General features: G+C 44.8%; 8 protein-coding genes, 1 long non-coding RNA gene and 1 other non-coding gene across 16 annotated transcripts in view; 2 read left to right on the forward strand and 8 right to left on the reverse strand.

Moving 5' to 3' along the window:
• LOC116460859 (uncharacterized) overlaps positions 1 to 3695 on the reverse strand; it is a 19705-nt gene extending 16010 nt beyond the window's left edge. Inside the window, exons 1-4 of the long non-coding RNA XR_004245938.1 lie at positions 3646 to 3695; positions 3309 to 3516; positions 2006 to 2168; positions 1224 to 1359 (exon numbers count right to left, since the gene is read on the reverse strand). This is a non-coding gene — a long non-coding RNA (uncharacterized LOC116460859). The remainder of the gene's footprint in view (positions 1 to 1223; positions 1360 to 2005; positions 2169 to 3308; positions 3517 to 3645) is intronic.
• A 43995-nt stretch (positions 3696 to 47690) lies between these two features.
• LOC116461534 (protein FAM209B) lies at positions 47691 to 51181 on the reverse strand. Its single transcript, XM_032143347.2, has 2 exons — positions 50643 to 51181; positions 47691 to 48044 (listed from the first exon to the last, which is right to left on the reverse strand). Exons 1-2 carry the CDS (start codon positions 50889 to 50891, stop codon positions 47778 to 47780), a joined length of 516 nt encoding a protein of 171 aa, XP_031999238.1. The 5' UTR covers positions 50892 to 51181; the 3' UTR covers positions 47691 to 47777.
• A 6849-nt stretch (positions 51182 to 58030) lies between these two features.
• FAM209A (family with sequence similarity 209 member A) lies at positions 58031 to 63565 on the reverse strand. The gene is made up of 2 exons (XM_032143348.2): positions 59119 to 63565; positions 58031 to 58377 (listed from the first exon to the last, which is right to left on the reverse strand). Exons 1-2 carry the CDS (start codon positions 59365 to 59367, stop codon positions 58111 to 58113), a joined length of 516 nt encoding a protein of 171 aa, XP_031999239.1. The 5' UTR covers positions 59368 to 63565; the 3' UTR covers positions 58031 to 58110.
• On the reverse strand, positions 58233 to 117340 carry RTF2 (replication termination factor 2). Its single transcript, XM_032143346.2, has 10 exons — positions 117201 to 117340; positions 112585 to 112679; positions 111214 to 111307; positions 108855 to 108994; positions 101817 to 101895; positions 68420 to 68533; positions 64942 to 64996; positions 64730 to 64825; positions 63616 to 63826; positions 58233 to 58377 (listed from the first exon to the last, which is right to left on the reverse strand). The coding sequence occupies exons 1-9, from the start codon at positions 117267 to 117269 to the stop codon at positions 63648 to 63650; spliced, it is 921 nt and encodes a 306-aa protein (XP_031999237.1). The 5' UTR covers positions 117270 to 117340; the 3' UTR covers positions 58233 to 58377; positions 63616 to 63647.
• Positions 58257 to 90373, forward strand: LOC116461532 (beta-1,3-galactosyl-O-glycosyl-glycoprotein beta-1,6-N-acetylglucosaminyltransferase 7). The gene is made up of 8 exons (XM_032143345.2): positions 58257 to 58398; positions 67558 to 67769; positions 68016 to 68055; positions 70376 to 70377; positions 77475 to 77717; positions 84201 to 85230; positions 86572 to 86667; positions 90082 to 90373. Exons 6-8 carry the CDS (start codon positions 84261 to 84263, stop codon positions 90306 to 90308), a joined length of 1293 nt encoding a protein of 430 aa, XP_031999236.1. The 5' UTR covers positions 58257 to 58398; positions 67558 to 67769; positions 68016 to 68055; positions 70376 to 70377; positions 77475 to 77717; positions 84201 to 84260; the 3' UTR covers positions 90309 to 90373.
• LOC116461572 (small nucleolar RNA U13) lies at positions 110239 to 110342 on the reverse strand. The gene has a single exon (XR_004246108.1). It is a non-coding gene; the product is annotated as a small nucleolar RNA U13 (small nucleolar RNA).
• An 8230-nt stretch (positions 117341 to 125570) lies between the features above and the next one.
• Positions 125571 to 173556, reverse strand: CASS4 (Cas scaffold protein family member 4). 2 transcript variants are annotated; one of them, XM_032143327.1, is made up of 6 exons: positions 173322 to 173556; positions 148178 to 148438; positions 139622 to 139723; positions 134960 to 135040; positions 132515 to 133825; positions 125571 to 127612 (listed from the first exon to the last, which is right to left on the reverse strand). In XM_032143327.1, the coding sequence occupies exons 1-6, from the start codon at positions 173355 to 173357 to the stop codon at positions 127205 to 127207; spliced, it is 2199 nt and encodes a 732-aa protein (XP_031999218.1). In that variant the 5' UTR covers positions 173358 to 173556; the 3' UTR covers positions 125571 to 127204. The 2 variants fall into 2 exon arrangements, with proteins under 2 accessions (XP_031999218.1, XP_031999216.1); XM_032143325.2 differs by having other exon boundaries at positions 148016 to 148438.
• An 8464-nt stretch (positions 173557 to 182020) lies between these two features.
• On the reverse strand, positions 182021 to 193817 carry CSTF1 (cleavage stimulation factor subunit 1). Of its 2 annotated transcripts, none has more exons than XM_032143329.2 (6): positions 193503 to 193817; positions 190429 to 190629; positions 188672 to 188949; positions 188315 to 188512; positions 186797 to 187187; positions 182021 to 182610 (listed from the first exon to the last, which is right to left on the reverse strand). In XM_032143329.2, exons 2-6 carry the CDS (start codon positions 190595 to 190597, stop codon positions 182351 to 182353), a joined length of 1296 nt encoding a protein of 431 aa, XP_031999220.1. In that variant the 5' UTR covers positions 190598 to 190629; positions 193503 to 193817; the 3' UTR covers positions 182021 to 182350. The 2 variants fall into 2 exon arrangements, with proteins under 2 accessions (XP_031999220.1, XP_031999221.1); XM_032143330.2 differs by having other exon boundaries at positions 193678 to 193814.
• A 54-nt stretch (positions 193818 to 193871) lies between these two features.
• On the forward strand, positions 193872 to 217056 carry AURKA (aurora kinase A). 5 transcript variants are annotated; one of them, XM_032143334.2, is made up of 9 exons: positions 193872 to 194017; positions 197983 to 198029; positions 199640 to 199916; positions 202099 to 202153; positions 203252 to 203443; positions 204853 to 204991; positions 212911 to 213059; positions 215787 to 215961; positions 216106 to 217056. In XM_032143334.2, the coding sequence occupies exons 2-9, from the start codon at positions 197988 to 197990 to the stop codon at positions 216286 to 216288; spliced, it is 1212 nt and encodes a 403-aa protein (XP_031999225.1). In that variant the 5' UTR covers positions 193872 to 194017; positions 197983 to 197987; the 3' UTR covers positions 216289 to 217056. The 5 variants fall into 5 exon arrangements, with proteins under 5 accessions (XP_031999225.1, XP_058288965.1, XP_031999224.1 ...); XM_058432982.1 differs by having other exon boundaries at positions 193946 to 194242; XM_032143333.2 differs by having other exon boundaries at positions 193946 to 194031.
• A 713-nt stretch (positions 217057 to 217769) lies between these two features.
• FAM210B (family with sequence similarity 210 member B) lies at positions 217770 to 227584 on the reverse strand. The gene is made up of 3 exons (XM_032143337.2): positions 227320 to 227584; positions 221182 to 221357; positions 217770 to 220369 (listed from the first exon to the last, which is right to left on the reverse strand). Exons 1-3 carry the CDS (start codon positions 227503 to 227505, stop codon positions 220153 to 220155), a joined length of 579 nt encoding a protein of 192 aa, XP_031999228.1. The 5' UTR covers positions 227506 to 227584; the 3' UTR covers positions 217770 to 220152.
• Positions 227585 to 286455: the final 58871 nt, after the last annotated feature.

A 286455-nucleotide genomic window follows, 5' to 3' on the forward strand; every position in this document is an offset into this window, starting at 1 on the left:
TCTTTCATTTTCTTTGGATTTGCTCTGGTGTCCTTTTCTAATTTGTTGCGTTGAACCTTTAACTCATTATTTTTTAGTCTTTCTTCCTGATCATATGTGTGCGTTTATTTAAGGCCACATATTTTCTCTTAGGTACAACCTTACCTGCCTCCCACACATTTAACCAGGTAGGGCTTTCATTGTCCTTCAGTTCTAGGTATTTTCCCATTTACATCATGATTTCCTCTTTGATCGTGACTTATTTAGAGGCTTGTCTTTAAACTTCCAAATGTATAGAATGTTTTTGGATTCTTGATAGAGCTTTACATAAAAACATAATAAAGTTTGAATCACAAGAACAAATTGAACTATATGCAGCTGGCAAAACTCAGTTATACATTTTAAAACATTTTACCGCAAAGAAAATGTTGGCCGGGCGCAGTGCTCACGCTTGTAATCCAAGCACTTTGGGAGGCCGAGGCGGGCGGATCACCTGAAGTCAGGAGTTCGACACCAGCCTGGCCAACATAGTGAAACCCCGTCTCTACTAAAAATACAAAAATTAGCTGGGCATGGTGGTGCACCTGTAATCCTAGCTACTTGGGAGGCTGAGGGGGGAAAATCGCTTGAACCTGGGAGGCACAGGTTGCAGTGAGCTGAGATCACGCCATTGCACTCCAGCCTGGGCAACAGAGCAAGATTCTGTCTCAAACAAAACAAAACCAAAAAAAAGGAAACCTTTCAGATGTGTGCAGAAGGTGCATTTTGTTATGGTTTATAGGTTGTGGGGTGTCAGTAACTAAAGTATGAATGTGTAGATCCTACAAAGATCTTCAACTGGACTTGAGGGATTGGAAATAAGTCTAAGGCAGACATGAGTTACTGTGGGAGATAAAAGATGACCCCTGGTTCCAAAGAACCTAGAGACAACGTGGACTGGAAAGAAAACAGCTACGTTCATCATCCTTTATCCCCTCACTTCTCCATCCATGGAGCACTGCTTTCCCAGGTCCAGCCTGCCTTCTGCGAAAGGATTCCTCTTGTTTCACATGCCCAGGCCTAGTTAGAAATGCTCCCGAGGCAGTGTCCACAGGGGTTGGGGCGCAGGGACTGGATGCCAGGTAGTCCCGCAGTCAGACACTCGGGAGGGCCGGCCGGTGGTCGGAGTGGGTTTGTGGACCTGCATCTGCTGGGGATCCAGGCCTAGGTAGCCTCTCGGCAATGTTTCCCCCCAACCCACCCACCTTGTTCTTTTTGACGCTCTCAGGGGCTCCTGGAGTGGACTTTTTGTTCCGAATTGAATGGTGGGTGTTGCCAGCATCCTTCAGGGCTGGGGTATTTCCAGCAAGGGATGCCCCGACTCCTCTTCCCACGGGTGTACTGTGGATGGAGAAGACACAGTCCAGGAGCAGTCAGGTCTCTTCCCCTCACACTGGAGCCACTGGGCCTTCCCTCCTCCGTTTCTACGGCAGGGAGGGGTGGGAGCAGCTGTGGGATGGGGGTGGCCACACCAAATAACTGTAGTTGTAACAATAATATAAATGAAACAAAATTAGGCAAGGCTGTGTTCAAAGAGAGACGGAAAAGACCTTTATTTGGGCCCTAACCGTGCCAAGGTTCTGAAGCAGGAGCTTCGGCTGCTTGAATAAACCCCGTGGGTGCCCAGTGCCCACTGTCCTGAATCCTTCATTTCCTTTGCCAAAAAGTAATGCATGAGGGTCGTTGGTTCTCTCTAGAACACAGAGAAGTAAACTCTGAAGTCGGCCCTCCTAAAGCTCTGTCCTTTCTCACACCCTTTATTAACCCTCCTGAGAAGCTCAAAGGTTCTCGCAATGCCACATGGGACCAACTGTGAGTGCAGGGTCTGGAGGCCAGTGGAGACAGGGCAAGTCCTCACCCCCCCTCCCAGCCTTGCGCATGTCACATCACCTCCCTGAGCCTCAGAGTCCTCATTTGCAAAATGGAAATAAACCTCCCTGCAAGGCTGCTGGAATGATGAAATGAGGTAAGGTTATAAAATACATACCTCTGTGGTCACCCTATGAAAATGAGCTCTTTAGTCAGAAGAAGCTCTTTGGACAGATGGCCGCGACCTCAGACACACAGTTCTCCAGTAGGGAGCAGCTACTGAAAATTGCTGAGTGACCCCGGGCCGGGCCCCACCTCTTTCAGGATCTCAGCTTCCTCTCCTGTAAAGCAAAAAAGTGTTGGGCAAGATCTTCACTAAATGCCTGAAATTCTGTACACCTGGGACATGGTCTGGAGCACACAGCCCCGCTCACAGGCTCTCTGGATGCCTGTTGATCAGCAGGAAGAAGGAGCTGGGCTTCCAAAGCGCCATGGCTTCTGTCCTCACTGGCCGTTGCTGAATCTCATTCTGGGGTGCCTGCCTGGCACCTCCAGCCCCAACACTGTCCAGCCTTCCGCTGGAGCTAGAGCCTTGGGCTCGCTGCTGACCTGGGGAGTGGAAGTCCTGCATTTTGAACAGAGCCTTGAGAAGTCTTGATTTCTTTCTTCTATTATTATTATTTTTTTGAGACGGGGTTTCGCTCTTGTTGCCCAGGCTGGAGTACAATGGCACACTTTCAGCTCACCACAACCTCCGCCCCCCGGGTTCAAGTGATTCTCCTGCCACAGCCTCCCAAGTAGCTGGGACTACAGGCATGCACCACTATGCCCAGCTAATTTTGTGTTTTTAGTTGACATGGGGCTTCTCCATGTTGGTCAGGCTGGTCTCAAACTCCCGACCGGTGATCTGCCTGCCTTGGCCTCCCAGAGTGCTGGGATTATAGGCGTGAGCCACCGTGCCCGGCCCGAGCAATCTTGCTTTCTACCTTCTTTTCTCTGAGCCTCAGTTTCTTCCTCCCTAAGATAAGGTGGTTAGACATTTACTTATTATAATTTTTTTTTTTTTTAAATAGAGGTGGAGGTCTCACCACGATGCCCAGACTGGTCTCAAACTCCTGGCCTCAAGCAATCCTCTCCCAAAGTGCTGGGATTACAAGTGTGAGCCACTGTACTCAGCCCCTATTTTTGTTTGTTTGTTTGTTTGTTTGAAATGGAGTCTCACTCTGTCGCCAGGCTGGAGTGCAGTGGTGCGATCTCGGCTCACTGCAACCTCCACCCCCTGGGTTCACGCCATTCTCCTGCCTCAGCCTCCCAAGTAGCTGGGATTGCAGGTGCCCGCCACCACACCCGGCTAATTTTTTGTATTTTTAGTAGAGACAGGGTTTCACCGTGTTAGCCAGGATGGTCTTGATCTCCTGACCTTGTGATTCACCCACCTCGGCCTCCCAAAGTGCTGAGATTACAGGCCTGACCCACTGCACCCGGCCTACAGCCGCCATTTCTTACTGGGTCTTCACTGTAGAGATGAGTGTGTTGCTGTCCCCATGAGTTGTACACAGAACCTGAATCCTCTTTGGTCATATGGCTGGGAGTGCAGGAACCGGGACTTGAACTCGGACCTGTAGACCCTGGACTTTGGTGGGAGGAGAGACCTGGGTCCAAATCCTGTCTCCACAAGTACATGGAGCCCTGGGAAAGCAAGATGGGAGATGTGCAGTCCTTAGGTTTGGCCACACGATGGCAAGCTGACCCCAGGCATGTGCTCCTAGGCCTTGCCATTAAAGAGGCACAAATGTGTGTTGACTCCCCAGCCCATACCTTATTTTCTCTCTCCAGTCCTGAATCTGGTTTTGCAGGGATTGCAATGATCTTTAAAAAAACAAAATAAAATAAAATAAGATCAGGGATTATGTTAAAGTCTCCTGGGACTTCTCATCATATTGAGAATAAAATCAACAAGTCCAGGTAAGACCTGGCCCCTGCACACCCTTCCTCCTCCACGTTCTTCCATCCTGCAGGCAGCCTGCCTGCTCTGGGACAACTGTGGGTGAGCAATGGCTCAGCTGGCTCAACTGATAAATTTGGAGGTTGGGCCCTGAGTGGTCCAGGGATTCTCCCATCCTGCCATCCTATAGTTCCACGATTTGGAGACTGAGAGTCTTGTGTATGCTGACAAAATTAACCACTCGAGGCCAATAACATGAAACTCGAAGCTCTGGTTTGAGAGTGATTTCATTCGTTCATTCATTTATTCATCAAAGTCTTTTTTTTTTTTTTTTTTTTTTTGAGACTGAGTTTTGCTCTCATCGCCCAGGCTGGAGTGCAATGGCGCGATCTTGGCTCACTGCAACCACCACCTCCTGGGTTCAAGCAATTCTCCTGTCTCAGCCTCCCAAGTAGCTGGGACTACAGGCATGCCCCACCATGCCCAGCTAATTTTTTTTTTTTTTTGAGACAGAGTTTTGCTCTTGTTGCCCAGGCTGGAGTGCAATGGCGCAATCTCGGCTTACAGCAACCTCCGCCTCCCAGGTTCAAGCGATTCTCCTGCCTCAGCGTCCCAAGTAGCTGGGATTACAGGCGTGTGCCACCACGCCTGGCTAATTTTGTATTTTTAGTGGAGATGGGATTTCTCCATGTTAAGTCAGGCTGGTCTCGAACTCCCGACCTCAGGTGATCTGCCCACCTCAGCCTCCTAAAGTGTTGGGATTACATGTGTGAGCCACCCCGCCTGGCCTAATTTTTGCATTTTTAGTAGAGATGGGGTTTCACTGTGTTGGCCAGGCTGGTCTTGAACTCCTGACCTCAGGTGATTCACCTGCCTCAGCCTCCCAAAGTTCTGGGATTACAGGCGTGAGCCACCACGCCCAGCCATTTATTCATCAAATATTGATCTAGCTCCTCCTCTGTGCCCAGCACTTGGGATATCATTAATAGTGGTGCAGAAAGATGTCAAGAGGAGGTCACAGCCACACTCCAGCTCCAGCCGTGACCTCAGGCCACCCCAAATAACTGTAGTGATAACAATAATATAAATGAAACAAAATTAGGCAAGTCTGTGTTCAAACTTCAGGAGATGGATTATGATTTAATTTGTGAAAGGCAGAAGTCAATTCTGTAATCTATCATTGGAATAACTGACCACTCATAGAAGAAGGAGGAGGAGGAAGAAGGAGTGGTAGCAGTAGGAGGAGGAGGAGGAGGAGGGCAAGGGGAAGGGGAAGGGAGGAGGAGGACGAGGCCAGGTGTGAGCCACCACCCAGCACTTTGAGAGGCTGAGGTGGGCGGATCACTTGAGGTCTGGGGGTGGCACTGGAGGTGGGAGAGGCAGGGAGGGGCTGGCTGGGAAGGGCTGTGTAAACCGAGTTAAGGAGGTTAGCTTCACCTGAAGAGCAATAGGGAGCAAAGGACTGGCTTGATTTGATTTTTATTCTAGAAAGATCTCAATGGCAGCAGCGTGAAAAATGGGGGCTGTCGATCACTTAGGAGGCTGTCACAGTGTCCAGGCAGGAGCTGATGGTGGCCTGGCCTAGGGTGGCAATGTGAGGATGAAAAAAGTGAGGTCTGTGGAGGGGAGGGTTTAGGGAGGAGGAGGAGGGAATCAAGCTTGGCAGCCAGGCACCAGGTGGAAGGGTGGCACCAGTGCCGGCTCCAAGGGAGACTGGGAGCAAACCAGTGTGGAAGGCCCTGGACAGTCTGATTTAGGAAACACTAAGTGTGGAATGCCCAAGAGACAGAACAGGGGTATCCAGCAGGCCACAGACATGTGAGTTGACAGCAAGACCAGAGATGCAATACCGGAGTCTCAGCTTCCAGATTATGTTAAAAACCTTGGCCACAGATGAGATCATCCCATGAGAGTGTAGCTAGAGGGGGACCCAGGGCCGAGCCATGCTGAAAGCCAACATTCAGAGAACAGAAAGAGGAAAAGTCGGAAATGAAGACTGAGAAGAGGTGGCCAGGGAGGAGGTGGCCAGGGAGGAGGAGGGAAAGCCATGAGCGTGTTCCAGGAGAGGAGGGAGGAGGGCGTCCTGGGTCAGAGGAAGGAGGCAGGATGGTCAGAGGGAGGAGGCAGGAGGGTCAGAGGGAGGAGGTGGGAAAGCCATGAGCGTGCCCCAGGAGGGGAGGGAGGGGAGCGCCCTGGGTCAGCTGCGTCAAGTGCAGCTGGGAAGACCCATCCCGCGAGGACATGGAAGTGCCCGTTGTACTGTGCACGGGGTATTCCTGGTGACCTTGACAAGAGTGAATCTGCGCCAGGTGCAGTGGCATACACCTGTAATCCCAGCACTTTGGGAGGCCGAGGCGGGCAGATCACAAGGTCAAGAGATCGAGACCATCCTGGCTAACACAGTGAAACCCCATCTCTACTAAAAATACAAAAAATTAGCCGGGCGAGGTGGCGGGTGCCTGTAGTCCCAGCTACTCGGGAGGCTGAGGCCGGAGAACAGAGTGAACCCAGGGGACGGAGTCTGCAGTGAGCTGAGATCGTGCCATTGCACTCCGGCCTGGGTGACAGAGCAAGACTCCATCTTAACAACAACAACAAGAAAAAGTGAATCTGAGAGGAGAGGAGGGATGGTAGGTGCCAAAGCCAGCTGGAAGTGGGCTGGAGAATGGATGGGAATTGAGGAAAGGAGGCAGGGGTTGCTGAGAAGTTTGTCTCTGAGGAAAAGCAGGAAAAAAGGGTGGAGGGGGTGGTCGGAGGAGTTTCTGTTTTTGTTTTAATCTAGAAGCAGGTCTGTACGCTGCTGAGTCGCAAGGGAGACGGAGAGACGGATGAGTCAGGAGCGGGAGAGGATCATTACAGACTTGAAGTCCTTGAGAAGGTCAAAAGGGGTGGGATGAGGGCGCCCGTGGAGGACTGGCCTTGTGCGAAAGCAGGTGTGCTGTTTCTTCACAAGGGAGGAGAAACCAAGGGGAGAAGAGAACACAAAGGGAAGAGAAGGCTGGGCTGGCTACGTGCCTGCACCCTTGGGCCCTGGAACTGGGGGAAAGCCTCTTGGCATGATGTGGCTTGTCTCTGAAGTCTGAAGCAACTCGCCCAAGAGGTGAGTTGATTTGGCCCAAGAATGGAGACCCAGCCCAATGCAAATGCCATAGTTCACCTGCTCCAATGTTGGCAGCCTTTGGCCCACCTCCCTGAGAAGGCTGCACACAGGGGGTTCCACCCAGCCAGAGGGAGGCCAAACAGGGCCCTGGAGAAAAGGTTGTTACCAAGGGCATTCTTTAGCAATCCTTCAGGTCTTGTCGCTGCAGACAGGAGATGAGAAATTGACAAAGGGCCTTAATCCTCCCTTCATCCTGCCCACTGCCAACCATGAGCAAACTGCCTGTCTTACTTATTGAGTTACTTAAGAAAAGGTGTCAACTGACCTTGGGCATTTAAAGAAGAAAGGGAGGGAGGAATGGGGGCAGGGAGGACAGCAAGAGGAGCAAAGGAAGAAGATTCCTTAATGTCAAGATGTCTTAAGGGGAGAAGCTTCTGGAGTGACTTGTCCCACCCATCCACACACAGCCAAGCTTTGCAGCAGACGGAGGCACTGGCAGCTGCTCCCTGGCATGGGACCACAGGCTTACCTAGGCTCAGCTTGGAGATGCATCAGTAATCAAATCCTGGTGCAGTGCCTGCCTGAGCTCTGCTCTAAGTCGGCAGTAACCATCACACGTTCCCCGTATTGAGCACCAAGAATCAGGTGCTTCAAATGCTCCTCAACAACTTCGCAGTTACCGTCATTCTGCGGCGAGAAAACCAAGGCTCTGAGAAGGCCGGTGCCTAAGCTTGCCCAGCTAGTGAGAGGCAAACCCCGAATCTGAGCCCCTCTGAAGCAGAGGGAGGCAGGTTTGCAGAGTGGTTATGTGACTCTCTGCGACCAGGCTGCCTGGGTTTGAAGCCTTGACACTTGCTGGTGTGTGATATTAGAAAGGCCACTGTGTCCTCACCTGTGAAATGGGGGTGTTAAAAGGACCTGCCCCACGCGGTTGTTAGGAGGTTGAAATGAGTTCATACTAATCAAATTCACAGAAAATATCACAAGTGCTATGTTGCATTTGGCTGTTATTATTGGGAGGGTATTTCTCTACCTCCCAATCTCCATCAGCACCCCCATATCAAGCCACGCCAGATAAGCATAGAATCTAAATAGAAAACGTATGCTTTCTAGTCGGGCGTGGTGGCTCACACCTGTAATCCTAGCACTTTGGGAGGCTGAGGGAGGCGGATTACTTGAGGTCCGGAGTTCACAACCAGCCTGGCCAACGTGGTGAAACCCCATCTCTACTAAAAATACAAAAATTAGCTACACATGGTGGTGGGTGCCTGTAATTCCAGCTACTCAGGAGGCTGAGGCAGGAGAATCGCTTGAACTCAGGAGGCAGAAGTTTCAGTGAGCTGAGATTGCACCGCTGCCCTCCAGTCTGGGTGACAGGGCAAGACTCCATCTCAATAAATAAATACATAAATAAATGTATGCTTTCTAAGAAGACATGGTTTTAAGACAAATTCCCAACAGTACAAGTAGGTTGCCACCCTTAATCCATAGAATTTCTAGAACAGTCTATTTGTATTCTCTTTGCTTTATTGGCTTCCAGCCTTCTATCCAGTCAATACTGCAAGATCCATTGAAATAATTTCTTTTTTTTTTTTTTTTCTGAGACAAGGTCTCGCTCTGTTGCCAGGCTGGAGTGCAGTGGCATGATCATGGCTCACTGCAGCCTCAACCAGGCTCAAGCAATCCTCCTGTCTCAGCCTTCCAAATAGTTGGCACTAAGGCATGCCACTATGCTTGGCTATTTTTTGTATTTTTTGTAGAGATGGTGGGGGGTCTTACTATGGTGCCCAGGCTGGGCATCTTCTGAGCTCAAGATATCTACCTGCCTTGGCCTCCCAAAGTGCTGGGATTATGGGCATGAGCCACTGCGCCTGGCCCAGCTGTTCTTTTAATTGTCTTTTTCTTTTTTTACCCCATAAGTTCTGCCCTCTTTTCTCTCCACTTTTCAAATACATCGTGGAGATCATTTCAGTGCAGAGGCATCAGCCTCGTTCGCTCTTTCTTTCCCTCTTTTTTTTTTTTTTTTGACAGAGTCTCACTGTGTCACCTCAGGCTGGAATGCAATGGTATGATCTCGGCTCACTGCACCCTTTACCTTCCAGGTTTAAGTAATTCTCATGCCTCAGCCTCCCGAGTAGCTGGGATTACAGATATGCATCACAACGTCCGGCTAATTTTTGTATTTTTATTAGAGATGAGGTTTCACCATGTTGGCCCGGCTGATCTGGAACCCCTGAACCTCAGGTGATCTGCCCACCTTGGCCTCCCAGAGTGCTGGGATTACAGGTGTGAGCCACCACGCCCAGCCAGCCTGGTTCTTTCTTAAAGGGGCATCCTATTGCCCCATTGACTGGAGGCTTTGCAGCTTATTGCACAATCTCTAGTTGGTGGAATTTAGGTGGTTTCCCACCTTTTGCTATTACAAATAGCATTGTAATTAATATCCTTCTAAGTAGAGCATCTCAGGCTTTGGGGGAACTGTCTTTAGGACAAATTCCTATCAGTAGAACTGTCTGGCAATGAGTTTTTGTAATGGGAATTTTGCTTTGTATTGTATTTTGCTTTGTAATGGGAATACAGTGGAGGCCAACTTTGAGCACACCCATCTCTGCTAAGTCTCTGGTTTCAGTCACTCAGCAAAACTGCTATTAACAGACGTAAAATAGGCACTTGCCATGTGCAAAGCATGGTCCCAGCCTTCTGGGCAGAATATCAGGACAAATGGAATGAGATATGAATAAGCAATACGGCTCAAGAAAGGTACCAAGCTCACTAATAGCCTCCATTTTATTCATCTAGCAGCCACACACAGGTCACCTTCTTATTCTTAATTTCTCAGCAGCCTTTGAAATTGTGGAGCAGTGCCTCTTTGAAACAATAACGTCACTTGGTTTCTTGGATCTTTCGATTGTTTACCTTTGTTAGTTCTTCATCTGCCCAACTCTCCTAAATATTAGTACTCCTCAAAAGTCCTTTTCACAAAGTTTTTATGAGTATCAGGTGAGATAATGAAAGAAAGTAAGATTCCATATAGGTGTGAGCAAATTTCTAGAAATGTCAGAACATTTTCCTCTTTATCTCATTGCCCACAATTGCATTCTGTTAAATTAAAGTAAATTCAGGCCGGGTGCAGTGGCTGACGCCTGTAATCCCAGCACTTTGGGAGGTTGAGGTCAGGAGTTTGAGACCAGCCTGACCAACATGGTGAAACCCTGTCTCTACTAAAAATACAAAAATTAGCTAGGCGTGGTGGCACACGCCTGTATCCCCGGCTACGTGGGAGGCTGACACAGGAGAATTGCTTGAACCAGGGAGGCGGAGGTTGTGGCGAGCCATGATCGTGCCATTGCACTCCAGCCTGGACAACAAGAGTGAAACTCTGTCTCAAAAAAATAAATAAATAAAAAAGTAAACAAAAGTGTGTGGCGGTTCCCTCTTCACTATCTCTTTCTCCTGCTGCCATTGTGAAGAAGGTGCTTGCTTCCCCTTCACCTTCTGCTGATTGTCAGTTTCCCGAGGCCTCACAGTCATGCTTCCCATTAACTCTGCAGAATTGTGAGTTAGTTAAATTAATTTTCTTCATAAATTACTCAGTCTCAAGTAGTTCTTTATAGCAGTGTGAGAACAAACTAACACAGAAAATTGATACCAGGAGTGGGGTTTTACCATGTTGGTCAGGCTGGTCTCAAACACCTGACCCTCAAGTTATCCACCCATCTTGGCCTCTCAGAGTGCTGGGATTACAGGTGTGAGCCACTGCTCCCGGCCTCCATTAGAGACTTCAATATAAAGTGAGCTGGGGAAAATTTCTCCCTAGAAGCAGATGGTGTTCTAGACCTGGATGGCTTTTCCAAGATCAAAGCTTCTCTGCCATCAGGAAAGCCTTATTCCCTCCCTCCCTCCCTCCTTCCTTCCTTCCTTCCCTCCTTCCTTCCTTCCTTCCCTCCTTCTCTCTCTCTTTCTTTCTTTCTTTCTTTTTTTTTGACAGAGTTTCACTTTTGGTTGCCCACGCTGGAGTGCAATGGTGTGATCTCAGCTCACCGCAACCTCCACCTCCCGGGTTCAAGCAATTCTCCTGCCTCAGCCTCCCAAGTAGCTGGAATTACAGGCATGCACCACCATGCTCAGCTAATTTTTTTAGTAGACAGGGGGTTTCTCCATGTTGGTCAGGCTGGTCTCGAACTCCCCCCGAACTCAGGTGATCCATCCACCTCGGCCTCCCAAGGTGCTGGGATTACAGGCATGAGCCACCACACCCAGCATTCTTTTTCTTTTCTTTCTCATTTTTTGCTGTCTTAATCCTTTCCTTTACTCTCCAGGAAAATCCATGGGACCATAGTTTATGAATGGCCTTAGCTAAGATTTATGCTTTAGCAAAAACCTGAGCAATTATGCGGTTTATGAAGACAAGTTAGTTTCCTCCAGGAAAGATTCCAGTGAGGTTTCTGGAGGCTCACTCTTGGCAGTTGTGGGGCACTAGTAGTATAGAATTTAACACTCATCTGTAAATTGGGGAAACATCTTGGACCTTGCAGTCAGCCAGACCTCCCCGCTGTTCAGAGGGGTAGAAGCCACTTTCTAAAAGGTGGGTGATAATACATGTGTTCAACAAAAACACCTAGCAGAGCATCCTGCTTTAGATCTCCTTCTGTCTCAAGTTGGAGCCTTGTATATGGTTTTTAAGAAAACGGAATGTTGTATCTATTTTTCTTTTGATTTTCCTACTACAGAAAGCTTAATTAAAAAGGTGGCTGAAGGCCGGGCACAGTGGCTTACGCCTGTAATCCCAGCACTTTGGGAGGGTGAGTGGGCGGCTCATGACGTCAGGAGTTCAAGACCAGCCTGACCAACATGGTGAAACCGTCTCTACTAAAAATACAAAAATTATCTGGGCATGGTGGTGTGCACCTGTAATCCCAGCTACTCAAGAGGCTGAGGCAGGATAATTGCTTGAACCCCAGAGGCAGAGGTTGCAGTGAGCTGAGATTGCACATTCCAGCCTGGGTGACAGAGTGAGACTCTGTTCACCGCCCCCCGACTCCAAAAAAAAAAAAAAAGGTGGCTGATACTGTTGTTTCTTTAGATACTGCTACCAAATACACTAAGAAAGTTTCTCAAGACATGGCCGAGTGCAGTGGCTCATGCCTGTAATCCCAGCACCTTGGGAGGCCGAGTTGGGAGGATCACTTAAGACCAGGAGTTCGAGACCAGCCTGGCCAACATGGCAAAAACCTCGTCTCTACTAAAAATACAAAAATTAGCCAGGCATGGTGGTGTGCATCTGTAATCCCAGCTGCTCGGGCAGCTGAGGCACAGGAATCGCTTTAACCCAGAAGGCAGAGCTTGCAGTGAGCCAAGATCGCGTCACTGCACTCCAGCCTGGGTGACAGAGCGAGACTCTATCTAAAAAAAGAAAAAAAAAAAAAAAACAATTGCCAATGTAACAACAACAATAAAAAAGAAAATTTCTCAAGGAAAAGGAACAGATGATGTGTTTATGGGAGCAGCCACCAGTTGGTCTGCAGGCCTCAGCGGTGGATGGTCAGCTTGGCGTTTCCAAGGTTTTCTCATCTTCATGTTCTCTTGGTAAGTCTCTAGATTACTACAGCCTGTATTATCAGGCTAACAACAAAAACAGATACCTCTTTAAATCAGGCCATTTTATACCAAACTATGGTCCTTAATTGCCATCAAATCCAGAATACAGACCATGGCCAGCTGGACTCAAATACTATTGAGCTGTCTACGTTGTCTGAGCTTTGATTTGGAGTGTTCAGTTCCTACAAGCTTTTGTTAAGGAGTATACTTCAGGCTTTTTGGTGTAACCCTCCTGACAGCCATTCTAATAGTCCTCTTGGTGCACCGCATCCTCTCACGTCTTAAATGTTTGTATACAATCAGTCGTCAAATGTTGAACAGTCTCATTTGAACTAGATCTGCAAGAAGATGAAGAATTGTTCGCCGGGCGTGGTGGCTCACGCTTGTAATCCCAGCACTTTGGGAGGCCGAGGTGGGCGGATCACGAGGTCAGGAGATTGAGACCACGGTGAAACTCCGTCTCTACTAAAAATACAAAAAATTAGCCGGGCGTGGTGGCGGGCGCCTGTAGTCCCAGCTACTCGGAGAGGCTGAGGCAGGAGAATGGCGTGAACCTGGGAGGCGGAGCTTGCAGTGAGCCGAGATTGCGCCACTGCACTCCAGCCTGGGTGACAGAGCGAGATTCCGTCTCAAAAAAAAAAAAAAAAAGAATTGTTCAACTGTTGTGACTTGTGACTTGTTTTTTGTTTGTTTGTTTGTTTTGTTTTTTGTTTTTTTTTTTGAGACGGAGTCTTGCTCTGTCGCCCAGGCTGGAGGGCAGTGGCGAAATCTCAGCTCACTGCAAGCTCTGCCTCCCAGGTTCACGCTATTCTCCTACCTCAGCCTCCTGAGTAGCTGGGACTACAGGCGCCTGCCACCACGCCCGGCTAATTTTTTGTATTTTTAGTAGAGACGGGGTTTCACCGTGTTAGCCTGGATGGTCTTGATCTCCTGACCTCGTGATCCGCCCGTCTCGGCCTCCCAAAGTGCTGGGATTACAGGCGTGAGCCACCACACCCGGCCTGTGACTTGTGAATCGTATACAGAGACTAAGTAAGTTCCGTATTTAGTCGGATGATGGTGACAGAGAGTAGTGTCAAGGTTTTGATCAGTCTCTCAAAATTGAGACTGACAAAAGGGAGGAGTTGTTAAATTAAACTAAATTTGGCCTGAGGCTTCCATACTTTGGCCTTTATGTAATGAACTGTAACCTAACTTAATACATAAATTAACTGAGAGGCTAAATTAGGAGTATATTCTTTTAACAAATAGCTAGCTGAGCTTCAGTTAGTTGCAGGCAGCCAAATGTTTAAACTGTTCAAATAAGGCAAATGCTGAGGTGTTTCCAACTGGGCTCTCCTTGTATACAAAAAATTTCCTTTTTCTGTATAATCATTCCTCGGTATCCCTGGCGCAGTGGTTCCAGGATCCACCCGTGGATACAAAAAAAAAATCCTTGGATTTGGCCAGGTGCAGTGGCTCATGCCTGTAATCCCAGCACTTTGGGAGGCCGAGGCAGAAGGATCATCTGAGCCTAGACATTCAATACCAGCCTAGGCAACATGGCAAAATGCTGTCTCTACAAAAAATACAAAAATTAGCTGGGTGAGGGGTTGTGCACTCCTGTAATCCCAGCTACTGGGGAGGCTGAGGTGGGAGGATTGCTTGAGCCCTGGAGGTCGAGGCTGCAGTGAGCCATGATGGAACAATGCACTCCAGCTTGGGCGACAGAACAAGACGCTGTCTCAAAAAAAAAAAAAAAAAAAAAAATGGGGGGCCTGGCACAGTGGCTCATGCCTGTAATCCTAGCACTTTGGAAGGCTGAGGCGGGTTGATTACTTGAGGTCAGGAGTTCAAGGCTAGCCTGGCCAACATAGTGATATCCTGCCTCTACTAAATTACAAAAATTAGCTGGGCCTGTTGCACACCTGTAATCCTAGCTACTGGGAGGCCGAGGCATGAGAACTGCTTGAACCCAGGAGGCAGAGGATGCAGTGAGCCGAGGTGATACCACTGCACTCCAGCCTGGGTGACAGAGCAAGACTCCATCTAAAAAGAAAAAAAAAATGGAAGGGAAAAATGTGTCCTACAGTGTTATTTATTCTCTAATGATCATTTAATAATAAAAAAATTATAGGCCGGGTGCAGTGGCTCACACTTGTAATCCCAACACTTTGGGAGGCCGAGGCGGGTGGATCACCCGAGATCGGGAGTTCGAGACCAGCCTGACCAACATGGAGAAACCCTGTCTCTGCTGAAAATACAAACTTAGCTGGGCGTGGTGCACATGCCTGTAATCCCAGCTACTAGGGAGGCTGAGGCAGGAGAATCACTTGAAACCGGGAGGCAGAGTTTGCGGTGAGCCAAGATCGCGCCATTGCACTCCAGCCTGGGCAACAAGAGCGAAACTCCATCTCAAAAAAAATAAAAATTAAAAATTAAAAATTAAAATTATAATATTATTTTATTTTAAAGGAGTTGTGGCTAAAACTCCAAAATTAAAGATTAAAAAGGGCAGTTCTGTACATTAAAAAAATTAGCATTATGATAATCTTTTATATCTTTCTGGCTTCATCAATGTGTCTAAAAGTTGGTTGGGAGGTGACATCTGCATTTAACATGTCTGAGGCGATAAATGCAGGGGTATAACTAGGTCTGAAACTCCTGAGACTGCTAGGAGAATCACTCTTCTGGGTCAGGAGCAGAAAGGCTCATATTTATCAAGTGAAAATGCCACCAAGAAAACTTGGCAGTAGTCCAAGGGAGCAAAGACAGTAATCCCTCTTTTATAAAAATAGAAAAGCCTAAGAGGCAACACTTTCCAAACAATGACTGACCCAGGAGCCCCAAGGGATCTTGGGTGACAAAGAGCTCCATGTCATTTGCAAATCTAGGTAGGGTTTCCACCTAAGAAAAGTAAACCCAGAGAAGAATCCGGAGAGTGCCTGGGAACTAGAAAAACTGGTTTGGAAATAGCCTCTGTCTTAAACCCTCCTCCCTGGATTCAGCCAGGAGACCCCCTAACCCAGCTTGATCTTTAATGGCCCTGGGCAAGCAATAAATTCTTTGCTTTCAGTAAGACCAGCTGTAAACTATAATTAAAGGGAAAAATAGATTTTAAGGAGCTTTTTGCCAATAGCTGAAAAATAGCTTCATGTGAACGGGACCAGGTTACAGGGAAAAGAAGAGACTGCCCTGAGTCACCTTAGGACAGGGCCTACAGGATTGCTCAGCAGGTGGCCTAATTTACAGGTTTGCAGAGTTTAAAGATCTCGGGTCAGGAGAAATGACTTAGAAAATGCCCATTTTTCAGCCTTTCGGAGCTTAGACACCAGGGCAGGGCTGGTAGAGAAGTCAGGATTTGCAGACATTTTTCCTATTGCTATTCAAAAGGTGTCTTATGTTGGCAAATTCTGTTTTGAATGGCATTACTAAGCAGCTTTGGAAGCACTGGTGGAAGGGAAACAAAATGCATCCATTAGAAATGGTGGTAACAGCCTGGCCAACATGGTGAAACCCCATCTCTACTAAAAATACAAAAATTAGCTGGGCGTGGTGGCGCACCCCTGTAATCCCAGCTACTCAGGAGGCTGAGGCAGGAGAATCACTTCAACCCGGATGGCGGAGGTTGCAGTGAGCTGAGATGGCACCATTGCACTCCAGCCTGGGCAACAGAGTGAGACTCCATCTCAAAAAAAAATGGTGGTAAGCAGCAGGGCTTGGCGATGCGCCTTTAGTCCCAGCTACTTGGGAGGCTGAATGGGGAAGATCTCTTGGTCCCAGGAGTTTGTTTCCAGCCTGGGCAACATAGCAAGACTTCATCTCAAAAAAAGATGGTGGTAAGAAAGATGTTCATACTATACGACAGGGTTGGCAAACTTCTTCTGTAAAGAACCAGATAGCAAATTTTAGGCTTTGTACTCCATATGGTCTCAAAAGCTGCCACAGATAATATGTAAACAGTATGGCTGCTGTCATTACAACAAAGTCTAGCGCTGTGGCAGAGAACAGATGGCCCGCAAAGCCTAAAATATTTACTATTTCTGGCCAATTACAGAAAAAGTGTGGTGAGAAGCTCTCTGAGTACACTGGGTGGATCACAAACCAATGAAGCAGCCACCTTGAAGAAGCCCCACCCTTTCATCATCATCATCAACGTGAGGGAATAAACTCCAGGAAGATGGAAACCGCAGAACGGCGAGCCACCCAGCCTCCACCACCTAGACCAGGCATCCCCGGCAGGTGCCCTTTCTGGGAGAAAAGCCTAGATTTGGATCCAGGAGACCATGGTTCCTGATCCAGTGACTTGCTTTCTCTGGGGCTTAGACCTGAAAGATACCGGAAATGTCCGCCCATTTCCCTCAGTTATGTCTAACTGCAAGCTGGTCTCCCTTAGAGCTGGAGGAGTTGGCTTGCTTTTGTGATCCTCCCAGATCCAGACCCACCCTCCTCCTAAGCCTTAATTCTGCTTGCTCCAGCTTTCACTTTGCATTCTCATAATTAGAGTATTCAGTGTGGTTTGTTTGTTTGTTTGTTTGTTTGAGACGGAGTCTCACTCTGTCACCCAGGCTGGACTGCACTGGTGCAATCTCAGCTCACTGCAACCTCTGCCTCCCGGGTTCAAGTGATTCTTTTGCCTCAGCCTCCCGAGTAGCTGGGATTGTAGGCATGCACCATCACACCTGGCTAACTTTTTGTATTTTTAGTAGAAACAAGGTTTCATCATGTTAGCCAGGCTGGTCTCAAACCCCAGACCTCAGGTGATCCACCTGCCTCAGCTTCCCAAAGTGCTGGGATTACAGGCGTGAGCCACCATGCCCAGCCTCCTGGTTTTAAGGAGCAAGACCAAGAGGGCTTCGTGTTCAGTGCTTGGGCTCAACTGTGTTTGGCCCTTCATTCCTGAGTCACATTTCCAGGGGAGCATCTGGCTGGCTGCCCTGAACACTCAGCCACCTGTGCTGGGGCTGAGCATAGTGTTCTTTTTTTTGAGACAGAGTTTTGCTCTTGTTGCCCAGACTAGAGTGCAATGGTGTGATCTCAGCTCACTGCAACCTCTGCCTCCTGGGTTCAAGCAATTCTCCTGCCTCAGCCTCCCAAGCAGCTGGGATTACAGGTGCCTGCCACCACGCCCGGCTAATTTTTGTATTTTTAGTAGAGACGGCGTTTCACCATGTTGGCCAGGCTGGTCACAAACTCCTGACCTCAAGTGATCTGCCCGCCTCAGCCTCCCAAAGTGCTAGGATTACAGGCGTGAGCCACACCGCACTGGGCCACTGGGCAGTGTCTTGCTTGATGGTCCCACCAAGATGATACACGGTGCAGGTGATAGAGATGGGATGGGGAGATGAGGTGGTTCCCCAAAGGAAAATTGGGCTGCTGTGACAACACAGGGCATGGATGCTGGTGAGTGGGACCCTCCGATGTCATTGCATTCCTCCTGTCACCAGCAGTCAGAGGTTCTCTGTGGGGCATCCTTGAGGGTGCAGGCTTCCTCATCTCGGCTATTCCAGAACCCAGCCAAGGCCTGTCTTCAATAGCCACTTTATCAACATCTTGCTTGTTTGCTTGTTTTTGTGTTCATTTAAAAATTATTTTAGGGCCAGTCACGGTGGCTCACGCCTGTAGTCCCAGCACTTTGGGAGGCTGAGGTGGGCGGATGGCCTGAGCTCAGAAGTTCAAGACCAGCTTAGACAACATGGTGAAACTGTCTCTACCAAAAATACAAAAAATTAGCCACACACAGTGGGGTATGCCTGTGGTCCCAGCTACTCAGGAGGCTGAGGTGGCAGGATCACTTGAGCCTGGGAGGCAGAGTTTGCAGTGAGCTGAAATAGCACCACTGCACTCCAACCTGGGTAACAGCGTAAAACCCCATCTGAAAAAAAAAAAAATGTTTAGGCCAGGTGCAGTGGCTCACTCCTGTAATCCCAGCACTTTGTGAGGCCAAGGTGGGAGCATCGCTTGAGCCCAGGAGTTTGAGACCAGCCTGGGCAACCTAACAAGACCCCATCTCCAAAAGAAAAAATAAAAATAAAAATAAATTATTTTAAATTTCTATGAACGCATATACAAATATATATGTATACACACACATAAATTACATACATGCATAAATGTGACCATGTCATAATGATTTTGGATTTTTTGGCAGGTTGTTTAATTTCACTTTCTGCTTATCTCCTTCTCTTCTCCTTTCTGCCCCCATGTTAGTTCCCCACCTAGACAAAGTGGCTCATGTTAACAACCTAAAATTCTGTATTTTCTCTATGAATATAAAATCATATACAAAACATATATCCTGGCCAGGTGCCGTGGCTCACTCCTGTAATCCCAGCACTTTGGGAGGCCGAGGCGGTCGGATTACCTGAGGTCAGGAGTTCAAGACCAGCCTGACAAACATGGCGAAACCCTGTCTCTACTAAAAATACAAAAAATTAGCTGGGTGTGGTGGCGCACGCCTGTAATCCCAGCTACCTGGGAGGCTGAGGCAGGAGAATCGCTTGAACCTGGGAGCGGGAGGTTGCAGTGATCCAAGATTGCGCATTGCACTCCAGCCTGAGCAACAAGAGTGAAACTCTGTCTCAAAAAACAAAACAAAAACAAAAAACCAAAGAAAAAAACATATGTCCTAATACACACATATTGCCTTTTACTTGTCTTTTTGTTGTTGTTGTTGTTGTTTTGTTGTTGTTTTTTTAAAACAGTGTCTTGCTCTGTCACCCAGGCTGGAGTGCAGTGGTGTGATCTTGGCTCACTGCAACCTCCGCCTGCTGGGTTCAAGTGATTCTCCTGCCTCAGCCTCCCGAGTAGCTGGGACTACAAGCACGTGCCACCACACTGGCTAATTTTTGTATTTTTAGAAGAGACAGGGTTTCACCATGTTGGCCAGGCTGGTCTCAAACCCTTGACCTCGTGATCCGCCCACCTCAGCCTCCCAAAGTGCTGGGATTACAGGTCTGAGCCACTGCACCCAGCCTTTTCTTTGAGTCGGGGCCTGGCTCTATCACCCAGGCTGGAGTGCAATGGTGTGATCTCGATTCACTGCAAACCTCCACCTCCTGTGTTCAAGGAATTCTTCTGCCTCAACCTCCTGAGTAGCTGAGATTACAGGCACCTGCCACCACACACGGCTAGTTTTTGTATTTTTAGTAGAGACAGCATTTCACCACATTGGCCAGGCTGATCCAGAACTCCTGACCTCAAGTGATCCGCCGGCCTCAGCCTCCCAAAGTGCTGGGATTACAGGGGTGAGCCACCGCACCCGGCCTACTCATCGTTTTTCAAAACTGAGATTATATTAAGCATTCTTTCTTACATCTTGCTTTCCTTAGTTAACACTACCTTGTGGAAAGCTGTTACGGCCAGCTGATAGACAGCCCTAGGTTATTTTTCCTATCCTGCAAAATATTCTAAGATGCAACATTCAATAATTTCTCTATTTATAGGATTGTGTGCTTAGAAAACTCAAAACATACTAGTTATTTTTTTAAAACCCTGGAACAAATAAGAAAGTTTGGTTAGGCAGCTAGTCTCAAGATAAATATACATCAAACTAGGCTGGGCGTGGTGGCTCACTTCTGTAATCCCAGCACTCTGGGAGGCGGAGGTGGGTGGATCGCCTGAGGTCAGTAATTCCAGACGAGCCTGGCCAACATGGCAAAACCCCATTTCTACGAAAAATACAAAAATTAGACAGGTGTGGTGGTGGGTACCTGTAATCACAGCTACTAGTGAGGCTGAAGCAGGAGAATCACTTGAACCCAGGAGGCGGAGGTTGCAGTGAGCCCAGAACAAGCCACTACCTTCCAGCCTGGGCGATAGAGTGAGACTCCATCTTAAAAAAAAAAAAAACAACCACACAATAGTTTTCCCACACTGTAGCAATAAACATCTAGAAATTTAAATTAAAAAAATTTTCATTCAGCATGCAGACAGAAACTATGAAACACTTAGAAATAAATTTGGCTGGGCGTGGTGGCTCACACCTGTAATCCTAGCACTTTGGGAGATGGAGTGGGTGAATCACCTAAGGTCAGGAGTTTGAGATCAGCCTGGCCAGCAAGCCAAAACCCCATCTCTGCTAAAAATACAAAAATTAGCCGGGCATGGTGGCGGGCGCCTATAATCCCTGCTACTTGGAGGCTGAGGCAGGAGAATCACTCGAACCCAGGGGGCAGAGGTTGTAGTAAGCTGAGACTGCGCCACTGCGCTCCAGACTGGGCAACAGAGTGAGACTCTGTCTCAAAAACAAAAAAAGTAATAAATTTAAGAGGAAAGTCATGGGCTTTATGAGGAAAATAATAAAATCTTATTGAACGACATGACATAAACTAGAAACAAAAAAAGAGACATAAGAGTTCTCGAGTAAGAAAAAGTCAAAGAGGCCGGGTGCAGTGGCTCATGCCTGGAATCCCAGCACTTTGGGAGGCCGAGGCAGGTGGATCACTTGGGGTCAAGAGTTTGAGACCAGCTTGACCAATCTGGTGAAACCCTGTCTCTACTGAAAATACAAAATTAGTCGGGTGTGGTAGCACATGCCTGTAATCCCAGCTACTTGGGAGGCTGAAGCAGGAGAATCGCTTGAACCCAGGAGGCGGAGGTTGCAGTGCACCGAGATCGTGCCATTGCACTCCAGATTGGGCAACAAGAGTGATACTCCATCCAAAAAAAAAAAAAAGGAAGGAAGGAAAAAGTCAAAATCAGCGTGGACTCAGTGACTCACACCTATAATCTCAGCACTTTGGGAGGCTGACATAGGAGAATCACTTGAGCCTGGGTGTTCCAGACAAGCCTGGGTAACATAGCAAGACCGTGTCTCTATACGTCATTAAAAAATTATCCAGCTGTGGTGGCGCACGCCTGTGGTTCCAGGTTCTAGCTACTTGGGAGGCTGAAGTGGGAGGACAGCTTGAGCCCAGGAGGCAGAGGTTGCAGTGAGCTAAGATGGCGCCACTACCCTCCAGTCTGGGTGACAGAGCAAGACTCCATCTAAAAAAAAAAAAAAAAAGAAAAGAAAAAGTTGCCGGGAGCAGTGGCTCACGCCTGTAATCCCAGCACTTTGGGAGGCTGAGGCAGGAGGATCACCTGAGGTCAGGAGTTCGAGACCAGCCTGACCAACATGGTGAAACCCCATCTCTACCAAAAATACAAAAATTAGCCAGGCACGGTGGCGGGCGCCTGTAGTCCCAGCTACATGGGAGGCTGAGGCAGGAGAATTGCTTGAACGTGGGAGGCGGAGATTGCAGTGAGCTGAGATCATGCCCCTGCACTCCAGCCTGGGCGACAGAGCGAGACTACATCTCAAAAAAAAAAAAAAAAAGTCAAAATCCCCCAATTATGATATAAATGGAATGTAATTCCAATTAAAATTTCAGTAAGATTTTTCTCTTGGCAAAGTTGTGTTAGGCATTGAATATTTTCCCCCCAAAATCTATGTTGAAGTCCTAACCCCAGTACCTAGTACCTGTGAGTGTGACCTTATTTCTTGGAAGATGTAATTAAGATATCGTTTAAGATGAGGTTATACTGGATGAGAGTGGACCCATAATCCAATATGACTGGTATCCTTAGAAGAGAAGGACTGCAGTACTGTTCACAATAGCAAAGACATGGAGTCAACCTCAATGCCCATCAGTGATAGACTGGATAAAGAAAATGTGCTACATATAGACCATGGAATACCATGCAGCCATTAAAAGGAATGACATCATGTCCTTTGCAGGGACATGGATGGAGCTAGAAGTCATTATCTTTAGCAAACTAATGCAGGAACAGAAAACCAAATACTGCATATTCTCACAAATGGGAGCTAAATGATGAGAACTCATGGACACATAGAGGGGAACAACACACACTGGGGTCTGTCAAAGGGTGGAGGGTGGGAGGAAGGAGAGGATCAGAAAAAATAACTAGGCTGGCCATGGTGGCTCACGCCTGTAATCCCAGCACTTTGGGAGGCCGAGGTGGGTGGATCACCTGAGGTCAGGAATTTGAGACCAGCCTGACCAATATGATTAAACCCCATCTCTACTAAAAATACAAATATTAGCCAGGTGTGGTGGCACGCACCTGTAATCCCAGCTACTCGGGAGGCTGAGACAAGAGAATCGCTTGAACCTGGGAGGTGGAGATTGCAGTAATCCGAGATGGCACCATTGCACTCCAGCCTGGGCAACAAGAGTGAAACTCCGTCTCAAAAAAAAAAAAAAAGAAAGAAAAAATAACTAATGGATACTAGCTTAATACCTGGGTGATGAAATAATCTAATAATCTGTAAAACAAACCCCCGTGACACAAGTTTACCTGTATTACAAAGCTGCACATGTACCCCTGAACTTAAAATAAATTTTTTTGTTTTGTTTCGTTTTGTTTTGTTTTAAAAGAAAAAAAAAAGAGACGGAGGGCCTGGCCCAGTGGCTCACACCTGTAATCTCAGCACTGTGGGAGGCTGAGACAAGTGTATTACTTGAGCTCAGGCGTTCGAGACCAGCCTGGGCAACATGGTAAACTGCTCTCTCTACTAAAAATACAAAAAATTAGCGGGGCTTGGTGGCATGAGCCTGAAGTCCCAGCTACTCGGGAGGCTGACGTAAGAGGATCACTTGAGCCTGGGGAGGAGGAGGTTGCAGTGAGCTGAGACTGTGCCACCGCACTCCAGCCTGGGCCACAGAGTGAGATCCTGTCTCAAAAATAAAAAAAAAGAAGAGGCACAGTGAGGAGAGAGCCATGTGACCCCAGGGCAGGTGCTGGAGTGATGAGCCTACACCCAAAAAGTGCCAAGAGCTGCCAACAACACCAGCAGCGAAGGGAAAGGCAGAGAAACATTCTCCCCAAGAGCCTGAGGAGGGAGAATGTGGCCCTGCTGGTCGTTTGATTTCAGACTTCTGGCCTCCAGAACTGTGAGAGGATACATGTCTGTTGTTGCTGGGGTGTTTTGTTTTGTTTTGTTTGGGATCGAGTCTCGCTCTCACTGCAACCTCCGCCTCCCGGGTTCGAGCAGTTCTCCTGCCTCAGCATCCCGAGTAGCTGGAATTGCAGCCATGCGCCACCATCGTGCCTGGCTAATTTTTTTTTTGTATTTTTAGCAGAGATGGGGTTTCACTGTTTTGGCCAGGCTGGTCTTGAACTCCTGACCTCAGGTGATCTGCCCACCTCAGCCTCCCAAAGTGCTGGGATTACAGGCGTGAGCCACTGCGCCTAGCCACGCATTGTTGTTTTAAGCCACCAAGTTTGCGGTACTTTAGGGTTACAGCAGCTGTAGGAATCTAGTAGAGAATAGAATTAAATAACTGTTGAATGAATGAAGTTAAATTCCTGATTTCATTGGGCAGATACAAATTTTCCTTGCCAGAAAAGAGGATACAGTTGGCAAATCTTCCCCAAACCACAAAAAATAAAAATAAAATTTAAAAAACCTGATCAGAGGGGATTATCAGAATTCTGACCCAGGCCTGGAGTGGGATCCTCCTTCTTCCACAGGACAACTGCAAAAACTGCTGCAAGATTTGCGTCTTGGTGGGACCAGCAAGTTTCAGGAATTCATTCCCAGAAACAGTGGCTCCTCCTGCCCCGACTTCCTCAGCCACCCCCAACACACCCATTTCCACCTTGTGTTCCAACGCCTCCCTTTTATGTGAACGATTCAGAGAAAGATAAAGTTGATTATGTGATTCTCAAAGCAGAGGGAGCTGTGGCCAAGAAGAATGCAGTGTCTCACGGCCACACCAAAGGATTTTTCCTACCTGGAAAGTACGAGGTCTTTCTTCTTCCTGAGCTTACCATGCCCTTGTTTCCCAGAGGCCTAAATCAAGGGGGCAGGTGTGTTTCCAATCACTCATTCACCAGCTGTGAGCAGGGCATACAACCAGTGGTAAGTCAGACAAAACTTAGTGCCTGCATGGAGCATCCAGTGCGCAGAAGAGTCCAGTGCGCTGAAGAGGGACACGGATTTTCTGTAAATAAAGAGGATAATATCCTAACGTGATCAATGTGGAGAAAGTCAGGTGGTGTGATTAAGAATGAGTAGGAGCGGCTGGGCGCAGTGGCTCATGCCTGTAATCCCAGCACTTTAGGAGGCCAAGGTGGGTGGATCACCTGAGGTCAGGATTTCGAGACCAGCCTGGCCAACATGGTGAAACGCCATCTCTACTAAAAATACAAAAATTAGCCGGGCGTGGTGGCGGGCGCCTGTAATCCCAGCTACTCGGGAGGCTGAGGCAGGAGAATTGCTTGAACTTGGGAGGTGGAGGTTGCAGTGAGCCAAGGTCGTGCCACTTCACTCCAGCCTGAGAGACACAGCAAGACTCCATCTTAAAAAAAAAAAAAAAAAAGGGATGAGTAGGGGCCAGGCATGGTGGCTCACGCCTATAATCCCAGCATGTTGGGAGGCTAAGGCAGGAGGATCGCTTGAGCCCAGGAGTTTGAGAGCAGCCTGGGCAACATAGTGAGACCTTGCCTCTACAAAAAATAGAAAAAATTAGCTGGGGGTGATGGTTCAGGCCTGTGGTCCAAGCTGCTCGGGAGGCTGAGATGGCAGGAGCACTTTAGCCCAGGAGGTTGAGACTGCAGTGAGCTGTGAGCACACCACTGCACTCCAGCCTGGGAAACTCAACGAGATCCTGTCTCCAAATAAACATGTTCATCACCTTAAAAAGAACCTCAAGGCCATTAGCCCTTCCTCTCCTAAGCTCTTGGCAGTCACCATTCTACTTGCCAGCTCTATGGATTTGCCTCTTCTGGACATTTCACACACATGGAATCATATAATATGTGGCTTTTGTGTCTGTTGCAGGTAACAGTACTTCATTTTTTTTTTTTTTTTTTTTGAGACGGAGTCTCACTGTCGCCCAGGTTGGAGTGCAGTGGCACGATCCCAGCTCACTGCAACCTCTGCCTCCAGGGTTCAAGCGATTCTCCTGCCTCGGCCTCCGGAGTAGCTGGGATTACAGGCGTGCGCCACCACGCCCAGCTAATTTTGTGTATTTAGTAGAGACGGGGTTTCACCATGTTAGCCAGGCTGATCTCGAACTCCCGACCTCAGGTAATCCGCCCACCTCCCACTCCCAAAGTGCTGGGATGTGATCCACCCGCCCTTGGCCTCCCAAAGTGCTGGGATTACAGGCATGAGCCACCGCGCCTGGCCCTCCCACTCATTCTTTTCTTTTTCTTTTTTTTTTTTTTTTAAGACAGGGTCTTGCTCTGTCACCCAGGCTGGAGTGCAGTGGTAGATCACAGCTCACTGCAGCCTCGATCTCCTGGGCTTAAATGATCCTCCCGCCTTAGCCTCCTGAGTAGCTGGGACTCCAAGAGGGCACCATTACACTCGGCTAATTTTTTTTTTTCAATAGATACAGGCTTTCACCATGTTGCCAGGCTGGTCTCGAGCTCCTGAGCTCAAGCAATCCTCTTGCCTTGGCTTCTCCAAGTGCTGGGATTACAGGCGTAAGCCACCACACCTGGCCCACACAGTGCTTGAATAATTATTCTGGCAGTGTCTCACACGTCCCAAGAAATATGGAGTTCTAGGGAAAGTTCACGTTTGGCAAATGAATGACTTTTGTTGCTGAATGAAGACTAATGTTGGATTTCTAAATACTGGCAAGCTTTGCACTCTGAGGGAATTTTTGCCTTTCTTTTTGTGAGATGGAGTCCTGCTCTGTCACCAGGCTGGAGTGCAGAGGCAAAATCTTGGCTCACTGCAACCTCTGCCTCCCAGGCTCAAACCATCTTTCCACGTCAGCCTCTTGAGTAGCTGGGACCACAGGTGCACACCAAAACATCTGGCTAAGTTTTGTATTTTTTGTAGAGACAAGGTCTCACTTATGTTGCCCAGGCTAGTCTCGAACTCCTGGACCGAAGCCATCTACCCGCCTCAGCCTCCCAAAGTGCTGGGATTACAGACATGAGCCACCATGCCTGGCCTGAATTTTTGTCTTGTAAGAGATGATCTTGCACCATCAAAAAAGGTTAAAGGATGTTCAGTCTATTCTGTCAAGAAGGCAGGAGAATACATAGTACGGTTCATAAGACTAAAATTTTAAAATTCTTTATCGAAGGGATTTTGTTTCCTTGGGTGTCCACAGCACCTTTTTTGGTGTGATAATGAAGGATTGTTCCTAAGCACCTGGTACATGCCAGGCTCCATTCTAAGGGTTTCAAGGGTAAATACTTCACTGAATCCTCTCAATGATCCTGCTCCATTCGAACCGTACTTTGCAATGAGATTCAGAGAGGTTAAGGGACCAATTAAGGTAACACAGCTGGTAAGAAGCAGCTCTGGTTTAGGAAGGCAGGACTTCCAGCTTCCAGCTTCTATGCCTTCCCCACTGCCTCACACTGTCACACTCAATGGCTGACTCCTCATCTATGCGTTGACAAAGCCCTGGTGCCCCCAGAAAGCTGGCCTGGAGTGCAGAGTTAAGTGTCTGGGAGCCTTCCCTCCTGAATGCCACATTTCTCTCCACATGGCATGGAGTGGCACCAAAGCTTTTTTTTTCTTTAAGACAGAGTCTACTCTGTCTGACACAGCGGTTCACGCCTGTAATCCCAGCACTTTGGGAGGCCAAGACAGGTGAATCACGTTAGGCCAGGAGTTCAAGACCAGCTTGGCCAACGTGGTGAAACCTCATCTCTACTAAAAATACAAAAATTAGCCAGGCATGGTGGCACATGCCTGTAGTTCCAGCTACTCAGGAGGCTGAGGCAGGAGGATTGCTTGAGCCCAGAAGGTGGAGGTTGTAGTAAGCTGAGATCATGCCACTGCACTCCAGCCTGGGTGACAGAGCAAGACTCAGTCTCACGGCCGGGCGCGGTGGCTCATGCTTGTAATCCCAGCACTTTGGGAGGCCGAGGTGGGTGGATCACGAGGTCAGGAGATCGAGACCACGGTGAAACCCCATCTCTACTAAAAATACAAAAAAAAATTAGCCAGGCGTGGTGGCGGGTGCCTGTAGTCCCAGCTACTCGGGAGGCTGAGGCAGGAATGGCGTGAACCCGGGAGGCGGAGCTTGCAGTGAGCCGAGATTGTGCCACTGCACTCCAGCCTGGGCGACAGAGCAAGACTCTGTCTCAAAAAAAAACAAAAACAAAAACAAAAAACAAAGATGCTCAGTTCCCTGATATAAAATTGTGTAGTATTTGTGCATAACTTACATATATCCTCCTGTGTACTTTAAATGATCTCTAGATTACTTATAAATGTAAATGCTATGTAAGTAATTGTAGTTTAAATAGTTTAAAACAATATGCTACATTGTTTTAAATTTTTTTTTTTTTTTTTTTGAGACAGAGTCTTGCTCTGTCGCCCAGGCTGGAGTGCAGTGGTGTGATCTCGGCTCACTGCAAGCTCTGCCTCCCAGGTTCATGCCATTCTCCTGCCTCAGCCTCCCGAGTAGCTGGGACTACAGGCGCCCGCCACCAGGCCCGGCTAATTTTTTATATTTTTAGTACAGATGGGGTTTCACCATGTTAGCCAGGATGGTCTCGATCTCCTGACCTCCTGATCCGCCTGCCTCAGCCTCCCAAGTAGCTGGAATTACAGGTGCCCCCCACCACACCCAGCTAATTTTTGTATTTTTAGTAGAGACAGGGTTTCACTATGTGTTGGCCAGGCTGGTCTTGAACTCCTGACCTCAAGTGATCCCCCCCGCCTTGGCCTCCCAAAGTGCTATGATTACAGGCATGAGCCACTGCACTCGGCCGTGTTGGCTTTTAAAAATATTTTTTCTTTGAGACTGGTTGAAGTCGAAGGCCTGAAACCCGTGGATATGGAGGGCCAGCTGAGTCTGCTGTTTAAGCCACCTGGTGACCTGAAATGATATTTTGTTACAGCAACCTGAACAGACTAACACAACCTTTGTTAGATGATCATTTGAGAATATTTTCTTCCATTCCCTTAGTTGTTTTTTCACTTACTTTCCATTTCCTTTGAAGCACAAAAGTTTTTCATTCTGATGAAGTCCAATGTATCTATTTTTTCCTTTTCGATTTCTTGTGCTTTTTGTTGCATTGCTTTGTAATAAGAAAAAAAAAAAAAAGGGAACATTTTATGAAAAAAAAACAGGCCCAGACATACTGCAGCCTATTCATGCAGTGCCATTCCTGTCCGCGGGGAGCGAACACTCAGTCAGCATTCCCATGGGGTTGACTCCTCCGTTGTCTTCCTCTCTGGCCTTTTTCCAGGTTGCGGGAGAAGTCTTTCATGTTCTGAGGAGCCAGATGGCACAACAAACAGCTTTGAATTTAAGTGGGGTGAGTCATCACTTAAATGTACTTAGAAATTCTAAAATTAGTCCAGTGTAAGCCATTTCTGCTTTCTGTTTTCAGTTTCTCTGACTGGCTGTGCCAACAGTGTTTGCTGATTGTAGAGTAAACCCCAACACTGGCAGATGGTGGTTGTGCTGCTTGAAGTGGAGATCAGCAAACCCTGCCCAATCTAGAAAAACGTGTACCATATGTGTTCGTAATAACAAAACATCGGGGAAACCTAGACATCCACCAGTAGGGAACTGGTTAAATTATGATACATGTAAACCAGAATAATAGCAGCCAAATATATTGAGGGTAGAGAGTTGAATATGTTAAGCAGGAAAAACTTTTTGTCTATCCTATTTGTTTCAGTACCTGGGATCTGCAAATTAAAGTAACAAAAGACAGATTAGGCCGGGCGCAGTGGCTCACGCCTGTAATCCCAGCACTTTGGGAGGCCGAGGCAGGCGGATCACGAGGTCAGGAGATCGAGACCATCCTGGCTAACACAGTGAAACCCCATCTCTACTAAAAATACAAAAAATTAGCCGGGCGTGGTGGTGGCTGCCTGTAGTCCCAGCTACTCGGGAGGCTGAGGCAGGAGAATGGCTTGAGCCTGGGAGGCAGAGCTTGCAGTGAGCTGAGATTGCGCCACTGCACTCCAGCCGGGGGGAAAGAAAAAAACTCTGTTTTCAAAAAAAAAAAAAAAAAAAAAGAAAGAAAAAGATTAACAGGAGAAAAAGCATATAATTTTTGTTAATATTTACATGCATGAGAATTTATAGAAAAGAAGTAAAACTCAAAGAAATGGTTAGATTCAGGCTTATATAACTTTTTTTTTTTGGACACAGAGTCTTGCTCTGTTGCCCAGGCTACAGTGCAGTGGTGTGATCTCGGCTCACTGCAACCTCTGCCTCCCTGCTCAAGCCATTCTCCTGCCTCAGCCTCCTGAGTAGCTGGGACTACAGGCACCACCAACACGCCCGGCTAATTTTTATATTTCTAGTAGAGACAGGGTTTCGCCATGTTGGCCAGGCTGGTCTCAAACTCCTGACCTCAGATGATCCATCCCCCTTGGGCTCCCAAAGTGCTGGGATTACAGGTGTGAACCACTGCGCCTGACCTTATATAGCATTTTAACAAAGGAAATAAGGTTTGGGTTTCAAGCAATGATAAATTGTAGGAAAGTGACCAGGAAATGGGAGAACTAATGGAAGATAAGGGCTAATATAGTAAGGTTGGCTTATGCAAATTACTATCTTAGTTTATGTATCGAGTGGCCAGGTGCAGTGGCTTATGCCTGTAATCCTAGCAGTTTGGGAGGCCAAGGCAGGAGGATGGCTTGAGTTCAGGAGTTTGAGACCAGCCTATGCAACAAAGTGAGACCCCTGTCTCTACAAAACATTTAAAAATTAGCCAGGCGTGGTGGTGTGCACCTGTAGTCCCAGCTACTCAGGGGGCTGAAGTTGGAGGATCACTTGAGCCCAGGAGATTGAGGCAGCTGTGAGCTGAGACCACATCATTGTACTCCAGCCTGGGTGAGAGATTGAGACCCTGTCTCAAAAAAAAAAAAAAAAAAAATTTGGTTAATGTTTTGAGGTCACATCGCCAAATTATTAGTTATGTTTGTTATATTAACTGTGTAATATATAAAACTAATATATAATATTAGTTATATGATAATTGAGTTATAATAACTCATTTATATTTTTGTATTATTATAATAACTCATTTATTAAGCATTTACTGTGAGCCAGGCATTGCCTAGGCTTGGCAGTGGAGACCCGATGGGATGGTGGTGGGTTCTGCCCTCCCGAAGCATCTCCTTTAATGCTGTGAGTCAGAAACCCAGTTGCAATGGTAATGAATGTGTAATTAAGGGCAGTGTGTATCCTTGGTAGGAAGGAGCGGGGCTCAGGACCTTTGCACTTGCTGTGCATGCCCTGTTCCAAAGTGTCCTCTTAAAGGTCTTCCCTGACCATGAAGCTCAGGAGCCCCTCTTCCTGGTGCATCTTTCTTTCTAGGCTGATCCTCTCCTGACATGCTATTGTATATCCACGTGTCATTGCTGGTGTCTGCTCCCTGTTGTCTAACAGCCTCTAAGAGGCTGACCACTCATAGGATTCTATTACCTCTGCATGCTCAGTGCTGAGAGCCTGCTTGGCTCATGGGAGTCAGTTAATATTTAGAGAATGAATGGATGTCTGGCAAGGTAGGTGGGCTGAGACCAGGCTGGATGGGCAGGGTGGGGAACCCAATGTTGTGCCCACTGTCCAAGTCACACAGTTTCTGTCCCCTTTTTTTCTTTTCTTTCTTTCTTTCTTTTTTTTTTTTTTGAGATAAAGTCTCACTCTGTCGCCCACGCCAGAGGGCGTGATCTAAGCTCACTGCAACCTCCACCTCCCTGACTCAAGTGATTCTCCTGCCTCAGCCTCCTGAGTGGTTAGGATTGCAGGCACCTGCCACCACACCTGGCTAATTTTTGTATTTTTAGTAGAGATGAGGTTTCACCATGTTGGCCAGGCTGGTCTTAAACTTCTGACCTCAGGTTATCTGCCCACCTCCGCCTCCCAAAGTGCTGGGATTACAGACATGAGCCACCGCGCCCAGCCTACAGAACTGTTAAGTAGCTCAAACATGATCAGAGCCTGAGGACCCCCTGAAGGGCACCCTGCACAGGCTAGTTTTCTGCTAATGGCCTCCATAGACCTTCTGGTCCACTTCAGAGTGGTGCACAGCCCTTCCTGACTGCACACGTGCCCTTTCTGGGAAGGAAGGCTTGTTGCCACCACCCCCAGATTGTCAGAGCCCGCTAGGTCCAGAGTCCAAGTGTTACAGGAAAGGGGTCCCGATCCAGACCCCCAGAGAGGGTTCTTGGATCTCGTGCAAGAAAGAATTCAGGGCGAGTCCGTAGAGTAAAGTGAAAGCAAGTTTATTAGGAAAGTGAAGGAATAGAAGAATGGCTACTCCATAGACAGAGCAACCCTGAGGGCTGCTAGTTGTCCATTTTTATGGTTATTTCTTGATGATATGCTAAACAAGGGGTGGGTTATTCATGCCTCCCCCTTTTAGACCATATAGGGGAACTTCCTGATGTTGCCATGGCATTTGTAAACTGTCACGGTGCTGGTGGGAGTGTAGCAGTGCGAATGACCAGAGGTCACTCTTTTTGCTATTTTGGCTTTGGTGGGTTTTGGCTGGCTCCTTTACTGCAACCTGTTTTATCAGCAAGGTCTTTATGACCTGTATTTTGTGCTGACCTCCTATCTCATCCTGTGACTTAGAATCCTGAACCATCTGGGAATGCAGCCCAGTAGGTCTCAGCCTCATTTTACCCAGCTCCTGTTTAAGATGGAGTTGCTCTGGTTCACACACTCTGACACAAGCTCGTCTCATGATCAAATCCTGGGATCACGTCTGGCCCGCGGTAGCCATCAGTAAGTACCTGGCGAATGGGCGATCTGCAGTGAGAGGAGTGAGCTGAGGACAGCCGCCTTCTGGGCTTCTGAGGGATTTGATTTACTCTCCCATGGCTCTCCTTTCTCACAAGGACAAATCCAAAGTCCTTTCAGTAGCCTACAGGGCCTCCATGGTCCACACTCTGCTCCATCGCTGCTCGCGCCTCTCTCCCTGCACTGGCGCCTCCATCATGCCAGGCTGCTCCCGCCGGCTGCAGGCTCTCTGCTGGCCCATTCCTCCTGCTGTACACCCTCCCCTCCCAGTTTGTCCTTACAGCTTCCTCTCTCAGGCAGCTGCTTCTCAGTGAGCCCTTCCCTGATCACATTGTTTAAGGTTGTAAACTAACTGCCCTGCTCACCACATACACACACACACACATGCACACACACATGCACGCATGCACATATATGTGCACACAGGTACGCACACACACCCTATTCCCCTTCTGTGCTTTCTCCATAGCACCTACGCCCCCCAGTAGACTATGTATCTGGCTTTTGTATTTCCTTACTGTCTCTCTCCCCCAGGAGAATGAAAGCTCTATGCAGGCTGATGGTTGTGTGTGTTTGTTTTTAAATCTCTTCATCCCAGTGCCTATAACAGCACATAGAACAAATATACACTTATTGTATGAATGAATAATCAAATGAAAAATGTTACTTGCTAATAAAAATAATGTTACTGTTACTACTAGTATTACAAATGCTAGTTGTGGCCTGAGCAGTGGCTCACGCCTGTAATCCCAGCACTTTGGGAGGCCGAGACAGAAGGATCACTTGAGGCCAGGAGTTTGAGACCAGCCTGGGCAACATAGTGAAACCCTGTATCTACAAAAAATTAATAAAATTAGCTGGGCGTGGTGGTCCAGCTACTCGGGAGGCTGAGGCAGGAGGATCACTTGGACTCGAAGGTTAGGTAGGGGCTGCAGTGAGCCAAGATCACGCTACTGCACTCCAGCCTGCCCAAGAGAGCGAGACTGTCTCAAAAAAACAAAAAGCAACCTACAAAACAGCTAGTTGTTGTGTTATTAGTCATTTAAAAACATTCTATTACTTCAACTTACACAATTGTTATCAAAGGCCCCTGAAGCAAAATCCGGAAAAAGGTGTGCTCACTGTTGTCTGTGATGGGCTGTATCTGCCATCTAGTGGCTCTCTCTAGTAACTGCAAGCCGCATAAGCACCGGTTCTAACATTGATGCTGCGGGGTGAGACGTCAGCCAGCTCTCCAGCCGTCTAGCCACACGTCAGTCTCAACACTTGTACTAGCATCTCTTGTGAGAATGCAAATTGGCACAATCCTTTTAAAGGGAAATTTGGCAATACCTAACAAAACTGCATATGCACTTACCTTTCTAACCGACAATCACTCTTCCAGGTATCTACGCTGAAATTACAGCTTCAGCAATACCAAAATACATAGGCACAAGGTTAGGCAGTGCATCATTGTTTGTAATTTCAAATGTTTGGATGCTCCCTGCGTGTTCATATCTGAGAGCACGGCTGTGTAAACTATGGCACGTTCACACAATGAAGTTCTGTACAACTAGAAAAAAAGAAGAGAAAGACCTCTGTGAGCTGACACGGAGGAACCTGTGGACATACTGCTAAGCGAAAAAGAGCAAAGTCCAAAAGAATATCCATAGTGTCTACTGTTTTTTTTTTTTGAGATGGAGTCTCGCTCTGTTGCCTAGGCTGGAGTGCAGTGGTGAGATCTCGGCTCACTGCAACCTCTGCCTCCCAGGGTCAAGCAATCCTTGTGCCTCAGGATCTTAAGTAGCTGGGATTACAGGCGTGTGCCACCATGCCCAGCAAAATTTTGTATTTTTAGTAGAGACAGAGTTTCACCATGTTGGCCAGTCTGGTCTTGAACTCCTGACCTCAGGTGATCCACCCACCTCGGCCTCCCAAAGTGCTGGGATTACAGGTGTGAGCCACCGTGGCAGGCCCATAGTATCTACTCTTCATGCAAGAAAGAAGGACATAGAAGAAAATACATTTGTATCTGCTTGTTTGCGAAACACAAAAAGTACAGGAGGAATAAAGCAGAAACCAAAGAGACTGGTTACTTCCACTGGCTGTATGGGAGGGAGGTGGGAAGGAGGGAATGGTACAGGGAGCAGGAATGAGGAAAGAGACACTTCTCTGGATGTATCTCTCCCTGACTCTTAGGCTAATCATGATATTTCATATAACTTCACATATCCAAAAGGAACCCAAAATGAAATACAAACACTTACAAATGAACCTAACAAATAACAAATGAAATGAGACCCCATCTCTACAAAAAAATAAAAATAAAATAGCCAGGCATGGTGTTGCACACCTGTAGTTCCAGCTACTCAGGAGGCCGAGGTGACAGGATAGCTTGAGCCCGGGAGGTCAAGGCTGCAGTGAACTATAATCATACCTCTGCACCCCAGCATGGGCAACAGCGCAAGACACTGTCTCTAAAAAACACGCAAAACTACAAATAATAACAAATAAGTAACACAACCACCTGAATGGGCCAGGGAAGGAAAAACTCATTAAGTAACTCTGGTTTTTTTTGGTTTGTTTTTTGTTTTGAAACTGAGTCTCGCTCTGTCACCCAGGCTGGAGTGCAGTGGCATGATCTCGGCTGACTGCAACCTCCACCTTTTGGGTTCAAGTGATTGTCCCATCTCAGCGTCCTGAGTATCTGGGATTACAGGTGCGTGCCACCATGCCTGGCTAATTTTTGTGTTTTTAGTAGAGATGGGGTTTCACCGTGTTGGTCAGGCTGGTCTCGAACTCTGACCTCAAGTGATCCGCCCCCCCTTGGCCTCCCAACGTGCTGGGATTACAGGCGTGAGCCACCATGCCCAGCCACACTAAGTAACTTGGGAAGATAACATCGTGACTGGATACTGTGAGGCTCAAGATGAAATGAGCTGTCCCCAAATGTGCAATCTAGTTAATACATATGTTCTTAATGGGCTATGGGTTTGCAACTCTTTATGTGTGTACTAGACTTGAACACTGTATTAGGATTGCTATAAAGAAATACCTGAGACTGGGTAATTTGTAAAGAAAAGAGGTTTAATTGGCTCACAGTTCTGCAGGCTGTAAAGGAAGCATGGTGCTGGCATCTGCTGGGCTTCTAGGAAGGCCTCAGGAAACTTACAATCATGGTGGAAGGCAAAGAGGGGGTAGCTACATCACATGGCCAGAGGAGGAGCAAGGGGGTGAGGGGAGGTGCCACACGCTTTTAAACAACCAGATCTCACAAGAACTCGCTGTCATGAGAACAGTACCAAGGGGATGGTGCTAAACCATTCATGAGAAGTCCACCCCCATGATCCAATCACCTCTCATCATGCTCTACCTCCAACACGGGGGATTACACTTTGACATGAGATTGCAGCGCAGACATAGATCCAAACTATATCAAACATATAAGTAAATATAGATCATGAAAGCCAGGTTTCCTGCTGTTGGAGAAAGAAGCTGTAAAGAGGGGTAGGAGGATGGCTGGAATGAACCTGAAGTGTCTTCCTAGAATTGGAGAGGTCAGCATAGAATCATGGTATTTCACATTCATACACCCAGACAGACGCAGAACCATAGCTGCGTTTGGGGAGAGGCTTCATACGCCCATTTATATTTCCTACAAGATGGCCTAAGAGCAACAGCAGCCCAACAGCAACAAGCACACCCAGTAACCAGGTCCTGGCTTCTAAACACCACCCTCCAAGAGAAGGAACCTGGCCCCCTGGGGAAGTGGCTGATTCCAGGATGAAGGCAAGCAATGAACCAGATGAGCATGGAGCATCTTGGCTTGCCAGAAAGTAATGAATTGCTCAGAAGAGGAAGGCGCTTGCTCACAGAACACAAGTGCCAACCCGAAGGAGCTCCTAATGCCAAAGGTGGTAAGGTTGAAGCCAGAAAATAACAAAAATATCAGATGTTAATAGAATAAAATAAACACCCATAAGTCCATACTGAAATCCATCCATCAATCAACAGTGAAGGAACAGCTCTTCCTTACAGCAGAATTCCAATCAATAAAAAAATATAGAAGGAGAGGAAAATTGAAATCACCAATAGGCAAGCACCAAACCCTGCGGAAATAATTGTTGCAGCCAAGGCCCACCAATGCATGCTCAGCTTAGTGGGTGGAAGGCTAAGGAGGCAGGATTGGTGCAAATTCAAGGTAGTTCCCCTAATGCATTTATTAACAATAAGGGGGAAAATACCCTTCCAGAGCAGACACCCATCATAGCCCAGTGAACACCAGTGTCGTCCAATGAGCACAGCTAATGTCCACTGTGAGGGGCACAAACACAACAGGAACCCCTGGTCCAAGGCACTGAGAAGGCCACCACAGCGCTTCCCCAGCATCACTGCCACACACGCGCAACTGTGTTCCCATCACGAGAAAACACCCTGCCATTCTACCGAATAGCCGATCGCTGTTCTTCATTGTACAATTGAGTGTTGAACCACAAGTGTTTGAACTGCGGGTCCACCTATGCTCAGATTTTCTTCCTTCTCCACCACACCTGAGACAACAAGACCAACCCCTCCTCTTCCTCTCCCTCCTCAGCCAACTCAATGTGAAGATGATGAGGACAAAGACCTTTATGATGATCCACATCCACTTTGTGAATAGTAAATGTATTTTTTTCTTCTTCGATGAATAATTTTTTTCTCTAGCTTGCTTTATTGTAAGAATACTGTATATGATCCATATAATATACAAAATATGTATTAATCAACTGTTTATGTTATCAGTAAGGCAGTCAGTAGTGGGCTACTAGTAGTTATGTTTTTGGGGAGTCCAATGTTAAACACGGGCCCAGCATAGTGGCTCACGCTTATAACCTCAGCACTTTGGGATGCTGAGGTGGGAGGATCACTTGAACCTAGGCGTTTAAAACTCGCTTGGGCAACATAATGAGACCCTGTTTCTACAAAAAATTTTGAAGAAGTAGCTGGGCATGGTGGTGCATGCCTGTAGTCCCAGCTACTCAGGAAACCGAGGTGGGAGGATCATTTCAGCCCAGTAGGTTGAGGCTGCCATGAGCTGAGATCACACCACAGCATTCCAGCTTGGGTAACAGAGCAAGACCCTGTCTCAGAAACAACAAAAACCAAATGTTAAACATGGTGGCTGGGCGTGGTGGCTCATGCCTGTAATCCTAGCACGTTGGGAAGCCAAGGAGGGTGGATTGCCTGAGCTCAGGAGTTTGAGACCAGCCTGTGCAACACAGTGAAACCCCATCTCTACCAAAAAATACAAAAATTAGCCGGGCGTGGTGGTGCATGCCTGTAATCCCAGCTACTTGGGAGGCTGAGGTAAGAGAATTGCTTGAACCCGGGAGGCAGAGGTTGTAGTAAGATGAGATTGCGCCACTGAACTCTAGCCTGAGTGACAGAGTAATTTACGACTGTTTCCAAAACAAAAACAAAAACAAATGTTAAACATGGGTTTTTGACAGCATGGGGCTAGGGGTACCCTTAACTTCTGTGTTGCTCAAGGGTCCACCGTACCAAACAACTAATCGCTATCAAGGTCATAAAAGACGAGGGAAGACTGAGGACTGTTCCAGGCTGGAGGAGACTGAGGAGGAATAAGTCAATGCATTCTGGGTGCTGGTTCCGGAACAGAAAGAGCACATTCATGGAGTGAATTTTATTCATGAAGGAAATTCAAATAAAATTGTTAACAGTGCTGTACCAATATCACATTTCTTGGTTTTCACGACTGTACTGCAGTTGTGTAGGATGTTAAGTTCAGAGACAGCTGGGTGAGAGGGGCACAGGAACTCTGCACTATTGTAACCTTTCCGTAAGTCTGACAGCTTTTAAAACTCGGCCGGGAGCGGTGGCTCACGCCTGTAATCCTAGCCCTTTGAGAGGCCAAGGCAGGTGGATCGCCTGAGGTCAGGAGTTCGAGACCAGCCTGACCAATATGGTGGAACCCTGTTTCTACTAAAAATACAAAAACTAGCCGGGTGTGATGGCATGTGCCTGTAATCCCAGCTACTTGGGAGGCTGAGACAGGAGAATCCTTGAACCTGGGAGGAGCAGGTTGCAGTGAGCTGAGATTGAGCCACTGCACTCCAGCCTGGGAGACAGAGCCAGACTCTGACTCAAAAGCAAACAAACAAACAAACAAAAAAACAACAAAAATTAAAACTTTATATTGAGTACCTGTTATATGCCAAGCCCTGTCCCAGATGCTGAGAATATGGCAATAAACACAATAGACACCATCCCTGTAAAAGACAAGAGAGGCCGGGTGCGGCGGCTCATGCCTGTAATCCCAGCACTTTAGGAGGCCAAAGTGGGCAGATCACTTGAGGTCAGGGGTTCAAGACCAGCCTGGCCAACATAGCGAAACCTTGTCTCTACTACAAATACAAAAATTAGCCGGGCATGGTGGTGCACACTCGTAATCCCAGCTACTCAGGAGGCTGAGGCAGGAGAATCACTTGAACCCAGGAGGCGGAGATTGCAGTGATCCGAGATGGCGCCACTGCACTCCAGCCTGGGCAACAGAGTGAGACTCTGTCTCAAAAAAAAAAAAAAAAAAAAAAAAAAGAGAAACAAAACCATCGTTCATGCTCTCACACTCACCACATTCTACCTCTGGTTACTATAATGTATATGTGTGTGTCAGTGGGGGTGTTTCCTACACATCAAGCACTTCCCCAGCGGACACCAGCTGGGGGTCCTCCAATTCAATTCTGACACTACCTACCTGGAGATAGCATCAGATCCCACAGGATGAAGACTCAGTCCCCAAGACTGCCTCCCACTTCAGGCAACACCCACAAGTCCCAGGCTGAATCTCTAACCAACCAGGTAGAGATTGAGAGTTTTCATGACCTGTTTCTCTGGCTTGATTCATTTGCTACCGTGGCTCACAGAACTCAGGGAGACACTCGTCATGTTTTTTTGTTTGTTTGTTTGAGATGGAGTCTTGCTCTGTTGCCCAGGCTGGAGTGCAGTGGTGCAATCTCGGCTCACTGCAACCTCTGCCTCTCGGGTTCAAGTGATTCTCCTGCCTCGGCCTCCTGAGTAGCTGGGGCTACAGGCGCCCGCCACCACACCCGGCTAATTTTTTGTATTTTTAGTAGAGACAGGGTTTCACTGTGTTAGCCAGGATGGTCTCGGTCTCCTGACCTCGTGATCCGCCCGCCTTGGCCTCCCAAAGTGCTGGGATTTTTTGTATTTTTAGTAGAGACGGGGTTTCACCATGTTGGCCAGGATGTTCTCAATCTCTTGACCTCGTGATCCGCCCGCCTTGGCCTCCCGAAGTGCTGGGATTACAGGCGTGAGCCACCGTGCCCGGCCGCCATGTTTTTTTATTGTAAAGGATATTGCAAGGGATACAGATGATCAGCCAGCCGGAAGAGGTACACAGGGCATGGCGAGGGGGAAGAGGTGCAGAGCCTCCACGTCCTCCTCAGGAGCGCCACCTTCCAGGAACCTCCAGATGCTCAGCTATCCGGAGGTTCCTCACACTCTGTCCCTTGAGTTTTTATGGAGGCTTTATTACATAGGCATTACTGATTACATCCCTGGTCAATGGTGATCAACTCAACCTTCAGCCCCTCTCTCCTCCCCGGAGGCTGAAGGGTGGGACTGAAAGGTCCAACCCTCCAATTACAGATTTTTTTAACTGTGATTAAAAAATCACAGGTTATTCCATCCTGAGGCTGTCCAAGTGCCCTTAGCCACCAGACGTCACTTTGGAAATTCCAAGGGGTTTAGGAGTTGGATGCCAGGACATGGGGAGGGATGAAAACCAAATATTTATTTCTGATTATGAATTATAATATCACAGTCCCTGTCTATGGGGAGAAGGCAGAAACAAGAAACGGGTTAACAGGAAGCATAATGTCCCATAGCAATAGGTGCTGCAAAAAGAAAAAAAAGAAAAAGAAAAAGAAAAAAAGAAAGTCGGAGGATGTGATAGGAGAGATGGGAGGGGCCCCATTAGCTGGGCGGCCAGGGAGAGCCACCCTGAGGGGTGACCTCTGAGCAAAGACCACAGTCACAAGCCTAGTAGCCAGCAATGTAGTATCTGGAGGAAACACGCCAAGGAAGGAAGCCTGTGCAAAGTCCCGGAGGCAGAAATGAGCTTGGCACATGCAGCTGGGAGGGGACTATTCACAGAGCTAGGAGGGGACCAGGACCTGTGGGCACCTGCAGGCCAGGGGGGTGGGATTAAACAGCACTGTGAGCACAGTGGGAAACTACAAAGGGTTTAAATCCATTGTGCTACATCCCCCATTATAATTATTTGCATATTATGGGTACTTATGGTTTCTATCTCATTAGAATATATTAGAATATAATGTGAAATTTCATTGTAAAATGTTGGCCACTGTAATAGTTCTTTCTCATGCTGCTATAAAGAAGTACCCAAAACTGGGTAATTTATAAAGGAAAGAAGTTTAATTGACTCACAATTCCACAGGGCTGGGGAGGCCTCAGGAAACTTACAATCATGGCAGAAGGGGAAGCAAACACATCCGTCTTCACATGGTGGCAGCAAGGAGGAGCATGGCAGAAATGCAGAGCAAAGGGGAGAAAAGCCCTCACGAAACCATCAGGTCTCATGAGAACGCAGTCAATATCACGAGAACAGCCCTGGGGAAGCACCCCCAGGACTCAGTCACCTCCCACAAGGTCTGTCCCCCAACACGTGGGGATTACAATTTAAGATGAGATTTGGGTGGGGACACAGAGCCAGACTCTATCAGCCTCTAATTCAAACTTTCAAAAAAATTACCGTGGGCTGAAACGCACTTATTCCATGATGCAGAAATCGTACTTCTGGGCATTTATCCCAGAGTCATGAAGCCTCGTGTCCACACGAGAGCCTGTGCGTGATTCTCCATAGCAGCTGTTTATAATACCAAAGCTTTTTGAAACAACCCACATGTCTCTCCATAAGGGGATGGTTTAACAAAGTGGGGCATGTGGTACTCAGTGACAGAAAGGCTTGAACTCACGGTGTGGGTAACAACCAGGATGGACCTCAAGGGAGTTAGGCTAAGTGAAAAGAGCCCCTCTCAAAACATCGCAGACTGTATGATTCCACTTATAGAACACTCTCGAAACAAAATTATAGAGATGGAGATTAGTGGTTCCAGGAGTTAGGGATGGTGGGGGAAGGCAGCTTGGTGCACAGAAATCCCTGTGGTGACAGGACACTTCTGTATCTTTTTTTCCTTCTTTGTTTTTACATAAAGATTGTTTTTAAAAAAATTTTTTTGAGACAGGGTCTCACTCTGTTGCCCAGGCTGGAGTGCAGTGGTGCAATCTCAGCTCACTGCAGCCTCGACCTCCCAGGCTCAAACAATCCTCCTGCACAGCTTCCTGAATAGCTAGGACTACAGGTGCAAGCCATCATGCCCAGATAATTTTTGTGTTTTTTGTAGAGACAGGGTCTCACTAGGTTACCCAGGCTGGTCTCAAACTCCTGGGCTCAAATGATCTTCCCACCTAGGCCTCCCAAAGTGCTGGGAGGTGTGCCCCACCGCGCCCAGCCCTTCTGTATCTTGTTGTTGGTGGTGATTACCCGAATCCATGTGGGGGATAAAACGGCCCAGATCTCTGCAAGCACACGTTGCTCCATGTCAACTCCCTGGTTTTGGGATTGACTTACCTAAGATGCAACCACAGGAGGAAACTGGGTGAAGAGCACACGGGACCTCTCGGTGCCACCTGTGCAACTTCCTGTGAACCTATTATTATTTCAAAAGAAAAAGTTAAGAAAAATTACTGTGGGCCAAACAAACATGGTATGGGCAGGGGAGGTTTAGTGTCTGAGCCAATAGTTCATAGCCTCTGCTTTCAAGGGACTAGGCGTTCTCATTCTTGATCCATGGCTACTGTTTCTTTGGTCTCATTTCCCTGGCTCAGAGACCCAGTGACTAGGTCAAAGGGCAAGGTGGACGTGTCAGCTGTGGTATCAGAAGTGGCAGATGGAAACATTTTGTGTGTTTGTGTGTGTATGCATGATGTATTCATCTTTAATTGCTGTGTAAAAACTTTGCCATAAGTGTAGTGGCTTACAACAACGCCCACTCATCACACATTTTTTGTGGGTCAGAAGTACATGTAAGGCTGGCGGGGTCTCTGCTTAGGGTCCCACCAGGCAGAAATCAGGTATCGGTCATGGCTGCTCTACCATCTGAGCCTCAGGCTCCCTCTTCCAAGCCACTGGTTTTTGGTGGAATTCATTTCTACAGCTGTAGGACTGAAGTCCACGCTTTCTTCCCAGCTGTTGTCTGGGCTCTCTTTCGGGTCCTAGCAGCCACCTTCATGTCCCTGTCCCTACCATGGAACCCCTGTGGTCTCACGATACTGCAGCTTCCATCTTCAGGCCACCAGGGAAGTCTTGTGGCTACTATGGGGTCTTATGTAAGACAATGTCATCGTCTTCACAGCTCCCACCACACTCAAGGGAAAGATTACAAAAGGTGAGTGCCAGCCAGGGGCAGTGGCTCACGCCTGTAATCCCAGCACTTTGGGAGGCCGAGGCGGGTGGATCATCTGAGGTCAGGAGTTTGAGACCAGCCTGACCAACATGGAGAAATCCCGTCTCTACTAAAAATACAAAATTAGCCGGGTGTGGTGGCGCATGCCTGTAATCCCAGCTGTTCCGGGGGCTGAGGCAGACGAATCGCTTGAATCTGGGAGGAGGAAGTTGCGGTGAGCCAAGATTGTGCCATTGCACTCCAGCCTGGGCAACAAGAGCAAAACTCCATCTCAAAAACAAAAACAAACAAAAAACCCCCTAAAAACCAAAAGGTGAGTGCCTCTTGGGACCATCTTAGAATTTAGCCCACCACCTGCATCCAGGTTCATGAACAAGGCCCTGTGCAGTGGCTATGTCCCCTGTCTAATGCTCAATTTTTTGTTAGCACCAGCACGATGCCTCCATCACCTCATGCTGGAGCAGCCTCTTTGCAGCTGGGTCCCATTCCTGGTATTCACACCCGTGAGTGACTTGTTTCCACCCAGTAGAGCGTGGCAGAGCTGATGTCCATGGCTCCCATGATGACGTCACATTGTGAGGCCCCTGTTGTTCTAGTGACTCGCTCTAGAATCTTACTCTCCTTGTTGGCTTTGAAGATGCAAAATGCCATGAGTCCTACAGCTGCAAGGGAATGCATTCTGCAGACAGTCTGAGCTGTCAACCTGCTCTGATAAACACTTTAGGATTTAGGCAACTACAGTGATCAGCAGTTATCATTTATGTATCAACTTCTCTTTCTATTTTTCATTTTCTTTTCTTTTTTTAAATTTTTAAACTTTTATTTTTTTTTGAGATGGAGTCTCACTCTGTTGCTGAGGTTGGAGGACAGTGACATCGTCTCAGCTCACTGCGACCTCCACCTCCCTGGTCAAGCGATTCTCCTGGCTTAGCCTCCCGAGTAGCTGGGACTACAGATGCACACCACCATGCTCAGCTAATTTTTGGATTTTTAGTAGAGACAGGGTTTCATCATGTTGGCCAGGCTGGTCTTGAACTCCTGACCTCAGGTGATCCACCCACCTCCGCTTCCCAAAGTGCTGGGATTACAGGCATGAGCCACAGCACCTGGTCTTATTTTTTTTGAGACAGGGTCTCACTCTGTCACCCAGTCTGGACTGCAGTGGTGGTATCACGGCTCACTGCAGCCTCTACTTCCCAGGCTCGAGTAATCCTCCCACCTCAGCCTCCCTAGTACATGAGACCATAGGCACGCACCCCCATGCTCGACCAGTTTTTTTTTTTGTTTGCTTGTTTTTGTTTTGTTTTTTCTTTTCTTTTTATTTTTTTAAAACTTTTTCTCCCAAGGCTCCATTATCCAGACTATTCTGTATATTTTGTGTAGAGTTAGGGTATCACCATGTTGCCCAGGAGTGTTTTGAACTCCCAGACTCAGGGGATACTCCTGCCTCCGTCTCCCAAAGTGCTGGGATTACAGGCATAAGACACCGCGCCAGGCCTCAATTTCTCTTTTTAAGCCACAGGGTGTGGTAACAGAATTTGAGTTTATGCTGTAACAGCAGAGTTGAGTAACTTTAAGATATGGCTCCAAAAATGACATCTAATGCATTTTAGCATGAAAATATTGCATGAAATTGACTGGATTGAAAAAACACTATTTTCTAGGCAAAACTGTGGTCTGCACAGTGTGTATTAAGCTAGGCCAAAGACATGGAGGATACTATTTTTGAGGAATTGTTAAATCCAAATGTACAGCAGATTTTGTTCTAATTTACATCCTTGGTGCACTTGCTCTAAGGAGTTTTGGCAATTTCCCCTTTCAGAGGATCCCCATCTTTAGTTGCTAGTGCCCTGGATGGAGCTATACACAAAAATACTGTTTATAGGCTGGGTGTGGTAGTTCATACCTGTAATCCCAGCACTTTGGGAGACTGAGCAGGAGGATCACTTGAGCTTGGGAGTTCAAGACCAGCCTGGGCAACAGACTCTACAAAAAAAATCTTAAAAATATTAGCCTGGCATGGTGGTGCATGCCTGTGGTCCCAGCAAGTAGGAAGGCTGAGGTGGGGCCAGGCACGGTGGCTCACGCCTGTAATCCCAGCACTTTAGGAGGCCGAGGCGGGCAGATCACCTGAGGTCAGGAGTTAGAGACCAGGCTGGGCAACATGGCGAAACTCCATCACTACTGAAATTACAAAAATTAGACAGGTGTGGTGGCGGGTGCCTGTAATCCCAGCTACTTAGGAGGCTGAGGCAGGAGAATCGCTGGAATCCAGGAGGCAGAGGTTGCAGTGAGCCAAGATCACACCATTGCACTCCAGCCTGGGCAACAAGAGTGAGACTCTGTCTCAAAAAAAAAAAAAAAAAAGGAAAAGCTGAGGTGGGAGGATTGTTGGAGCCTGGGAGGTCGAGGCTGCAGTGAGCCACTGTCATTCATGCCATTGCACTCCAACCTGGGAGATCCTGTCTCAAAGAATAAAAATAAAAAAATTTGATAAAATTACATTTTTGTCTTCCAGACAAATATGTTTGTGAAGATGAATATATCTACTAATGGATACATTTCCTGGTTTTTGTTTTATTTTGTTTTGAGATGGAGTCTCGCTCTCTTGCCCAGGCTGGAGTGCAATGGTGTGATCTCGGCTCGCTGCAACCTCCACCTCCTGGGTTCAAGCGATTTTCCTGCCTCAGCCTCCCAAGTAACTGGGATTACAGGCATCCACCACCATGCCTAACTAATTGTGTATTTTTAGTAGAGAGACTATATTTAGTTTCCCCATGTTGGCTGGGCTAGTCTTGAACTCCTGACCTCAAGTGATCCACCCACCTCAGCCTACCAAAGTGCTGGGATGTGAGCCACCGCGCCCAGCTTCTGCTTGTTAACATATGAGATTAGCATAAATTAGGGGTTGGCAAACTTGTCCTGTAAAGGGCCAGTTAGTAAATATTTGTGGGCCATATTGGTTTCTGTTGCAATAATTCAAGACTGCCATTGTAAGCACAAAAGCTAGAGCCACAGACAACGTGGAAATTTAGTGGCACAAAAGCAGCCATAGATAATATGTAAATTAATGAGTGTGGCTGTGTTCCAATAAAACTTCATGGGTGCTAAAATTTGGATTTTATGTAATTTTCATGTCATCAAATATATACATATATTTGTCGCTATATATATATATATATAGCACGACAGGGTCTCACTATGTGGCTCAGGCTGAACTCAGACTCCTTGGCTCAAGCAATCCTCCTGCCTCATCCTCCAGAGTAGCTGGTACTACAGGCGCAAACCACCACACCCTGCCTGATATTTTTAACCATGAAAAAATATAAAAATCATTATTAGTTCACAAGGCTGTACAAATATAGGCAGGTGGCCGAATTTGGCCTGTGAGCTGTAGCTTGCTGACCACAGATCTAAGTATCTACTGGTTAAATGAAGACAATCTAAAACCTGCTCCATCTTGAGATTACTGGTTAAAACCAATTCTTTTTCTTACCTGGATTTCTTCAGAGTGGGCTGTGAAAATAACTCACATAATCCGGTTTGCTTGAAAACACTCATAATCTGGAAGGCAAAAGGAGTAATCTTGGCTCCTTCCATTTCCCCCATATTGAAAGCTGACAGTTAAGACAAAAAGCAAAATGTTCAAGGACCTTTTAGAAGAGGTCCACCTCCTACATATGGAGAAAATCACCTGTGCAGGGAGGATCCTGAAAGCCTTGTGCAAATAATGGGAGTGGACAAATAAAGGAAGGTGGCAGAGATTCAAGACTTCTCTGTCAGGCACCAGAAGTTTGGACTGAACTGAAATAAAGGAATTTCCATGGTGTCCCACAGCTAACTGTTCTCTCCAGCCACGCACAGGTGTGTCTATGAAACCATCAGGTTGGCCATTTATTTAATTTATTTATTTATTTTTGAGACAGAGTCTTGCTCTGTCACCAGGCTGGAGTGCAGTGGCACGATATTGGCTTACTGCAACCTCCGCCTCCTGGGTTCAAGCGATTCTCCTGCCTCAGTCTCCCAAACAGCTGAGACTACAGGCGCCCGCCACCATGCCCAGCTAATTTTTGTACTTTTAGTAAAGACGGGGTTTCACCACATTGGCCAGGATGGTCTCGAACTCTTGACCTCGTGATCTGCATGTCTCAGCCTCCCAAAGTGCTGGGATTACAGGCTTGAGCCACCGCGCCCGGCCATAGGTTGGCCTTTTAAATGAGGGAAGATGGGCTCAGGGGTCAGTAGGAGACTTACGGCCCTAAGTATGTGCAGAGTCAGCCACACTAACATGTAAAATATCCAAATTTTAAATAAGTATGATAAAGTACATATCAACTGATTGGGGAGCCCCTGGTTAGCACATCTGTATCCAAAACCCCAATGACATAGAAAGGATGAATTGTTTTTCCCTTTTTTTTCTAATTTAAAAATAATAGAGAAGGAATCTCACTATGTTGCCCAGGGTGGTTTCAAACTCCTGGACTCAAGCAATCCTCCCGCCTTGGCCTCCCAAAGTGCTAAGATTACAGGTGTGAGCCACCATGCCCGGCCTCTCCCTTTTTCTTAATCCAACTATTGACAAATGTAACTGCCAGTTTGGTAGAAGGAAAAGTCAGTACATGGAACCTTTGAAATGGAATGAGTGAAAGGACTCTTGTGGTGAGAGAATCAGATGACCCTAGAATACACCCCTCCTAATTGAATCACTTTACCATTTTAAAACTATCATTAACGCCGTCTTTTGTAATATATCAAAGATAAAAAGCAGTTCTGTGTCTTGCACAAATAGATGCTATAGAGAGCAAGAGTTTGTATGGAAATGACATCAGCATCTTATCCCAGATTTCCCTAACTCCATCGTCCACCCGCAGCCATTGCACGGAAGCACGAGCTCATCACGTACTATTATGTAGCTTTCGGTGCTCTTCTCACCACCCACAGCTCTAGAGGACGTGACAGAGGCAAAAACAAAACCATCACTGCTATGGCTACTGGTCTCACATTCACTTTTTCTTCTAGTGAAAAAAGGAAAAGAAGCAAGATCTCAAACGTGGAAGTTCTTTTCTTCAGAGTAGTTTTATTAGTTTGCATACAGTTTGTCAACACTCAACTTATTTCTCTCCTACTTTGACATACAAATCCATTCAGCTAGAGCTGTCTTCTCCCCGTAAGTCATAGACCGTGACATGGTATGTATCTGCAGGCATCTCTGACCTTCGAAGCTTGAGGTTACTGCCACTGCCTGTTGCCATGGCACCTTTAAGATTCCGCACTTTGGACACAGATTTCACAAGCTCCACCTCAAGTTCGTTTAAGGTATTGAATACACAGTCTTTGTAAAGAGAAGCATTTTGATTTTTCTTTAGTGGAGTGCGAAATGGGAAGCCTCGAAGGCCAGGAGGACTCTGCTCCTGTCGAGAAAGATATTCAAGGTCAATAATATCATGGACTTTGCTGGTTTTGACACAGTTCCAAGAGAGTTGGGCTCATTTAAGAAAAGATGGTTCTAGCATTGCTCCAGTGCAGGCATTGGCAGACTATGGCCAAATTTGGCCCGCCACCTGTTTTTGTAAATAAAGTTTTATTGGCACACGGTCATGCTCACTCATTTCTATATTGTTTAAGGCTGCTTCATGTTACAACAGCAGACTTGAGTAGTTGCAAGGAAGACCATACTGCCCACAAAGCTGTAAATATTCACTCTCTGGCACTTTACAGAAAAAGTTTGCCAGTCCTTCCTGTAATCAGTTTGGGCACAGGATCATGAAATGCTGGGCCTTTCTAGGGGAGAACACGCTTTCTTTCCCTTTCTCCTTCTCCTTGAAAGAATTGTTTATGGTCACTTTGAGGCCCAGCTATTACTACTTTACACTTTCATCTCTTTTTTTTTGTTTGTGTTTTTGAGACACAGTTTCACTCTGTCACCCATGCTGGTGTGATCTTGGCTCACTGCAACCTCCGCTTCCTGGGTTCAAGCAATTCTTTTTTTTTGTGAGACGGAGTCTTGCCCTGTCACTCAGGCTGGAGTGCAGTGGCATGAGCTCGGTTCACTGCAACCTCTGCCTCCCAGGTTCCAGCGATTCTCCTGCCTCAGCCTCCCGAGTAGTTGGGATTACAGGCACCCGCCATCATGCCCAGCTAATTTTTGTATTTTTGTAGAGACAGGGTTTTATCATGCTGGCCAGGCTGGTCTTGAACTCCTGACCTCAGGTGATCCACCCGCCTCAGCCTCCCAAAGTGCTGGGATTACAGGCGTGAGCCACCACCACCCCTGGCTGGGGTTCAGGCAACTCTTATGCCTCAGCCTCCCAAGTAGCTGGGACTACAGGTGCCCACCACCATACCAGCTAATTTTGTTTTGTTTTGTTTTTTGAGACAGAGTCTCATTTTGTTGCCCAGGCTGGAGTGCAGTGGCACGATCTCAGCTCACTGCAACCTCTGCCTCCCAGGTTCAAGTGATTCTCCTGCCTCAGTCTCCCGAGTAGCTGGGATTACAGGTGTGTGCCACCACACCTGGCTAATTTCTGTTTTTTTTTGTTTTTTTTTTTTTTTTGAGACAGAGTTTTGCTCTTGTTGCCCAGGCTGGAGGGCAATGGTGCAATTTCGGCTCACCGCAACCTCCACCTCCCGGGTTCAAGCGATTATCCTGCCTCAGCCTCCCGAGTAGCTGGGATTACAGGCATGCACCACCACACCTGACTAATTTTGTATTTTTAGTAGAGACGGGCTTTCTCCATGTTGGTCAGGCTGGTCTCAACCTCCTGACCTCAGGTGATCCGTCCGCCTCGGCCTCCCAAAGTGCTGGGATTACAGGCATGAGCCACTGCGCCCAGCCTTTTTTTGTTGTTTTTTTGAGACGGAGTCTCACTCTGTCACCTGGGCTGGAGTGCAGTGGCTCCATCTCGGCTCACTGCCACCTCTGCCTCCAGGGTTCAAGTGATCCTCCTGCCTCAGCCTCCCAAGTAGCTAGGATTACAGGCGCCCACCACTACGCCCAGCTAAGTTTTGTATTTTTAGTAGAGACAGGGTTTCACCATGTTGCCCAGCTCGTCTCGAACTCCTGACCTCGTGATTCACCTGCCAAGGCCTCCCAAAGTGCTAGGATTACAGGCATGAGCCACCGCGCCTGGCCTAATTTCTGTATTTTTAGTAAAGATGAGGTTTCACCATGTTGGCCAGGCTGGTCCTGACCTCAAGTGATCCGCCCACCTCGGCCTCCCAAAGTTCTGGGATTACAGGCATGAGCCACTGTGCCTGGCCTACACCTTTATCTCCTTACAGAAGTCTCATATTTTGTTGGGATGATATCATTTCCATTTAGCTCAGGAATTTGCAGTAAGTCAAACACTAAGAAAAATGTAAAAAGCAAGGGGAACAGTGAATTTGGCCCTGTGAATAATTTTGACCTTCTAAAACACATCATAAGTTTTTTGGTTTTTTTTTTTTGAGACAGAGTCTCACTCAGACTCCCAGGCTGGAGTACAGTAGTGTGATCTCAGCTCACTACAACCTCTGCCTCCAGGGTTCAAGCCATTCTCCTGCCTCAGCCTCCCGAGTAGCTGGGATTACAGGCACATGCCGCCACGCCCGGCTAATTTTTGTATTTTTAGTAGAGATGGGGTTTCACCATGTTGGCCAGGCTGGTCTCAAACTCCCAACCTCAGGCAATCCACCTGCCCTCGCCTCCCGAAGTGATGGGATTACAGGCAAGAACCACCACGCCCGGCTGAGTTCTTGAATCTATCCTACATTTGAAAAAATCCATCTAACCAGAAGAACTTTGAGCCAATAAGCTAGAGGTCACCTTCCACTGTTTGTCCCAATATCTGTGGATCTGGGGCCTACTGTCTTCATAAGCATACATCATGAAGTGAACTTACCAACTTTGCCCAGGACCATGAGGTCGGTTCATTATACCCAACGGTGCCACCTAGACTCTCTAGAACATCCGTTTCCCTGAGACTCCTGAGATTGAATCAATATGGTGTAAAAAATGGAGCCATCCTTACCTTATTCTTCTCACTATCTCTTTGATACTTCAGTATCACAAACAGCACAACAACAAACAAAAGCCAGAGCCATTTGCTCCCCAGCCAGCCCTGGGCACACTCTGGTAGATTCTGCCGAATCCGAAAGTGCCCTCCACATGGCACCTTCCCCTGGGGTTCGCTAGTTTTCTCTCTCAGAGAAGAGAACATAGAGGCACAGCTGCAGGTGAGGCACAGAAGCAGGACCAGGGACCATTTCAGCGTCCACATGGTGAGCAGAGGTGGGGAAGGGAGTTCTCATGATGGGTTTGCTTGCCCTCACACCTGGGAGACTGGGCACCTGGTGCCAGGCCCTTGGTGATGTCACAGAGGCCCTGAGCTGAGGCCACCCTGGCCATTGTGATGATTTCAGGACAGAGGTTACAGGTCACAGGGGTCGCCTGGGAGGAGGACTCAAAGGGAGATGGGGGCATTTCCAGCAGGCAGTAAGAGAGAGAGGATGGGCATGACAGGGTGCCAATTCCCTGCCAGGGGACTCTTTCCAACCCTGGAGCTTTGCCAGGAGAGGCCACCATGTTTTTGTTTTTCATTTGTTTGATCCAGACATTGTGACGAGCAGAGGGAGATGCCATGTGCCCCGTGGAGCTGAGTTAAATGGGAGAGAAAGATATTAAACCACAGGCCACCTACAAACTCGGAGCTACCTATGTGTTTTGTTTGGCCTACATTGTTTCTAAAAATTATTTGTCAGTACTTAAATGTTGGGGGGGCGTGGGCATTTCACTTTAAAAGTCCAGGTTTCTGGCTTCCTTTGAAAATATGAGAGTGTGGCCGGGCGCGGTGGCTCACGCCTGTAATCCCAGCACTTTGGGAAGCTGAAGGGGGCAGATTACGAGGTCAAGAGATCGAGACCATCCTGTCCAATGTGGTGAAACCCCGTCTTTACTAAAAATACAAAAATTAGCTGGATGTGGTGGCACACGCCTGTGGTCTCAGCTACTTGGGAGGCTGAGGCAGGAGAATTGCTTGAACCCAGGAGGCAGAGGTTGCAATGAGCTGAGATGGCGCCACTGCACTCCAGCCTGGCAACAGAGCAAGACTCTGTCTCAAAAGAAAAAGAAAAAAAGAAAATATGAGAGTTCTCGAAGCACTGGACCCACACTGCCATAGAACCAGTCTTCTGCTAGAGCCAAGTGAAATCATCCATCCTGTGGCCATATTCCCTCCACAGTCCCCACCACTACCTATTACCTCATACCATCATTGACAGCAGTAGCGTGTGCCTGCCTTGGGTTAAGAGTATACTTTGGAACCGGACCCAGTGGCTCACACTGGTAATCCCAGCACTTTGGGAGGCCAAGGTAGGCGGATCACCCGAGGTCAGAAGTTTGAGACCAGCCTGGCCAACATGGTGAAACCCCATCTCTACTAAAAATACACAAATTAACTGGGCGTGGTGGCATGTGCCTGTAATCCCAGCTACTTGGGAGGCTGAGACAGGAGAATCACTTGAACCTGGGAAGCAGAGGTTATAGTGAGCTTAGATGGCACCACTGCACTCCAGTCTGGGCAACAGAGCAGGGCTCGGTCTCAAAAAAAAAAAAAAGAAAAGAAAAGAAAAAAGAAAAGAAAAGAAAAAAAAAGAGTATACATTGGGCCAGGCACAGTGGCTCACACCTGTAATCCCAGCACTTTGGGAGGCCGGGGTGGGCAGATCACCTGAGGTCAGGAGTTCCAGACCAACCCGGCCAACCCCATCTCTACTAAACCCCATCTCTTTAGTAGAGATGGCGAGACCCCATCTCTACTAAAAATACAAAAATTAGCCAGGTGTGGCAATGCATGCCTGTAATCTCAGCTACTTGCGAGGCTGAGGCAGGAAAATCATTTGAACCTGGGAGGCAGAGGTTGCAGTGAGCTGAGATCGAGACACTACTCCAGCCTTGGTGACAGAGTGAGACTGTGTCTCAGAAAAGAAAAGAGTATAGTTTGATTAAAATTGTGATAAGAGGCCAGGCACGGTGGCTCATGCCTGTAATCCCAGCACTTTGGGAGGCTGAGGCGGGCGGATCACCTAAGGTCAAGAGTTTGAGACCAGCCAAGCCAACATGGAGAAACCCCGTCTCTACTAAAAATACAAAAAAATTAGCTGGGCATGGTGTCACATGCCTGTAATCCCAGCTACTTGGGAGGCTGAGGCAGGAGAATTGCTTGAACCTGGGAGGCAGAGGTTGCAGTGAGCTGAGATCGTGCCATTGCACTCCAGCCTGGGCAACAAGAGCGAAACTCCATCTCAAAAAAAAAAAAAAAAAAGAAAAGAAAAAACGATTGTGATAAGAACAGGAAGCTTTAGAGACTAGCACAAGGGGACTGCTCTAAACTAGGTTATGCAGGAAGAGTTTCCAGAAAAAGATGGTTGAGTAGAGCAGGGGAGATGATTAGGAGGTGGTGGGTAAAATGGGAAGGGGCTGAATCCCCCAAGTGAGAAGGAACAGCTGGCTTGACAACTGAGGCCAAGGCTGGGAATAAACCTAGGACTCCACAGTATACCTGAACCCACGAGTTCTTCAAAATGACATGAAACAAGAAATCCTGGGTGCTGGAACGCACGGCTTGTACTTGTTCCCCTGGGTCATCTGTAGAGCTATCTTCCTGAGGAAGGCTCTGATTCGCAGATTTACTCCCGAGGAGCAGAACTTTATGCTGCATAAGAAACAATCAAGGGTCTGCTGGGCACCTTCGCTGTGCCTTAAATTGTACTGAGCTCTGTGGAGCAACAAAGAAGTTCTACAAGCTATGGCCAGGGGCAGTGGCTCATGCCTGTAATCCCAGCACTTTGGGAGGCCAATGTGGGCAGATCATCTGAGGTTAGGAGTTCGAGACCAGCCTGACCAACATGGTGAAACACTGTCTCTACTAAACATACAAAAAAAAATCAAAAAATTAGCTGAGTGTGGTGGCGCATGCCTGTAATCTTAGCTACTTGGGAGGCTGAGGCAGGAGAATTGCTCGAGCCCAGGAGTTGTGGCTGCAATGAGCTCAGATGATGCCATTGCACTATAACCTGGGCAACAGAGCAAGACTCTGTCTCTAAAAAAAATAAATTCTGCTGAGCAGTCTAGGGGAAAAAGAAAAAAACACATGTGGTATATACCATAGTTGCTCAATGAATCCTTCTGTAAAATGATGTCTGATCTGGCCCTTATCAACCCAGCAAACCCAACTTCCTCCATTCCCACCTGCCCTGCCAGCGTCCTCTCTGCTCCTCCACATGACAAACTTGAGCAAACTCTTCCCTTTGACCTGATGTTTGCCTGGACCACTTTTCCAGAATCCTTTTCCTGTCTACGACTTTGTCCTCCATTCCTGCTTCTTGCCAAAATGGCGTACAGTAGATACTCAGTATGTTGTTGAATGGATGGATGAATGGGTGGGAGGGTGGATGGGTGGGTGGGTGGATGGATGAATGGATGGATGGATGGGTGGATGGTTGGATGGATGGGTGCGTGGGTGGGTGGGTGGTTGAGTGGATTTTTGTTGTTGTTGCTGTTTTAAGACAGAGTCTTGCTGTGTCGCCCAGGCTGGAGTGCAGGGGCACTATGTCAGCTCACTGCAACCTCCGCCTCTCAAGTTCAAGTGATTCTCACTCCTCGGCCTCCTGAGTACCTGGGACTACAGGTGCATGCCATCATGCCTGCCTAGTTTTTGTATTTGTATTTGTTATTTATTTATTTATTCTTTTTTTGAGATGGAGTCTCACTCTGTTGCCCAGGCTGGAGTGCAATGGGGCGATCTTGGCTCACTGCAACTTCCACCTCCTGGGTTCAAGAGATTCTCCTGCCTCAGCCTCCTGAGTAGCTGGGATTATAGGCGCACGTCACCACACCCAACTAATTTTTGTATTTTTAGTAGAGATGAGGTTTCACCATGTTGGCCAGGCTGGTCTCAAACTCCTGACCTTAGGTGATTCGCCTGCCTCGGCCTCCCAAAATGCTGGGATTACAGGAGTGAGCCCCTGTGCCAGGACTGTATTTTTATTTTTAAATTATTATTATTATTTTTGAGATGGAGTCTCACTCTGTCACCCACTGGGGTGCAACGGCGCAATCTCAGCTCACTGCAGCCTCTGCCTCCAGGGTTCAAGCAATTCTCCTGCCTCAGTCTCCCAAGTAGCTGGGATTACAGGCACCCACCACCATGCTTCGCTAATTTTTGTATTTTTAGTAGAGACAGGGTTTCACCTTGTTGGCCAGGGTGGTCTTGAACTCCTGACCTCAGGTGATCCGCCTACCTTGGCCTCCCAAAGTGCTGGGATTACAGGTGTGAGCCACCACATCCAGCCCAAGAATAATTTTTTTCCTTTTTTTTGAAACAGGGTCTCACTCTGTCACTCAGGCTGTAGTGCAGTGGCACAATATCAGCTCACTGCAACCTCCACCTCCTGGGTTCAAGCGATCCTCCTGCCTCAGCCTCCCAAGTAGCTGGGATTGCAAGCGGGCACCACTGCGCCTGGCTAATTTTGTATTTTTAGTAGAGACAGAGTTTCACCTTGTTGGCCAGGTTGGTCTCAAACTCCTGACCTCAAGTGATTCGCCCACCTCGGCCTCCCAAAGTGCTGAGATTACAGGTGTGAGCCACCATGCCGGGCCTTCTTTTAGGTTTTAATGGCAGCTTCATTAAACAGGCATGATGCACAATCATGAAGAAATGTGATTGGGCCAAAAATTGGTAAGATCTCATATTAACAGACTGATTGGGGAACCCATCGGGACCTGTCCAGATTCCTCTTGGTCTCTCTGTGCAGCTTTCCTTCCTCTAGGGTATGCAGCATGATCCTCTCGAATGAGGTCTTTGGGCTCCCAATCAGATTAGAGTCCTACCTTGGGTAGGGAAAGGAGGACAGAAAGTCAGAGAGAGATTCTGTTTCCCTAGGACTACTCCTAAGGACTAAAGCACCCCAACTTTTTTTTTTTGACACAAGGTCTGGCTCTGTCACTCAGGCTGGAATGCAGTGGTGCAATCATAGCTCACTGCAACCTCCACCTCCTGGGCTCAAGGGATTCTCCCACCTCAACCTCCTGAGTAGCTGGGACTACAGGTGCATGCAACCATGCCCAGCTAATTTTTTTTTTTTTTTTTTTTTTGTAGAGAGGGTTTTGCCATGTTTTGCAGAGTGGTCTTGAATCTCTGGGCTCAAGTGATCTGCCTTCCCCAATCTCCCATAGTGCTAAGATTACAAGTGAGAATCACTTTGCCCAGCCCCCAAACATTGTTTTTATTATTTTGAAGACAAGGTCTCACGCCACCACCCAGGCTGTAGTGCCATGGTGCAATCATGGCTCACTGCAGCCTCGACCTCCCAGACCCAAAAGATGCTCCTACCTTAGCCTCCCAAGTAGCTAGGACCACAGGTACACACCACAGCACCTGGGTAACCATTCTTTTTATTTATTTTTTTGAGACAGAGTCTAGCTCTGTTGCCCAGGCTGGAGTGCAGTGGTGTAATCTCAGCTCACTGCCACCTCCACCTCCTGGGTTCAAGTGATTCTCCTGCCTCAGCCTCCTGAGTAGCTGGGATTACAGGTGTCTTCCACCATGCCCAGCTAATTTTTGTATTTTTGATAGAGACGGAGCTTTCACCATGTTGGCCAGGCTGGCCTTGAACTCTTGACCTCAGGTGATCTGTCCACCTTGGCCTCCCAAAGTGCTGGGATTACAGACATGAGCCACCATGCCCAGCCACCACATTCTTCCCGGGAAGATGCTGCCCACCCTTCAGGGCCCGGGGTTGGGACCCTTGAGGGGCGCCTATGCCTTCGAGGCAGGGCCTCCTTCCCCTGAGGCCCCAGGCGTCTGGGCTGCTGTCTGCCCTGCCTCCCTTTCCTGCTGCTGCTGCAGCCGCAGAAGCCATGGCCTCCTGCCTCATGGTCTTGGTCTTCCCTGGGCCCTGGGTGACTTTGATGCTTGTGAGGGTGACAGCACTGGTCAACTGGGTACCGGCCCCAGAGATGCCTATGCACTAATTCCTGGGAGCTGTGGGCCTGCTGTTCATGTGGCAAGAGACATTTTGCAGATGAATTAAATGAAGGATTTTAAGATGAGTCATGATCCTGGCTGCAGGAGGGCGGGTCACCATTCTCCAAGAAAGGGAACCTGACCCCTTGGGGAAGTGGCTGATTCCAGGATGAAGGCAGGCAATGAACCAGATGAGCATGGAGCATCTTGGGTTGCCAGAAAGTAAGGAATTGCTCAAAAGAGGAAGGGGCTTGCTCACAGAACACAAGTGCCAACCCGAAGGGGCTCCTAATGCCAAAGGTGGGAAAGGTGGAGCCAGAAAATAACAACAAAAAAACACCTGTCAGGTAAGTCCATACAGAAATCCACCCATCAATCATCGGCGAAGGAACAGCTCTTCTTACAGCAGAATTCCAATCAATAAAGAATGTAGGACAGAAGAAAACTGAAATCACCATTAGGCAAGCACCTAAGTATGTACAGAGATGCCATCAGCCACAGTAACATGTAAAATACCCACATTTTGAATAAGTAGGATAAAGAACATGTCAACTAATCTGGGAGCCCCTGGTTAGCACATTTGTATCCAAACCTCCAATGGCATAGAATGAATAAATTCTTTCTCCCTTTTCTTTTTTGTTAATTTAAAATAATAGAGATGGGGTCTCACTATGTTGCCCAGGGTGGTTTCAAACTCCTGGGCTCAATCAGTCCTCCTGCCTCGACCTCCCAATGGGCTAAGATTACAGGTGTGAGCCACCGTGCCTGGCCTCTTTTTTTTTTTTTTTCTTTTGAGATGGAGTCTCGCTCTGTCGCCCAGGCTGGAATGCAGTGGTGCGATCTCACTGCAACCTCTGCCTCCTGGGTTCGAGCGATTCTCCTGCCTCATCCCTTTTTTTTTTAATCCAATTATTGACAAATGTAACTGCTAGTGTGGTAGAAGGAAAAGTCAATATATGGAACCTTTGAAATGGAATGAGTGAAAGGACTCTTGTGGTGAGGGAATCAGATAACTCTAGAATACACCCCTCCTAATTGAATCATTTTACCATTTTAGAACTATCATTAACGCCGTCTTTTGTAATATATCAAAGATAAAAAGCAGTTCTGTGTCTTGCACAAATAGATGCTATAGAGAGCGAGAGTTTGTATGGAAATGACGTCAGCATCTTATCCCAGATTTCCCTAACTCCATCGTCCACCCACAGCCGTTGCACGGAAGCACGAGCTCATCACGTACTATTATGTAGCTTTCGGTGCTCTTCTCACCACCCACAGCTCTAGAGGACGTGAGAGAGGCAAAAACAAAACCATCACTGCTATGGCTACTGGTCTCACATTCACTTTTTCTTCTAGTGAAAAAAAGAAAAGAAGCAAGATGTCAAACGTGGAAGTTCTTTTCTTCAGAATAGTTTTATTAGTTTGCATACAGTTTGTCAACACTCAACTTATTTCTCTCCTGACACAAATCCATTCAGCTAGAGCTGTCTTCTCCCCATATGTCACAGATCGTGACATGCCATGGATCTGTAGGCATCTCTGACTTTCGAAGCCTGAGGTTACTGCCACTGCCTGTTGCCATGGCACCTTTAAGATTCCGCACTTTGGACATAAATTTCGTAAGCTCCACCTCGAGTTCGATTAAGGTATTGAATGCACAGTCTGTGTTGGGGGAAGCATTTCTTTTTTTCTTTAATGGAGAGTGAAACTGGCTGCCTCGAAGGCCAGGAGGACTCTGCTCCTGTCAAGAAAGATACTCAAGGTGAGTAATACTGTGAACTTTGCTGGTTTTGACACAGTTCATCTACGACAGCAGACTGGAGTAGTTGCAAGGAAGACCATACTGCCCACAAAGCTGAAACTCTTCACACCCTCCCTGGCCCTCTACAGGAAGGCTTCGCCGATCCCTGCTCTCATCGGTTCGGGCACAGGATTATGAAGTGCTGGGTCTTTCTAGGGGAGGACACACTTTCCCTCCCCTTCCCTTTCTACCTGAAAGAGTTGTCTGTGGTCACTTTGAGGACCGGCCCAAACTACCTTACACCTTTATCTCTTCAGCACAGGTCTCATATTTCGTTGGGATAACGATACCATTTCCATTTAGCTCAGGATTTTGTAGTAAGTCAAACACTAGCAAGAATTTAAAAAGCAGGGGACAGTGAATCTGGCCCTGTGAATAATTTTGACCTTCTGAAACACACCATAAGTTCTTGAATCTTACATTTGAAAAAATCCATCTAAGCAGAAAATCTGTGAGCCAGTAAGCAGAGGTCACCTTCCACTGTTTGTCCCAGTATCTCTGGATCTGGGGACTGTTGTCTTCACTAAGGATACATCATGAAGTGAATTTGCCAGCTTTGCCCAGGACCATGAGGTCGGTTCAGTATACCCAACGGTGCCACCTAGACTCACTAGAACATCCGTTTCCCTGAGACTCCTGAGATTGAATCAATATGGTGTAAAAAAATGGAGCCATCCTTACCTTATTCTTCTCACTATCTCTTTGATACTTCAGTATCACAAACAGCACAACAACAAACAAAAGCCAGAGCCATTTGCTTCCCAGCCAGCCTTGGGTGTGCTCTGGTAGATTCTGCCGAAACCGAAAGTGCTCTCTGTACTGCACCTTCCCCTGGGGTTCGCTAGTTTTCTCTCTCAGAGAAGAGAACATAGAGGCACAGCTGCAGGTGAGGCACAGAAGCAGGACCAGGGACCATTTCAGTGTCCACATGGTGAGCAGAGGTGGGGAAGGGAGTTCTCATGATGGGTTTGCTTGCCCTCGCACCTGGGAGACTGGTGCCAGGCCCTTGGTGATGTCACAGAGGCCCTGAGCTGAGGCCACCCTGGCCATTGTGATGATTTCAGGACAGAGGTTACAGGTCACAGGGGTCGCCTGGGAGGAGGACTCAAAGGGAGATGGGGGCATTTCCAGCAGGCAGTAAGAGAGAGAGGATGGGCATGACGGGGTGCCAATTCCCTGCCAGGGGACTCTTTCCAACCCTGGAGCTTTGCCGAGAGAGGCCATCATGTTTTTGTTTTTCATTTGTTTGATCCAGACATTGTGATGAGCAGAGGGAGATGCCATGTGCCCCGTGGAGCTGAGTTAAATGGGAGAGAAAGATATTAAACCACAGGCCACCTACAAATTTGGAGCCATCTATATGGCTCAAACTAAACAAACAAAAACTTTTTTTGGGGGGGATGGAGTTTTGCTCTTGTTGCCCAGACGGGAATGCAATGGCGTGATTCTCAGCTCACCACAACCTCTGCCTCCCGGGTTCAAGCCATTCTCCTGCCTCAACCTCCCAAGTAGCTGGGATTACAGGCACCCGCCACCACGCTTGGCTAACTTTGTATTTTTAGTAGAGACGGGGTTTCTCCATGTTGGTCAGGCTGGTCTCGAACTTCCGACCTCAGGTGATCCACCTGCCTCGGCCTCCTAAAGTGTTGGGATTACGGGCGTGAGCCACTGGGCCCGGCTCACCTATGTGTTTTGTTTGGCCTATGTTGCTTTTAAAAATTGTCAGTACTTAAATACTGGGGGCATTTCACTTTAAAACTCCACATTCTGGCTTCCTTTGAAAATATGGGAGGTCCAAAAACAATGGGTGCAAACCCTCATAGAACCAGTCTCTCTGCTGCAGCCAAGTGAAACCGTCCTTTAGGTGGCCATATGCCCTCCACAGTCCCCACCACTCAGTATTACCTCACACCATCACTGATTGTAGCAGTGTGTGCCCACCCTGGGTTAAGAGTATACTTTGGGCCGGGTGTGGTGGCTCACACCTGTAATCCCAGCACTTTGGGAGGCCAAGGCAGGTGGGTCACCTGAGGTCAGGAGTTCGAGAATAGCCTGGCCAACATGGTGAAACCCCATGTCTACTAAAAATACAAAAATTAGCCTGGCATGGTGGCGTATGCCTGTAGGCCCAGCTACTTGGGAAGCTGAGGCAGGAGAATTGCTTGAACCTGGGAGGCAGAGGTTGCAGTGAGCTGAGATCACACCACTGCACTCTAGCCCGGGCAACAGAGTGAGACTCCATCTCAGGAAGAAAAAAAAAAAAGAGAGAGAGTATACTTTGATTAAAATGGTGTAAGAACAGGAAGCTTTAGAGACTAGCACAAGGGGACTGCTCTAAACTAGGTTACGCAGGAAGAGTTTCCAGAAAAAGATGGTTGAGTAGAGCAGGGGAGATGATTAGGAGGTGGTGGGTAAAATGGGAAGGGGCTGAATCCCCCAAGTAAGAAGGAACAGCTGGCTTGACAACTGAGGCCAAGGCTGGGAATAAACCTAGGACTCCACGGTATACCTGAACCCATGAGTTCTTTAAAATGACATGAAACAAGAAATCCTGGGTGCTGGAACGCACGGCTTGTACACCGCCTCCTGGATTCAAGCGATTCTCCTGCCTCAGCCTCCCGAGTAGCTGAGATTACAGGTGTGCACCAAAACACCTGGCTGATTTGTTTTTACTTTTAGTGGAGACAGGGTTTCACCATGTTGGTCAGGCTGGCCTCAAACTCTTTGACCTCAGGTGATCTGCATGCCTTGGCCTCCCAAAGTGCTAGGATTACAGGCATGAGCCACTGCCCCTGGCCATAGTCTTGCAGAACTACTTTGTCACTCCACAGAGCCTGCTCCAACTGCCACTGAGTCCTTCATTTGGTAAGGACTGAATGAGGAGAAGGTGCGGTGTGGCCGGGCGGAACTGCCATTCACCTCGCTGCTTTGGGCCTCAGGCACCTCACCTATAAACTGGGGGATGGGCATCTTCCCATCGCACCGGGTGGCTGGGGAGTCGCAGGGGAAGAAGCCTGTCAAGTGCTTGGCTGCTCAGTGAGCCCTAAAAACAATGCGAACGATCAGCCCTCCCCAGCCGCTGCTGTACTGAGGCCTTACGCCCAGCAGGAACACAGATCATGGGTACCTTCTTCCCTCACGCTGGCCAGGAGCCTTCAAGAGTGGTGCCTTAGCAAAATATTAAAGGCTGGCTAGAAATCTCCAAGGAAGCCCTGATCCCTCCTGCGTGGATGGTCCTGAGGGCAGATGGAGGGAGGCCCACAGCCTGTTTATTTCAGAGAGGCCAAAAGAGAGGACTTTGAGATGTTGAAGTTTTTGTGTTGAGGATGCTGTGACTCAGTTACCAAAAAAAATGGACACAGTCATTAAACTCAATGCAAAATAAAACTGATTCAGGCTAACATTAAGAAAACTGAACCTGGCAAAAATAATGGTCATTAAAAGAAAAAAAAAAAGCCTCACAATGGCAGAAGCTATAATTAGTAAAATGTGACTAAAAGGATTGATCAAGTTTTCTCAGTAAAATTAAAATAGGGAAGAAGAGACAGTGATAGAAAACAGTGTTAACCAATTGAAGAATGAACTGATTGTTGTGAAAATAAATTAACAAAATGAAAAGGGGGCCCAGGCGGGGTGGCTCACGCCTGTAATCCCAGCACTTTGGAAGGCCGAGGTGGGAAGACTGCTTGAGTCCAGGAGTTTAAGACCAGCCTGGGCAACATGGCGAAACCTCATCTCTACAAAAAATAGAAAAATTAGCCGGGTGCGGTAGTGCGCATCTATAATCCCAGCTACTCCGGAAGCTGAGGTGGGTGGATCACCTGAGCCCAGGAGGTCGAGGCTATGGTGAGCCATGATCATGCCACTGCACTCCAGCCTGGATGACAGAGTGAGACCCTGTTTCAAAATTTAAAAAAAAAAAAAAAAGAAAAAGGGAAATAAGAATGAGAAAATGGTTGAATTTGGCTGTAAAGAAAATTGTGGAATTTAAATGGCTAGTTCAGGTTTGTTCTGGAAAAGTCCATGACAAAAACTCATCACTTAATTTTTATTAAAATGCTCTATACTCAGAATGTCAAAATATCCTTGGGGCCAAACCTTCCCATCACCGTGAAGCCGGGAACCACACGGGTTTGAGAAAAAGCAGGGCCACACATGGTTCTCCTTTGCTGGCCTCTCCCTGGAGTTCTGCCCACGTGTCTGTGTCCCCCACAGAACCTGCCTGCTCACCTTCCACCATTCACCTCCCACAGCTCCTTCTGCTTCTGAAGGAAACCCAGGGCCCTGGGGTCTGTATAGAGAACCAGTCACTATCTCAGTCACACCACCGTGTGCAGAAAGCCACGCAGAGGCCTGGGGCTCCTGGTTCTTCATTAGGAGTCCCATGAGAAGTTTCACTAACTACTGATGTCAACACACCTTATAGGTAGATAAAATGCACCTCCTTTTGGGTACAACTCTCCCTTTACCATCTGCTGGAGGAGAGAAGGGTGGGTTCCTCTGACTTCATGGAATGACTCCTATAATCACCAATGCAACGGCTGCAATGTTCTTACCCAAGCATGAGCAGAAGGTAGAAAAGATAAAAACGCAGAGGAGAGAAGAGGCAGACCAGCTTTATTTTTGAACCCAATCACTGGGTGCCCAAGTAAGACTCTGCTATCTTCGAAATGATGAGATGGGGCACACTCTCCTAATAGTATTCAGCTAGACCAACAAGGATCCTGGCTCCTCCCAGGGCTGTAGCAGAGGGACGAGGCCCTTCAAACTTCTAGTGGGCACAGTGTATTTGAAATCCATCCTTTCTAAAGCCCAGTTTCACTTGGCCTACTTGATTTACTGCTGGTAGCAAGATCATTAGAATTTTAGTTAATATGCCAACTCTGCACCGGTGAGGACTCCGGAGTCTTTTGTTACTGCAAGCATAAAAAGTGCAGCCCACAGGGCTTCCTGGCCGTGGAAAGGACCAAATGCACCTGAAAGGGGAAGCAAGCATAACCTCGGGCCACTGTGCAGCCCGCCCCATGTCTCCCCTGGAACCCACATGCCTCACAGCAAGAGTGGCCACACCAGCTCGAAGGCTGGCCAGGACAGCTTTATGACACAGAGCTATAGAGAGAACACACAGCAGTGCACTCAGAGGCGCACAGCGACCTGCCTACGTGGAAACTAAACAACCTTCTGGGGCAGGAGCGGTGGCAGTGCGGGCTTCAGAAGCAGTAGGATGTGTGGGTGACCCAGTGGGCAGACTCCTCCTTGGAGCGCTTGGCAGAGCTGTGAGTGGTAAAGAGAGACTTGTAGGCCTCGGATTCTTCACTGTCAGCGATGGACCTCTTTGTGGCTCCACACAGAGGCTTCCCAGCTTTTCCAGAAGAGCTCTCATTTGTTGCTAGAAAAATGAAGAGCCAAAACTGTCAGGGTTGGAATAAAGATGATTCTAAACTTTGCATCGATCAGAAGGGAAGCCCATCAGTCACTCTGTCCCAAGACGTTCTCTTGCTGGCTGTGTGGGTGCTGACGGACATCATCTTAATTGCCAACTCCAGCAAAGCAGACACAGCACAACACATCTATCATTTACTGTCCCACCAACTACCCCTTGCTCTGTCGCAGACACTGGTCCCAGCCCCGTGAATGACTTAGATTGTCCTGATGAGGCAGGGCCTGCGTTCCAGGGGAGAAAACAGACACAGGAACCTCAGTGGCCGTCCCACGTAGAGCCGGGATGGGAGCCTGTCAGCCACCCTGGATGCTACTTAGAGCACAAGATCACACACTCTTAACAATGAATCTGTATTTCCCTTTTTGTGAAATAAATGGTATTTTCTTTGAGTTAAAGAGAGTGAGTTTTAGGAGAAACTTTGATTCTTGGTCAAGAGACAGCAGAGAGGGGACTCTGAGAGCCACATGTGGAGCCCATGAAAGCCCCAAGAGTAAAGAAACTGGGGGCATTCCCCGCAGGCCCTAGGCCACAGCCCAGCTGACAGTCTCTGTGCAACATGAGCCAGTTCTCAGCGCAGCCTCTTTTGCTTGGCACCAAGCGCTTACTCGACAGGAAACTAAACAACTAGCATTTGTGCCCAGACCCCCATCACTCCTGCCAGGGCTCCTGATGAGGGTGTGTTCAATATTTCTTAGTTACCCCCCCCAAAGAGAGTTCAGTGCACTCTCTAGAGACATGACATAGGACAGGCTTGGGCTTCCCATCCACCCACTCCAGTGAAACCTGGACTCGGCCACCTGGGTTTCCAGCCTTCTCAAAACAGCTCCCTGTAGCTACAACAGGACCCACCTGTGCTTTTGGGAGCCAAGTTGTTTCTCTTCTCTCTAGAATCAAGGCTGGCTTCTTCAGGCTTCCCTGTCTTAACTTTTGATGGCCCTGGGGCTTCTGTAAAAGAAACAAAGTAGGCAAAGCAAAAACAATGCAAAACAAAGCACGAACAGATTAGCAGACTGCCCCGGAGTCGTATTTTGCTAAAATAAGGATCTCTTGAAGGATCTTACCTTCACTGACATCTGGTTTTGAAACAGACTCTGCTGCCTTGGGTTTCTTTGTTTTCTATAAAAAGATAGAGAATGTTGGAGGAGGTGCTCAGATTCACTCCACTTCAGCGTCAGTGTGGCTTCCCATTGTCCCGGGGGTCCTGTCATCTGACCGGCTGATGCCAGTCACATGAGACAGACAGTCACTCTGAAGAAGGCTTTTGATGTTCCGTAACTCCTAAGCCTTCATCCTCTGCATGTGACACCAGTCATGCACTTCTGCCTCACACAAAAATGTATCTGCACAGAGCTGCTCACTTTTATATTTACATCTCCCGAATCACATTTGCAAAAATTTTAAACGAGGCCGACAGATTTCAGTAATACGGGCCAATGTTGATGGTGACAATTGTATACAAAAGCGCACTTAAATGAGTAACACAGGTTATGGGTATGTGAAGGATATATACGGGTAGGTGAACTCCAGCCAGCATAAACATGAACTAAATCTTGCACATTCCACTAACTTTTTTTCAAAGTAGTCAAACTGCTTTGGTATTTGTTATTCAAGTGTAAGGCCTTGAAGTTTATTTTAAAGACAGCTGAGCTAATTCTTCTAAACTCAAAACTACTCTTGTTAGATTTCTAGGCACTAGAATTCTGTTACTCATAATAGTTATTTTGATCAGCAATAATAAAATAAACAAACCATTCTACGGTTACACAGCTGTGTTGGAATTGATTTAATCGTAGAAATGACAAGCAGGACTATGTTCATTTAATTTGCTTTAAAATGTCAATTTCCTAAGCATCCAAAAGGTGGCGCTAAAGATATGCAGCCTGATTACTTCAGCCATCTCCCAGCACTGAGCATTAAAGACAGACCTCTTAGGCCTTGAATTTCTAACACGTACAAGCAATGTGATTTATAACAAAACATAAAGACCTTCTGTGCATTTCACACATGCAATGCAAGCATTCACATCTGTGAAAACGGATACTCGGTCCTTCAAACAAATAAAAGACAACTGTTTATTTCTAAGCCCTCCATTCATAGCTGAGGTTATTTGAAAAGCACAGGCAAGAAGGAGTCAGAGAGGAAATGCTGTATCTTGCTTCCAGCTGCAAGTGTATTTGGGAAATATTTTGGTATCCTGGTAGCAGTAGCTATGAGGTATTCCCAGAAGCTCTGGAGAATATTTTGCAGAGAGGGGCATGCTAGTCCCACTGGGCTTTGAATTAACTTGGCAGGAAACCTGTGACAGAGAAAACTCACGAAAGCAAAATGGTCAAAGGGAATATGAACATTTCTAGTAGCTTCCTTTGAAATGCATTTTTTCCGTGTGTGTGTGTGTGTGCGTGTGTTTGAGACAGAATCTCTCTTGCCCAGGCTGGAGTGCAGTGGTATGATCTTGGCTCACTGCAACCTCCGTCTCCCAAGTTCAAGCAATTCTCCCGCCTCAGCCTCTGGAGTAGATGGGATTACTGGCACATGCCACCACATCCAGCTAATTTTTGTATTTTTAGTACAGATGGGGTTTCACCATGTTGGCCAGGCTGGTCTCGAACTCCTGACCTCAAGTGATCTGCTTGCCTCAGCCTCCCAAAGTGCTGGGATGACAGGTGTGAGCCACAGCACCTGGCCGCTCTTTTGTGTTTTTTAAAACTGAGCTTGATCAATGTAGCAATTGAGAACAGGGAGATGGCTTTTGGCAACTGTCCCTAGTTAAAAAGACCTCAAACTTAGTTTCCCTCTTTTTTTTCCTCTCTTACAATAATGAAATCATAGTAATTTAGAAAACCAACTTAGAATTAACACACTTATATAAGATATACATGTATTTACTTTTCAACCTGAACACAGCATTTAAATGGCCAAGGGGCTTTTTTTTTTTTTTTTGAGAGAGAGTCTGTCAGGCTGGAGTGCAGAGGTGCAATCTCGGCTCACTGCAACCTCCGCCTTCTGGGTTCAAGTGATTCCCCTGCCTCAAGTCTCCCCAGTAGCTGGGATTACAGGCACGCGCCACCACACCCGTCTACCAAGTGACTCTTTAAGCAGTTGTTATGAATGTTGTATTAACATCTTACAATACTGCTCCACGGAACGTTTCTACTGGCATCTGAATTCAGAGTTTGGGCACCGTTCCTTGAACTACAGAGCCATTTTCAGATATTATTGTCTACCTAAGTAAAATGATGAAAGGAGAAAATACAAATGCCTCTGGCTCTTTCTGATCATTCTGGATCCATGCATAACGATAATACTGCTACCATGTGCTCAAGCCTCGGCTTTTTTAAGCCTCACAACCATGAATTACACATTATTCCAGGGTGATACGGTCCTGTCTTATCTTCTGTTATGATTTTTTAAAAACCCTAAACCTCCGAAAAATCTTCAGGTACTCCATCACTCTCGCCTCAGACTGGCACTGGTAAAATGCATGCCCATGTGAGGGCAGGCGATTTGTTTCATAATTTTATGTCCTCAGCCTACTGGAGCTAATTTTCTAGTACTTCAAGCATTCTTTTGCCTTAGTTCTGATCACATAAAGTTTTCTCCCTAGCTTATCCTGAACCCAACTTTTTTTTTAAAAAGAATAAGAAATTTGCCACTCACCAAAGGCCTGTATTCCATAGCTATCATCTGTAAACATGAACAACATTTACTGCTGGATAGGGAATCGCCAGCGCACGGAAGAACTCGGCGGATGCATTGTCTGGGGCCTGCTCGCTCCACCACGTTACTCAGCAATGCTTTCCCTGTTTCTGGATGCTAGGCTCCCTTCTGGACGCTGAAGCACCACTTTCCATAAAAGACCCTCCCTCTCCCCGTGGGCAGGCTCAGGAAGGTGAAGAATTTGGCCCCCATTTTTGGGAAGGCTACTCATTAGCTCCTTGCTATTCAAAGTGCGACCCTGAGGAGTCGCATCCACATGCCCTGGGAGTGGGTGAGACGCACAGGCGCCCAGGCCCACCCAGGCCTGCTGGAGCCCAGACTGCCAGGGCACTCCCGAGCACATTCTAATCTGGGCAGCAGGGGAGCCTTACATTTGCTGGGATGATGGTGACTTTTCATTTTTCCTTTGTTTTACAAGCTATGAGACCTGAGTATGTATTGTCTTAAATCAACAGCAAGTGACAGCAGCAGCAATGGTGGTGGCTGCCCTTCCCCAAGAGCTTGCTGAGGCCGTGTCACTGTCAGTGCTTTATGGCCACGGTCTCTGGAGCCTGCTGACAGCTCTGTGCCCTCGCATGCTGTCACTACCCCACTTCACTGATGAGAAAAGCTGGGCGGGGAAGAGCAGAGCCGCTGTGCTCACCACAGCCAGGCAGTGCCTGGGCCTCAGCTGGAATCTGCTTCTACAGTCCAGGCCCTTCTAGGTTATAATGATCGCCTTCATCATGCAAACCCCTAAGTAGCTACCAGCTCAGTTCAGTGGTTTGCAGTCAGCTCTGGAGCAGAGATGGGGGCTGGGCGGAACCTGAAGACTCCCATTACCTTTTCCAGCTTCGCTCTCAGCCTTCTCTCCTCCATCCTTGTCTTCAGCCCATCCACATCCTCCTTGGTGCCATTGAGCACGATGACATCATCCTCCTGGAAGGCAGCCCCACACTGGAGAGGGCAAACAAGAGAGGGCAGATTCCATCACCACTCAATGGGGAGGCCACGCTTCAGTCCCCCACTCTCAGCCCCTAGCCGTGGCCCCCAGGCTCCGAGTAAATTCCTATTACCGGCTTTCTGGTCAAAGCCTTGGTTTGGAAAGTTCCCACACACAGCAAAGTGTCAGCGTAGCAGGTGAAGAATGCTATCACTTGCAAGGCTGGTGCCTGGATGGTGTCTGAGAACTTGGATTTTGGGAGGGTCCCCGCCATTTTTTAACTGACAAGAGTAGCTTGGCTCACCGTGCCCAGATCGTTTTGTATGAACAATGTGGTCTATGCTGACACCTACCTTCCTTATGGGAGTGTAGAATTCTGGAACATGCTAGGCCGAGGGTATAAAGCCAGCCCTCAGCCAAAACTCTGGGTACTGAGTCTCTCATTTGCTTCCCTGGGCAAAAACATCACACGTGTTGCAGTTTCGTTGCCGGGGGAAGTATTCACTTCGTGCAACCCCTTGAGGGAGGGAGTGCGCCTAAGGAAGCCCCACGTGGATTCTTCCAGACTCTGCTACCTGCGCCTTTTCCCTTAACACCCAGCTGTGTATCCATACCACGCTGCTGCAGTGAATGTTAGCTGAATACAACCATATGCGAAGTCTCGAGTCTTTCAGAAAACCCCCAAGCATGACGGCCGCGTTGGGGGCCCCCAACACACCCCGGCAGAACAAGACTGCGAGCAGGGTCTAGACCACCCTGACAGTATCGTGGTGGTAGAAATGCACACGCACACACCAAAGGCATGCCCACACTCACAGAGCTGTCAGTGAGCGAGCCACCTCCGCAGAGGCTCCCTGTGACCATGCTGTCACTGGTGGGATCCCAGCATTCTTTCTGTGTTTGCTCCATGGCACTAATCATGACCTGGAGTCTCATCTTCATTACTTTGTCTACGTTGTCTTCTTCCCTGCTGTGGCCCCAGCAGCTACCCAGTGCCTGGCACAGCAGAGGTACTCACAGCTGGGGACAGGAAAAACAGGGAAAAAACGAGAATCAGGAGTGGAGGTTCCCAGTCCTGCATTTTGAATTGAGATTTCTGCCACCATCTGTCTAGGCCACCTGGCTCAGGCCACACCACTTCCCTGGGCCTCAGTTTCCTCAGCTGCAAAAATGAGGGGTCTAAGGCCGGGTGCGGTGGCTTATGCCTGTAATCCCAGCACTTTGGGAGGCCGAGGTGGGCGGATCATCATTTGAGGTCAGGAGTTTGAGACCAGCCTGACCAATATGGTGAAAACTCTGTCTCTGCTAAAAATACAAAAACTGTGTGTGGTGGTGCTGGGTGTGGTGGTACATGCCTGTAGTCCCAGCTACTCGGGAGGCTGAGGTGAGAGAATCGCTTGAACCCGGGAGGCAGGGGTTATGGTGAGCCGAGATCGTGCCACTGCACTCCAGCCTGGGCGACAGAGTGAGACTCCGTCTCAAAAAAAAAAAAAAAAAAAAAAAAAGAGGCGTCTAACCCAAGTGCAGTGGCTCTCTAACCAGCTGGGGTCTAACCCAAGTGCGTGGTTGATCCTGCTCCCTAGTGGACATTTGGCGATGTCTGGAGACATTTTTAGCTGTCACATCTGGGGTGCAGGTGCTATTGGCATCTTGTGGGTAGAGGCCAGGGATGCAGTAAGCATCATACAGTGCACAGGATGGCCCCGCACAGAGAGTTACCCAGCCAAGATGCCCCTGTGCTGAGGTCGAGAAGCCCTGGACTAGGGTTATAAACACCTAGATGTAAAAAAGGAAAGAAGAAGAATTTATAAGAAAATGTGTTTTATAACTAGGGTAGGAAATGTCATCTAAAACAGCAGTCCCCAACCTTTTTTGCACCAGGGGCCAGTCTCATGGAAGACAATCTTTCCATAGATGGTGCATAGTGGGGGGAAGGTTTTGGGATGAAACTGTTCCACCTCAGATCATCAGGCATTATATTCTCATAAGCAGCACGCAACCTAGATCCCTCACGTGCGCAGTTCACAACAGGGTTTGTGCTCCTATGAGAATCTAATGCCGGTGATGGAGCTCTGGCACTAATGTTCTCTCGCCCGCAGCTCACCTCCTGTTGTGCGGCCTGGTTCCTAAGAGGCCATGGACTGTCACCGGTATGGGGGTTGGGGACCTCTGATCTAAAGCTAGTAAGGTTGATAAGTTTTGCTATGTAAAAATTACAAACTTTTACATGACAATGTCACAATAACAACAAAAACATAAGCCAAAGGCTAAATGAAATATTCATAGCATATATAACATTCAAAGGATTAATTTATGGAACATACTCATCATCATGTCAACTTTTTTTTTGAGGCAGGGTCTCACTCAGTCACCCAGGCTGGAGTGCGGTGGCGCCATCATGGCTCACTGCAGCCTCCATCTCCCGGGCTCAAGCCATCCTCCCACCTCATCCTCCTGAGTAGCTGGGGCTATAGGTGTGTGCCACCATGCCTGGCTAATTTTTGTATTTTTTGTAGAGACAGGGTTTTGCCATGTTGTCCAGGCTGGTCTTGAACTTCGGGGCTCTGGTAATCCACCCACCTCAACCTCCCAAAGTGCTGGGATTACAGGCGTGAGCCACCACACCTAGCCTCAGTTTAAAAATTTCATTGATTTTACCCTGAAGCTGGTAGTCCCTGTGTTACTTAAGACATAGTCTCTGCCATCTATGAGTTGGGTGGCGAGTTTTTAAAAATAAAAAATGGAGGAGCAGTGAGCTTACTATTATCATCTTGTCTATGAAACTTCTGTTCTCCCCTGCCTGAGGAAGTCTCTTCAAACTTTTATTTACTCTGTAGCTAACTCTTAGAAGAGCATTCTGGGTTTCTGTTTTACATCGTCTTATCTCCCAAAACTTTTTTTAGGGGTGGGGGAAGCAGAAATCATGTTCTATCTCTTAGCTCACAGTACAATGCTCAGGGAAGAGCTGGCTCTAAAAGGAACAGCTTCAGTACCACGTGCATTTGCTACCTAACTCGCCTTTTTGAAAAACAGGCTTTCTGAAACCTCATTTACATAACATAATGAAGTGTACAATTCAATGGCTTTTAGTATATTTAGAGTTATGCAACCATCACCATAATCTAATTTTAGAGTATTTTTATCACTTCCAAAAGAAATCCCATACCCACTGGCGCTCACTCCATTCTCCTTTCTGCAGTCTTAGGCAACCACTAATCTACTTTCCATCCTACAAATTTGCCTCTTCTGGACATTTCTATAAATGAAATCATACAATATACGTGTTTTTTTTTTTTTGTGACTGGATTTTAGCATAATGTTTTAAAGATTTATCCATGTTATAGTATGGATCAGAACTACATTTCTTCTTATTGCCAAATAAAGTTTCACCTGCAAATCAGCTGACAGAGTTGTTTCCACTTTCAGACTAAGAAACTCACATAGAAGTCTTTTGTGGACAGTTGTTTTCATTTCTGTTGCGTACATAACTAGGATTGGGATGATTGGCCATAAATTAACTTTATGTTTAACCTTTGGAGGAACTGCCTTTACTCAAATGATGAACTTCCAAAGCGGCTGCACCATTTTACATTACCACCAGCAATGCCTGAGGATTCTCATTTCTCCACAACCTTCCCAACACCTGTCATCGTTTTTCTTTCTTTCTTTTTTTTTTTTTTTTTTTTTTTTTAGATGGAATCTCACTCTGTCGCTAGGCTGGAGTCCAGTGGCATGATCTTGGCTCACTGCAACCTCCGCCTCCTGGGTTCAAGTGATTCTCCTGCTTCAGCCTCCCAGGTAGCTGGGATTACAGGCCCCTGCCATCGCGCCGAGTTAATTTTTGTATTTTTAGTAGAGATGGCATTTCACCATGTTGGCCAGGCTGGTCTTGAACTCCTGACCTCAGGTGATCCACCCGCCTCCCAATGTGCTGGGATTACAGGTGTGAGCCACTGCAACTGGCCGTTTTTCCTTTTAGTTATAACCATCCTAATGGGTGTGAAGTGCTGTCTCATCATGGTTTTAATTTACATTTCCCAAATGACCAGTGATGTTGAGCACCTTTTCACGTGCTAACTGGCCATTTGTATACCCTCTCTGGAGAAATGTCTGCTTAAATCCCTGGTCCATTTCTTAATTGTATTATTTGTCTCTTTGATGTTGCGTTCTAAGAGGTCTTTATACAGCATATTCCGGATATAAGTTCTGTCTTAGTCCAAGACTGTTATAACAAAATATCTTACACTGGATAATTACAAAAGTTTTTTATTTTGATGAAATTGGACTTACCCATTTTCTCTCTTACTGCTACGTTTTTGGTGTCATATTTAATAAGTCATCGTCTAACCCAAGATTGTGATTTACTCCTGTGTTTCTCCTAAGTGGTTTGTAACTAAAACTTACAGATTTAGGTCTGTGATCACTTTGAGTTTATTTTTTACATTCAATGTAAGGTAAGGGTCCAAATTCATTCTTCTGCATGTGGATATCCAGTTACCCCAGCACTACTTGTTGAAAAAACTATTCTTTCCACCATTGAATTGTCTTGGCCCTTTTGTCAAAAATCAATGACCATACATGTGAGGGTTTATTTCCGGACTCCTCATTTTATTCTGTTGATCTATATGCCCGTCCTCATGCCAGCACCACACTATCTTGATTAGTGTAGGTAACATGACTTCAAAGAGTCACGTATTGAACGGATCAACCAAAATTTATCTTTCTAGTATCTATGAAAAACTCTATTAAATGTTGTAGTCATAGATATTTAAAAGTATGCCAGATAACGTCTGTTATTAACTAAAATACTTAGTTACTCCATAAGACACTGCCTTTGAAAAACATAAAGGCAGGCAACCAAATAATAACAAAATTCTTTAAACAACTGGAACAGTAATTTTAACAGACCTATTGTGCCCAGAGCAGTAACAGACATACTATGCCCAGAATCTCTTTTATAGAAAACATTATCAGCACGAGAAAAGCCATCAAAGTACTTTTTTTTTCCTGAAGTTGCCAAAGATTTTCCAGAATCTCCCAAATGCACAGAAGATACCAACAAGCATTTGCTGACCTTCCTCAGCCCCTGCCTTAGGTGGGTTACTTAATGCGGTTCTTGTCTCCAAAAGTCATTTTCAGGTTAAGATCAGCTTTTTTTCCAGGGTGGGTCTGGTAAATTTTCACGACTGAAGATATCTTTTTGACCCACAAATCCCTGAGGGTGGTGCCACAGAGAAGTTATATGAATGACTGAAGCAGGTGCCCAATCTAGCATTTAACTGGTACAACCCTTGAAGAAAAGGAGCTTGTTTTTAGCCATCACTGTAGAGAGCTGGGCCTACAGGAGGAGGGACAGCCTGCTCTGCTAGAGGAGGTTCCCTGGGAAGTCTCACGCTATGGGAGGTCTGAGCAGAGCTTTCCCCTGGCTCTGGAAGATGGTCTCTTCCTTGGAATGAAAAAGAGTCTGCAGGAACAGAACCAGGTGGTAGTTAAGGCCCAGTGGGGCCTGGAGCCGCGGCTATGGCGTAAAGGGCCCAGGGGTGGGGAGGAGCCCAGCATCTGCTCCCTGTGGGTGCTGCCCCCACCTTTCTTTTTCTCTCCTCCCGGGTTCCCGCTGCTGCTTTTTTCTATCACTCCTTGCTGCCCCTCCTTCTGACAGTGTCGGGGTGAGCGGTCTCCTTCCTCTAGATCAGACTGTTCAGAGGCCATGGACCTTATTCTGCATACAGTTGTATTGTGTTGTACCCAGACTTACTGTACTTTTAAAGTTGAGTCAGCCACTGACAATAAGAAGTCAGGAACTCCTCACATTAGAAATTGAGCAATCTTGCTCTTTCTCTCAAAAATTCAAAAGATCCATTAACACCAAACCCACACCCTCAAGGGCCTCAAGGGCTTGGACCTTGGTAGGAATTGCCGCTGAAGACTGGGCAGAGTCCTCCCGACCGCTAGGGGCCCCATCACTCGTTCTGGGTAGGTGCTTGACCCAAGAGACCTGAGTGCAGTGGTTCATCCCTGAAGGATGAGGGAAAACAAGGGTAGGGGGCTACTGCGGAGATGGGGAGTGGGGCTGCTGCAAAGTCATAGCTGGTCCACAGGGACCTGCTCCCCACCTCTTTAGTAAATAACATGTATTATACCAACAGAAAAAACACCCATATCTTCCTGCTGATGCGTTTTTCTTAAGTACTGTTACTGTACAGTAGAAATTATACATCCATTTAAAATTTTATCTTCATTCTTTTTATTGCTTATAACTCAGATGTCCAAAGAATGGGGGAAATGGTTAAAAAAATCAAAATATGGCCGGGCGCAGTGGCTCACGCCTGTAATCCCAGCACTTTGGGAGGCCGAGGCGGGCAGATCACGAGGTCAGGAGATCGAGACCATCCTGGCTAACACGGTGAAACCCCGTCTCTACTAAAAACACAAAAAATTAGCCGGGCGTGGTGGTGGCACCTGTAGTCCCAGCTGATCAGGAGGCTGAGGCAGGAGAATGGTGTGAACCCAGGAGGCGGAGCTTGCAATGAGCTGAGATCGCGCCACTGCACTCTAGCCTGGGAGACAGAGCGAGACTCCGTCTCAAAAAAAAAAAAATCATAATACATTCCCAAAAAGGAAGATTATATGGTTAGAGTTTGGGGCAACGTAGAAAATGCTTACCATAAGTTAAAGGAAAAAGCAAACTAGTAATTGTATATTTATATTCATATGCCCTCTGCTTTTTCAAAGTATTTTTAAAAAGGCCAGTAGGGAAAGTGCCAAGAGGGGAACAGTGGTCAAATGAGGAGCAATATGCTAATGTATCTAGATATTTATATCACTTTAACAAATGGAATAGTGGCTTCCCAATCTTTGTCCTTACCAATAATATTAGCAATGAACAGCTGACTGCATGCATCTCTGACCTAGGAATTCCACTTCCGAGACGTGGTCATTCTCTATCACGGAATCCTGTTTTTGTTTCCTGTGCAGTACCCCATGGCTTAGAGTAAATGAGCGTATGTCTGCATGTTTGTACTGACTTTTAAAACAGTGTGTTTCCTCCACTACACTGCTAGCCCCAAGCAGGAGGCATTTTGTCTTCATGTTCCATGGTGGGAGGAGCCTAGGGTTCTGCCCACAATGGACACAGTGAATAACTGTTGGATGAGTAAGAACAGAGCCTAAGGAAAAATTTCAAAGTAGGATAGAAGGAGATGAGATTTTAAAGCCAAGCAGTTCTCCCAAAAGCTTGCATGAAAATATACATCCCCATACGTGACCGTGGGAGATAGCTCCTTTTTGGCTTGGATTAAAAAACATAAAAAAAACCCCACTGCATTTGCAACACCTGTTTCGTAAATTATACCATATGTCCTTTTATTTATTAGGGATTTCATTTTTTAAATGTTTTACTTTAGTCAATCTGTATAAGAGGTTTATACATAAAGCCGATTTACCCTCTGTCCATTTATTACCAATAGAAATGGGTGGCTCAGCTCGTCTAGTATGTTTGCTTCTTGTGTTGTTATTTCCCGCAGCGATGTGGAAGTGTAACGTTTAATGTGGGCAACACTCCCCAGCATTTCCTCAGTTGCTTTTTCCACTGCTGTTTGGCTTAGAATGGCTTCCTCCTTCCAGATGTAGAATGTGAGACAAGAAGTGAAACCCAGCACCAACCCTTGACCCCCAGGAATGGGCCAGTATGAGCAGATCTGCTGTCTAGTCCAGGTGCACCCACAGGACAAATATTATTATTATTATTATTATTATTATGAGATGGCACCTCACTCTGTTGCCCAGACTGCAGTGCAGCAGTACGATCCTAGCTCACTGTAACCTCAAATTCCTGGACTCAAGCAATCCTCCCACCTTAGCCTCCTAAGTAGCTAGGGCTACAGGTGCACACCACCATATCCAGCTAATTTTTAAGAATTTTTTGTAGAGACGGGGTCTTGCTATGTTTCCAGGCTGGTCTCAAACTCCTGGCCTCAAACAATCTTTCCACCTCGGCCTCTCAAAGTGCTGGGATTATAGATATAAGCCACCACACCCAGCAAGGACATGTTTCAAAACAAGCATTCAAGACGCAGGGGAAGAGAGGCACAGCAAGACCTCACAAGCTGGCAATGTGACTTTTCCACACATAAAAGGACCTGACTTTTTCTGATTCTTGCTAGATAAAATCAGAACGTTAACTCACGAACTCTGAACATCACACAAACAAAATGTATGGGGTCTCCCTACTGGAAGGCCACATGAATGCTGCAACCCCTGAAGATTATGGGGACTACATTCTGTCTGCTCAGTGTTTTTCTAATACTCTGTGCTATGGCAACAGCAACATCTGTTCTGCAAAAAAGCAGCATGTGTCTCAGAGGCACCCCACGAGCAGGTGAAGAGAATCTGTATTCATCTGACCACACATCCCGCTTAGGCGTCAAGGCACATAGAAGATAAGAAATCTCTACGGTGTGTGATCTATGTCTCTTGGTGCCGATATTCTTAACAGAGCTGTCTGTGGCAAGCCTGCAGAGAGTACCAGCAAGCAGAGAACCTTTAAAACCACAAAAGGAAAGGATGTTAAGAAGAAAAGTACCCAGAGGTGGAGAAAGAAGGGAAGAGGAAAGCCTAGCGAAGGGGTGCAGTCAGACCCCACCTTCACCACGTGCTGTGGCGCAGACTCACCCTGGGGGGCGCTACAGAGCATAGACAAGGCTCAGCCCCTGCCTTGTGAAATGTCTGGATTTTTTTGAATGCTATTTATGGAGAAACAGGATTTTTTAAGTGACTTTTATTTATCCCCTTAATGAGAGAGGGTCTGATAACTAAATCACGCCTCTTGTATTTAAAATCATTTCAAGACTCTGACCTATGAATGCCATGATTTCATCCTGCAGTTTTCTCAATGTGAGTGACTGTGCGTCCTTTATCTGGGTCAGAAGTCTTCTGTTGTCTCATTTTGTTTTTCAGGAAGGATCCAGTCCCAAGGAAATACTCAGAGAAGCAAAAGCAGCAACGACTTTTCAATCTGCAGGTCAGAACCAACAGGAATAAAACTCTCCAGGGACAGATGGCAACCAAACCTGCCAAGCAACTCTACTCAAGTGACTGAAGCAGGCGCCACCGCCGGGGAGGAACCGATGGGAGAGAAAGGCCAGGCTGGGCCCTGACACCGCCAGGACTCCCACTCCAGGAACCAGGGGGCTTCTCCTGGTAAGCGTCTCAGTAGCTATGCAGGACCCACCAATGGCAAAGGTTAAGCAGGTATACGTGTGTGTGTGTGTGTGTGTGTGTGTGTGTGTGTGGCGGGGTCTCACTTTGTCACCCAGGTTGGAGTGCGGTAGTGCAATCTCAGCTCACTACAACCTCTGCCTCCTGATTTCAAGTGATTCTCCTGCCTCAGGCTCCAGAGTAGCTGGGATTACAGGCACACGTCACCATGCCCAGCTAATTTTTGTATTTTTGGCAGAGACAGTGTTTCACCATGTTGGATTGGACCAGGCTGGTCTCAAACTACTGACCTCAAGTGATCCACCCACCTCAGCCTCCCGAAGTGCTAGGATTACAGGTGTGAGCCACCACACCTGGCCACAGGTATACTTTTTGAAGTAAATTATGTTTTTCTTTGCTCTGTGGTTTTAAAATATTCGAATATGAGTAATATTTGAAATGTAGGTGTTGCAGGTGTCTTTTTCTCTCAAAAATAGCCCCCACATTTTGTTTAAGCCAAAGAAAATAAAAGTAGAATATTTTCTTAGTATGGCATCAACTAGAGTTTTAAATATAAAATGCCACCATTTGTTAACTCCTCACATGAGAGGCAGATTCAAGGCCATGTCCAAATCCTCAGCTCTCATTTTGTAAACTAAAATGTTTTATTTCTTGTCATTGTTTTGAGTGGATATCCTAAAATACAGTTTTCTTCTTTCCATCAAAATGGCTAAAATAATTTATACATGTTTTAAGAATAAGCATTTTGTGAAAGGCATCCATTTCACTGGACAGTTAGACAGCTTTTGAATTCAAAATTCGTCCAACTCATAATCTCAAATAACTCAAGAAAACATTGTGCTAACATTGAGGCTGCTTTGGACGGCATTCTGAGCTCAGAGAGAAAGAGACACCACATTTTCATTGCATGGCCACAGGGACTTTAGGACAAGTGAAGAGAGCACCTGCAGTTACGGTTTTGGGGCCGCATTACTCCGAGGGTGAGTGCCAGTGAGCACAGGGCACCTCCTAGGGCCAGGCTCAGCGTGAAACTCACATCCTTCACTCCTGCACCTCCTCCCAGTGTACCTGTGAGGCAGACACTACCATACACCACGTCCGCAGTCAAGAAAATGGACACTCAGGGAGCTTCTGTCACTTGCCCAACAGACTCGTAAGTGCTAGGGCTGTGAGCCTAACACTGGGGCCCTGATTCAAAGCCCATTTCCTGAAGCTAAATATGAGGTTCTTAATAAGGTAAATGCAATATTGAGCCTCCCTCAACCCCCACCCTTTTTGAAAAGTAAAGCTCTCAGAAACTTTGGGTGCTAAATCAACTGCTTATGCTGGGTAAATTAATGTTAATGCTTTAAAATGGTAATATTCTAGAATATATGGCTAAATATTTTGAGTTCACCTTTAAAAGTTCCCATCTGTTATCTATTTACTCATAGGAATTTCCTTTAAAATATATACATATAAAAAAATGCAACAAAAGAGTATATATGGAATGCTGCCAACTCACCCTAAAAAGTCTTTACCACAAATGAAATCCCATCCTAACAAATTCTCAAAGACTATATCCTTCAACGAACTGTTCTGGAGGTAATGTGATATCAAACCCATATTGCTGACTTTTGCTACTGGCTGTGAAGGCTTGTTGGGAGTCGGGAGAGGAAGACTGTAGAAGAATTACAAGAAAAAAAGAACACAGGCACTGGCTCTAATTAGAAGAGCAATGTGTTTTGAAACAACTCCCTGGAAGTACTTTAACCTTGGACAAAAAACATAAAATGTAAAATAATTCCACTCTGAGAATTGTAACTGGAAATCATTCCTGTTCTTGTGCAGATTCTGGCACTACGTAAAGGGGAAAAAGTTAACCACCATCCTTGACCATAAGTTTGACAATGATTTGCACTGAAAAATACTCTACTGTATCTCCTGGATGCTAGATGGCTTCAGTCAACTGAATGGTTAACTTTAACATCATTCATGGCTTGGAAGCTGTTTTGTTCCACTGTACACTATATACATATTTAACAATGCTACCTTTCAAAGGCTGCAGATATGGACGGCTAAAAGAGTATTAAAATATACTAGGTCTAGGAAAGACAATTTAAGGAAAGACAGTACACGAAAAAAGCCTTGAGACGCTCTCACACATAAACCCCCAAATTTCTTTTATTTTGGAGACAGGGTCTCACTCTGTTGCCCAGGCTGGAGTGCAGTGGGCATGATCACAGCTCACTTCAGCCTCAACCTCCCTGGCTCAAATGATCTTCCTGCCTCAGCCTCCTGAGACGCTGAGACCACAGGTGTGGCTAATTTTGGGACCCTTAATACTTGGCTAATTTTTAAAAATTTTTTGGTAGAGAAGGGGTCTCACTACATTGCCCAGGCTAACCCCCAAATTTTAGAAACTGTTTGTGATCTAGTAATACACAAGGAAAATAGGACACTGGAATGGTAAAAATAGGTCTGTTTCAGACAAAGAACTTGCATACCTACTCCGTAATACACAGGGTAACAGCCACTCTTTCTACAGCCTTTACAATAAGTATCTTAAACATCTTTCTATGGAGGAAAAAATGGTTCAAAAACTCAGTAAGAACACTTTTTTACGAGAGGCATATTCCCCACACTTAGAAAATAGCACCTACATTTACTGGAAATTAATTTAGTGATAGAAAATCTCATGTTTAGTAACTAAACCTTTATTATTTTTTCATTAAAACAGTTGACTTCACAATATAGAAATAAAACAGCCACAACAAAAACTAAGAATTGCTAGGAAATGTTTGCAAAACTGAAAATAATGTTCACCATTATTTTAAAAGGAAAAAAAAATGTCAGGCCATGAAAAGTTTATTCCTCCAGGAATTTTCATATTACCCACTAGATGTTATGTTCAAGTGACAGCAACAGCAGTGAGATCTCCAAAGGCTACATTTACAATAGAGGGCCTGACTGCCTTAAAAAGCTTGTGCTGATACATTGTGTGTATTGAAACATTACTCTGTGCTCCATAAACATATATAATTATTAGACGTCAATTTTAAAAAGATTTTTTTTTTTTTTTAAAAGCTCATGTGGCAAAACCTTGTCTCTACAAAAAATTAGCCAGATGCCTGTAGTCCCAGCTGCTGGGGAGGCTGAAGTGGGAGGATCACCAAATCCCAGGAGGCTGAGGCAGCGGTGAGCCATGATCACACCACTGCACTCCAGCCTAAGTGATACAGTGAGGCCCTGTCTCAAAAAAAAAGTTTCTGTTGAAACAATGACAAACTAAACTGCTGGGGACCCTGGTTCCCACTCAGCAGGGCAGTCCAGGAGGCATCCATGCTGAAGTTTCACAGTGAACCTGAGCCAGAGGAAGATTTAACTGGGCCATGGTGAAAGCTGGTGCTGATGGAACCAAGGTAGAAGGCCACAGCAGGTTAACACTGAACTGGCCACATCCCTGTCTCTATATAGGGGAGGGACTGTGCTGACGGAAGCGAGGTAGAAGACTGCAGCAGGTTAACACTGAACTGGCCATGTCCCTGTCTCTATATAGGGGAGGGAAAAACACTTAGCCCGGGTATTTTCCCAAAGGACAATGGCTACCCTTGGGGCCTGTCTTCATTTAATTATTGTAAACTACTGAAAATACCCAATCTCCTGGGCTCGGCACACAGCTAAATTTACATGGGGTATCATTTGGCAGTGATGACGGGGTAACTCACTTCTGTGACAGGAGGAACAGAATGCTTTCACAAGTTATCTTAAAAACAACAAGCTAGCTGGGCGAGGTGGCTCACGCCTGTAATCCCAACACTTTGGGAGGCTGAGGCAGGTGGATCACCTGAGGTCAGGAGTTCGAGACCAGGCTGACCAACATGGTGAAACCCCGTCTCTACCAAAAATACAAAATTAGCTGGGTGTGGTGGTGCATGCCTGTAATCCCAGCTACTTGGGAGGCTGAGGCAGGAGAATTGCTTGAACCCAGGAGGTGGAGGTTGCAGTGAGCCAAGATCACGCCATTGCACTCCAGCCTTGGCAACAAGAGCGAAATTCCTCTTAAAAAAAAAAAACAAAAACAAAAAACAGAAAACCAAAAAAACAAAATAGGCCGGGCGCAGTGGTTCACGCCTATAAATTCCCAGCACTTTGGGAGGCCAACGAGGGTGGATCACACGAGGTCAGGAGTTCGAGACCAGCCTGGCCAACATGGTGAAACCCCATCTCTACTAAAAATACAGAAATTAGCTAGCGTGGTGGCACATGCCTGTAATCCCAGCTACTCAGGAGGCTGAGGCAGGAGAATCACTTGAACCGGGGAGACAGAGGTTGCAGTGAGCTGAGACTGAGCCACTTCACTCCAGCCTGGGCGACAGAGTGAGACCCTGTCTCAAAAAACAAATGAAAAACAAAATAAAAGAACAACAGACCAAAAAAAAAAAAAAACCCAAACCCTTCTTCCTATACTAAAGTCATAATACAGGGGAAGATATGACAAACTATGGTACATGATTTATCTTTAATCAAAATTCTTACAGGAGAAGTAGTAAAAAGCTTTACTTTCATTTCAAGAACATTTTTCTTTCCTATTCAATTTCTATGGTCGTTTAATTTAATTTAGAAATCTCATATAAAATGTATAAATTATGATGGTTTCATGTTTATAAACATAAGTATTGCCGGGCGCAGTGGCTCACGCCTGTAATCCCAGCACTTTGGGAGGCCTAGGCGGGTGGATCACGAGGTCAAGAGTTTGAGATCAGCCTGGCCATTATGGTGAAACCCTGTCTCTACTAAAAAAATACAAAAATTAGCCAGGCATGGTGGAATGCACCTGGGAGGCTGAGGCAGGAGAATCGCTTGAACCCGGGAGGCGGAGATTGCAGTGAGCCAAGATCGCACCATTGCACTCCAGCCTGAGTTACATAGCAAGACTCCGTCTCAAAAAAAAAAAAAAAAAGATAAGTATTACATAATTTATAAGAATGTCTTTAAATTAGGCTGTAAGGTTTCATGTCTGGGGCAGAAACCATTTACTGAACCAATGGAACATGCTGCAGCCTGACATACCTCGGCAGTGGCTGCTTTTTATTTTGGAAGCATAATTGGTAGAAATAAACTGTACAATGAAAATAAATACAACATCTTTAAAATCCACAGTCAACGTTAATAGCTTTTGTTGGCTCAGAGTTTAAGAACACAAGGATAACTAAAAATGCTGCCTGGTTGAGGCATTATCCAAACAGCATTTGTAAAAACGATGTGGAAAGGCAAGGGACCAGTGTCCAACCTGAGCTCAAATACCAGTCACACATACATGGTTTTCTGAAAAACAGGAAGTAGGAATAACATGCAACTTTTAATGGAAACCAAGTCAAGATTCATAAACAAGAAAAACACATACTTTCTAACAATATAAAGCTTGACATGTTACCTATCAGTCTTCTTCCCTAAATTTCAGAGAATGATCCTTGCATGTAATAATTAATTAACTGAAACCTTTTGGTCACTTTTTGCTATTGCTACACCTATTCATGTACCTCTGTAGACTCAAGACAAACAACTACATGATTATCAAATAATGTTATTAAATAAAGATACCCTGTTTTTAATCTATGACATCTTTCCTAAAAATAATTCAAACTTTTTTTTTTTTGGGAGACATGGTCTCACTCTGTCACCCAGGCTGGAGTGCAATGGGATAATCAGGGCACCACCACATCTGGCTAATTTTTAAATTTTTTATAGAGATGGGGTCTTACTATGTTGCCCAGGCTAGTCTTGAACTCCTGGGCTCAAGTGATCCTCTGCCTTGGCCTCCCAAAGTGCTCTCAGATCACAGGCATGAGCCACTATGCCTGGCCCAGAAACTCACTTCAAGACGTTTAAGTGTATAATCATAAAATTCCTCTTAATTTGTCACTTCTTCTGTTGGAAAGATTTAGTCTTATATGCAGAATAATGGCATAAAATGAACTTTGAATAAGGCAGAACAGGACAGTGTCTATGTCCAAAGTGAGTATTTGAGATTTTTCATCTCCCTAAATAAGGGCAATAACATGGAAATATGCTCAATATCATTAGTCATTAGGGAAATGCAAAGTAAAACTACAGGGAACTAACATTACACACTCATTAAGGGGTAAAAATTAAAACATTTGACCATAGCAAGTATGCAAGAGGCTATATAATAAATGGCTATCATATACTGCTGCTACAACCACTTTGGAAAACAGTTTGGCAGTTTCTTAAACACACCCTGACAAACTAGAGTGACAGCAGGCATATCGGCAATTGCCAGAGATGTGGATGGACAGAAAGAGGATGAAAAGAAGCATAAGAACACTTTGAGGGGTGAGGGAAATGCTTGTTATCTTGATTGCACTGATGGTTTCATGGGTGTGTATAGGTAGTTTTGTGTATTTCAATAAAGTTGGGGGGGGAGAGTTACAACACCCTAAATTGTATCTGTTGTTCTTTTAGGAAGCTTAAAGGAAAAAATACCCAAATTATGGTAATAAGAATGCACTTGGAGCTCAAGATATGAGCCAGCTTCGAGCCACAAAGTCTGGACTTGTCGTGAGTGCAGTCATTTGCATCTTCATTTTTCTTTACTTAAGGAATCCAACTCCTGTGGAATCAGAGGAAGAACCTGCCCATCCAGAAGTAGTAGAATGTGGCTTTTACCCAGATGGACTGTGTTCCGCTTTATTTGAAGGGAAAGGGGCGGCCCCCCAAATTGCAAAATTTTGCAAAACCCCTCATAAATCTGAAATACATGCTCATTCACACACACCAGGAAACTGCTCTGGGATTTCTCGGGGGCTGCATTTCATAACCAGACCCCTGTCTGCAGAAGAGGGCGATTTCTCTTTGGCATATATTATAACTATTCATAAGGAGCTGGCCATGTTTGTGCAGCTTCTCAGAGCTATTTATGTACCTCAAAATGTTTATTGTATTCATGTTGATGAAAAGGCCCCAAAGAAGTATAAGACTGCTGTGCAAACCTTGGTTAACTGTTTTGAAAACGTTTTTATTTCCTCCAAGAGAGAGAAGGTGGCTTATGCTGGCTTTACAAGACTACAGGCAGATATTAATTGTATGAAAGATCTAGTGCATTCTAAATTTCAATGGAACTATGTCATCAATCTTTGTGGACAGGATTTTCCCATCAAAACCAACAGAGAAATCATACACTACATCAGAAGCAAATGGAGTGATAAAAATATCACTCCTGGAGTAATCCAACTACTGCACATTAAATCCAAGACAAGACAAAGTCATCTCGAATTCGTTCCTAAAGGAAGTATCTATGCACCTCCAAATAACAGATTCAAAGACAAACCACCCCATAACTTAACCATTTATTTTGGAAGTGCTTACTATGTACTTACAAGGAAGTTCGTAGAGTTCATACTGACTGACATCCGTGCAAAAGACATGCTTCAGTGGTCCAAAGACATCCGCAACCCAGAGCAACACTACTGGGTGACCCTGAACCGACTAAAAGGTAAGAAAGACCCACTGACATGGATGCCTGTCAGCAGCAACAGCAGCAACAGCAGCAGATTTATTTATTTATTTATTTATTTATTTATTTATTTTGAGACGGAGTCTCATGCTGTCACCCAGGCTGGAGTGCAGTGGTGCGATCTCGGCTCACTGCAAGCTCCACCTCCCGGGTTCACGCCATTCTGCCTCAGACTCCCAAGTAGCTGGGATTACAGGTGCCCACCACCATGCCCAGCTAATTTTTGTATTTTTAGTAGAGACAGTGTTTCTCTATGTCGGTCAGGCTGGTCTGGAACTCCCAATCTCAGGTGATCCACCTGCCTCGGCCTCCCAAAGTGCTGGGATTACAGGTGTGAGTCACCACGCCTGGCCATAAGATTTACTGAAAAAATTGAATATTTTTTCAATTCAGCTATGTTTCTTTGGCTTTGTAAATGTTCTACATTTTGCAAGACCTTCCACTTAGGGAGACAGGAAGTTCTCTGATTTTAGGGGTCTGAAGTTAGCTGAAAGATGTTCCCAAACCAGTCTGGCTGCTTTTGTTCCCTCTCTAGAAAGAAGTAGTGGCATTTTGCGTTTCCTGAGAGTTTGGAAAATTCTGAGCATAAATCTTTAGGAAGTTCTTCATTTATTTGATAAATAATACTGGATACCTACTGGTGTCAGGCATTGTGCTAAGGGCTCTGTAAGATGGAAAATATTAAAGCTAGTAATGATTTTGTGGCAAATCTGATACTTCAGATGGGTTCTCTGAGAGGTAGAGGGAAATCAGATACCATCCTTAAGTGGACTTCAGTATTTTCTCTTTGTAAAAGGTGGACTGGCTCCTATAGGGAGTGTGGCTTCAAGCCTGAACAACTAAGCTAATCAGCCTAGACAGTGGTGTATGATGAATCCAGTAGACATTGGTTAGGGTTTTTTTTTATATAATCTCATATCTACTGCAAGTTCGATTTTCAAATAATCTCCGAGGGCTGTTACAGAGAAAACAATCCAAAGAACCCCAAGAGAATCACAAAGAGCACTCTGCATACAGCAAGGGAGTAACAAGGGGTGGAGAAAGGGCTGAAAAATGAAACCCAAGTACAAAGATGGGGATCCCCAACCTTGGTCCACCCGGATGCTACTGCCAGCGTAGTACATGCTCCCACCCCCAAAAGCACTAGCCTTTGATCAGATGTCACAAGTGAAACATCTCAAGGAAGGTTGGACTTTCCCCTCTACTTTTCTCATTGACTACCTCATCTAGAGGAAATGGAAATGATAGCACAGAAGAACTTGTACTAAAAGAACTGGGAAGCAGATTCCACACTGTATGCTGCTTTTATTTTCCTCTTAGATGCTCCGGGTGCTACACCAAACGCTGGCTGGGAAGGAAATATTCAAGCCATTAAGTGGAAGAGTGAGGAAGGAAATGTTCATGATGGATGTAAAGGTAAAAAGAAAAACAAAACAAAACAAAAAAGGCTTCAAATTTCACAACAACTATAAAACTGCTGCCTCAATCCTAGTGGGCAAGACCGAGGATCATGTTTAAAGTAATCTGGAATTAGTGATGATCCAATTAGCAGAGGTTGAGTCAATTTTTTAAAAAAACTTTTTATATAAGATTCATACAGAAAAGTACACAAATCACAAAAAATACAGGTTGATAAAATTTCCCTAAGTGAATATACCCTCTGTGGCAACAGCTAGGCCCTGCCATGTGTCTCCATACGGCTTCCTACCCAGCGGCAGGAACTACTACTGCACAGAGATACGATAACTGATTTTAACAGTGATTTTGGGTAGAGACCTTGGGTTTGAATATAGTAGACTAGATATTAAAAATAAACTAGGTTTACCCAGTTTTTCAGCTGTTTAAAAGACTGGCCTAAAATAAACAGATTGGAGACAAAAAATGTAAATCAAATACCAGACAAGTTCAAAGACAAGTAAGTCCTGCTGCCAATGTGCACAGCCACCGTCCTGAAGCAGAGGGATCAAGTTAGAGGGCTGGAACAATTTTCTAGTGAAGGGGTTTTTTCAAAAGTAGATATGATTCAATTAGGGATCCATTCACATGGTAGAAAGGTGACAGGTAAACAACAGGTTAACAAGAGCTCTGCCCTTTCTTTAGAAAGCAGGGGCTCCCTGTCATTATACACTTGGGTTTGTCAGGACTAGTCAGTAAATGCTCAGAAAAAGCAGGGGGCTCGGATTCTTCCTGAAAACAGGAGCCCCTCAGGTGTGCACATGGCGTAAGAAGTTATGAGGGTTGATACTATCAATAATAAAGTAATGATTCAGAATTCTGAATGAAATCAGAATGTTTCAATAATGTTTGAAAAAAACCCTAGTTAGTATAAATCCTAACAAAGTCCTCATTCCCTAAAAGTAAACACTTCAGAAAGTTCTTACCATCACTAGCTTCAGTATAAAACGGTTCTCACAGCCAGGCAGTAGCGTGGCCAGCATTCAGAGTCAGCACCCAAAGTAGGCCAAGCCCTGGTGTGTAGGGAGGCGGTAAATCTTCTGGGTCCCAGCTTTGGGCCTGCACTCAATCCTCACAACAATTCTCAGGTAGAAACTATTATTCACCCTTTACTGACATGGAACCCAAGGCTCAGGTAAGTGAAGTCACTCCCACAGGCACAGGAAGGAAGGGGCAGGGCTGGGGCTCAGACTGGGAGCAACCGCCTGCTGCCACTACAATGGGTGAGCTCCCAGTCCGACTCTGCGTGCAGAAGGACGGCTATCCCATTAGAACCAGCAACAAAGGGGTTATTTTTAATCACCCAAATAGCATTAACACAGCTCTGAAAATGGTCCATTTATTTGTATTCCCTTCTAGTTCAACTTCATCTGTGTCTAAATGGCATAGCTGTATTGTTATAATCAAGGCGTAGCCGAGCTGCTTTTCACTTATGTCCTAAGTTTCTCCCACTGATAGTCTTCATATTTGTAATTTTTTTTTTTTTTTTTTTGAGACAGGGTCTCGCTCTGTCACCCAGGCTGGAGCGCAGGTGGTATGATCACAGCTCACTGCAGCCTCCACTTTCTGGGCTCAAGTGATCTTCCCACTTCAGTCTCCCAAGTAGCTGGGACTACAGGTGCAAGCCACCAAGCCCAGCTAATTTTTTATCTTTGTAGAGATGGGGTCTCACTATGCTGCCCAGGCTGGCCCTGAACTCCTGGGCTCAAGTGATCCTACCGCCTTGGCCTCCCAAAGTGCTGAGATTACAGACATGAACCACTGCATCTGGCCCATATTTATAATATTAAAGTAGTTACATGTAACTCTACTGAGATTCTAGCACATTGTAGCAAATATGTCTATCAGGTAAAATTTGTTAAATCATGGTAACAGCTGCCACTTATACAGTCTTACAAACAACACTGGACATTTTGTGCATACACCCCCTTCCCCTTTTAAAAACAGTATTTCCTTAAGATAGGTTTTTTTTTTTTTTTTTTTTTTTTTTTGGAGGCTTGCTTTGTCACCAGGCTGGAGGGCAGTGGTGCAATCTTGGCTCACTGCAACCTCTGACTCCCTGGTTCAAGTGATTCTCCTGCCGCAGCCTCCTGAGTGGCTGGGATTACAGGCACGTGCTGCCACACCCAGCTAATTTTTGTATTTTTAGTAGAGACGAGGTTTCACCATGTTGGCCAGGATGGTCTTGATCTCCTGCCCTTGTGATCCACCCGCCTCGGCCTCCCAAAGTGCTGGGATTACAGGCAGGAGCCACTGCGCCCAGCCAAGATAGGTTTTTTAAAAGTAGGATTACTGCGCTGGTGTGAGGAAAGAGAGCAGGAAGGAGCTGGGCAGAAAAAGAGCAAGGTTTCTGAAATAAACAGACCTCCTTCCCTCTCACACATACGCCGAGACCTCACTTTGCTAATCTGTTTCCTCACCTGCAAAATGGGAACGATGATGGAATCCACTTCAGAGTGTCACTGTGAGAATTAAAAGCGAGAGCAGAAAGAGCCAGACACGGTTGTCAAAAGCACATAAAAGGTGTCACTGAGTCTCCAAGGAATCCAGTCACCACTGGATTCCAACTCTAATTCCCACTTAAAAAAATTTTTTTTTTTAAATTAGAGATGAGATCTCACTCTATTGCCCAGGCTGGTCTCGGACTTCTGGGCTCAAGTCATTCTCCTGCCTCGGCCCCCCAAAGTGCTGGGATTACAGGTGTGAGCCACCGTGCCTGGCCTGTAATTCCCACTTCAATGTTTGTATCAAATGTTCACTCTGAAAAACAAATAAAAAGCAGTGCCAGGCACAGCGGCTCACACCTGTAATCCCAGCACTTTGGGAGGCCGAGCTGGGCAGATCACTTGAGCCCCGGCGTTTGAGACCAGCCTGACCTACATGGTGAAACCGTTTCTATAAAAAATACAAAAATTAGCTGGGCATGGTGGTGCATGTCTGGGGTCCCCCAAAAATATAGAAGCAATGACTTATTTAAAATCCATACCATTCTTATGAACTACTTACAACCAATGAAAAGACTCACAAGTTCATGGAACCCAGAATCTATCGGAATTGAGATTTTACCAGGCACATGAGTGCTAGCTCATCTCCCATGTGCCCGTGGTGAGCTAAAATTCCATGGTATTCACCTAAAGCAGTAACTAACAAAGATTTTAGAAATCACTAAAAGAATGAAAGCGCCCCTTTCCACCGTAAGTTCAAAAGTCAACATAAAAGCCCCTGTCAAGGCAGTCATGTAAATGCTGTTTGATATGAACTCTGGTGAAGCTGAGGCTCACCAGTGACACTGGACAGAGCATGTGCCACTTTCTGTGTGTGAATAAAATGGGTGAGGAAACAAAGGCAGCTAGGTTTTTGTGTTTCTTTCTGCAGGCCGCTACGTCCAAGACATCTGCGTATACGGACCAGGAGACCTGCTGTGGCTCATTCAGTCGCCTTCTCTGTTTGCCAGCAAATTTGAACACTCGACAGACCCGCTTGTGGTCACCTGCTTAGAGCGGCGGCACAGACTTCGAGTGCTGAGGCAGGCAGAAGTTCCTACAGAGCCACACGGGCATTTGCAAAGGCAGAGTCATTTCAATACGAGACTGAACCGCTAGGGAGTGTCTGCTTTCTTACTGGTATCATTCTGTTTCCTTGACTTGAAACAAGAGAACATTGAACCAAAGTGGGAAGATAATTCCTTGATACAAATTATTCCTAAAATGAATTCAGAAACATGCTATTGACAAGACTTTACTATTGATTACAGGCCACTTTTATAGCTTTGGGAAAGAAATCGCAAGACAAAAAAACTCAGGCTACCACTGGTGACATATAGCAATGCACTTAGAAGGCGAACTGCTTCAGTAAAAAGCTGCTGCAAACTCAAATTCTCCAAACACCTGGATCCAGGCTCAAGCTGGAATCAGAATGACACAGCCTGTTTTGAAGACCCAGATACTACTGTGTATGAGACACTAAGAAAGAACAGACTCCCAGTGAAAATGAAAATATGCTTATCTGAAACAGTCCTCACTGGCTGCAAGCCATGCAACCCTGTTCTGGCGGTCCTAGAAAAATACTGAAGAGTGTATTTCTTTGGGTAAAACGGAACTCATCTGGAGTAGAAAACACACCTTGTTAAAAAGGGTGCCCCAAGTGTCTGTGGTCTTGACATGTCGTCTCCTAGCACCTTGGGTGATGGCGGACATTCTACAGCTGAGCTGTCCAGTGCTCACCACAGCCACAGGGGCTCCTGGGCATTAGAAACGTGGCTAGAGCGACTACAAAAGTGGATCTTTATTTTTATTTAATTTTTAAAAATTAAGTTACCTTTATTTATTTATTTGAGACAGAGTTTCACTCTTGTTGCCCAGGCTGGAGTGCAATGGCACGATCTTGGCTCACCGCAATCTCTGCCTCCCAGGTTCAAGCGATTCTCCTGCCTCAGCCTCCCAAATAGGTGGAATTACAGGCACGCGCCACCACGCCTGGCTAATTTTTTTGTATTTTTAGTAGAGACGCGGTTTCTCCATGTTGGTCAGGCTGATCTCGAACTCCCGACTTCAGGTGATCCGCCTGCCTTGGCCTCCCAAAGTGCTGGGATTACAGGCGTGAGCCACTGCGCCCAGCCTTAAGTTACCTTTAAATAGGCACATGTGGCTAATGGTACCATGCTGAACAGCACAGATCTGAGACATGAATGGCTGTGATTATCTCTATTCACAGATCTGGGTCTCCTCCCTTAGAAGTCCACGACTTTGTTGCTGCCGCTACTGTTGTGGAGAACTTTATATATATCCTCTTTCTCTAAAAGAGTTCATACGGCATCATATGAAACTGAAGTGCGTGACTAATAAACAGCACAACATACAAGAGACTGAAAAAAGGGAACACAGGAACCAGAGGAGAGGAAATTAAAGAAACATAATTCCAACGCAAAGTGTAAGCATCTCAGTAAATGGAAGCTTCCCACGCATAGAAATGAAGTCAAGTCACTGTGTGAAATAGCCCTGGGAAAACATCATAGCTAGACAGAAGGAAAAGGGATTTGGAAGGCAGATCCCAGAAATCAAACATCAAGGAACCACAGAAAAGTAACACCTTTGTTTAAACAAACCTTTCTTCCCCTTGGATATCTGATCCAAGGAAAGCACATATAGAAAATATTGACTTTCAAAAAGAACACAAGAGCCCCATGACAACACTCCACCGCCTTCCTCCACATTTCCACAGCAAACACAGCGCCCCCAAAGGCGACAGCTGGCTACAAGCTGACGGGCTGTTCATTTGGAAAGCTCAGATTAGCCGCGATTATGTCCCCGGTATTTTACAACTCAACAGCAACTGAATGTAAACCCCATTAAAGGAACAATAAAAAAGCTTCCATCTTTCAAGTTACTTAAAACATAAGGCTGCCTTCACTTCATTCCAATGTCAACCGTGGTACACCCAGTCACATACTGTGAAGGGGGCCCTGTAAGAGCATCCGCCCACCAGCACTGTTAGGAGGACATGGGTGCTCCTGGGTGGGGAAGCGCTCAGAGGAATGGCTGACACTTTTAACAGATGAGAAAATCGAGGCACAGGCAGACGATGGGATGTTCCTGGGACCACATAGCTGGGAAAGTGGGGCTGGGATTTGGACGAGGCAGCTACACTCTGCAGTGTGACTGCTGAGTCCCAGGCAGCTACACCACCTTACCTCACACAAAGAAGCACGAATTGAAACAAATACCTGCCCCCAACAGGCTGAATGCTATAGTGAAGACGTGTCCTGAACAAATCATTTCAGTACGGCCGGGCGTGGTGGCTCATGCCTGTAATCCCAGCACTTTGGGAGGCTGAGGCGGACAGATCACGAGGTCAGGAGTTTGAGACCAGCCTGGCCAATATGGTGAAACCCTGTCTCTACTAAAAATGCAAAAAAGAAAAAAAAAATTAACCAGGCATGGTGGTGGGCACCTGTAATCCCAGCTACTCGGGCGGCTGAGGTAGGAGAATCGCTTGAACCCGGGAGGCGGAGGTTACAGTGAGCCGAGATTGCACCACTGCACCTCAGCCTGGGCAACAGAGCAAGACTCCATCTAAAAAAAAAAATCATTTCAGTAACAGCAGGATAAAGCAGAATAATAAAAGTACACTAAATGCATGGTGGAATGCAACAGCCTGAGACTGGGCTTCAGTGGAAAGTGGGGACAGCAATGGAAAACAAGGCCGAGAGGCAGGGAGGCTAAGGGGCAGGGGGGCTGAGAGACAGGGAGCTGCAACAGGCCAGGGAGACTAAGGGAAAGCAGCAGCCTCTGTGAGCATGAGAACAAGAAGCCTAGGCTCACTCTCTCCTGATCAGACCCTCAGTGTGTTCATGGGTAGAGTAAAAGAACAAAATTAACATGTGAAAGTTTAAGGCTGCCTACGCTGTGTCTTATCTGATTACTTGAAGCTAAATATTCACAAAGACTATAAAGATAGCAGAAACCTAAGATAATCTGAAGAAGGCCAAAGCCTGAAAACCAGAATCAGCTGCACTGACCACTTCTGACGACACTCCTTTTCCCTAACTTAACTTTTTCTTTCTGCTCCACCCCCTCCATGAAAAGCAGGTAGATAGTGTGAGTATATTTTTGACTTCTAACTTTAAAACATCCACACACCCCATTCGCCTATCTACAAAGCCTAAATAAATGAAGCCACAGAGGTAGCAAGTCCAATGCTACTGATCACAACTCCAATACTCTACATTGGCACTTTTTTTTTTTTTGAGACGGAGTCTCGCTCTGTCGCCCAGGCTGGAGTGCAGTGGCGCAATCTCGGCTCACTGCAACCTCTGCCTCCCAGGTTCAAGCGATTCTCCTGCCTTAGACTCCCAAGTAGCTGGGACCACAGGCACACACCACCATGCCCAGCTAATTTTTGTATTTTTAGTAGAGACAGGGTTTCACCATGTTGGCCAGGATGGTCTCGATCTCCTGACCTTGTGATCCATCCACCTCAGCCTCCCAAAGTGCTGGGATTACAAGTGTGAGCCACCGCACCCAGCCCTACATCAGCACTTTTCAAATTTTACTGTGCATACAAATCATCTAAGGATCTTGTTAGAATGTAGATTCTATTTCAACTGGTCTGGGGTAGGGCCTGAGAGTCAGTCTTTTTCTCTTTTCTCTCTCTCTCTTTCTAACTTTTTTTTTTATTATTTTGTTTTTTTTTAGACAGAGTCTCACTCTGTGTCACCCAGGTTGGAATGCAGTGGCACCATCACAGCTCACTGTAGCCTTGAACTCCTGGGTTCCAGCCACCCTCCTGTCCTAGCCTCTCAAGGACTACAGGTGTGTGCCACCATGGCTATTTTAAAATTTGTTGTAGAAACAGGGTCTCCTTATGTTGCCCAGGCTGATCTTGAACTCTGGCCTCAAGTTATCCTCCTGTCTCAGCTCCCAAAAAGCTGGGATTACAGGTGTCAGCCACTGTGCCTGGCGTAGAGTGGGCATTTCTTAAAAACAAAAAACAAAAAACCTCTCAGGTGATGACAATATTGCAGGTCTGTGGGTCGTGCTTTGAGTAACAAGCCCATCATTTATTTGGCAGCCTGTAATTACTCCAATGTATTTCTTCTTATTACAAGAAGTGCACAGCACAGTGGGGAATACAATTAATTATTTTGGCTAGCGATCTGTTTATAGTAAACACAAAAACACCTAGCAACAACATCTCTTTGGACCCTGTTTACTGAAATCAATGTGCGTACCATGTTGTTTTAGAACAGAGCACCAAAGCCATTTCCAACCCTCGGGTCTCTTCCCGTGAACTGAAAAGCCAATTGTTGGTGAAACTGCAGACTGAAAAGCGGAGAAAATGTATACCCAAAATACCACTGAGGTTCCTGACGTTCTTACAACACCGGTTTCTCTAAATTTTATACATTACCTAAAAAGTGAAAATATTTGTTTTAGACTTTGACACTGTGGCTTTATCTCCCTTCATTCATGCTTTTGTGATGCACTACAGTTCCTGAAACTGCACCATCACTTTTCTTTTTGGCAGAGTTTGGCAGGAACGGCTAATGTTTGCCTCTTCTTCCTGGGCATCCAGCTAGACTACATTTCCCAAGCTACCTTGCAGGTGTGGCCATGTGACTGAGTTCTGGCCAATATAATGTGAGTAGAATCCAAGCACATCCCTTCCAGGCTTGGTCCGTAACAACCTCCTAAAAGAGATGTTCTCCCCATGACAAGCCCAGGTGTGTGATGTTCCCCTTCCTGTGTCCAAGTGTTCTCATTCTTCAATTCCCACCTATGAGTGAGAACATGTGGTGTTTGGTTTTTTGTCCTTGCGATAGTTTGCTCAGAATGATGGTTTCCATCTTCATCCATGTCCCTACAAAGGACATGAACTCATCCTTTTTTATGGCTGCATAGTATTCCACAGTGTATATGTGCCACATTTTCTTAATCCAGTCTATCATTGATGGACATCTGGGTTGGTTAGAACTTAAAGTATAATAAAAAATAAAATAAAATAAGTGAATAAATACAAAGTAAATCCCCACAAAAAAAGAGATGTTCTCTTCTCCTTCTGGCCAAAACAAGAGGTCAGAGCCTGAATCTTTCCCCTTGGAAGAAAGCTGCCCACTGGATTAGCCTCTGGAACTTTGGGGTTGTTCGTTACAGCAGTTAGCCAACCCTGACCAAAATACAGGTTAAGAATTCCTTATCGGAGAATCCGAAATGCTTCAAAATCTGAAACATTCTGAGTGCTAACTTGGTGTCACAAATGGGAAATTCCACACCTGATCTCATGTGATGGGTCACAGTCAAAACTTTGATTAATGTACAAAATTATTAAATAAATTGTATAAAATTACCTTCTATAAGTCGTATATGAAATTTAAATAAAGTCAGTGTTTAGACTTAGGTCCCATCCCCAAGATATCTCATTATGTTTATATAAATATTCAAAAATCCAACCAAATCTGAAATTCAAAACACTTCTGGTCCCAAGCATTTCAGACAAGGAACATTCAGCCTGTACTTTGTATTATCAAACTCCAGAAACCTGAAATTAGAAATTGGAGTTTGATTCTTGATAAAAGTGTATGAATTCGCCATTTATTTCCTCATTTTATAATGTTATTGTTTAGAATTTTGGATCTAAATAAAAAGCATCTGAAAATTTACTATAATTCCTTCCTTTTACATATTAGAATCTGAGGGTTAAAGAGGTGAAGTGATATTCCCAAAGCCAGAGCTGGTGTGTGAACCCAAACTGTTGTACTGGTTGTGCTATGGTTTGGATGTGCCCCCTAAAGTTCATGTGTTGGAAACCTGATCCCTAATCCATGGTGTTGGGAGGCGAGGCATCATGGGAGGAGTTGGGGTCATGGGGACACTGCCTGCACGAATGGATGGATGTGGGAGTGGGGTCCTTATTAAAGGACAAGGCAGGCTCCCTCTTATTCTCATTCTCTCTCTCCCTCCTTCCCTCCCTCCTTCTCCATGTGATGCATTCATCATGTTACAGCCCAGCAGAAAGGCTCACACCAGACGCTGGTGCCTTGATCTTGAACTTCTCAGGCTTTGGAGCTGTGAGGAAATAAATTTCTGTTCTTTATAAATTACCCAGTCTTGGGTATTCTGTTATAGCAGCACAGACCAGACTAAGGTTGCATGCATAAATGAATGATTCCTACTCTAATGTGCCACTGACTGTCCCATGCTCTATATTTTATTTTATTATTATTTTTTTTTTTTGAGAGAGCCTTGCCATTATCTTGGCTGAAGTGCAGTGGCACGATCTTGGCTCACTGCAACTTCCACCTCCCGGGTTCAAGCGATTCTCCTGCCTCAGTCTCCCAAGTAGCTGGGACTACAGGCGTGCACCACCAAGCCCAGCTAATTTTTTTTTTTTTTTTTGAGACGGAGTCTTGCCTCTGTCCCCCAGGCTGGAGTGCAATGGCGCGATCTCAGCTCACTGCAAGCTCTGCCTCCCGGGTTCACGCCATTCTCCTGCCTCAGCCTCCCGAGTAGCTGGGACTACAGGCGCCCGCCACTGCGCCCGGCTAATTTTTGTATTTTTAGTAGAGACAGGGTTTCACCATGTTGGCCAGGCTGGTCTTGAACTCCTGACCTCAAGTGATCCAACCACCTCAGCCTCCCAAAGTGTTGAGATTACAGGCGTGAGCCACCATGTCTGGCCCCACGCTCTATGATTTTATTTTCTAAATTGTATATTACGGGTTGAATTATGTCCCCCCGCAAAATCCATATGTTGAAATCCAAGCCCTAGTACCTCAAAATGTGACCTTATTGGGAAACACAGTCACTGCAGATGTAATTAGTTAAGATGAGGTCATTAAGTTAGGCCCTAATCCAGTATTGGGACTGGTGTCCTAATAAGGGAAAATTTGGACACAAAGACAGACATGATAGAGGGAAGACGATGTGAACAGGGCAAAGGCCATCTAGAAGCCAACGAGAGGCCTGGACCAGATCCTTCCCTCAGAAGAAACTAACCCTGATGACACCTTGATTTTGGACATTAGTCTCCAGAACTATAAGACAATGACTTTCCGGTAAGTCATCCAGCTTGGGTACTTGATTACAGCAGCCCCAGCAAACTAGCACAGAGTATTCAACACAGCTCTGCAAAGGCAACTCTGATGTACAGTATACAAGTAAAAAGCATTCATTATCTCGTTCATTCTTTGTTGGCAACAGATTTATTTTTCAGACAATTTCCTGAGGTCTTCCTGAATGTCAACCTGTGTCCTGTCATAACTGCAGAAAGTCGCAACAGCCAAGGCGGCCTCCATGAGGAGCCGGGAGGAGCCTACGCTCCCGTTCATCACCTGGTCTCTACTGTCCCTTGTGCAATCCTGACGTGGCTCTGTTCCTCTTTCCTCCTGCTTCCTTCCCTTCCCTTGAAGTGCAAGGTATAGACTGTTGAAAGCTTACTAGCTTTCAGTAAAATTTCCCAAGCATCAACAATATAATGTCAGAGTTCCCTCGCAACACTGTATTTCCATGGAACAGAATCAGCTTCTCTGTGAAGCTCGGCAGACAGTGCGATTTTACTGCGCACGCGTCATCATGGTTATTAGTATGGATGTTTTAGGCCAACCAACACAAAGGACAACTGCGCACCCATCTAAGGATGGCTACTATTACGGGCGTAAGCAAAAAAACTGGACTGCTTCCAATCAGTAGGTCCCCCAAACCTGGTCACCCATTACAACGATTCTGAGAACTCTTAAGAACTAGAACTCCATGGGGCTCCATACCAACCCTGAAGGCTTTTTACTTAGTGGGTCTGAGATGGCAAATGGGAACTGGATAAGCCACTGTGGTGACTCTGAAGAGCAGCCTGGTTTGGGAATGACTGATTTAGATCATTTGACTTCTGTGGTAAATCTCAGCTTCATTTCCTACCTTCTTACATTTATATTCCTTCAAGTAGACTTCTGGGTACACTCGCAGGTGTGTCTAACGCTTACCATCCTGCACTCTATTTGTTAAAGTGTGCACACGTTTGAACACAGGGCATGTGCGAAGCTTCCTTCTTGCTGGAGGAACCCCCAGCAGCTGAGCTCCCCTCCTTCGCGATGCCTCCCACACGGGATCCTGGCTCATTCCTGCTGCCAAACTCTTACTCTTGCTCTTGCTCAGTCTTTTCTCTCTGTCCAACCTGCACAGGTCAACACACTGAGGATCCCAAAGCACTTTCCCACTGGCTCCCGGCTGCATTCCCTCATAATCTCGTTCATTCTCTGTTGGCAACAGATTTATTTTTAAGACAATTTCCTGAGGTATTCCTGAATTTCAACCTGTGTCCTGTCATAACTGCAGAAGGTCGCAACAGCCAAGGTGGCCTCCATGAGGAGCCGGGAGGAGCCTACGCTCCTGTTCATCACCTGGTCTCTACTGTCCCTTGTGCAATCCTGACGTGGCTCTGTTCCTCTTTCCTCTTGCCTCCTTCCGTTCCCTTGAAGTGCAAGGTATAGACTGTTGAAAGCTTATTAGCTTTCAGTAAAATTTCCCAAGCACCAACGATATAATCTCAGAGTTCCCTCGTAACACTGTATTTGCATGGAACAGAATCAGCTTCTCTGTAAAGCTCGGCAGACAGTGAGGTTTTACTGCGTATGTGTCATCATGGTTATTAGTATGGATGTTTTAGGCCAACCAACGCAAAGGACAACTGTGCACCCATCTAAGAGATGGGAACTATTATGGGTGTAAGAAAAAAACTGGATTGCTTTAGATCAGTAGGTCCCCCAAACCTGGTTACCCATTACAATGATTCTGAGAACTCTTAAGAAATAGAACTCCTGCTCCTCCTTCTGGCATTTGAAGGTTTCCCCAATCCAGTCCAACTCACACCTCGGCCTCTCTCCCTGCTCCTGTACCCCACCCCACAGTCCTGACAGGACCAGGCCTCGATCACACCTGCCATTCATCTCAGTATGGCTGCCCGGCTGCTTCCGCCCCATGATCACTGCTGCTTCCCCTCTTCCCCCCACTAACCAATCACAGTACCAGCAGGACTTATAACAGTGTTTTGCAAACTTCAGCCATTCCCCTGCCAACTGTACTGTCAATATCTTAATATTTTTATTTAAATCTACCCATTGTTTCTACTTAATTTTAAGCATTAACTTTATTTATTTATTTATTTATTTATTTTTGAGATGGAGTCTCACTCTGTCACCCAGGCTGGAGTGCAGTGGCACAATCTTGGCTCACTGTATCCTCCAGCTCCCAGGTTCAAGTAATTCTCCTGCCTCAGCCTTCCGGGCAGCCAGGATTACAGGTGCATGCTACCACACCCAGCTAATTTTTGTATTTTTAGGAGAGACAGGGTTTTGCTATGTTGGCCAGGCTGGTCTTGAACTCCTGACCTCAGGTGATCCACCCGCCTCGGCCTCCCAAAGTGCTGGGATTACAGGCATGAGCCACTGTGCCCAACCTAACAGTTAACTTTATATTCCTACAATAAATGTAGAAAAACAGTACTCTTTGCCATAAATATCAAGTTACCATACCAAACAGTTTTGCTAGATCCTGCCTGCCAAAGCTCTGAGCTTAAAGTCTACTTTCTTAGGCAGTTAAGAGAGTGTTACAAACATACGAGGATTAAAGGGAGACTTTCTCCTGAAAGCAAGCAGAAGGTCTGAAGGACAGCAAAATGGGCGTCCCTATCCTGCCAGACAACGCCTTATACAGATACCCAGTGCCTGGCTGTGCGCCTCCCCAGGGCAGCACCGCTACCACCAGCAATCTCTCCATCCCTGGGAGTGCAACCAATAACCGTGCTCTTCCTTTGAGGCCCAGAACAAATGCCCCTCCCTTTATAAAGCCATTTCTTACCAGTAGACAACAGAAAGTTCTCTGGCCCCTTAGTGCCAATATCTTTACCATCTATTTGGTACCTGGCCTCAAAAAGCAAAATAGAGTGTGATGTTTCACATAACTGATGATTCCTGCAGCACTGCACTCTCCTTGAGCGCAGGAACCGTGTCCTCCAAATCTTATTTTCCCTTGGAATCTATGCCATCATCTTAACACGGGAGCCACAATAAATACTTCTGGCTGAATATCAACCAATTCCCAAATGTCTTCTTTGAATTTCTTTTCTTAAAAGAAAGCTTAATAAGACAGACTCCTCATTCTATGAAGGCTTTATTCATAGTCACCCCAAACTGGACATAACTCACTGCCCCCACTGACCTCTTCCCCACTCACCTCTGCCTGCCTCTGGGCCTAGATAACGGGAGCCGCCCAGTGTCCTCCTCCACGTCTAGGATTTTTAGAATAAAATTAATGCACATTCCATCTGGCTTAAAGCTGCCTTCTGGCTTCCTGCTGCTCTTAGAATAAAATCTATAAGCCCCAGTGTGGCCCCCAGGCCTTGCATGAGATGACCCCTGCCTAACTCTTTAATCTCATCTACTCCCCTCACCAGCCCTCCACTCTCACACTTTGTTCACTGGACTCGCAAAGTCCTCTGTCACTTCTGAGCTTTTGCACATGCTGTTCCTGCTGCCTAAGAGGCTGCTACTCAGGCTGTGCACAGCTGGCTCCCTCGTGTCCTTCGGGTCTCAGCTCAAACCTCCAGACATGCCTCTGCTGACCACCACTACGCTAGCCTCTCTCCCTCCATCACATGGCCTCATGTGTTTCCTTCCTAGCATCGGTCACAGTCGATGCTGCCTTGCTCATCTAGCTGAGTGTCTCTCTCTCCAATCAGAATGTGGGATGCAGGAGGGCAAGGGCCTTCATGGATCTTATGCAGCATGCTATCCCACAGATCAGTGGCTAGAAGACGCGATGGCCCCTAACTCATCACTCAGTGAAAGCTGCTGGCTTTCACAACAGGGAGCAACAACACAGTGGGGAGGGGAACGAAATACAAACAGGGTTGATACAGGCAAAATACAGTCAGAAGCTGCTGGCATCCATGACATCAAATGAAGCAGCACGCTTTTGATGGGCCAGAAGTACACCCAAGACACACACACATTCTGGCTTCAGCAGCAGCAGCGCCATTAAAGCAAAGCATCAGTATTTTCTCCACGTGAGCTGAGGCTAGCTCTCATGCCTAGTTACTCGCCACCCATGCGAGCATTTACTGAGGGCATGCTACATGCCCTGGAGAGAATAAGCCCTGCGGATAGAGATGAACATGCCTTGTTTCCTACCCTCAAAAACTAAGTCCGGTGGGGAAACAGACACATACATATGCAATTACTTTACGATGGGAGGAGTGAGATAACAAGGTGCTTGGGGAATGCTGAAGCAGGTTTAGCACCAGGGAGTCACAGAAGAAGTAAGAACTATGGAACGGGGGCTCACGCGGGAGAAGGCCCTCCAGGACAGCAGGTCCGCTAGAGGAAACTGAGGCAGCGGCATGTTCAGGAAACAGCCCTCGTGTGGTCTGACCCGGACTGGCAGGCAGTGGTCAGGTGACAAGAGGCCACTGGAGCCTGTACTTCCAGCAACCAAGAGCCATGGAAGCAGAAAAGCAACTTATGAGAGCTAATTTCAGAAAGAACAAATGGAGGGAAAGGACCCTATACCATCTGATTTCCTCAGCTACGGAGAAGGAACAAATGGTACATGTCAGGAACTCACCGTGTGGCAAACTTCCGCTTTTATCTCTTTCAAGGCTCGCTCAGAAAACACACAGCCACAGCACCGAAGGAAGCAGAACCTGGAGAAATAACCCAGTGGGGGAATGACTGTATTAATCACATGATCAATTCACATTTATTTGGTTGATACAAAGGCCAAGAACCACAAAAATTAAAATAGCTACATTTTACTCCATTAAAAAAATCAGTATGTTCTCACAGAAAAGGGGCAGAAAAAAAGGAAATCAGTTATATCCAAAATAAAAAAAAGATCAAAACCGAAACCACAAACATAAAAAGTCAAAAGAACAGGAACTCGGGGAGGAAATATTTTCAATAAATATAAGATTTAGAGCTTATTTTATGAATATTCAAAAAGGTCTTAGACAGCAACAGTCAACACTATAATAAAAATGGCCAAAGAGAACTAACATGCAGTTCACACAAAAAATATATAAAGACCAAAGGATTCTTAACCTCAAATGTTAAAAGAAATGCCTTTTAAAACCATGACACATCATTTTTTACCTATCAGGCAGTAATTCAAGAGATTGGGGCTGGGCACAGTGGCTCACAGTTGTAAATTCCAGCGCTTTGGGAGGTCAAAGTGGGAGGATCACTTGAGGCCAGGAGTCTGAGATTAGCCTGGGCAATATACTGAGAACCTATCTCTAAAAAAAAATCTTTTTAAAAACTTAGCCAAGTGTGGTGGTGGGTCCCTGCAGTCCCAGCTACTAGGGAGGCTGAGGTGGGAGGATAGCCTGAGCTATGATAGTGCCACTGCACTCCAGCCTAGGTAACAGGGACAGATTCTGTCTCTTTAAAAAAAAAAAAAAAAGAAAAGAAAAAGAAAAGAGATTGAAAGTATCCAGCTGGAAAATGAGGATACAGGCACATTTGTTGTCAGGTGGATACAACACAATACAATACTTTAGGAAGACAATTTGGCAGTATCAAGTAAAGTGTGGAGTTTCTTCTACAGAACCATGCCCACAAGTGTGCAAACGTACAAATGCGTGCTCAGGAAGCTGTGTAGTATAGCAAGGTAAAAAGGAAAGGAAGGAGGCCACCTACATGTTCCTCAGTAGGGAAATGGTCAAATAAATTATAAACACTCCAATGGCTATTAAAAAGAAGGTAAATCTGTATTCAAGGTCATGAAAATATGTCCAAGGTAGACAGAACAGAAGGAAAAAAAGAGGTTATTAAATACATATAATGTGACCCCAAGAGAGTTTGGGAAGAATACATGTTGATTTCTATGTCTATATGCAGAGGCGTGGAGAAGCGTGGTTATGGGTGTGTGGTGTGGGGGAGGGGGCATTAAACATCAAACAACGAATAATGCCACCACCGCGGCTGGACAGCAGCATAAAGCACTTTCATATTTCACTTTAGGCATTCCTTGAAAAATGCCACAGGACAAATTTTCTCTAATTTCCCAGGGATTATAGCAGATGCAGATTGGCCTAACCAAAATCCAGTTCATAACACTGCACTAAATTCACTGAATGTTTAGAATTTTTAAAATCCTATTTTATAGATACTTACAAATTATTAGGAAGCTATTTTTCTTTTTACAAAGGCCCAATGTTTTTGTTATACTAACAGTTTACTTCTATTTTTCTATATGTTTAAGTCTTTATTATACAAACTTTACTAAATACAGCTGGCCCTCTATATCCATGCATTCCGCATCTATCAATTCAATCAACCCAGATCAAAAATATTTGGGAGGAAAAACGAATGCATTTATACTGAACGTGCACAGACTTTTTTCTTGTCATTATTCCTTTATACAGTATAACAACTATTTACACAGCATTTATATTGTATTAGGTATCGTAAGTAATCTCAAGTTGATTTAAAGTATACAGGAGGATGTGTGTAGGTTATATGCAAATACTGTACCATTTTATATCAGAGACCTGAGCATCCATGGATTTTGGTATCCACAGGGGGTCTTGGAACCAATCTCCCACATATATCAAGGGATGACCCTATACGAACTAATCCAATCATCAATTTCAAGTGTGGAGGCTCTTATCAATAACAGACGGACAAAGTCAAAATAAGCAAAGCTCAATTCATTGGGTACGAGAAAAAGGAGAAGAGATTGACCAGCAAACCAAAGGAGAAACAACAGGGGAAGCCACAATCAGAGCAACAGGCTGCAGGGGCCTCCCACCCGAGACCCCATCGTGGAGCTCGTTTCTGCTAAGTTCCTCTTCTGGGGTGAGCTGCGGTTTTCTTAAAGACAAGTGGGGAGCCAAACATGAAAGGTCACATATTGTATGAGTCTATGCATGTGAAACATCCAGAAGAAGTAAATCCATTGAGACCAAACAGACTGGCAATGGGGAGTGCCTACGGAATGGGCAGAGGGTTTTCCTTTTGGGGTGATAAAAATGTTCTGGAACCAGATAGAGGTGGTGACCGTACAACACTGTGAATGTACTAAATGCCACTGAAACATATACTTTAAAATGGCCAATTTTATGTGACTTTCACCTCAAACATATACATATGTGTGTATATGTGTGTGTGTGTGTATGCATATATACACACACACACACACACACACACACACACCTACACAGAAGTGGGACATGGTTAGGTAAATGAGTCTGGTTCCCCAGAATATGTCTTACTTGACTCCAATGGTGGTTTAAAAGAGAGCCCTAAGCGGTTTAAATTCAGATTATTTGAAGAAGAGTGTAATATTTAAAAGCAAAAGCTCCTTGGGCCCTAAACTGCACTTCTCTCCAAATCCATGAAGCCCCTCGTTGTTCCATTTCGGAACAGGACAGTTAGTTTCCCTGGCACAGTCTGCCACATGCAACACTGCCTGGTACACTGAAAGGGTGTCCACGTACACCTGTTAAATAAACAGACACCAATGTGCCAGAATACTCAAGATTAAATACTGCTGTTTAAAGTTCAAATAAAACCATTTTTACTTGCTTGAGATGCTTTGCCCCACCCCTTTCCTGAATGAAAGTAATAAAAAATGCTACCTTTCAATATGTCGTGTGTTTGATAGAAGATTCCAGAGGGCAGTCTGGACTACCAGCTATTAAGGATCCAGGCATACCTTGTTTTATTGCGCTTTGCAGATATTGTGATTATTTTAGACTGAAGGTTCACGGCAATCCTGCATCCGGCAGGTCTTGTCAGCATCTTCCCAGCAGCATGTGCTCACGTCCTGTCTCTGTGTCACATTTTGGTAATTCTTAAATATTTCAAATGTTTTCATGATTACTACATCTGCTATGGTGATCTGTGCTCAGTGACGTTTGATGTTACTTTTGTAATTGTTTTGGGGTGCCAGGAACCACACTCATATAAGATGGCGAACTCAATTAATAAATGTGTGTGTTTTGACTGCTCCATGAACTGGCCATTCCCCCATCTCTCTCCTTCTCAGTTCTCCCTATTCCGTGTGACACAACAATATTGAAATTAGGCCAGCTGAGAATTCTACAATGGCCTTTAAGTGTCCAAGTGAAAGGAAGAGTTGCATGTCTCTCACTCTAAATCAAAAGCTAGAAATGATTAAGCTTAGGGAGGAAGGCAGGTCCAAAGCCAAGACAGGCCAAAATCAAGCCTCTCAAACCAAACACTTAGCCAGGCTATGGATGCAAAGGGAAAGTTCTTGAAGGAAATCAAAAGTGCCACTCTATGAACAGATGAATGCTAAGAAAGTGAAACAACCATATTGCTGATATGAAGACAGTTTTAGTGGCCTGGACAGATCAAACTAGTCACAGTGACATATCCTTAAGCCAAAGCCTAATCCAGAGCAAAGCCCTAATTCTCTTCAATTCTATGAAGGCTGACAGAGGCGAGGAAGCTACAGAGGAAGAGGTGGATACTGGCAAAAGTTGGTTCATGAGGTTTAGGGAAAGAAGGCGTCTCCGTAACATAAAAGTGCAAGGTGAAGCAGCAAGTGCTGATGGAGAAGCTGCAGCAAGTTCTCCAGAAAATCTAGCTAAAATCATTAATAAAGATGGGTACCCTAGACAACAGATTTTCAGTGTTGATAAAATAGCCCTGTATTGAAAGAAGATGCTATCCAGGACTTCTGCTAAAAAGGAGAAGTCAATGCCTGGATTCAAAGCATCAGGACAGGCTGACTCTCACAAAGGTCTAACGTGCCTGGTGACTTTCGGTTGGGCCAATGTTCATTTACCGCTTGAAAACCCTAGGGTTCTTAAGAATGATGCTAAGTCTACTCTGCCTGTGCTCTCAAAACGGAAGAACCAAGCCTGAATGACAGCACATCTGTCTATAACATGGTTTACGGAATATTTTAACCCAATGTTGAGACTTACTGCTCAAAAAAAAAAAAAAAAAAAAGATTCCTTTCAAAATATCACTGCTCATTGATAATGCACCTAAGTCACGCAAGAACTCTGATGGAGATGTACAAGGAGATTAAAGTTGTTTTCATGGCTGCTAACACAACAACCGTTCTGCAGCCCATGGATCAAGGCGGAATTTTGACTTTAAAATCTTATTATTTAAAAATACATTTCATAAGGCCAAGCTGCCATAGCCTTCCTCTGCCATTCCTCTGATGGATCTGGGCAAAGTAAACTGAAAACCTTCTGGAAAGAATTCACCATTCTAGATGTCATTAAGAACATCTGTGATTTGGCCAGATGTGGTAGCTCACACCTGTAATCCCAGCACTTTGGGAGGCTGCAGCATGCGGATCATCTGAGGTCAGGAGTTTGAAACCAGCCTGGCCAACATGGTAAACCCTGTCTCTACTAAAAATATAAACATTAGCTGGGTGCGCTGGCAGGTGCCTGTAATCCCAGCTACTCAGGACACTGAGGCAGGAGAATTACTTGAACCCAGGAGGTGGGGGTTGGAGTGAGCCGAGATTGTGCCACTGCACTCCAGACCTGGCAACAGAGCTGGACTCCATCTCAAAAAAAAAAAAATCTGTGATTCACGAGAGGAGGGCAGAACATCAACATTAACAGGAGTTTGGAAGAAGCTGATTCCACCCTCATGGACGACTTGGAGAGGTTCAAGACTTTAGTGAAGGAAGTAACGCAAATGTGGCAGAATGGCAAGAGAATGAGAGAAGTGCAACCTGAAGATGACTGAATTGCTGCAATCTCAGGATAAAACCCAAATGGATGAAGAGTTGCTTTTTATGGATGAGCAAAGAAAGTGGTTTCTTGAGATGGAATCTGCTCGTGGCGAAGATGCTGTGAATATTGTTGATATGCTAGATTTGAAATATTACATAAGCTTAATTGATAAAGCAGTTGCAGGGTTTAAGACAATTGATTCCAATTTTGAAAGAAGGTCTACTGTGGGTAAAATGCTATTAAACAGCATCACATGCTACATACAGAGAAATCTCTCGTGAAAGTTAGAGTCAATCGGTGCAGCAAATTCTATTGCTGTCTTACCGTAACACAGTGCTACAGCCACCCTAACCTTCAGCAACCACCACCCTGATCAGTTAGCAGCCATCAACATCAAGACAACATTGAGGCTCCACCAGCGAAAAGATGATGACTCACTGAAGGTTCAGGTGATTGTTAGCATTCTTTAGCAGTAATTTTTAATTAAGATAGGTACTTTGTTTTTAGACATAATGCTATTGCACACTTAAAAGACTAGACTACAGTATAAACATAACTTTTTTTTTTTTGAGACAGGGTCTCGCTCTGTCACCCAGGCTCTGCAGTGGCACGATCATACCTCAATGCAGCCTTGAATTCCTGGGCTCAAGCAATCCTCCTGCCTCAGCCTCCCAAGTCGCGAGGTCTATAGGTGCAATGCCACCATGGCTGGCTAATTAAAAACATTTTTTGTTTTGTAAAGACAGGGTCTCACTATGTTACCCGGGCTGGTCTCAAACTCCTAGCCTCAAGCAATCCTCCTGCCTCGGCCTCCCAAAGTGCTGAGATTATAGGTGGGAGCCACCGTGCCCTGCTAAAGATAACTTTTATATGTACTAAGAAACCAAAATTTTGTGTGACTTGCTTTATAGTAATATTTGTTTTATTGTGGTAGTGTGGAATAGAACCCACAATATCTCCAAGGTATGACTGTACTTCTCAACAGTGGGGGGAAGGGCTTAACGCTTTTGCTTAGTGAGACATCCTATGAACCCATTCAGCCCTTCGTATTTTTTAAAGAGGAAAACATACAGGTTGCTTACATCTGCTACACACATCTCAACCATAAGATTCCTGGTGCTACAGCCAGAGAATCTATTAGCTACAAATTCAAGGCAAGTTACCAGGTTTTTGAGCCTTTGGTTGACTGATTAACCACAGGTTCTAGAACTCTGTCTGCTACTGCATAACTTTTGGCAATTGCAACCAGGTGCAGTGGCTCCCACATGTTATCCCAGCGCTTTGGGAGGATCATTAAAGGCCAGGAATTCGAATCCAACCTGGGCAACATAGGGAGACCCTATCTCTACAAAAATAAAAATTAGTGGCTGGGCGTGGTGGTTTACACCTACAATCCCAGGACTTTGGGATGCTGAGGCAGGAGGATCGCTTGAAGCCAGGAATTCAAGACCAGCCTGGGCAACAAAGTGAGACCTTACCTCTACTTAAAAAAAAAAAAAAAAAGGATAAAAATAAAACTATAAAACATAATAAAAATTAAAAATTAGTAACTGGAAGGAAATAGGATTTGCTTGATGGGAAACATCTGCCCTTTGCTTTCTGTCCCACAGGAAAAGATGATCTAAGAACTAAACTCAGGTTTCCTAAGCGTCACATGAGAACTTTTCAGAATCCCACTTCGCTTCAGGTTTTATTTCCCTACCTCAAGAACGGAAGGCCGCAGACCAGGCTGGGTCTCGTTGGAAGTCCTGTAGCAATGGCTGATGGAAATGAACGTGCTCATGACCAAACACCATTTCCTCCAAGGCGCTACCAAACCCATGGACACCAGAAAGCAAGCCACATGATTGCTAAGCTCTGGCACCAATGCCACCAAAACCGGCAGTATTCCTCCAGCCTCCCACATCATCTGTCCCAGGTCCATCACTAACCTGTGTCGGCCATTCATCTCCAGGCCCACAACGGGGCAGATGAAACGCGCCCGCTGGAGGTCATCGTGCTTGTCACCTTTAGTGTTTCCTTTATCCCCTTCCCAGGCAGGATTATCAGAAAGCTTCAGCTCTGTCACATTCTGGGAAAAACCATTAATATTTTAACAATTCATTTGATAAATAGATCATCCTTTGCCTTAACCACCCAAGTCAACAAATTGTTATTCCAGCCCTACCCATCAAAATCTCTTCCTCACAGTTACTTTCCTCTGGTCCATAAGAAACATGGATATAATACTAAACCATAAATAGAAAACAGGAAATGAGGCCGGGCGTGGTGGCTCATGCCTGTAATCCCAGCACTTTGGATGGCCAAGGCAGGCAGATCACCTGAGGTCAGGAGTTCAAGACCAGCCTGACCAACATGGAGAAACCCTGTCTCTACCAAAAATACAAAATTAGCTGGGTGTGGTGGAGCATGCGTGTAATCCCAGCTACTCGGGAGGCTGAGGCAGGAGATTTGCTTGAACCCGGGAGGAGGAGGTGGCAGTGAGCCGAGATCGTGCCATTGCACTCCAGTCTGGGCAACAAGAACAAAACTCCGTCTCAAAAAAACAAGAAAACAGAAAACAAGATTTTTTCAATTCACTGACTAGCAAGTAAATTAGTTATTTCTACTATACACATTTTTTTAACTTAAGGAAAAGTACCTTCTTACATAAAAAATTACTCCACTAACAGAAAGCTCTGCTTGAGTTCCACCCAGAAGGGAATGCTTTCTCCCTGTGATGAATCCTCCCTGAGGCTGCTTCATGTTACTGACTATCTACATTTATATAATCGTTGAAAAAAGCAAAAACAAATATATATATATATATAAAATCATTGAATAGACAGTAAGATCTGAGGCCATGGCCTAATGAGCTAAGGCAGAATATTAGCCAGAAAATACTGTCACACTCCAAGACACAGCTATTCAGGTTTTCAAGAATTCCCAACTTTATAAGGAATTTGATACAGTAACTCTACTTTTGCATTCGAGGCATTTCTTCATATTTAATGAGACCATTTTGATTTCAACACTCTAGAGAGCAGGTGAGTGTCTTGAAGGGCAAATCACCATTCATACGATCAGCTTCCTGGTCGAGAATGAGCACATGTTTCACTGAGTTCTCTGCTCCGAGTATTTGTGAACTATCAATTGACGGTAATGACAACCTTATGTATTAGCATTGTTTTATTTGTATCCTTTTTTTTCTTTACTGTTCTAATTTCTTGGAGTTTTTTTCCATTAAAGATTCAACCACATAAACCTGAATATTACAAGTATTGTAAGTATAGAACTGTATGAGTTAATTTCAATGATAACTGCGTTTTTTTTTCTCATCAGATGGGTAAAGTGCTGATGTCACAACAAGGTTTGAGAGAGGCACATCTTAGACGTGCACATGAAAACCCAATCATAGCACTTACGAACTACTAAAGAATCGTTCATCACATTTTTGATGTAAGATGATTCATACTACCACAGGTTTTTCAGGAATAAATTCTCTTCCACAAGGTAAAAGACCACTAAAATCAGAATAATTTCTACAGCACTATCATTAGCTACATTTCAGAATTACGAATTTGCCTGAAATGAACATATCCTATAATCAACCCCAGCATTTGAACAAAAAGCCTAATATAATAATACGAAAGAAAGAAAGAAAAAGAAGGCAAAACCTAGAGCCTTAGACTAGGAGTTAGGGGATCTGGTTCTGGTTTAAGTACTTCGCCAGCCATGTGGCCTCAAGTGAGTCATTTACAGTGAGATGAAAGGTTTGACTAGCCTGATGGTTCTCAAACTCTTTACTACCTTTCTGAGCTTTTTCCCCCACTGACCATATTTAAAAAGTTGTGTCCTCTCAAGAAACTTCCTTTATTAAAAAAACTTTTTTCAACTTTTATGAAAGAACTTTAACTGCCAATCAGAACCTCTAATCGCCAGATGGTAACCACATGATTTAAGTGATCCGTAAAATTATCTAATTCTACAAAAGTATCTTCCAAATCCAAAATCCAAGTAGGTGAATCTTAATTACAAAAATAATGCCTCCCAACATTAATAGAGAACATCAAAATTTTCAAAGCACAACACACAGGTGAAATCACAACAGATTTATAATGTAGGAAGTATGCATGGTGGAACTCGTGGCTTCAGATTTAAGTGACCTCTCAAGATTATACCTGTATTAGATGGCCGTGTGGGAACGGAATCCCAAATTTCTGAGTTCAGTCTTTAAGGTGTATAAATTCTATAAAATAAACCTCAGCCACTTTTCAGACCCTCACAGCACTTCAGAATCACTCGTGTTACCTTAATGCTTTTAATGTGAGATGCTGCCTTCCCAAGAGCCTTTTCTGCAGATTTGTCCAAGAGAAATTCAATGACGGCATCTTTGTTATAAAGTCTGCAATAGTATTAGAATATTATGTCAACAAGCAACTTTCAAATAACCAAAGGCGGAAGAATAAACTGAACACAATCCAAAAGTAATTTACATTTGATAAGAGAAATGCCCTAAATTATTAAAAAGTAAATTTAACCCTGTTTCAACTATTTCCAGAGCATACAAAGAAGGAAATTATTTATTTATTTATTTGAGACAGAGTTTCACTCTTGTCGCCCAGGCTGGAGTGCAATGGTGCAATCTCAGCTCACTGCAACCTCCACCTCCCGGGTTCAAGCAATTCTCCTGCCTCAGCCTCCCGAGTAGCTGGGATTATAGGCGCCTGCCACCATGCCTGGCTAATTTTTGTATTTTTAGTAGAGATGGGGTTTCACCATATTGGCCAGGCTGGTCTCAAACTCCTGACCTCAGGTGATGCGCCCACCTCAGCCTCCCAAAGTGCTGGGATCACAGGCATGAGCCGATGCATCCAGCCAGAAATTAGTTTAAATCAAAGGTGGCAAACTGGCAGTCAGCAGGCTGAATGTAAGCTAAACAAGGATTTTTTTAATTGGGAAATTTAATATGTAAGTACCTATTTCCTCTTTTTCTTTAAAAATTAAAACCAGAAGGCATGGAATCACTGGGCCCACACCACTGAGCTGTAAAAACTGGCTGGAACTGAGTGGCAGCTCCCGCTTTGGACAGGACACGGACTCTCCAGTATTCTCCATTCCCTGCCATTCTCTCCTGTTCCTCGCTGGCTCCTTCATGTGTTTATGCTTGTAACTTCGCTTTTATTGGCCCGAGTTTGCTTTTTTTTTTTTTTGCACAGGCTGGAGTGCAGTGGTGGAATTATAGCTTACTACAGCCTCAACCTCCCAGACTCACAGGATCCTCCTGCCTCAGCCTCCTGAACAGCTGGGACTACAGGATCATGCCACCCATGCCTGGCTAATTTTATTTTTTCGTAGAGGTGGGGTTTCACTATATTGCTCAGACTGGTCTCGAACTCCTAGACTTAAGTGACCCTTCCTCCTCAGCCTCCCAAAGTGGTGGAATTACAGGTCTAAGCCACTGTGCCCACCCCAGCCCCTCAGTTTTCAAACCATGGATTAAATAAACCAAACTGACTAGAAGAGTACAGAACTATGTTCAGAGATAGGGAATGACAGCCTAGGCCTCACAAATTTGCTTGGGATAATCGATGCTTGATGAATGGAAAACTGCATTTACATACCAAAATTCTCCTCAAAATCACTTAATAAACTCATTTTGATTAAGTGTAAAAACCGTACCTGCCAAGTTCACAGGCAACTATTGGTCGTCTTAATATTTCCTGACTTAGAGTACAATAGTTCCATTGGGCCACTAATTCAGCATCTTTGTCAACCTAATAAAAAACAAAAAATTCAATTAATTTTCAACTCTGAAAGACACATGGTTCACAATTCTACATATAAAAGTATATTCAGTAATACCACACTGTAATGATTTTTGTTTTTTAAATCAAAGATAATGACATAGGAAGTTGGGTTTTTTGTTTGTTTTGTTTGTTTGTTTTTGAGACGGGGTCTCACTCTGTTGCCCAGGCTGGAGTGTAGTGGCACAATCTTCGCTCACTGCAACCTCCACCTCCTGGACTCAAGCAGTCCTCCCACCTCAGCCTCTAGAGTAGCTAGGACTACAGGTGCATACCACCACGCCTGGCTAATGTCTGTATTTTTTGTAGAGACGTGGTTTTGCCATGTTGCCCTCAAACTCTTGGACTCAACTGATTCGCCCATCTCAGCCACCCAAAAAGTGCTGGGATTACAAGCAAGAGCAACTGTGCCTGGCTGAAGTCAGGATTTTAAAAGTCACAAGCAATTAATACTACATCAAATAAAGGCCCATCTAAATATGACATGTACAAAGAAAAAGGGTTTATATAAAATTATTAAACTGTTTATGCAAGCCACATACAAATATTAACATTTGAATCTTAATAATAAATTAGGGAGGCCATACAAAAGAGGAAAAAAAAGTGTGTTAGGTTAATTTCTAACAATGGGAAAGTCCACTAAGTTGCGGCAGAATTTAAAGAGTTAAGAACTGAGAAGACAAGCATTTTTTTTTTAAAGTTCAGAAGAAAGACTACGTAATTCTTTAAAAAATGTTCAATTTAACAGAAATAAGTGTTTTGGGGCTTATTCACTAAGGGATACATCAAACTTTATCCACGGTATGAAAATCCAGACATAAGACCCTCCCTGGCCCTCGAATGACATTTTCACATACATCATATTCCATGTCCCACTCCTTCCCATTCTTGTTTTTCCCTTTACTGTGTAGACTGCACCACTCTTTCCCATTCTTCAAATGCCAACCTGAATAATTTAACAGGACAGCAGATTTGGAAGAAAATAGGAAGAGAAAACAAAAACAATCCTGCTGAATTTATTTTATTAATTTATTTTTTGAGACAGGGTCTTGTTCTGTTGCCCAGGCTGGGCTGCAGTGGCACAATCACAGCTCACTGCAGCCTCAATTCTCCTGGGCTTAAGCAGTCCTCCCCTTTAGCCTCCCAAGTAGCTAGGACTACAAGCAAGCGCCACTATTCCCAGCTAATTTTATTTTATTTTTGTTAAGAGGTCTCCCTGTGTTGCCCAGGCTGTTCTCCAACTGCTGGGCTCAAGTGATCCTCCTGCCTCAATCTCCCAAAGTGCCGAGTTTACAGGTGTAAGCCAACACGCCTGGCCCTCTGAATTTAATTTTTAAAGTAAAAACTTGCTTAAGTGCTTACTGTGTGCCAGGCACTGTGCTAAGCAGTTTCCATGACTTAACTTTTTAATCCTCAGAAAAACTCTATGAGTTAGTATTTTCACTTTTGTAGATGAGGAAAGTGAGGCACCAAGAGGTTAGGTTATATTCAAAAAGCACCTCAGAGAGTTGGGGACAGGGAGAAAAGTGACAAATCACTCCTTATCCAGAGCTTTGAAAATTGTTTCCCCCCAAAAAGCAGTAAAAAATGTGTTTACCAGGGTCTCTCTTCTTTTCTAGGGTCTTTCTTCTTTTAAGTTTTTACATATCTATACTGGAAAGACAAATTTTTTTTTTTTTTTTTTTTTTTTTTTTTTTTTTTTGAGACAGAGTCTTGCTCTGTTGCCCAGGCTGGAGTGCAGTGGTGCTATCTCGGTTCACTGCAAGCTCCGCCTCCTGGGTTCATGCCATTCTCCTGCCTCAGCCTCCCGAGTAGCCGGGACTACAGGCACCTGCCAGCACGCCCGGCTACTTTTTTGTATTTTTAGTGGAAACGGGGGTTTCACTGCGTTAGCCAGGATGGTCTCGATCTCCTGACCTCGTGATCCACCCGCCTCGGCCTCCCAAAGTGCTGGGATTACAGGCGTGAGCCACCGCGCCCGGCCAGACACGTGTTTTTTCCATACTTTCACTCACAACACTCAATACTTCCAGAACACTTCTGACAAAGTGTATGGGATTTTCCCCACACCAACCAATTCTCTGATAGCAGCCAGGTGTCTTACAATTAAACTCAACTGTGATACCACCTATGTGGATATGGCCTTAGATCCCAAAAGTTAAGGGCTCAGTCCCATAATACCGCCCCCTACCCCGACTTTAGATGCCAATCACAAGTTCAAGTTGTCACCTGTGCTTCTGTCTATAAATCAAAGGCTACCACAACCCCACCCTCAGGTTTGATAATTTGCTAGTGTCTCACAGATGTGGGAAAACAGTTTAGTTACCATTGATGATTTATTACAAATACATTTTAAAGGACACAAATAAATAGCCAGATAAAGAAGTACATAGGGTATAGTCTGGAAGGGTCCCAAGTGCAGGGCTGTCCCCATGGAGTTGGGGTAACTCTCCTGGCATGTGGATGTGGTCGGCAACCCAGAAAATCTCCAAACCCTCAACTTCAGGGATCTTTATGGAGACCCCACCACATAGGCATGATGGATTATTAACTCCAGGTCCAATTCCTCTTCTCCTCCCTGAAGGATGGAGGTGAGGTGGGGCTGAAAGTTCCAAGCTTCTAATCTTGGCTTGGTGTTTCTGGTGACCAGCCCCCATCCAGGAGCCCACCAATAATTACCTTATTAGAACAAAAGATGATCCTGTCACCCAGGAAATTACAAGGAATTTAGGTGCTCTGCATTAGGAACCAGGGCAGATTTCACAATATTGATGTGAAATGTAAGCTCCACCAGGGCTAGACTCTGCCTTGTTCACTGCTATATCACGGGGCCTACAACAATGTATATATGGTAACCACTTATTAAGCATTTGTTGTGTGAATAGTTATAATAAAAATCCATCCTGCCCAGGCATTCTGGCTTTTTTGAATCGCTCTTCCTTTTTTCTACCCTCTTCTGACACTTGTTTCTTGTCAAGCCTTTCATTAAGCTACTCCTTTTCAGCCCTGGGCACAAGAAAACAAAACTGAGCTGAACACTTTTTTGGTGAAAGCCAAAAAAGCACTCATGAATGCTAATTATCCAGCATTCGCCTGTTTACATATAGGTATGATCAGAGGGTACACTTCATCCTCTTGGGTATTCATTCATTCTCATATTCACACATATTTCTTAGGTGTCTATTATGTGGCTGACACATAGTAGGGGTTACAGAGGTAAGACACACACGGTTCCTGTCTACGTGGGAAAGAGACAATAAACAAATAACACAGTGGTAGGCACTGTAAAGAAGAGCAGAGAGAATACTGGAAGTGAGGCACATTTCAGCTACAGTGGACAGATGACATTTGAGTAAAGAACTGAATGAAGTAAAGAAACTTATCGTGACAATCTCAGTGAAGAATATTTCAGATTGAGGAACTCACACTCCAGGTTGAAGCACAAGAGGCCTGTTGAGCTAGAACAGTAAGAAAGAGGTGGAGGGGGCAGAAGATGAGGTCACAAACATAGGCAGGGTCTGCTCAAGGGCCTGACGAGATTTTATTCTTAATGTGATGGGAAGCCACTGGAATGCTTCAAATACAATAGTGACATAAGGAGTTTACCTTTTTAAACAAGCTCTCCAGCTCCTGAATCAGAATACATGAAGTCTCCACCTGTGCCAGGCACTCTACTAAGTGCTTTACAAACATTTTATCATTAAAAAGTAATTACTAGTGCTAATTTTGAAATCCCAAATAAGTGGATGGGAATCCTGGCTTCACCACCTACCAGCTGTGTGATCTTAGTCACCTTAATATCCCTGGACTCAATGTCCCTGTCAGTAGCAAAGAAATTATTATAATTTCCTCGATTACTTGTGAGATTAGGGATTATTCACTCATTTATTCAAAATATTTAGTGTGCCAGGAATGACGCTAGTTGCAGAGAAAAAAAGGGTACAGCCTCTGCTATCAGGAACTTACCGTCTAGCGGGGAAGACTGATACAAATCAACCACGTACAGCCGTATGCAGGGTGATAAGACAGTTTATAAAAGGATGTGGTATGGGAACAGTTTGGGAAGGCTTCTCTGAGCAAATGAAGTTAGTGTATACAAAACTCAATATACACTAAGTATTTGTATTATTGCTACTAGTCGCAGGTAGGGTTCAAATCCTGGCTCTGCCATTTACTAGCTTTGCAACTTTCTCCTTTCGAGCCTCAACTTCCATGTCTGAAAATGAGGATGACAGTATGTAGCTATAGGGCTATTATGATAATTACATGAGATACCCCCTGTTAAGATTACTGTCCAGTGAATGGCAATAGTCAGCACCCATTGAATGTCCACTCTTAATACTGTTGTTAATTTTGAGTCCTCCGAATGGAATAAAAGACCGCAGCCAGGTCTGGAATCCCGCTGGCTCCCCCTTCTTACTTCCTCTCGTTCTCTGGGGTCGTCAAATTCCCACCACCCCCGGTCCCCAAGAGCCCGCCCACATCACTGACCTTCTCAACCTTCTTCGGCCCCTTCACCAGTTCGTGCCTCTTGGGAATTGTTCCCCCGTCGCAACCCATCGCAAGATAGGAGTCAGAGCCAGCAGCAAAACCCTAAAGCTGTCACTTCCGGGATTTCTGGCGAAATCCGCAGCCACTTCCGGCGCACCGCCGTGACGCAACACGCCGGTCGCGACGTAGCGGGGCGGGGCGGCACGCTAGTCGCGGCGTAGCGGGGCGGGGCGAGGCCTTTACCAAGTGCCTGTTGTCATGGAGAGTGTCGCTTGGAGGCTGGGCGCGGGTGGGTTTCCTCTTTCCCGTGAGACCCTGGGTTTCTGCTGCACAATCGGAATCACTCGCCCACGCTCCGGGGGCCAGCGAGGGCGTGGGCGGCCCGTGCGAATCCACCGCTCTTTGACCCTATCCCACGCCAGCTTGTGTGGCTGCAGAGCGGGCACATTCCTGGACTGAGAGCGCCTTGAGGAAAAGGGCCGCCCTCCTGTTTCTGCGATTAAGGATGCCTATGAACGGAATCTGCCGTATCAGTGGACATTTTTGTGTTTAAAAGGAGAACGCATCTTTACTGAGAGCCAACTGTGACTCAGGCACTCACAACAGATCTTGTGAAGTGATGTTACAGCAGATTCTAGGAAGTAAGACCCTCCCTAATGCCTGGAACTTTCTGGTGTTGCCATGCATATTGTAGATGGCATGTATGTGAAATTTTGCATACAGTTTGTGCGTGTGTGTATTTCATTCACAGTTTCCTGAAGCCCAGATTAAAAAAATGTTATTAACAATCAAGTATCATTAATAGACTATGTAAGAGTTCTTATAAAACATACACTGATGTTGCCATGCCCATTCCAAGAGACAGGCTGTATTTTATCTATAAGAACACAAATCTCTTGCTAAAAATCCATGATTGTCTGTCTGCTCTTAGGCGATTGTCTATTTCTCTGTTTGTTCCTTTAATTATTATAAATATTATGGGAAAGTGCCTATAATCCCAGCACTTTGGGAGGCCGAGACGGGAGGAGCACCTGAGCTCAGGAGTTCCAGGTTAGCTTGGACAACATGGTGAGACCCCATCTTGAAAGAAAAAGAAAAATTAGCCAGGCGTTGTGTTAAGCTTTTGTAGTCCTAGCGGATCCGGAGGCTGAGGGGGGAGGAAGGATTGCCTGAGCCCAGGAATTCAAGGTTGCAGTGAGCTATGATCATGTCACTGCACTCCAGCCTAGGCAACAGAGCAAGACTCTGTCATTAATATGTATATATGTATGTATGTATTTGTACATATATATGATGGGAAAATTTCTCCATTGCCGAGAAGGCAGATCTTTATGATGGGATGTTACGCTATTGACCTACGTGAAACATAAAAACGCTGGAGATATTTTTTACTTGGGAAGAATTGCCCAGAAAATATGTGGATGTGGAAACTTCAAGGGCTATATGTAAGCTTGGGGTACTTGTTACTGTGATTAATGGGAATTTAAAAAAATAATCCCTTTAATTAGTTGGTCTCTGATTGATTTATGATTTATTTCTCTGCTAACCACAATAACTGTAAGCTCTATGAGGTTAGGGACTTCGTTTTGTTTTGTTTTTTGTTTTGTTTCGTTTTGTTTTGTTTTAGACAGAGTCTCAATCTGTTGCCCAGACTGGAGTGCAGTGATGTGATCTCGGCCCACTGCAACCTCAACCTCCCAGGATCAAGCGATTCTCCTGCTTCAGCCTCCTCAGTAGCTGAGATTACAGGCGCCTGCCACCATGCCGGGCTAATTTTTGTATTTTTAGTAGAGACAGGGCTTCACCATGATGGCCAGGCTGGTCTCAAACTCCTGACCTCAGGTGATCTACCTGCCTCGGCCTCCCAAAGTGCTGGGATTACAGCCGTGAGCCACCAAGCCCGGCCAGGACTTTTATTCCACATTGTATCATCAGTGCCTAGAAGAGTCTTTGGCACACTCAATATATTAGTACATTTCCTCAGTAAACCAAAAGTAAGTACAGATTCATTGAGAAAGGGGTCAAAAGCCTAGTTTTGGCAGATACTAAAACTGGTTAGTACTATTAGGATTCCATTTACTGGTGAGGAAACAGAAGCGTGGAAAGATCAAATGACTCCTTCAAGGTCACATAGCTCGTGAGAGACCCAGGAATGAGTGCTAGGATTAGTTCTTTCTCACAGCAAAGGACAGAAGGTCAAATACAGAAGAGCAGAAACACCAGCATCTTTAGAAAGACTCAAACCAGTGTTCTTTTCTCATTTGGGGAAGAAAAAACAAAAATAGCGGCTCTTTATTAAGCCATGACCATGTGTGCACTGTGAGATTTGTAGGCATTGTTTCACTTTGGGCTTACAATAACCTTAAGAGTTAGAGGGTATAATCCCTCCTGTTTTACAAATGAAAACCCCAAGACTCAGATGTGTAAGTTGTCTTTGTTCAGGGTCCCACAGCTGCTGAGTAGAAGGAGTAGAAGATGAGGGCCTGTCTCCGATGAGGCCCGTCTGACTTGACTGGTTCCCCAAATGCTGCTGATAAAACCCAGCAGTACTGGCTGTGCTAATGTTCTAGCTCAGGCAGCTGGACTTTTTTCTCTTCCTCATTGGTTTCCTCTTTTAGAATATTGGTCTCTAGGCTACTCTGTGCCTCAGACAATACACAGCTAGAACTTTTGTGAGGTTTATTATCATTGGTAGCAAATATGTGTTGAGAGCTGGCTGCCATGTCAGGTGCTGTGTTCAGCACTTTATTGGACTTGAGCCGTTTTATTCTCCCGGCTCTACTGGGAAGCAGATGTCATCATTGTCTGCTTCTTCTTCCACTGCTTTGTCGAATGAACTAATAAAGGTTATTCCCTTACAAGCATCTTTGGAGACAACTTTGTCCTAGCCAAGCCATGGATTTTCGGGGAAGCAGAGAAATGAAATGATAAAAAGGAAAATCATTACCCTCTAGTAAAACCAGTATGTCTTAACCTTTTGGGAGTCATTGGACCTGTTTGAGAATTTGATGAAAACTTTGAACTAAATCTCCAGAAAAGTATTGATTAGCACATATGACATTTCGCATAGCACATACATGTTTGTATTTTACTCACAGCCTTCTGAATCTCAGGCTAAGAACCAGTACTTTAAATGCTGTTATAGTAAGTCCTTATAGTAGGTCTAAAATATTTCAGACTTCTTTTTTTAATTTATTTTTTATTTTTGGGACAGAGCCTCACCCTGTTGCCCAGGCTAGAGTACAGTGGTGTAATCTTGGCTCACTGCAACCTCCATCTCCCATGTTCAAGCGATTCTCCTGCCTCAGCCTCCTGAGTAGTTACAATTACAGGCACACACCACCATGCCCAGTGAATTGTTTGTATTTTTTAAGAGACGGGGTTTCACCATGTTGGTCAGGCTGGTCTCGAACTCCTGACCTCGTGATCCACCCTCCTTGGCCTCCCAAAGTGCTGGGATTACAGGCATGCACCACCACGCCCGGGTAATTTTTTGTATTTTTAGTAGAGATGGGGTTTCACCACATTGGCCAGGCTGGTCTCGAACTCCTGACCTTGTGATCTGCCCGCCTCGGCCTCCCAAAGTGCTGGGATTAGAGGCGTGAGCCACTGCCCCTGGCCCATTTCAGACTTCTGAGCCATGGCAGGTTTGATTTCCTGATAGCTCTGCTCATGTGCTCTTCCACAGCTGCAGCTTACTATAACTCATTTTAAGAGTTGGCATTAAACACTTTTTAAACTATCTGCTATGGTTTGAGTGTGTCCCCCAAATTTCATGTGTTGGAAATTTAATCCCAATGCAACAGTGTTGGGAGCTGGGGCCTAATAAGAGGTGATTAGGTCACGAGGGCTCTGCTCTCATGACTGGATTCATGTTGTTGTCTTGGGAGTGGGTTAGTGATCGAGACAGTGGACTTGTTATTACATCGAGTTCGGCCCTCCCTTGCTCTCTTGCCCTTCCACCTTCCACCTTGGGATGATGCAGCACAAAAGCCCTTGCCAGATGCAGGCCCCTTGACCTTGGAGTTCCCAGCCTCCAGAACTGCAAGAAATATATCTGTTCTTATTCTGTTAATGCAGCACTAAATGGACTAAGACAGTAGATATGAAAAATGTTTGAAGAACTTTACAACCATCCTTTAAGGTCATACACAGGAAGGAGTCCCAAAAGAAGGTTAAAACAAAGTAGAAAACTGAGGCAAGTCCTGAGATAATTCAAGACAAAAATTACTTTTAATTTGCAGTTTTAGGGAAATATTCAAAATATTCTGGCAATATACAAAGCTTTAAATGAACTGGCCCCTGGCCACCCCTCCCAGCTAATGTTGGCCACTGTTCCTTTCTTTACTAGGTTCCAGCCACAGTGGCCACCCTCCTCTCCTACCTCTGTGCACATGTCTTGGTGATCCTTCTCCAGGGACGTGCTTTCTCTTCATGTGTTCCCAGCTGGCCCCCTCAAGGGATCCAGCCCTCTGCTCCTGGGACCCCTCCTTGGAGCCATCTTCCCTGACCTCTCCATCCAAAATAGCACTGCTCTGCCTTCACGTTACCCCATCTTGCTTTATTTTCTTCTTTGCATTTATCACACAAATATCATGTTATAAATATAAATTTGGACATCTTGTTCACCGTGGAGTTTTTTGCATTGATTTTTATTTCTTGAAAATAATTGCATCAAAATATTATTTATCTTGATACACAGTGTTTTGGGCAGCGCCTTATATTTTGTATTCCAGAAGAGCTCCTCTCCCACCTCTTGCCTGGTTTTTTATCTCCCTCGACTGGAAAGAAAGCGCCGTGCTCCAGCGCCTCTGTTCTGTTTCCTGCAGCATCTCTAGCGATCAGCAAAGGCCTGGACAAGTAGGAGGTGCTCAATGACTATTTGAGAAATGAATGAATGAAAGGAAAAGGGCATTAGCAAGTAGCTTTGATTCACCTCCTTATAAGTGCACATACAAATGGGCAACTTTCAGAGAGCTGGGGTGCATACATAGGGAAAACATAACATTTTTAAAAAGATGTTTATAAAAAACATAGTTGCCACCAAACCACAAACACAACTCCCCATGACTTGTCAAACTGGAGGATCTCTAACATGGGTTCTTCACCACTTCCAGCCTCCTGATGAAATTTGGCTTAGTTGAGGTCAAGTTGCTACCACCACACCACCCACCATTTCCTCTTCCTTCCTTGGGAGGGGACCATACAGAACTCTGGGCATTAAGCAAAAATACTCAGCAAAAAGTTACCAAAAGCTAAAAAATTGTGTTTAATTTTATTTGAAAGTTTTTTCAGAGGTAATCATCTTGTTAATCAGTGGAAATTCACCCTGGAATCACTGTTTCAAAAAAAAGGAAGGAAACACATTTAGCTAGCAGCAGCATTTTTTGTTATTTTACACCCAGTGGTTTTGTACTTTGTTGACAAAGGTCTTCAATTTGGACTTGGACTCATCTCAAAAAAAAAAAAAAAAAAAGGACTTTTCATTACCTATTAGAACACCATGAAAGACTCATGAACGACTAAGTTAAAGAATACAAAGCATTAGAACAGTGCTTTAGTAGCAATGTAGTAATAATTTAATAAATATATGCCACTGTTATTAAGCGTAAAACATAATTTTATCCACTGCAATAAAAATTTGTTTGCCTCCTCACATAATCCCTCCTCTGTTTAATTTTCTGTTTTTTGAGATGAAGTCGTACTCTGTCGTCCAGATTGGAGTGTAGTGGTGTAATCATGGCTCACTGCAGCCTCGAATTCCTGAGCTCAAGAGATCCTCCCGCTGTAGCCTCCCGAGTAGCTGAGACTACAGGTGTGTACTATCAGGCCCAGCTAATTTTTTGTATTTTTTTGTAGAGACAGCGTCTTGCTTTGTTGCCCAGGCTGCTCTCAAACTCCTGGGCTCATGCAACCCTCCTGCCTTAGCCTCCCGAAGTGCTGGGATTTCAGGCATGAGCCACCAAGCCTGGCCTAATCCCTCCTTCTTCCAACAATATTCCTGACTTTTATTAGGGGATCCTCTCGGGACGCAGTTCACCGTAGGTCTCTTGCCTTTCTGCACATATTCAGAGCAGAGGCACCAATAGCATTTTGTTGTGAACCATCTTTTAAAGGATGTTGTTTAACCATCTTCCAACAGCCTTGGAAGACAGAGATAATGTCTCCCTCCAGAGCAGAGGGCAGGTTTGTTTGGTACGCAATATATTAAAAATGAGGGCTAGGCACGATAGCTCGCACCTGTAATCTCAGCAGTTTTGCAGGTTGAGGCAAGAGGATCGCTTGAGCCCAGGAGTTTGAGGCTGCAGTGAGCTATGTTTGCACCACTGTATTCCAGCCTGAGCGACAGAGCGAGACCCTGTCTAAATATATATATATATATCTCACATATGTAACATCTATATTACATATCTAACATCTATATTGCATAGCTATAACATATATTACATATATAAATATGTAATTAAGATGATGTCTCCCTCTGAGGCCAAGCCTGGTCAGATTTGCTCAGAGCCCGTTAAAAAAATTGGGGATTCCTATGCTAAGGTTCCTTGGCTTTGACACAAACCTATGTGTTCAGCATCCACCTGAGCACACCACTGCATCACTCCCTGGGACTTGGGGGACATGGGAAATGATGTGAAGACGAAGCAAAGTTGCTTGCAATGCCAGGAGAAAGAGTCTTTTGTCTCCATACACAAAAGAATGAACACTGCAAGCCTGACAAATATCCTTATGAAGGCCTGCCTGCAAGGTTGACCTTTGGTTGGTGCATGGAAACTTGGATTTTGGGAGGGTTCCCACCATTGCCAGAATTTGTAAGAATGGCTCATTGTGCCTAAACTGTTTGTACAAACAACGTGATTCATACTCAACACCTGCTTTCCTTCTAGGAGTCTGGAAATTTGGTTCATGCCAGACAGAGGCTTCCTGCCTGATCAGCCCCTAGTAAAACCCTGGCTGCTGAGGCTCTCATGAGCTTTCTTGGTTGACAACATTTCACACATGTTGGCATAAGTGTTGCTGGGGCGAATTAAGCATGTCCTGTGTGACTCCACTGGGGGCAAACTCCTGGAAGCTTGTGCCTGGTCTCCCCTAGATTTCACCCTGGGTACCTCTTCCCCTTGCTGATCTCACTTTGCATCTGTTCAATATAGTAAGTCACAGCTGTGAGTATGACTCTCTTCTGAGTCCTGTGAATTTTCCTGGTGACTCATTGGACCTGGAGGTGGTATTGGGGACCACTGACATAGTCTCTGATCCCAGAATCTCATGTCTTCTGTCTGCATCCATGAAATGGTGACAGGCTAACTTGTTAATTTCAAAGATGAAACCTCAGGCCCATCACAGTGCTTGAAAGAGCAATCCCGTTACCTCTCAGGACCCATGGGAGAGTGAGTGTGGGGTGGGTAGGAATTCCAGATCTAAATTAACTTGGGTGTTCCATGCCCTGCTTATCATGGAGCTTTAAGGAGCAGGCACCTGATCTAAGCCGAATGAAGGCCTTTTCTTCTCCTCTGGCCAAGAATCAAGAAGAGTGTAACCTGGGAAAACCACCTTGCAATCATGGGGGTTAACCCAGAGCAAGTGGGACCGAGAAACTGGTCCTGGATGACACTGTTGGAGCCCCTGAAACCAGCCAGCCTTGCGGCTAGTTTGCCTCTGGATGATTTTAAGATATATGAGTTAATAAATTTCCTTTACTGCTTAAGACAGATTGGATATGATTTTCTATCCCTTGTAAGAGAAGTCCTAACTGATGCAGATCATGGCTGTTCAAAGAATAGGCCCCCGGAGGGCCTCTGTCCAGTCGTAGAGAACCAACCCTCACAAAGATGGGATCCTTCTTTTAAGGACCCTGAGACTAACTTAATAAAAATAACCAGCCTCCAGCAGTCAACATTTTACAAGTGCCTACCAAGGAAAGAGTAGCAGATAGGCGTTGGACTTGGTATCATTTCAGGTGACTTACAGCCTGGAGATGCTCCTCCAAGCTGTAGAGGTGTTTATGCATTTAGGAGACCCAGACCTTCACTTAAAATGAAGTGATGATGTAACCATGGCAACGTGAGCTGAGGACTCAGCTACAAGGAGAGGAAGAGGAGGTGGTTTGAGTTGAGGGGAGCTCTGCGCCACTCCTATCTGTGCCCAATGATGGGCATCCTGTCCACACCACGCCTTCCTGTCTGCACCACCACAGGTGATGGCTTTGTTTTCCAGCCCCAACCCGGTGCCTAAGAGCGCAGCCTCTAGTCCATCTCCCTGCAGACTTCAGGGAGAAGCACGGGAGTGACAAAAATAAACATCGGAGGCTTCACTTGGGTGACACAGATCAAAGGCTTTTCCAAAAAAAGAATGCTGCAAATGATGTTTAAAGTCATGATTATATTTAATATTATTAGGGTGGTGCAAAAGCAATTGTGGTTTTTGCTATGGTATGGCAAAAACCACAATTGCTTTTGCACCAACCAATATAAATTGTAACAGATTTGAGACAAAGTAGAAAATTTTTCAAATTGAGTAGAATTTATCAACCCAGAATCTGTAATGCATGAAATAAATTAATAGAGAACCCAACAGATCATGTTATGTCGTAAATATAACATCTATCTTTAGGTTAAAGTAACATAGCAAAAATTTCATATTTATGGGTGCAAGACACATACATAATTTGTACCAATCTCACAGAACTAATTCAATTCAAAACAACAAAAAAACTTACTCTATTATCTAGTGGATCCAATAAAAATTAACCATTTTAAGATAAGTTTTCTTGGGCTTCCCCTACTTACATTTTTCCTGGCACCTGCTATACTGTGTATGTATTTCTTCATCGCTTTACTCTCTGACTCCCCTACTAGATTATAAGCTCCAAGAGGGCAAGTCATCTGATACACTGCTATGTTTCCAGCACCTAGAACTTGGCGTGTAGTAGGCATCCAATACATAAGTGTTAAATGAGTGAATTTAAAACAGGTACACGCCGGGAATGGTGGCTCACGCCTGTAATCTCAGCACTTTGGGAGGCTGAGGCGGGGGATGGCCTGAGGTCAGGAGTTCCAGACCAGCCTGGCTAACATGGTGAAACCCCAACTCTACTAAAAATACAAAAATTAGCTCTTCCTTTCTCTGTCATCATGGTGTGTGCTTGACTCCGCTTCTTGCCATGTCTTCTCATAAGACTTTCAGGATTAAGTGATTCCTGACCAAGAAATTAAAACAAAATCGCCCCCACTCCCCAGTGGATTAAGATGAAAACTGGTAATAAAATCAGGTACAACTCCAAAAGGAGACATTGGAGAAGAACCAAGCTGGCCCTCTAAGGAATTGCACATGAGAGGGCACACATATTTATGCTGTCTGAAGGTCGCAGTCATGTTACCACATCAAGCTGAAAATGTCACAACTCTCTGGAGAGTTGTACATGTTTTATTGAGAATATATTTTTTCTCTCTGAATCTGTTATGAATGCATTGGTTGGCTGGGTTCAGTAATAAATATGTGAGACCTTACATTAAAAAAAATACAAAAATTAACTGGGCATGGTGGCACACGCCTGTGGTACTAGCTACTCGGGAGGCTGAGGCAGAATTGCTTCAACCCAGAAGGCGGAGGTTGCAGTGAGCTGAGATCGCGCCACTGCACTCCAGCCTGTGTGACAGAGCGAGACTTTGTCTCAAAAAACAAACAAACAAAACATGCACACATTTAATCAATATAAAATATTATTTCTACGAAGTCACTTCAAGCTGATACTGCAGACTCCATATATGCTAAACTTCACAAGGTCTTTACCTCATACCTGACTCTCTTTCCTGACCCCCTGTGGGGTAAGTCAATGCCCTGGGGTTGCTTAGCCACTTGGTGCTAACAGCTTTGAACACCAGGTTCTGTTTCAGCTCATCGGTGTATGCCCCGGCTGGCTTTTCCCACAGGACAGAGTTGCACAAGTTGTGGGTGTGAAGCTGAGAGGTGAGCAGAGGAGGAAGGGAGGTAGAGAGTCCTCATCCCAGTGTCCCTCTGAACTGCCGCGTGTGTTGCTCCAGCTTCTCGGCCTCCGCCTGGAGGTGCCCCAGCGCAGCAGGGCTGGGGTACGTGAGCACGGCATTCTTAGTGGCCAGCGCTACGTCCTTGAGCAGGCTGCAGAGGTGACTGCTGCCGCGGAGGATCTCGTTGCGCACGTCCCTCTCCTGGGTCTCCATGCACAGCGTGTCCACCAGCTTCTGTCCCACCATGATGACCAGCTTGCTCTGAGTGATGATCTCCGCGGGCTGGCTGCTGCTGAGGCTGCCGTGAAATGCTCTGATGGCTTTGAAGAGCGCCCCAAAGTACAGCCGGCAGTGTTCAGATAAGCGGGGTTTCCTCTCAGGAGTCTGTTGACTCGAAGGCTGGGGTATAAGAGGGCCAGGATTCTAAAGAAGGGAAGGAAGAAAATAGATAGGAGATTCAATCAATGGGCTGTGGCTGTCTGCCCTTTCCTGTTTTGGCTAGATTTGCAAGACTTTTTTTTTTTTTTTTTTTTTAAAAAAGCATGGTTTGATTTGGGAAGCCCAATACTGCAACAGTTGTCTAACCAATTAATGTTTTCAAGACACTGTAATATATAATATATACAATATTATATTGTAATACATACATATATAATTGTATTCAATCATCTCAATAAACCAACCACAAGAAACCCATTTTAAGAAACACATTGGCAATGACTATATTTATAACTTTTTTTTTTTTTGAGACAGAGTTTTCCTTTGTCTTCCAGGCTGGAGTGCAGTGGTGCAATCTCAGCTTACTGCAACCTCCACCTTCTGGGTTCAAGCAATTCTCCTGCCTCAGCCTCCTGAGTAGCTGGGATTACAGGCACCTGCCACCACACCCAATTAATTTTTGTATTTTTAGTAGAGATGGGGTTTCACCATGTTGGCCAGATTGGTTTTGAACTCCTGATCTCAAATGATCCGCCCACCTCAGCCTCCTAAAGTGCTGGGATTACAGGGGTGAGCCACTGCACCCAGCTAAATTTGTAACTTTTAAAAATGCAGGAAAACTTGGTAAGATTTAAAATTTTCTCAAAGAACAGATTTAAAAACATTTGAAAAGCCCAAAATCCTCTGATTTCAGTATCAAAGGTATACCAGAACCCCCAACATTTCCAGAAGAAACTAAATACCCTGACCTATCTGCCTTAATATTATTATTTATTTTATTTTTTGCCTTAATATTAAAATATTTATCATATTTGCTAATAAGGTTTCATCAAAATTTTACATTCATGAATTTTATTTTCTGGAAAATGGAACCAACGTCTCCCAAATCCTACATACTCTCAAAGATTTTCAGTACCTAACTTAGTGGCCACAACTCCAGGTAACAATTGAAAGGTGAAGCTCAGAGAAGAGAAAAGGCTGCCTCTGGCCATTCCATTAGCACATGAGAGATCTGGAGCTCTAGGTCTGAAACTCGCTTTTTTTCCATTAAATTTCACATGCTCACATTTACCTATTATCTCAAAATTCACAGCTCGGAAGCATTCAGACAGATAGGGCATACAACTGATTTTTTCAGAAGGGGGTTACGTCTCCAGGGGCTGGTAGGGTTGGAGGGGTAACTTCCTTGTCTAACTTGACAAGGAGGAGGAAGGTATACTTTGAAGAAGCACATTCATTATTAGAATTGCATATTTGGAAAATGAAAACAATGATTGTCTTTGTTATAGAAAGTGAAGGAAAGATTGAGATGTCAGTTCAGATGGACTCTTGGAAGCAGGGAGTGTAAGAATGAAGCAGGTTGAGTGCAGTGACCCACGCCTGTAATCCCAGCACTTTGGGAGGCCGAGGCAGGAGGATCGCTTAACCCTAGGAGTTCGAAACTAGCCTTGGCAACATACGAAACTCTGTCTCTACCAAAAACAAAACAAAACAAAAATTAGCCAGGTATGGCGGTGTGGGCCTGTAGTCCCAGCTACTTGGGAGGCTGAGGTGGGAGAATCGATTGAACCTGGATGGTGAAGGCTGCAGTGAGCCACGATCTCACCACGGCACTCTAGCCTCAGCAACAGAGCAAAACACTATCTCAGAAAAAAAAAAGGGGGAGCTGGGCATGGTGACTCACACCTGTAATCCCAGCACTTTGGGAGGCTGAGGCAGGAGAGTCACTTGAGGTCAGGAGTTTGAGATGAGCCTGGTCAACATGGTGACTCCCTGTCTCTACTAAAAATACAAAAAATTAGCCGGACGTGGTGGTGGGTGCCTGTAGTCCCAGCTACTCAGGAGGCTGAGGCAGGAGAATCACCTGAACCTGTGAGGCGGAGGTTGCAATGAGTCGAGATCACACCACTGCATTCCCACCTGGGTGAAAGAGCGAGACTCCGTCAAAAAAAATTTAGAAAAGAATAAGATGTAGGCATCATATTATGAGCATCTTATGTGAAAATATTAACTATAGGGAGGTGAAAAATATACTATGATTCTTAACTTGGGGTGCTGGAAATGTGTGGAGATAGTTTTGGTTATCGCATTGACTAGGGACTTCTACAGGCAGTGAGCGGGCAGGGGTTCTGGGATGCTGAATGGTTCACCACGCAGTGGAGAATTGTCCACCCGGTGGCCAATGGTGCCCCAGGCCTCCACTGAGAAATGCTGTCACTCTAAAGCGGAGGCTTTCTAAGCGAGGTCCTTCGACCAGAAGCATCAACATCACCTGCAAACTTGCTAGAAATGCACATTATTATGCTCCACCCCAGACCTACTAGATCAGAAATTCTGAGAGCGGGGCCCAGCCATGCAAGTTTGTTTGTTTTTGTTTGTTTGTTTTCTTAAGACAGAGTCTTGCTCTTGTTGCCCAGGCTGGAGTGCAGTGGTGCGATCTCAGCTCATTGCAACCTCTGCTTTCCGGGTTCAAGCAATCCTCCTGCCTCAGCCTCCCAAGTAGCTGGGATTACAGGTGCCCACTACCATGCCCAGCTAATTTTTTGTATTTTTAGTAGAGACAGGGTTTCACCATGTTGGTCAGGCTGGTCTCAAACTCCTGACCTCAGGTGATCCACCTGCCTCGGCCTCCCAAAGTGCTGGGATTGCAGGCGTGAGCCACCGTGCCCAGCCAGCCATGTGAGTTTTAACAAAGCTCATAGGTGATTGTGATACACTCAAATTTGAGAACCACTAGTCTAAGGTGTACTTAATGTTGAACAAAATAGCATGACTGTCAGCAATATGGCAGGCCCAAAGACTAGTGTTTGGGGTTCAGGGAGCTGAGCATCAGGAGGCCTGAATTCTTGTCCTAGTTTGCCTCTGAGAAGGTACATGACCTTATCCTAGTCATCGGACATCCTTTTCTTCCACCCTCTACCCCATCTGCCCTATAACCTAGGTAAGTTTCCCAAGCTTCAGTTATTCAGAGACGACCTTTACAACCCTTACAAGTTATACTCTTTCCACCTTCCTCTTAACTTCTACTGGCTTCATTCCTTTTCTTTAAATGGACCCATTGTTTTTACTTACATTAATTTAAAGGAAACCATGAAAAATGGTAAATAGAAAACTACTGTCATTTACCACAAATAGAAGGAAACCAATAAAAATAAGCACAATGATAACATCTTTGACTTTTTTTTTTTAAAAAAGGAAGAACATCAAGTGTAAAAGAGGTGTTGAAGATATATAAGCCCCAAATCAAGATTTCCTGTTGTAATCAGAAACATTAAATCAGAATGTCAAAGAGGAACTGAGTCAGTCCTATTTAGCCCTGTCAGTACCACCCACAACAAGCCTGGAGTCATTTCAGTAATGGTTAATGCTTCACTTTCATTCCCTGGGGTTTGTTCATTAGACTCAGCGATCTCCAGGACTCTCTTGCTAAAATAAAGGACAAAGAATCACAGAAACGAACTCTCACCCATGTGGGTCATGGCTGTAATGTTGACCTATCCATAGCGTGATGAGACGAATGTAGCAATAGAGCGTAGGAATCAGAGGCTTTAGAGAGTGAGTGCTGTGGCTCACCATGGTTCCTAAGTCTTTGTTTGCATCTAACCTTTGTTCTAAGATAGGTTTCTCTTTCTCTTCTAAGTTAGGCAATGTCTGAAAAATAAAATCCCTTCAAATTACCAAATCGAGTGGTGTTTTACGCTACGATGCAACTGTTTAAGTTCACTTTAGACTTGAGCATTCTTTCTCATATTTTCTGTTGATGGTTCTGCCTACTGATTCCTTTTCTCAACCAAAGGAGACTTTGGCCACCCAAAGGCTGAATTTTGCCTATCAACATGGCCTGATATAATGACCCACATGGCTTTGTTTAAAGTTATATATATGTGTATGTAAATTTTAAACATCCAAATTTCTAGAACATGTTAAAGCTCCTACACCACCAGGCATTTCGGCAGAACACAAAGGTTGGGGCTGAAAGCATCAAATTATCTCCTTGACACAGCCCCCAAGTGACTTCTGGGCCTCTTAAGGCTCACAATCCCTGAACTGAAGCATCTCGCTCTATAATGTCTGAACTCATCCAGAAAAGTATTTCTTTCTGTCTTTTCTTTTTTTTTTTGTTCTTGAGACAGAGTCTTGCTCTGTGGTCCAGGCTGGAGTGCAGTGGTGCAGTCTCAGCTCACTGCAACCTCTGCCTCCTGGGTTCAAGTGATTCTCCTGCCTCAGCCTCCTGAGTAGCTGGAATTACAGGCGCACACCACCACGCCCGGCTAATTTTTGTATTTTTAGTAGAGATGGGGTTTCACCATGTTGGCCAGGCTGGTCTCAAACTCCTGCCTCAAGGGATCCTCCTGCGTTGGCCTCCCAAAGCGTTGGAATTACAGGCATGAGCCACCACGCCCAGCCTCAGAAAAGTATTTCTAAGAGTAGCTAAAGTCTGGAGGCTGATCAGACCATGAGCAATTTGAAAGAATGTTTCTACTTCCTCTTTCGTTGCTAAGAAACACACTGAGAATGACTAAATTTATAACTTTCAAAAATGCAAGGAGACTTGGTGGTGAGGTTTTAAAAATCTACTCAGAAAATAGATTTTTTAAAAATTTAAAAATCCCTTTTAATTCTAATATCATGGTAAACTTGAGCGCCAAAAGTTTTCGGAAGAAATCGAAATCAACTGACCTATCTGCCTCTGCTGACCTATCTTTATCTGACTTGTTAATAAGATTTCATCAAGAATTTTACTTTCATAAATTTCATTTTCTAGAAAACGGAACCAGTGTCTCCCCAAAGCCTATACACTATCAAAAGAGTCTCAGCATCTTAGTAGCCACTACCCCAGGTAACAATTGAAGCCCCTTTTTCGATCACTTGGAACTCTGAACTCACCTGTCCACAGATATTTGCTCTATTTTTCTTTAATAGTTCAGAATAGCGTTCATCTTCCCTTTGCTTAGTGGAAGGGGTACTCTTTTGGTGTGATTCAGTTTCTCTTTGGGGAGGCTGGATGCATTTTTCACACTTAAATTCTGCATTTGGGGTCAACTGCACAGTCTCTTCCTTTTCACAGTTCCGCTTAAAAAGGAGCCTTCCATTGGCAATGACAATGGAGGCAAACCTCTTGATGTCTTCTGGAAGCATCCGTGCCACCATGACAAACCTCTCAAGGTCATCTGGGCTGTTCTGGACATTGTCAGTCACAAGAACTTCCAGAGGCCAATTGCGATTATCCAAGCTTTCCTTTGTTTCAAGCAGGATGCGGTAGGAGTTGGAGATTGTCTGCATCTGGTCCCGAATTCTGTTCTGAAGGTTACTGTCAGTGAGGTTACAGGCAGTCCCATGGACTCCTCGGGCAAAATCCAGAAATTCTCTTACAGATTCTTCTATGTGCTCAGTGGACCTGTGGATTGCATCAATGTTGGCCTCCAGGTAGTCTCGGAATCTCCACTTCCTACTGACAAAGAGCATCAGGCCAGCGACAGAGCTGACCACCTTGTGCTGCAGAGCCCTCACTGTCTCCTTGGCCACATCCAGGTCCAAGGAGAGCTCCTTTGCTGACTCCTCCAAGGATGAGCTGGAGGAGTCGTCGGTGGATGTGGTGGAGCACGAAGAAACGATGCTAGCTCCGCTGTCAGAACTGGAACCTGATAACCTGTCCAGTTCAGGAGATAGGGAAGTTGTCCGTCTGGAGAACCATGAGGAATTATGGCCCGTGGAATTCTCTGACACCTCCTTGGCTTTCGCCAGCTCCTTCCCAGCCTGAGAAACACTCGACATTGCTTTAGGGATGTCGTAAATTTTGGGCTTGGTGTTCTGCTGTTCCACTCGGGGAATCAGAAAGCTTGAAGGAACCTTGTAGCTGACATCTTTATCTAAAGGAAATGTGTCTCTGGGTACAAGAAAGCCATAAGAAGGAATTTCTGGAAGACTGAGTTTTTTCTGCTTGGGCACATTGTTATTCAGCTGTGGAGTGGGGGACCTGCATCTGCCACTTGGAGGACTGTGGAAAGTGGAGCTGGAACTGGGGAGAGCGTGGGGCCTTGATTCTTCTGCAAAGCTGGTGAGAGGCGTGTTTCTGATGCTGGCCTTTCCTGGAGACACTGGAGTGTCATAAATCCATTCCGATTTCTGAGGATTTGGTAATGTGCTGTAGCCGCCTCTTCTTAAGGTAGTCGCTGATATCAGGGGAACACCCTGCCCCTGTGGGAGAACCACACAGAGTTGCCGGGTTAGTAGCTTTCAAAAGAGGGTGCGAGTGCCTTATTTAAATCTCATCTTCACTCCCCCGCTCCTTCAGTGGCTCTCCAATTTCTGTTACCACTCAAGGTCCTTCACAATTCTTTTGAGGCTCATTTCTTTCCACTTCCACCACGCTGACCCCACCTTGTCTGCCACCATCTGCTTACAGGTCCAGCCACCCAAGCTGTTTACTTTCCCCTGAACTTAGAACACTGACTCACGCCACTATACTTCATTTTACCCAAACTGCTTTCTCTGCTCTAAATGCCCTTGCAACCCTTTCTTTTCCATCCACCAAACTCCTGTGCATCCCCCTGACATGGCGAAATGCCAGCTTTCTTGTAAGATGTTCCCTAATGACCTTGGGTGTAAGTGTGTCTGTGGGACACATGTGGTAGAATCCAATTATAAACATAGATTACACAGATTTCAAATAAAGTCCTTTGCCCAATACAGATAAAAGTGTACTGTATCACAGCACGCCCCTGAGGTCTGTCATAATAAGAAGCCATTACATAATCTCGCACTGTGCCAGGCACTATCCCAGGTCCTTTGCAGGATTATCTCACTTAATACTCCCAGCCCATAAAAACAGAAGTTAAATGACTTATCCCAACCACATAATTAGTCCTATTCCTGAACACAAGCACAATGAGAGGTTTTACCTCAAATGCAAAAAGGTCTCTGTTATGAGGAATTTGCATTCTAATTTTTGACCAAGCTAATAACATTTCTTTCTTTTTTTTTTTTTTTAATTTTTGTATTTTATTAGAGACAAGGTTACACCACTTTGGGCAGGCTGGTCTTGAACTCCTGACCTCAAGTGATCTGCCCACTTCAGCCTCCCAAAGTGCTGGGATTATAGGCGCCCGCTACCACGCCCGGCCAATATTTGTATTTTTAGTAGAGACGGGGTTTCGCCATGTTGGCCAGGCTGGTCTTGAACTCCCAACCTCAGGTGATGCACTCGCCTCGGCCTCTCAAAGCGCTGGGATTACAGGCTTCAGCCACCGCGCCTGGCCCCAAGCTAATAACATTTCTGAGAGGATTTTTATGTGTTCATAACACCGCACCTTAGCACCTCTTTATACTTACACTTGCTTGGCTGGCTGGGGGATGGAGTCCTGCCTTCCTGGGGCTGGCTGGTATGTCGTATAACTGCTGCTTCTCTGGCTCCTGGGGAAAGACCACAAAGGCAGACAACTTGAATGTTTCTTTCCTAATGACTACACATCACAAACGCTCCCTATTCCAATGTTTTTTTCCAAAGGAAGACACAAATTCCTGAAGGCTTTTTGGTGCTTTTGGTCATGATGGTCTAATGGTGGAAATCTAGGTGACGTGTCCCCCGCCTTCCTTGTCTGAGGCAGCGCAGGGGACATTACAGTTCTGTTTTTTCCATAACAGGGTATACATTCAACAATGGACTTTGTGCTTTAAAATGAGACTTCTCAGCTGGGTGCGGTGGCTCACGCCTCTAATCCCAGCACTTTGGGAGGCTGAGGCAGGCGGATCACCTGAGGTCAGGAGTTCGAGACCAGCCTGGCCAACATGGAGAACTCTATTAAAAATACAAAATTAGCCTGGCATGGTGGCGCATGCCTGTAATCCAAGCTACTCGGGAGGCTGAGGCAGGAGAATCACTTGAACCTGGGAGGTGGAGCTCGTGGTGAGCCAAGATCGTGCCATTGCACTCCAGCCTGAGCAACAGGAGCGAAACTCCATCTCAAAAAAAAAAAAAGAGAGACTTCGCAACCAAAGGTTGGGGGGGAAACAACAAAGCCTTAACTGCAGTTGCCTAAATTAAAAATGGTAATTTATCTTGAGCTCGTCTTAAAATTAAGCCAGAGGATAAATGAGATTGAGACTTAATATGTCTTCTTTCTTTTTCTCAGTAGAAATTTTCCTGTTTTATCATTCATATTTATTCTGCAAATATTTAACGAATGTGCACTAATGACCAGACACGAAGCTGGATGACACTGTGCACATCACAACAGTAATAAAAACAGGGTGTGAGAGACTCATTTGATAAATGTGCATCTTAGCAACGACCTAAGTGCCAGGCCCTGTGCTTCCTAAAAATCTTTTTTATTTTTTATTTTTATTTATTTATTTTTATCTGTGTAATTAGTTTATTAATTTTTTATTATTATACTTTAAGTTCTAAGGTACATGTGCACAACGTGCAGGTTTGTTACGTATGTATACATCTGCCATGTTGGTGTGCTACACCCATTAACTCGTCATTTACATTAGGTATATCTCCTAATGCTATCCCTCCTCCCCTCTCCCTACCCCATGATAGGCCCCAGTGGGTGATGTTCTCCACCATGTGTCCAAGTGTTCTCATTGTTCAATTCCCGTCTATGAGTGAGAACATGCGTTATTTGGTTTTCTGTCCTTGCGATAGTTTGTGCAGAATGACGGTTTCCAGCTTCATCCATGTCCCTACAAAGGACATGAACTCATCGTTTTATGGCTGCATAGTATTCCATGGTGTATATGTGCCACATTTTCTTAATCCAGTCTATCATTGATGGACATTTGGGTTGGTTCCAAGTCTTTGCTATTGTGAATAGTGCCGCAATAAACATACGTGTGCATGTGTCTTTATAGCAGCATGATTTATAATCCTTTGGGTATATACCCAGTAACGGGATGGCTGGGTCAAATGGTATTTCTAGTTCTAGATCCTTGAGGAATCACCACACTGTCTTCGACAATGGTTGAACTAGTTTACAGTCCCACCAGCAGTGTAAAAGTGTTCCTATTTCTCCACATCCTCTAAGCACCTGTTGTTTCCTAACTTGTTAATGATCGCCATTCTAACTGGGGTGAGATGGTGTCTCATGGTGGTTTTGATTTGCATTTCTCTGATGGCCAGTGATGATGTGTGCTTCCTAAAAATCTGATTGTCACTCCCCTCCTCAAACTCCTTCAGTGGCTTGAGATATATATATATATATATATATGACATATTATATATGTAATATGTACAGTAATTAAAAAACATACATATTAAGATACAAAAAACAGGTTACAAATTGCAAAGCAAGGCAAGAGAGCACCAAAATAGGTTTTGCAAAGAAAGAGAGAAATAGTTGGACATTGGAAGGGGTTTCTTTAGAGGGAGTTGGGCTGTGAGTCTCCTGAGGGCTCTTCTCAGCTGGGAAATGGGATGCAGTGTAGTGGGGGTTGCCTTTCGCTCCCCAAAAGCAAACCATTAAGTGCTCCCATGGGACCATTCAATGACTTGAGTTGTATCCCCTGAGCTTGGGGTCACAGTGGATGGGGGCTGACTCTGGCTTGGGAAAGGTGAAAAGAGAGAGGGTGGCAGCCGTGCTGTGGATGGCCTGTTCTCAGGGTCAGGACCAGGGGGAGGAGAGCAAAGCAGTTGCCTTGGGCACAATATTAAGAGGGCACCAAAAAACTCAGTCATCAAGGTAAATACTATTTAAAATGCAATATTTTAAAAAATCATAATGCAAAAAAATCATGGTGAACAAAATGTCACACTTTTACATAAAGACAGGGTCTAGTGGGGCTGGGATTAGGGCGAAGTGAGTGAAGTGAGTCATACAAGTGTGTCTTCATTGATAACCTTTTTTTTTCTTTTTTGAGACGGAGTCTTGCTCTGTTGCCCAGGCTGGAGTGCAGTGGCGCGATCTCGGCTCACTGCAAGCTCTGCCTCCCGGGTTCACGCCATTCTCCTGCCTCAGCCTCCCAAGTAGCTGGACTACAGGCGCCCACCACCATGCTCGGCTAATTTTTTTTAGTAGAGATGGGGTTTCACCGTGTTAGCCAGGATGGTCTCCGTCTCCTGACCTCGTGATCCACCTGCCGCGGCCTCCCAAAGTGCTGGGATTACAGGCGTGAGCCACCACGCCCGACCCATTGATAACTTTTGCACCCAAGGCAAGCGCCTGTGCTCCTGGAGTCTGTCATGGCAAAGGGAGCTTGTGTGTTTGTCATGGACCAGGCATGGCTCACACAAGAGCTGGAGCAAGAGCCAGGGAGGAATGGCTCAGGAAATCTCAGGAGGATGTGGCTGGAAATGACCTGCCTGCCCCAGAGCTAAGGGAGGAGCCAGCAGCCAGAGGAGATGCATTTGTCCACCTGGAGGGACTTGCAGGTAAGAGAGGCTCAGCAAGGAGGTGAGGGGTAGGAGGTGGGGGGCACTTACAGGAATGCCCCAGAAGAGAAAGAATCAGCTTGCCACACTGGCCACTGCTATTAGCACCCCTGCCAACAGAACCAGGTGAGCAGGACCTTTCTCCCTGCCTGCCTCTTGGAGCCCTGCAGGAGTCTGAGACCACACAGTGAGTAAGAAAGGGTAGAAACCTGAGATGGGTGAACCAGCAGAGAACTTAGCCAGTCCCTGGAGCCCAGCCCAGCAGGCAGGCCCAAGCCAGGCAGCAGGAGCTTTAGCTTTAAAGGAACTAGAAAGTTTGATTATTGCCTGGACAATTAAATTCCTCAACTGAGCCTAGCAAGGCTAAAGTGACTTCTTTTTTTTTAATTTTTGATTTTTATTTTATTTTTTCAGACAGAGTCTTGCTCTGTCACCCAGGCTGGAGTACAGTGGTGTGATCTCAGCTCATTGCAACCTCCACCTTCCAGGTTCAAGTGATTCTCCCTCCTCAGCCTCCCTACTAGCTGGGACTGCAGGCGTGAACCACCATGCCCAGCTAATTTTTGTATTTTTAGGAGAGACGGGGTTTCACCATGTTGGCCAGGCTTGTCTCGAACCCCTAGCGTCAAGTGATCCTCCTGCCTTGGCCTCCCAAAGTGCTGGGATTATAGGTGGGAGCTTCCGCCCCTGGCCAAAAGTGACTTATTACCTGTGAGTGACCAGGAAGTCACAGAGCCTGCTTGAAATTTTATTTAGACTGGAACTGTGGTTCTCAATCCTGGCTGCTCAGTACAATCACCTGCGAGCTTTTAAAAATCCTGATGTTTGGGCCCCATCTAGACCTGATTCAACAGTCTCTGGGGTTGGCGCACAGGCACCAGATGGCTAAAGCTCTCAGATGCTTTTGCATACAACGAAGGTTGGGAGCTACTGATCCCAGCGGTAGGTGGGTGGGGAGAACGCCACCACAGAGCATTTGAGTGGGCTAAGAAGGGGGCGAAGCTATTTTTTGATCACATGAAGCATGTCTTAGAAATGTGATGTTCCACTTATATACAAACAAGTTAAAAAAAAAAACAACTAAAATTTCTTCCCCCAGAGATAATCAATGTTAAGATAATCAATGATAACCCATGTTAAGACTGTGGTGCCTATCCTTCAAACTATCATTTTAAAAAAATGTGTGTGTGTGTGTGTGTACACACATACATACATTAAATATCTATTATAAATAATGGCTGGGCATGGTGGCTTATGCCCATAATCCCAGTACTTTGGGAGGCTGAGATAGGAGGATTGCTTGAGGCCAGGAGTTCAAGACCAGCCTGGTCAACATAGCAAGACCCCATCTCAAAAATAAAAAGAAAAAATCTATTATAAATGAAAAGTAAAAATTTCAAAATATTCAGAACTCAAGTAGTCATAATGTTTCCTGGAACAGGACTGGACTCCATGGGTAAAAAGGAGGTTATGAAGTTGGCCTCTGAGTGGTGATGTGTATTCTGGAGGCTGAGCCCCTGGCCCCCATGGTAATGCTGAAATGCAATGTGGGCGTGATGCCAGGAACCCCAGACTCTGGGCGCAGAGGTCTGGATGATGCGGGGCACCTGAACAAGGCTCACCTTCAGGACCACGGGGCCCCGGTGCTGGGTAGGCACGTCATACACCTGGGAAGGCAGAGTCGGCAGTGAGGCCCGGGCAGGTCTGGGAAGCGTGAGGATGGCCTTGGAGAGAAAGGAGGAGAGCAGAGGAAAAGGAAATGTCACTCTGATGATCACAATCAGGCTCAAAGTTATCTCTCCAAAAGCAGAGACAGCTGGGTGGACACTGCTGAGGGGGTTGCCTGGCACCCCCGATGGCAGGCTCTTCACTCTCAAGACAGCAGGGTACGGGTGGGAGGCTCCCTGGTGGAGGCAGCCTTCCTCGCAGGTGGTCCATGATGTCTTGTATCTGCCTCACCTGGGAAGTTCGCCTGAAGCAGGTTAACATGCAGATTCTTGGGCCCACGCGGGTTGGACGGAGTCTCTGGGTGTTGAGCAGGGGCTGGAACCTGCAGTGTTAACAAGCTTGCCAGGGGATTCTGATGTTCTCTAGGGACCAGGAGGCTGTGACTCTGATACTGGGCTATTCATCTACATTCATCTAGCTAGGCTGAGACTGGAGATATGCACGCAATAGGCAGAGGGGACTTTAAGAATGTAAGGTGGAGGAACCAACAAGGTCTGGGAGGAAACTGAGGCCTGAGAGCTGTCTAAGGACTCGTCACCTGGGCTGAGGCAGGGAAGCAGGAGGTGACCAGATGAGCTGCAGCTGGCAGCTTTTGCTGGCAGCAGTGAGAGGCAGAAGAGAATCTGGCAATGTGAAAGTGATGTAGAGGAGTGAGGGAGGGTAGGAGGGAGAGATGGAGTGGGAAAGGTTAACAGAGAGCAGGTCAGTGAAGGAGTTGGAATTTTATCCTACAAAGGATGGGACTGACCATCCAATTTATATATATATACTTTTTTTTTTTTTTTTGAGATGGAGTTTCACTCCTGTTGCCCAGGCTGGAGTGCAATGGCGCAATCTCGGCTCACTGCAACCTCTGCCTCCTGGGTTCAAGTGATTCTCCTGCCTCAGCCTCCCGAGTAGCTGGGACTACAGGCACGTGCCACCACGCCAGGCTAATTTTGTGTTTTCAGTAGAGACAGGGTTTCGCCATATTGGTCAGGCTGGTCTCGAACTCCCGACCTTAGGTGATCCACCCGCCTTGGCCTCCCAAAGTGCTGGGATTACAGGCGTGAGCCACCGCACCCGGCCCCAATTTACATTTTATTGAGAGCACTTGGCCAGTTATTGCTCAAGCCACTTTGGGAAACCTGGTCTCAGCCATGGAACCTGGGTCTGTGAATGGGAACTTCAGATTCAAGTTAATCCTCCAGAGCTCAATGATGTCGGCTCAATGGTGGATATGACACTGGGTGCCACAGAGCAGCTTCCGAACCCAGCCAGGGATCCGAGTCCCCTGGGGAACTTTAAAATAATACAGCTGCCAAGGCTCCCACCCAGACCTCCTGAACTAGAACGTCTCTAGGAGGGGCCTAGGAATGCGTGAATTTTTCTAGAGTAGAAGATGCTGTCTACCACGGGCTTAAAGTCTAAGAGGGAAATGAGGTCTGAGCATAGGCTGGGCACAGGCTGGGAAGTGAGACAGGGCCTGGAGGAGAGGACAGGGTGAAGCTCCGGAGTCCAGGACAGGGAGAATGTACTTCCCGCCGGGGGCCCAAGGAGCTGTTGCTAAGTAGGGGACTTTCCAAGTTGGCTCAGGGGGTGGTTAGGGTTTCAGTGTGCAGAGCTGAGGGAGCGGAATGCAGGCGGAGGAGCAGTTTCTGAGGACTGGGTCAGGGTCCCTCTATTCATCATGGTGTCCCCAGGATGCAGCACTGGGAATGTACGTGCTAGATTTATCTGTTTTTGGTGAGTGGATGTGTACAGCTTGGATGGTAAACATTAGCACACTGTAAAAATCCACCCTGCCATTCATCTGGCTAGACTCACAGACACAGATAAAGCAGCTGCAATGCAAACAGGATGACCATTTCTTCCAGGGACACGCTGCAGCTGTCGCATGTCAAAACAGCCCCCTTTGTTGAGTGATGACTGCTTTCTTACTCCCTGAGAAACTTGGTTCCCTAAAATCCTAGGCTCTCGAAGCACAGCTCTCCAAAGTGCTCTCAGTAAGAATGAAACATCCCACTCTCGCCTGGGGGATCTCAGTCATTGACCAAGAAGCAGCCTTGATTCCCAGGCCCTCATGTAGCACTTCAGACAAGGGGTTTCCGGGTCCAGGACTCCCCCTTTATCTCCGCTTCGCGGTTCCCAAGGGGAGAGCGGCCCTCGTCCAGCCTGTACCCTGCCCTGTTGTGCAGAGCCTATCAAGACACAGCTTCGCTTAGATTTCCCCATCCCATCATGACGCTACCTTTTCCTGTTTGTGAGGTGCCTCGTGGTTCCTCTGCTCTGTGATCTTCCTCTTTACACTCAGTAAACCTGACTTTGCTCCTGGTGGTCTCAGGCTGATTGGTCTAGGTGGACAAGCCCATCAGTGGTTTCCCATTGCATTTTGAATGAAATCCAAGCTTCTTTCTTTTTTAGAGATGGAGTCTCGTTCTGTCACACAGGCTAGAGTGCAGTGGTGCCATTTCAGCTCACTGCAACCTCCGCCTCCCGAGTTCAAGCGATTCTCCTGCCTCAGCCTCCCGAGTAGCTGGGATTACAGGTGCCTGCCACCACACCCCGCTACTTTTTTGTATTTTTAGTACCATGTTGGCCATGGTTTTGAACTCCTGACCTCAAGTGATCCACTGCCTCGGCCTCCCAAAGTGGAAGGATTACAGGCGTGAGCCACCGCGCCAGGCCAGAAATCCAAGCTGCTTACCTGGTCTGACAAGCTATGCACCCGCCACACCCAGGGACCTTGAGTGAGTGTCCCGGACCACTGGCTGTCACCTCCATGTCTCCTCCCTCCCAGCTCTCACTTATTTGAACACACCAAGCTTTCTCCCCTGGCAGACCCTTTCCAAATGATGTCCCAAGGCCCATTCCTCCCCATGACTTCAGGCCCATTTTATTCTGATGGCTGACTGTGGGGATCCCCTTTGCCTGTAAGGGCACCTCCACGGAGCAAAGGGACTTTCCTGTATATGACATTTCAGATGGAAGGAAGCCAGCTCAAAAATGCCCAGTGCTTCTTGGAAAACGTAGGCCCAGTATGGCGATCAATTAAGGAACATGTTTGAGAAACACAGTTTCGAAAGGTTTAGGGAGACAGAAGGAAACTCCAGTTCAGGAACTAGTGGATCCAAGAGCAGTTTCACCAGGAAATCTGGCCCTTTTCTCTTGAAATACAAGAGTCCCTTCTGAATTTAAACTGAAGTCAAGTATGTTCTTGATGTGGTGGTTTTTTTTTTTTTTTTTTTAATTAGGCCAGCACACTATATTAAGGAAGTTGGGATAAAAAGTAAAACAAAGCTCAAGATAGTGGTTACCCTAGTGGGGAAGTGACAGAGAGAAGGCACTGGAGGCTTCTGGGATGGTAGTTTTGTTGTTTCGTGGTCTGGATATAAGTTACTGAGCTGTAACTTAGCATCTGTAGGTGAAATTTCAATAAAGTGTTCGTCAGAAAGAATAGCGTCAGCCATAGAGTCAGGTGAAAGAAGATCAAGGAATAAGGGCTGTGTTTTTGGGGGTGATGGAAGTCGTGCTTCATCAGCTGTGTGGCTGCACGAGCAGTTTCACCTCCCTGGGAATTAATGTCCTCCTCTGTAAAATGCAGAGTTGTTCTAATCTAAAGATATGCAGAGATGGCACCCAGCTATAGAGATGTCTGATTCTGACACATAGACGCCTCTCTTAGGACAACTTGAGAAAAATGACATGTTTCCACCTTCTCGGATGTTAATTTGTGGCCACTCTTAGTCCACAGACTGTCAACACAGATATAAAAAGGAGTCCGTGAAATGCCTCACAAAGGCTGTGTTCCAAGCCTGTGAAGTTGCTATGGGAAAACAATTCAAAACCAGTGGTTCAGAGTTGCCTTGTCTAGCAACAGCCACTTCCATTTGGAATGTATTTTCTGGGCGGATTTAGCCTCAGGGTTAACGGCTAAATGACACAAGCAGGGAGGAGATGCCTGCCTTTTCTGTGGATCAGAAAATCTGTAACTGATTGTTAACTGGTCTTCAAGTTCTTCTAGCTCCTTCCTTCTCAGAGTAGAGGAAGAAGAGAAGTATTTAGAAAAACCAAAAGGTACAACTGAAGGTGACTTTAGAAAAGATGGGGTCCAACCTTCTCTCAATACAGAGGAGGAGGGAGAAACACAGAGGGTGTCGGGAGGTCCCCAATCACCCAGTGCAACATTGGCTGCCCCAGAAGCCAAATGAGATGGCATTCCTGACTTGTAAGCCACAGACCACGTCTCTTGCTAAGAGACTCCAAGCACAGAGAAGGCAAGAAATTCAAAATTATTATTATTTTTTGAGACGGAGTTTTCCTCTTGTCACCCAGGCTGGAGTGCAGTGGCGTGATCTCGGCTCACTGCAACTTCCACTTCCTGGGTTCAAGCGATTCTCCTGCCTCAGCCTCCTGAGTAGTTGGGACTACAGGTGCACACCACCACACATGGCTAATTTTTGTGTTTTTAGTAGAGACAGGGTTTCACTACGTTGGCCAGGCTGGTCTCAAACTCCTGACCTCAGGTGATCCACCCGCCTTGGCCTCCCAAATTGCTGGGATTACAGGTATGAGCCACCGCACCCAGCCAATAAATTAAAACAATTTTTAAGTAAATAGGCTGGGCACAGTGGCTCACGCCTGTAATCCCAGCACTTTGGGAGGCCGAGGTGGGCAGATCACCTGAGGTCAGGAGTTCGAGACCAGCCTGGCCAACATGGCAAAACCCTGTCACTACTAAAAATACAAAAAAAAATTAGCCAGGCGTGGTGGTGGGAGCCTGTGTTCCCAGCTACTTGGGAGGCTGAGGCAGGAGAATCTCTTGAACCTAGGAGGCAGAGGTTGCAGCGAGCCGAGGTCATGCCACTGCACTCCAGCCTGGGTGAAAGACCGAGACTCTGTCTCCAAAAAAAAAAAAATTTTTTTTAAGTAAGTAACTAGGAAGGGAGGGAAGGAAGGGAGCAAGCTTGTAGGTAAGGCAGACATGGAGAGAACTCAAGGAAGGAAAACAAGGCAGGAAATTCCCCCAGGGGGTTTTACTATGGCCACCTCAAGAACTCTGCTCAGTGGTTAAAGGGACCCCCCCTGAATTTCCTTGTGGTTTCTGTTGTTTGCCACAGCCTGCACAAGCAAGGGCTCAAATGGTTGATGTACGTAACATCAAGGGCAAATCTCATTGCTAATGCCCTGATCATTTTTCAAAGTTAAGTTTCAATAGTAAACTCATCTTTCCTTTCACACGGATGTCAATCTAGCGGTTGATAGTGGACTCCACGTTTTTGAAACCTTATGTTGTGTTTGGTCAATTTCATTCATGCAACAGCTATTTACTAAGTACCTTGTAGGAGCCTGTCACTGTATTGAGTGGCATGAGCAGGGAGGAGGTGCCAGCCTTTTCTGTGGATCAGAAAACTTAACTGATTGTTAAGTGGTCTTCGAGGGTCCTCTGGTCAACCAACAGAGGACAGCGCATCTGTTTTCCTTTCAGGGAGAGGAAGGAATTGCTATTGATTTTTTGTTTTTTCTTTTCATGGCTTTGGAAGAAATTCAAATTAACTTCAGCTAATGTCACTTGTTCTTAGAAGAAACCTCAGCAAAGCCCTGCTCCGAGTCAGCTGCTCAGACAGCAGCTGGGCATGCCAGGCCTAGATCGGGGCCAGTTGTTCCAGAAAAGAGAGTTAGTGTCCACCTCATTGACTGCTTCAGAAGGCTCCACCAGCTTCCTCCTGGTGTTTGTAGCGAGTGCCTGTGCTGGCAACTGTTCTATGTAACAACTGTCTGGTTCTATGTCTTGTAGCCCAGGGAGTTAGAAAATGTAAAGTATTCAAAGTCTTCTAAGGAATCACACTTTCCTGTTTGAAGACAACCTTGGAAGCTGGTGTGAAGAAAGCCTGAATGGTGAGTAGCACATTCCTGGGGCCCCCACAGCACATGCCTCAGGGAGAGTGGCCTTTCCCTGCACACAGACCTTGCCAAGACCCTCTGCCAGAGCTGTGGCTGGGTGGTATGTGTCATGGGAGCTGAAAGCAAAGCATCTGATGGCAGGAAATGCCTGCAGTGACTGAGGCCTGTGCACATCTGCTCTACATCTCAACACCTCATGAAGGCCAGGGCTTTGGGGGAAATAGCGCATTCTTTTTCTCCTTCCTTACTTTAATTCCTTTCCTCATTAAAAAAAGTTTTCATTCTGCATTTGTTTTATTATTTTTTAAGACAGGGTCCCAGTCAGTCACCCAGGCTGGAGTGCAGGGGCACCATAATAATAGCTGTCTGCAGCTTCAATCTCCTGGGCTCAAAGGGTCCTGCTGCCACAGCCTCCTGAGTAGCTGGGACTATAGGTGCCTGCCACCACACCTGCCTAATTATTTTTTATTATTATTAGTAAAGATGAGGTCCCACTATGTTGCCCAGGCTAGTCTGAAACTCCTGGGCTCAAGCAATCCTCCTGCCTTGGCCTCCCAAACTGCTGGGATTACAGGGACAAGCCACCAAGCCTAGCCCATTCTACATTTAATGAATGCTCTTTTTCCTCTGTTTTTAAAAATTGATACTTTAGGCCAGGCATGGTGGCTCACACCTGTAATCCCAGCACTTTGGGAGGCTGAAGCAGGAGGATTACTGGAGGCCATGAGTTTAAGGCTGCAGTGAACAGTGATTGCACCACTGCATTCCAGCCTGGGAGACAGAGTGAGACCCAGTCTCAAAAGAACACAATAATTGATATTTTAAAAAATTACAGATGTCATACATGCTCAATATGACATAAAAATCAACTTCCTAATTTGTTTGTCAGATATGTATTGAGCACCTACCCCAGGCCAGGCCTGGTCTCAGGTGCCGAGGACACAGGAGTGAATAAAATACAGGCCCCAGCTTACTGCCCTCTTTCGCTTTCTCTTTAACCAGTTCCCCTTCCTTGGGGTAACTATCCCTGGAGCTTGTTCTTCTCAGTCTCAGTGTGAGAGCACACATGCATACACACACTCATATACAGAACTCCTTTTTAGAGTTTTTTGTTTGTTTGTTTGTTTGTTTTTGAGATGGAGTTTCAGGCTGGAGCGCAATGGGACAATCTCAGCTCAGTGCAACCTCCCCCTCCCAGGTACAAGTGATTCTCCTGCCTCAGTCTCCTGAGTAGCTGGAATTACAGGTGCCCGCCACCATGCTCAGCTAATTTTTTGTATTTTAATAGAGACAGAGTTTCACTATGTTGGCCAGGCTGGTCTCGAACTCCTGATCTTGTGATCTGCCCGCCTTGGCCTCCCAAAGTGCTGGGATTACAGGAATGAGCCATTGTGCCCTGCCTCTTTTTTGAGTTTATATCTGTTTGGTTTTTGTTTAAATAGATCTTTCTTCCCTCTTATAAATGCCTCATCTTTTTTTTTTTTTTTTAACAACTGCACAGCAGCTTACTGTGGTGATATGCCAAGTTATGTATAACTAATCCAACTGTTTAGGCCTCTTTGAGTTTTAGGCCTCTTTGAGTTTTCTATGCCATAATGGCTACAGCCTCCTCATCCAGACATATATTTGCCTGCTTGTATATTTCCATAGCAGTTCTAGAAATAAAATTTCTGCATTGAAGGGGATATACTTTTTTTTTTTTTTTGAGACAGGTTCTCACTGTCATTGAGGCTGGAGCACAGTGGCAAAATCATAGCTCACTGCAGCCTCAACCTCCTGGGCTCAACCGATCCCCCTGCATCAGCCTCCCATAAGTAGTTGGGACTACACGTGTGTGCTACTATGCAGGCTAATTTTTAAATTTTGGTAGAGACAGGGTCTCACTATGTTGCCCAGGCTGGTCCCGAACTCTGAGTTCAAATGATCCTCCTGTCTCGCCCTCCCAAAGTACTGGGAATATAGATAGGTGGAAGCCACCGTGCCTGGCCTGGAATATACATTTTAAATGTGATGTGTAACTTCTTGCCTCTGAACCCATGGAAACCCCACCCTGCCATTTGTCACTGGGAGTCCTGCTGATCCTTCATCCTGTGAAAAGGCTGCCATGAACATCCTCAGTGCCTTCCCACACAGCTCAGCGAAGCGTTCCATTTCCCGCAGAGTGTGCCCAGCCTTGGAGAGCTGGGGAATCACAGCGGCACCAAGGGTGTCAACGACAAGGGTGTGGAGGCCGCTGAGTTCTCCATCCCAACCTGGCACACAAGCTCCCTGAGCATGATCGCCAGCAATCTGGGCTCCAATTTTGCGTGTTTGATCTGAAGGACACCCATGACTCAGGAGGTAGTTAGGCCCCTGGGTGTTTTCATACCTCTCAACCCATGTCTAGTAGGTGGAAGTATGCGTACCTGTTTTGGAAAGCTGAGAGTCTTTTCACAGATGATTCTGGCACTGGTGGGAGGGTCGGGGAATTCATAGACTTGGGCAGTAGGGGTCTGGGGCCTCTCCACCCAACTCCTCATCTGCTCATAAATGGAGCCTGGAGTGGGAGGGCGGGGTACAGTGGGCACCTGATAGGTCTCCTCTGAGCTGGCAGGAGCTTCTTCCAGGCCTCTCAGGAATGGGGGGCACGGCCTGTCTGCAGCGACCTCCGTGAGGATTTGGAGGCGGTTGGCAGGGGCCAGGCCTTGCCTCCCGTGGAGCAAACACTTCCACCAACCCTCGCTTTCTGGCACATGTTGCTCCAGAATGGTCAGGATGTCCCCTCTGCTGAAAGCCAGCTCGTCGGAGCAGTCAGGGCAGTTGTCATAAAGTGCCCTGGCCAGGAGCGCCTGGGGGTGGAGAGGGGAGAAGAGAATTTGCTGTTAGCACCATGGCCAGTGACCGCTACACCAATCCCACTCTCTTAGAAAGCTTCAAGCAAATTCATAATGCCCTTTCATTTCATTTCTTCCACCCCAGAGGCTCTTGTCCCTGCTCTTTGCCTGATTTGTTCCTTCACATCCTTGGGGTCTAAGTGAAATGTCACATCCTCAAGGCAGACTTACCTGTATCCTGAGACGAGGTTGGATGGTTCTAATATGCTTTCACGGCCCTGTCTGTTTTTGGTTTTGAGACAGGGTCTCACTCTGTTGCCCAGGCTGGAGTGCAGCGGTGCAATCTTGGCTCACTGCAGCCTCGACCTCCCGGGCTCGGGCAGTCCTCCCACCCCAGCCTCCCAAGTAGCTGGGACTACACATGCATGCCACCACACCGGGCTACATTTTCCATTTTTGTAGAGAAGGGGCTTTGCCATTGCCCAGGCTGGTTTCCAACTCCTGGGTCATGGCCCTGTTTTAATTTGTGGAAATTATGACACTTGTAGTTATTTAGTTCAGTGCAGCATAGTGCATAGTGGGTAGAAATTCCTACCTGTGTACCTTTGAGCAAATTAGCTACCCTATTAAAGCCTCAGTTTCCTCATCTGTAAAATGGTAGTAATAGTAATACCTACCTCATGGGGTTATTGTGAGAATTAAATGGGTTGAGATATATATATATATATCTACACACACACACACATACATATACATATATATAATATGTATATACACAAACACTATATATGACGGGTTGATATATATATATGTACACAACATATATCCTATATATACACATATACACACACACACACACACACACACACACACACATATATATATATAGCAATCCATTATATATTGTGTATACATATGGGTATCTCTCTCTCGGTCATGTACAGGCGCCTGGCATTTAGTAAGTGCTTGGTACAGGCAGCTGTGACTGTTATTACTATTAGATTGCTTTTTGTCTGGTTTTTGCTATTTTCCTTCTGAATTGGATTGGCAGTTCTGTGACTGCTGGGCCCACATCTCACTTGGCTATTCTGTCCCCAGTGTCAGGCCCAGACCCAGGTACATAGAATATGCTCAGTAAATGTTCGTTAATAAGTGAATGACAAGAGGCTGGACGCAGTGGTTCACGTCTGTAATCCCAGCACTTTGGGAGGCCGAGGAGGGTAGATCAGTTGAGGCCGGGAGTTCAAGACCAGCCTGGCCAACATGGTGAAACCCTGTCTCTAATAAAAATACAAAAATTAGCTGGGCATGGTGGTGCATGCCTGTAGTCCCAGCTACTCAGGAGACTGAGTCAGGAAAGTCGCTTGAACCCTGGAGGCAGAGGTTTGCAATGAGCCGAGACTATGCCACTACACTCCAGCCTGGGCAACAGTGGGACACTCTGTCTCAAAAACAAAACAAAACAAAAGAAAAACTAGTGAATGACAAGAGACTCAGGGGGTTAGTAACTTGCCTGTGGTCACAAAGCCAGGATCAAACCCAGTCTCCTAATTCTCCAACCCATGCTCTTTCAGTAAGCCACACAGTTCTAAAAAATGTCGCCTTGTTACCACAGCAGTGATGGCTGAGCCCCCTTCTTATTTGAACTTGCCACTGTAATTACATGAAGGCAACTTGTTTCTTTAGGTTTTAAAGTAATCACCTTTCCTCACCTTTTTATATCAATACATGTTCATTAGAGAAAAAGAGAGAAATAAAAGAAGGAAATGAAAATTACCCATAATCCCACCACTCAGAGATACCAATTCACACCATTTTTGGTATTTATCCTTCCAGCTGTTTTTTATTTTTCTAAATAAATTTAATTACACCTTTTAAGCTCATTAACCTTTGTTCATACGGTTCATAAATAAAGCAAAAGTGACCAACCCTTCCACTATGTTTGTTGAAAATTATTGTGCTTCTTGCCTAATATTTCTATTCTGTTACAAAAATGGAATTGGAAGACCAATGCTGATAAATACCATCTTAACCAGACAAGCAGGTCTGTGTGGATTTGGGGAAACACTACTATAAGTCTATCTAAAAAGCGTAAGAAGAATCAGATCCTTCACGCACCCAGAAAGACATTGAACGGCCCCCACAAAATCTAAAACGGCTGAGATCCTAGGAGATCATGAACAATTTTTGTAAATAAAACTTTTTGTTCTTTCTACAAAAGTAATAAAAGTTCATTAAAGAAAAAGTAAAAATAATAATAAGCAAACAGAAGAAAATTAAAATGCCTGCAGTGCTGCCACCACAGGTAACTGCTGTTAATCCTTTGGTTTTTGTATGTTTCCAGATCTTTTCTTTTGCATAGCTGTTCACATACACACCTAGAGTCATCATTAAAGTTTTAAAACCTAATGGCATAATATGAAACACACAGTTTTATAATCTGCTCTTTTCCCCACTTAAAAATAAATTGTGGGACCGGGCGCAGTGGCTCATGTCTGTAATCCCAGCACTTTGGGAGGCCGAGGGGGGCGGATGATGAAGTCAGGAGTTTGAGACCATCCTGGCTAATATGGTGAAACCCTGTCTCTACTGAAAAAAAAAAAAAAAAAAAAAAAAATTAGCTGGGAGTGGTGGCGTGCACCTGTGGTCCCAGCTACTTGGGAGGCTGAGGCAGAAGAATCACTTGAACCTGGGAGGCGGAGGTTGCAGTGAGCTGAAATGGCGCCACTGCACTCCAACCTGGGCAACAGAGTGAGACTCCATCTCAAATAAATAAATCAATAAATAATAAATTGTGAGCATCTTCCCATGTCAAAAACATTTTTCTTCAATATCCTTTAAAACAGTGACTTGGTTTTCCATTGTACGGATGAAACATAATTTTTCTTCTTGGTTTTGGACATTTTAGCTAATTGCAAGTTTTAGCTATTACAAACAATGCTGAAATGATCATCTTTATAGCTAATATTTGCAACTCCCCTTATTTATTTCCATGGATAAATTCTTCAGCGAGAAGTCGGCGGGTGGAGACCATCAGGGCTCCGGATGCTGTCACGTTGCCCTCCAGCAAAGTTCAATCAATTCACACCTCCGCCCACTGTGAATGAGACTGCACAGTTCCTTGTACCCTAATCTACCCTGTGCATTACCTCTTTGTTGGATGATGTATTTGTTTAGAAATCTTTGTCAAGGAAACTTGAAATGTTTCCCAGCACATTCTTAGCAACACCCAGACTACTCAAAACTACAGAATCAGCTGCAGCCCTCATGCCGCTGAGGGGATAACTTGCAGGCAACTCGGGGAATGTGTCACCTCCCTGCTGTACCCTACTTTTAACTTATTTTTTAATAGAAAAAAGGTCCCTAAAGGAGTCAGGGGCATGTGTATTGTGAGGGGCATTCCTGCCTGTAGAGATTTCCTCTCTTCTCCATGATGAAGCAGAAATCCTCAAGTGAGAGGGAAGATATGAAGTTATCGCTTGTCTGAGCCCAGTGACTGTATGAGATGATGTTGAAAAGCAGAGAGCTGAGCTACAGCCGATGGACACTGACTGTACTTCCTGGTGTCAGGCAACCCATAGGGTGTCTTTCTGGGTCAGCCAATTGTTCCTTCACAGATTCAGCAAACATTTATGGAATGTTTATTACATATGGCACTGTTGCCGTCCTCGAGTTTTTCAGGGACACAAATTTTGATCATGCCACTCCCCTCTCTACCACCCTTCAGTGGCTCCCTACTATTCTTTGGACAAAGCCCAAACTGTGCCCAAACCATCAAGGCCCTGTGTGATTTTGCCTCTTCCCACGCTTCCAGCCTCATAGGTATCACTTCCTCACTGGCCTCCAGGGTACCACCCTTTCTGAGGGCTTGAGTCCCTCAATCATGCTGTTCTTTCTACCCCAAAGCAGTCAGCAGCTTTCCACCCAGTGAAATCCCACACATCCTTCCAGGCTTATCTTAAATGTCACTTCCTTAGAAAAAGGGTCCCTGACACCCTCTCGACCAAACTAGTTCTCCCCATACTTCTTCTCAACACCTTTGCACATCAGTACGTGTCACATTAGGGTTCAACTCATCCAGGGTCTGTCTCCCCACAAGAGTGTAAGCTCCAGGAGAGCGAGGGCCACACCCTGTTGTTCTGGACTGCATCCCCTGATCCAGCACAGAGTAGGGGATCTTTAGCTACTTGTTGAGTTAATGAATGAAAGACAGGTGTGACATAACGCCCCCATTTTCAAGTCTTTAAGAAGTAAGAAATCACAAACACCAATATGAGCACTCCTATTTCTGTCTGGAGTAGGGTAAGAGTGAAGCTTTCTGTGACCCCCCCGCCCACACTTTTGGGTAACCTTCAGTAAGACTGACCACCAGCCATGTCCAGAAGATAAACCTCAAGGCATACTAGTCTGCACACGGAATCATTATCTCTCGAATATGCTGGGAGTAGCTTTCACAAGAATGTGGGTGCTAAGCTTGGAGAATCCAGCAGTGATGAAGTATTTAAGGGACTAGAGTTTTAGAGTCTTATAAAGAGTATTGATTAAAGGTCAAGACTTAGGCTGGGCGTGATGGCGCATGCCTGGAATCCCAGCATTTTGGGAGGACAAAGCATGTGGATGACTTGAAGCCAGGAGTTCCAGACCAGCCTGGCCAACATGGTGAAACCCCGTCTCCACCAAAAAATACAAAAATTGTCCAGCGTGGTGGTGCACTCCTATAGTCCCAGCTACTGGGGAGGCTGAGGTGGGTGGATGGCTTGAGCCCAGGAGGTGGAGGTTGCCGTGAGCCAAGATTGCGCCACTGCACCACAGCCTGGGTGAGGAAGTGAGACCCTGTCTCACAAAAAAAAAAAAAAAAAAAAAAAAAAAGACTTACAAAAGTTACATGCTACTTTGCAGATTTTTTTCCAGTTAAATAGACAAATAATTGCTGTTCAGTAAAAAACAATAATCTGAAAGGTTTATTATCTGAAACGATAATCCAAAAGGTTTATTATCTTGTAGGTTTATTATCTTGTAGGACTTTAACTTAGCCTTGCAATCACACTCTAATATTCCTTAATTAAATTGCCTATACCTACCTAGTGCCTCAATGATCTCTTTTTAAAAATAAATTCATTCAAGTTGGACAAGTATCCTCAACGATCTTTGACCTCGTTTTAACATTTCATTGATTCCCTATTAATTGATCAAAATTGATTAAAATCTTTGACATGAGTTCATTTTATATTTGCATGAGAGTCATAATTTTGCCTTTTTGAAAATTGTACTTTAACCATCCACATTGGGAATAAAACGGAAAATAAAAGCCTTTGCAGAGGCTATAATGAAATAATTATGGTATATTTCATCGTAATTCCCATGAAATACATTTAAAGCAATCTTTAAAAACCCGTCATCTGAAATGTGCTTGCATTTGTCTAGAAATTAGATAGTGCATATCTTTAGGCACAGCAGTTGTTGCAATATGGCAGCTGCTCTGAAGGGTCCAGATTGAACGCAGCTTAGCTGGTGGATTTGCCTATTGTAAAAGTAAGGACTTTTTCCCAGAGAACAATGGGGTTTTTATGATCATCCACCCCACTGGGCACCCACAGCTGTCCAAGATGAACAGCAGCAGTCTTATTCTTGATATATGATTTATTTTGTAATTTTGATCTGCTGTCTTCAGGACACCAGACCACATCTTCAAAGGATGTAAACTCCCAGCAAAGGAAAACTCTAAATACGTTGCCATAACACAATTCCCCTCAATATGAATGAAACACTGTATGGCGTTCCATTACAATTGACAGGGGTGTCTCTGGACAGCTCATGCAATCAATTAATTATGCCTCAGCATTTCAGTAGCAAAGACCATCAATGTTAATGTTACAAAAAAAAGAATGAAATGCATGTGGAAAGTCTTGGGGCGTTCCTTAACTGGAATGGAGGGAAAACGGAATTATATTGAATGAGAACCTATTTTGTGTTGGATGCACTGAAGTCATTATATCACCTATTTCTCTGAAATTTCAGAGGCAGACTTTCTTATCCCCATTTTACAGATGAGAGAACTGAGGGTCAGGGAGATCAAATGACTTGTCCAAGGTCACTTAAACTCTAATTGGTTCCTCACATCCATTCTTTCACCTTATAACCCACTCTCCAGACACTAGCCAGAATATTTTATTTTATACACATGAATTGGATCCTGTTGGTCTCTTATTTTAAAAACCTCTAATTGCTTAGAACTGCATTCAGAACAAAAGGTCACCTTCCTAGTATGGCTTCAAGGCAGGATCAGCCTCCCAGTTTGCAGCTCTACCCTCATTCATTTCCCTTCAGTCACATTGTTTTCTTACTTTTCTCAGATGCCCTGAGCTTGCTTCTACCTCAGACCTTTCCTTTGCTGTTCCTTCTGCCCAGAACTTTCTTCTGCCAGATCCCCCTCCTCTGGGTCTCAGCTCGAGTCACCCCTTTGCAGAGGCTGCCCCTGACCACCCCACTTTCGGCTGGGCTCAAGCTGTTATGGTCAGGCTGGGCACGCAGGGAGCACTGGACATTGCAATAACAGCAGCCAGCACTCATCTTGCACCCGTGTTCCTGGCACTGCGCTGAGCTCTTTGTGAATAACAGGTGGAAGCAGTTGACAGGCCACTGCAAAGGCATCCAGTAACCATCGCAATGGTTGCTGAGGCCACTCACAAGGTATTCTTAAATAGAGTGTTAATTTGGAACACAAATATTTGTGTAGAAATTTAAGAGGTGAAGGAGGACGTATGTTCACATTTTTGTTCCTTGTGAGTACACAAGCAGTTAGATTCTGGGTACAATGGAAGAAATGTTCTTAAACGATTTCCAAAAAGGACATTTCCCTCAAATGCCTGTCTTCATCCAACAGCTGGGAGAGGGAAAAGGAAAATGAATACACATTTGGAAGGAAGAATGGGAGGAGGATAGGGAAACAAACGTGAAGAATAAGAGACTCACTGCCTTCACGGTGATGATAACCTCAGTGCGGAGACCTTTCCACACCTGGCAGATGCAATGTGCTCATCTAAACCCGAGCAGCCGAGGATAGAGTGGTCTTAGCTGCACTTGGAGAAATGTGGGGAGCAATTCATTCATTCATTTACCAAGATTGTATTGAGCATCATCTGTATTCCAGGGGCTCTGCTGGAGGCATTGTGGTGAACAAAACTGTTTCTGATCTCATGCCATGTACATGTTAGTGGAGAAGACAAATTCGAATCAAATCATCACAGAAATAAATACACGGTTTCCACCTCTTGGAAGTGAGATGGAAAGAAAATACAAGAAGTTATGAGAAATAAAATACAGGAAGTTATAAAAAATACAGGAAGTTATGATAAATAAAATACAGGAAGTTATGAAAAATTATAAGTGCAGTTGGGAAGTAGTGATGGGTAAGGGCTTAGGGAAAGTTTACCTGAGAAAGTGGCCATGGAAGCTTCCATCCGGGGGTGAGGAGGAGTTAGATAAGGAGTTAGTCAGATAAAGTGTTAGTCAGATAAAGAGCATTCAGGCAGAGGAAGAGGAATGTGTGGAGGCCGGAGTGCGTGGGTGAGGGGGCGTGTGTGAGTGTGAGTGTCTATGTGTGTGTTGGGGGCGCATGGAAAGTTGGAGGAACTGAAAAATGACCAGGTTGCCTGGAGAGAGATCAACAAAGGCCCTGGCTCCTCATTTCCATAGTGGCTGCTGTTTATATGTGGTTACTGGGTGGAAAACGGGGTGCATGGAGCAAGTGGAAGCCAGAGAGGCGGTTCAAAGCCAATTATCTGGTCCAGCTGGGAGATGCCTGTGGCTTGGCTGAGGGCGGAGGCTGGATTTTGTTAGTTTTGGGGAGGAGGTGGTGAAGGACTGGATGCAACTTGAGGTGAGGCTTGGAAGAAGAGCAGCAGCTTAACTGCAGAGAAGGGAGGGACACCCTGCTGAATGCGCCAGGGAAAGTAAGAAGAAGAGAGGGGAACTGGCCCGCACACTTTCATTATCCACGGTGGTATAAGAGCCATCGGCAGGCATGGCAGCTCTAGGCAGGAGCAGCTTAGATGAGCTGGGAGAGAAGCAGCTGCTGCAGCCTTGGTTACGCTGCTTCATCGTCCCTGTTCCTAGGATGGAAATCCCCTCTCTAGGCCAGGGTAGACACGCCGCCCGGGTGACTGCACCCACGTGCACTCGCCCACATGCACAGCCTTCTTCTCTGCTTTACCTTCAATTTTCTTTCTCTTTAGTTGACTCAAAAGAGCAAAGCTACAGAAACTCAAGGGTGTCAGGGCTGGGGGGCAGGTCAGGGGGTACACTGATTGCTTTGTTGGCCTCATTTTAGTGCTTTGTGGCACCTGAGACTAGGGCAGATTAATGACCTGCCTAAGGTCATGCAGCAGCAGGTAGCAGAGTGGGGATTCAAACTCACGTCCATCTGACTGAAGCCTGCTATTGCCAATACTCTGCATGGCCTTCCCAAGTCCAAGTCTATTTCCTACTCTCATCTGCCAAATCTTACATCCAAATGTGTGCAAAGCCAGAAAGAGCTGGTTTAAAGACGGCTATAAGGAGGAGCAGCAAACTCAAAGGATTATAGGAGCTGGGCAAGAAATATACATGAGTGAGACAGGCCAGGCATAAGACATTTAGGTGTGGTAGAGGCTGTGGCATGCTCAGGCAGATCTTAAAATATCACTCCTTGGGCCCAGTGAAGCATTCTGCTGCTGAGTCCAGCCCGCTGCTGAGGTCTTAGAGGCCCCACCCAGATTTCCTTTGCAAACTGAACGTTAATAGTCAGGGGGCCTGGGTGTTTCTGCCCAATGCAGGACTCACTGAATGGGCAATCTTTACCCCAAAGCCCCTGTCGAGTTGTCAAGACTGTGTCTGAGCTGCCCCACAGTTTGAGGCTCTCTCTACTCTGTCCAGCTCCTTCTCTCTTTCCTGTCACAGGGGTCAGAGCAGCATCATGGCCCCATCCTGCTTCCTCTTTATCTTTCACAGCCCGCCCCACACCAAACACTTATGCTCCTAAAATTAAAACAGTAGTAACTATGGGATAGTAAAGTAGAGGTCAGGAGACCATTTCCATCCAAGTAACCTAGAATATTCTTCCTTTGGGAAGGTAAATCATACAATGAGGTCACCAGTCCGTACTGGGAGGTGGTGAATAAGGAAGTTCCCCAAACTAGTGGTGGAGATGGTAACTGAGGAAGAAGCCAGAGTAGTAAGTGATGTCTAGACTCCTGCTCTGTACAAAGATGTAGATCTCCAAGGTCAAGAAGGACATTTTTCTTCTACTAAAATCCTTCTTTGAAAATTGCCCACGTTCCGCATTTCAGCTTCCTTCTCACAGATTCCATGTCTTCCTTCCAAGAATTCTTAGTTAGTATTCAGGCGAGGTGATGGAATGCTTCCTACTTCCCCTTTGAGGGCCAGGAGAGGATAGTGAGTTATAGAGAAACCACATTTTAAAAACTGCATGTACTATAAATATCACAGATCTTTTGATACATGGGAAATGTGAATCCCTGAAGTTCATGAAGGATTTCCATGGATGTAGGAGCTTTTATGTTGAGATCAGTGACATATTCTGTCATCTATTTTTATGAGGTAGCTGAGCCCAGACTCAATATCGAGAGTGAGTGCAGAATGGAGAAAGGGCTCTTTGATCATCTTTCAAGTCAATAGTCTCCCTTCAAATGTACTTGGAAGTATTTCATTTCATGTAAATTCAAATACAGCCTAGGAAAGATTAATGCAGAGAGAACGGTATTATCTGTTGGCTTGTGAATGTTTACTTTCCATCATTTTAAAAGGACATTATTTAAAAAAAAAGTTTCCAAGAGCATAAGAAAAATCCCCTCACCACCTCCATTTTTCCCACCCACATTCTCCAAAAAGGGAAGACAGAAGGAGGAAGGACAACCTGAGGAAGAATCAAAGTATCTACAGACACTTCTTCTGGGAGGGATTTCTGGTGTGTAACAACATTCTGTGAAGTCACCTCCAGAAGGATGAGACAGGGTTTTTTTTTTTTAAAGAGATAGGGTCTTGCTATGTTGCCCTGGCTGGAGTACAGTGGCTATTCACAGGCATGATCACGGTGCCCTACAGCCTTAAACTCCTGGTCTTAAGCAATCCTCCTGCCTCAGCCTCACAGGTAGCTGGGACTACAGGCACACATCACCATGCCTAGCTTAAGGAGTTATAGCAAAGGTGATCTGGAAAGGGTCCTCACTTTGCAAACCCCACATAACAATACAGACTTCTCACACACTGTGTGTGTCAGCTAGTATTACTTTCCTATAACTAACCAAATAAGGGGGAGAAGCTGGCTGGGTGCGGTGGCTCACGCCTGTAATCCCAGCACTTTGGGAGGCTGAGGTGAGCAGATCACTTTGAACTCAGGAGTTTGAGACCAGCCTGGGAAACATGGTTAAATCTCATCTCTACAAAAAATATAAAAATTATCTGGGCATGGTGGCACATGCCTGTAATCCCAGCTACTTGGGAGGCTGAGGCTGGAGGATGGCTTGAACATGGGAGGTGGAGACTGCAATAAGCCGGGATTATGCCACTGCTCTCCAGCCTGGAAGACAGAGTGAGACCTTGTCTTGGGTAGGGGGGAGGGGAAAGAAGAAGAAGAAGAAGAAGAAGAAGAAGAAGAAGAAGAAGGAAAAAATCCTCTTTAATCTTTTAGATTCAATGTAGCCCCTCACGAAACCATTCTGTTCGCCCTGAAAGGAGTGTCCGTCGCACTCTAATTACGCAGGAACTGTGTTAGTCTTGTCCACTGTTTAGCCAATGCCTCGGGAATCAGGATGGCTCGCGGGTTCTAAACTCTGTGTCAGGCACTGGGATAAGCAGTCAGCACTGATGACCGCATTTGATATTCAAAAACCTTATGAAGCAGGTATTATAACTAACATCTCATTTAGGAGATGAGTAAGCTAAGGCACAGCGAGGGTGAGAGAGTAGCTTAAGGTAGTTCAGCAATCAAGGGCCAAAGCCAGGATTGGAAGGCAGGCAGTTTTGGGTCTGGAGTGTGCTCTTTTAGCCTACAAACCACTCTGCTTAGCACAGACTCTATCACAAGATGGTGTGGACATCTTAGCAGATACAAGATGGCAAAGTGCCTCCTGGGAGAGGGAGATGAAGCTGAGAAACAGAGACATTTGTATAATGGAGTACAATGTAGCCATTACAAGAATGAGGTAGAGCTTATATCAATGGAAATGGGACAGTCTCCAAAATGTAGTATTAAATTTTTTAAAAAGAGCAAGATGAGCATAGCTCTGCATTGATGCTTTTATAAGTATAGCATCTTTCTGGAAGATTATGTCACTCACTGAGGGTCCCTTCTGGGTAGGAAACAGGGGTCTGGGGAGCTAGAGGTTTGGGATTAGATAAAAACACTGTGAGTCCATGTTCATTTGTATAGTTGGAATTTTAAAAACCATGTGTAAATGCTCTTTTTCAACATAAAAATCTAATTTACAAAGGATTCTGTTCTATTGGAAGAAGAGGACTGCTGTGCTGGTGAATTTAAGCAGCTGCTTGTCGTTACTACGCAAGCCCTTTCTACTCCTAGATTAGATAGGAAGAAATTTTGACTTTGAGTCCATCTTAATCTTGGCCAAAAGCAGTTTGTCACACGCAGGAAGATTTCTCACCTCCCTGAACTTCCGGGATGCCAAACATCATCAACTACTTCTCACTGGCCATCCCTCAAAGGGCCTGGACCGTGTACAGCATGGAGGACGCTGAAAGGTACTTGAGTGGTTTTTGAGAACTAGCTGATTTTGTGAGCATTTACCTCTTCCTTGAGAGTAGGGCCCCAGAGTGGAAGCACACAGAGAGGGCAACGAATGGCTGTTAAATGGGATCTAACTGCAGGTGCATTAAGAGTCACAGAAGTTTAGACTTAAAGTGTTTTAAAGTTTTGTCTGGCCTGGTCCGGGCAAGTTGACAAGGCACTGAGTGGATCTCTAAGCTCCTGGGGGAGGCTCGCTGCCCTTCCTGCTATCCCAGCGCTCCTTGAACTCTCCTTTGGCCAGCTGCAGAATGATCTGGGTCCTGTGCACAAAGATCCAGGCCAGAGAGGAGGGCCTCCCATGATGGGACATGTTCCCCAAGGCCAAAGTTAGGATGTGCAGTATCAGGACACAGTAGCTGCGTATTGCATGTGTGTGATGTTGGGGAAAACATTCAGAATAACCATGTCCCTACTTTCCTTCTAGAAAACCTCCTACAACTCCTGAAATCGTGCTGTGAGGTCTGCAGTTGAGAAGGGAGCACCAGGCAACCAGCCACCTCCTCCCTCATCTAACATTCATTTCTCTCTCCCTTCCTCCCTTCATTTTTGCCAGCTCATTCCTGTCTTCTCTTTGTCCCGTCTGCCTCCTTCCCCTTTGACATAGTTATCCAAGAAAGAACCTGTGTTTTTTGTTTGTTTGTTTGTTTGTTTTGAGACAGAATCTCGCTCTGTCACCCAGGCTGGAATGCAGTGGTGTGATCTCTGCTCACTGCAACCTCTGCCACCCAGGATCAAGCGATTCTCCTGCCTCAGCTTCCCGAGTAGCTGGGACTATGGGCGCATGCCACCACACCTGACAAATTTTTGTATTTTTAGTAGAGACGGGGTTTCGCCATGTTGGCCAGGCTGGTCTCGAACTCCTGACCTCAGGTGATCCACCCACCTTGGCCTCCCAAAGTGCTGGGATTACAGGTGTGAGCCACCACGCCTGGCCGAAGCTGTAATCGTAACTTTTCTTTTCCCCCATGAATTGCAGTGGCTTTCCATATCAATATTTACATTTAAAAGTAAAATTCCTTAAGTTATGAGGAACTGTCACTTAAAATAGCAAAATGGTATATTTCATAACCAGAACTTGCTTTAAGAATTTGCGAGTAGATTGAACTGTCTCTTTAATTTGTCATGCCTAATATGTGAGAGAATTAGTTTATGAGGTTGTAAAACTTGAGACAGCTTTGCTTCAATAATCTGCATCTCATTATCAGAAATATTTTGAATTCTTTTAATGAGGTGATAGCTAAGTGGTTTCTTGCATCATCTCACATAAAGGACAGTTGTTTCTCTTGGAGCTGTTTTTAAAAAAAAACTTAGCAAAGTAGTTAAGTGAGACATGCTGAAGGGAAACTGCTGCCTTTTTTTGTGATTAATATTAATTTGCCAAATAGGCTAGGAAAAGAACTGAGTTTCTGCTTCAGCCCCGTTTTTGAAAAAGGTGAAAATTATTGAATGAAAAACTCCAGAATGTGCATAAAATGATCTGAAAGTTATTTAACTGGAAGTGTGAACTGAAACTCCCTTTTCCCAACTACTCTTATATTTAAAGTCGCATTTAAGGACAGGCGCAGTGGCTCATGTCTGTAATCCCAACACTTTGGGAGGCCGAGGTGTGCGGATCACTTGAGGTCAGGAGTTCAAGACCAGCCTGGCCAACATGGTGAAACCCAGACTCTACTAAAAATACAAACATTAGCTGGGCATGGTGGTGCGCGCCTGTAGTCCTAACTACTGGGGAGGCTGAGACAGGATAATTGCTTGAACTCGGGAGGTGGAGGTTGCAGTGAGCTGAGATTGCTCCACTGCACTCCAGCCTGGGCAACAGAGCAACACTCCATCTCAGTAAATAAATAAATAAATAAAATAAAGTAATGTTTAAGCTTTAAAACAAAACTTAATAGAATAGAATATAACTTTCTAAACAAAAATATAAGGTCTTCCTTTTTGGTTTCAAAACCTGATGCAACTTTCAATTGTTTCCCATGGTGTGACAGCCATTTGGAAACCATCATTACCTACTTCCTTAATATAGGGGGGAGCATTGGAAATAACAAGCTCTAGACCCCTTTATATAGTTAACTCAGAGTCCCACGCAATCAAATAGTTGTAGGAAATGGATGTCAGAAGACAGAAACTCAGATACTCACAATCACCTTCATCTTGATCCTTTAAAGAAATTATTTTAAAAAGTACTATCCATATCCTGGATAACAGCAGAAGTCGCTTGGGAAGGGAAATCTTTCTGTTGAAGTTTGTGCAGGAATGCTCTGAGGTCTGGGTGTAAACTTTCTCTGCAGCTGTCCTTGACTGTGGATCTGGCCAGTGGGTCTCTAAGCTTCTGGGGGAGGCTCACTGCCCTTCCTGCTACCCCAGCCATGGGGAAGGATGGGCTGGTTACATAACGCGTTCTCTCCCACACTCCCATTGGTTCCCTCCCAACCAAATGGATGCAAATAGCCTTTGTGGCCGGTTTATCCATAGAAACCTGGGACAAAGAAGTGAATTAACCTGGTGAACTTGGATATGAGGAGGGATATGAGAGAAAAAGGAAAACTTTAATGAAAAGAGAGTTCCTTATTTTCTTAGCACCTCTAAAAATAATCCTGGAGAATGGCATATGCTGTGAATAAGCACAAACTTTGACTGGGTTCTCCATGATAACATTGAACTCTGACCCAGCCAGCTTTGAATTCTTCGTGATGATTCAGATGAAAAAGCCACACATTAAAGGAACTTCTGCAGCTGTAGGAGGCACTGCCTACTAATGGGGCTTTGAGGAGGAGGTTGTGGCCAGAAAAAAATTCCAAAGCCACCCAGTGGAAATGAAACATTTGCCTCCATGTTACCTGACTACTGTGCTTTTCCAGCAGTTTTGGGTCTTACCCAGACCGACATGCTTTAATATACTTCCCCTGCTCATGGAGACCTTGCTAAGCCGCACTTAAGGCTTCATTGAATTGGCAATTATTTATCAAGCACCTACTGTATGTCTGACAATATACACCGGGGGAACAGGTAACTGGTTTCCTTGATCTAAGCTCAGGATTGAAATGACGCAACAATAAAGGTCTCTCAGGCCTTCACATAATTGATTATCATGGATGTGGCCCAAGATGGGCCCATGTCATACCAGACCGCATTCTCCAACTCAAAGTGCTCCAGAGATCCTAGTGTGTTCATTCACAGCCTTGCCACTGCCTGCCACTGCCAAGTCTATTCCTTGCCAGCTAAGTCCCTGAGTTATTGCTTAAGATGTTAAGGGGCTGACAATTTCACCCATGCTCATGAAAAACCCACCGAAGGAGGAGGCAAGTAACAGAACTTCTCTGGGTTTCAGTTTCTTCACCTGAAAGTGAGACAGCTTCCCAGGGCAATCGCCAAGTTCGCATCCAGCTGCAAATTGTACATTTCCCATGACTTCTTTTCTTACCCTTACCTCTTAGTTCATGAAAGCCATCCGAGGGATTACAGAGAAAATAACATGCAGATGCTTTTCCTCTCTAACTTCCTTGCCTTCCCTCTTTCCTTTTTCTTTTTTCTTTTTTTAAGGAAAAAAGTGAGGAAAGGCATAAACAAAGAAGGAGTTTTGTGCTATTTGATGGGTCATAAGCAATTATGCCAACTCCAATGAGAAGAAAACTTTGTCTAAGCCTGTGTTTCTTTTTCTCTTTTCTTTTCTAGAGACAGGGTCTCACTTTGTCACCCAGGCTGGAGTGCAGTGACGCGATCACAGCTCACTGCAGACTCGAACACCTGGGCTCCAACGATCCTCCTACCTCAGCCTTTCGAGTAGCTAGGACTACAGGCATGAGCCACCAAACCCAGCTAATTTTTAAAATTTTTTGTAGAGATAGTCTCGCTATGTTGCCCAGGCTGGTCTCCAACAGCTGGGCTCAAGCAATCCTCCCACTGCAGCCTCCCAAAGTGCTGGGATTACAGGCGTGAGCTACCACACCCAGCCCCCAGCCTGTGTTTCTAAAGCGTTGTGTCTAGCAACTGCCTGCTTCTTGTCATAGCCATGTGCCACTACAATTTTTTAGGTAAAATAATAAATTGAGTCAATTAAAAAACAACTCTCCCTCAGCAATGTTACCCATGAAATTACAGGTTTGATGAGCTAGTTTTAGTTTGTTTGAATGCACATCAAGATACACCAGTATTGTACAAAAACTGTTCTGTGCACCACACTTGAAATCCTCTGGCATGCCCGCAGTCAGAGCCCCTGCAGGCTGTGATTTTTCCATTTGATTGACCAGGAAGAATTCAAAGCTGGCTCAAGCTGTCTAATGTATCACAGAGAAATGAGTGAAGGTTCAGGCTTGTTCACCAAATTTTCCATTTTTCTATGGCCATTTTTAGAGGTGCTTCAGGAAAGCAAGGAGCCGCTCTTTTGTTTAAGCTTTTCTTCTTTTGTTCTGTTGGTGTGAATTTATTGCAATTCACTAGGTTTGTTCGTTTAGTTGTTAATAATGGACTACACAGAAACCCATCCCAATCCTTATTTGGGATACCCAAAGGGAGCTTAGGGAGAATGTCTTACGTAACTGGCCCTGACTCCCAGTGGCTGGCAATCACCTCACTTTGGGGGACACCAGTGTAAGGAAGGAGGACCTTGAGTTGCTTGTTATTAATTACTGACTCTTGTGCTTCTGTTCCCCTTTCAACTGTGGGGAGACTCTCACTTTTGAACCTGGGCTGGGTGTGGTGGCTCACTCCTGTAATCTCAGTGCTTTAGGAGGCTGAGGCAGGAGGACTGCTTGAGGTCAGGAGTTCGAGACAAGCCTGGGCAATATAGGGAGAGCCCCTCATCTCTACAAAAAAAAAAAAATTAGATGGGCATATGGTAGTGTGCACCTGTAGTCTCAGCTACTTGGAAGGCTGAGGTAGGAGGATTGCCTGAGCCCAGGAGTTTGAGGTTGTAGTGAACTATGATAACGCCACTGCACTCCAGTCTGGGTGACAAAGTGAGACCCTGTCTCTAAAAGAAAATTTCTGAACCCAAAGTGAACATTCCACAAAGCACTTTTCACTTACTGTTAACCAGATGGCAAACACCTCCAAGACACAGGGATGACCCTACTGCTCTTTTGCCCCCCGTCCCTCGCTAACCCCACAAAAGACAGACTGCCTGGGCTGTCCAGAACACGTAGAGCAAACAAAAGCTGGTCTTGATGATAAGGTGAAGCAATTGTTCAAAGGAAAAGAACAATACATTCACTAACTCATAAACTCGTGGAGAAACTCTCTGAGTGGCCAGGTAAGTGGCCTAGAATTGCCTGTGAATAACTTTTTCACGGTCCACACTCATCTCTTAGAGGAGCTTTCTTTTGTTCGTTTGTTTTTGAGATGGTGTTTTCGCTCTTGTTGCCCAGGCTGGAGGGCAATGGCGCTATTTCGGCTCACCACAACCTCCGCCTCCTGGGTTCAAGCGATTCTCCTGCCTCAGTCTCCTGAGTAGTTGCGATTACAGGCGTGCACCACCAAGCCCAGCTAATTTTTGTGTTTTTAGTAGAGACGGGGTTTCTCCATGTTGGTCAGGCTGGTATTGAACTCCTGACCTCAGATGATCCACCTGCCTTGGCCTCCCAAAGTGCTGGGATTACAGGCATGAGCCACTGTGCCTGGCCTCCTAGAGGAGTTTTAAGAGTGCAGAGCCTGGTCGGGCACGGTGGCTCACGCCTGTAATCCCAGCACTTTGGGAAGCTGAGGTGGGCGAATCACTTAAAAACAGGAGTTTGAGACCAGCCTGGGCAACATGGTGAAAAAAAACCCACCTCTGCTAAAAATACAAAAATTAGCCAGGCACAGTGGTGCATGCTTGAAGCCCCAGCTACTTGGGAGGCTGAGGTGGGAGGATCACTTAAGCCAGGAGGCTGAGGTTGCACTGAGCTGAGATTGTGCCACGGTACTCCAGCCTGAGAGGGGGTGGTGCGGGGGAAGTGCAGGATCTCCCACGCTGAGAGCTGGGGATGCTTTCCCAGGAACAGGAGGCCACGCGTATTCTTCTCAGTCTTCTCGGTGTCAACTATGCTTTTCGTAGGTGTGTGTACAAGGCTATTCTTCCCCTGAACAAACACTTTATAGGCATTATGTTTGGAAATGGTTCCTAAAAAACGTATTTCCTTTTTCTGCAACTCAAGTTGGAGTGTTCTAATCTCCCCCTCCACGGCAGCTCTCTTACCAGCCTCCCACCTTCCTCCTTTTAAGCTATTTCCCCTTCAGGCCCCTGTCATTTCCTCCCTTAGTCATCGCAATTCCAAAACAGCCCTGTTTTGATTCTACAGTTGCTTCCCCATTCCATTATCGTGTCGGCCAAGCGCCTGTCTATTCTCAGACCTTTTAAGTTTTGGGGTGATGGTGGCATTCTCCTTAGCTTTTTTTCCCCCTAAGTGTGCTCTATAGGAAATAAAATGTTCAAAGACTACAGGTGATTAAACAGGGGAACCAATAATGAGTATGTGATGGATTTTTTATTAGTCATAATAATTATTTACTACATATGGAGAAAGGGGACCAGGCACTTGGCCTTGGAAGCATTTAGAACAGTGCCTGGCATGCAGCAGGCATTCAATATTTGTTGACGGAATGAAAGGTACATTGTGTTCCTGAATCAAACATAGCACACATAAATAGAAGCTATCTACTCCTTGATTTACTATTTTTTCTGCTCACAACCACTCCCCACCCCACACGGCGACCAGCAGTCTCAAACACCAAAAGTTTTATTTTTTCTAAAGACAGAGTACACGATTCTCCTTCGTGTCCATGGAGAAGAGCAGGGCACTACCCCAGTGGAAAATGAAGCCACTTACACTGAAGTCTCCACGTTTACCAGCTTTTGCTCTTTCCTACCTACAGCCCATTTGTTGCACAGCAGCCTAAGTGATCTAGAAAACATAAATCAGATCATGTCATCTCCTGCTTTAAGTGAGCTGGTGGTTTCCTTTGAAGCAATTAGAATGGCTTCAAAGCTCTTCACGGCCGACCAGGCTCTATGTTATCCTGCTTACACCTCAGATCTCACTTCTGACTACTCTCTCTCTTGGTTTACTCTTCTTTGACCCCATGGGTCTTTATAGAGGCCCTGTACTATGCTGAATGCCTTCCCACTGCAGGGCCTTGGCATCTGCTGTTCCCTCTGCCTGGAATGCTTTTCCCATCTCTTGGGTGTTTAGAGTGGCCTTATCCATCCATCGCCTCCATCAGATCCCCCTGTTTTCTCCTCTTTCTGGTAGTTCTCACCACCTGAAACCATGGGTCTATTTACTCACTGTCATGCTCACTCCATTGGAATGTCAGCTCTGTCTTGATTACCCTGAACCCCCAGAGCCCAATAACTATGTATTGGGTGAATGGCTGAGCCATGGATGGTGAGCTGTGTTTTCGAGTTGGGTGTTGTGTCTGGGCTGTTTTGCCTCGTGGAATAGATGAAGGGAGGAAGTTTCTGGGAAATGCTGGAGGGGGGCTACAGGTCTTTGTGACCTTGATTTCAATAGCAACAGCTTGCATCTAAGGCAACATCTGACCACGGACAAGGAGGAGGACAATTGTCAAGAGAACAGGCTGAGTGGCGGCTTAGGCTGAGGCCAGGTAGGGGTTAGAGAGCTGAGAGTCAGGAATGACCTCCGTTGCCAAACACCTGCTGACTAGAAAGCAGTGCTGTTCCTATCCTCACAGCGGGGCTGCAGCCAGGGCTCCACCTGCACTCCCTGTAAGCTCCCATTCGTTCACACACTACCACAAAGCACGTATTGAGCACCTACTTTGTGCAGGCACTGCCGTAGGCACCAGAGATGCAGCACTGAGTAAGAAAGCCCAGGTCTGTCCCTCATGGAATTTCGTTTCCAGAGAGGAAGACAGATGAACAAACAAAGTGAGATAATTTCAGATCTTAATAAGTGAAGATAAGATAGATGAGAGTGATGGCGGTGGGCCTGTGTAGGGGGGAAGTGATTTGCACAGCGTGGTCCAGAGAGGCCTCTGGGTGAGGTGATACTTGCTAGAGAGAGGAGAATCCAAGGCAGGGAACAGCAGGGGAGAAGGGGAAGGAACTGAGGCAGGAGAGCTGCTGGGAGTGGGATCTAATGGGCCCTCAAGGGCCAGGTCAGCTTTCTGCACACAACCCCATTTGCCCTTCAACAAAGACTGAGTGTGAAATGTCTTGCTCACCACCTCAGAGCTGCTAAAGGTACAAAGAGAACCTAAAACTGCTCTCCACTCACAAACGAAGCCTCACCAGGCTTTCTTGCCCAGAAGCACTGAAGCAAGCCAAGTCCCAGCAAGTGGCAGACACTTCCAAGCCACCACATTTTGTCGTGTTTAAACCAACCTTGAGAATGTGGAAGATTTTTAAAAAATTCTACGTCTTTACCTTGATCTTTCTTGAGTGGGTCCAGAACCATGCCACTCAGAGTTGAGATGGAAGAGAGACAAAAAAGATTTGCTCTTTAATTGAGGCTGAATTTAAAATGTGAAAGATAAACACATTTAAATGTTTTTACAGTATAAATATTGGATCATCCACTCTTCAGTAACATAGTAAAGATGCTTGCTTGAAAAGTGCCTTCAGAAAACTGAATGAGCACATAGCTGTCTTTATAAAAGAAAGTACAGATTGTAGAGAAAATACTGGGGAAAGTAGGTTTAAAATAGAATCAAATATCAGAAATTCTCAGAAAATGATGGAAAATAAGTGCCAATGCTTATTTCATTCAGTAATCCTCTTTCAATTCCTGGACATTTACTCCAGTGAGAAAATAATGTTATTGGGGAAAAAAAGGGCTGTGTATGAAGATGTTAATTTCAGTATTACCTGTAATGGCATGTGTGCATACACACACACACACACACGCGTGCGCGCGCGCGTGGAAGTAAACAGAATTTATAGCAAACAGGACTGAATCACTAAAGTACATTGCAGACTCTATTTTCATAACTAAGGCATCTTGAAACTACCAGAAATCCAAAATAAGAACTTACATATAATAAGCCCACTTATCCTCCTTGTCTTTTAGAACTAAATTTCTGGCTGGGTGCGGTGGCTCACGCCTGTAATCTCAGCACTTTGGGAGGCTGAGACAGGCAGATAACTTGAGGTCAGGAGTTCGAGACCAGCCTGGCCAACATGGTGAAACCCCGTCTCTACTAAAAATACAGAAATTAGCTGAGCATGGTGACACATGCTTGCACTCCCAGCTACTTGGGAGGCTGAGGCAGGAGAATTGCTTGAACCTGGGAGGTGGAGGTTGCAGTGAGCCAAGATCATGCCACTGCACTCCAGCCTGGACGACAAGGTGAAACTCCATCTTTAAAAAACCCACAAAAACTAAATTTCTAGTATTTCTTGAATGGAGTTGACTAGCTGGCTAGAGTCCAATAAACCAATGAATGAGGTGTTAAATTTACCACCTTTGAGGCCAGTGTTTCCTATCACTAATATCATGTGTTTTAAAAAAATTTCGCCTCGTTCTATAAAACAATTTTTAAAAAATAGAATAAATCGGTCTGCATATTATACAAAATCTGCCATGCACAAAGGTGAAAGCAGCTCTACTGGTAACGGAGCTACTGGCCAGCGGGTAGAATTAGGAACAGCTTGGGAGAACAGTCCCTGTTTACCATACGATGCACAAAGGCGAACTTAAGGGTCTGAAAGGCTATCTGCGGCGGCCCTGAATGAAAGGCAGGGTTGTTTTAAAGGCAAATGCCCCAAAGCTAAGACCACTGACATGACACAACCCCTTAAAGCATTGTGCTACCATTTATAAAGCAACTGAGCAACAACGTAGGCATTAAGATTAATGAGATGGATCAATTGCACTAACATGAACTGAACACCAGTACGTATTGGTAGTTGTTAAAGGCAAGAAGCTCAACAGCTCTTTACTTACAGCTCCTATTTGTGTAAAAACCTTAAAACATGTATCTTATAGATATATGGATAGTTTCTGTAGGGACACCCAAGAAATGGTTAACTGAAGATGCCTCTGAACTAGGCGTCGACAACTTGGGTGTTTCTTGGTACTGCGTGGGTGGGTGGGGGTGGCCTACGTAAACTGAGATGACATAGTCTGCTACACAAGGGCCTGTGGACCAAATCTAGACGGATGACCCATGAGTGAAGAATGATTGTACATAGCTTAAGGATTGCATAAACAAACAACCATATGCAACAGAGATTGTATTTGGCCTGCAAGCATAAAATACTATCTGGCTCTTTATGAAGAGTTTGCCAACCCCTGGTCCAAGGGAGAGAATATAATGAGGTAAGAATGGAGCTCTGAGCTTAGTCTGCCTGGGGTTGATTCCTGGCACTGCCACCTACTAGCTGTACGGCCTTGGGCAAGTCAGCGAGGCCTCATTTCCTTGTCTGTGACAGGAGAGTAATACCTCTGCTTCATGAGGATGTTGTGAGGATGTAATAATGAGAAAATGCAAGTAGAGCACTCAGCACGGGGCCTCACATGTAGACAACTGGTAAGGGTTGGCTACTATTTTATATATATGTATATATATATATATATATATATTTTTTTTTTTTTCTTTTTTGAGATGGCGTTTCGCTCTTGTTGCCCAGGCTGGAGTGCAATGGCACAATGTTGGCTCACTGCAACCTCCACCTCCTGGGTTCAAGCAATTCTCCTGCCTCAGCCTCCCGAGTAGCTGGGAATACAGGCATGCACCACTATGCCCAGCTAATTTTTTTGTATTTTTACTAGAGATGGGGTTTCACCATTTTGGCCAGGCTAATCCCCTGACCTCAGGTGATCCACCCGCTTCAGCCTCCGAAAGTGGTGGGATTACAGGCATGAGCCACCGCTCCCGGCCTATCTGTATAATATTAATAGCAGAATTTCATGGGGATGCTGGGAATATCAATTACATGTTCTATGCAAACATGCATGTTATTTACAAATTGCAGTGGGGCTCGGTGGTGTGCACCTGTAGTCTGTACTTGGGAGGCTGAGGCAGAAGAATCACCTGAGTTCAGGAATTTGAGTCCAGCTTGGACAACAGAGTGATACCCCCATTGCTAAAAATATTTTTTTTAAATAACAAAACCCCACCCAATTGTAAAGTGCTATATAAATTATTTAGGCAGAATAAGCAGTACATAAAAAGAAGTCTAAATCATAAAAAAATCTAGGCTATTTAGAAAAAAGGTCAATGTTATGAAAGAGAAAAAGGTAGTAGATTGTTCTAGATTAAGAACCGAGAATTGACAAACAACACCTGGATTAGAAAGACACACACACACACACACACACACACACACACACACACACACAAACAACAACAGCCAGAAAAGCTAAAAAGGATAATTTTGGAAAATGTGAATGTGGACTGAATAGTAGAATGGCATTATTAAATCAACGTGAATTGGACTGAATAGTAGAATGGCATTATTAAATAAATATGAAATGTTCTTGGGTATGATGATATGTAGATATTCTTCTACGTTCTGTAGATGAATGTCCTTGTTCTTTGGAGACACACAGTGAAGTTTAGGGGTGGAGCGTCATTGTATTGGCCACTTATTTTCAAAGAGTTTAACAACAACAATAAAAACAAAGTGTGTTCCAGTGTCTAAATATACACAAATAAATGCACACAAATATGACAAAGTACCAGGAACCAACCATCTAGGTGAAGGATATGCAGGGATTTACTGAATAATCCCCGAGCCCCCCATATTTTTTCCAATGGTTTGAAATTTTTCAAAGTAAGTAGTTGGGGACAAAATTCTAGGGTGCTAAGATATTTACATATAAGCTATACAAGAGAGACTATCATGGGTTACTCAGTCACAAATTCCACTAGTGACTTTTACAATTTTTTTATTTTTTATTTTTTATTTTTTAGAGACAGAGTCTTGCTCTGTCACCCAGGCCGGAGTGCAGTGGTATAATCTCAGCTCACTGCAACCTCTGCCTCCCAGGCTCAAGCGATTCTTGTGCCTCAGCCTCCCGAGTAGCCGGGATCACAGGCATGCGCCACCACGCTCAGCTAATTGTTGTATTTTTGGTAGAGATGGGGTTTTTTCATGTTGATCAGGGCGGTCTCAAACTCCTGGCCTCAAGTGATCCATCTGTCTTGGCCTCCCAAAGCGCTGGGATTACAGGTATGAGCCACTGCACCCAGCCACACTAGTCACTTTTATTATAATGAAAAATAAGCATTGATTTTTATAAGCAAGCTCCCCATTTACTGCTTGTTTCATTTCTTTTTTCCTGTTCTACTTAAAATTTAAAAAGGGCATAGCAAGATGAAAATACAACCTTGAGCTTCACTTTCTTTATGTTTGGGTAAATTTTTTTAATATGGTAGCCATTTTAACTTTTCTTTTTTTTTTTTAAGATGGGGTCTCACTATGTTGCCCAGGCTGGACTCAAACTTCTGGGCTGAATGAATCTTCTCACCTCAGCCTCTCCGGTAGCTGGGAGTACAGGTATGTGCCACTGTGCCTGGCCTCTTTCACCTTTCTAAATAGTGAACCTTTTTTGATTCATGACAGGCGTGAAGTCTGTCTGAAAGCTCCAGCTTTGCTCACATAATGCACAAGTTAACGTGAAAATAACATGTAAGTGCCCACTGTGGGCTCAGCACGGAGGCTGCAGGCAAGGGTCTGGGCTCTGCTGTTGGGAGGTGAGCGCAGAAACCAAATAGGACAGTTAGAGCGGCACTGAGCGTCTTTGGGGTCCAGAGAAAGAAGGAATTAGCGGGGGCTGAGGCAGACTCACATCTTGCTTCAGAAGTTTGCTGGACACAAAATGATGGACGGTGCTGTCAACCAAGTAAGCTGATTTCTACTACAGTCATTTTCACCCATCTTGGATGCAAACTGGTAAGGAGCTTTACAGCACATCTATTTCCCACACTTAAACTTAAGCTAAATTTTCCCTTCTCCAACTCACATGTCACTGGTATTCAACCTTTGCCTTTATTAGAAAGTCACAACTAAAGCTGCTCAACACCCTTAATCATCACAGCTTGTTCCCCGCCAGAGCCCATTCAAACAGCCCCACACCACTCACCTTGGGTGCACAGTCCACGCCGCCTGTTCCCCGCCAGAGCCCATTCAAACAGCCCCACATCACTCACCTTGGGTGCACAGTCCACGCCGCCTGTTCCCTTCATGTCGGTGATGTGGAGCAGCTCCCCTGAGCTCTACTGCTAATATCTCCAGCTTCAGAGGCAGATTGTGCAACGTCACTGCATGCTGCTGGCTGGTTCTCAGAAACTCAATTCTATGGAGCTATCTGACCACACATGGGAAACCATCAAAAAGACTCTCCCAGCAGGCAAACTTTCTGGAAAGCACGATAAGAGTAAAATGAAAGCAGTGAAGGAGGGGAGGACCAGAAATACAAGCCACACTCACGCCTCAATGCCTGACGTCTCACTTTGTCTCTAAGTAGAGACTGTCACTCATCTGCTACGTGAAACCACAAAAGAAGAAGAAGAAGAAAAAAAAACACCACTCTTCTGCTTTATAGGGCGAAGTTCCTACTTTGAAGAGCTCAGTGTATGAACACACAGCATTCTTGTCCTTTGAACTCTGTGGAACAACTCCCACCGAACAGACCAAGCTCATTTCCCTGATGAGAGGCCACTAGGCCAAATTTCTGATGGCGGTCAGCATTTCTTCCTTCCTGCTCCCTAAAACTTGCCTTATGACAGCCAGGATAAAAGCAGTCGAGCAGGCTGCCTTAAAGGACAGTCTCCACTCTACCCACCCTGTCAGTTGTGCATTCTCCCTGCTCGGAACCCCATGCTCACCTCCTGGTCTTTGCTCACGGTACCTAATGAATAACATCTTCTGGGTACTGGCTCTGCACTGAGGGCTATGCCGAGCCCCACACCTGTATTCTCTCTCTTAAATCAAATAAACTTATCGTGTGTGCTGTACTTGAAACCCTTGCTAGCTCATGCAGTTTATCATCACTTGCCAACTCTTTTTACTTTTCCTAAATTCAGATCCAATCTCTAGAGAGGACCTACAGCATAGCAGACACTGTGCGAAATAAGTCTGCATTTTTTTTTTTTTTTTTTTTGAGACGGAGTCTTTCTCTGTCACTCAGGGGGGAGCACAGTAGTGCAATCTCGGCTCACTGCAACCTCCACCTCCCGGGTTCAAGTGATTCTCCTGCCTCAGCCTCCAGAGCAGCTGGGATTACAGGCACCCGCCACCACGCCTGGCTAATTTTTGTATTTTCAGTAGAGACAGGACTTCACCATGTTGGCCGGGCTGGTCTCAAACTCCTGACCTCAAGTGATCCACCCACCTCAGCCTCTCAAAATGCTGAGATTACAGGCGTGAGCCACCATGCCTGGCCCCGGCCTGCATTTTTATTTAGACAAAATGGTGCCCATTCTTCCAAGCCAGGCTCAAGTTCCATCCCCAGCCAGCTGTGTCTCCGCTCACCACTCTCTTCTTGTCAGACAGCATTTTTTTATTTTTAAAATTTTCTTCTTTTCTTTTACCACGCCTCTGAGACAAGTTCAACAGACAGCACTTAGCGTCGTGTCCTCTGGTTGTCCCATGTGTAGTCCCCACAAGTCTGGGCACCAGGACGTATTTACCCATTGAAGTAGCTGACTGATTTCTGGCCAAGACAGTCCACATTTTTAAATGTTACCATTGTTAGAAATTAACTTCCAGGGCCAAGTAATTGACATGCTGCAGGTGATAGCAGATAACAGGGAGGGAACAATGACCCCACAGAATGAACAGTTTGGTTCAAGGCGGAGATCCATAGAGATATTAAGATATAAATTATATTAATAATAATTAATATATTAATATTACATTAAGATAGAATTCAGGTACCATAAAATTCACCTTTATTTATTTTTTTTGAGACGGAGTCTTGCTCTGTCACCAGGCTGGAGTGCAGTGGTGTAATCTTGGCTGATTGCAACCTCTGCCTCCAGGTTTCAAGTGATTCTCCTGCCTCAGCCTCCCAAGTAGCTGGGATTATAGGTGCGTGCCACCATGCCCGGCTAATTTTTTTGTATTTGAGTAGAGACAGGGTTTCACCATGTTGGCCAGGATGGTCTCAATCTCCTGACCTCGTGATCCACCTGCCTTAGCCTCCCAAAGTGCTGGGATTATAGGCGTGAGCCACCGCACCTGGCCAATGCACCTTTTTAAAGTATACAATTCAGTGGTTTTTGGTACATTCAGAGTTGTGCAACCACCATTTCAAAAAGTAATCCTCTTTCAATTCCTGGACATTTACTCCACTAGCAGTTACTTGTTATTCCCCTCTTCGCCCAGCCCCTGGAAACCACTGTTTCTGCTGTATTGTTGACTTTTGTTTATGTCTGAAATTCTCTGTAATAAAAAGGAAGGATGGATAAACTTGCCCAAGGTCACATAGTAAAGTAACAGACCCAGAATCTGAATTCAAGTCTCTTAGAAAAGACTCCACAGTAACTCAAGTTCAGATGGTTTCCATCAACTTGGCAAACTCCCGGCAGTGATTCTTCCCCATACTGAAGAGCCTGCCCTTAAGCTCGTAATACAGATCAGAATGCTATAATTTGCATGTTTTTTTTTCTAGGGAAAATAACCTGAACCAGAAAATAAAAGTAAGACACAAAAGTAATAGGCTTTGGCCCTGAAATTATATCAACTAGCTCCTACATAGCTACCTAGCTTGATATTTTGTGAATAAGGAACTTGACCTCTCGGTCTGTTATTTGAGCCCTCTACGGTTTTTCTGAATGAAAGGTGTGAGAAACCGCCTTAGACATTTTGCTGCAATCCATTAGTATTTTAAGGCAAATGAGTCTTTAATGTGGACAAACATTGCAAGAACTATTATTCTAGGAAACTGGGTGCTTGCATAATATCCGGTTGTCTGAAGGCTGAAACAGCTGGAGTTCAAGGGAACCACGTCAGGAGGACTCTAGTGAGGTAATCTTAATGCTCTTGGCAAATGTGCGATCAAGAACAGTATTTTGGACTACATTTTCTTTTCTGAGACAAGTGAGTCTGACCAATTCACTTCTATAGTGCCTTATACATGCACAGGGAGGAAAATTGCTTTTGCATGTTTTTCTGTATGCTTTTATGTTATTTTCATGTGACTATCAAGCTCCCTGACCAGTAGTAGTGAAACACTGGGCACTCGATATTTGAATTATAAAGGACAGCTGAACACCAGACTTACAATGTTCAAAACATTAAAGGCATGGCGGGAAGTTTCAGGCTGTAATCTCATGAAGATTATTCATAAAAACAGTTCTTTCGGTCAAAGCAGAATTTCGTGAATTGGCTGGGCAAGATAGCTCAGGTCTGTAATCCCAGAACTTTAGGAGGCTGAGGCGGGCAGATCACTTGAGACCAGGCCTGGCTAACACGGTGAAGCCCCGTCTCTACAAAAAATACAAAAATTAGCCGAGCGTGGTGGTGCATGCCTATAATCCAAGCTACTTGGGAGGCTGAGGCACAAGAATCGTTTGAACCCGGGAGGTGGAGGCTGCAGTGAGCGGAGATCACACTACTGCACTCCAGCCTGGGCGACAGAGTGAGACTGTCTTAAAGAAAAAAAAAAAAAAAAGAATTTCATGAATTGCCCACAAATTCACCAAATATTCTGGTGCAAGGATAATACTGGGAGGGCTAGGGAATCTGCAGCCACTCTAGTTATTAGTGATTAGTTTTATCATCCAAGTTTTGACCCCCAGGTTGGGAGGGAAAAGGAATTAGGGCAAGAATTGAAAACAAGGATGCAAAGGAAATGCTCCGGGGACAGAGTGGGGACAGGAAGCTGGAGGGAAAGGCTGAGTGCTGGCGGGAGAGCAAGAAAAAGCCAGAGGGAAAATGATGCCCCAGGCAAGCGGTTGTTACTGGGGAGCAGACAGTGGCGAGGAGTCGCTTGGCCAAAAGACGCCTGTGAAAGAGGCTTCACGGAGTCAAATACCCAGTCAGGGAGCAGGAAGGCCAACAGTCAGAGCTCCAGGGAAAGGCCAAAGCAATTCACGATGAAAGCTAGAGAAACATTCCAATAGGGTGGTTTTCCACAAGTTTTATTCTTTTTTTTTTTTTTTTTGAGACGGAGTCTCGCTCTGTCACCCAGGCTGGAGTGCAGTGGCGCAATCTCGGCTCACTGCAAGCTTCGCCTCCCGGGTTCACGCCATTCTCCTGCCTCAGCCTCTCCGAGTAGCTGGGACTACAGGGCCCGCCACCACGCCCGGCTAATTTTTTTGTATTTTTATTAGAGACGGGGTTTCAACAGGTCTCGATCTCCTGACCTCGTGATCTGCCCGCCTCGGCCTCTCAAAGTGCTGGGATTACAGGCGTGAGCCACCGTGCCCGGCCCACAAGTTTTATTCTTTAACTCACACCTGCCCAGTCCCTTGTGCAAGTTTTTTTTTTTGAGATGGAGTCTCGCTCTTGTTGCCCAGGCTGGAGTGCAATGGTGCGATCTCGGCTCACCGCAACCTCCGCCTCCCGGGTTCAAGTGATGCTCCTGCCTCAGCCTCCTGAGTAGCTGGGATTACAGGCATGTGCCACCACACCTGGCTAATGTTTTTGTATTTTTAGTAGAGATGGGGTTTCTCCATGTTGGTCAGGCTGATTTTGAACTCCTGGCCTCAGGTGATTTCGCCGGTCTCAGCCTCCCAAATTGCTGAGATTACAGGTGTGAGCCACAGCGCCTGGCCTTGTGCAAGTTTTGTAATCCTTGGTCCCATTTTATTTTGATATAGAGGCTTGCTCTGTTGCCCAGGCTGGAGTGCAGTGGCTTGATCCTGGCTCACTGCAACCTCCGTCTCCCTGGCTCAAGTGATTCTCATGCCTCAGCTTCCTGAGTAGCTGGGACTACAGGTGTGCACCACTACACCTGGCTAATATTTTTGTATTTTTGGTAGAGATGAGGTTTTGCCCTATTGCCCAGGCTGGTCTCGAACTCCTGACCTCAAGCCATCTCACAGCCTCGGCCTCCCAAAGTGTGGAATTCCAGGCATGAGCCACCACGCCTGGCCCCTTGGTCCCATTTTAGCTCTGAATATAATCTATGTCTGGTAATTCTGCTAGGTCCTTGCAAGTCTGATTCTGTTATTTTTGCTGATTCTCATCAGGGTGGCTTGTTTCCTCACATACCTGACTGTGAGTTCATGATCCTCAGACGTTTATCTGGGATAGAGAGAGGACTGGGGTTAAGACGTGTTTTTGCACAGAAAATTTGTGCTGGCCTCTGCCAGATACTTGTGGCCACCATCAGTTGGAGACTGTTTTAAGATCCCCATTTTCTCTGAGCAGTACAGGTAGTGTAAATTGTTCCAAACCTGCATGAGGAACAGCGTGTGGACCGAATTCTCAGGGGACCCTCCCTTGTGCCAACACCAGACACCCTCTCTCCGAAAACCCCCGAGCCAGCGCCAAGCAGGCAGATTCCTCGTCTTTCTCTGAGGCAGGCTTTTGTCAAGTTCATCCTTTTACTGAAGGGGGCACCTTTGGGGTTCCAGGCTTTCTGGGTCTTGACCAAAGTTCCTCCTCCATGAAGACTCAGAGCTTTGACTTCTGCTCAGAGATGAGTAGGTTACAGGAACTGACCTACTCAGTGCTCCAGGACTGTGAATCCTCTGGATTTGTGCTTTGTTCTGCCTCTCAGGAATTCCTTTTTTCTTGCTATCTCAGCTATCTATTAGAGATTAAAAAAAATGTTCTATCCAGGTTTGAATTGAAAGGGCTCTCGAAATATCTGGTTTGCTACCTTTTTAGAAACAGATGTCTCCCGCTTAGGAACAATGGCTTCCTCCCTCCCTGAAGTCTGTTTGTATTATCAGGCGTGAAAACAAAGAGCTTTACAGGTTGAAGTGCATGTTGGAGATTATTTTCATTAAGCCCTTTAATCACAGAAAAGGAAGCTGTATCCCAGAAAAATGACTTGCCCTATTACTTACCAAGTCGGTAACAGAGCTGAGGCTGGACTCTCTCACATTGCTCTTCCTAAGGAAAACCAAAGCGTAAGCAAAGATAGCGTTCTCTGAATAAGCCAAAAAACTGAATTATACTCAAGTTCTTTAACTTCATAGAGAGCGGCCAGGCACAGTGGCTCACGTCTGTAATCCCAGCACTTTGGGAGGCCAAGGCGGGCAGATCAGAAGGTCAGGAGTTCAAGACCAGCCTGGCCAACATGGCGAAACCCTGTCTCTCCTAAAGATACAAAAAATTAGCTAGGCATGGTGGCACGCGCCTATAATCCCAGCTACTCAGGAGGCTAAGGCAGGAGAATAGCTTGAACCTGGGAGGCAGAGGTTGCAGTGAAACGAGATCGTGCCATTGCACTCCAGCCTGGGCGGCAGGGTGAGAATTCGTTTCAAAAAAAGAAAAATTCATAGAGAGCAGAGGAGCAAAGATAAAGAGCTAAAGGTGATCCAGCTATCAAAACCTGACTTCTGTAACAAAGCACTAAAGAAAGTGTGAACAGTATCAAAGTCATAACTGCTGTTTGAGAACAGATGTTCAAATGTGGGAAATGTTCAAAGTAAGTTCCAAAAAAAATAAACTAGCTTATCATTGTATACAAAGTTTATTTCAGAAATCACGTATCTTTAAAAAAAAAACAAAAACCCAGAGGGTGTAAGTTCGTATCCTGACCAGATATTATTCATTATTTGAATGGCAGAGTGTTGTGTGGTACAATTAACAAGATACAGATACTAAGTCCATATAATATTCCTGGCATTTACACCAGGCTCACAACATTGTGACCTTTAAAAAGGAAAAAAACCAAAAGCCAACCAAACAAACAAACATGAAAAACAAACCCACAAAAACCAAAAAAACAGCTACTTCTGAAACACATAAAAGTATCTTGATCTTTTAAATACAGGTCCTGAAACTACAGATCCATTGCTGAGACTACTCCAAAAACTGTAAAACATGGGCATTATTTTAATTCATGAACAACTGAAAAGATCCAATGGAGTGCCATGTGGTCATTTTAGTATGTGAGTCAAAGCAGAATAATAGGGAAACATTAAATCTCTGCTTTTCAGTTTAATAGTTTGAAAGCAAAAGGAAAGTCTGAAAAAAGAACTGGGGAGGTTTGGTTGGTAATGTTTTTGGTAATACTGGTTATCCTTGTTTGTATTTAGTAGGTGCCTTTTAGTCTTACAAGAGTAGCACCCACAGATGGCCAAGTTCAAATATCAAAGAATCAGAATGCAAAGTACAACTGGAAATTTACACTCACTATGGACCAAAAAATATGGCTCTTTGGAAATCTGAGCTAAAACCCTATGATGTAACATGTTAAGATGCTTAAGACAATCTTACAGATCAAGGGGTTAAAACGATCCTCAAGGATGACTAAAGCAGAATGTTTATGCAATAACTTCAATAACTTCCTATAACGGGGCCGTGCATGGTGGCTCACGCCTGTAATCCTAGCACTTTGGGAGGCTGAGGCGGGCGGATTACCTGAGGTTGGAGTTCGAGACCAGCCTGACCAACGTGGAGAAACCCCATCTCTACTAAAAAAAATACAAAATTAGCCAGGCATGGTGGCGCATGCCTGTAATCCTAGTTACTCGGGAGCCTGAGGCAGGAGAATCGCTTGAACCCAGGTGGCAGAGGTTGCGGTGAGCCAAGATCGCGCCATTGCACTACAGCCTGGGGGACAAGAGCGAAACTCCGTCTCAAAAACAAAACAAACAAAACAAAACAAAACTTCCTATAATATAAAGCAATCACTTTTACTTCAATCTATTTACTATTTTTATCAAATGATCCCAGATTATATTTCTAGGTACTCCTACATAGATCATAAGGTATTTGTTTTTTGGGATAAATATAAAGCAAAGTTTATGTTTGTACAAGGGGAGTTCAGAGTTATCTGACTCTGCTAGTGCTGAATCCAGAGAAGTACTGGCATGTTCTAAAAACTTTCAAGAAGGCTGGGCGTGGTGGCTCACGCCTGTAATCCCAACACTGCTGAGGCGGGCGGATCACAAGGTCAGGAGATCGAGACCATCCTGGCTAACATGGTGAAACCCTGGCTCTACCAAAAATACAAAAAAAAAATAAAAATAAAAAAAAATTAGCTGGGCGTGGTGGCGGGTGCCTGTAGTCCCAGCTACTAGGGAGGCTGAGGCAGGAAAATGGTGTGAAACCACGAGGCGGAGCTTGCAGTGAGCTGAGATCACGCCACTGCACTCCAACCTGGACGACAGAGCAAGACTCTGTCTCAATTAAAAAAAAAATTCAAGAAAAAGAAAACTTGTATCAATTGGTTAACTGCATAAATCTTCTGAGAATGCAGTTACTATGTGCCTCCATGATGAGAAGTTAGTTCATTATGAAGAGAACTGAAGACTTAAAACCACTTAAGAGGTCAATCAATACTAATCATTCGTGAAGATAGGCAACACCTGACAGCAATAGCAGGCTGACCTAATTTAATTAGATCGGATATCTTTTCAATTGTTTCTCATCAAATCATAATCTTACCAGAAATACACTTACTAAAGACAAGTATTGCAGATATTGAAGGATAATGTAGGGAGTATGTTGAAAGATACTGTTCCTATAAATTGTCAGGAAAAACTGGCCATTAATTTTTATAGAAGTGAAAAATATATAACAATAAAGTTGCAGATCTGAGCTTTATTATCAGAATAACATCATTTCAGGATAGAATTGAGGGATTCTCGAAAATGCTTTTGATATGGCATAAAACTGGAGTCTCAGAGCTGCATGCCTACGTATCTGTTCAAATACATCTGGAAAGGAAATACACAGAGGGTTTAGCAGAATAAGCAAGAAAGTTGACAAAAGAACCAAATGAAAATTTCTCATGTCAAAAGCACTTTAATACCCTATCCTCCTTCAATCAAGAGATCAAAAGAAATGGCAAGTCCTGTATTTACAAAACTGATGAAAATCACACTGTAATAATCAGTGAATGTAGAACTGCACAGATCTGTGTTTCCAACTTTTTCCACCATGATTCTACATCAAGGTAAAAAAAGATTCTTTTATACAAATCCAAGAAGGATGCGGACAGAGGTGGCAGCAAAACTGCCAAGGATGGTGCACTGACTTACGACTGCAGCTGAGACAGGACGTGGGGGAGGGCAGAGTCCTCGAGAAAGAACCCTATGGAGAGGGTGGCTCAGTCGGTGGTCGATCTCCGGTACCAAAACCGCGCTCTGAAGTCATCGCTGCACGTCATGAACCCGGGGTTGGTGGGGGAGTGCACTATGCAGCGTACAATGTTGTTGTGCCCCAATGACAGCAGGTTTCTCCGCTCGGCTGTCCTCGAGTCCCAGCAGCAAAGACTGATCGTCCTCTCGTCAGGCAGCAACACATAGTCCTCGGTGTGGTTAAACACAGCCTGTGTCCGGTGCACCTGGCGTCCACTTAAACCCGCGCCTGCCACAGAGACCAAGAGGGATAGCTTTCTAAGTCCACATCTTAGACCCTCAGAACATTCTAGCATTCAATGTAAAAGGATTTTAAACCTGTTGCAGTGATACACCTTGTACACTTTCAGAAACTCTGAAAAAGTACAAAAAAGAAAATCAAACCAGGCACAGTGGGTCATGTCTGTAATCCCAGTACTTTGGGAGGCTGAGGAAGGAGGGCTGCTTGAGCCCAGGAGTTCAAGACCAGTCTGGGCAACAGACAACAGAGCAAGAGCAAGAGCAAGAGCAAGAGCAAGACTGTATCAGGAAAAAAAAAAAAAAAAAAAAAAAAAGGAGATCACCAGACCACCTGAAGCAATACTATTACTCTCCTAATGTACTTCGAGGCATAAAAACACATTTTAAAAATACATATAAAATTGGTGCCACTATATTTTTCTATTATAGTTTTAACCAACTTTGTGTTGAGTACATTTTTCCAATTTTTTTTTACTAGATGCAAAGTGCCTCATGTTTAGAAGCCCCATTACTTATTTAACAATTCTTTTGTGTGTGTTCTTTTTTTTTTTTTTTTTTTTAAGACAGAGTCTCACTCTGTCACCAGGCTGGAGTGCAGTGGCGTGATCTCGGCTCACTGCAACCTCTACCTCCTGGGTTCAAGTGATTCTCCCGCCTCAGCCTCCCAAGTAGCTGGGTCTACAGGCGTGCGCCACCACACCTGAACAATTTTTGTATTTTTAATAGAGACGGTTTCACCAAGTAGGCCAGGATGGTCTTAATCTCCTGACCTCGTGATCCACCTGCCTCAGCCTCCCAAAGTGCTGGGATTACAGGTGTGAACCACCGTGCCCGGCCTATTTAACAATGCTTTTACTTCCTGACATTTAGTTTATATCAATTATAAGTAACATTGTAATGAACATCCTTTGTACAGAAAGCTTTATTTCCTTAGGGATAAATTCCTATAAACAGAATTACTGAGACAAAGTCTATGAATATCTACTTTCCAAAAGGAAGCCTTTTTATGACTATAAATTACATATTTTAATGTTTAAAAGTACCAAATAAAGTATAAAAAGGAAAATAAAAACTGCCTGATAATTGCACCCATCAGAGGTAACAGTCAATACTTTGGTGAATACCCTTTTGAAATATCTAAGTGTTATGTGCTCACTTGTAAATTCTTTTTTTTTTTTTTTTTTTTTTTTTTTTTGAGATAAGAGTCTCACTCTGTTGCCCAAGCTGGAGTACAATGGTGTGATCTTGACTCACTGCAACCTCTACCTCCCAGGTTCAAATTCTCCTGCCTCAGCCTCCTGAGTAGCTGGGATTACAGGCATGCAACACCACACTCAACTAATTTTTCTATTTTTAGTAGAGATGGGGTTTCACCATGTTGGCCAGGCTGGTCTCAAACTCCTGACCTCAGATGATCTGCCCACCTTGGCCTCCCAAAGTGCTGGGATTACAGGTGTGAGCCACAGCCCCCGGCTTCATTTGTAACTTCTTTAAGTCAAAGCATTTGTCATATACTATTAATATTCAAGCATATGTAGTGCAGATCTGTAAAGACAGAATACAGCTTAGTGGATAAAAACACAAACTCTGTGGTCACATGTGGGTTCAACACTTACTAATGTGACCCTGGGCAAAATTACTTAACATCCCTCAGCCTTAATTTTCTCATCTGTTCCATGGGGTAATTACAGAACCTACCCCATAAGGCTGTGAGGATAAGAATAAGAGAATGCACAGGGGGCTTTGGCGTGCGAGTGCTCAGCCCATGTTAGCATGCATACTTATTTTTAAAGGTGTATGTTGTCCATGGATGCGTAACAGATTTCCTAAATGCTTCTTATTGGACATCTATCCTGTTTCTAACTTTCAGCCACTCCAAATGATGTTGGGACACACATCCTTTTATGGGCATGTGCATGTTTGTCCAATTACCTCTTTAGGTTGAATTTCTAAGAGTAGATATAGTGGGTCAAAAAGCGTGTATTTAAAATTTTGATATGACACCAAACTGTGCTGAAATATTTTACCAGCTGACTCTCTGACCAACAAAATATGATTTCCTCAAATCTCTATCAACAGTAGATAATATAAAACTTTAAGACTCCTGAAATCTGATGAACAAAACCAGGTCCCCATATTCATTTCTCGGGTCTGCGGCGAGGCTGGCCACCGTTTCTTACATTTCCTGACCATTTTTCTCTTCTGCAGCCTCCTGTCCTTTGGCTCCTTTTCTCTCAAGTTTGGACTCATCTTTTTCCTATTTGAGTTCTCTTTATAGATTAAGGATATTAACTCAATGTCTAACATCTGTATATATGCTGTAACTATTTTCCCCCAGTCCTGTATTTTAATTATTTATATTGCTTTTAATTTTTTGCATCCAAATTTCTAAAGTTTTCTTGATAGTTTTTCCCTTTTCATCATTTCAAAAACCCTTTGAATTCTAACTAATTATTACTATTATTATTATTATTATTATTATTTTGAGACGGAGTCTCGCTCTGTCGCCCAGGCTGCAGTGTAGTGGCGCAATCTCGGCTCACTGCAACCTCCGCCTCCCAGGTTCAAGCTATTCTCCTGTCTCAGCCTCCCGAGTAGCTGGGACTACAGGTGCCCGCCACCACGCCCGGCTAATTTTTGTATTTTTCGTAGAGACAGGGTTTCACCATATTGGCCAGGCTGGTCTCGAACTCCTGACCTTGTGATCTGCCCGCCTCAGCCTCCCAAAGTGCTGGGATTACAGGCGTGAGCCACCATGCCCGGCCCAAATTCTAACTAATTATTAAAACTGGGAACAGAAATCTTAACATGCTGACATGACAGGGGCTTGACCTGTGAGATGAGAAAAAAGGCAAAGGGGAATTTGCACATAAATTCAGCATAATCACATTTTTGAAAAACCACACTGCTATTCCCCACTAAAACAAGCCAATCAACCTCATACTACTATAAAACATCCAAAACATTCCTAGAGCAAATATATAAGCTCTTGTCAGTAGGCTGGTGTGTATCTGTCCAGATACAGCACACCCCTTAAAATAGTTATTATTTCTATAGGGGGAATACTTTCACATTTACTCTGATCACTTTTGTGTCTTCTTTTTGCAACAAACGCTATTATAAAGTAGTTCTTTATAATAAATACTTTTCAGAACAACTTTATACAAGTGTTTCAATGAAGTCACCAAGAATTATGATAAAAATGGCTCTTCCTAAGATTTGCTAGGTGTACCAGAAGCCAGAAACATGGCTGGGGAAGCGAACTTTGGTTACAATGAGACAAATCTAAGGCAGGTTATGCTGCCCCCCAGTGGGTGAGATTTCACCGACTCTTCAACGCAAACTTAACACAGTCCAGTCCCTTCCAGTACTGTTTTCTTGTGATTTTTTCTGAGTTATGCTCATGCCAATTTTAGTGTATGACACAAACATAAGTCGCAATGGAGGAAACAATCAGAAATTTTCTGGAGGTTTTCTACCAAACAACAGTCTTTGCTGCTACAAGGAACAGAAGACACCGTGTTTTAACATTATCAAATAACCAGACTTGAGCCCTACTAGTGATAGGATAAATTTAAATAGATTTCATTATAAAAAGACTCCACAGGCACTACTGTTACCAATGAGACCAACATACATTAATGAGAATTCAATGGATGCAATTTTTTTCTGTCTGCAGAGCCTACTTTATATCTGCATTCACAATTAACATAGTTTCCTTTGGGGGTTAGCTCTGCTTTCTTAGGAATGGGATAAGATCTTCCCTCTCAGCCATTCTTTCCTGAACGCATATATTAATAATACTGAGATCTACTATTGGAAACTTTTCTCTGGATTGCTTTCACGTTTCTGTGGGAAGAGGGCAGGCCAGTCTACAAATGGATCACCAGGTTCTCAAGTGTTACTTGCATGGAATCCAGCCCTAGTCCACAGTGTGAGATGCTCAGAAGAGCAAAGAAAGCACAGTTCTATTTCCAGCTCTATTTCCAAGTCGTGTAGCCTTGGCTAAACGACTTAACCTGTAAGTCTTTGTTGCCTCTTGTCTAAGAAAGGGATAACATGTGCCTTGCTCAATGCATAGACTTATTGTGTTGCTCTATTGTGAGGTCCTAAAAGAGAGTTCTGGAAAGTGTAAACGCTACAGAAATGTTAAGTGACATCAGCTTCTCACATACCCGTGTATCTGACCAGTGTTCGTCCTGTTGATATTTCCCAAAGTTTAGCTACAGAGTCTTTTCCACTTGAGAGAATGTATTTAGAATTTTTGGAAAAAATGGCAGAACAAACTTCAGCACCGTCGTGTGCTTTCTCAAAAGTTGTGATGCATCGATTTGAAACACCATCCCATAATTTGATGCAGCCGTCCTTGCTTCCAGTTACGTACATATTGGCACTAGAATTGTAATTAACGGAACAGATAGCATCGGTGTGTTGATCTTGAGGATTGCAAGAGACAAAACATTGAAAGGTGTTGATATCATAAAGGCGAAGAGTAGGATGCTGAGTTCCGACAAGTATAAAGTCTCCAGAAGGATGAAAAGAGATGGAGCGTAACATTTCAGCTTCCTGTTAGGACAGAGATATTAACACAAGTGACCAACTGGTGAACAATTAAATCCAGAGGAAATGTGGAAAATATCTGCCTGACGAAAAGAATCCATAAAACAATTATTAGATATTACACAGGTATCATAAGGAAAAAAAGTGTTTTCTGGAATATATGAAAGTATTTTTTGAATAGATTTCCAAAACTAAATATTTACTGGTTATATTATTCCAAAAACTACAGAAGTGAGCTTCATTATTTACAAATGAACACTGAGTAAACTAAGGATGGAGTATTATCAGACAATGACAACATTCATGCATGGTTACTGCAGTACAACTTGTACCTAAGAGCTTCTTTAATTTGCTCTAGGGCTGCAAATATTGAATAAAAAATTAAGTTTATTATTATTTTTTGCAGACAGGGTCTTGCTCTGTTGTCCAGGCTGGAGTGCAGTGGCATGGTCATAGCTCACTGCAGGCTCAACCTCCTGGTCTCAAATGATCATCCTTGCATCCACCTCCTGAGTAGCTGGGACTATAGGCACGTGCCACCATGCCCAGCTGATTAAAAGAATTTTTTTGTAGAGATGAGGTCTCACCACATTGCTCAGGCTGATCTTAAACTTCTGGGCTCAAGTGATCCTCCCACTTTGGCTTCTCAAAGTGATGGGATTACAGACATGAGCCACTGCAACCAGCCTAGTTTAATTATCAAACAGACAGAAGCCACAACTAAAACATTAGTTGAATATGCAATGCATATTCAAAATAGGGCACCAAATGTCACCCTGCCAGGAAACACTTAATACCTTCAACTGAATTTCTTTTTATTCCTGTAAGTTATACATTAGTGAAGCTGGTCTTGTTTTGTTTATAACAGGGATCTGCACCCTTTAAAGAGTGATATGGATTCCAAACCCTCCAAAGGGTCAGATTATAAACTCTGACCAGGCAGAGGGAGCAGGTATGTGACAGCATGTGACCTATGTGCCAAAAAAATCTGATCCATGTGCCATCCGGCATGCATCCTGGTCTGTATGCATCTTACAGGATGATCACCAAGACTACTTTTAAAAAGAGAATAGTCGTACAATGGCTCATTGTATTTAAGAAAAAATGTAAAGCTCCGTTCCAAAGATTCCTACCTGAATGTATTTGAAGGCTCTCTTTGCTGATGGTTTGGAATAATCAAATAATTTAAGAGTATAATCCCTTGAACCAGAAGCCAGGATCTGTTCTGTTGGGTGGAAAGCAAGGCATGTGACTTCATCCACATGGTCATAAAGAGTTCGAATCACTGGGTGATTTTCCATATTTTGTTGTGCAGTCTCATTCATCATGACCTAGACCAACAAGAAGAGATGCTCAAGGTACAGAATATGTCTGAATCCAAGTACACAATCTACAGCTATAGCAAACTAAAGCTGGTTTGAACTATACTCTCATTTTTCCAAAAATGAAAAACAGAAGGCAATCAGCAAGCACGTGACTGGAATTTTTACCTCTATTGGCATGGCACTTTTGGCCAACATCCTCTCTGTGTCAAGTATCTTTATTGAAGCATCAGCAGACCCAGTAGCTATTAACTGTCCATCTCTACTATAGGTAGCTACACGGCACGGTCCTTTATGTGACGTGACATAGCATGTTTCGTACTCAGAAGCCTCTGGGGACATAGTCTGAACATCTGCATCAAATTCCAGGTCAATCCCTGTGCCAGGGGCAACAGTATCTGAACGACCAATTGCATACTGAACTGCGGTGTCATCATTTTCCATTCCTGAAAGAAATCAAAATTAAAGGTGTAACAAAACAAGTGTTTTTTTAAAAAGGCCAAGATAAAATTCTAGATCCAAACTGGAAAAATGCTCACCAGTGTCAACTTCCTATTTCTTGGAGTCGCGTGACACCTAATGCTTTACAAAACTGTGTATTTTGCCCATGCTATTCAAAGTTCACCATGCTGTGAGGCCACGTGGGTTGCTGGAAGGTTAGGCTCCAACAGACAAAGTCATTTCCCCAGGTTCTTGCCTCCAGAGTTTACTACTTTATCTACAACTACAGAACCTCAAAAAATAGCAGTTCTGTAGTTAAATTATCCATTTTTTTCCACTCCAAATTTTAATATGTTTAGGGTTGAGATATATTAGCAGCTCTGATGCTCATTACGTTAGCTACATTGTTAACATGAATGCTAGTGAAATGTTTTTGAAATAAATTTGATATTTTAAAAAACTGGTTTATCAAGAATATGCATTTAAAATTTATAAATAACTTGACAAATCAAATAATATGTTGATTAGTAGAGGAAAAATTAACACTATGGATGAACAAGAAAATAAAAATGACCTTGAATTTTACCACCCAGAGATAATAACTGTTAACGTATTGGTATAAATTCTTAGGGAATCCTTCACCATGCATAGCTGTTTTACTTTTCAAAACAGTAATAGAGCAATGCTGTGTAACAGTTGTGACTCACTTGTTCATTTAATCAAGCAGAACAAAAGTGTATCTTGGCTAATAAATATTCATCTATATAATTATGTTGTAGTATTTACTTTTATGGATATTTAAAAATTTACAGCTAATTCCATGTTGTTGTTGGGCATTGCGGTTTGTCCATTTTATTTCCCCAGGAGAAATGCTCACAATTGGCACTGCCAAGTCAAAGGGTATTAACATGTTTGGTAATTCAATATTTAATATTGAGTGCTATTATTAGCCTGGTAGGCTCCAGGATATACTGCTGAATAATACAAGGTCCTGATCCTTACGGAACTTGTAGTCTTTTTTGACAAGAGGGCAGTAGGTGGGAAGTGGGGAGGTGAGGATCATATGGGAAACAATCCAAATGATAAAGGAAATTTCAGAACGACTGTTACAAAACAAATGGGATTGCTATGGCAGGGTAACCGGGAAAATGCAGGAAAGAGTCGGATTACTTTAGAAGGGGTTAAGAGAACTCAGATGACATTTGATGTAAAATCTGAAGGAAGTCAGTAATATGACAGAGTGTTCCAGATAATGGGTACAAAGACCCTCAGGCCAGAACCAGCTTAAGGTCTTTATAATCTGAACTTTGCTTACCGCTTACTTACTGAGCTACTTCCTGAACTCACGCTGAACTACTTACTTACTGAAGTACCCGGCATATACTAGGCACTAAAACGAAGTAAGAATAATCTTGAAAAATTCTGCCATATGAAAACATCTAAAACCTTGCCATGGGATGTATGGATTTGTGTTCACAATCTACCTAGTTTGATGAGATGCAGGAGCTGCTCCGAGGGTGCACACACAGACTGAGGCTTGATTTCATTGATGAGCCCATTGGCAATGCTGATGTAGCCGTCATATAGCAGCTGGCTAATGATCAGCTTGTAGAGCTGCTGGCGGTCCTTCAAGCCCACTTTGGTTCTGTACATCTTAGAGAAGAGGAAGACAGTTTCCCTGCCAGCTGCAAAAACGGAAAACGGATGGTGAAGGGTAGAGGCTCTAGTAAATCACAGAAGCAACATAGGACTCTTTGGTCAGACTTAATCTTGCAGAACTCAAATCCCATCTCTACTAGCTGCATTATCTTTGGTCAGAGACCTCATTTCTCTAAGCCTCAGGTTCTTCAGCTGTTAAGTTACTGGAAGTTAAACAAGGTGGTACATATAAAGCCCTGAGCACAGTGCCCAGCAAACAGAAATTATTCAAGTCATGTTAGCCAATATTTATGGTACAATCCCTCATCAACTTTTCTTCTCCACCAAACTACCTACCTAGGATTTTTGTTCTTTATTGCTATCCCAGAATCTTCCATTTCTTCTGTTAATTAAACATTGACTGGTACCTGCAATATGCAAGATAGCTGCTATTTTGTCAAGACCTAGACTGCTGGTTCCACTAGCTGAGCTGTATGTTTACTAATATCTTTTATGTTCATTCTCAAAACCTGTTTTAAGGCAACTGAGCTTGTTACTGTAATTATATAATCTAATTAGACAGTAAATCAAAATATGAAGCAAAAAAAGCAACTGTACTACAAAAACTCAACCAACTTAAATGTGTTAGAAAGGCTCAAAGGTGAGCTGCCCAATAAAATATTGCCTATCAAGGTCAAAACAATAAAAATGAAAAAAAAAAAAAAACCAGTAAAAATCTGGAAGGATTGTGCATGCACTGACTTACAAGTGTCTAAGTTTTCCTTCAGTCTTAAGAGACAAAAAACTGTAAATGGTTTCTGGCTTATTCAAAAAAGAACTCCAACTGTTGAACATGATAGTTTGCTTATCAAAAATCAATGCCTTTATGTATGTGTATGTTTGGACCTGTATTAAAAGGCTAGAGGTGTCTGGGGACAGCAATAAAGAATAAAAGTGACCTTAGAGCCTGATTTCTTTTCTTTTTGAGACGGAGTCTTGCTCTGTCGCCCAGGCTGGAGGGCAGTGGCGCGATCTTGGCTCACTGCAACCTCCACCTCCCAGGTTCAAGCTATTCTCCTGCCTCAGCCTCCCGAGTAGCTGAGACTACACAGGCACCCGCCACCATGCCAGGCTAATTTTTGTATTTTTAGTAGAGACGGGGTTTCACCATATTGGCCAGGCTGGTCTCGAACTCCTGACCTTGTGATTTGCCTGCCTCAGCCTCCCAAAGTGCTGGGATTACGGGCGCGAGCCACTGCGCCTGGCCCAGAGCCTGATTTCTTACACACTGTATGACACTGATGGTGTTAATAACCAATAACATTAAGCACTTCCTGCATGCCAGATACCATCATGTTAAGTACTTTGTAAGCATCAGTTCACTGAATAAAATCATTCAATGTATTCAAGTATATGAAGTAGTACATGAACATATTAATTCTATGCTTGAGTAGAAAATCCTGGGACACAATAAAGATGATGAAATGGGTTCAAGGAGGTCAGGACACCTACTCAAGGTAAAACGTGGCTGAGTTACTTGTCCAAGGTTAAAGTACACCAGAATTGCCAACTCCAGATCCCTGAGCTTAACCACTGAAGGAGTTCAGGAAATGCTAGCCCAAAACAAGATGCTTTGGCTGGCTGATTACCTTGAACTGAGGGCACTTGGAGAACTGCAGGCGGGAAGGGGCTTTCCCTATGCTTTCCTTACCTGCCTAAAGTCTGACCCTCCAAAAATACCTCAATTGTCACGAATCCTTATAAACCAGGGAAGATTAACTCGGATCACTCACATGAGAGATTAGAGGTTGACACCACCCAGAAGATCACCTATTCTGTCTGCATAACTTGATTCACCATACACTTCTTCCGTTCACCCTCCCATAACTTGTGTTACAGCTGCTCCCCGCCCCGCGCCGCCCCCAATCCTCTATTCATTCCTTTCAGTAGCTCAGGATGCCATGTAGTAGTCTTTAATCATCTGATTTCAACTTCTTAGTCTCGTATTTTGTGGGACTCCTGTACGTAATTAAATATCGTTTTTGTCCCATGGACAATGTTTAGTTACTCGAAAAAAATGGGAGATTCTTAAGTACCAATAAAGAATGAAAATCACAAGTGGGTAGACTGGCAAAGAAAGGTTGATGAGAGATTCTACTGTTAATGTTGGGTTAATATGACTCGAATAATTTCCGTATGCCAGCTCAATGCTTTACATGCACATCCGGTTTACCCTGTAGTAATCTGTTAATTTGTCTTATGTTAATTTAACTCTTAGTCCTAATAAGGTAGCTAGAAGGATGGAGGGAAGCCATTTTTGGCTCCCTTACACCACTATTCTATCCGGTCTCTTCACTTCTGCTGAGCACATCCCGGGTGTACAAACATATATATATACACACACAAACACACATATGTGTATATATGTATATATGTGTGCATATATATGTGTGTGTATACGTATATATGTGTGTATATATATATATATGTATGCGTATACATATATATATATATTTTTTTTTTTTCAAAGTGGCCCAGCCTTAACTTCTCAACTCCCACAGAACGTTCACTCGCCAGGTAAACAGAAGCCTAATTATCTCCAATTTGCAGGTGAGCACACGAGGACAAGAACCCGATCCAGGACTGGATACAACGCAGTTGGAAAAGCTAGAACACAGACGCCCCCTCACTATATGCGCCGCGACCATCTGGATGCAGAGGCGAACTAAGGACTGGGTGGGAATGGAAGCGAGGCCCTTTGAGGAAGAGGAGGGGGTGCCGGCCAACTTAGGAAGCACAAAGTAGAGGCGCATGCCACCTTGCTAACTCTCGACTCTTCCAGTCTCGCCCCAGTCGTTTCTATGGTTTTCTCTAAACGCCCTAGCCGACCGCACCGGCCACTCTCCCCGTGCCCCAGTACCAGCTGGTCCGGTTCTCTCGGTATCCCGCTCTCTCCTGGAAAAATGGAGGCGCGAATCCTGCCCAATCGACCGCTCCGAGCGCACGTTCACTGCGCACGCTGAAAGGACGCCAAGCCGACCGCTGCGCTATCGATCGGTCCCGCTCTCTCTTGCTTTTCTCGGCATCTTACTTACTGGCACGTTCAAAAGGTTAGTTCACCTCCTCGGACTTTATCTCCAATGCGACAACCTTGACGTCAAGGAGCTGTTGCCTGGGGCTGGGACTACCACGGGTCTGGCTGGCCGTTGGCTCCACCACTTCCGGGGTCTTAGGGAGCAAGTGCGCCTGCGCGCGGTGTGCGCCCTTAAACGCGACTCAAGGCGTCGGGTTTGTTGTCAACCAATCACAAGGCAGCCTCGCTCGAGCTCGGGCCAATCGGCTTTCTGGCTAGAGGGTTTAACTCCTATTTAAAAAAGAAGAACCTTTGAATTCTAACGGCTGTGCTCTTGGAAGACTCGGGTCCTTGGGTCGCAGGTGGGAACCGACGGGTGGGTAGACCGTGGGGGATATCTCAGTGGCGGACGAGGGTGGCGGGGACAAGGGGCGGCTGGTCGGAGTGGCGGAGCGTCAAGTCCCCTGTCGGTTCCTCCGTCCCTGAGTGTCGTTGGCGCTGCCCTGTGCCCGCCCAGCGCCTTTGCATCCGCTCCTGGGCACCGAGGCGCCCTGTAGGATACTGCTTGTTACTTATTACAGCTAGAGGTAGAAGGGGTTTGTTGAGTGGTGTTGACACGCGCGGGAGGGGTGGGTGGGCTTCAGATTGGATTTTGTCCTCCGAGATCACCTGGGTAAGAAAAGCACAGAAGGTCTCTGCTGTGTTGGAGTTCACGTTCTCGTGGGTGGGGAGACAGACGGTAAGCGTAGGGAGAACCCGCAGCTGGGGTGGGCGTTATAAAGGAAAAGCAGAAGTGCGGTTGAACGGGGGCCGCCTTAGATAGAATAGCCTAGGAAGGCCCTTGTCCTGGCTGGATGAGTGGGTGAATTGATGAATGAGAACGTCCTTGCAGAGAGGCCTTCCCGGTCCGTACTTCTCAGACCGTAGACCTTGGAGCAGTTATATCGGGACAACTTGGAGTGCTTGTTAAAAATATAGCTCCACCGAGAGCCCGGTAAATCAGAATCTCTGAGGGATAGGACCCAGGTGTGTGGTTATTAACAAACTCTCCAGATGATTCTTAGGTTTCATTGAGGACTAGGGATGCAGACCGGTGCGTGCAAATCGTCTGGGGACGTTAAAATGCAGAATCTGTTTTCTGAGACCTGGGGTTAGGCCTCAGTCTCCATTTCTAAGAACCATCGGGCTGAGGTAGACGTAGCCACTTGTCCTGAACTCTCCTAATGTTTCCTCCTCTTCCTTAACCTTCCTAGTCCCTTGAATTAAACGTTTTTCAGCAACCTACTCAGTTCGTCCTTCCCTTCATCTCTCCAGACATGCACAGGTCTGAGGGAGGAAGGAATAAACCGTATAAACCTCCTGCGCTATTAGCCTATCAGCTTTTCTATTCAGAGTAGTAGGATTTCTGGTTTGAACTGAATGGATCCTGTGAAAGTCATCTGGTTCTTCAATCTGGTTGCAGATTACAGTCACCTGAAGGGCAGTCCCCTTGGCGTTGTCTCCAGAATTCTGGATTAGAATCTTCTTCCATTCTGCTTGTTATTCAATTTCCCCAGAAAGAAAAGTAGAATAAATTGGAGCAAATGCCTGTAGCTTCTGTCAGAAGAATGTTGAATAAATGTTGTTAGGCCTATGTGATCTCATTAGACTGCTACTTGGAATTGTAAGAGAAGTAAAGCGTTAGAGCATGTGTGAAATTAAATGTTTGATTAACACAAGTGTGTATTTCCTCGTTGTTGTTTATCAACTTTTACTTACCCACTGTTTTTTATAAGGGCTCCCACCTGTAGTCTGGGCCTGGCTTCATCATGGAATTATTTGCTTAATTGTAAAGTGGTAATCTTAATTTTTTTTTTTGAGACAGGGTCTCACTCTGTTGCCTAGGCTGGAGTGTGGGGACATTTGATAAGAAACTTCAGTGAAGCCCAGGCGCGGTGGCTCATGCCTGTAATCCCAGCATTTTGGGAGGCTGAGGCGGGTGGATCACCCGAGGTCGGGAGTTCCAGACAAGCCCGACCAACATAGAGAAACTCCATCTCTACTAAAAATACAAAATTAGCTGGGCGTGGTGGTGCATGCCTGTAATCCCAGCTACTCCGGAGGCTGAGGCAGGAGAATTGCTTGAACCCGGGAGGTGGAGGTTGCAGGTGAGCCGAGATTGCGCCATTGCACTCCAGCCTGGGCAACAAGAGCAAAACTCTGTCTCAAAAAAAAAAAAAAAAAAAAGGAAACCTCAGTGAAATGAAAGACTGAACCACACACCTGGGGGAAGAGGCTAATAAAGGGAGCAAGAAGTGCAAATGCCTATGGCAGGGGACTTATTTGCGGAAAGAAAGGAGCCTTGTGTGGCTGGTGCACAGTCGACAAGAAGAGGAGATGAAGTCAGACAGGCAGTTAGGGTCCATGTTCTGTGAGACTTCAATAGGCCTGTCTATGCAGGTTAGGAGTTTGCATTGTTTTGATTGAGTTGGGAGCCATGGGGGTCTTCTGAACCAAGGACCAACACATCTGACTTGTTAATGAGATTGCTGGCCTCAATGTTGAGAATGGACCATGACGAGGTAAGGGTGGAAGTGGGGAAGCCACTGGGAGGCTGTTGGAAAAAACTGAAGGGTGAGAGAATTATGGTTTGACCAGGTGGTAGCAGTAGAGGTGGTGAGCAGTGATCTTGAAGGCAGAGCCTGCAGAATATGCTGGTGGATTAGATGAAGGGTTTGAGAGAGAGAACCTCTTAAAGGGTTATTATGCCAAGGCTTTTGGCCGGAGCAACTGACAGGATGGATTTGCCATCCACTGAGATGAGGATGTCTAGAGACTAGATTTGGGGAGGTGAGACTGGCGAGGGATTAGGACTTCTGTCTGGGACATGTTAAAATGGAGATGCCTGAGATCAGGTGCAGATGTTGCATAGAAAGTAGAAAATGTAGATCAAGATTTCAGGGGAGAGGTCTGGGCTGAAGAATGAATATCTGGGAGTCTTCAGCCTGTAGATGGTATTGAAAGCAAAGAGACCGGATGTACTCGGCTAGGGAGTAATTGGAGATGGAGAGGTCGTTCTAGGCCTGAGCTCAGGGCACACCCATGAACAGGGAGGTGAGAAGTGGAGAAGGGAAGAGGTTCGGTTTTGGATATGTTAGGATTGAGGTGCCTGGCAGACATTTCTGGGAGATCCTGGGCAAATCCTTGGATATCCAAGTCTGACAGTCCAAGGAGAGATTAGGGCAGAAGATGCACTTTGAGTGGTCCTCATGAAGGCATTTAGAGCTGAGGCACTGGGTGATATGGATCCCTGTGAAGGTGTAGATGGAGAAGTGGAGGGTCCAGGGACTCATTCTTGAGTCACCCTAGATCCTTGATCGGGCACAAATGAGACTGACCCAGCAAGGAGGGAAAGACAGGACGACCAGGTGGTAGATAAACCTGGAAGCGAAGTGAAGAAAAAAGTGTAAGATGTGACAACCTTGTCAGACTCTGCTGAGGATTCAAGTGCGGGGAAGGTGGAATTGACCCTTGGGTTTGGCAACAGTAGGTGTCAGCCATGAGCCTGACAATGTGGTGGAGACAAAAAAGCCAGGTGGGGATGGGCTCAGGGAAGGGGAGAAGAGTAGAGGTGGCAAGTGTGGATGGTTCTTCTGGAGTTTGCTGTTGGAGAGGAGAGGGGGTTATGGTTAGCAATGATAATAGAATAAAGAGGACTTTTATTTTATTTTATTTTTTTTGAGATGAAATCTTGCTCTTGTGCCCCAGGCTGGAGTGCAGTGGCATGATCTCAGCTCACTGCAACCTCCGCCTCCTGGGTTCAAGCAATTCTCCTGCCTTAGCCTCCCGAGTAGCTGGGATTACAGGCGCCTGCCACCACGCTCGGCTAATTTTTGTATTTTTAGTAGAGACGGGGTTTTACCATGTTAGCCAGGTTGGTCTTGAACTCCTGACCTCAGGTGATCCGCCTGCCTCGGCCTCCCAAAGTGCTGGGATTACAGGCGTGAGCCACCATGCCCAGCCTAAAGAGGACTTTTTAAATGTAGCAGGTATGTCAGCAGGCTGCACAGGGATGGAAGTGATCCGTTAGAGGAGAGATGATGGAGCAGCAAGAGCATTAGGAGTGAAGACTCCGTGAGAGAGGATGGGACGCAGTGCCCAAGGGGAGGTTGGCCTTGCAGGGAAAGCACATGCCTGTCCCTCTCTCATTAGCTTCATTTGGACAAAATGTATAATCCTGTGTGTTGTGGAGGCCTTTTGATCAGGGAACTGTAACGCTGCCTATCAAGCAACAGCACTTTAAGCAGGTGGCTTTATTCAAATTAAAGGTTCTTCTTTTTCTTTTCAGGCATCATGGACCGATCTAAAGAAAACTGCATTTCAGGGCCTGTTAAGGTAAATTGAATAATCTGTAATCTCATTCACATTTATAAACCCACATGGAGGTTGGTCTTGTCAGGAATTCTTTCCACCTTTACTTTGGATTATAAATTTAGATCCCTTGCTGCGATCCCGGATATGAATTAGTCACTTTTCTTGTGTTGAGTAACATCTTGCTGATTCTTAGAGTAGCTTTTTTGTTCTGCTTTGTCTTATAATTGGCTGCTTAAGTTTCTATATCCCTCCACTGTATGCAGGATAATAGTAATAATGCATCCAGCAGGAGTTCATAACTTTTAAAATTGGCCATAAATATAAAATAATTAGAAAAAGGCTACCTTGAATTACTGTATTTGATTCTCAGTTCCTATGATAACGGCCATTTACAAAATTGCTCTACATTTAAAATGTTTCTTTTTATTTGTCTTTGTCTGAATGCCTGCTATGTTGTGGACAGTGTGCTAATTTCAGGAGTAACTGACTTTGTATTTGGAAGTCTTAACACCCTCTCTTTGTAGAGCACTCATTCCATTGAGCTGGGGATGGACTTTGAGGCTTTCATTTCTAGCACTTGCCCCTCACTTAAAATGAGCTATTGAAGCTGAAAGAAATCTCATCCCTCCTACCCCTTTTAGTTTGATTAGCTGAGAATGTTAGAGTTAACTATTTAAGCTTGTAATACAGTACTTACAGGCGTTTAAATAATACATTTCAAGGCTGGGTGCGGTGGCTCACGCCTGTAATCCCAGCACTTTGGGAGACCAAGGAGAGTGGATCACAAGGTCGAGTTCAAGAACGGCCTGGCCAAGATGGTGAAACCCTGTCTCTACTAAAAATACCAAAAATCAGCCGGGTGTGGTGGTGGGCGCCTGTAGTCCCAGCTACTTGGGAGGCTGAGGCAGAGAATTGCTTGAACCTGGGAGGCAGAGGTTGCAGTGAGCCGAGATCATGCCACTGCTCTCCAGTCTGGGTGACAGAGTGAGACTCCATCTCAAAAATAATAATAATACATTTTAGTAATAACTTTTTGAAGTGCCTACATTTGTTTCCTCTTTGTCAGTTTTTTGCTCAAGTCCATTTTGTCAATACTTGGAAAATGAAACGTTGGTTAATCAATAGTACAGTAATAAGCTTATTGTGGAAAATCTTGGATATATGAAAACTTAGACTCTTCCAAAACTTCATGAAGATAACCACTGCTGAACGTTTTGACAGATTTTTTTTTTTTGGTCTTTTTCTTAAACGTATATTATAAAAGAAATTTCAGTGGAACTGAGATTTTGGCATAAAGTTTTTGTATCATAGCTTTTTGCCAATAGCTAGTGCCTATTTCCAAATTATCGAGAAATTTTAGAAAGTGTTTGTCTCCATAAATGGATATTTGTTAATAAAGCATGATTTTTAGGGGTGAGAAGTTGGAGGGGGTAGAAGGTATCATTCGGGTATTCTTAGCCACATACCAACTATCCTCTGGAAGTACTGATTAAAATACCTTTTCCCCGCCAGCCATCTCTTATCAGTGACATTCATTATTTTGCTATATTAGAGAACAAACTTTGTGCAATTCTCAAAATCATCTTTTGTGTTCATGAATACCAGAAAGTTTATTTTCTCTTCCATTCTAGGCTACAGCTCCAGTTGGAGGTCCAAAACGTGTTCTCGTGACTCAGCAATTTCCTTGTCAGAATCCATTACCTGCAAATAGTGGCCAGGCTCAGCGGGTCCTGTGTCCTTCAAATTCTTCCCAGCGCGTTCCTTTGCAATCACAAAAGCTTGTCTCCAGTCACAAGCCGGTTCAGAATCAGAAGCAGAAGCAATTGCAGGCAACCAGTGTACCTCATCCTGTCTCCAGGCCACTGAATTACACCCAAAAGAGCAAGCAGCCCCTGCCATCGGCACCTGGTAAACTAGCTTTTGAGACTCACTGGATAGTCATTCTTTGTCGTTGTTGCTAAAAAAGCAAGTGTATATACTTGCACTTATTGTTTGGAGCCTTAGCTTTTATATCTGTTGAGGATGGGGAGAGAATATGGTGTCTGGGTTGAAGTAACAGTGTCTGCCCATGGGCCAGACCTATGCTAAAAATACAGACCTGATTCTCACCCTCTTAGAAGAGTTGGGCACCCAGGGAGGACACAGCACCAATTGGTGTCCTTTTGATTGCTTGTTAGTGAGTCTGGATGTAGGGTGCTTGTAGTAAGTGACTTGAGGGACTGAGATCTAAAGTTTGGGGGAAATCCAGAGAAGTGGATGAACTGAGGTAGGCTGTGGTGAGGTCACCATGGGCATTGCTGGCCATGTTAAGAAATAGGGCCTCATCTCTAGGGCATTTGGAAGCTATTGAAGGTTTTTTGAACTCAGAAGGGAACTTTGCCTATTAGAAAGTTTACTGTGGAAGGCCAGGTGCGGTGGCTCACACCTGTAATCCCAGCACTTTGGGAGACTGAGGCAGGTGGATCACCTGAGGTCAGGAGTTGGAGACCAGTCTGACCAACACAGAGAACTCCTGTCTCTACTAAAAATAAAAAATTAGCTGGGCGTGGTGGTGCATGCCTGTAATCCCAGCTACTCGGGAGGCTGAGGCAGGAGAATCGCTTGAACCCGGGAGGCGGAGGTTGTGGTGAGCCGAGATCGTGCCATTGCATTCTAGCCTGGGCGACGAAAGCAAAACTCCATCTCAAAAAAAAAAAAAAAATTCACTTTGGGAGGCCGAGGTGGGCGGATCACGAGGTCAGGAGATCGAGACCACAGTGAAACCCCGTCTCTACTAAAAATACAAAAAATTAGCCGGGCGTGGTGGTGGGCGCCTGTAGTCCCAGCTACTCGGAGAGGCTGAGGCAGGAGAATGGCGTGAACCCGGGAGGCGGAGCTTGCAGTGAGCCGAGATTGCGCCACTGCACTCCAGCCTGGGCGACAGAGCGAGACTCCGTCTCAAAAAAAAAATTTACTGTGGAAGTACTGAATAAATTGGAGTAGAACGCTGGATTTAGGAGTACCAGACAGGAAGGAGGTTGAGGTCAGAGATGGCAATAACCTCCTCTGTGTGGAGCAGAGTGGATGCTGTTATTTACCAACTGTTGAGTGCTTATTCCCTGCAGGCTCTGAGATAAGTGCGTGCTTCATCCACGTCATCTCTTTCAATCCTTGTAACCACTTCATGAAGGTAGCCAGTTATTAACTCAGTTTTACCTTTGGAGGAAGCTAAGACTCAGAAGCAGTTAACTTATCGAAAGACAAGCCAGGATGGAAAGGTGCACACAAATTTGAGAGCTCATTTATGATGCAGACTCATTAGAACTGGGCAATAAATTGTACCTGAAAGATGAGTAAAGAGGAGTTAGGGATGGTGATTAGATTGATATTAACTGAGTTAGTGAACTGGGGGTTGGGGGGTGCACATGTGACAGGGGCACCTGGAGGAAGAGTTTGGACCTGCATGCAAATATCTGAGCAGAGCATCATGTGCTGTTCGAGTTTGCTATGTTGGAGACAGACCAGTGGAAATGTTTCATATGTCCTTGTGGCTAATGAAATAGTTACCCCAGTCCTCTGCTGCACAACTGTTCATTGTGCATTTTGCTGAATTTGTGGCTTTTATTTTTATATTTCCCCTTGGCAACTAATATAATGGAGGGTGGCTGGCTTATGTTTTGCTACATGTTGGTGATAATTTGTATGTAGGGTGTGGACTGTTGGCTGGCCCACCTAGTAAGGGGAAAAAGTTGACGAGGTGGCAGCTTGTCATGCATGGGAAGATTGGTACTTCTGCCACAAAAGCTCTTCATTTGGAAACTGAGGCTTCGGAAGAGCCTGCATAGTCTGCCTTTAATTTATCAGAGAAGGGCCTGTCTATATATACGTCTGCTCGTCTTTAGAAATTCTATAAAGACTTCACATGATGGAAGTCAGGGTGTAGTAGTCCTTTTTATCTATAAGGAAAATTAAAAAAAAAAAAAAACCAGGTTTATCATTCTTGACATACCATTAATATTTTGGTGACCAATTCTTTGATTCACCTCTATTCACAGCTTAGCTTATCCTATATAGTTATTCTAAAAACAGGTTTTTAACTTATTCCATATAGAAAATAATCCTGAGGAGGAACTGGCATCAAAACAGAAAAATGAAGAATCAAAAAAGTAAGCCTTCTTATTTACAAAGTTCTGTACTATTCTACTAGAATATATTATTTCGTTGCAAATTTAGTTGTGGGAACTCTTGGAGAAAAAAAATGAGGCCTTTATTTTCATTTAGAGGATATAAATGTTTCCAGATTTCCAATCTTAAAGAAAAATGGAATTTTGTGTAATGAGGTATTTTACTAGGAACTCAAGTGCTTTAAAAAATGGCTTTCAAATTTAGAAAAAGCTTGTATGAATCTGTTATAGAAATGTGTGGAAGTTCCTCTCTGTCCTTAGAAATAACCACTACGTATGGTTTATGTGTCTGTACTTTTTTATTGTACAAAAGTGCAAGTTTTTAAAAAATAGAATATGTTACAGAACCATATACTCATATATGACTGAGGGTTTTGACAGTATTATAGTTTTAGTTCTTTATTATAAAGGTTGGCTGTAATGTCTTCCCCAGGGCTTTTCTAAAAGCCTACTCTCAGTCTCTGAACTATCTGGACTCTAGAATGTACGGGGAGGAGCGAGGAACGAACCCACAGACTCTTTTCGCTTTTAGCAGCCTAACAGAGGCTAAGAGTCTAAATCCACTGGTTCTCATGCCCCAGCTAGCCTGTGGGCTCCATCCCGCTTCCATTAGTAACAGTGGCTCTGTCTCCACCACCAGAGTGCTTCTCCACCCAGAGAAAATTAGCACCTCGGGGACTGGAGGGAGCAGCTGTGGTTAGTTTGAAACACGCCCCCAGATGATCTGGAAGCATGTCTCCCTCTCTGGTCACTTATCCTTTTTATGGTCTTCAGCGTTGTCATGGCCCTGTTCCTCCGAGCACAGTACGGGCTTGGGACATTTCCCATAGAGTGCCTCAGATCTAAAACCCAAGACTGCTCCTTGTCACTGACTCTCACACCTGACGGCAGCTAGGGACATCAGGGTTTCATGTTGTGGCAGCTCTTTGATAGTGGTTATTGCCTTGGTTCCTGCTGAGGATACATATTGAGTAAAGTTGGAATATAAAATTATTTACAGAATGTGTCTACTACTCATTGAAAATTTGTTAGAAAAGCTTTGTTTTCTTCACATTCTAAAATGTTCAAATTCCTTCCTAGGAGGCAGTGGGCTTTGGAAGACTTTGAAATTGGTCGCCCTCTGGGTAAAGGAAAGTTTGGTAATGTCTATTTGGCAAGAGAAAAGCAAAGCAAGTTTATTCTGGCTCTTAAAGTGTTATTTAAAGCTCAGCTGGAGAAAGCCGGAGTGGAGCATCAGCTCAGAAGAGAAGTAGAAATACAGTCCCACCTTCGGTGAGTTTTCAGGTTCATGTTCAAAAGAATGTTCACCGATGCTGCACCCTTCCCCCTCCTGTAATGTCAGCCTCCCACTGCCCAGGTCCATTCACTCCCTCTTTTGAGGCACTGCCTTCAAACGCATGGCCCCATTCCTCACCTCCCCCTCCCCTATGAGAAAGATTAGATAAGCTTCTGTACCGCACTGGGTTATAATCATTCTCCTGTGATTCTCCCATGCTCTGCATGTTAAAATAAAATTGTATTCCTTTTTTTTTTTAAAAAGTATAAATTTAGAGAGCCTGCTTTTCATAGTACCACAAAAAATGATTAAATTTGTCATCTTTCAGAGAGCACTTAAGTGCTCTGATCCTGAAAAATCACTTGAGGATTTAATGTTTTGTTAATGGAATAGTTTATATGGACAAGTCTTTTTGGTGGACAGTGAAGGGTAATGGCACCCCTTATTCTGAGGTATGCAGGAGTTGTAAGCAGCCACCTGCAGGTTGACTACGGCTGGTGGGTTTTTGTTTTTCCTTTTTTTCTTTCAGTGTTTTTCAAATTTGAATCAGATGCTAATAGTTCAAGTCTGGCCACATTAGGCCTGGTGTCTTTACCTGGCAACACCTGGCCAGGGCTGGGAGGGGCAGGCATCTCACATGGGCTGTGCTTCCCATTGCCTGCTTCCCGCTGGCCACAGTCTGCACCTGCCAAGTCTGCTCAGCACCCATCTACTGCCATTACTGATCGCTGCCTTTATCTGTCACAGTGTCTGGGTGTCAAACTACTGTGGCAATGCCGTGTCTTTTTTTTTTTTTTTTTTTTCTTTTTTTTTTGAGATGGAGTCTCACTCTGTTGCCCAGGCTGGAGTGCAGTGGCGCAATCTCGGCTCACTGCAACCTCCACCTCCCAGGTTAAAGCGATTCTCCTGCCTCAGCCTCCTGAGTAGCTAGGATTATAGGCATGCACCAACAAGCCTAGCTAATTTTTGTATTTGTAGTAGAGACGAGGTTTCACCATGTTGGCCAGGCTGGTCTCGAGCTCCTGACCTCGTGATCCTCCTGCCTCGGCCTCCCAAAGTGCTGGGATTACAGGCGTGAGCCACTGTGCCCAGCCACGTCCTTTTTTTAATATGTAGATAATTAATATTCAGCTGAATTTCCTCCTAAGAATAAAGGTGCCTAAAGGAGGGAAATAGTCTTAACTAAGCCAGAGGTCCATTAATACTTTGAAATGCTTTTAAAATGATATGTGGGTCTATGTATTTTTCTTGGAGTGGATTTATAGTTTCAGATTCTAAAGTGGGGTTTGGAGTGTGGTTTCATGTGAAACATCACTGGTTTTTCATGAAGCGTTTGTTTGACATTTAGTACATAGTCTTCTGTCAGCTCCAAACCAGGTGTTAGAATGTTTATCCTTTGTTGCAGGCATCCTAATATTCTCCGACTGTATGGTTATTTCCATGACGCTACCAGAGTCTACCTCATTCTGGAATATGCACCACTTGGAACAGTCTATCGAGAACTTCAGAAACTTTCAAAGTTTGATGAGCAGAGAACTGCTACTGTAAGTGTTCATTTGTTGTCCAGGCTAATTGTGTTTCCTTTATACCTGTCCTCCATAGCAATGTACCTTTCATTATAGTAGAGTGGGTTTTGTCTTGATGTAAGGATAGCTTAATATCAAATATTTGAAGTGGAAAAATGAAAATAGTTTAGTTGTACCGTATGTACAGATAAAACCTAGAACCAAGTAGAATGTTGTGTCTGCTTTTGTGCCTAGTTTGCACAGCTATTTTCTATGGAAATGTGCATGATGTATATAGATAGTCACCCTCATTTTCTTTAATAGATGTGTTATTTTAGAATAGTTTTTACTTTTTTTTTTTTTTTTTTTTTTAAGGGACAGGGTCCTGTTATGTTGCCCAGGCTGGACTCAAGTGATTCTCCACCTCAGCCTCCCAAGTAGCTGGGACTACAGGTGCACACCATTGTGCCTGGCTAGGATAGTTTTAGATTTACAGAAATTGTGAAGGCAGTACAGAGAGTTCCCATATACCCCACACTGAATTTCCTACTAATTCTCCTACTAACATCTTGCATTAAGATGGCACATTTGTCACAATCAATGAACCAATATTGATATATAACTATTAAGTGCACTTTTTATTCAGGTTTTCTTAGTTTTTTCTCATGATTAAATTGGGCTTAGGGGTTTTTGAGAGGGAGATCAGAGGTAAAGTGCATTCTTATCACATACCAGGGATGTAAACACTTATGACTTTTAACTGTGGATATCAGCTTGATCTTCTGACTGACAGAGTGTTTGTCTAGTTTCTCCACTGTAAAGTTACTATTTTCTCCCCTTTCTGTGCTGTATTTCTTCAAAGGAAGTTACTATGAATAGCCCACACTTAAGGAGTAGAGAGTGGATGGAGTATTGCCATAAGTTATCTGGAATTCTGTGCCAGAGATAAGGCTGTTCTCCCTTATTTATTTAATCATTTATTTATTTAAAGATGTAGACTCCTGGGTATTTATTTTATCCCTTGAGCTATAATCCAATACTTTATTTTGTGGTTCAGATCATTGCAACCTTGGCCACTGGGAGCTTTTTTTCTTTCTTTTTTTTTTTTTTTTCTTTTTGAGACGGAGTCTGACTCTGTTGCCCAGGCTGGAGTGCAGTGGCGTGATCTTGGCTCACTGCAACCTCCGCCTCCCGGGTTGAAGCGATTCTCCTGCCTCAGCCTCCCAAGTAGCTGGGAGTACAGGCACCCGCCACCACGCCTGGCTAATTTTTGTATTTTTAGTAGAGACGGGGTTTCACCATATTGGCCAGGCTAGTCTTGAACTCCTGACCTTGTGATCCACCTGCCTCAGCCTCCCAAAGTGCTGGGATTACAGGCATGAGCCACCGTGCCTGGCCCGCTCTTTTTCTTTTACCAGGTTCCTGGGAAAATCATTGCAGTTTTGTCTTGTGTGGCGGGGGGGGGGGGGGGTTTGTTTTTGTTTTTGCACTTCCTTACTTTTTTTTTTTCTTTTTTTGAGATGGAATCTCACTCTGTCATCCAGGCTGGAGTGCAGTGGTGCAATCTTGGCTCACTGCAGCCTTCACCTCCTGGGTTCAAGCGATGCTCCTGCCTCAGCCTCCTGAGTAGCTAGGATTAACAGGCATGCACCACCACACCCGGCTCATTTTTGTATTTTTAGTAGAGATGGGGTTTTGCCATGTTGGCCAGGCTGGTCTCTAACCCCTGACCTCAGGTGATCTGCCCGCCTCAGCCTCCCAAAGTGCTAAGATTACAGATGTGAGCCACCACGCCTGGCCTTGTACTTCCTTACCTTCTGATACAAAATGCTCAAGCCCCATCTTGTACATTTCCTGCTCCAGTTCTAGAATCGAACCACTTCTCCAAGGAGCCCTGGTTCCTTTTCTTGGAGAATGTTATTAGAAACCAAGATCTGGGCACTTGGTGTACTCATTGCTACTATGGTGTCACTACTTCTAGGCTTTCAGCTGACAGAGCAAGGGAATATATGTGGATAGTAAACTGTGTATAGATGTATCCATCTATCTCTTCATTAAGCGTACCATGAATTCATACCGATGTCTTCAACTTGAACCACGTTTCATTCTAACTTCCTCCTGTTTACCTGTAAACTCCCACTCCAAAAGTGTGAAACCTGGATTTCACCGCCCACCATCCTTTTACTTAATTATTCAATTCCAATATACATGTATAATGGTATTGGAATTGTTAACCAGCTGCCCCATGGGAACCAACTTTATCAATTAGAGTGCTTATGTGCACTGTCTTTGGCCTTTGTCTTATAGACTCCACTCATTTCCAAAGCTGCTTGGATCAACACTTTACCCTCATGCCCTTTAGTAAGGTGGTTTCCTACATTTGTAATGCAATGAGATTTTTTTTTGTCACAATCTGCATGCCCAGGATGGAATCATTTACATTTTCATATCCTGAGATTGACTTTTGTGTGTTTGCTGTAAAGTTCTATGAATTTTGACAAATACACAATGCCATGTATCCACCATTACGATGTACAGAATAGTTTCACTGCTCTTAAGAAGAAAAAAAATCCTGTGTCTCAGCTACTCATCCCTTCCAACCCTTCCATCTCTGGCAACCACTGATCTGTTTACTGTCTCTATTGCCTTTTCCAGAATATCATGTAATTGGAATCATAACAGTATGTAGCTTTTTTAGATGGGCTTCTTCCACTTAGCAATATGCATTGAAGATTCATCTGTATATTTTTGGAGGCATGAGAGCTTGTTCATTTCTTTTTATCACAAAATCATATTGTTTCATTATATGGAAGTACCTCAGTTTATTCATCTACTGAAGGATATCTTGGCTGCTTCTGGTTTTTGGCAGTTATCATGTTTTGGCTGTAAACATTTGCATGCAGGTTTTTGTGAAACATAAGTCTTCAAATTAGTTGGGCACGTATCTAGGAGTGCTTTGCCAGCTCATACGATAAGACTGTATTTTGCTTTGTGAGGAACTGTCAGTCTTCCAAGTGATTTTTACATTCTATTTTACATTGCATTACAAATGTAGGAAACCACCTTACCAAAGGGCATGAGGGTAAAGTGTTGATCCAAGCAGCTTTGGAAATGAGTGGAGTCTGTAAGACCAAAGGAAGTGCACATAAGCACTCTAATTGATAAAGTTGGTTCCTTTGGGGCAGCTGGTTAACAATCCTGATGCCATTATACAATGGCAATATGGTATCAGAACCAATGAATTGAGGTCCTCTTGCTTCTCATAGTTGCCAACATTTGATGTCAGTGTTTTGGATTTTTGTTTGTTTGTTTTGAGATAAGGTCTCACTGTCGCCCAGACTGGAGTGCAGTGGCATGCTCACCCACCTCAACCTCCCTGCCTCCCTGGCCCAAGCAATCCTTCCATCTCAGCCTCCCAAGTAGCTAGGACTACAGGCATGTGCTCCCGTGCCTGGCTAATTTTTGTATTTTTTTGTAGACACAAGATTTTGCCTTGTTGCCCAGGTCGGTTTCGAAATCCTGGTCTCAAGTAATTCATGCCTCCCAAAATACTGGGATTATAGGAGTGAGCCACTATACCTGGCCTCTTGTTTTGCATTTTAGTCATTCTAATTGGCATGTGGTGGTATCTCATGGTTTTGATTTATAGTTTCCTAATGACATTTGATGTCAAACATCTCTTTTTTTTTTTTTTTTTTTTTTTGAGACAGAGTCTCGCTCTGTCACCAGGCTAAAGTGTAGTGGTGCAATTTTGGCTCACTGCAACCTCCGCCTCTTGGGTTCAAGCGATTCTCCTACCTCAGACTCCTGAGTAGCTGGGACTACAGGCATGTGCCACCATGCCCAGCTAATTTTTGTACTTTTAGTAGAGATGGGGTTTCACCATGTTGGCCAGGATGGTCTTGATCTCTTGACCTTGTGATCCGCCTGCCTCGGACTCCCAAAGTGCTGGGATTACAGGTGTGAGCCACTGCGCCCGGCCTTGAACATCTTTTTATGTGTTTATTTGCCATCTGTGTATCGTCTTTGAGGCACCTGTTGAAATCTTTTGCTCATTTTTTTTTTTTGAGTTTTGAGTTTTAAGAGTTCTTTGTACATTTTGGATGCAGGTCATCTGTCACACGTTTTGCAAATATTTTCTCCCAATCCGTGCCTTGTATTTTTGTTCTCTTATCTGTGTCTTTCACAAGCCTGTTTTTATTTTATTTATTTTTTTGAGAAAGGGTCTCACTCTGTCACCCAGGCTGGGGTGCAGTGGTGCGATCTCTGCTCACTGGAGCCTCTGCCTCTTGAGCTCAAGTGATCCTCCTGAGTAGGTGAGACTACAGGCAGGGCCACCATGCCCAGCTAATTTTTGTATTTTTTTGTATAGACATGGTCTCACCATGTTGCCCAGGTTGTTTTTTTTTTTTTTTTGAGACAGTCTTGTTCTGTCACCTAGGCTGGAGGGCAGTGGGGTGATCTTGGTTCTCAGCTCACTGCAACCTCTACCTCATGGGTTCAAGCAGTTCTCCTGCCTCAGCCTCCCGAGTAGCTGGGATTACAGGCATGAGCCACCACGCCCAGCTAATTTTTGTATTTTTAGTAGAGACGGGGTTTCATCATGTTGGCCAGTCTGGTCTCGAACTCCTGACCTCAGGTGATTTGCCCACCTCGGCCTCCCAGAGTGTTGGGATTGCAGGCATGAGCCACTGTAGCCGGCCTCCTAGGCTGTATTTTTAATAAAAGTCCAAATGTGTCAGTTTTTTCTTTCATGATTGTGCTTTTTTGCTTCTCCTTTTTTATGTGATTAAAATTACTTGTTTTAAGAAGTTGAAGAGTCTTAGTTTGGGCCGTTTCTTATTGGATTGGCAGCTTGATAAAGCATGTTGAATGGTGGTTACTTTGATTTTTTTCTGTTTCTTGATGGAGATCTCCGGGTAGTGTGGACATTAGTTTTCTTTTTGGCATTGATGTAAATGGCATTTAAATTCAAGTAATTTTACTTTCAGTATCTGATGAAATCACGCTACTATGGACAAATGGCCCTTTGGTCTTGTCTCTGCAACAATGACATGCTGTTTTAAACTTAAAGACTTAATCTTAAATGTTTGTGCTTCTCCTAAGTAGAAATAGATCTCTAATTTGCTTTTTAAAATATTAGCTAAACAAATCAGCTTCTTATTTAATTGGCAATTAATATTTCTTTGAGTTCATCTTTTGGGCCAACTTTCTCTTACAAATCAATAAGGAAATCTATGCTCATTAATGGTAGTGACTCTGCCTCAGGTATTCACATTTTACCCTTGGTGTTTTTCCTGGTAATCTTGCTTATGGTGGGTTGTAGTTTGTTGTTTTGGGTCAGTTAATCTTTTTCTTCAGTTTCTGATATTGATATCCTACTTTAAAAGATTCACCTTATACCAACACTACAAAATTACACATTATACTACTTGCCTGTTTTCTCTCCTCACACATAAGGCTTCAATCTAGATGGAGTTTTGGTGTAAGCAGATAGCTGTTTGAAAGAAAATGAAAGATCATTTCTGTCTAGATTCCTTAGCAGTTAGAATGAATACACATGTACCTGTTTTCGTTTTCAGATGAATTCAAATAAAACTAATTGTAGTGACATGTCAGTGACCTATCCATATCTGCAATCTAACAACATGTGAGGTGTGGAGGAAGTGGCAGTGCCAGAGGGCTATCATGAAACTAACAGCTTCTTGTCTGGAAATGATTTGAGGAGTGAAATCCATTGCCCTCTCGAACTTTAATGTGTGCAATTAAAGCATCAGCAACTCAAAGTTGGTGTAGTCAGAAGATCATGTTTCTTTGTGTTTGCCTTCAGTTTATTTTGGTCCGAATTTTGGTCTCTGGTTTTGGGCTGAAAGAATGAAAAGTGTTTTTTCTGACAGTGACATTTGGTTTTTACTCATCTGTTTAGTAAACCTTTTTGATGTCAAATAATGTTCAATCCTGTCTAGAAATCGCTTTAGAAAGCAAACTCTTCTCAAACTTTAAGCAGAGCTAAATACATTTTTTCAATATTCAAACAGTTATCTATATGTTAAAATAAATTCTGGGCCAGGCATGGTAGCTCACGCTTGTAATCTCAGCACTTGGAGAGACCAAGGTGGGAGGATCACTTGAGGTCAGGAATTAGCGACCAGCGTAGGCAACATGGGGAGACTGTCTCTACAAAAAACAAACAAACAAACAAACAAACAAAAAAGGATTAAAAATTAGCTGGGCATGGTGGCACATGCCTGTAGTCCCAGCTACTTGGCAGGAGGCTGAGGTGGGAGGATTGCTTAAGCCCAGGAGTTCAAGGCTGCAGTGAGGTATGATGATGCCATAGCAATCCAGGCTGGGTGACAGAGTGAGACCCTGTCTCTTAAATAAGTAAATACGTACATACTGGACTTGTTTGCTAAATCTTAGCGATAGGGACTGTAAAACTTTTCTTTTTTCTTGCTTTTTTTTTTTTTTTTTTTGAGACGGAATTTCACTCTTGTTGCCCAGGCTGGAGTGCAATGGCATGATCTCGGCTCACTGCAACCTCTACCTCCCGGGTTCAACCAATTCTCCTGCCTCAGCCTCCTGAGTAGCTGGGATTATAGGCATGCACCACCACGCTTGGCTAATTTTTGTATTTTTAGTAGAGACAGGGTTTCACCATGTTGGTCAGGCTGATCTTGAACTCCTGACTTCAGGTGATCCACCCGTCTTGGCCTCCCAAAGTGCTGGGATTACAGGCGTGAACCACTGCACCCGGCCAGGAAAACTTTTCTTACAAGATAGTAATTCAGCCGGGTGCAGTGGCTCATCTCCGTAATCCTAGCACTTTGTGAGGCTGAGGATGGGAGTATCACTTGAGGCCAGGAGTTTGAGACCAGCCTGGTCAACATAGCGAGACCCCCACCTCTATTAAAAAAAAAACAAAACATAGTAACTTAAGGAAATAAAATTAACAAAAGGACTGATTTCTTATGTACTTCTATGCTGACTTAGTGTAACCCAAAATTTAACATGCTATTTAATATGTCAGTGCAACTGCTTTTTAGTTTCTGTTTATTGTTCAGGATAATTTTTTCTCCTGATATTCTTGAAGTAAATTTTTAGCATTAAACAAATTCTTCTGTCATAGAATGATCTTGGTTTTAAAAAAGGGAATTGACTATACTTGAAAAGTTCATTTTTTTTTCTAAAAAAGAAAAAGGCAGTATTTACACATCTGAATCCTTAATTTCTACCAGTTCTTCGGCACTGTCTTACTTCCTCGCTGCAGGGCCATTTGTTGCCGTATGGTGTTGTAACTTGAGGTTGGTGCAAAAGTAACTGTGTTTTGCATTGAAATGGCACCAACCTAAGAGCTAGCTCTAACTAGCTGAATGTCTTTTCAACATCACACCAGCTATATTAGCAGAGATGACTAAGCATTGGGTAATTTCACTTCATGCTAACCACTGTAAATTGGTTCGAGTGTATGTGTGTGTGTGTGTGTGTGTGTGTGTGTAGACTCCTATATAATTTCTACAATGCTTGCTTTAAAACCTGCAAAACGTATTTTTTGTTTTGTCTTTTCCTTTTTGAGACAGGGTCTCACTCTGTCACCCAGGCTGAAGTGTGATCATGGCTCACTGCAGCTTTGACCTCCTGGTCTCAAGCGATCCTCCTGCCTCAGCCTCCCAAGTAGCTGGGACTACAGGCATGCACCATCACGCTCAGCTAATTTTTAAATTTTTGTAGAGATGGAGTCTTGCTATGTTTCCCAGGCTGGTCTTGAACCCCTGGGCTCAAGTGATCCTCCCACCTCAGTCCCCCAAAGTGCTGGGATTACAGGTGTGAGCCACTGTGCCTGGCCAAAACCTGCAAACCATGTTAAATCTATGTTGTGTTCCTTTCGGAAGAGATGTCTAATAGTAACTTGTGTTATATAAAATCTAAAACATAGGCTTTCAATATTGTTTTAACAGTATATAACAGAATTGGCAAATGCCCTGTCTTACTGTCATTCGAAGAGAGTTATTCATAGAGACATTAAACCAGAGAACTTACTTCTTGGATCAGCTGGAGAGCTTAAAATTGCAGATTTTGGGTGGTCAGTACATGCTCCATCTTCCAGGTATGTAACTTTAGAGGTGGAAGTTGTTTAGTTTACCAAAGCCCTGGGAGCTAATCATGAGCTAAATGTAAAATATTTCAGTGTAGATTTTGTGCTATAAGAGGGGTAGGTGGCTAACCCAGAAGTACTCTGGAGTAATTTAGGCTTCATAATAAACTAGGGTTTGCAAGAAAATGTTATTCTGTGGTGATTTGGGGCTATTTACAGTGTTCTAGGCCTAGGGTTAAAGATGCTTCATGTCCTTAGAGGCTAATGAAGGGATGAATGAGTCAACAGATAGGACAAGTATATGACAGAGGTGAAGTGCCCATGTGTTGAGGGGGAGGAACTCTTCACCTCTGCTGCTTCCTGGATGAGGAGACGGGCAGATGGTTCAGAGGACAGCACCGACAAAGATCTAGTGCTCCGAGTGCAGGCCGTATCAGGGAACTTTACACACTAAATTAGTTTGATGGAGCTTTGAGGGCAGTGGTGAGAGATTCTCTTCAGTCTGCCTCTGTCAGTAGTAGGGATAGTCCTTTCTTGTCCCCCCCTCTCACAGCTGAAGCAGAGATGTCAATCTCAAAACAATTCAAATCTTAGCTTTCCAAATGAACTACAATATCTTTACTGTTTTAAATTTGAGTTTAATAAGCTTTGAAACTTCACATGAAGTGGGGCATTTTAAAACATATATCTACCGACGAAGGTTTGTCAACTTTGGAGGAGGACTCAAATTATAGCCAGATGACTTAAAAATCAAGCTAGTTAAAAAAAAAGTATGGCCTAAAATAGATTATGAGGGAGAAACCCTTTGCTTTTGTTACAGAGCACTTCTAATTGTTCCCAGCAATGCGTTGAATCTGCTATTGCAGTCTTTTTTTTTTTTTTTTTAAACTGGTTGTCATTAGTGGGAGCTGTTATCTGGTGAGACAAACCAGAATAAAGAATTATAGGCTTCATGGAATCGCAGAGTTAAACTGTATCTTAACCGGTTGAATTGTGATAGAAAAGATGGCTTCTTGCTTTTTGAAAAGATTACTTACATAACCGATAGTCACTTCACTCCGAATCCCAGATGTTAATCATCATCATTTCCTGGTTATTGCCTCAGTTTGAGAACCCCCGATTCAGTCCGTTGGTGGTGATGGAGGGGTTAGATGACCAGAGTGGTAGCTTCTTAATCCTATGTCACAATTCAGTGGTGAGTGACTGTTTGTGTGCTCAGTGGGTGCCAGGCCTGGCTGAACACAGCACCAGGGCTGTGACCACGTCAGCATCCATGGTGAAGAACAGCTGATAACAAAGCAACACGAACCCACACGGACTGTTCTGGCTTGGTGTCTGCTGTCCCCAGCTTTTTTCCAACCTTCGTTACAAAAACCTAAACCGATAAAAATGCGGAATTGGTAGTTGATGGCATACCTGTCTATCCAGTGCCTACGTTCAGCAGTTTTTCCCATTTAGTCAGACGGGCTGCATCTACTTTTTTAGTGAACACTTGAAAGTATGTTGCAAACATCATGATGCTTCAACCTTAAGCACTATAATAGAATGCATTTCCTAAATAAGGATATTCTCCTATATAACTAGAACCATGATCACTCCTAAGAAAATTAACAGCATTGTCAGTATCTAATATTTAGTCCACGTTCAGATTTCTCCTATTGTCCATGACATCTTATAGCTGTTTTGTAAAATCAGAACTCAACCAAGGCCCATGCTTTGTATTGGATTGTCTCTGTGGCTGGATTGTCTTTGTGGTTGGATTGTCTCTGTGGTTGGAATGTCTCTGTGGTCTAAAGCCAGACCAGTCTCCCACTTTAAAGAGGACTTTTCTGATTGTGTTGCCACTTAACTTGGACCTTTATTCCCGGTATTTGCTGAAAACTGGAATGTAGGTCTCAGGGCCTGAAAAGATTCAGGTTAAAAAAACATTTTTTTTTTTGAGACAGAGTCTTGCTCTTTCGCTCAGGCTGGAGTGCAGTGGTGCGATCTTGGCTCACTACAAGCTCTGCCTCCTGGGTTCACGCCATTCTCCTGCCTCAGCCTCCTGAGTAGCTGGGACTACAGGCGCACGCCACCACACCCAGCTAATTTTTTGTATTTTTAGTAGATATGGGGTTTCACCATGTTAGCCAGGATGGTCTCGATCTCCTGACCTCGTGATCCACTTGCCTCGGCCTCCCAAAGTGCTGGGATTACAGGCATGAGCCACCACGCCCAGCCAGGTTAAATATTTTTGGCAAGAGTACTTCATAGGCCACCCTCAAAATTTCAGCATCACTCGTACCAAGTATCTATCACAAGGCAGCATGTATCTACATCTCCACCCCAGTGCTGTTACAATGGGGCAGTTTCTAGTGTGTTGTCATTGTGACCAGGCTCTTAAGATTCTTAGCATATCTGTAATATCCACATGCAGATATAGAATCCAAATCGTATTTACAGAGAACTTTGCATGGCAGCTTTTATATGGTAGTGATACATTCAATTTCTTACATTCTAGATCATTCAGGGAAGTTCTGGAGTTGGACAGATTTGGGGTTAAGCTTGGCGGCTAGCTGTGTGACCTTACACACCTGCCTTCATTGGTTTCCTATGGGAATTTATCATAGTAGCTACTTCCTGGGGCACAGGATCTGGCCCAGGGGAAGTCCTCAGTGTTAGTGGACTCTTTAATGATTGTTAGCAGCTGTTGTGATCATAAAACCAGAAGCACATCAACCTGAGCCTCCCTGTTTTCAGGAGGACCACTCTCTGTGGCACCCTGGACTACCTGCCCCCCGAAATGATTGAAGGTCGGATGCATGATGAGAAGGTGGATCTCTGGAGCCTTGGAGTTCTTTGCTATGAATTTTTAGTTGGGAAGCCTCCTTTTGAGGCAAACACATACCAAGAGACCTACAAAAGAATATCACGGGTAAGACACAACTGAAAATGACCCAGCACATCTGCTGGAATTCTTTCCTTATCAGCCTGAACTGCAGGCCAAGATCCGAATATCTATACTATTTGATCTCTCTAACCTGTGTTTTGTGATATTTTCTCATTTGTTGTACTCCAGGTTGAATTCACATTCCCTGACTTTGTAACAGAGGGAGCCAGGGACCTCATTTCAAGACTGTTGAAGCATAATCCCAGCCAGAGGCCAATGCTCAGAGGAGTACTTGAACACCCCTGGATCACAGCAAATTCATCAAAACCATCAAATTGCCAAAACAAAGAATCAACTAGCAAACAGTCTTAGGAATCGTGCAGGGGGAGAAATCTTTGAGCCAGGGCTGCCGTATAACCTGTCAGGAACATGCTACTGAAGTTTATTTTACCATTGACTGCTGCCCTCAATCTAGAACGCTACAAAAGAAACATTTGTTTTACTGAGCAGGTGTGCCTTAACCTCCCTATTCAGAAAGCTCCACATCAATAAACATGACACTCTGAAGTGAAAGTAGCCACGAGAATTGTGCTACTTATACTGGTTCATAATCTGGAGGCAAAGTTCGACTGCAGCCACCCCGTCAGCCTGTGCCAGGCCTGGTGTCTTCACAGGAGGCAAATCCAGAGTCTGGCTCTGGGGAAAGTGACCACTTTGCCCTGACCCGATCAGTTAAGGAGCTGTGCAATAACCTTCCCAGTACCTGAGTGAGTGTGTAACTTATTGGGTTGGCCAAGCCTGGTAAAGCTGTTGGAATGAGTATGTGATTCTTTTTAAGTATGAAAATAAACATATTTGTACAGACTTGTATTTTTTCTCTGGTGGCATTCCCTTAGGAATGCTGTGTGTCTGTCCGGCACCCCGGTAGGCCTGATGGGGTTTCTAGTCCTCCTTAACCACTTATCTCCCATATGAGAGTGTGTAAAATAGGAACACGTGCTCTACCTCCATTTAGGGATTTGCTTGGGATACAGAAGAGGCCATGTGTCTCAGAGCTGTTAAGAGCTTATTTTTTTAAAACATTGGAGTCATAGCATGTGTGTAAACTTTAAATATGCAAATAAATAAGTATCTATGTCAGTGTGGAGTACTGTGTAATTCTTTCCACCATCTGTTCATTGTTGGCCTGGAAATGAGCAGGGGCTGAGAGGAGCAGGTCTCGCCTTCATCTAGTCTTCTGGTCTCTCCTGTTGGGTGTACTCCTAATACTTCATTATATATAGTGTTTATATATTTGTTATATCTTTGTCATCTGTCCATCGACTAAAGATACGGTGAAAGTGACCGTGATGAAGGAAAAGTAGAAGTGTTGAACTTAGGGCTAGTAGAGAAATCTGCTTGCATGGCCAATGCTCAGTGCAAGAAACTGGACAGCAGGTGTGTCAGGATATGTCATAACAAAGTGGCCAATATAGAGAAACTTAAAAACACGACTCAGTAAAACTGCAGTTTCCAGCTCCCTTGGGACAAAGGAGCTTCTGGTTCTCAGTCTTGGGCTGAACTGACTTTGACATTCCCAAATAGTTCACGTGCCACCCTCCCAAGCTATAGTTACTATCACGTGACTTAACTTTCCCAGTGACGCCAGTGAGACTTGGGACGTTTCCCCAGACAATCCCACACAAGCAAAAAAAAAAAAGCTCATTGTAGTAGCACATTAATACACTGGTCACAGTGCCACTTCATCAGCAACAACCATGGCTTACCAGAAGGAATATAAAAATTCATAAACTATAAAGATGTTTCACAGAATTTAAGCTGCTCACTTTGTCAGATAAATTAGAGACAATGGCTTTCATTTTTAAAATAGATCAGTTTTATTCTGCTAGTTCCATAAAAACAATGTAAACACAAGCGTTCTGTACATCTTGCTGGTGAATTCACATAATGCTTAGTTCCCTGATCCTTTGACCTCCTTGTCTTCTTCGGTTATTTTCCGTTTGGACCACTGGCTACAGGAGTGGAGTGGGGTTGGGGCTTAGGAGAGAGCAATGTGGCTTTTTGGTATGATTTGTCCTATTGCTTGCCCTCTCAGCACACTCCTGTTACTCCTAACAAAGTTTGAGATTTAAGCCCTTAAACCCGCAGGTTTCACCATCAGCTTTTTCTTTTTTTTTTTTTTGCATAGGCATTACTAGGGACGTAAATGGGAGACTGGCATAGAAAGTGGTGAGGAGCCGAAGCCAAGAAATTGCTTTAAACACAAGATGAAAATGCTCTGTTCTGTCCATAGAATCACCTAATACTGGTGTGAGGCATCTCACACTTAGCTGTGGAGAAGTCCTTGGAATTAGGTCTCAGACAGCTTTAAGACAGTTAAACCTTTTGGCAATGGGCTAACTGCCTTAAAAGAAAGAAGAATTCTACTTGAAAGACCCTGCAGGTGGAGAAATTGTCCTACAAAGATTCTTGGAAATGTTAGTGGAGATAACTGACATGGGTAGCTGTGGGCCAACCAGGAACTGTCAACGACCCGATCTCTGCAAAACCAGGACGGCCAGTTAATTGTTTCTTCAGTTCTCTGATGGTCACAAATGTAATTTTATTTTATTTAGCCTTGTGGAGGTTCTGCAACAAATGTAATTTTAAAGGAATTGGGAGCCAGAAAGATAAATGCAACTCCTTCACCTACGTGACAGGGCAGACTGGTGAATCTGGGTTCCCAGAGTGTGGAGCAAGTGCCCTGCATCAGAGAATGGCCCAGGGGGAACGTGCATGATGCCGAACCCCGCAGGACAGAATTACCTCAATCCCTGCTCCTGACTACTATAAGGAGGAAGTCTCAGTGCCTCAGTTTGGATCTACGCTGGGATTTCTTTCTTTTGGAGACAGTGTCTCCCTCTGTCGCCCAGGCTGGAGTGCAGTGGTGTGATCTTGGCTCACTGCAACCTCCACCTCCTGGGTTCAAGCAATGCTGCCTCAGCCTCTCCAGTAGCTGGGACTACAGGTGTGTGCCACCACACCCGGCTAATTTTTGTATTTATAGTAGAGATGGGATTTCATCATGTTGGCCAGGCTGGTCTCGAACTCCTGGCCTCAAGTGACCCGCCTGCCTCAACCTCCCAAATGCTGGGATTACAGGCGTGAGCCACCGCACCTGGCCTCTATGCTTGAATTTCTACTCTTAGCTAATCTCTCTAACACACATGCCCTTCATTGGGTAAAGCTGGCTCAGTAGACTAATTACACCTGCCACGTAATACAAGCCTCTCCCTGGCTTGTATTATCTCATAGTTGCCTTCTATTTGTGACAAGTGCTACGAATATTCCTTTTTGAGAAGTGATACAAAATATTTTTTTTCTTGAACAGGATTTTTAACTCAATGAGACAGTGTAAACATCATGACAATTCTGGAATGTCTGAAGTTTGAGATAGAAGATTGTCTTAGAAAAGCTAAGATTGTCTTAGCTGTTTGTGGTATCCAAACTCCTCTGGAACATGGGCATCAGGAACCAAGTGATGCCACTGCTACTGGGCAGGGTTTTTATATTTTACCTAAACAGAGACAAATGACACTGACCTACCTTAACAAAATTTCAGAAAAACCATCTGGAATCAGCCCCATCAAGTCCAGATTGGAAGGTGTTTGGGGATCAATGAAACATATCAGAAATACTTTTCTTCCCCCAAAACAAATGTAATGAATGTCAAAGTATTGATGCTAATTTAGATTGTGATTACATATTAAGTTTTGCTTCATTAATTGTAGCACTGGCAGCTGTTTTGTGAACACTGCATATTGAACTGTAGGCAGCTGACAACAAATATCAGCGGAAGGGGATATTTAAAAGCCAGCTAAATTAATCATTGCTTTTTAGGAAACTGAGCCAAGATTAACCCCCTGGAGCTTTTACAGACAGACCCTCGCCAAAATCTCCCACAAGGAACATTTGTAGGCTATTTTGTTTTGAGACGTTAACCCATCTGCGATGTCTTGCTGACATTTTAGATTATATATACAAGCCCTATAATGAATAGCATTCACAAAATTTATGAGGCAAAAAATTAAAATTGTTCAAAAGCCTGATTTTTGCTGGCAAAGTTTATCCATGAGAACATAGCAATTAGCCCCCTACCTCTCCAAAAGAAACCCTACAACCCTAATACCCTAAAACCAATCCAAATTGTGTAATTTAGAAGAAATAGGTTTTCAGTGCGTACGACTGAAGAGTTCATTAAGGTTTTGCAGCTGGAGGTTTAAAAAATCCCACTTTTCGAAAATATCTGACAATCAAGGGCACAGAGACTAGCGTAATGCTGATTCTCACTGGCGCAAACAGCTTGTGGATTGCATAGGCCACCACGAAGGTACTTGTGCCTGCTGCCATTTTTGACTGTACCAGGGACTCTTTAAATCCGAGTTTCAGCAGGATTGCAGACATGTCCACACCACTAGGGGGGAAGAAGCAAAGAGAACAATTATTACAGCAAGGGATTAAATGAAGAAATTGATTTGGCTATAAGATTTACAGTATTTTAAAAAATGTAATGAAGTAGCCGAATGAATAAAAGTCTTAGTGGCCAGGTGCAGTGGCTCACGCCTGTAATCCTAGCACTTTGGGAGGCCGAGTGGGAGGATCGCTTGAGCTCAGGAGTTCAAGATCAGCCTGGGCAACATAGCAAGACTCTCCTCTCAACAACAACAAAAAAACATAAAATTGGCCTGACGCGGTGACTCAGACCTGTAATCTCAGCACTTTGGGAGGCTGAGGGGGCAGATCACTACGTCAAGAGATTGAGACCATCCTGGCCAACATGGTGAAACCCTGGCTCTACTAAAAAGACAAAAATTAGCCAGGCTTGGTGGCATGCGACTGTAGTCCCAGCTACTTGGGAGGCTGAGGCAGGAGAATCACTTGAACCTGGGAGGCGGAGCTTGCAGTGAGCCGAGATCGCGCCACTGCACTCCAGTCTGGCAACAGAGCGAGAGTCCGTCCCCCCCAAGAAAACAAAAAACAAAATCAGCTGGATGCAGTGGTGCATGCCTGTAGTGTCAACTACTTGGGAGGCTGAGGTGGGAGGATCACTTGAGCCCAGGGAGGTCAAGACTGCAGTGAGCTGTGATCGTGCCACTGCACTCCAGCCTGGGCAGCAGAGTGAGACCCTGTCTTAAAAAAAAAAAAGCCTTAGCAAACACGTTCTTATTCACATAGAATCTTACATGACAGTAAAAAACAAATATTAATTACTGTCAAAAATCTTACCTTGACACAATCATGTAAAATATGCCCAAGGAGATTAATGAGATTCCAATGTGCAATGACACGCCAACAGTGCCATACTCTTGAAAAATCTTTTTCAGTTGCTGTGTCTTGCTTTGCTTTTTCTCCTCTGTGCAGCTGACGCTGCTGCCTGTTGTCTCCGTGGCCTGGCTGGGGTCCTATGTACGAATTAGAGAAGAGGAGGTGCTTTTGGGCAGGCATGGGCAGTCATTACCGGCTTTTATACACGCATGCAATGTTACACTCTCTCCTGCTGAATGAGAGATCAGTTACCCCTTTCCTTTTTTTTTGAGACAGAGTCTCGCTCTGTCGTCCAGGCTGGAGTGCTGTGGCGCGATTGTGGCTCACTGCAACCTCTGCCTCCCTGGTTCAAAGAATTCTTTTGCCTTAGCCTCCCAAGTAGCTGGGATTACAGGCGCGTGCCACCACACCCAGCTAATTTTTTGTATTTTTAGTAGAGATGGGGTTTCACTGTGTTAGCCAGGTTGGTCTCGATCTCCTGACCTGGTGATCCACCTGCCTTGGCCTCCCAAAGTGCTGGGATTATAGGCGTGGATCAGTTACCCCTTTCTTACTCAGTCAGCCGAGTTTCAGCCAACTTAGTCACTAAGTGCAATGCAAGCCTGGAACTAGGTATGGCCGGCAGAATGATGGCTCCAAAGATGTCCCAGTCCCAGGATCTGTGAATATGTCACCTTACATGGCAGAAGGACTTTGCAGATGTGATTAAGGGTCTTGAGATAGGGAGATGATCGCGGATTACCTGGGCTACATTATTACCAACGTCATCACAAGGGTCCTTATAAGCGAAAAGAGGGAGGCAGGAAACTCAGTGTCGGGGAGGGGGTTGTGAGGACAGAAGCAGAGTGAGAGAGCTGAAGATGCGGTGCTACTGGCTAATTGAGGCAAGTGCCATGAGCCAAGGAATGCAAGCAGCTTCAAGCTGGAAAAGGCAGGACATGGATTCAAGCCTCTAGAAGGACCCCATCTCTGCTGAGACCTTGACTTTAGTGCATTAAGACCCATTTTGGACTTCTGACCTCCAGAAGTGTAAGATAGTAAATGTGGATTGTTTTAAACCACCAGGTATGTGCTCATCTGTTACAGCAGCAATAGTAACTAAAACACCAGGGCTCACAAGCTTGGGGACAATGATCCTTTATCAAGCATTTTCTCTGAGCCAGGCGGTCCTCCAACCCTTTCCCCTTCCACCCTCATGCCAGCCTTCAGAGGTAGATACTACTGCTTTTCCCATTTTGCAAAGGAGCAACACAGGGTTGGTGAGGTGAGGTCATCGGCCTGACGTCACCAAGATTAGAACCCAGGCCCTCCAAGGCCACAGCCTGAGCATGTGACAACCATGTTATATGCCATCAAAAAAGGATGGTGCACACAAAATTAATGCAGCAAAAGCGATGGCAGATTTACTCCTAGAATCAAGATTTACACCTGACACCTGAAACACAAAGCGGGCACGATTCTTGCAGAGTACCCCACCAGGACTTGTACAGAAATCATGGATTGCATGGGACATCTGCTAACAGTTACTGAGCACCTACCAAGCCTGGAATTTGTGGGAGAAACAAAAATACCAACCACACCCGCATTAGGGGAGGGCAAAAAACCACTCCTCAATAACAGAGCACTTTAATCAAAAGACCTCTCTAAGGACAGTCCTGGGGCTTGTCCCGGCAGGTGATGAGCACCTGGCTGGAAGTCAGCTCTTGTTATGGGCTCTGCAGCTGGCCCACTTTTACCCTGTTATTTTTAGAGGCATAAGATTTTTTAGAACATTTGAGGAAAACCCTCAGTGTCCTGATGACAGGTCCCTTCTGCTAAGCCAGGAGCTGAGCTTACACTTCAAAGGCGTCATTTCATAAGTCCCTCACTGCCTCATGACCCAGGAACCTTTGTCGCTCCTGTTTTGACAGATGGATGACTGAGGCTCAGGAGGGAGGGACGGCTAACTGGCAGCATGGACTGGAGACTGGGTAGGTGACCACCAGGCCTCAGCCTCTGTGGTACTCAGCAGGCTCCCCTTTCCTGTCCTGCCAGAATGACCATTCTTAAAGGAAGACACTTTTCCAGAACGTCCAGGCTCTGGAGGGGAGGAGGGAAGATGTCATCAGCCCCCCTTTCTTTGGCCAGCACATGTGACCTCCCATTTGCTTGAAGCCTTCTGACTAGTCCTGCCACCCCCGGCCAGGACGGCTGTGGAGAGCATCGGTTCTCCCTGATAAACAAGCCCCACCCACCTCCAGCTGCTGAGGGAGGCAGCAGCAGCCAGGCGGTGGGGACTGATAGGAGGCCACCTACAGCCCCTCACAGGGCCAAACACCCATGCCCTTGACACCTGGCCCCATTCTGTCCATTCACTGGACTGAGTGCAGCTGTCTCTGCGAGGGCCCTTTTCTTTATGGTCTTTATTTTGGCGAAATTCCTTTTGGCCAAAAAATAAAAATAAAAAGGCCGCGAGGATTCCAGCTATAGAATGAGCAGAATCTACTGCAAGACTGTGGTAGGGACAAGACATTCAGACACAGGGACAATCTCGGGTTAGCTGGCACCACAGTTGGCTTCTGATACTCTAGAGAACACCCAGTTACCGGACAATTTTCTTTCTTTTGTTTTGATAAAAACACCCATTTGTAAGCACTGTGAGCCACGCCATTTTTCTTCCTAACCTTTGGGGAGACTAAAGAAGCTGAAATAAAAGAATTTATGAAGGCGTGACTTGCAGGCAATGGAAAAGTTTTAGACATTCATTTCTTCGTGGAACATTGCCTTAAGTACCCGGGATGTGTTAGGCACTGTCCTGAATGCACAGGAGGATGTGACACATCTGTCTATACTCAACGTGCATGCACATGTGTGTGAGAATGTGTGTGAGTGTGTGTGAGAGTGTGTGTGAGATGCCCCTTCTGCCTCTCCCCAACATTTTTTAAAGTACAAAAACCTGTAACAGAGAAGGGGTAGGAAGGTTTAAAGAATGAGCCAAGGACCTTGCCAAGTCGATCACAGTGTTTGGAGTGACATGTTTTCTTTCAGTTGATAAATCATACTAATAATAAACACTATATTGTGTATATTTTGTACTAGGCACTGTTCTGAGTACTTTGAAAATATTGGCTGGGCACGGTGGCTCATGCTTGTAATCCTAACACTTTGGGAAGCCGAGGTGTAGGAGGATTGCTTGAGGCCAGGAATTCAAGACCAGGCTGGCCAACACATCTTTTACTTTATTATTTTATATTTTTCAGACAGATTTTTGCTCTGTTGCCCAGGCTGGAGTGGAGTGATACGACCTTGGCTCACTGCAACCTCCGCCTCCCGGGTTCAAGCGATTCTCCTGCCTCAGCCTCCCAAGAAGCTGGGACTACAGCCACGTGCCACCATGCCTGGCTAATATTTGTATTTTTAGTAGAGATAGGGTTTCACTATGTTAGCCAGGCTGGTCTTGAACTCCTGACGTCAGATGATCCACCCGCCTTGGCCTCCCAAAGTGCTGGGATTACAGGCGTGAGCCACTGCGCCCGGCCTCGTCTCTAATTTTAAAAAAAGGAAATACTAATGCATATAAGCCTCACAACAACCTTTACTACTGTCAACCCCACTTAACAGAAGAGGATCTGAGAAGCCCAGAGAGGTTGAGTAACTTACCGAGGATCACACAGGATTACTGTCAGAGCTGGGATCCAAACTTGCTGAGTCTGGGTCCAAGGCCTTTGCTCTGAACAACCATGCTATGTTACTCCTCCTGTATTCATGAGTGTCTCCTCTGTGCCAGGCACTGTTCTAAGTATAGGGGACAGAGCAATGGAAAAAACTGACAAAACCCCACCCTCAATGAGCTTATGGTCTTATGGGAAGGCAGGGACAATAAACAGAAGACTAAAATTCCAGGGCTGCTACTTGTGACAAGTGCCATAGAGAAACACCAACGGTGCGGGAGACGGAGTAGGAGGAATGTTAAATAAGGCCATCAGGGAAGGTCTCCCTGAAAAGGTGGCACTGGAACCAGAACCGATGGAGACAAAAGGACACTGGGGCTCTGGGAGAGCAAGTCATCTGCCTGAGCTCCCCCTACGTCCCTGGAAGGAGTAAGTGGCACAGGCAGGCAGGGCTGCTAGGCGGTTTACAGGACATGGAATCACGTTAAGACAAAAAGGCAGGTCTCTTCTGTGGCTTTCCCTACCCCTCTTACAGAGACGCCCCTGCCAAGGCAGAGGTGGGTGGGCCTCTTTGGCTCTTAATTAAACACCTGGCAAATGTGGAGATCCCAGCTGGGCAGCACACTCCTATCTCCCAACAAGGGCGGCCAGAATAGCCAACAGGGGAGGTTCTGGGCTCTGGCCAAGCCTAGACCCTCCCTGCACTGCTCCCAGGCCCTGCTGCGGACGCATTTTCTCAGGCAGATGAGTTATCTTTTGTCCTAATCTCCTTTGAGGTTCTGATCCCACTTGGGATTCTGCTGATTTTACCACGGTGCAGAAGAAACAAGGACAGCTCATGGGGTCCTGGGGCCTTGTGACTGTATATATTTACTGCAATTATAACCATTTCTAACCTTAATTTAGGACACACCAGATGCCAGGTATGAACATATCTCATTTTACATTCATATTCTATAAAGTCTGAATTATTAACGTCCCATTTTACAGATGAGGGAACTGAGATAGAGAGAAGGGAATTTGATCAAGGTCACACAACAAGTGAGTAGAGAGAGGAATCCAGGGAGTCTGAGGCCAACTCTTTGCCACTGTATACACACACACACCGCTCCAATGCCAGGGCCTGAGCTGGGGACAATTTGCCACTGTATACACACACACACTGCTCCAGTGCCAGGGCCTGAGCTGGGGACAAGGTCAATGTGGCCGACAGACAGGCAGGACAAGAGGCCATTCCAGATGAGTGCAGAGAAGACCCACAGCCATGGGGTGGAAACAGGCCCAGTGGAGGCATCCGAGGCCTCACAGGTGGTTAGAGAGGGCTTCCTGGAGGAAGGAACAGCTGGGCTGGGCCCTGAAGAATCATCAGGAGGCGGCACGGTGTGTGCAGAAGGTGCCACTCTGGAGAGGATCCCCAAGACCTGTGTGCCACCTGACGGACTGGAGAAGGCAAGGAAGGAAGCTGATCTGGGCAGGAGGCATGGTGAAAGCCTGGGTCCAATCCCCATCCGCTCCTTATTGAAAAGCTAGGGAACGGTCAGGAGATGCTCGCTGGGCCGGCGGCGCTGTGCTGAGGCCTGCACCAGCTCATGGAGTTGTCTCCCAAACTCTTGCTGGGAAGGTGCTATTTTTGGCCCTCTAAAAGGTCAGAAAACAAGCTCAAAAGCCTTCAGAGCTCGGTCTGAGGTCACCGGGCGGTGAATGGAGGGGCCCTGTCTGCACCCAAGCAAACAAAGAGGCTCCAGACTGTGAGGCCGGATGCGCTCCGGGCTGGACGCCGGCTCCGCGCGTCTGGGCTTGCCATTCCTGGACCGCCAGACTTCATTATTTACTACTATTTTTATTTAAAAAGCCCCACTTGGAAGAAAGTGACAGATTTCTTGAAAGGAAAGCTGGTATGACTGCTCTGAAGGAAAACCAGTTTTCACTTAGCACCCATGGAAGGTGACGGAAATGAAACATCAGCAGCACTGTGGGTTCCTTGCCCGCGGCTTCCCTGAGGACGCCTGCTCTTCCAGTTAGAAGAAAAGGGAGGAGCAGCTAGCGTCGGGAGGCGTTCAAAACACAGCGAGACCCAGCCAGAAGGCCTGGACAACAACCCCGCAGGCAGCGTGTGGAAGTTCAGACCAAGTCCAGGCCCATCTGCAACTCAGTCGGCTGCGCCCCAGCCTGGCTGAGGCTCTGCAGACCCGGGGCTCGGCCGAAGACTGCGCGACCTTGGGCAGAGCGCCACACCTTCCCGAGCCTCAGTTTCTCTGGCTGTCAACTAGGAGGATCGCTTCCTTGGCTTGTAAGGATTTGGGGTTTCAGGGACCCTGGAAGAGCTCGGTCCCGGGCAGCCACAAGTGCAAAGGCGTCCTTGGTGGAGGTGGCCGGACCCCGGCGCGGCGCTGCGGCCGTCTGGGGACCTGGACACCGCCCGGGATCAGGGTCGGGGTGGGGTGCTTACCTGGTGGCCGCGGCAGTCCCCGCGCGCCGTGCGGAGCAGCCGGGGGTCTGGCCTGGGCGGCAGCAGGGCCAGGGCCAGGGGCGGCGGGGCGCAGGGGGCGGTGGCGCCCAGGAGCCAGGTGGCGCGAGGCCGGACCCGGGCGCCCACCCTGCCTGCCGGGCCCAGCAACGCCAGCAACCCGGCCATGGCGCGCAGCTAGGCGCAGCACCCGCGCCGCTGACCCAGGAAGCGGGCGGAGGCCGGGGAGGGTGGGCGGAGCTGACCCCGCGAGGGCCCTCCCCGGCCCCGCCCGCCAGGGGCGCCGCCGCGCGCGCGGTGGGCGGGGCTGAGGAGGCGTGTGCACATCCCCTTGGCTCACCCACTAGCTCGGCTCCTCGGGGGCCGGAGTCCAGGGCTGGTGGGCGGGGCTGAAGGAGCGCGCCCCGCCTCCTCTCCGCCCACAATCCCCGCCCCTTTGGGGGTGGGTGCCGGTCTTTGCAGGGTCTTGGGCTTTCTTTTTTTTTTTTTTTTTTATTATACTTTAGGGTTTTAGGGTACATGTGCACAATGTGCAGGTTTGTTCCATATGTATCCATGTGCCATGTTGATTTCCTGCACCCATTAACTCGTCATTTAGCATTAGGTGTATCTCCTAATGCTGTCCCTCCCCCCTCCCCCCACCCCACAACAGTCCCCGGAGTGTGATGTTCCCCTTCCTGTGGCCATGAGTTCTCATTGTTCAATTCCCACCTATGAGTGAGAACATGCGGTGTTTGGTTTTTTGTCCTTGCGATAGTTTACTGAGAATGATGTTTTCCAGTTTCATCCATGTCCCTACAAAGGACACGAACTCATCATTTTTTATGGCTGCATAGTATTCCATGGTGTATATGTGCCACATTTTCTTAATCCAGTCTATCGTTGTTGGACATTTGGGTTGGTTCCAACTCTTTGCTATTGTGAATAGTGCCGCAATAAACATACGTGTGCATGTGTCTTTATAGCAGCATGATTTATAGTCCTTTGGGTATATACCCAGTAATGGGATGGCTGGGTCAAATGGTATTTCTAGTTCGAGATCCCTGAGGAATCGCCACACTGACTTCGACAATGGTTGAACTAGTTTACAGTCCCACCAGCAGTGTAAAAGTGTTCCTATTTCTCCACATCCTCTAAGCACCTGTTGTTTCCTGACTGCGGTGTGTAGTTGGTGGGTTTTCTTATTCTGCGGGCACAAAGGTGGGCGTAGGGCCGTGGCTTATGAGCTTTTCTCCCTGCAGAAATGGGTGAAACCTGAAAAAAAATTATAGATATGTTTACGTGTTAGCTCCAAAGAAGAAAGTAAATATGAGAATTGACATTAGTACATGTTTAATAAAAAGTCCTCTAAATGACCCTCATAGATTGTTGGCGTGAATGTAAAGCGAAAGATGGTGTGGCAGTTTCTTGAAAAGTTAAACATACACTAACCATATAACCCAGCAACTCCACTCCTCGGTAGCTTCTCAAGAGAAACAAAGGCTCGACACTCAAAGACTAAAATGTGAAGACACCAATGTTTGTAGAGATCTTATAAATATTAGTCAACAATTAGGAATGTCCATAAACTGGGACACTCTGTGGCACAAGCCTTCAGTGGAACGCTATGCAACAATTAAAGGGAACAGACTACTGACACATGCATAATATAAATGAATCTCAAAGCTCTTATGCCAACTGAAAAAATCTAGGCACAAAAGTCACACATTCTTATGCCAACTGAAAAAATCTAGGCACAAAAGTCACACTACATGAAGTGCCCAGAATAGGCAAAATCATAGAGACCTAAAACAGATCCGTGGTGGCCTAGGGCTGGGAGTGGGAAATGAGACTGACTGCCAAGGAGCGGGAGGAACGTCTTGGGGTGAGGGAACGATCCTAAACCCAGATTGTAGGGATGGTGGCAGCTGTGTAACTAAAACTCGTGGGACTTTTTTTTATGTCTTAAAAAAACACTTAAAATGGATGAATTTTATGCTATGTAAATTATACTTCAATAAAGATGTTCTGGCTGGGTGGAATGGCTCATGCCTATAATCCAAGCACGTTGGGAGGCTGAGGTGGGAGGATTACTTGAGCTCAGGAGTTCAAGACCAGCCTGAGCAACATAGCGAAACCCTGTCACTATAAAAATAAAAATAAATTAGCCGGGTGTGATGGCACGCATCTGTAGTCCCAACTACTTGGGAGGCTGAGGCAGAATTGCTTGAGCCCAGGAGGTCCAGGTTTCAGGGAGCCACGATGGTGCTACTGTACTCCAGTCTGGGTGACAGAGTGAGACCCTGTCTCTCTAGAAAAAGAAAAAGAAATATATTTTACAAAAGATGTAATATTCTATTAGTCAATTGCAATTCAACTCAAGCAAGCTCTTACACAGGCACAGAAATGATATTAAACACATATGCATTAAAAATTGTTTATTACATAAGATGGAGTTATAGCTGTGAAAGTAACAGGGTCTGTTGGAGGGAGGTCCTAAAGTGCCCCTGGATGGGAGTCCTTCCATTTAAGTGCCTACAAGAAGCTGGGGAAGAGTGCTTAAGGGTGCAGATTGTCTGTCAGGTTGGCCCTATAAGTCCAGCTGTGTGATTTGGGACTAGTGACTCAACCTCTCTGAGCCTTGGTCTTTTCATGTGTAAAATGAAGATAATAATAGTTTTCCCCCATGAGATTGTTGAGATAATTCTTTGACACAGTTCTTGGAAAGGGCTTCGCTCAGTGCCTGGTGCACAGAGAGGGCACACAGGTTAGCTGTGATGTTGTAGAGATGCATTGCCTGAAGCCCCTCTGTCACCCAGTGACAGTGCCGCTTCCAGATGGCAGCTGATCCCGACTTCCTCACGGTTCCCATGATTTTTTCTTTCTTTCTTTCTTTCTTTCTTTCTTTCTTCCTTCCTTCCTTCCTTCCTTCCTTCCTTCCTTCCTTCCTTCCTTTCTTCCTTCCTTCCTTCCTTCCTTTCTTTCTCTCTCTCTCTCTTTCTTTCTTTCTTTCTTTCTGAGGCGGAGTCTCGCTCTGTCGCCCAGGCTGGAGTGCAGTGGCGTGGTCTCGGCTCACTGCAACCTCCGCCTCCCAGTTTCATGCCATTCTCCTGCCTCAGCCTCCCGAGTAGCTGGGACTACAGGCGCCCGCCACCATGCCCGGCTAATTTTTTGTATTTTTAGTAGAGACGGGGTTTCACCATGTTAGCCAGGATGGTCTCGATCTCCTGACCTCGTGATCCGCATGCCTCGGCCTCCCGAAGTGCCCGTGATTTTCTTGTCACCAGGCCTTCTTCGTTCATTTAAGTTTCCTGCCCAGGCTTCATGGGCAGTTGAGTTTGTGATTCATGCTATATGCTTATTAGAGAAGGGAAAAAGATAATTTTGTTTTTCCCTTTAAATTTGACAGTAAATATAATACTGTAATTATAAACTTTAGGTTCTTTTTTTCTTCTTCTAAAAGTGAAGAAACTTTTCCTTTTAACAAAATGTGTTGGAGCTGCTGCCTGCCTGAACTTGTGACAGTTTTGTTTTTTTCTTATTGTGTCAGCTCTCTTTGTCTCTCTAGAGCAGCAGCTCATGCATGAGCTATATTTATTTTAATTTCTTCATTTTCATGAATACATAATGTATTCTCATGGTTCAGATTTTTAAAGGTACAAAAAGTCTACACAATACAAGTTTCCTTCCTATCCCAGTGACCAGTTTTCCTCCCTAGAGACAAACACTGTTACCAGTTGCTTGTGCATATCCTTGTTACATGTGTGCAGGCAAATTCCTACAAACGGTTTTCATCGCTATTTTTACCCAAGTAAGGCATAGTATACACGGTGTTCTTCACCTGGACTTTTTTGCTTCCAATATATTTTAGAGTTTTCCGAATATGTACACAAAAATCTTCCTTATTCTTCAAAAAATCTGCTTAGCATTGCAGTGTATTCCAGGGTGCTGTAATGCTTTAACCGATCCCTTGTGGGTGGACAATTAGGGTATTTAGGGTATTTTCCAGTCCTTGTGATCATAAACCATGCTGTGATGAACCAGCGGGTACTTCTGTCACTTGCCGTGTTTAAGTATGCCTATGTAATAAATTCCTCAAAGTGAAATTGCTTAGTGAGAAGATATATGTATTTGTAAATTTGAATAAATGGCAAAATTTCACTCCATAAAGGTTGCAGAGTACAGCAAATGAGAGTTTTTTGTTTGTTTGTTTGTTTGTTTTGAGATGGAATCTTGCTCTGTCACCCAGGCTGGAGTGCAGTGGTGCGATCTCAGCTCACTGCAGCCTCTGTCTCCCAAGCTCAAGTGAACCTCCTGCCTCAGCCTCCTGAGTATCTGGGACCTCAGGAGTGCACCACCACGCCTGGCTAATTTTTGTATTTTTAGTAGAGACACGGTTTCACCATGTTGGCCAGGCTGGTCTCAAACTCCTGGCCTCAGGTGATCCGCCTGCCTCGCCTCCCAAAATGCTGGACTTACAGGCATAAGCCACTGTGCCCGCCAAGAGTGTCTATTTACTCTGACTCTAAATGGTGTCTATTTACCCTGACTCTAAATGGTGTCTTTAGCAGAGAAAATGTAGGACTGACTTTTATGTTCTTAATTTGAGAATCTGACATTAAAGGCAGCCATATAAGCCCAGGCACGGTGGCTCACGCCTGTAATCTCAGCACTTTGGAAGGCCAAGGCAGGCTGATCACCTGAAGTCAGAAGTTCGAGGCCCGCCTGGCCAACATGGTGAAACTCAGTCTCTACTGAAAATACAAAAAATTAGCCGGATGTGGTGGTACATGCCTGTAATCCCAGCTACTCGGGAGGTTGAGGCAGGAGGACTGCTTGAACCCGAGAGGCAGAGATTGCAGTGAGCTGAGATCGTGCCACTGCACTCCAGCCTGGGCAACAAGAGCGAAACTCCATGTTAAGAAAAAAAAAAAAAAAGGTCTTCATCCTTGTCATCTTTGCATTGAGTTGGCTGAGGAGGAAGAGGAAGAGGAGGGGTTGTTCCTGCTGTCCCAGGGGTGACAGCGCCTATAGTGACAGCTACTCCGGAGGCTGAGGTGGAAGGATTGCTTGAGCCCAGGAGGCAGAGATTGCAGTGAACTATGATCACACCCCTGCACTCCAGCCTGGGCGACAGTGAGACCCTGTCTCAAAATAAAATAAAATTGTAAAATAAAAAATAATAATTAAAAAAGCAGGCAAGAAGTGCCTTTCAAGGTATTAAAATATGAAGCTGTTTTCTTCTTTTCTTAATCTCTCTCCCTTGAGTTGTCATGGTGATTTTTACTGCCTATTTAACAGTGTCCTATTTTTTTTTTTTGAGACGGAGTCTTTCTTTGTTGTCCAGGCTAGAGTGCAGTGGCACGATCATGGCTCACTGCAGCCTCAACCACCAAGGCTCAAGCAATCCTCCTGCCTCAGCCTCCTGAATAGCTGGAACTACAGGCGCATGCCACCATATCCTGCTAATTTTTTTAGTTTTTATAGAGATGGGTTCTATGTTGCCCAGGCTGGTCTCGAACTCTTGGCTTCAAGCGATCCTTCTGACTTGACTTCCTAAAGTGTTGGAATTACAGGAGTGAGCCGCTGTGCCAGGCCAAAAGGAACTTTTTGAAGGTCACAGGGTTCCATCTGCAACCTTCATTCCTTTGCCTTGTAACATGACACATTCACAGTTTCTGTGGATTGGGACGTGCACATCTTTTGTTGGGGGAAAGTTATTCTGTCTACCACACTTGATTACTTATGTACTTGAATCTTTTTGTGTATTTCTTGGCCATTTGGATTTATTTTTCTGTGAAATTTCTGCTGAAATACTTTGTGCATTTGTAAAGTTTTTTTCTTGTCAGTTCTAAGACTTATACTGGCACATGCCATGAAAAAGCCTTATTTGTTAGGTAGTCATTTAGTCTCTTGTTTTTGAGACAGGGTCTCGTTCTGTCACCCATGCTGGGGTGCAGTGGTACAAGCTTGGCTCACTGCAACCTCTGCCTCCCAGATTCAAGCGATTCTCATGCCTCAGCCTCCCAGGTAGCTGGAATTACAGGCACGTGCCACCATGTCCAGCTAAATTTTGTACTTTTAGTAGAGACGGGGTTTCCCCGTGTTGGCCAGGCTGGTCTCAAACTCCCGGCCTCAGGTGATCTTCCTGCCTTAGCCTCCCAAAGTGCTGGGATTACCGGGGTGAGCCACCATGCCCAGCCTAGTCCTTTATATTGTCTAAGTTTTCAGTTTCGAGCTTCTTTGTGTTCTGGAGCTAACAGCAGAAGTTGTTTAAAGACGGTCCCTCTTGCTATCTTTTGCAGCAGTTTGAGCAAATTGAGGAGAATACTCCAGATGTCTTGGAAGGAGAAAGCCAGAGAAGGCAGTGCCTTTGGGGAGTGAGAAGCAGGAGCAGCGGGAGGGGGCGGGTTCCTCTAGTTTAAGGCAGGGACTGTGGTGGGAAGTGGCTTATTCACTACTTAGAGCTGAATCTCCGGGGGTATGCAAGGGCACGTGTGTGTGTGTGTGGATGTGTGCATGCATGTGTGCGGGCACCTGCTGAGGGGCACAGTGGTGGGACTCTGAGGACCTAGATGGGATAATAGGTTTTGAAATAGTAACTGATCTTAAAATTTTAACCTTTTATGATGCAGTTTTTAAAAAACAAATAATGTATAACATATATGTATATTTAAGATAAATGTAATAACAAAATAGACACCTATTAGCTCCCCCACATCTCAAATCACCCCTTGGTGCCACCATTACTGGTGTAGAGTCCAGACCGAATCATTCTAGAATCTTCTGTCCAGCATGAAGCCCCATCTTTGCTTGACCCATGGAGGGTGATGCATGGTACAGGGATGGAATTTTTGGCCATTACAGATTAGATGATTGTGATTTAATTTAGTTTCAAAAAAAATCCTGACTGCTCATACACCACGGAGCTGGTCAATTATACTTCATGCCCATAACACCCACGTGTGCCATTCCATCTCTCTGCACCCTGTAGTGGGCATCCGTAATTGATCTGTAATTGATGTGTGATCAATGCCTGTGGTAGTTAAGAACTATTGCTGTGGTGGTTAAGAACTATATCCTGTAATTTTGTGTGTGTCTTATTTTGTCTGTATCTGGAAGTGTGTTATCCACGTGGCTCTTGGGCTTTTATGTGTCATCCTGGAAAAAATGTAGGAAAATACTACGAGATTTCTGCAGCTGCCCAGCATCTGGTCCAACATAGACTCAGAGAGGAAAGTGAAGTAAGGAGGAAATAAAGAACTACTGACCCAAACTGAGGTGTATGCAGTACATGTAGCTCACTTGGGAAGACTTTTAGAGGTGAAAGGCAAAAGAAGCATATGAAAATAGCATCACTAAAGTCTCATGCTTAATCTCGTTCTTACTTGAAATGGAAACTGAAGTATAATTTCTAGAAAGCCACTTTTAAAACCCTCTAATGGCCAAGTAATGAGGTGACAGCATTTTACAAATGAGAAGCACACTTGCATGGCAGTGAGAGAATAATGTGTCATCAAAGAAAATTAGCTCCATGTCACAAATGCAATTGAGCAAAGGCTGAGAGTGGTAATCAACTTTCTTTCTTACAGAAGCAACATGAAAACTTCATTAGAGAAAATCACTTTCCCAAGTCAGACAATCAACACCAGGAAGTCAGGGAGTCTGGCTTGGCTTGAACTCTCAGATGGACTCTCAATGGTGTTCAAAGGGGGACCATTGACTCCCACCCACTCAAGGCTAATGCCAAATCCAGTGCCCAGCAGAGCTCTCTGGCAGGCAACCTAAAGCTGGTGACTCTCAGCTCCTGGTGTTCATGTTCCTGTGTAATCTCCTTCTCTTGGGTCAAGGTTGGACCTAGATCTTTGCATCTAATAAATAAAATACAGAAAAGTGATGGAATGCCACTACTGTGATGAGGTTACAAAAGATTGTGGCTCCTCTGGTCCTGGGCACCCCCTTTGGCTCTCTTGTCCATGATCTGCCCCATGGAGAGCCCCATGTGGCAAGGAACAGACAGCACTTCTGGGCAATAGCCCGCAAAGACCTGAGGCCTGCTAGCCACTTCAGGTGAGCTGCTAATTAGATTAACCCTCCCCTCAACCATCTGAGCCTTGAGATAACCACAGTCCTAGCCAACACCTTGATTGCAACCCTGTGAGAGACCCTGGGCCACAGGCACCCAGCTAAGCCATGCCTGGATTCCTGACTCCCAGAAGCTGAGATTATAAACGTCATTTCAAGCTGCTAAGTTGGGAGAGAGGACAGAGTCTTGCTCTGTTGCCCAGGCTGGAGTGCAATGGTGCGATCTCGGCTCACTGCAACCTCTGCCTCCCAGGTTCAAGTGATTCTCCTGCCTCAGCCTCCTGAGTAACTGGGATTACAGGCACATGCCACCATGCCTGGCTAATTTTTGTATTTTTAGTAGAGATGAGGTTTTACCATGTTGGTCAGGTTGGTCTTGAACTCCTGGCCTCAAGTAATCCGCCCACCTCGGCCTCCCAAAGTGCTGGGATTGCAGGCATGAGCCACTGCGCCTGGCTAAGCTGCTAAGTTTTGAAGGTAGTTTGTTATGTGGTCGTAGATAACTGGTACAGGAGTCAAGTCATTAATTGAATGTATGCTGTGTTAAAGACTTGCATATCAATAATCTCATTTTAGTATCCCATCCATATGTGATTTGTGTGACCCTGAACAAGTTATTTAATGTATCTGAGCCTCAGCTTCCTCATTCATAAAATGAAGAAAATAACCGTATTTGACCCACAGCCTCGTTGAGAGGTTGAAAAGAGCCTGTGTTGAAAAGGGCTCAGCACAGGCACAGAGAATGTATTTGTGCCCTTTATCTGTTGCTGTTTAATAAACTACTCCAAACTTCAGTGGTAAAAAACAACAATCATCTACTAAGCTCTTGAAACCTCTGGGTGAGGAATTTGGACAGGGCCCATGGAGTTGATGTGTTCCTGCTTCACAGTGTCTGGGCCTCAGCTGGTAGACGGATGATCAATTGTTATATAGAAAATTACCCCAAATTTAGTGGCTTAAAAGAGCACACATTTATTACCTCATAGTTGCTGTAGGTTAGAAGTCAGGATATGGCTTAACTGGGTTCTCTGCTTAAGGTCTCACCAAACTACACTTAGAAGTCAGCTGGGGCTGTGGTCTCATCAGAGGCTCAACTTGGGAAAAATCTACTTCCAAGCTCTTGTATGTTGTTGGCAGAACTAATCTTCTTGTGGCTGTGGACTGAAGTTCCTACTTTCTTTCTAGCTGTTGTCTTCAGGCCACTTTCAGCTCTGAGAGGCTCCCCTCAGTTTCTTACTACATGGCCCTCTTTATATACAGTTCACAATATGGCAGCTTTGATGCCAGCAAGGGAGGGAGAGAGCCTATTGCTCCAGTTTGCTAAGATAGAATCATACGTAACGTAATGCAATTATCAGTGATATCATCACCTTTGCCATTTAATATAACCTAGTGAAGGAAGTTATATCCCATCACCTTTGCCATATTTTGTTAGTTAGAACAAGTCACAGGTTCTGCTCCTACTCAAGGGAAGGGAATTACAGAAAGATGTGGATACCAGGAGGTGGGAATTATTGAGGGTCAATGACCTAAAGTCTCTGTCTACCCAAGCTGGGAAGACTCATATGGTTGGGGGTGACTTGAACAGCTGGGGGCTGGAATGACCTGGTGGTTTCTTCGCTCATGTGAGCTGGTAGCTGGGCTGTGATGCCTCAAAGGGTAGGCTCAGCTGGGACTGTTGGGCATGTGGGCTCTCTGTGTGGCTTAGGATTTTCACCTCCTGGGCTCTGGATTCCAACAATGGACGGCTGGAGAGTAAACCTTCTAAGGGAACCAGGAGGAAGATAAATGGCCTCTTCTGACCTAGCCTCAGAATTCATGCAGCATTGATTCTGCCACACTCTATTGGTTACCAGTAAGTCAGAGGTCAGCCCAGATTCAAGGGAGAGGAGATGAGACTCTTCCTCTTGGAAAGTGGCAAGGATTCATGTGGAAGAGCCTGTAGGTTTGGAAATATTGTTTTGATCATCTTTGGGAAATACGATCTCCCACAGTATTCGGTAACTATTAGCTGATGGTAATGATAATGCTAATCTTTGTCTCCATTTTGCAGAAGAAGAAACTGAGGCTCAAAGAAATAGAGCCTTCCCCGAGTCCTCTTATCCTTACACACTTCTCGTGTCTGATGCCTTCTAGCATTTTTTGGTTAAATTAGAAGCAACCGAATGTTTTTAGAGGCAAAACCTCGTCTCTACAAAAAATACAAAAATTAGCTGGGCGTGGTGGTGCACACCTGTGGTCCCAGCTACTCAGGTGGTTGAGCTGGGAGGATCACTTGAGCCCAGGAGGTTGAGTCTGCAGGGACCCATAATCATGCCACTGCACTCTGGCCTGTGTGACAGAGTAAGACCCTGTCTCAAAAAAATAAATAAAATGTAAAAACAAAATGTTTTTAGAGTTTGCATTTTAGGCAGGAAAAAATTGGTGTGCAATTAGGCACAGAGAATTGGTGCTTGAAAAAATCATTCAAAAAGCTGGAGAAGTAGACACGAGTCTGGCTCCCAGGAAAGACTCCCTGGACACAGCCACCCGGGGCAGCCAATGGAACTGCCCTTCAGCTGCCAGCAGGCAGGAGAGCAGCAGGGGCCCACCACTGCAGTGAATGAATGGCAGTGCACCTTGTGTCACTATGATCCAGGGATCAGGAAGCGGCTGCTGCTGCCGCTGCCACTGCCCCAGCTCCCACAGAACAGGATCCTGGGCTTTGGAAAGTAGAACCATGCAGCTGGCCCAGTCTCAACAGCCCACCTGCTCCTGAAAACCCCTCACATCTCCACAAACCATTTACTAGCAGCAGACAGCCCAAGCTTCAGGAAGACGCCCCCACCTCATATCTGCCTTTGGAACACTGTGCAAGTGCATCTGTATTAGTTAGTTCTCGCATTGGCATAAAAAAATACCTGAGGCCGGGCGCGCTGGCTCATGCCTGTAATCTCAGCACTTTGGGAGGCCAAGGGGTGGTGGGGGGGGGTGGATCACCTGAGGTCAGGAGTTCAAGACCAGCCCAGCCAACATGGTGAAACCCCATCTCTACTGAAAATACAAAAATTAGCCAGGCGTGATGGTGGGCGCCTGTAATCCCAGCTACTCGAGAGGCTGAGTTGGGAGAATTGCTTGAACCTGGGAGGTGGAAGTTGCAGTGAGCCGAGATCACACCATTGCACTTGAGCCTGGGCAACAGAGCGAGACTTCACATCAAAAAAAAGAAATACTGGAGACTTGGTGATTTATAAGAAACAGAGTTTAATTGACTTATGGTTCTGCAGGCTGTACAAGCAAGGTGCCAGCATCCGCTCACTTTTTAGGGGGGCTTCAGGGAGCTTTTACTCATGGTGGAAAACAAAGCAGGAGCGGTCATGTCACATGGTGAAAGTAGGAGCAAGAGAGAGAAGGGGAGGTGCCACATGCTCTTAAACAACCAGATCTTGTGAGGACTCACTACTGCAAGAACAGCACCAAGAGGATGGTGCTAAACCATTCATGAGAAATCTACCCTGGTGATACAATCACCTGCCATGAGGCCCCCAACTTTAACATGAGGGATTACATTTCCACATGAGATTTGGGCAGGGACAAATACCGAAACAATATCAGCATGTAACCAGCAGGAGCAGATTCCTATCCACACACCTAGCTGCAAAGGAGCCTGGAAAGTTTTGACCTCTCTTCCAGGAAGGTACACTGGGAAGAGATGGGAATCCATGTGCCCATATTCAATACCTCAGCAAACTGCAACTCTTTTAGGAATCCCCACCGGCCCTACTCCCACCTTGAGAAACGCTTTGTTTTATTGATGAATACTGGGCCACATGGTCATTCTCAGAGTGCTGGGTCACATGGTCATTCTCAGAGTGCTGGGTCACATGGTCATTCTTAGCTGTGAGGGAGTCAGGAATTTGAGGATCTGGAGAAAGGAAACAGACTTGGTTGAGGTCTGAACAGGTGCATTGTCTTCCTGAACAAAATGGGGATTCTGTTGGCAGGGAGGTAGAGGAACTCACACCTGTGTAGCAGTGAGTGTAATGAGTGTGGTTAAGATAAGGAGTGTGTGTGTGCAGGTGGGAAGCAGTCTCATGAGTGCGTGAGTGTGTGTGTATCTTTGTGCATGTGAGGGGGTGAGATGCAAAGGGGACAAGGTACTGAAGGAAGAAGGAAGAATTGTTCCCTTTTTGAGGGAGAAGCGACTTGTTCCCAGTTTCTAAGAGAACATATTATTCATCTACTCTGGGGCCAAGGGCCTTCTGATTGCTCGTTGTGGCTTGTTTTCCCAGGAATGTAGGAAGACAGATTCTGGAGAACAAGCAGAGGAACTTTGATGAAATAAAAAGTGGACAGTGTTTGGGACAAACTGCTCTGTGTATTCCCCCAGTACATATTCTCCGACCATACCTGAATCTTTCCGAGGGCAGGAACATTTTTTATTCCAATTCTCCTTCTCTTTTTGTCAGGTTCTACAGTCACTGTTCCAGACGAGCTCTGCCCTCAGGTCCTCCTTCCTGCCCTGGTGCTTGCCCTCTCAGCGCAAACCGTCACTCCCTCCTCCTCCGGGGAAGCCCGAGACTGACCAAGGGGATCCCCCACTCCCCTGCATACTTCCCTCCACCCACCCCTCCCCTCCTTCCAAGACACACCCAACCACCTGTGCCTACATGTCACTTCTTGCCTCCTCTCTGTTAATTTCCAATCTGCATTCATTATTCCAAACCCCTACTGTCCTAGCAGTGGGTGATACAGTAAAAGGAAGGCCTTATTGTATCAAGATTTGGTGGTTAACATCCTGGCCTCGGTGTGAAGCACACTTGTCTTAGAACCCGGCTCTGCTCTGAACTTCAGCTAAATGACTTGAACTACCTAAGTCTCTGCTTCCTCACTTGTAAGAGGTACAAATAATAATACTTATCTCAAAGGGTTGCCAGAAAGTTAAATGAGATCTCATGTCTAAGTACTTTTAGCATTGGGCCTGACACAGGGCACAGGACTCAAGCCATGGAAGTATGGCTAGCACTTGTTTTGATATTTTTGTTTGGCCAGCAGTTTCTGTTGATGGAGAATGCACCTCCCTCCCTACTATAGTTAGATGAGGCTGGCAAGCCCCAGCTCCCACCTGGCCTCTGGTCATGGGGATGGGCACATGACCGAGAACGCACCAGAGCACCCCATGTCCTAAAGTACCCCGTGGATAAATATGGGGTCGTGCTGTACACATGCGTCCTAACGTAACATTTTCGTTTTATTTATATTTATTTGTTTATTTATTTATTTTTGAGAGCAAGTCTTGCTCTGTCGCCCAGGCTGGAGTGCAGTGGCACGATCTCGGCTCACTGTAACATCTGCCTCCCAGGTTCAAGCAATTCTCCTGCCTCAGCCTCCTGAGTGTAGCTGGGACTACAGGCACATGCCATCATGCCTGCCTAATTTTTGTGTTTTTAGCAGAGACTGGGTTTCCCCATGTTGGGCAGGCTGGTGTCCAACTCCTGACCTCAAGTGATCCACCCACCTCGGCCCCCCAAAGTGCTGGGATTACAGGGGTGAGCCACTGCGTCCGGCCAGTATTTTCATTTTAAAGATCACGAATGTGTTTCCTGTCAAAACCATAATTGTGGAACATTATTTTAAAATCTGTAGAGCATTTTGTCGTATGGATACACCATGATTAATCTAATCTCCTGGAGATGGATATATAGGTGATTTCCTCTGGTTTTGTTTTTTGTTTTTTTTTTGCTACTGTAAGTTGAAATTAACTGTCAAATCTACTAGACTTTGTCCAATCTCCATTTTTCATGACGTTTTGTAATAACAAATCCTGTTAGTAATCCTCTTCTTGAAATATTCTTGTTCACTCATTTATTCATTCATTCACCACATACTTGCGTACTGATCATGTGTGTGGTTTGTGTCCATCGCGCAGTACCTACTCATTCTTCTCCCTCTGTGGTTAACTGGCAGGGTCTTTGGAGGCAAACAGGTCAGAGTTGCCTTCCAGAGGGCATAACTACTGGCTGAGTGGCCATAGGGAAATGATGTAAACTCCTTGAACCTCAGGTTTCTTACTCTGTAATATACAAATAATGACAAGTGCCTCTGTGGCTTCCTGCAAGGATTAAAAGCAACCCTATGTGTGCAGGACAGGCAGGATATCAGCACTCACAAGGCTTTCCTCCTTGTCCCACTTCATCCTTCTCCACACAAATGGCCTTGTGGGCCACATGGAAGGGAGGAGGGCAGAGGAGGATACCTGGATTCCAGGCCCCTGCAGACCACTTCTCAGTTGGCCACTGTGGAAGCACCAGCTATAGGTCTCTTGTAGAAGGGAACATGTGCATTAACTATTTTTAAAAAATTTTTTCACCTCCTTGTGGTCAGCGTGCAATTCAGCAACTATTAATTGAGCATCTGCAAGGCGCTAGGCACAAAAGAAGACAGAGCAGAAACACAGGCCGGGGGCCCTTGTCCACGAGACGGCATACAAAAAGAACCCTTGAGCTTCTTCACTGCCAGGACAGAGGATTCACTCTGTCCCTTAAGCTGGTGTGGAGAACATCACCAGTGATAGCTACCACCGCCCACTTCAGGACAACCCCTTTCTCCTCTCAGCCCGCCTTGAGGGAGCTCTGTCCCTGTTTGAACTTGGACTGATTTGGACGGTCATTTGTGTTTTCCTTCATTGCTTTGGGAGAGTTGTGGCTAAGAACATTGGCCGCAGGGACAGACCTGAATTGGATTCTGCCTTAGCCACTAACTCACTGTGACACCTTAGTAGATCCCTGTCCCTCCCTCAGCTTCGTAGTCCCCTCTCTGCAATGACGATGTCTATAGTACACACCTCTCAGTGCTGTTGGGTGGCTGCATTGGGGACATCTTTAGTGTGTGTAGGCTAATACTTGGCACTTGGTAGGAACTCAGAAAATGTGACTTAGACAAATTCTGATTCCTCTTGGCCAGGTTCCTGCCTGGTTGAGTTTTTTCTTTTTTGTTTCCTTGCTTTGGGGCTAAGGGCATTTTATGGCTTGGGGTTAAGAGCTGAGACTTTGGGGTCAAGGCCATCTGAGAGTGTGTCCCCACTTTAGCCTCCAATAACTATGTGACTAGGCAAGTCACTCAACATCTTGGAGCCTCCGTTTTCTCATCTGTAAACTGGGGATATTAATAGTACCCAACTCATGGGGTGGTTGTGAGAATTAAGTGAGTTAATGCACCTAAGGTGCTTGGTACAGGGCCTGGCACATACATTGTCTTCTGGAAACTAACCATAGAATGTGCTATGACCATTTTTGGTTTTCTTCATCCACTCATTCTGAGAAGAGTGTGGAGGGCTTTGGGGTGGGTGCAGGGGTGAAGTGCACAGGACCTGAGCTGTCCAATTTGATGAGACCACTCAGGGAGAGATGCTACTTATAAAAACACCACTGTGGCCCAGGCGCAGTGGCTCATGCCTGTTATCTCAGCACTTTGGGAGACTGAGGTGGGCAGATCGCTTGAGCTCAGGAGTTTGAAACCAGCCTGGGCAACATGATGAAACCCCATCTCTACCAAATATACAAAAAATTAGTCTGGCGTGGTGGCAGGCGCCTATAATCCCCAGCTACTCACTACTTGGGAGGCTGAGATGGGAGCATCATTTGAGCCTGAGAGGCAGAGGCTTCAGTGAGCCGGGGGTGGAGCTACTGGCCACTTCGCTCCAGCCGGGGTGACAGAGCGAGGCTCCATCTCAAAAAAAAAAAAAAAAAAAAAAAAACCAAAAAAAACCCAAAACCAAAAAAACAAAACCAAAACAAACAAACAAAAAACCAAAACAAAAAAACAAACCAATCACTGTGAAAATTGAAAATTGGTAGCTTCTTGGAGGATTGAGGTACTGATACTGAGCATTCTGAGAATCTTCTCTGCAGTGCTTTTGAGATAGAAAGGGATCAATTCTCAGTACTTAGAAAGGACCTGGGTAACTGGGAGTGTGAGTTCTGAAGGTATTCTTTCTTTTGTATGATGTCTGCAGAGGCTGCTAATGACAATGTCTGAAGTAGTTACTAATACCGATCTGAAGCACACTGACTCATGTCTGAGAAGCATGAGGATTAACAGGAAATGAAATCTTTATCTGTAAAGCAAACCAGTTCCTGTTCTATTAGCAATTGTAGAGTTTTTAAAAGCTCAATTGATTTTTTTTATTATAATAAGTGAGACTTGCTCATTGTTAAAGAAAAAATTCAAACAACATTGGGAGTCGGTTTATTTATTTATCCCATAAACATGTTTTGAGCGCCTACTCAATGCCAGGCACGATGCTGGGGACGGCTGTGAACAAGAAGGACAAAAAGCCTATGGATCTTATGCTGTACTAGGGAAGAGATGTTGAGGAAATATAATGAAAGACAAAATCCCCTGCCAAGACAGGAAGCCCTTCCACAAAAGCAGAAGAGAAAGAACACAGTGTTATCAGTGAGTAAATATTAAGCCAGAATGCAATGCACGTCACTGGCAATCTGCTCAAAAGCTGCAAAGACAGCAAGAAATCTCACCCTATCATGTAGCCAAGCAGATACGACCCATTACATCCATGTTCCCGAGATCAACATTATGCAACCCTCAAGCAAGGGGATTTGACAGCACATTTGTCATGCATAGTTTATCTTACATTCACTTGCTAATTGGGGTGGCTGATTTGTGCTTGTTAATTGTCATTATTCAAAGGAATAATAAACTTCTTGTATCTCTGTGACAAGGACATAGTTATAACTTGCAGCTAGTCACCTAAATTTAATTCTCATCTAGACTGGAAGATAGAAGGATGACCTTCCTTGATGTTTACATTTCAAAGTGAAGGCTCTTAGACCCGTAAGAAAAACATCCCTAGGTTGTAAAACCTGCAAGAGGCTTATCTAGCCTTTAAAGAGATTTACATCTCAAAAGGCCAGAGGAAGAATGGATAATTACATGTTTTCTCAAGGAAATGCTCTAACAGAAAGAGGGTGTCTTTTTCTCTTTTTACATCACAGAAAATTATTTTTTTTTCTTTCGCAATTTTTATTCACCCTTACAGAGACAGGAATTAAAAAAATAAATATGTGCTATAATGAGGAAGCTGAGCAAAGGCCCAGAGCGTGACAGGAGATGTTGTGAAGGGCAGTCAGGGGGTCTCACTGAAGAGCGAGCACCACTTGCCCAGAGCCTGGAGGGAGGGACCACGGGAGGCCACAGCAGTGGCCAGTCAGCTGCTTGCGGTGTGTGTTTCCAGCCCTGTTGCTACGTATGAACAATCATACCTGGTTGTTGCTTTGTTTGATTTTTCCCCAAATGGGATTAAAACATGTTGATCTGTATTCGCTTATTCACCCACTGTCCTATCGGGATATCCGTCCATGCTGGTAAAGGCAGAGGGGCTTAATCTTTCTTTCTTTTTTTTTTTTTTGCGTTTTTTTTTAAGATGGAGTCTTGCTCTGTCGCCTAGGCTGGAGTGCAGGGGCGCGATCTTGGCTCACTGCAACCTCCACCTCCTGGGTTTAAGAGATTCTGCTGCCTCAGCCTCTCGAATAGCTGGGGTTACAGGCGTGCACCACCATGGCTGGCTATATATATACATACACACACATATATGTGTGTATATGCATATATATACATGTATATATATTTAGTATTTTTAGTAGAAAATGGGTTTCACCATGTTGGCCAGGCTGGTCTCGAACTCCTGACCTCAAGTTGTCCACCCGCCTCGGCCTCCCAAAGTGCTGGGATTACAGGCGTGAGCCACCTCACCCGGCAGCTTAATCTTTCTTTACATGGTGGCACTGCATTGTGCTAGAATGGGTTCAACCCTTTCCTTAGTGGATGAACATTTAGGCACTGTTGCCTAGAGGCTGAGGGCATGAACCCTGGAGTGAAGCTCGGGCTGAAACTCAAGTTGCACCACCTGCTTGCTGTGTGACACTGGGCCGGTTACTTAACCTGTGCCTCAATTTCCTTACATGTGTGAATGCATTTAATCCCCCCAATAACCCCATCATGTACCCAGCACCCCATATCCAAGATGGGTATAGTAATACTGGGTACATGATGGGGTTATTGGGAGGGTTAAATGCATTCACACATGTAAAGTGCTTAGGATAGTGCCTGGCACAGAGCAGGGCTGTATTGGTGTTGGTTCTTATTATTATAAAATATATTAAGAATTAGTGATTGTCAGCACGTGTGATTCTCCTATAAGGGCTTGTTGTATCATTAATTTGCTCATCAAGTATTTATAGAGTCTGTAATTTGCCCAGTGCTATGCCAGGCACTGGGTGATGGGGTGGACAGCTTGGCCCTTGCTCTTATGGAGCTTAGAGCTGGGTGTGGGTGATGCACGATAAACTAACAGCCAAGTGAGGAAAGCATCATGAATTGTGGTGGCATTGGGTGATCAGAAAGGCCTCATCCAGAAAGATGCACTTGCTGTGTGGAGCGGGAGAAGGAGCACATAGGGGTTGCGGTGGGAAGAGGCTGCCAAGCATGGGGCTGGCATGGCGCATTTCCAAAGGAAGAAGAGAACTTGGTGTGTTGGGAGGTGGGGGCAGCACTCTGGGAAGGCCAGCGTGGCAATGATGCAAGAAGCATGAGACAGCTTGGAAAAACTGCCAGAAGCCGGATCTGCAGGTCCTCACGGCCATGTGGATTTCAGCCTAGCTGCAGGGGGTAACTGTTGAGGGATTTTAATCAGGGGAATGACACAATCCAATGACGCTTGCTGGGTAGAGAATGAGTTGGAGGAGGCAACACAGGAAATGGGAGACCCATTGAGAGGATTGTGCAGAATTCTGGGTGAGAGAGGATATGACTTGGGCTCTAGTGGTGACAATGCTGATGGCCTGGAGGTGGGACGAGGAAAGGAGGACCCACGGAGGCCCTAGAGACTTCACGTCCAAGCACCCAGCGGGATGGTCAGGCATTTATGGGAACTGCTGCCATGTGGAAGTAAATGAAGATTGTCCCTTTGGACACGTTGTATTCCAGGGTTGGTGTGAGACATCAGCGGACGTGTCGGGAGGCAGCTAATGGGTGAGAACCCAGGGCTCCAATCTTCTCTAAAATCACATCCTAGTCAGCTCCTCAACACTGTGGGCCAATGCTCAGACACAGGGACATTGTAAGGTGATGTTGATTCTCAGATGACCAGGGAGTGGGGTATATCTGTGTGTGTTTGCATGTGCGTGTGTGTGTATACCCTGTCTCCCATTTATCCTTCAGCAATTTGGAAGCATTGCCCAGCAACCTCCCTCAGTCAGCTTCACAAGGTTGCAAAGGGCAGCACCTTGGAAAGAATCAGGTTTGATCACAAGGGTTGTGACCCAGGTCTGTGTTGGGGAGAGAGATGGCTTGGAGCTCTGGATTCCAGTTCGCCCCCCACCACCCCCCAACAACTTACTGGTTTCTGGGTGTGGCAAGTGAGTGATCTGAACTCCTCAGCCCCACTCAGCTTCTGCATGTTCTCTCTGTAAAATGGGAACAAGTACCCAGGGCTACCCTGCCAGCGTGGCAATGAGGAACGTCATGGAAGGGTGTCGGCGGGGGTGGCGGGACAGGTGGAGAAGAAACAAAGCCACTTAATTAGTTTAGTTTCTGCTTTTTAGTAGATAACCAAGAAAAACGGCAGGAAGCGGGGAGAGATTTGGTCTGCCAATATCTGTCCAAGAAGAAAACCTGGCATTTGAGTTCTGGTCCTGCTGCTTGCTTGCTAGTTGACCTTGGATTAATTACTTAATATCTCTGAGTTTATTATCAGTGAAATGGAGGTAACAATGTTCTTGACTTTATGGGAATGCTTGACATTTAAAAACGTTCCAGCAGGGCGTGGTGGCTCACGCCTGTAATCCTAGCACTTTGGGAGGCAGGTGGATCACTTGAGGTCAGGAGTTTGAGACCAGCCTGGCTAACATGGTGAAACTCCGTCTTTACTACAAATACAAAAATTAGCCAGGAGTGGTGGCTCATGCCTGTAATCCCACCTATTGGGGAGGCTGAGGCAGGAGGACTGCTTGAACCTGGAAGCCGGAAGTTGCAGTGAGCGGAGATTGCGCCACTGCACTCCAGCCTGGGTGACAGGGCAAGACTCGGTCTCAACAAACAAAACAAACAAAAAACGTTCCATACACGGAAGAGTCGTAGTGCTTGGGAGATAGTAAGTGCATAACCCATGTACCTGCTACCATTTACTATGATGACAGTGAAGACTACTATTTGTTATTATTGTTATTACATTACTATTATGCAGAGGAGTGTCAGGCCTAATTAATAAGAAGAGCTGCACTTTCTATGCCAGGCTCTGAGTGCTTGGTGCAGATGGTCACACCCCTATGGTGTTGGAATTATCACCATTTCGATTTTGCAGATGAAGGAACTCAGGCTTGGGGAAGTTAAGGGAGGATGGGGGCAAGGGGGGATTCCTGGGATTCTACCCGACGTGGGAGGCTTCCTGAGCCACGGCTGGCCTGGGAGCTGAGTTTCTTGTAGACCCATGCCCAGTCATTCAAACGGTTCCCATCAGCATTTCGAGCACGCTCCGAGGCTGAGAGTTGCGCGCTCGTGCAGGAAGGCAATCTGGATCTGATGGTTGCAGGGGGCTGCAGAGCTAGGCCTCGGAAGCGGGCGTTAGGGGATTAGGACTCTGCGAGCATCCTGCTTGGAGGTGAGCTCGCGTCCTGGCGGGGCGAGGAGCGGGTCCCGGCACCGGACCACCTTGCACCAGGCGGCCTCGCCCACGAGGTGGCGCCGCAGGCTCTGCCAAGGTTCCGACCGCGCCAGGGGAGGCGCAGCCCAAGACTTCGAGGTTTCGCGGAGTCCCAAAGGCAACTCCTCAAGACAGCCTCGGGCAACTGAACCTCTAGACCCTCCGCAAGCCACAGATTTGCCTTTTTTTGGAAGCTTGTCGTAAATTCATCAGGCTTGGGCGCTGCAGAGCTAAACAGGGAACTGACATTAACTATTCTTCTATTTTCTTTTTTTCTTATTTTTTTCCATTACATCAAAATGGATCCCCATTTACGCACTACGTACGACTTGACACAATATCTTCAAAGAGGAATATGGCAACATGGCAGGTAGTTTTACAGATGGGGAAACTGACAGATTATGAGTGGAGTGGAACCAACATAGAACCCAAGGCTATCTGGCTCCCAAACTGCCCTTTTTCTAAATCCTCAGGTTATTGAATAACCTCTCCCTACTTCTCCTGCAGGTTCTTCCACCAGCTATTGGCAGGGGAAGGAAATAGGGAAAGTAGAGGGAGAGATTTTCTGAGAAGTGAAAAGTGATTTCTGGGTATGGCACGACAGTTGCGTTCATGGCTGTGCATGGCTTTGGGATACACTGGGGAGGGAGGTCATTCTGGGATCAGGAATGGCAAGCCCTCCCTTGCCCACGGGGCCAGATGGTCGTATAAATGAGTGAAGCAGCGAGGACAAGGTTTGTGCAGGAGAAACACACCCGTCTAAGGAGGGAAGCTGCTTCTGGGCTCTAGCACATGGATACCGCTGGCCATGTGGCCTGAAGTGGCCACATCCACTGGTCTCTTAAGGTAACTGTGTGGTAGATTGCAAAAATAGCCACAAATTCTTTCCCTCCCATCCAGGGTAGAGTCTCTTTCTCCACCCCTTGAGTCTGGGCTGGCCTAACACTTGCTCTGGCCAATAGAATACAGCAGAAATGATGGCATGTGCGTTTGAGCCCAGCCCTCAAAATGTCTTGCACCCTTCGGCTTTTGTCTTTAGAAACTATGACATCATGTGAACAAGCCTAGGCTAGTCCACTGTAAGATGAGAACAGGTACAGCATCTCAGCCGAGGACACCCTTGACTAGCCTGCCTCATCTGATCTGGCAGCTGACTAAAAACGCATGGACAAGCCCAGCTGAGATCAGCCAGGCTGGCCCCGGCCAGCAGAACCATCTGGCTGAGCCCAGCCCAAATTGCTGAACAACAAAATCAAGAGAGAGTAAATTGTTGGTTGTTACACAGAAAATGCTAACTGATCCAAGCTGAATATCTGGGTTTTAAGAATGTAAAATCTCCTGATTTTTAAATGTTGGCAGTGAGTTTAAAAAGAAAATCTACAGGTCAAACCAAATATTTCTGAATGCTACATGGGGCCCCGGCAATCACCAATTTGCAAACAATGCTATAAAGCGGGGGTGTCCAATCTTTTGGCTTCTCCGGGCCACATTGGAAGAATTGTCTTGGGCCATACATTAAATACACTAACACTAACAACAGCTGATGAGTTACAAATAATCACAAGAAAACTCATAATGTTTTAAGAAAGTTTATGAATTTGTGTTGGGCTGCATTCAAAGCCCATGCAGCCCTCGGGCTGTGGGTTGGACAAGCTTGCTATAAAGTCTATAGGATGGGAATGAATCTCGTTTGGCTGCTTGCAGCAATCTTGGCATATGTAAGTCTCAGTAAATGAATAAATACTAATAGAATGTGAGTGTATGGAATGATTTCTTACACCTTATACAAAAATTAATTCAAGATGCCAAAGTGTGTCAGTATATTTATGCTTTCATCTTGGGATATGTGCCAGTGGGTGAGTTCCTTTGTTCAAGATGATCTCTGGTCCTGTTTAAAAATAGAATCTTAGCCAGGTGTGGTAGCTTATGCCTGTAATCCTAGCACTTTGTGAGGCTGAGGCGGGTGGATCACTTGAGGTCAGAAGTTCGAGACCAGCCTGGGCAACATGGTGAAACCCCATCTCTACTAAAAATACAAAAATTAGTCAGGCGTGGTGGTGGGCACCTGTACTCAGGAGGCTGAGGCAGGAGAATCCCTTGAACCGGAGAGGCAGAGGTTGCAGTGAACCAAGATCTCTCATTCTGTAGGTTGCCTGTTCACCTGATGGTAGCTTCTTTTGCCGTGCAGAAGCTCTTTAGTTTAATTAGATCCCATTTGTCAATTTTGGCTTTTGTTGCCATTGCTTTTGGTTTTTTAGTCATGAAGTCCTTGCCCGTGCCTATGTCCTGAATGCTATTGCCTAGGTTTTCTTCTAGGGTTTTTATGGTTTTAGGTCTAACATTTAAGTCTTTAATCCATTTTGAATTAATTTTTGTGTAAAGCATAAGGAAGGGATCCAGTTTCAGCTTTCTACATATGGCTAGCCAGTTTTCTCAGCACCATTTATTAAATAGGGAATCCTTTCCCCATTTCTTGTTTTTGTCAGGTTTGTCAAAGATCAGATGGTTGTAGATGTGTGCTGTTATTTCTGAGGCCTCTGTTCTGTTCCGTTGGTCTATATACCTGTTTTGGTACCAGTACTGTGCTGTTTTGGTTACTGTAGCCTTGTAGTGTAGTTTGAAGTCAGGTAGTGTGATGCCTCCAGCTTTGTTCTTTCTGCTTAGGATTGTCTTAGCAATGTGGGCTCTTTTTTGGTTCCATATGAACTTTAAAGTAGTTGTTTTCCAATTCTGTGAAGAAAGTCATTGATAGCTTGATGGGGATGGCATTGAATCTATAAATCACCTTGGGCAGTATGGCCATTTTCATGATATTGATTCTTCCTATCCATGAGCATGGAATGTTCTTCCATTTGTTTGCGTTCTCTTTTATTTCATTGAGCAGTGGTTTGTAGTTCTCTTTGAAGACATACTACACAACCCTTGTAAGTTGGATTCCCAGGTATTTTATTCTCTTTGTAACAATTGTGAATGGGAGTTCATTCATGATTTGGCTCTCTGTCTGTTATTGGTGTAAAGGAATGCTTCTGATTTTTATCCTGAGAGTTTGCTGAAGTTGCTTATCAGCTTAAGGAAGTTTTGGGCTGACACAATGGAGTTTTCTAAATATACAATCAGGTCATCTGCAAGCAGGGACAGTTTGACTTCCTCTCTTCCTAACTGAATACCCTTTATTTCTATCTCTTGCCTGATTGCCCCAGCCAGAACTTCCAACACTATGTTGAATAGGGGTGGTGAGAAAGGGTATACTTGTCTTGTGCTGGTTTTCAAAGGGAATGCTTCCAGTTTTTGCCCATTCAGTATGATATTGGCTGTGGGTTTGTCACAAATAGCTTTTATTATTTTGAGGTATGTTCCATCAATACCTAGTTTATTGAGAATTTTTAGCATGAAGGGCTGTTGAATTTTGTTGAAGGCCTTTTCTGCGTCTATTGAGATAATCATGTGGTTTTTGTCTTTGGTTCTGTTTATATGCTGGATTACATTTATTGATTTGTGTATGTTGAACCAGCCTTGCGTCCCAGGGATGAAGTCCACTTGATCATGGTGGATAGCTTTTTGATGTGCTGCTGGATTCGGTTTGCCAATATTTTATTGAGGATTTTCACATCGATGTTCACCAGGGATATTGGTCTAAAATTCTCTTTTTTTGTTGTGTCTCTGCCAGGCTTTGGTATCAGGATGATGCTGGCCTCATAAAATGAGTTAGAGAGGATTCCCTCTTTTTCTGTTGATTGGAATAGTTTCAGAAGGAATGGTATCAGCTCCTCTTTGTACCTCTTTTAGAATTCGGCTGTGAATCCATCTGGTCCTGGACTTTTTTTTTTGGTTGGTAGGCTATTAATTACTGCCTCGATTTCAGAGCCTGTTATTGGTCTATTCAGAGATTCAACTTCTTCCTGGTTTAGTCTTGGAAGGATGTATGTGTCCCGGAATTTATGCATTTCTTCTAAATTTTCTAGTTTATTTGCATGGAGGTGTTTATACTATTCTCTGATGGTAGTTTATATTTCTGTGGGATCGGTGGTGATATCCCCTTTATCATTTTTTATTGCATCTATTTGATTCTTCTCTCTTTTCTTCTTTATTAGTCTGGCTAGTGGTCTATCTATTTTGTTGATCTTTTCAAAAAACCAGCTCCTGGATTCACTGATTTTTTGAAGGGTTTTTTGTGTCTCTATCTCTTTCAGTTCTGCTCTGATCTTAGTTATTTCTTGCCTTCTGCTAGCTTTTGAATTTGTTTGCTCTTGCTTCTCTGGTTCTTTTAATTGTGGTGTTAGGGTGTTGATTTTAGATCTTTCCTGCTTTCTCTTGTGGGCATTTAGTGCTATGAGTTTCCCTCTACACACTGCTTTAAATGTATCCCAGAGATTCTAGTACATTGTGTGTTTGTTCTCATTGATTTCAAAGAACATCTTTATTTCTGCCTTCATTTTGTTATTTACCCAGTAGTCATTCAGGAGCAGGTTGTTCAGTTTCCATGTAGTTGTGCTATTTTGAGTGACTTTCTTAATCCTGAGTTCTAATTTGATTGCACTGTGGTCTGAGAGACAGTTTGTTGTGATTTCTGTTCTTTTACATTTGCTGAGGAGTGCTTTACTTCCAATTATGTGGTCAATTTTAGAATAAGTGCAATGTGGTGCTGAGAAGAATGAATATTCTGTTAATTCAGGGTGGAGAGTTCTGTAGATGTCTGTTAGGTCTGCTTGGTGCAGAGCTGAGTTCAAGTCCAGTATATCCTTGTTAACCTTCTGTCTCATTAATCTGTCTAATATTGACAGTGGGGTGTTAACATCTCCCATTATTCTTGTGTGGGAGTCTAAGTCTCTTTGTAGGTCTCTAAGGACTTGCTTTATGAATCTGGGTGCTCCTGTATTGGGTGAATATATATTTAGGATATTTAGTTCTTCTTGTTGAATTGATCCCTTTACCATTATATAATGGACTTCTTTGTCTCTTTTGATCCTTGTTGGTTTAAAGTCTGTTTTATCAGAGACCAGGATTGCAACCCGTTTTTTTTTTTTTACTTTCCATTTGCTTGGTAGATCTTCCTCCACCACTTTATTTTGAGCCTATGTGTGTCTCTGCACGTGAGATGGGTCTCCTGAATACAGCACACTAATGGGTCTTGGCTCTTTATCCAATTTGCCAGTCTGTGTCTTTTAATTGGGGGCATTTAGTCCATTTACATTTAAGGTTAATATTGTTATGTATGGCTGGGCACAGTGGCTCACACCTGTAATCCCAGCACTTTGGGAGGCCGAGGTGGGTGGATCATGAGGTCAGGAGATTGAGACCATCCTGGCTAACATGGTGAAACCCCATCTCTACTAAAACTACAAAAAATTAGCCGGGTGTGGTGGTGGGCACCTGTTGTCCCAGCTACTCGGGAGGCTGAGGCAGGAGAATGGTGTGAACCCGGGAGGCAGAGCTTGCAGTGAGCTGAGATTGCACCACTGCAATCCAGCCTGGGTGACAGAGCGAGACTATTCGTATGCATATTCTACACTGAGCCTTCAGAACTAATGTAACATGTCAAATGTGCCATTCTGTGTTCTGCCTTTACATTTCTGCATATCCTGTTTGTACTGCCTGAAATGCTCTTCTTCATCTCTCATCTACTTGGTAAATTCTTTTTTTTTTTTTTTTTTGACAGAGTCTTTTTCTGTTGCCCAGCCTGGAGTGCAGTGGTGCGATCTTGGCTCACTGCAACCTCTGCCTCCTGGGTTCAAGTGATTCTTGTGCCTCAGCCTCCTGAGTAGCTGGGATTACAGTCACATGCCATCATGCCTGGCTAATTTTTGTATTTTTAGTAGAGATGGGATTTCACAACCTTGGCCAGGCTGGTCCCGACCACCTGACTTCAAGTGATCTGCCCGCCTTAGCCTACTAAAGTGCTGGGATTACAGGCATGAGCCACCATGCCTGGCTGACTTGGTAAATTCTTTCTGTACCTTCAAGACTCCTCTGATATCTTATTCTGGCATAGCATTTGAAGGCAGAGGCTGTGATGCCTCATGCCACATCTCCTCTACCCAGATGATTTCAGCACCTCTGTGACGGACAGTTCCCTGCAAAAGAAGGCATGCACTGCACATATTGGCTTTAGTCTTCCAGGGAACGCAAATAAAAACCAAACCCACTTTATACCCACTAGGGTGTTTATAATAAAAAAGATGAACAATGACAAATGTTGGCAAGGATATAGAGAAATGGAAGCCTTCATGCCTTGCTGGTGGGAATATAAAATGGTGCAGCCATTTTGGAAAACAGTTTGGGATTTCTTCAAAAAGTTATAGACGTAGAGTTATCATATGATCCAGAAGTTCCAAACCTAGATATATGCCCAAAAGAATTGTAGAAATATGTCCACATAACAGCTTGTACACAAATTTTCCTAGTAGCATTTTTCATAATAGTAAAAAAGTGGAAAAAAAACCCTACATGTCTATCAATTAATGAATGGTTTAAAAATGTGCTATATCCATAAAATTATTCAGCCAAAAAAGGACTGAAGTATGGACACACATTACAAGACAGGTAAACATTGAAAATATTATGGCAAATGAAAATGACCAGACATAAAAGGCTAAATAGTGCATGATTCCATTTACATAAAGAGTTTAGAATAAGCAACTCCATTAAAGACTGAAAGTAGGTTAATGGTCCACAGGAGTTGGGGGACAAGGAAGATGGAGAGTCACTATGAATGAGCATGAGCTCTTTCTTTTTTCCTTCTTTCTTTCTTTCTTCCTTCCTTCCTTTCTTTCTTTCTTTCTTCTTTCTTTCTTCCTTTCTTTCTTTCTTTCTTTCTTTCTTTCTTTCTTTCTTTCTTCTTTCTTTCTTTCTTTCTTTCTTCTTTTTCTTCTTTCTTTCTGACAGAGTCTCGCTGTCACCTAGGCTGGAGTGCAGTGGCACGATCTTGGCTCACTGAAACCTCCACCTCCTGGGTTCAAGCGATTCTCCCATCTCAGCCTCATGAGTAGCTGGGACTACAAGTCCACACCACCACGCCTGGCTAATTTTTGTATTTTTAGCAGAGACAGGGCTTTACCAAGTAGGCTAGGCTGGTATTGAACTCCTGACCTCAAGTGATCCACCTGCCTCAGCCTCCCAAAGTGCTGGGACTGCAGGCATAAGCCACCGCACCCAGCCATGAGGTTTCTTTTTGTTGTGATGAGAATGTTCTAGAATTAGATAGTGCTGATGGTTGCACAACTTAATGAATATTCTAAAAACGAATGAATCATACATGTTAAAAGGGTGAATTCGATGCTAAATGAATCATATTTAATTAAAAAAAGAAGTATTCTTTCTTACCTTTTTTACTTTGACCCTTGCTTGTCAGCATGCTTCAGTTTCCTGAATTGCTGAGGCTCTTGTTCACAAGAGTTTTCCAAAGGAGCTGGGCATGCCCCAGTGTTGGAGTGGGCACACCTGCAATACCTTCAACTACTCTGATCTCTTAGCTTCTTTCTGCAGAGAACAGCCTTTGTCCCAGGTGCAGCTAAGATCTAAGACACAGAGATGTGTTGTACCTGGATGGAGGAGAGGCGCCTGGCATCATCATAAAGGAAGTACCTATTTCACTTTGTTCCCACACCCTAAATGATACCTGAGGCTCCTGGGCCAAAAATAGAATTTTTCTCTGCAAACCCTTGGAGAGAGAAATGAAGCTTGTACACAGTCCACTATGACTCTGGGCAATTAGGAGCAGGAAAATGGTGTAAAACTCAAAATATGGACATTGCCAAATTGAAACCTCAGATAATGAGGGTACAATGGCTGTATGCTGTAGTAGCAAGCTCAGGCTTTGAGACCATGGAGACTTATGTTCAGGTTCTAGCTTTCCTATGTGATTTCACTTGGCCTCAGTTCTGTTGTTAGGAAAAATGCAACTTACCTTGGGGGATCTAGGAGGATTAGAGACAATGTATGGAGCATGCATATCACAAAGCTGGCCCTCAATTAATAGTAGTCAGGCTTAATATAAAATATAAAGTTACAATGACCTCGTGGATCTGATCTATTCAACCTTGGGCTGGAATTAATTTGGAATTTGGTAGAAAGCAAAGCAAGAAAATTTCATTTTCTAAAGAACTTTCTAATGAAAGGGAACTCCCTAACCTGTGATACTGTGAGGCCGGGGGAACTCAGTGCAGGGTAAATAGGTTTTTTGCAGAAAAACATGAAAACCCTCTTAACATTTAAATGGTACAAAGCAATACATTTTGTCTCTGAGACAACCAACAAGCTAGATTCCACTTCTATATAGAAAAAAATGTGAATGTTTTTAGGCAAGGCTTGACCTTAATGCACTGGTATATCAAGGACCACATTTTTTACCCCTAAATCCAAACAAAGCACTTTGAAATGCAGATAGATTAAAAAACCCGGGTTTAGTAGCCACAGTTCAAAAACCATTGCTAAACATGTACCTTATGCTGGACAGTGCTGTGAGGCTGAGCACAAAGCCTGTGTGTAGCCTGAGTGCCCCTTCGAACATGACTCAGGTGTGCCGGTGATAAACCTTGACTTTGTTCTGATTCCACTTAATTTCTAGTTTAAGACCCATTGGTCCCGATGTGGTAGAACATTGATCTCTTCTGATGTTGTGTCTGTGTTTCTGGGGGCTTACGCAGCGCTGAGCAATTCAACTTTGCAGCTATATGGCTCTGGATGCCATTGTTAATTTGGGTGCCCTCTGAGACTCCCACTGCCCCTTGTTCTGGTCTCCACACACTGATGCACACAGGTCACTGTTGTGCTGTTCCTCACATCTGGCTGCCAGGCTTCTTGAAATCTCTTCTAATCTCAGTGCCACCCTTGAGGGTTTGGTGCTCAATGTGATGTTTATGTGTCCCTTTGGGGTACCAAAATGGCTGATCTTCTAGATACCCCATATGCCCAGATGGCCCAGGAACCAGTCCTTCCCTGCTCTCTAAGACGGTTCAGATATGAGCGCCAGGCACCTGCCCCTAACATTTGTGTGGCCATTTGAATAAGACATTTGTCTAGAGTACAAATGGAGATCCACATTCTGTACATCTACATGTTTAACAGTCATGCATCAATCTGACAGAGTGCTAAATAGCACCATCTGGGCCTTCTACTTTCACGAATACACCTCCATAATGACCTAGTAGGTAAAGTTTAAATTTAGAGTTCTTGGACTCCTCAGAGTTTCACCTCAGACCTTGGCAGTGTGAGGAGGGCTGGCCTCTACCCTTGGCTCTCCCCGTTTATCTTTTTTTTTTTTTTTTTTTTTTTTGAGACAGAGTCTTGCTCTGTCACCCAGGCTGGAGTGCATTGGTGCGATCTTGGCTCACTGCAAGTTCTGCCTCCTGGGTTTGCGCCATTCTCCTGCCTCAGCCTCCCAAGTAGCTGGGACTACAGGTGCCTGCCACCGTGCCCGAATTTTTTTTTGTATTTTTAGTAGAGATGGGGTTTCACTGTGTTAGCCAGGATTGTCTAGATCTCTTGACTTCATTATCCGCCCGCCTCAGCCTCCCAAAGTGCTGGGATTATAGGCGTGAGCCACTGCGCCTGGCCACGTCCCGTTTATCTTCCTGCTCTGTTCTGCATCATGGGCAAGCTTGGACACGCACGTGTAAATACCTGGATCAGCAGGTACACCCAAGCTTCATCCATACCCCATACAAATAGCCACCCCTCTGTCACTGTACACATTAGCAGGTATCAAACCCAGGAAAGAGACCCACTCAGTCTTTGGAAGAGGGTGTGGGTCATTTGGCAGGGAATTCTGGACCCAAGTAACTAGAGGGGGTTCTTGAAGAGGGCTCTGGGCCCTGGGTGGGTACATCCTCTTGGTTGCATGGACACCTCTAGTGGAAAGGGGAATATGGGGAGGGTGGAGGAAGATGAGAACCAGGCTTTCTAAAGCACTGGGATTGTGGCAGAGGTTCCTTTTGCCCAAGTCCTGCCTAAATGGAGGACACACAGCCACCAACCTTAATTTTTTGTTGCCACAACTTGGGAGTTGGATGCTACTGAACATCCTATAATGCACAAGACAGCTCCCACAAAAGAGAATTATCTGGGCCAAAATGTTAATTGTGTGATAGTTCCAAGGTTGGGAACAGGTACCTTGTCTTAGGCAAATTATAGAGATGACGTATCTTGCAAATGCACATTACTGCAAATAGCTTTGTGCTCTGTAACTTTCACACGCACAGCCAGGTACACATCTAAACAGTTTTTTCACAGAACTTTGGAATTGGAGGTGAAGTCATCACCCAGTGATGTGGTTATAAAGAGGGCCTTCAATGTGTTGAGAATCCCTCCACTGCCCACACATACCTACCACTTGCTTCCCTGGGTCCTTTCATCTTGCTGCAAAATTATAGGGACAATTTAGGGAAGGGTCAAGCCCATTCCTTAGCCATTCCTTAGAAGACCCACTCAAAAGGGCTTAACTGAGAAGAATGAATGAAGAACCTATGCACAATGCTATGGGCTGGGTTGAGGGAACCAATATAGGATGTCCCTCCCAGGGACTCTTTATAGGAAACTTTCAAAATGCTTCACTCGGGGGTGGAGGAAGAAATGGAGAACTGTCTCCACGAGCAGGGCCTGCTTGGCAGATACTGTATCTGTGGGGGGTGTGGCCACTGTCAGGCCAGAGCCTAGAAAGGTGGGAAAGGGGAGTGATGGAATGAATGGTGTCCCCTCAAATTTGTATGTTGAAGTCCTAGCCCTTTGTCCTTCAGAATGTGACTGTATTTAGAGATAGGGTCTTTAACAAAGTGACAGAATTAAAAGAATGCTGTTAGGGTGGACTCTAATCCAATCTGCCTAGCATCCTTCTAAGAAGCGAAAGAGGCACCGTAGACAGAGGATGACTCTGTGAAGGGGCAGCAAGAGACATCCACCTGCAAGCCAAGGAGAGGGATCTCAGAGGAAACCAGCCATGCCAGCACCTTAATACTGAACTTCCAGCCTCTTGAACCATGAGAAAATACACTTCCGTTGTTGAAGTCCCATGGTCCATGGTGCTTTGAGCAGACCAATGTGTGGGGAAGAAATACCGTGGCCACTCTTTCCTCCTGCTGCTGCCTCCCATTGGCCACTCCCAGCTGGAAACCAGGGTTAAAGGGAGCTTGGGCAAGACAGTTCTTAAAGGTCAGCTCCTAGGGCACAGAGCAGGGTGGAGAAGGTGAGAAGGGGATGGCAGCGGGAGGGCGAGTAGACAGTCGCTACCTTGAGATGCAGGGAGGGTCACTTGCAAGTCCGTGGAGCAACCAAACACCAAAGGAGAAACCTCAGATCCCAGAGCAGAGAGCCCCAGGTTATTTTTGCGCATGTGCTGAGGTTTTGGAACAGTGACAGGCTGAGCATTGGATTCTAGACATTCCATTTCTCTGAAAAAGGCTCCTTTTATTTCTTCTTTTTACTGAGTATCTATGTAACATTTTGTCCAAAGAAAATGTCCTGTGCCTTAGAAATATATTTTTAAAATGACCTTCTAGAGTACTCTCTAACCCCTGCATGCTCCCTTGCCTGTAAGTTATAGGTTGTGTTCAAGCAAAATGCTCCATGAACACCAACCTGAACTTTCCTTTCACAATCTGGAATTGAACATTCTCTTGTGATTGACCTTTCCTTTGATATTCTGTCAAGGAGCAGGATGAGGAACCCCACAGAGCAGATGTGACATTTAAGATCAAAACGCCCTTGTTCCTCTTTGAGTTTGAAAGAAGGGAGGAAGGGTGAATGTGAGAGGCTGTTTTGAACTCAAGGCCCTCACTGACTTCTGTGCTGTTCCTTGCAGTTCATTAGGAAGGTGGACTCGGTTCTGCTAAACACGTGTATTTAAAGAGAAAATTCAGAGAAGAATCTCTCTTGGGCATTGAGATTCTAAGTGTACAGGGGCTTGCTTCACTGTATCATTTAGAAAATTCTTTGATGTCTGTAGGCTCTCTTCACTGCTTGTTCCTTGTTAATATCACCCACATACAAAGTAAGAGAAACCATGATCTTTATTTTTCTTTAATTCAGTAATATTTTTGATGAAAGAAGCATTCTTTCCTCTCCAGCCTTTTGTTAACCACAAAAGTGGTGTGGCTTACTCCTTCTGTTCTAGCAACTTTCATTTTAAATGTTAAATACCGTGGTTTAGACTGGAATTAGTTTTGCATCCCAAGGTGAGAGAAGACAGAGAGTCCTTATTTCAGATCAAATCCAGATGTTACCACAGCCATACACTTGGAAAAATGCACTTGGCAAGTTTTGCAGAAATCAACATGGCTTGAGCTTCAAGGCCTTTTCCCAGCCCCAGTGGTGCCTGGAACCAGAATTACCTTGTGGTGAGCTGCAGAGTCCTCCTGCCTCCTGCTCATTTCTCTGAAACAGAGTTGATCAATTTCATACAGGAAAGGAAGGCAAGCAGAGCATCCTGGTGTGCACTTCCTTGTTCCAGCAAAAGTCTCTGAGGCTCTCAGACCATGTTTTAACATGGATTAGGCACTGCTTTGTAGGACTCGGTGGCTCTCACTGTGTGAGCATGGAGAGGAAGAGAAGGTGATCTTGCCTCACAGTAGACATTTCGGAAAAGTCTGGAGACCCATGTAGTTGGTACAACTTGTGGAGGTTGTTGTACTGGCATCTACAGAATAGAAGCCGGGGATGCTGCTAACACCCCACGACGCACAGGACAGTCCCCACTGTAGGGGATGATCGGCCCCAGATGTCAATAGTGCCCAGGTTGAGACACCCTAATAGGACTGCCAGTGTGACCAGCATGCTCTTGCAAGTTGGAATTCCACTCGAGGGGAGATCCTTGCTATGCCCATACCTACAATCTCCTAGTATTTTAGTTTAAATATTTAGCTCTTTCAGCAATATTTCTTGAATGCCCATCGTGTACTGGGCACTATTCTTAGTGCTGAAGACACAGCAGTGAACAAGACAAGGTCCCTGTCCACGTGGAGCCCATGGTCTGCAGGGGAGCACTTTTTGTCTAGTGGGGGCTCCCTCTCGTAAGCTGCCTCAGGTTCCTATCAGCCAGATGTCCCTGACCCTCTTCTTCTCTACCTGGGCTGGGCATGGACTAGATGCTGTGAAAACTGAGAATATTTGATTTCTTAAGAAGACTTTTCATATATATTTTAATTTTTTATTTGTTTTTCCATAAGTTATTGGAGTACAGATGGTATTTGGTTACATAAGTAAGTTCTTTCGTGGTGATTTGTGAGATTTTGGTGCACCCTTCACCCAAGCAGTATGTATACACTGCACCATATTTGTGATCTTTTATCCCTTGCCCACCTCCTACTCTTCCCCATAAGTTTCCAAAGTCCATTGTATCATTTTTATGTCATTGCATCCTCGTAGCTTAGCTCCCACATATCAGTGAAAACATATGATATTTGCTTTTCCATTCCTGAGTTACCACTTAGAATAATAGTCTCCAATCTCATCCAGGTCACTGCAAATTCTGTTAATTCATTCATTTTTATGGCTGCATAGTATTCTACTATTATATATATATTCTCTCTATATATATATTCTCTCTCTATATATGTATCTCTCTCTCTCTCTCTCTCTCTCTATATATATATATATATATATATATCACAGTTTCTTTGTCCACTTGTTGATTGATGAGCCTTTGAGTTGGCTCCACGATTTTGCTATTGTGAACTGTGCTGCTATAAACATGTGTATGCAAGTATCTTTTTCGAATAACGACTTCTTTTCCTCTGAGTAGATACCCAGTAGTGGGATTGCTGGATCAAATGGTAGTTCTACTTTTAGTTCTTTAAAGAATCTCCACACCGTTTTCCATAGTGGCTGTACTAGTTTACATTCCCACCAGCAGTGTAGAAGTGTTCCCTGTACATCGCATCCATGCCAACATCTACTGTTTTTTGATTTTTTGATTATGGCCATTCTTGCAGGAGTAAGGTGATATCGCATTGTGGTTTTGATTTGAATTTCCCTGATAATTAGTGATGTTGAGCATTTTTTCATATGTTTGTTGGCCATTTGTATATCTTCTTTTGAGAATTGTCTATTCACGTCCTTAGCACAGTTTTTGATGGGATTATTTGTTTTTTTTTATTGATTTGTTTGAGTTTGTTGTAGATTCTGGATATTAGTCCTTTGTCAGATGTATAGATTCTGAAGATTTTCTTCTACTCTGTGGGTTGTCTGTTTACTTTGCTGACTGTCCCTTTTGCTGTGCAAAAGCTCTTTAGTTTAATTAGGTCCCAGCTATTTATCTTTGTTTTTATTGCATTTGATTTTGGGTTCCTGGTCATGAAATCCTTGCCTAAGCCAATGTCTAGAAGGGTTTTTCCAATGTTGTCTTCTAGAATTTTTACAGTTACAGGTCTTAGGTTTAAGTCCTTAATCCATCTTGAGTTGATTTTTGTATATGATGAGAGATGAGGTTCCAGTTTCATTCTCCTACATGTGGCTTGCCAATTATCCCAGCACCATTTGTTGAAAAGGGTGTCCTTTCCTCACTTTACATTTTTGTTTGCTTTGTTGAAGATCAGTTGGCTGTAAGTATTTGGGTTTATTTCTGGGTTCTCTATTCTGTTCCATTGGTCTATGTGCCTATTTTTATACCAGTCTCACGCTATTTTGGTGACTATGGCCTAATAGTATAGTTTGAAATCAGGTAGTATGATGCCTCCAGATTTGTTCTTTTTGCTTAGTCTTGCTTTGGCTATGCGGGCTCTTTTTTTGGTTCCATATAAATTTTAGAATTGTTTTTCCTAATTCTGTGAAGAATGATGGTGGTATTTTGATGGGGATTGTGTTGAACTTGTAGATTGCTTTTGGCAGTGTGGTCATTTTCACAATATTGATTCTACCCATCCATAAGCATGGGATGTGTTTCCACTTGTTTGTGTTGTCTATGATTTCTTTCAGCAGTGTTTCGTAGTTTTCCTTGTAGAGGTCTTTCGACTGGTTGGTTAGGTATGTTTCTAAGTATTTTATTTTATTTTTTTGCAGCTATTGTAAAAAAGTTGAGTTCTTGATTTGATTCTCTGTTTTTGGTATTAGGGTGGTGCTGGCTTCATAAAATGAATTAGGGAGGATTCCTTCTTTCTCTATATCATGGAATAGTGTCAAAAGGACTGGTACCAATTCTTTGAATGTCTGGTCGAATTCTGTTCCGAATCGTCTGGTCCTGGACTTTTTTTTGTTGGTAATTTTAAAATTGCCATTTCAATCTCACTGCTTGTTATAGGTCTGTTCAGGGTATCTAATTCTTCCTGATTTAAGCTAGGAGGGTTGTATTTTTCCAGGAATTTATCCATCTCTTCTAGGTTTTCTAGCTTATTTGCATAAATGTGTTCATAGTAGCCTTGAATGATCTTTTGAGTTTCAGTGGTGTCCGTTGTAATATCTCCTGTTTCATTTCTTAGTGAGGTTATTTGGATTTTCTCTCTTCTTTTATTGGTTGATCTTGCTAATGGTCTATCAATTTTATTTACCTTTTCAAAGAACCAGCTTTTTGTTTCATTTATCTTATGTATTCTTTTTGTTGTTGTTGTTTCAATTTCATTTAGTTCTGCTCTGATCTTGGTCATTTCCTTTCTTCTGCTGGGTTTGGGTTTGGTTTGTTCTTGTTTCTCTAGTTCCTTGAGGTGTGACCTTAGAAAGTCGATTAGTGCTCTTTCAGTCTTTTTGATGTAGGCACTCAGGGCTATGAAATTTCCTCTTAACACTACCTTTGCTGTATCTCAGAGGTTTTGATAGGTTGTGCCATTATTGTCATTCAGTTTGAATGATTTTTAAATTTCCATCTTGGTTTCTTTTTTGACCCAATGTTCATTCAGGAGCAGGTTATTTAATTTCCATGTATTTGCGTGGTTCTGAAAGTTCCTTTTTGAGTTGATTTCCAGGTTTATTCCACTGTGGTCAGAGAGAGTGCCTGATATAATTTCAATTTCCTGAACTTTATTGAGGCTCGTTTTATGGCCTATCATATGGTCTATCTTGGAGAAAGTTCCATGTGCTGTTGAATAGAATGTGTATTCTACAGTTGTTGGATGAAATGGTCTGTACATATTTGTTAAGTCTATTTGTTCCAAGGTATAGTTTAAATCCATTGTTTCTTTGTTGACTTTCTGTCTTGATGACCTGTCAATGGAGTATTGATGTCCCCCACTATTGTTGCATTGCTGTCTATCTCATTTCTTCGTTCTATTAGTAATTGTTTTATACATTTGGGAGCTCCAGTGTTAGTTGCGTATGTTCGGGGTTGTGTTATTTTCCTGTTGGAGAAGGCCTTTTACCATTATATAACGTCCCTCTTTGTCTCTTTTAACTGCTGTTGCTTTAAAATTTGTTTTGTCTCTTGCTTTTAGTGTCCATTTCCATGGAATGCCTGTTTCCTCTCCTTTATTTTAAGTTTATGTGAGTCCTCATGTGATAACTGAGTCTTCTGACAGCAGCTGATGGTTGGTTAGTTCTTAGCCATTCTGTGGTTCTGTATCTTTTTTTTTTTTTTTTTTGAGATGGAGTCTCGCTCTGCTGCCCAGGCTGGAGTGCAGTGGCGCGATCTCCGCTCACTACAAGCTCTGCCTCCCGGGTTCACGCCATTCTCTTGTACTCCCGAGTAGCTGGGAGTACAGGCACCGGCCACCATGCCCGAATAATTTTTTGTATTTTTAGTAGAGATGGAGTTTCACCGTGTTAGCCAGGATGATCTCAATCTCCTGACCTCATGATCCACCCACCTCAGCCTCCCAAAGTGCTGGGATTACAGGCATGAGCCACTGTGTCAGGCCGGTTCTGTACTTTTTATTTATTTATTATTATTATACTTTAAGGTTTAGGGTACATGTGCACAACGTGCAGGTTTGTTACATATGTATACTTTTTTTTTTGCTGCAATATATATATTTTAATTCAAAGTGAATTGACAGTAATACACCATAAATTCTTATTTTGACACTCACCAAAATAGTCACCTGGAAAACCCGCTTTTTGTGACAAAGTACAGAAGGCTTGGTCACATTTAAATCACTGAGAACTAGAGAGAAATACTATCGCAAACCGTAATAGACATTACATCCATGAAATTTTCCCAGTCCTTATTGTAATATTGCACAGTACAATTGCTACATGGCAAACTAGTGTAGCATAGGAGTAAAAGCAAAAAACAAATAAACCAAAGAAAGAAAGCCACAAGTCTAAAGTTGTTAAACAATTAACAGTTCAAACTTGGTAATCAAATCTGTATCATTGGATTCATTAAAACAAATCTTCCTACACCTTGCAGTGTACATATGTATACTTTTAAGTGGAACATTTAGGCCATTTACATTCAATGTTAGTATTGAAATGTGAGGTACCATTGCATTCATCATGCTTTTTGTTGCCTATGTACTGTGGTGTTTTTGTTTTCGTGCTTTAGCTTTTTAACATATATTTTTGTTTTATAGGTCCTGTGTGATTTATGCTTTAAAGACGATCTGTTTTGATGTGTTTCCATGATTTGTTTCAAGATTTAGAGCTTCTTTTTAGCAGTTCTTGTAGTGGTGGCTTGGTAATGGCAAATTCTCTCAGCATTTGTTTGTCTGAAAATGACTGTATCTTTCCTTCATATATGATGCTTAGTTTTGGGGGCTACAAAATTCTTGGCTGATAATTGTTTTGTTTGACAAGGCTGAAGATAGGGCCCCAATCTCTTCTAGCTTGTAGAGTTTCTGCTGAGAAATCTGCTGTTAATCTGATAGGTTTTCCTTTATAGGTTACCTGATGCTTCTATCTCACAGCTCTTAAGATTCTTTCCTTTGCCTTAACTTTGGATAACCTGATGACGATGTGCCTAGGTGAAGATCTTTTTGTGATGAATTTTCCAGGTGTTCTTTGTGCTTCTTGTATTTGGATGTGCAGGTCTCTAGGAAGGCTGGGGAAATTTTCCTCGATTATTCCCCAGAATACGTTCTCAGGAACACCGATTATTCTTAAGCTTGGTAGTTTAACATAATCCCAGACTTATTGGAGACTTTGTTCATATTTTCTTATTCTTTTTCCTTTGTCTTTGTTGGATTGGATTAATTCAAAGACCTTGTCTTTGAGCTCTGAATTTCTTTCTTCTACTTGTTCAATTCTATTACTGAGACTTTCCAGAGTGTTTCACATTTCTGAAAAGTGTGTCCGAAGTTTCCTGAATTTATTTTTTTTTATTTAAGCATCTATTTCCTTGGACATTTCTCCCTTCACTTCTTGTATCATTTTTTGGATTTCCTTGCATTGGGCTTTGCCTTTCTCTGGTCCCTCCCTGATTAGCTTAATTACTAACCTCCTGAATTCTTTTTCAGGTAAGTCAGGGATTTCTTCTTGGTTTGGATCCATTGCTGGTGAACTTGTGTGACTTTCTGGGGGTGTCAAAGAGCCTTGTTTTGTCATATTACCAGGGTTGGTTTTCTGGTTCCTTCTCATTTGAGTAGGCTCTGTCAGAGGGAAGGTCTAGGGCAGAAGGCTGTTGTTCAGATTCTTCTGTCCCATGGGGTGTTCCCTTGATGTAGTACTCTCCCCCTTTTCCTATGGATGTGGCTTCCTATGAGCCAAACTGCAGTGATTGTTGTCTCTCTTCTGGGTCTAGTCACCCAGTGAGTCTACCCGGCTCCAGGCTGGTGTTGGGGGTTGTCTGCACAGAGTCCTGTGATGTGAACGGTCTATGGGTCTCTCAACCGTAGATACCTGGGCCTGTTCCAGTGGAGGTGGCAGTGGGGTGCAATGGACTCCATGAGGGTTCTTAGCTTTGGTGGTTTAATGCTCTATTTTTGTGCTGGTTGGCCTCCTGCCAGGAGGTGGTGCTTTACAGAAAGCATCAGCTGTAGTAATATAGAGAGGGACTGGCAGTGAGCGGGGCCCTAGAACACCCAAGATTATATGCCCTTTGTCGTCCGCTACCAGGGTGTACAGGGAAGGACCATCAGGTGGGGGTGGGGCTAGGTGTGTCTGAACTCAGACTCTTCTTGAGCAGGTCTTGCTGTGGCTGCTGTGGGGGGTAGGGGTGAGATTCCCAGATCACTGGAGTTGGGTGCCCAAGATTATGGCTGCCTCTGCTGAGTCATGCAGGTTGTCAGGGAAGTGAGGGAAACTCAGCAGTTAAAGGCCTCACCCAGCTCCTATGCAAACCGAAGGACCGGTCTCACTCCTGCCGTGCCCATCCTCCCGCCGCCAACAGTCCTGAGTCCGCTTCCAGGTGGAGGGCCTGATGGACTTGAAAACTTTCCCCAGGCTACTCGCCTCCCAGCTGCGAAAGAGAAGGGCTTGGTTCTTTCCCCACCTGTGGTGTCTGCACACCGGATTTGCATCCTCCCCCAAGTTCTGGCCAGGCGGCTTCTCGCCCTGTTCAAATTGTTACAAAGTTCAGCTAGAGAAGTCCTTCTCCCTGTAGAATTTTACCTGCTGCTCCTCTGGTCACCCTCCTGATGGATCCTTGTGGTGCCAGGCAGGAATGACCTGCTAGGAGATGCAACGACCTCCCAGGGCCTTTCTGCTGCTTCTGGCACCCCTGTATTTTGCTCGGCTCTCTAAATTGACCTCAGCTCCAGGTAAAGTCAGAAACTTCTGCTGCAAGCAGATCTTCAGCTTATTCCAGTGAGGGTGTGTGTTCGGGAGAGGAGGGTCTCTCTTTTCCACTTCCACAGTTGGGGCACTCACAGTATTTGGGGTGTCTCCTGGGTCCTGCAGGAGCAGTCTCCTTCCTTCAGAGGGTCTGTGGGTCCTCTCGGAATTGCTGGTTTGTTCTTGCAGTCGATCTGGAGCTGAAATTCACAATGTGAGCCTCTGCAAGCTGCTGTCTGGAGCTGCAGTCTAGTCCTGTCTCCCATCCGCCATGATCTCTTTTTCTTATTTATATACTTTTAATGTAATTTTTGGGTAAGTGTACAATTTGATGCTTCAATACATATATAGCTGTGTAATGACCAAATGAGGGTACTTAGTGTAACGGTCACCCATGCACTTATTTATTTGTGGCAAGGACATTAGAAAGCCTTTCTTCTAGCTGTTTTGTAATATACTGTGCCTTTCTGTTCAACCCACTGTGCAATAGCACACCAGAACTTATCCCTCCTATGTAACTATAACTTTGTACCTGTTGACCAACCTCTCTCCTCCTTACTTCTCCCTTCCCCTCCCCAGTCTCTGGGGAGCTGGGAAAGTAGATATTGAATAAGGTAGACATGAACTGTCCACTATTGGTGTTTACATTTTAGTGATGGAGACAGAGGTGAATAAAGGAAGAAGAAAATACATGATCTGTGTGTAAATTCTCATGACTCCTATGAAGGAAAGAAACAAAGTGCAGGGACAGTGTATGAGAAAGAGGGACTGAGTTTGTAATTTTCCTTGTGCCATCGGCCCAGCTGTGTGGCTCCATGGTTTCAATTTTCAGCCTGGTTGTGGTGGCTGCCTTCCTGCCTATGTCTCATTATTGTGGAGCTCAGTAGTTTGAGGGAGGCTGTCTTCCTCCCAGGCAAATCCCATCGATCGGCAGTCCCTCCTCCTCTGCAAACTGGGAACTCATAGATGCATAGAACCATCTGGAAATTTCTCCTGCAGCTCAAGGGCACATGTATTAGTTTTCTATTGCTGTGTAACAAATTACCACAAGCTTAGTGGCTTAAAACAACCCTCACTTATTAGTTGATAGTTTTATAGTTCAGAAATCTGGCCCAGTGTGACTGGGGCCTGAATACACAGGCTGAATGCAAAGTGTTAGCCAGGATTTCTCTTTCTCCAGAGGCTCTGGGCCACAATCTTCTTCTAAGCTCATTTGTTTGTTTGTTTGTTTGTTTGTTTTAGTTTTAATCAGCTTCTTTGAGTTATAATTCACTTACCATCCGCCCATTTAAAGTATATACAATTCAATGGCTTTTATTATGTTCATAGAGTTGTGCAGCAATCACCTCGATCAATTTTAGAACATTTTTATTCTTTTTATTATTATTATTATTATACTTTAAGTTTTAGGGTACATGTGCACAACGTGCAGGTTTGTTACATATGTATACATGTGCCATGTTGGTGTGCTGCACCCATTAACTCGTCATTTAGCATTAGGTATATCTCCTAATGCTATCCCTCCCCCCTCTCCCCACCCCACAACAGTCCCTGGTGTGTGATGTTCCCCTTCCTGTGTCCATGTGTTCTCATTGTTCAATTCCCACCTATAAGTGAGAACATGTGGTGTTTGGTTTTTTGTCCTTGCGATAGTCTGCTGAAAATGATGGTTTCCAGCTTCATCCATGTCCCTACAAAGGACAGGAACTCATCATTTTTTATGGCTGCATAGTATTCCATGGTGTATATGTGCCACATTTTCTTAATCCAGTCTATCATTGTTGGACATTTGGGTTGGTTCCAAGTCTTTGCTATTGTGAATAGTGCTGCAGTAAACATACGTGTGCATGTGTCTTTATAGCAGCATGATTTATAATCCTTTGGGTAAATACCCAGTAATGGGATGGCTGGGTCAAATGGTATTTCTAGTTCTAGATCCCTGAGGAATCGCCACACTGACTTCCACAATGGTTGAACTAGTTTACAGTCCCACCAACAGTGTAAAAGTGTTTCCTTTTCTCCACATCCTCTCCAGCACCTGTTGTTTCCTGACTTTTTAATGATCACCATTCTAACTGGTGTGAGATGGTATCTCATTGTGGTTTTGATTTGCATTTCTCTGATGGCCAGTGATGATAAGCATTTTTTCATGTGTTTTTTGGCTGCATAAATGTCTTCTTTTGAGAAGTGTCTGTTCATATCCTTCGCCCACTTTTTGATGGGGTTGTTTGTTTTTTTCTTGTAAATTTGTTAAAGTTCATTATAGATTCTGGATATTAGCCCTTTGTCAGATGAGTAGGTTGCAAAAATTTTCTCCCATTCTGTAGGTTGCCTGTTCACTCTGATGGTGGTTTCTTTTGCTGTGCAGAAGCTCTTTAGTTTAATTAGATCCCATTTGTCAATTTTGGCTTTTGTTGCCATTGCTTTTGGTGTTTTAGACATGAAGTCCTTGCCCATGCCTATGTCTTGAATGGTATTGCCTAGGTTTTCTTCTAGGGTTTTTATGGTTTTAGGTCTAACATGTAAGTCTTTAATCCATCTTGAATTAATTTTTGTATAAGGTGTAAGGAAGGGATCCAGTTTCAGCTTTCTACATATGGCTAGCCAGTTTTCCCAGCACCATTTATTAAATAGGGAATCCTTTCCCCATTTCTTGTTTTTGTCTGTTTTGTCAAAGAGCAGATAGTTGCAGATATGTGGCATTATTTCTGAGGGCTCTGTTCTGTTCCATTGGTCTATATCTCTGTTTTGGTACCAGTACCATGTGAAGCATTCACTTTGAAAACTGGCACAAGACAGGGATGCCCTCTCTCACCACTCCTATTCAACATAGTGTTGGAAGTTCTGGCCAGGGCAATCAGGAAGGAGAAGGAAATAAAGGGGATTCAATTAGGAAAAGAAGAAGTCAAATTGTCCCTGTTTGCAGATGACATGATTGTATATCTAGAAAACCCCATTGTCTCAGTCCCAAATCTCCTTAAGCTGATAAGCAACTTCAGCAAAGTCTCAGGATATAAAATCAATGTACAAAAATCACAAGCATTCTTATACACCAATAACAGACAAACAGAGAGCCAAATCATGAGTGAACTCCCATTCACAATTGCTTCAAAGAGAATAAAATACCTAGGAATCCAACTTACAAGGCATGTGAAGGACCTCTTCAAGGAGAACTACAAGCCACTGCTCAATGAAATAAAAAAGGATACAAACAAATGGAAGAACATTCCATGCTCATGGGTAGGAAGAATCAATATCGTGAAAATGGCCATACTGCCCAAGGTAATTTATAGATTCAATGCCATCCCCATCAAGCTACCAATGACTTTCTTCACAGAATTGGAAAAAACTACTTTAAAGTTCATATGGAACCAAAAAAGAGCCCTCATTGCCAAGTCAATCCTAAGGCAAAAGAACAAAGCTGGAGGCATCACTCTACCTGACTTCAAACTATACTACAAGGCTACAGTAACATTTTTATTTTTTAAAAGATAAACCACGCACTCTTTAGCTGTCATGCCCCAGGCCCTGCATCTTCCTGCAGCTAATCTTCTTTCTGTCTCTAGATTTGCCTATCCTGGCATCATACAGTATGTGATGCTTGGTGACGGGCTTCTTTTATTTAGCATGATGTTTTCAAGGCACATTCATTTCATAGAATGTGTCAGTACTTCATTTATTTCTTAAAAATTATTTTAAAAAATTGAGATAAAATTCATATAATATAAAAATATTAACTATTTTAAAGTGTTCAATTTTGTGGCATTTAGTACTTTCAGAATATTTTGCAACCATCCCATTGCCTCTATCTAGTTCCAAGACATTTTCATCTGTACAAAAAGAAACCCCATCCTCAGGAAGCAGTCATTACCCACTGTTTTCCTTCTCCTAGTTCCTGACAACCACTAATCTGCTTTATGTTTCTATGGATTTATCTGTTCTGGATGGAATCATACAATGTTACTGTTTGTATCTAGATTATTTTTTCCACTTAGTGTAATGTTATTGAGGTTCATCCATGTTTTAGCATATATCAGTATTTTATCCTTTTTTGTGGCTGAATAATATTCCATTGTATGGATATGTCACATTTTGTTTATCCATTCATTAGCTGATGGACATTTAAGTTATTTCCACCTTTTGGCTATTGTGAATAGTGCTGCTGTGAACATTTGTGAGTAAGTATTTGAATACTTGTTTTCCATTCCTTAGGGTAAATACCTAGGAGTGGAATTGCTAAGTCATATGATAATTCTATATTTAACTTTTTGAGGAACTGCCAAACTATTTTCTTCTAAAGTGATAACACCATATTACATTTCCACCATCAACGTGCAAGGGTTCCGATTTGTTTACATCTGTGCGATCACTTATTTTCTATTTTTTAGGTTATAGCCATTCTAGTGAGTGTAAGAAGGCATCTCCTAATGACTAATGATGTCATGTCATAAGCAATTTTCATGTGCTTAGTAGCCATTTGTATATCTTCTCTAGAGAAACAACAATTCAAGTCTTTTGCCCATTTTAAAAATTGGGTTGTTTTTCTTTTTGTTGAGTTGCAATAATTCTTCATATATTCTGGATACTAGACTTTTATTAGATATATAACTTCTAAATATTTTCTCCCATTCTGTAAGTTGTTTTTTCACTTTCTTGAAAGTGTCCTTTGATGAACAGAACTTTTAACTTTGATGAGGTCCAATTTATTTTTTTCATTGTTGTTTGTGCTTTTATTATAATTTCTAAGAATTCATTGCCATAGGGGTAAATCTTCATGATTTACCCCTATGCTTTCTTCTAAAAGTGTTATAGTTTTCTCTCTTACATTTAGGTCTCTGACCCATTTTGAGTTAATTTTTGTATATGCTGTGAGGTAGAGGTTCAAATTCATTCTTTTGCATGTGGATATCCAGTTGTTCCAATTTTATTTCTTTTTAGTGTAGAATGATATTTCATTGTACGAATGTACCACAATTTATGCATTCATCATCAGTTGATGGGCCTCTGTATTGTTTCTACTTTTTGGCTATTATCAAAATCTGTGGACCTTCCACCCCATAACCCCAGTACTTCTGGAGCAGAACACAAGTGAGAGTTTAGGAGAGCCTGACATGCAGGCATTTGGGCATTTGGGGACCAAGGGTACTGGTGCCTGCTCCTTGCCTAGAGGAGCCTGAAGGCAGGGAGCTGTCTAGAGCAGCTCCAAATGGTAGGAGAAAGAAAGAAAAGGTAGCAGAGGAAGCTCCCTGCACTTGCCAAGGTTGCTGGGACTGTAATGCCCATTTTCCCATGGGTCAAGAAGATGCTGTGGCAAGCAACTGGCTGTGAGCCACAGTGGGATGTTAGTCAGGGCAAGGGACTCCAAAGAGTAACCTTAAGGCAAGAGTTAAGGGAGCCTGCAAGGTGTAGACCAGAAAGTCATAAACTCTGTTAGGAAATGGTGCATTATCAGGGGGCCCTAATAAAAGTGAGAGTGAGCATTTTTAAAATAATTCCCTGACATGCTACCTGATGGAGCTGGCATTAGGATGCTCTCCTTGACAGGTGTATTAGTCTGTTTTCACACTTCTGATAAAGATATTCCAGAGACTGGGTAATTTATAAAGAAAAAGAGGTTTAATGGACTTACAGTTCCATGTGGCTGGGGAGGCCTCATAGTCATGGCAGAAGGTGAAAGGCACATCTTATATGGCGGTAGACAAGAGAGAATGAGAACCAAGTGAAAGGAGTCTCCCCTTATAAAACCGTCAAATCTCATTAGACATATTCACTACCATGAGAAGGAAATTGCCCCCATGATCCAATTATCTCCCACCGGTCCCTCCCACAGCACGTGAGGTTTATGGGAGCTACAATTCAAGATGAGATTTGGGTGGGAACACAGCCAAACCATATCAATGGGACATTTGAGAGTCAGGAGGGAACTACAAATAGCATCTGCTAATAAAAAGCCAGTGTATTTCCTTCAAACCATTCTTCCCTTACCCAGGAGGATGTTTCTGAAGAGAGAGTGGAATAAGAAGAGTGGAAACAAACTTTGTCCTCCTCCTTCCTCTAAGGTGCAGGACCAGTGCAATGATGGGCATGGTTCGGGGTCTGGTTCAGAGTCCAGCAGTTTTGTCTCAGGTGTTCAGAAGAGGAGATGCTGTCTTTCCCATGATGGGATTTAGGTCCACAGTTGCTGGGAACCATTTTTTTTGAGAATATCAGTGTGAAGAAGGGCAGAGCCAAGAGATGGGGGGAGTCCATTCCTGGATGGTGTTTGTTTGACGCCTGAATCGAAACATGCCTGATGGGTGATCTATCTATGAACTTTTTTTTTTTTTTTCTAACCCAGTTAGAGTTGAATCTTTAGTCCCTTGCAACTCATGGACAGAATCTTGTCTGATTCATCCATATTCATATGTACTTTTCTCCCCATACACTTTATGTAATACATTTCTTGTTCATTCTTAAATGTGCTTGGTTCCATGTATCCAATTCTGAAAGCATTGGTTGTTCTACTCTGAAGGGAAAACAGAAGGGTTAGACATGGTCTCAATTTGTTTTAATGAGCAATTGCTTTGGCAACATTGGAAATTGTGGGTCGGTAGCTCTTCACTGGAACGAATTGACATGACAATGAATTCTGGCCTTGACGTTTTTTTCTTTTCCCTGGGGATTTTGATCTTTCAAACTTTTCTCTCTTCATATGAAGTTCCTTTGGAATTGAAACAAACTTCAGTTCTCATAAGATATTAACAATTGGGTGTCTATCCATTGATAGTGGGGTGGAGGGGTTGTTGTCAAGAAAGAGTACCTCTTAACAGATGAGCATTCTGAAGGCTTACCTGTGTGCCTGCCTTTGCTTTTTGGCCGGAGGTAAGTGTGAATGGGTGAGTTAGACTGTTGTTTTTTATTTGTGAGAATAATTTGTGGAATGAACATGGACTATTTAAGAGAAGTCAGGAAAGATTTTATCATAATGGATTTCTTTTATTAAAAAATTTAATAGTTCGAGTTCTGAGAAGTATGTGGTAGTATTTTTAAAATACTTGGTAATTTTGCTGGTGGAAGTGTAAATTGGTAGAGCTCCTTTGGAGGGCAACTTGGAAGATCTATTAAATGTAAAATACACACATCCTAGGGACCTGCAATCCCACTTCTGGGAGCTTTTGCTACAGATATACTCCTAAATGAGCACAAACAGTGATGTTCAAGGTTATTTACCATAATATTTTCTTTTATGGCAAGAGATGAAAAGATCCCTAAGTATTGATCAACAAGAGCTAGTTAAGTGAAGAAATACCAAGAACCTACCTTCTGTGCAAAAGGCAAGGGACAGCCCTCCCTTCATCTCTGGGTGTCTACAGAAGGACCTGTTAGGGGTGAATGCATCTGGTCACGAGAACTGAGATGCTAAAAGAAAGGAGTGTGCCATCTAATACCCTTTATCCTATTTTATTTTGGTATTTTTCTACCTTGTATATCTATCATCTATTCAAAATAATAACAAATATCTAGGAAAAATTTAGTTATTTTCTTATTTTTAAATTTCTTTTTAATAATTAAAAAAATTTTTAAAAAGAGACAGGATCTTGCTATGTTGGCTAGGTTGGTCTTGAACTCTCAGCCTAAAGCAATCCTCCTGCCTCGGCCTCTCAAAGTGCTAGGGTTACAGGCATGAGCCACTGCGCCCAGCCAATGTAGTTATTTTCAACTTTGCCTCATAGCCCAGGTTTCCTGAGCAGGTTTACAGGTGAGCTTTAAAGAGGAGCCTACAAACCTCCAGAAATGACCTATGCAGTCGTGAATGCTTAGGTGCATTTCCAGGGCATGTGGTCTATCATTTCCTTTGGATTCTCAGAGTGGCCCAAGATCTCCAGAAGGTTAAGAACTGCTGCTTTAGAGGAGAAGTATTATTCATGCCAAGCAGGATGAGTTTTTGTAAGCTGGAAACTCCAGTTCTGACTTGTGATGGGTCCCTTGGCTAATCACTTCCATCTCACTGAGCTTTAATTCAAGCTAACTTAGCCCAGGAATTAATGCTGAGTGGAAAAGTGTCCTCAATATACTCTGTTGATGGGTTAGTTCAGCCACTGTGTCCAGGGTGTCCTGGAGGGACTGAGGTTTAATTGCCAATGAATGGGAATATGGAGTGGAGGACCAGCTTTGGCATTAGATGAGAGTCCAGATCAAATCCTGGAATTTTTCATTATAAAACAATACAAAATTTTAAAAAGATGTTGCAGTTCTGTATTTATTGTGCTGTGCCTGGTCTTAAGTGGAGCCAGTTAAACAAGTTTCATATGTATTTTTCCATTGTTAAATCTCACACATTGTAATCCTTTGGAAATTTCCTTCCATCCTGAAGAACGAATAGAAGAAGCCATATATATATATATGTGTGTGTGTGTGTGTGTGTGTGTGTGTGTGTGTGTCTGTGTGTCTGTGTGTCTGTATGTGTGTGTATATATGTATATATGTGTATATATGTATATATATGTGTATGTATATTTATGTGTGTGTCTATATATATATATATATATATATATATATATATATATATATAGCCTCCTTATCCTTGAGATTTCACTACCTTTATGTTAAAAGTTGTGTATAATTGTTAAAATCTATGAAGGAATAAAAAGTGGATGTAAATTTAAAAAAATACAAAAGAGTAGGCTGGCCAACTCACTGCCCCAGGAAAGGGTAATGCCACCCCTTTACTTGCCCAAGACAAACCCTTGGAATCACTCCTGACTCCTCTTTCTTTCACATCTCAGCTGACCCAATTCTCCTGATCCTACCTTCAAAATATATTACTATTGACCCCTTTGACCCCCTGACTGTTCCTTGAATGTGGCAGAGAGTATCCTGCCTCAGGACCTTTGCACTGGCAATTTTCTGCCACCTAGAACACTCTTTCCCCAAATATCCCCATCGCTCACACCTCATCATCCTCAAATGCTATAGCTAAAATGTCATCTCAGTGAAGTCTTCCCTCATATCTTGTTAAAATCACAATCCTGACACTTGCTGGCTGCCTGGATGCCCTTTCTCTTGCTTTACTTTTTCTATGAAATTCATTACCTTCTAACATGCTCTATAATTTGCCTGTTTATTATTTTTTTAGCCTGGTTTCCCCAAGTAATTCTACTTGGGGAAGATCAAGGAAGGCAGGACTTTTTACCTGCAACCTCAGTGCCTAAAACAGTACTTAGCACACAGTTGATGCTCAGTAAATATTTGTTCAATGAATGAATGCCAGGCACCATGCTAAGTGCTTTGCATTCATTTATTCATTTAATCTTCACAGTGGCTCTTTGAGGCACGTGCTATTATTATTCCTGTTTTATAGACAGAAAAACCGAGGCCCTGAAAGGGTAATTTGCCCAAGGTCATTTAGTTATTAAGTTGTAGAGGTATGATTTGAAGTAGGCACTCTGGCTCCCATTCCAGATGAAGGTACACAGAATCCAGGTGGCAAGTAGAAAGTTGGTAAGACTCTGTACCTAGGGCTTATAACTATAGATTGCTCACACTGTACAGCTAGGGTTGCCACAGGCTGGTACAAATCCTTGGATATACCTGGCATTACTGACCACAAGAAATGAAAATCCTCCAATAGAAATAGTATTGATAGCAATCTTAATCTTATGTGTTACATTTGAGTGTTGAGCTTTAGATCAGTAGTTTAGTTTTCAAAAACTCATCTTTTGCTTTCAAGGGGGGAAGATCTAGTAAAACTTTCTTCAGGAACCCTTGTGGTGAAATACCACTCAGACCATGGTATGTCTCAGGCTGTAGATAAACCTAAAGCTTTTTACACCAGATTTTGACACAGGAATTAGGGAAAATATTGAATCAATTTCCGTAAACTTGGAACAGCAGGTTCTTTGCGGAAAAATCATTTCTATTGTGTAAGAACTGTTTCTTTCTCGATGGTCAGGGGATGTTAATTCAAGGCACAAAAATCCTCATAAATAAGGAATGTTTTCCTTTGAGTGTGTGTGGTGAAACAGCCACCTTTGAAATGACTTCTTTGGCAAATTTTTCACTACAAACAAATAAATAGAGATAAATTAATTAATATAAATCTCTGAGGCCATTATAAGAGGGGCTTTTAGGAGGAATTCACTTCTACAGTTATTTGAAAACATCAGTATTTATACCCCATACTTTAGAGGTAAATTGATTATATGGACTAATAATCCTATAATAAGCTAACGTTTATTGAGCACTAATATGTGTCAGAGACTGTGCTTTACGTGTCTTTTTATCTAATGATCAGAATAGTTCTCTGACAAGGGTACTAATGTTATGCTAATTTTACAGTTGAGATGTGCCACATTTTCTCTGTGTGTCTCTTAATCCCATAATGCTCTTGGTCATGGCAGGACGACCTATGTGTGCTGCATCAATCATGGCCCTTGGTCCCCTGGTTTCCAGTTGGGTTTGTCCAAGGGGAGCCATCAAGAGATTGAAGCTCAAGCCACAGTATCATATGATGGCAGACTGAGCTCCTCCCCTTAAGTAACAGCACCTGTCAGGTGACACTTTCCTCCAGCTTTGGATCTCTCCAGGTCCTGGGCCCCACAACCACGTGCCTCTTCAGGTCCAGGCTGGGGAGGGCTTCCTGCTATTTCCGGCTCCTGGGGATTTCCCCACTCCTTGTTGATTTTCCTTAATTATGCCCATGACTTTGTAAGTTGGTCCTTTGTTAAATCCTCTTTAATTGTCTCTCTTGAGCGTGCCATTTATTTAATGCCTGGATCCTGAGTGATAGACAAGATACAACAAAGCACTTTTTTTTTTAATAGTTGCTTCTCCTAAATGCCTTGTCTATATTGTGGTTTTCATCATATTATTTGATATTTATCATGTCCTGAGAATTTCTAGAAGCAGGAGCTATGTTAATAATGAAGATCCCTCCCTTGGGTACTGAGGACACGGTGGCATTTGATTTTGTACTTTACTTTTAAATTTGATAATCAATTATTCAATGACTTTTTATTTCTAAATTATGCCTCAAATATTAAGTGAATAGAACATAATTTCTTTGCAAATGTCAGGCTGAACATGTATCTTTGAATTTTTTTTTTTTCAGCCGGTTCCTCTGCAGTTTTCTCCTGGACCACCTGCAGTTCATCCTTGTACCCTCCAACTCCCATGCCTTGGTAATAATTGGAAGGCCAGTACCAGGCTCAATCTACCTTCAAGTCATTAAGCAGAATGAAAAAATTAAACCTAAGCCAGATACTGTTCCAGTGCTTTTTAAATCTCAACACATTTACTCCTCATAACAACCCCACGAAGTGGACATTGTCATTATCCTAATTTTAAAGGTGAGGAAACTGCGGAGCAGAAAGGCTAAGAATATTTCCCAGGGTCACAGGGCTGGTAGATAGGGAAGCCAGACCACCACTGAAATCTTTTTAGTTTCTTTACTGTATTACCACATTGAATTGTAGGATTTCTGTACTCAAATACAAATGGGAGCCTATTTTATGCCAAGAGCTGTTCCTGGGAGACTGTAAGCCCTTTGAGGGCAGGCAGGCTCTGGGTCTCACTCATTCTTACATCCTGTGCTGCCCTCAGTGCATAGTAGGACCAAAAGAAATGCTCGTCAGACTCTTCACTGTTGGCCTTGGAGGACTTTTTCTCAACAGGTCAGGTTGCCTGGCCCAGCTACTTATATATGATTTTGAAAGCAATACCGTTAGAGAAACCTGCCTGCCAAGCTCCTGGCATCTGCTATCCCTCCTCAAGCCCATTTCCCATTATCCTGGTCAGTCTAACCAGGAAGCTATTGATTATTTTTCTTCCTGAGCATATGAGGCTTTTGTGATTAGTAGACACAATTAGAACCCTGCAAAGAGGGACATTGTGACTCTGTCTCCTGAGGGGGTAACCCAGCTTGAGTGAGAGAATACCTCGGAAGAGCTGGGCAGGTACAGCATACCAAATGACATGTTCCCTGACCCACGGAATGTCCAGCGTTCAAAAAACAAATCATTATTCTTTCACAAGCTCAAATGCTCAATCCACCCACTACATAATGCAGTGAAATTGCCTCAAGGCTATAAATTGTTGAAATTAATTGGTTAGGGTAATCCCCATAACCACTTATGAACCACGTTCTCATTGAGGAAATAAAAGGCACACCGGATGCATAATTTAATAAAAGTGGCTCCCCTTCAGGTGTAGAAACAGCTGTGCGATCCAGTGAGGCTCTGGTTTAACTTTTGCATTTTGCTTAATGACTGTTGAATCCACTCAGTCTGGCGCTGGCCTCCCAATTATTACCAAGTCGTGGGCGTTAGGGGAAGGCGCAGGGGGAGCGGAAATGAACTGTGGGTGTCTCAAGGAAAAATTAGAGAAGAACTGGCTGGAAAAACTATCTGCCGAAGACACTTCTGCAGGCTGGCATTTGCAAAGAAATGATTTTCTGTTTGTTTAATCAAGTGTTTAATTTTTTAAAAGAAGAGGGAGAAAGCGAAGGGAAACTGAACTATTCACTCTCTATCAGAATTAGGGCTGGGAGTTTGGGCACATACTTCATCTAGCTGAGTGGATGGGAAAGATGTAAATGAAGAGGAATTGGAGGTGAGTTTTGAGAGGCAGTTAGGGTTTGGGGCCCGGTGCTGGGAGGGCGGGACCATGGGGCTGGTAGTGGCTTTCAGAAGGGGAAGAAATGGTGCGGGCAAGGCAACTATCAGGGAAGCCTGGAGACAGGGGTCCCTAGCGACTTCTCTGTGCCATGGGTGATGTAGAATTGCTTAGAGCAGTGGGAGTAGGGAGAGGCCACCTCATTTTGCATTTTTACAGCAGGGGTGGAGAGCTGACACTGCCCAAATTGCTTCAATAGAATAAAAACAGCGTCAGAAAATCCATGGACCAAAGTGAATCAGCAGCAACCCTCCAGCCCCCACTTGCGTCTCAGCTGTCATTCTATCAGTGGTTTTTTTTTTTTTTTTTTAATTGTTTTCCTGGAAGTGCTAGGTGCTTCGAAAAGATATTTGAGAAATAAAGGAAAGGAGGAAACAAAATACCCAAATTCTAAGACCTAAACACAAACACGCCCACATTTTGGCTTTTTTCCCCCAAATATAGTTTGTTTTTAGACAGTCAGTATCATAACACATGTGCAACCCGGTGTCCTCGTTTTTCACTTATATCAGGTTATAAGCATTTCCAACTTTTCATATATACATTAGAACTATTACTTGTAGGGGAAAGATAGTATTCTATCCAGTGAATGTATGAGAATTGATTTCATGATTTATTTCCTTGTTCTAGGTAGATTAGTTGTTCCTCGTTTTCTCTCCAAATATAGCAGCTCTTGTCAACATTGTCTTTGTGCGTTTTCTCTTAAGTTGTTTTTCTTTGGGTTTTGATTGCACTCATCAAATGTCAGAGTTGAAAGCCAGAAAAAATGAGCAAATAGCAAGTTATCTAAATACAAAAAAGAGCTTCTTGGAAAAGAGGTGGTCAGGCACTGAGGAGTAGTTGATCAGTTTTCCTCTTTTTTTTGACACAGAGTCTCGCTCTGTCACCCAGGCTGGAGTGCAGTGGTGTGATCTCCACTCACTGCAACCTCCACCTCAAAGCAATTCTTGTACCTCAGCCTACTGAAGAGCTGGGATTACAGGCGCGTGCCACCACGTCCATCTAATTTTTTGTATTTTTAGTAGAGATGAGGTTTCACCATGTTGTCCAGGCTGGTCTTGAACTCCTGACCTCAGGTGATCCACCTGCCTCAGCCTCCCAAAGTGCTGGGATTACAGGTGTGAGCCACCACACCTGGCCTCAGTTTTCCTTCTGTAAAACATGTCCTGCAAAAATCTGCTTGTGTGAAGTGTCAAACTGTGTAATGTTAAAGGGTAGTAGGAAAGAATAAATGTCAAAGACAGTTGAAATATTTAGCATGTTATTTTACTGCAGATCATTTTTTTCAGAGCCTCTAATGGGGGCAGTATGCCTTATACATGTTTTTAATTCATTTTAGTTTTTTTTTATCGTTTAAATATATTTTAACCTTGCAGAACAGGGTGAACTCATAGGCAATATGCCCAGAGTCAGCCTGACTGTTCAATAGCAGTGGCGTCCAGAAGTTCTTTCTGTGATTGTGGAAGTGTTCTCTGCACTGTCCGATAAGGTAGCCACTACCCATGAATAGCTGTTGAGCACTGAAGTGTGGCTATTGAGACCAAGGAAGTGAATTTTTAATTTTAACTTAAATTTAAACAGCCTCTTGTCTATACTAGACAGGACAGGTCTAGAGGAAGGCATAAACTGACATCTGTCTCCAATGGATCTGTTCACAGAATCTTTCTTTTTCCCTGTGGCATTTCTGGAGAAAAGAGCATGTTTCACAGGACACACCTTGGGGAAGTTGGTGCAGAATATTCCCCCTTGTAGGACATTTGAGAATCAAGGATCTCTAGGAAAAATAAGAGAAATCAAGAAGCAAAAATGAGCTCTCTGAGTGTAGGAACCTGGTTTGTTTTTTATTTTAGAATATATTTTGGAGATGTGGTCTCACTCTGTGGCCCAGGTTGGAGTGCAGTGGTGTGGTCATAGGTCAGGGCAGCCTTCAACTCCTGGGCTCAAGCAGTCTTCCCATCTCACTCTAAAGTAGTTGGGACTACAGGTGTGCACCACCACACCCAGCTAATGGAACCTGGCTTCCTGTCTTCCAAGTGCTGAGCAGAGCTGACACACAGCAGATGCTCAGTGAAGATTCAAGAGATGAAATCATGGTCCCAAAGATAAGCAGAAGAATTCTGACCAGAACCCACATCTCCTAAAGCCCCTATTCAGTTCTTCCCACTTGCTGCTGTTCAAGTATCACTTCTTCTTTGGCCTTTCTCAAGATAATCCTCTTTCTGTCCCACTCAGTGAAGCTTTTCCTGTTTTCTGCGTTTTTACGGTGTTTTGTTGCCATAAGCTCTTCTCTACTTTCATGTGCCTTTCTCTAGTTTTCCTAACAGCTCTTTAAATAAATCCTCTGTCTGCCTTTGCTTCCCTATCTTTCACAGCAATGGGCATGTTGGGTGGGTAGATAGAATGTCATACTCTTCTGCTTGATTTCCTTATGGGAGGTTTCCAAATTCAATCGACTGCCAGGAGAAGCAGGAATAGGTGACTTTCTTTCGTGAATGGTGCTTTGAGCCCTGTGGAGGTGCTTGCTTTTGTTTCTTTCTCTTCTGTATTATTACAGCTGCCTTAGCTAAATCAAGTCTTCTTCCAGGTCACACATGGTCTAACTTCGGGTGCAATGACTCTTTGAGGAGGCAAGAGTTTAAAAACATCTGAGAGACAGGGCGTGGTGGCTCACACCTGTAATCCTAGCACTTCAGGAAGCTGAGATGGGCAAATCCCTTAAGCCCAGGAGTTCAAGACCAGCCTGGGCAACATGGTAAAGCCTTGTCTCTACAAAAAAAAAAAAAAAAAAAAAAAAAAAGTCAGGCATGGTGGTGCATGTCTGTGACCCCAACAACTCAGGAGGCTGAAGTCAGAGGATCACTGGAGTCCATGGGGTTGAAGCTGCAGTAAGCTGTGATTGTACCACTGCACTCCAGCTTGGGCAACAGAGCGAGACCATGTCTCAAAACAAAAAAAAGTTGAGATCATTTATTGAGATGGAAAATCTTTGATTATCTTTTTTTCTGGATACAAGGCCATGGTTGCTCAAGTGCTTCAAGGAATGGTGGGTAGGAAAAGGTTGATAGTAAGTTCTTGAACACCTGGGAAATTCCAAGAGTATATGTTAGGAATGCATTTAGCGGCAAAGAGAAGGCAGACTACAGAGGGTTGAACTAGTGGGTATTATTTTCTCCCATATGAAGTCCAGAGGTAGAAGTCCACACCCAGTGCTGTCAGAGACCTGGGATTTTTCTCCCTTTCTGCTCCACCATTTCCAGAATCTTTGTTATAACATTTGTCACCTCCTAATTGCAATGTGGCTGCTGTACCTCCAAGCATAAATTCCGTGTACCAGGTAGAAAGAAGAAAGATGAGTAAATAGGCTTTGGATACTTCCAACTTAGTCTTTCTCTGTCAGAAAATCAAAAGGTTTTCTGGAAGTTGCCCTAGAAGATGTTTGCTTACATTTCTTTCACTGGAATTGGGTTCCACGGTCATCTTTAGGCAAATCAGTGGGCAAAGGATATAAAATTATTATGGGACATTTAACCAATCATGATTCACCCTCTGGAGCTGGGATCAAGATATCTCTGCTGCTACCTGGAAAAAAAAAAAAAGAAGTCAGGGGCGGGGAGAATTTGTCAGCAAGGAAGCAATGAGAGGAGAGGATATTGGGAAGGAATCTTCCAATGATGATTGGATGGAATCCTCCATGATGATTATAACAGATATCTCTTGGGATACATTCTTCCCTTTTGTCCCTTAGGTAGGTAGATCTCAGGTGCATTCTGTAAGACTTCTAGAAAGGGCCATGAGTGGAGCAACTGGTCACCTCAGCAGCGGACAACTCAGTTACACATTTTTGTACTGACTCTTTCTCTGTCACTGTTTGTTTCCTTTGTCCCTCCTTTTACTCCCTGATAATCTCACTTCTAAATAAACTACTCATGTAACAGCTTTCATCTCAGGCTCTGATTCCAGAGGAGCACAGGCTGTGATACTAACCAACTGGATTTCTGGAAAGGAAGGAACTAGAAGGCAGATAGAGATGCTTGGTGACGGGGACCTCGGGAATAGGAGGGTACAGGTCTGCACTCTAGTATCAGGGTACCTGCTCCTATCACCTCTCTAGTTGCCTTGTTTGCTCTCTGTTTCAGAAATTGCCCACTGGAATACAGGAAGGTCCCATAAGGAGATGAAGTAGGATGAAGTAGGCTGATACAGGCATTAAAGAGTGGGTGGGGATTGTGTTGATCTGGAGAACACCTGCCCTCTCCAAAGAGGGCAGCCACTAGAAATTTGCCTCTTTTTCATTTTGTTATAAAAAAATTTCAAATTGAGATGCTATAATTAATATTTTACTATTTGATTTACCACATAAGTATTCATCTGTCCTTGCATTTACCTACCATTTCATTTTATTTTTGGATGCATTTCCAAGTATGTTACAGATATCAGTACACTTTGCACCTGCACACTTCAGCATGCATGTCATTAACTAGAGCTTAATATTGATTTACAGTTCTCCCCTCTCTTTTTGGAGTTAAAATATACATAGGTGAAGTGTATATATTTTAAATATACCATTTAATGAATTCTGACAAATACATGTATCTATGTAACGTAAATAGCTGTCAAGATGTAGAGCATTATAATTACCCTAGAAATTTCCTTCATTTGCCTTTCTAGTGTTTCCCCACCCCTACCCCACCAGGGACAATCACCATTGTTTTTTTCTCCCATATAGTTTAGTTTGGCCTGTTCCTGATCTTTGGGGGAAATCATCAGAAATTTGATTTTTTTTTTTTTTTTTTGAGACGGAGTTTTGCTCTTGTTGCCCAGGCTGGAGTGCAATGACACGATCTCGGCTCACTGCAACCTCTGCCTCCCAGGTTCAAGCGCTTCTCCTGCCTCAGCCTCCCGAGTAGCTGGGATTACGGGCATGCACCACCATGCCTGGCTAATTTTGTATTTTTAGTAGAGACGGGGTTTCTCCATGTTGGTCAGGCTGGTCTCGAACTCCCGAGCTCAGGTGACCCGCCCGCCTTGGCTTCAAAGTGTTGAGATTACAGGCGTGAGCCATTGCACCTGGCAGAAATTTGAGTTTTTACATAAATTAATTTTAAATGTTGTTAACTAATGCAAATTATATAAAAAAATCGTGTGACCAAATAAATCACATCTACTGGCCTGATGAAATCAGCAGGTTGCCAATTTGTGCATTCACTACACTCCATTTGTATAATTTGTACCCAATCCATTTCCATGCCAGTGTAACTTTAAATTAGGGATGACCCATCCAGGCTACCCTGGCGTACCATTTCTACACCAGTCTACATTATTGCATTCCCAGCTATGCTCCCACAGCAAATTGTAGTATTTTTCCCTATTTCCTAGTTCACATTCTTGAAGGTATTCTTTGGTTTGTCCACTTCATTTTTTCATGCCAGACTGTGGTGTCCACTACCAGGCAGCTTCTGGATTGGCTGCTCTTGTGGACAGTGTTTGCCAAAGGTCCAATCAACTGTGGCCATGGAGGTCATGTGATATAAAACATGGCTGCCTAAGGGCTGCCCTTAATAAGGGATCTTCTGTTCAGGGCACAGCTGGTTAGGCCTGTTTGTGGCTGGCAGAGGCAAAATACTTGACTTGTAGCAGCAATGATAGCGATCAGTCAGGTAGTGGAAAACTTAATTTTAAGGGCTGTATAACATTCATTCTGCAGATGGATCACAACTAATTTAATTTTTACTATAGTTGGATGTCTGGGCGTTTTTGAATTTTTAAATGATATACACTGATATGATGAGCTTTCTTGTGCAGAAATCTTTGTTGGCATGTCTGATTATTTCTCTAAGATTAACTTCTAGATAGAGGGTTGCAGGAGCAAAGTGTATGCACGTAAATGCTTGACCAGTTGATAGTCCCATCAGCCACAGAGGGATTTAGAGCAGGTGTTAAGCTTGAAGCTCTGAAGTCTGCTGTGAAATGAAATGAGATAGCAAATGTAAAACATGCATCACAGTGTCTGGTATATAGTAGGTGCCCAGTGAACAATAACCAGTATTCCTATTTCCCTATGCCCTAGTCATAAGCAGACACTCGTATTTAAGAAAAGTTGCCAACCACCAAAAAGTGTTACCATCATTTTTGACTTGCATGTT

Source organism: Hylobates moloch, unplaced genomic scaffold (genome assembly GCF_009828535.3).
Source record: "Hylobates moloch isolate HMO894 unplaced genomic scaffold, HMol_V3 SCAFFOLD_21, whole genome shotgun sequence".
Lineage (NCBI taxonomy): Eukaryota > Metazoa > Chordata > Mammalia > Primates > Hylobatidae > Hylobates > Hylobates moloch.

Coding starts and splice junctions, on each gene's coding strand:
- FAM210B (XM_032143337.2), bottom strand. CDS start 227,505: ATGGCCGGGTTGCTGGCGTTGCTGGGCCCGGCAGGCAGGGTGGGCGCC. Junction 221,358..227,319: donor GGGACTGCCGCGGCCACCAG/GTAAGCACCCCA, acceptor ATTCGTACATAG/GACCCCAGCCAGGCCACGGA. Junction 220,370..221,181: donor TTTTACATGATTGTGTCAAG/GTAAGATTTTTG, acceptor CTTCCCCCCTAG/TGGTGTGGACATGTCTGCAA.
- RTF2 (XM_032143346.2), bottom strand. CDS start 117,269: ATGGGTTGCGACGGGGGAACAATTCCCAAGAGGCACGAACTGGTGAAG. Junction 112,680..117,200: donor GGCCGAAGAAGGTTGAGAAG/GTCAGTGATGTG, acceptor GTTTTTTATTAG/GTTGACAAAGATGCTGAATT. Junction 68,534..101,816: donor AAGCGGAAGTTTGCCACACG/GTGAGTTCCTGA, acceptor TGCCCTCTCCAG/TGTGGGGCTGCCTTCCAGGA.
- LOC116461534 (XM_032143347.2), bottom strand. CDS start 50,891: ATGTGGACGCTGAAATGGTCCCTGGTCCTGCTTCTGTGCCTCACCTGC. Junction 48,045..50,642: donor GAGATAGTGAGAAGAATAAG/GTAAGGATGGCT, acceptor CTTTCTCGACAG/GAGCAGAGTCCTCCTGGCCT.
- LOC116461532 (XM_032143345.2), top strand. CDS start 84,261: ATGAGCCAGCTTCGAGCCACAAAGTCTGGACTTGTCGTGAGTGCAGTC. Junction 85,231..86,571: donor GACCCTGAACCGACTAAAAG/GTAAGAAAGACC, acceptor TTTTCCTCTTAG/ATGCTCCGGGTGCTACACCA. Junction 86,668..90,081: donor TGTTCATGATGGATGTAAAG/GTAAAAAGAAAA, acceptor TTCTTTCTGCAG/GCCGCTACGTCCAAGACATC.
- FAM209A (XM_032143348.2), bottom strand. CDS start 59,367: ATGTGGACACTGAAATGGTCCCTGGTCCTGCTTCTGTGCCTCACCTGC. Junction 58,378..59,118: donor GAGATAGTGAGAAGAATAAG/GTAAGGATGGCT, acceptor CTTTCTTGACAG/GAGCAGAGTCCTCCTGGCCT.
- AURKA (XM_032143334.2), top strand. CDS start 197,988: ATGGACCGATCTAAAGAAAACTGCATTTCAGGGCCTGTTAAG. Junction 203,444..204,852: donor GAAATACAGTCCCACCTTCG/GTGAGTTTTCAG, acceptor CCTTTGTTGCAG/GCATCCTAATATTCTCCGAC. Junction 215,962..216,105: donor CCTACAAAAGAATATCACGG/GTAAGACACAAC, acceptor GTTGTACTCCAG/GTTGAATTCACATTCCCTGA.
- CSTF1 (XM_032143329.2), bottom strand. CDS start 190,597: ATGTACAGAACCAAAGTGGGCTTGAAGGACCGCCAGCAGCTCTACAAG. Junction 187,188..188,314: donor GAGCCTTCAAATACATTCAG/GTAGGAATCTTT, acceptor CTGTCCTAACAG/GAAGCTGAAATGTTACGCTC. Junction 182,611..186,796: donor AACACTGGTCAGATACACGG/GTATGTGAGAAG, acceptor TCTCTGTGGCAG/GCGCGGGTTTAAGTGGACGC.
- CASS4 (XM_032143325.2), bottom strand. CDS start 173,357: ATGAAGGGAACAGGCGGCGTGGACTGTGCACCCAAG. Junction 148,439..173,321: donor GCGTGGACTGTGCACCCAAG/GTGAGTGATGTG, acceptor CTCCACCCCCAG/GCGCTCCTGGCCAGGGCACT. Junction 127,613..132,514: donor GAGCAAATATCTGTGGACAG/GTGAGTTCAGAG, acceptor TCCCTTCTTTAG/AATCCTGGCCCTCTTATACC.